Below are 286,407 nucleotides of genomic sequence, written 5' to 3'. Positions count from 1 at the left end.
ACACCAGCAGAGATAAAGCAAACATAAGCAGCATAAAAATGACAGAGGACTGTAGACAACTAAGTTCTACTCAAAGTAGCCCCGCTCAAATTAATGGGCCAAAGTTAGTCACTCCTATTAATTTATATGCATCTGCTCTGCATAGGAATAACGTTGGATATAACCCAGAAAAAAACAGAATGGAGTTAAAAGCTTGGTGCAATGCAAAGATCTTTGGGGCCAAGAGTACAGCAAAGGAGGTGCCTGGGGCCAGGTGAGCATTCAACAGTCAGGGAGCCCCATTCCTCAGTAACCACTCCACTGCACCTCTGATGGCAAGGGAGGGGGTTGGAGAAGGGCCTCTGGTGAAACCCATAGCTTTCAGGTGAGCAGATGTGGACAAGTGGTTCTTCAGGTACCAGAGTCCCAAGCTGTGAAGGTCTTCAAGAAGGGTTAGTGAATGTTGGATTGTCCTGCTGACAACCTCCCCAAAACTCTAATTGCCATAACCTTCCTGCCGCACCTCTAAGGTAGGGAGAGAATCTCCTGGTTCTCTCACCAACTCTGAGTTGAGAGGGGCTGAAAACAAGAAATCCAAAGGCATACAAAAGTGCAACAATACACAAAAACAATCTAGAGAGCGGCAAGGCACGCTGCATCACAAACACACATGAAGTCTACAACATGTTCTCACCTCTCTAAGGCCCCATCTGCATTGTAGATTTAAAGTGGTAAACTGTAGGGTGCTGAGAGTTGTTAGAAGACTCCTATTCCCCTCACAGAGTCCCAAGAATGAGTTAACAATTAATTCCCCTTCCCAGGAATCTCTGGGAATTGCAGCTCTGTGAGGGGAATGGGGTGCCTGAACAACTCTCCTAGCAAGCCACAGTTCCCAGGACTCTTTGAGGGATGCCATCACTGTTTAAAGTGGTATCATAGTGCTTTATATGCATCGTGCAGATGGGGCCTAAGAGGCTAAGCAGATGGAGACACAAAAGCTATATGGAGAGCAAGCAGGGGGAAGGTTTATGGTGAAGCAGGTTTGCAGTTCTTGAGCCATGTGTGTATAAGGCGCAGCCTGGAATGAAGGAAAAGCCCCCTTGACTCTGGATAGCTGGTTAAGGGAGATTCCCAGGCGTAGTCTTCTATCTTCTGAGGAAGCAAGCCACCCACCAGTGCCCAGAGGGGCTTTAAAAAGATGGAGAACTTGTCTAATACAGAGCAAGAAACTGGTGTTGCCATTGTTTCACTTATCTCAACAAATGGTTGGTTGGTAAACAAACAAAATGCAAGAGACACAAATGAACACCCCAATCACAGATCTCTCCCTTACTTGTCTATTACAGTGGTCCCCAGAGGTTATTGGACTACAACTCCCATCATCCCTGAATGTTAGCTACACTGGCTGAGGATGGGAGCTGTAGTCCAACAACACTTGGTGACCCAAGGTTGAACACAACTGCATAAGACAGAGATGAGGAAGCTCTGGCCCGCTGTGTGTTATCTTGGGGGGGGGGGTTTGGATATGAAGGTTGTTGGGGAGGGAAAAACCACAGCTCGGGGGAACCACAGCTCCCTTCACCACTTTTCGATAAAGGCCTGGGATCTCAGATCCAGTTTGTCACCTAACTCCCATTCTTCTCCTGAATTGCCCCCATCACCATCCAGCACACTTGGAGCTAGCTGAGGATCAAAGGAGCAGACTGATTCATTGGCTGTTCCCAGGACCCATGTTTAGGACCCACCTTATTTCTGTGATTTTAAGTTATTTTAAAATGTTTTTAATATTGCATTTTACTTATTGTAACCCACTGTGGGACCTCAGGGTGAAGAGTGGATTTTATTATTATTATTATTATTATTATTATTATTATTATTAAAGAAGAAGAATGGTTTGCAATCAAACTTAGGGACACCAGCCATAAAAGAGATCAGCTACTACTACTTTTGGTCACGCAGAGAGCACAGGAGACTGGGTCAGTGCCTTCCTCCTAAAACATATATTCACAGTTCAGAAGTCATCTGAGTTTTGTTTTGTTTTGTTTTCCAGGTACAAAGCCAAGGTGCAGCATTACCTCCTTCCAGGTAGTCCACTCTCATTCTGACTATTTCCAGCAACTTGCTGCATCTTGGATCGCTCAATGTGTTCCACGTAGGTCTGGATCATCTGCAAAAGGAGCGGGGAAATGCAAAATGAAGGGCCAAAATGAAGACTGAACATCCCAACATTTTATTTTCTGGACAACCATTTCTTTCATAGAAAGGGATGTCCTTAAAGATCGGAAAAGCCAGCGATGTTGTGGGAAACGTTTGCCCTAGGAAAAGCAGCTGGCCCAAAGCAGAAATTAATTGAGCACCAGTGTCAAGAGTGAGCAGAATTTACAGCATTACAGGTTTGCAGAGCTCTCTTCCTCTATCTGTGCCCTTCTCCACTTCTTATGCAAATAGTTTGAAAAGGATTTTTTATCCCTCTGAAATGACAACTTACCTCTGTGTGACGCTGGTGAAGAGCATTGTACTCTTTCTTCATTTCTGATTCACGCTCTTCCAACCTGGAAACTGTTCATTGAAAACAAAAGGGAGAAGGGAGAGAAAGATAATTTTTTTTATCTATCATCTCCAGGAGGGGTGAACATGGAAACACCAAAAGGAATGAGAGTGCAAGCACAAGAATGCCATTTGTAGCTCAGGTTGAATCACTGACACCTCTAGGTAGGTCTAGGAAGACTCAAGATAGGAAGCTGTTTCATGGAGTCAGACCATTAGTTCATCAAGCTCAGTATAACCAACACTGACTGGCAGCAACGGTCCAGTGTTTTAGACAGGAGTCCTTTCCAACTGTAGACATGAGGAATGGAATCCAGAATCTTTTGCCTGCAGAGCTTGTTCCTTTCCTCTAAGCTAAGGGCCTTCAGTCTGAAACCCTGGATAGCATAGATCATCTGTCAGCAACCTTTTAGAGCCCATTTGGAATTTTGAAACAGTGTCTTAGGCACCACCCTTTCTGACTGCGTCTCTCCTAGATCCAAAAATGGACAAACTCTGTCTCTGGCTTTTCACAGGGTTTAGTAGGACTGAAGCCGATCCTGATGAAGTCGCATGATTGTATGCAGGTTCCCTGAAAACCCACCATCAAATTAGAGCTTGCGTCGGTAGGACTACACACTAAAAAAACTGCAGATCAGGATTTGCCATAGAAATGATAATCCAAGATATAGATCCTTGTGGTTCTTCGCAAGGATGACAACAGCAGCACCAACAGATCACACGGCACATCTGCAAACACCGACGCAGACTATGGTTTGATGGTGGTTTTGAGGGGGATCTCTTGAAAAAATATGAGAATCCATAAGTATCCATGTCTTTAATCTGTACTTTTCTCCCATGGCAGCGCTGTAAAGCACTGGATCCATAAACTTTATGGTTCAGTCAACAAAGACTGGTATGATCTGTGACTTGATAGTGGCAGTTAAAATGAGCCCTGTAAGAAATAAGCGATTTCAAGATGATCCATTTTACTGGCTCAGACGGGTGTGTGTGTATATGTCTGAGCATTGAATGGCAAAAGCAATACTGGCGCCCTCTTCCCTCAATTCTCCAGATATTTTGTGGTCACCTAGAAGATTTTTTTAAAACAGTAAATGCTTTAGAAGAGATTTGTAACCTGTAGCCCTCCATGTACTGTTGGACTACAACTCCCATCATCCCTGCCCTTTGGCAATACTGGCTGGTGCTGATGGGAGCTGGTGTCCAATGTCATCTGGAGAACCGCAGGTTCCTCACCATTGCATTTGTTCAATCAGTATGGACACACACCTATTGAATTCAACACAAGTTGTGTATGATTCAGACCTTCAGACAAACCGTGCACATGATTTTCACTCTCTTTCACTCTACCTCTCTTTCAAATCAGAACCAGTGAAGGCGGTGACGGTCCTGTGTGAGTGTCTGGAGGCGGTTGGAGGATGGATGGCGGCTAACAGATTGAGATTGAATCCTGACAAGACAGAAGTACTGTTTCTGGGGGACAGGAGGCGGGCAGGTGTGGAGGATTCCCTGGTCCTGAATGGGGTAACTGTGCCCCTGAAGGACCAGGTGCGCAGCCTGGGAGTCATTTTGGACTCACAGCTGTCCATGGAGGCACAGCTGTCCATGGAGGCACAGGTTAAATCCGTGTCCAGGGCAGCTGTGTACCAGCTCCATCTGGTATGCAGGCTGAGACCCTATCTGCCTGCGGACTGCCTTGCCAGAGTGGTGCATGCTCTGGTTATCTCCCGCTTGGACTACTGCAATGCGCTCTCCGTGGGGCTACCTTTGAAGGTGACCCGGAAACTACAACTAATCCAGAACGCAGCAGCCAGACTGGTGACGGGGAGCAGCCGCCGAGACCATATAACACCAGTCTTGAAAGACCTACATTAGCTCCCAGTACGTTTCCGAGCACAATTCAAAGTGTTGGTGCTGACCTTTAAAGCCCTAAACGGTCTTGGTCCAGTATACCTGAAGGAGCGTCTCCACCCCCATCGTTCTACCTGGACACTGAGGTCCAGCACCGAGGGCTTTCTGACGGTTCCCTCACTGCGAGAAGCCAAGTTACAGGGAACCAGGCAGAGGGCCTTCCCAGTAGTGACGCCCTCCCACCAGATGTCAAAGAGAATAACAACTACCAGACTTTTAGAAGACATCTGAAGGCAGCCCTGTTTAGAGAAGCTTTTAATGTTTGATGTATCACAGTATATTAATATTCTTTTTGAAGCCGCCCAGAGTGGCTGGGGAAGCCCAGCCAGATGGGCGGGGTATAAATAATAAATTATTATTATTATTATTATTATTATTATTATTATTATTATTACTACTACTTACTCTGGTCTGCGTAGTTTTTGGCCTTTAACTCCAGCTGCCGTGTTTGAAATTCAAGGTGCTCGACCTGTATCTGCAATTCCTTCTTCTCCTGCTCCAGTGCATCTTCAAATTCAATGAACTTCTACATGGGCCAAAAAAAAAAAAAATCAAACAGAAAAACGTGCTATATGTAAGTGGAAAATGACAGCTATCAAATGGACACTTTGACAAGATTGAAGGGGTGTCTTCTCTGATGTGTCACACACAAGGACACTTCCACCTAAAAATCTGACCATGTGAAAACTGAAGTGGTGCTGTCCTGTGAGAGGACTGGTGTCATTTGAGCGAATGAATGTTTGAACTGGTCCTCAGAGGTGTTATAGCAAGGAGAGGCTTAGGAGGAGAAATACAATGATACTGTATTATTAAGCATCCTCCTCCTCCTCAGAAAACTAAACAATATAATTACAATTTAAAAATAAGGGAGGGGTTGCAGTTCCGTATTAAAAGAAATTATCATTCCAATATGTAATAAAGAGAGGCCATCAGGGCCAGCCCTACCATTAGGCAAAGTTGTCAATTTCAGTTTCTTTCACTTTCCAGTCTAAAATTCAGTTTGTTACATTTCCACATGAATTTCTGATTACAGTCATACCTCAGGTTAAAGACGCTTCAGGTTAAATCTTTTCAGGTTGCGGCTCGCGGCGACCTGGAAGTGCCGGAAAGGGTTACTTCCGGGTTTTGCCGCTCGCACATGCGCAGATGCTCAAAATGCCGTCACACGCATGTGCAGAAGTGGCAAATCGCAACCCACGCAAACGCAGGTTGCATTCTGCTCAGGTTGTGAATGGGGTTCCGGAATGGATCCCGTTCGCAAGCAGAGGTACCACTGTATAACCCAGTGTAGATTAACAATCAAGCTCTCCTCCCAGGTAGCTCTGGGAACTATAGCTCATGTGAGGGGAGTAAGACTCTCCTAACAACTCTCAGGACCCTTCGCAAACTACAGTTCCCAGGATTAATTTGGGGAAGCCATGACTGTTACAAGTGGTATGATACTTCCTGAAATGTAAAATGCAGATGGGGCCTAACTTGGAAGCGCCGTGGCAGTCATTTGCTGTTCCCCTCAGGCAAAATCTCTTGGGCCAAACCAGCTTCTCCCACAGCCATTTGAGCTCCCAAAGGTGACTAGCAGATCTAGGGCCTGTGACCCTTCATATGTTGTTGGGCTACAACTCCCATAATCCTTAACCACTGACCACGTTGGCTAGCGATGATGGGAATTGGGAGTCCCACAATGACAGGAAGGCTACAGGGGGCCCCATCCCTAATCTACCGGTAGGTCTTTCATAGTAGATATGGGGCCTTGCACAGCTCTCTGCAGCAGTCAGAAAGGTGCTCAATAAGTCTGTGCGCAAGCTCAAACACATCCACTCTGCTCCTCCTTTTCTTCAGCAAACCACAGAGTGGCACAGTTTTATGTCTGCACCAGCACTCGTGGTTTGTTTCTAAACAAAACAATAAACCTTGGATTCAGATCAACGGCTTGTTTGCAGCAAATCTAAACATAAGGCCACAATGCTAAGCCTGTCACTCTGTGGTTTGTTTCCCCACCAGAAAGTATGGTTTATGATAAGGGTAGGGGCCAAATGGAGAGTCCGCAGAATTCTCCACAGGCAACACCTCTCACCAGCCCAGCATTACACTTCCCTTAAGAGTTTTTGCCTTAAAATCTGGCATTGCCTCTGGGTTGCCCAGACACAGGATGGAGAGGGGAGTGCAAGTGTGTGCAGAAACCAGCCAACTGTACAAAGGTACAATTTACAACCGCTGGTTCACCATCATGTTATCATGATTAAAATGTATCTTGCATGATTTTAATAAGTTGGCAACCCTAATAAGCAGAAGCTCTAGGGCCAATTTTTTTATCTGGCCACCCAGTATGTTAATGTTTATAAGAGACATTTATGCTTAGGATATATTCACATATAATGCTTTTAAAAACATGTATCAAACTCCTTTACCCTACGTATTTTATCCTTTCAAAAGTTAAGTACAGTGGTACCTCAGGTTACAGACGCTTCAGGTTACAGACTCTGCTAACCCAGAAATAGTACCTCAGGTTAAGAACGTTGCTTCAGGATGAGAACAGAAATCGCGCGTCGGCAGCGGGAGGCCCCATTAGCTAAAGTGGTGCTTCAGGTTAAGAACAGTTTCAGATTAAGAATGGACCTCCGGAACGAATTAAGTTCTTAACCCGAGGTACCACTGAAAGTGGTTTTTAACCTAGTTGGATTGAAAACTTAAGTTATGAGCTTTGCACACTTGGGTAAGAAATAGTTCAAGTTTTAGCGACTGCTGAGCAACCAGAACAGATCAGTGACATCTGTGTATGTGTTCGTGTGTGAATAGGTTTCGGTTTTCCCCTCTTGCACAAGAGAGCCTTCATAACAAAAAGCAACAATTTTACAACCCAAGCCAAACAAAAAACTGCTGAGAGTGCTATCCCTGTGAACATGCAAGGCAAAGCCCAGAAACGAAAACCAACAAATGCCATCTTGGCAAGGAGAATGAAGTGCAAATAAATAATTTAGAAGCAAGCAGGAATTGCTCGATGTATTGTGATATTTACGGGCAGCGAGAGCATCTTCTTCATAAGGGTCTATTGTGTGTCATGTACAAAAACGGACAGTGCATGAAGCTGATCACACTGGAACCATACATAGGGGAAACAGCTAGATTAGAGGGCGGTCCCTTATGGAGGCACCACAGCTCATTGGGATGGCACATGCATAACATGGAGGAGATCCTGGGTTCAATCTCTGGCACCTCCAGTTTAGAAGGACCAGGCAAAAGGTAATAGAAAGGACTTCTGCGAGAGAACCTGGAGAGATGCTTGCAATCAGAATAGGCAACACTCTGCTAAATTGGCACCTGCTCTGACCTGGTGCAAGGTAGTGTCCTATGTTCCTATATAACCCGAAAACAACAACACACTAGCTTTCCATGCAATCAGCCACCTGCATTCTGAACATAAATAAAAAATCCAAAATAAAAACCAGAAACTTAGCAGCACATTTTGAAACATGTTTAGAGACAGGGATCTTTCCCTCTTCAGCCTCTCTTTTGCCAAGCTACATCCTGGATGCATATAAACCATCCATTTAAAGCAAGTTCCCCCCGCCCAAGAATCCTACGAACAACAATTTGTTAAGGGTGCTGGAAACTGTAGCTCGGTGACAGGGGAATTACAGTTCCTAGGACTGCTGTGTGTGCGTGCATTTTAAATGTACACAGCCAGTGACTCTCAAAATACTACATCACACCCAAAGTCTGCCTACATAAAATATACAATAGTATTCAGTCAATGTCACCCACCCCATTCTGCTCCCACACGTTCACCCATATACACAAACATCCACCATTCACCCAACCACTCCAATATGTCCCACTTGGTCACCAAGCACTATGTACAAATCATGGTGGAATCTGTGCAGGGTAAACCAATAGAAAAGATATTGCTTACAACACTAATGTCTCAAATCAAATGTAACTGATCTGTAGAAAAGTCCCCACAACCTGAGAAAAGAGAGAATGCACATACTTTTGTAAACCAAGAAAACTTTTAATAAAAATTATTCCTTTTATTAAAAAAGATACCTCACCATGCATGGATGGCTGCAAGAATTAGCCCACAAAGCTCTTCATTAGTTTTGCTATGGGGAAAGGTGGGTTATAAATGTGAAGAACTCTTTAAAAAAAATCCTCAGAACAAAAATCTGAAGTGAATGCTACTGCCCTGAGGATGCAAAAGATGTTAACTCAGACACGGAACGCATTAACAGACTCCCTTGCTCTTATTTAGCTTTCTCTTCTGTGCTTCTAAATCAGCAAGCGTAACAACTCCATAAAGCTTGACCTCACATTGATTTCCATAAAGGCCTCACAGACATATGCAGTAAAATCGTGGAGCTCTAAAGCTCTTCCTTTCTTGCCAGGAAAACTAATTTTTAAAAATCCCACCCACTCCCTACTTTTAAGATATCATAAGAATAACTACTGCATGTCAGTCCAACAGTACATCTTCCTCCAAAAGCCATTTCCAATTATAAACAATTCTATTATGGTAAGAATAATGTATGTTCTCCTCATGGGAGTCCAGCAGGGATGCAGCAAGGACTGCCACCCCCATGATAAACCATAATCCTCAGCTTTCATTTTTTTAAAAAAGGCTAAGTTTCTAGCATTTGTAGAACCTGAGATATGAGACAATCAAACTGTGATTAACCAGAAAAAGTCCCTTTGCATCTTTCAGGGTTTGACTCCCCCACCACAATGGGGGACCCCAAAAACAGTTCAAAGAAGGTTGAGCATTCCAAGTGTCCACACAACAGCAAGTGCCTGTAAATGGGGGTGGAATAAAAACCAGAAAGAGAAATGGAATGGAGTAGCCTGGAAATGGACACGGCTGCCTGCTACCCTAAACGGGAGTATGTCATACTTGCCATAATATTTTGTCGAAGTTTCCACTTGTAAACATCTAAAAGGTCTGTATCTGTATACAGTGGTGCCTCGCAAGACGAAAATAATCCGTTCCGCGAGTCTCTTCGTCTAGCGGTTTTTTCGTCTTGCAAAGCAACCCTATTAGCGGCTTAGCGGATTAGCGCTATTAGCGGCTTTTAAAGGCTTAGCGGCTTAGCGGCTAAGAGGCTATTAGTGGCTTAGTGGCTTAGAAAAAGGGGGGGAGCGAAAAAAATTGCAAGACTCGCAAGACGTTTTCGTCTTGCGAAGCAAGCCCATAGGGAAATTCATCTTGCGAAGTGCATCGAAAAACGGAAAACCCTTTTGTCTAGCGAGTTTTTCATCTTGCGAGGCATTCGTCTTGCGGGGCACCACTGTATTAAACTTAACTATGGTTTAACGGTGAACGTGCAGTGCTCTGGTACTCAGGGAGAAATTCACGGGTACTACACTCCTCCCCTGCTCCTGCTGAGATAAGTCATTTTTTGGTTTAACGTTTCATCCTAATCCAGGTTCATGGTTTGTTCCTCTCCAAACAAACCACAAGCTGTAGCCAAGACTTGTTCTTGGATTACTGCTTGTGGCTTTTTTAGGAGAGAGACAAAAACCACAAGACTAGGTCTGCAATGAGTCAGGATTTAAGGGCCAACAATTTTAGCCCTGTGCACCAGTACACTGTGTGTTCACTTTCAAACCATAGTTAAGCCCAATTATATTTTTAAAGTAGGGATGGGGCACCTCAGGTCTGCTGATGGGATGTGGCCCTCAGGACTTTCTCTCTGGCCCTCAGGACTCTCCCTAGACCACATGCTCTCCACAGCCACACCTTTCACCAGCCCAGATTTACACCCTCCTTGAGAGTTTTGAACTTGACCTTGAAATCTTATTATGCTTCTGGCTTCCAGAGAGATGTGTAAGTAAACTGACATCCGTTGCTTCACCCACTTTTGCTTCTGGCATATGGCCCCTAGAATGTGAAGGTGAAGAAAGGTTGCTCACCCCTGGTTTAAAGTGATGTGCAAACAAAGTCTGTGCCCTCCATCATCTTTTCTACAAAGACCAATCAAAGACTGCAGGTAGGGAAGCATGTTTTTTAAAAACCCTGCATACACTTCTGTCTCTTGTGAAATTGGTATTTCTCAGGGTCTGATTTGAGATTTTCCACATTTGGAAAGCTTCAAAATTACTACAATAAAAACAGTGGTACCTCGGGTTACAGACGCTTTAGGTTACAGACTGCTAACCCAGAAATAGTACCTCAGGTTAAGAACTTTGCTTCAGGATGAGAACAGAAATCGCGGGGTGGCAGTGTGGCAGCAGCGGAAGGCCCCATTAGCTAAAGTGATAGCTCAGGTTAAGAATAATTTCAGGTTAAGAACGGACCTCCAGAATGAATTAAATTCTTAACCCGAGGTACCACTGTACTGCAAAAAAAGAGTAAAAGTAATATGTCCGCCAACTATAGCTTGGCATCAGTTGTAGAATGACAATGCAAGGTTAACCTCATACAAAGAACACCTGCAAAGCAGCCACAAACTTTGTGATACTGCTATACATTAAGTATCGAAAGATGGAAAAATTATGAGGGCATAGCCACCTGCATGCCTAAGCAATTTGATGCTACTTAGGAATTGGAAATTGTGGGGGTTTTCCCTTCCAATAGCTAAAATGTAAGGCTGCAAAAAAAAAAAAAAACATTTGCTCTGGGAGCTTCAACTTTGGACATGGACCAACAAATTGAAACTGAATGCAGACAAGATGGAGGTTTCATATTTCTGAGTTCCAGAACCCTGAATCTGGACCAGTAGCCAGGGCACATCTTTCAAAACTGGTGCCATATGGTGGTGGTAGTCAGCTATGGACATGGTTGCATCCTTCTGGAAGGGAACAGGTCCATAGCTTGGGATTCCTACTTGATCCGACATTGCCCCTGGAAATTCAGGTAGCCTCTACAGCTAGGAGTGCCTATTTCCAGCTATGGCTGGTTTGCCAGCTTTGGCCAGTTTTGGACAGAGATGACAACTCGGCCACTGTACTCCATGCTCTGCTAACCTCCACATTAGACTACAGTTTCCCATGTACTTTGGGAGTATGCAAAAATGCAGGATGCCAGTCCCACAGCCGAGTTGTCCTTTCCCTGTTCGTCATTTTTGACAGTGTAATGATTTGGAACAGCTTTGGCAAACAATGAATGCCCCCATCATTGGTTAAAAGCAGGCGTGGGGCACATCAGGGCTGGGGAACAAATGTGGCCCTCCAGGCCTCTCATAACTGGCCCTCAGAACTCTCCCCAAACCACACCCCTCATTGGCCCAGCTTTGCACACTGAGTGTTTTTGCCTCACTGGAATAGGTTCTTGAACTCTGATCAAGACACATAAAATGTATTTGATAGAAAGTACACATGAATCCCCTATCTCCATTCATTCTCTGTACTTCTCAGTAGTAACTCGTTAATCCTTAGCCACCTCTTCTCTCATCTGAAAGCACCTTCAGGCCTGATCCAGCCAAAATTCAGGACATCCTATGTCCCACTGATTCCCACAAGAGACTGCAATTCTAGGACAGTTGCCTAACAGCAAGGCCCATTGAATAGAGCGGGACTTACTTTTGAGTAAACAGTCATAGGGTTGTACTGTTACAAAACCCCACTCTTTCTCTCACTAAAAACAATGAAATCTTTAAACAGCACAATCCTATGTCTACTCAGATATAAATTCAACCACTGAGTTCAACTTTGGTTGGATTGTGACTCTAATAGTTTTGATCTCTCCTTCTATGGAAGATAATAACCATTAAAAATATGAAAAGGCCATGGTTCTCAGGATGGGGAGGGGAAATCTGATGAGCTGTTTCTAATTTAGATAAGATTAAAGGAATTGTATGAATATGCCTGGGATTAAACAGCTGGCAATGCACATCACTGACAAAAGTGCTTTTATATAAATACCAAAGAGAATTATTTTGTTCTCATTCTGTTTCAGGCTTCTTGTACATCAGTTCACAGCTGCCCCATCTTGGTCCTTGCCACACTGCCATGTAGAACCATAGAATCATAGAACTGGAAGCAACACTGAGGGTCAGAAGAAGCAACACTGAGGGTCATCTGGTAGTCTTTTCCGTTGTCCCACAGCTCTTACCATCAGAAAGTTCTTCCTAATGCTTAGTCAAAATCTCCTTTATTTAAACTTGAATCCATTGGTTGAATTCCTACCCTCCAGAGCGGGAGAAAGCAAGCTTGCTGCATCTTCCACATGACAGCCCTTCACAAATTTGAAGATGCCTATCATATCACCTCTCAGTCTTCTCTTCTCCAGGCTAAACCTAACCAACTCCCTCAACCATTCTTCATATGACGTGAACTCCAGACCCCTTATCATAGTCATAGAATCATAGACATGTAGCTGGAAGGGACACAAGAGTCATTTAGTCCAACCCCCTGCAGTGCAGAATCCTCTCGGTCGTCTTTTCTGCACACTTTCCAGCTTGTCAACATCCTTCTTAAACTGTGATGTGATGCCAGAAGACCAGGCATCAGCCCAAAGGACCAAAAAAATGGCCTGACAATTGATGTAAGGGAAAGAGGCATCCGAGGCTGATGATGCAAAGAGAATTTGCCCTCCAGCTGGACTGTATCCTTGGCATAGAAAACTCCCGACCTCCCAGCTCTAGTGGGCCTCCTCAAATTAAAACATCAAGGAAAGCGCACTCTAAAAATAACAAGTGGGACCCACAACAAAACGTTGCAGCATTGAATACTCCCACTTGAGATTCCAGGGGTTCCATTCCATCTGTCCCCCTCCACAGTCAATCAGCATTCTATGGCCACTGAGCATGCTCAGTCTTCTTTAGGCTGCTTTGGGGTGGGCAGAGGCTCCTCCCTCAAGGCTTCCCCCCTCAAAAATATATTTTGCACTTCTAGAAACTTGGGGCAGGTGTAGAGAACCTTGGGCCCTCCAGCTGTTGCTGAACTACAATGACTATTGTCCCTGGCCCGTTGGCCATGTTTGCTGGAGCTGATGAGAATTGTAGTTGCTGAATATCTGAAAGATTACAAACTCCCCTCACCTGCATTAGGGTTTCCCTCATTCTGCTGCTTCAGAGGCATTCTTATATACAGATGGGTGGCCATTTTGGCTACAGAAGCAGATATACCCTTAGAGCTAGAAATTAAGAACCAGGAAAAAAATGAGCATATGTTTAAGACCAGGAATTGGTTTTCCATACTAGAACTGAGTTCATAATTCTTTCCACACAAAAATCCAGTCATTGTCTCCCACCTAAAAAAACTCTCTTTGGATGTGTACACACTATACCTTTAAAGCACATCTGAAGCACATTATTTCCCTCAAAGAACCCCACAGAGTTACAATTCCCAGAAACCCTTAACAAACTTCAGTGCCCAGAATTATTTGAGGGAAAGAATGTGCTTTGACTGTGCTTTCAGTGTATAGAGTGTATACAGCCTTGTTTCAGTATCTTCCATTCCTGGGTAAGGTGATTGAGAGAGCGGTTGCTGAACAGCTTGGTAGGTTTCTGGATGAAACATCGGCCCTGGATCCATTCCAGTCCGGCTTCCGCGCTGGTCATAGGACCGAGACGGCTCTGGTCGCCCTAACAGATGATCTCCGCAGGCAGCTGGATTGAGGCGGGTCGGGGCTGCTGATTCTTCTAGACCTGTCAGAAGCCTTCGACATGGTCGATCACGAACTCCTGGACCACCGCCTTGCCGACGTTGGGATTCAGGGCACAGTCCTTCAATGGCTGCGCTCGTTTCTCTCTGGTCGGGGACAGAGGGTGGCGCTTGGGGGAGAACTGTCATCGCGCCACTCCTTGGTGTGTGGAGTGCCTCAGGGTGCGATTCTCTCCCCGGTGCTTTTTAACATCTTTATGCGCCCCCTCGCCCAGCTTGTCCGGAGTTTTGGGCTGGGTTGCCATCAGTATGCCGATGACACCCAACTCTATCTGTTGATGGATGGCAATCCTGACTCGGCCCCAGACACACTGACCAGATGTCTGGAAGCTGTGGCTGGATGGTTACGTGGGAGCCGGTTGAAGTTAAATCCTTCAAAGACAGAGGTCCTCTGGCTGGGACGGGGCGATATGGGATTGAGGGGGCAACTCTCATCTCTTGCGGGGGTGCAATTAGTGCCAGCACCGTCCGTTAAGAGTTTGGGTGTAATGTTCGATACCTCCCTCTCTATGGAGGCGCAGATTACAGCTATAACAAAGGCAGCATTTTTTCATCTCCGCCAAGCTAAGCAGTTGGCTCCTTATCTCTCTCGCCCTGACCTAGCCACTGTGATCCACGCGACGGTCACCTCCAGACTGGATTATTGTAACTCGCTCTATGTGGGGCTATCCTTGAGACTGACCCAGAAACTCCAGCGGGTGCAGAATGCCGCGGCGAGACTCCTTATGGGGTCTTCGCTGCAAGATCACATTCATCCGGTACTATACCAGCTGCACTGGCTCCCGGTGGAGTACAGGATCAGGTTTAAGGTGCTGGTTTTAACCTTTAAAGCCCTATACGGCCTAGGACCCTCGTACCTACGGGACCGCCTCTCCTGGTATGTCCCACAGAGGAACTTACGGTCTGCAAATAAAAACATCTTGAAGATCCCAGGCCACAGAGAGGTTAGGCTGGCCTCAACTAGAGCCAGGGCCTTTTCGGCCATGGCTCCAATCTGGTGGAACGCTCTGTCACAAGAGACTAGGGCCCTGCGGGACTTGACATCTTTCCATAGGGCCTGCAAAACAGAGCTCTTCCACCAGGCCTTTGGTCAGGGCGCAGCCTGACCCCCCTCCTCTGGCAATCTGCACAGAATTTTGCTTATTGGTTGCCATAAATTTGATTTTAATTAATTTTTATAATGAAATGTTTTTAGAATCTTTGGATTATGTTGATTGTTGTTAGCCGCCCTGAGCCCAGCTTCGGCTGGGGAGGGCGGGATATAAATAAAATTATTATTATTATTATTATTATTATTATTATTATTATTATTATTATCTTAATTGAGGAAGGAGAGAAATGTTTTTTTAAAAAACAACTTTGATTATTTTTACTTAGTATTACATTTATATCCAACTTCCCTTCAAGAAGCTCAGGGTGGTGTGCAACTTGAGTGGGTCACCTCATGCTTGGGGGCCGGATGGGGCTCTCCAGGCCTCTCTATCTAGCCTTAAGAATTGTCCCAAGGCCACATCCCTTTGCACCCAAGTCTATTTTTGCCCAGCTGGAATTTGCCTGATATTGCTTCTTTACTTACCTGGATGGAAGATAGAAGGGGGTGTGCATGTGTGTAGAAACTAGGCTACTGTACAACGGTAAAATCTACATTAACTTCTCCCCCCACTTTTGCCCATGCCCACCACTGACATGCAACCCTTGGAAGGTTGCCCAGAAGAGAATGCAGCCTTCAAACTAAATAATAATAATCCCCCAACCATAGTGTATACAGTTCTCCCCCCTCTCCATTTTATACTCATAATAACCCTGCAAAGTAGCTTCAGCTGAGAGACAGCAACTGGCTCAAGGTCACCCAGAGAGACTTGGGGATTAGAACCCTGGTCCACCAGGCCCTAGTCCAACACTCTAACCACTAGGCCACACTGGCTGTTGTTGCTGCTGTTAAAAAAATGGGAGTCAAAAGGACTTGCAAATCTACAGCAAATCACTAAGAAATCAACCAAGAGCAATTCCAGTCCTGCCACACCAGCCAATAACAAGCAGAGCAACTTTGGCACTTGGGTCCACTTCCATGGCATTTACAAACACCCCCTTTGCACCACACAAGGGCGGGAATTAAAGATAACAGAGGCTGGCACTTCCAGGGCCTAGCAATGTGCCACACAAGCCTCCCCTCCGCTCCTTTCACCAACAAATGGTTGGCCGGATGGAGAGGAAGAGATTGCCCAGAGGGCAAACTGAACTTCTGGGAATTAAAAACTAGAAAAAACAGAAAAACAGGGGAGAAGCCAGCAGGGTGATTTTCTGGGGTCTAGCGATAGATTTATCTCATCTTGGCACAGGAATTGGTGTATGAGTAGCAGAGGTACATGGCTGGTTGCCAAGGGCTGATGGAAAGGGGAGGCAGGTGGGCACAGCTATCCTAGGCCCACCTTCCCCCAACCTGGTGACCTCCAGTTGTTTTGGACTACAAATCCCATCAGCCCCAGGGAAAAGTGTTGATGGGAGTTGTGGTCCAAAGACAAATGGGAAGCACCAGGCTGGGGAAGACTGGCACTAGGATACAAAAGGGAGAGAGATAATAAGGACCCGGACAGGGACAAGGTCCCAACCAATAGGGCAGACTATTTTAGGGAGGGGATCAGGAGGAACAGTAGGTAATTTACTTGGTGGGGATGGGTGGCAGGTTGCAAAGGAAAGTATTTTGCACACAGCACTCCATGGAAAGTATCCCTGCAGCATTTTCACTGCATTGGATCTTTGCTTCACCTCCCTCCACCCATCCCACTCAGGACGGATTCCGACTTGTCTCCTGGAGTCTAGTAAAAGAAACCTGGGTGTCGACAAGGACTCCCCTCTGTCCCCTTTCCCATTTCAATAAACTTAATCCACAGAGCTCCAATGCATTTGCCAGATTCCAGTGGGCTACTCCTTTGCTCCTTTCCCCCTGTTCTTTAGCCAAGACAGAACAAGCCATGGCTTATTCCTAACCCTTTCTCATGTTTGTTTGTTTTTAGGAGCCCAGCAAAGGCTCTACAGAACATTTCATCCTCCTGGAGAATCTGCTGCAGCTAAGCAGGTCCTGGATCTGTCCTTTGGATGGCAAATCCCATGCAGCTGCAGAATAATAGTAACACTACTACTGCTACTAAAAATAATAATAATCCACTATTAGTAGGTGATGAATCCCAAGTACAATCCACATGAGCTGGGCCTGAGCTCCAGAAAGCCATCCTCCTGCCCAGATCTGGGCCACGGCAACACCACTCTTGCCTATGAGGCTGCTCGGGAGCAGGAGGGCTGCGTCGGCCCTGGTGGGTCCTCGCCTGGGCTTGGCCCAGCGCTGCGCCCTAGTTGCGCGCGCCGCGGCCTCTCCGCCCCCCACCCCCACCCTTCCCCCGCTGCAGGCGCGTCGCCCGCAGGGGTCTCCCCCTCTCTCTGGGGCTCACCTCCTCGGCCTGCTTGCGCAGCGCCTTCTCCCGCTCGTACTGCGTGAGCAGCTGCTCGTTGTCCTCGCGCAGGAGCTCCAGCTCCACCTCGTGCTCCTGGTTGTCGGTGAGCACCGAGTCGAGGTTCTCCAGCACCGTCACCACCAGCGGCATCAGCTCCTTGACCACCTCCTCGTCGTAGCAGCGGATGAGGCGCTCGAACTCGCGGTAGATGCTGTTGGCCAGGCCCGACACCCGCTCCGACATCACCGAGCCCGAGCAGTAGTCGTCGCCCGGGTAGCCCCCGACGCCGCCATCGTCCAGCTGGATCTCCAACATCTTGGCGCCGCCGCCTCCTCCTCCTCCTCCGCTGACCCACGAGCCCCGCGCCGCGGATAGAAGGCGCTCCCACCGACAGCGGCACCTGCTCCGCCGGCTTGCAGAAGATGGATGGCGGCGGCGGTGCTGATGCTGCTCCTGCGCCTCCCGCTTCGGCCTCCGCCTCCCCAGCGCTCGGCTCGGCTCTGCCCAACGTCGCTTGCCCTGCGCCACTGGCCACTCCCGTTGCCGTCGCCTCTCCTCTCCCTGCCTTGCGCGCACAGGCGCATCAGCACCAGAGACGCCGCTGCGGCCAGGCTGCTAGTGGGAGGCGGGGGGGGGGGGAGGGACGGAGAGAAGGAAGAAAGGTGGGTTTACAATCGGATTTCCCGTGCGCATCCCTCCTTCCTTCGCTCCAATATGGATTAGGTTTTCATCGTTACTAGGCTGGCATGAGCTGTGGCCGTATTTATAATTGGGGAGGGGGCGCGCAGATCCAGAATAATGCTGCCGCACAGCTCTCTTTGCGACGGCAAAGGACAGGGGGAAATGAGGACTAGCCTGCTTGCTATTTTTTAAAATACAAATAAAAATCCGTGAGCCTGTATAATATTTAATTGGTTACATTTTAGGTACACGGCATAATATCCCCAAACTCCCATTTACTGAGCTGCAAATGAGATACGGATTTGGAAGAATCACCACCTAATACTCACTAAGTAAGCTTCATTCAGCCTGGTAGGATTTGCTTCGGAGTGGACACAGGATAGATTGCTATGAAGATCATTCTGTGGGTGAATTTATCCCTGCAGGGATGAAGTTGGGCATTATTATTATTATTATTATTAAAATGCATTGTAGAATTCCTATGCATTACATTTCTGATCAGTACAGTCAAGTCCACTTTCGTAAATCAGGAGCGTAAGCAGTGCATAAAACCATATTATATAGTTGTTTAAAGGGGGGGGGGTATAAATTCTGTAAGTATATAAATAATCATTTCAGCCATAGAATTCATGCATTACAACACATTTTAATGACTCCACAAGAAAAACCCAGTTGCAAAATATTTCCATCTGATAAACATATAAACAGGTCCCAATGTGTGGTCGGGTCTTCCATATGCTTTATTAAGGATGCTTAATGCCTTCAGAGAGACAAATGAGGCTGAACCCCGTATGAAAATAATAATCTCTAACCTAGAATCCCTTCCACTAAATCTAATGTGTGTGAACTGGTTGTAATTACTCAGTGAAAGTTGAAAGCCACTCTACACATCTTCAGAGGTAACCTGCCCCCTGCTTTTTAACTTTTTGTGTCTCATATCTGAGTTTCTGCATTGGAAGCAAATTGATACATAGTTCACTTGATGGAGATATTTTGGTCTCCATCAGACAACCTCTTTATTGCAGATTCATCCTGATTTGCTTGCCCAAAATATATGTGGAGGTTAGATAATTTCTGATTTTTATTGAAAATTCAGTCTGATTTGTTTGTAGGAAGGTTACATAAAAATTATTGTTATTAATTACCCATCCTTCACTCTAAGTTTCTAGAGAAGACTACAACAATTAAAACACAATGTTAAAAACAGTTAAAAACAACTTACAAACACACAAAAATAAGGTGGGCAGTCATGCTGACCTGCTTATAGGACATTTGTACAGCTTCCCACTAATTGTTCATTCATTAAACACTTTTTAATGCAATTCACTTTCACTTTGCTAACCGCAAAAAGTCCATCCTTCCTTAAAAGTGGATTTATTGTGTGACAGATGACTTAATTCCACTTTGATTTCACAAACTACAATTCCCCGTGTATGCATGAATCCTTCCCACAAATACTGTCAGTCTGGAGACATCATATGATCAATCCACCTCTTAAATGCCCTCAGCCACTGGTGTGAGCATGGTGTGAGCATTCATCTTCCAACCAGACCCTACTTCACATCCCAATATGTTTGCTGCAATATGTTTCTCCAACTTCAGCTGGTGTGTCATTTGTGCCATTTCCCAGAGAAGACAGGCCAGGCCTTGATCATTCATGTTTTAGGAACCCCTAATACAGACTACTGTGATGTGCTGTTTGTGGGACTGCCCTCAAAAAAAGAACTGGTAACTTCAGATGCTGCAAAATGCCAGATACAGTGGTACCTTGTGGTTAGGAACCGTTTTGGATTACAACCATGTCACACCTGGAAGTTTATGTCCCTTTTTTTGGATTACAACTCCCCTTTTTTTATTACAACCCATTTTTGGGGGGGATGCCCAACTGGCGAAAGCGCGCCTTGGGTTACAACCTGTTTTGTTTTACAACTGGACCTCCGAATGGATTATGGTTGTAAACCAAGGTACCACTGTAGCTGCCTACATTTGGTCAGTCAGAGCATATTACTGTGGTGCTGTTGGATCCATACTGGCTGACATTTCAATTATACTCTCAATTTACCTTTATTTTTATTTATTTTAATGCCTTCTATTAAAATAACTATAATAACGTATTAAATCTTCATGGTACCGACAATAATAACAAATATAATAGGAAGACCAAGAGTAACAGAAACTACAATAGCTTAAGGAAAACACTAATGACCAAGCTTTACATTTAAGAAAGTATTGTAAAACTAACTGCACACCACAGAAATCACTCTGTTTTACTTTGTTATTCTGTCACCTACATATATTCATTACATTCAGTCATATAGTTATATCTTAATTTGTTTTGACTAATGAGCCACTTTAACTATAACTAGTGTATATTTCCCCTGATCATGTGTTGGGATTGACTGTATCTTTACCTTAGTATTCCAATAGATAATTCTACAGGCTCAATTTACCTTTAAAGCCTTAAGAGAGAAATCAAGGAATCATAGAGAAGGAAGGCTACTGAAGGCATCTTGATCAAGACCCTCCCCCAACCCCCCAAAATAAACCCTGTATCTGGCACTGCCATTTCCCATTCAAAATCCTTCTATGCAAGGTCACATTAATAGCCTTCTAGGTCACTTAACACTGACAAAAAATACACATTTCCTAGTTGCGTGACTTAGGTATATACCTCTGTGTATACCTCTGTTTCATATAACAGCAACCAAAACTGTGAAGCAAACAATAAAATAAAGAGCATCAGCTGAGAGATTCTCTGTGCCATCTCTGGAAAGATCAGGAGTAGCATGTCAAGGGCCCTGCAATAAAATCCATCCCCCAACCTCTCTAATGACTAATCAATGAGGCATTAGAAAGATTTGGGTAGAGTTGTAATGTGAGCTTCAGTGTTCTGGTCTGAGAAAGGAAAAGGGAATGAAGAGAGAGGCAGAAGCTTGCAAGAAATCTCAGGAGAGATCTCTTAGTTGCTCCTAATAGCACTCTAAAACATATTCTATTCAAGACAAGGGATGGATCTGCCTAGAGCTATGCAGAAGGGATGTCTGAGCCCTGCTTTTTTAGATGTCAGGCTGTCTGCTGTAAATCTCTAGATTAAATTTATTGTAAAGAATATGGGAGGATGCTTTTCTTGCTCCTCCCAAGTGCCCCAAATGAACATGGTCACCGAAGAAAGGAATTTGAATTTGTTGCATTTATTTTTGGGGACTCAATACTACTTAACACAATAAAAAAATTAATCTTTAAGTAAGTTACATAAAAACAATCCAGGTGCAACATTTAATAAAATTTCTTTAAAACTACAGAAAAATGGAATCAAAACACAACTGTATATCGTAAATAAAACTGAGCAGTGTACAAAACAAAAAATAGATAATACGAATTTGGGTCCAGAAATAGTTGCGCAGAAGCGATTGTGACCCTTGTGTTCTTGAGCCCTGCTATATGGACCTCTTACTCAGGCTGGGCGTTTGTCTAGGTGATTATTATCCCTTCTGGCTCTGTCTTTGCCTTCTTGTTCTTTTTTATTTTTATTTTATTCAAAATTAAAATAAAACATATTATCCAGAAACATATCATCCTTATTTCCCCCCCCCATTTTTCCTCCCCCTCCCACACAAAACCCACCCACCCCCCGACTTCTCTCAGTTCCAGTTTTTGGTTTCTCTGAGACTGCTGTTTTCTGCATGTTACTTTACCTTCTTGTTCTACCTCTCCAGCTTGATTCTCAGTTCCAGCTGAAAGGCTGCTTTCAGCTCAGCCCTGACCAGGATCAAGCTGGCAATGGGTTCTCTATAATTTGTTACAAATCTTCACTCAGCTTGTGGCTGTTATTATAAAGACCTTCCCTTGAGCTTCTTTTTATAGAGCAGCATGTTCCTCCTGGTCTTATCAGACAGGGAAGCCTCCACAGAAGCTGTTAAATAACACCGTGGACAACTATAGCCATCACAGAAGATTTCTTTATGCCAGTATTGTACTGTATTGAACTAATTACCAGCACACTTATGGCAGCAATGGTGCCACAAAGCTCTTAGGCAATTTTGTTTTCTGCTTGCTTATTTATGCCCCCTTGTTTTTGTTTTTCGCTGGAAAAGTTTCTACATCCACTAATTTCCTCTCAGATAAATAAATGTGCTAAAGAAAGAAAGAAAATATTTTTCTGGTGCTACCAGTGTGACTATGGATTGGCAGCAGTTCATCTAGATCTCCTTCATTTCCCAGATATTGGCCAATAGAGGATGTTAGCTCATTCTTCAGTGGAAAAATCTCCCAGAGCAGGTAGCCTAAATAGTATCAATGACAAACAAAACAGTCCCTGCCTATAAGCTTACAAGCTAAAGGGCATAACACAAAAGGAAAGAGGAATACAAGCAAACTCAGGCACCTGTTCCTAAAATTATTCCAAAGTTCTTAAGATGGCCAGCTTGACTTCTGGGAGACGATGACCCAAACGGAGCTTGGTTCACACTTGAGCTGATGGGTGCTTCCTGTTTCTATACCTCCTGTAGCCTGATAGAGTAGGCAAGGGAAAAGAGGGACCCGATTGACCTGGTCTCTTGACAGAGCCAATGCAATGAGCCCACAAGCCTATCTTTTCCTCTGCTGTAGCCTGGTAGAACTATATAACAGCACAGTGCATTTATAGGATGGATGTAAGCAGAAGTAAGGTCCCTGTACCCCAGAACTGAAGGTGACTAGAAACAGGGATCATTACTCCTGATGTCTATGCTGATTTGTTTTTGGGTTTTTTTGCCTTTCCTAAACAGCGTTTGCATGGTTTTCTAGTGTGTGTTTTTAAACAAAACCAAAAAAAAAATGCAAAACTGATTTATTATAGCCATTATGATTACACTTATACCCCACCATTCTTCCATGATATAACTTAAGGCAGCATCCAGGGGTCTCTCAGACAGTTTCCCATGCAGGTAATGGGCCAGATCTAGACCTACTTACTTTCAGCAAGGTGGCTACAACATGTGCCTTCAGACAATATCCTGGCACCAAGAATACTGCATTCAGTGTCTGCCTGGATTTTCCTAGTGCAAGGTCCTGTTCTGATCAGATCCACCTCTTTCCACAAACTCTACATGGCTGGACAGCTCCCTTGCTGCCTTAGCAGCCTTGCCTTGGGTTCTTGCCCTGTTGGACAGCTCCCCTGCCTTGCAAGCAGATGGGGAATCAGAACCTCACAGCATCAGGAGTGATGATTCTAGCCTGCAAGAGTACAACCCACTTCCCAATTGCTTCTTGAAGAAATCCACGCAATTGGGAACCCCGTGCTGCTTTCTTAACGTGTAGCTTTACACGTAGGGCAGCTTCTAAATACAACAGAGACACAACAGAGGCACGGAAGGATGAGCGATGACATCATCTGGCTAGAGCTCTCCTTGCCGATGAGCTATGATGCGTGAAATGACACAGGGAGAAGCGATTGCTCAGTTGGGGGCTGTGCAATATTTAAGCAGGTCTGGGGTTGACAGAGGAAAGCTTCCCTCACAGCTGCTCCGCCTCCTTTCACTAGCCTTGCTTCACCCACTGGGGCCCTGAGATGCAGAATGTGAGTCATCAGACCAGGATGAAACAACAAATAAGCAGCATCCATCTCCAGGAACAAGGCAGAGCAGAGATGGGGGAATTCCCTCTTGAAAGAGGAGGAGGAGGAGGAGGAGGAGAAGAAGAAGAAGAAGAAGAAGAAGAAGAAGGGTCACATGGAATTAATAATAATAATAATAATAATAATAATAATAATAATAATATCTTTATTGTCATTGCCCCCTCTCAGGGACAACGAAATTACTTGGCTGCTCCATCCACCCAGATAGGGCACTCCACTCAAAATCATTGGAATAAAAAAATTGGAATATGTTTGTGGGAAATCAATTTAGTTAGCAGAATGCTGGTGTTCCTGCTTTCCCCAGTTAAAAAAAGTTAACTACATAACTGGGCTTTGTGTTTCTTTAAGGCTGGCATGGAATTCACAAGGATCCTTTGTTAATCAAGGTTGGCAAAAAAAGAGCACGTGTTGCAGGGAGTTGTGGCACTGTTGTTGCTTCTTGTTGTATATTTGTATCTTGCTTTTCCTCACAGGAGCTCAAGGCTGTGTACATTGTCTTTTTATTTTCACAACAGCCCTATGAGGTAGCCTAGGCTGAAACTGCACAAACTTGGATTTTTTATTTTTTGCATTTTTGTTATTTATCAGAGGTGGTGGTGGTATTTTACTGCATTTATTAAGACCATAAAAATGTTGCAGTTAAAGCAGTAGGTGGGGCTACTTTTCTGCCTTCATGCATGTTTATTTTGCTTTATGTGATCTGTAAATGACATATATTTGTATCTTGCTTTTCCTCCCCTCTTCCCTTTTTATCTTTGGAACAGCCCTGTGAGGTAGGCTAGGCTACATTAACAATGTTCTTAAGCAATTCTTGCCAATATATTTGGGGGGAAGGGATGCAGGGCCCCAATCCACATACAGTGGACCAGGACCAGGCAGTCCTGTTGGCATGTGGAACCTTTGGCCCATCAGAAATTGAACTACAACTCCTATTGTCCCTGGCCATTGGCTATATTTGCTTGAGCTAATGGGGGTTGTAGTTCAGCAACAGCTGGAGGGCCAAATATTTCTGTTTTAAGGTAAGGACCAGATTGGTTTGCACCACCTATTGAATTCTACAACCAGGGACTTAGTTGGAACTTCATTGGAACCTGCTACATCAGATTTCTGCATCCAATACTAAGTCTTTTGGTTGTAGAATTCAGATAGGGGGTGCAAATTAATAAGGCCTTTTAGAACAAAGAAACACAGGGACTAGATATGTACGTAGTGAACTTTTCTTCACTACAATAATGTTCCAAAGGATAGAGAGGGCACAATTAAAGGATTTAAAGGGAATTAAAAACACCCACCATGCCCTAGCAGAGCATTCTTAAACAGCTTCATTGAATTATCATCATCACAGGGGCTCTGTAAATGCTGTAGTCAATCCAAGCTCCATGTAAGCCAGTGGAGGATGGTCCTTTAGGGAGAATGGGTTACTACCCCACCAGCCTCAGTCTGTCCTCAGCCAGTCCCTACTGGCCTGTCCTCATATTTGCAACCAGTCAGTGGGTGGCTCTGCCTGTCATTGGCTCTGGCGCCACCTAGTGTTGGTCTTCCCACCTCTGCTGTATTATTCCCAATGGGCACCAGCCACCACCGATCTAATACCTTGTCCGGAAATTGTGTAATGGAGGTGGGAAGGGAAGTCTACATGCAGAGGGTCATTCACTGTAGAACAACTGGAATTGAATATAAGTAACGTAAAATATTGAAAATTGTAAAATTGTAAACTGTTAATGACGTAACAAGGAATCATTTGACTTGTCAGTTATCCCATCGCCTTTGCACTCATTGGCCAGAATGCTGGAAGCCTGGAGTAAATCTATTTAATAGAGAACATCAATTTGGCATAGTGCTTTGATGCTCTTCTTTATATTTCCAAAAGTAAAAGGGGCAGACACAGGAACTGAAAAAGATATAGATGTTTGAATATCATCCATGCCCCCCAACATTTCATGGATGAAAATAGGAATGTGCTTGCAACAACCCTGCCCTCATATCAATGATGACTTAAGGAGCCACCCCCCCCTTCTACATTTTGAATGATTTTGATTCACGTGCTGGATGGTATATTAATTTACTTTGCAAGATCCTCGCAAGCTATTGCTGTTAAAGGCAAGATGTTGGTTGCTCTTTGGGTAAAGATCTACTACCAGGAAAGACAGCACCTTTTCCAGGATAGCCTGATATCCTTCCAACTTCCTCTTCAGGAGTACATAGGGCACCATTATTTCTGTTCATTTTTTGTTGGTTTTTTTAAAAAGAGATAAATTGTTTTGTTTTTTTAATCCAGTTCACATTTAGTTCATTTGTTTTGCTTGAAAATGTTGTTTAGCTGCTGTTGCTTAATTGTAAGTTGTAAATGGAAACTGGAAATTGCTTTATTTAATGGTTGCATTGATAATTATTTTATGTTTTATTTTATACTTTTATTTTTTTTTATTTTGTGTGATGACAACATGCCCTGAAAGGCAGGCTAGAAATCTATCCAATAAATCAGGCATAGGCAAACTCAGCCCTCTAGATGTTTTGGGACTACAACTCCCATCATCCCTAACTAACAGGACCAGTGGTCGGGGGTGATGGGAGTTGTAGTCCCAAAACATTTGGAGGGCCGAGTTTGCCTATGCCTGCAATAAATATATCCAATAACCCTGGCATCTCCAGGTAGGGCTGTGGGGGAAGAATATTGCCTGAAATCCTGCGGAGCTGCTACTAGTCAGCATAAGGTTGCACTGTTTGTTTATGTTAATCTGATGTGATTCCCCCTCCTCTGTTTCCTTTTTCTGTCTCCCTATCTCTTAGTCATTCTTCTCTCCTTCCCACTCTTCCTCATTCAGGCCTTTCAGCTGATCTCTTCATTGCAATATGAAAGGTGGTTTACTGTGTAAGAAGCTTGTTAAAAGGTCTGACGTTTTAACTGGGAGGAACTTTGACCTAGTCCTAGGATCTGAAATGAGAAAGACTGTGTTGAAGGTGAGAAAGAAAGTTGTGGAATAAATGGAGATGGAGAAAATACAGATAAGAAAAGTTGTTGAAATATACTGTAATTGTATTGGTTATGCACTAAAATTAATAAAGAATATTTATTTAGTTAATTAGTTTATTTAGCAACATTTATAGATTATGTAACAAAAATGAGTAAATATCTAAGTGGTTTACATAAAATAGTATAATTTTTAATAAAAAATACTTATAAAACTAGCCAACATTAAGAGTAAGCAGACAATTTAACAAGACAGATAAAATCCACATAATTTTTTTTAAAGTATTTTTAAAAAATCTGGACAGGCTTGCTGAAACAAGAAAGTATTTAGCAGGCATCAAAAACAGCAAAACTTAGATGTCTGCTAGAGATTTATTTTACGAAACAAAAGCTGAAAATTCAGGAAGAATTTCAGAGGGGAGGAAGCAGAGGTGTGGTTCCTGGATTGGAGGAAGGCATCAAACAGTAATGAAGGCATCAAACATAACTTCAGACTCATTTGTTTTCGATCCTAGTAGGATACCTTTAATCACTGAAATCATATATTTATTACAGCAGTACCTGCTACAGACCCGAGATCCACCCCTGACTCCCAACCTGCAACATGGGATCCACTTCTGCACATTCCCTTGATTTGTACCTAACAGCACATTATTCATCCTAAAATGACAATTCACAGAACAATACACATGTTACTTTAGTATTACTACTGAATTCAAACCAGTGGTTTTTACACTTGCTCTTAACCCAAAAGGCAGAGAAGCCATTGAAAACCAGTGATTTTTAAAGACTCCCTCACAATTTCAGTGAGGCATGTGGGCATGTTTGTCCTTTCGGATTTCATTTCAGTGCAGGGCTCTCGCTTTTCCTACCCACACTTTGCAGCACTTATGGAAATGGATATAATTATATGCCACTTCAGAATAAGATGTTTTTAGCCCAGACGCTCATTTGGTTTTGGTCAGTGGGAGACAGACTAACAGTGACTAACACAACAGAAATTTTACCTTCTTTACAAAACGTTTCAGCTCCAGATTTCATCAGTTGCTCTGATAAAAATGACGCTGTTCCCAAGGTCGCTTTGGTGCGGGGTGTGTGTGTGTGTGTGTGTGTGTGTGTGAACAGTGAGGTCAAAGGAGAATTAAGTGCAAAAAAAGAGAGAAAGAACAGAGGAAGTGTACTGATCATACAGTTTGGCATTCAGGAGTTAGGGTGTGGTATTTTTTTTTTAAAAAAGATTGTTCTTATTTATTAAATTCCTTCATCGCTTTTTCTTTCACAGGGCAAACCAAAGTGACTTACAACCAAACAGACTGACAAATATTCATGGGCGAGACCAGGAGCACCCACACCGCCTCCCACAAGAGACGGCAATCTTCCTTTAAAGCCCCAAACGGCCTCGGCCCCGTATATCTGAAGGAGCGTCTCCACCCCCATCGTTCAGCCTGGACACTGAGGTCCAGTTCCGAGGGCCTTCTGGCAGTTCCCTCACTGCGAGAAGCCAAGTTACAGGGAACCAGGCAGAGGGCCTTCTCGGTAGTGGCACCCGCCCTGTGGAACGCCCTCCCACCAGATGTCAAAGAAATAAACAACTATCGGACTTTTAGACGACATCTGAAGGCAGCCCTGTTTAGGGAAGTTTTTAAATGTATGTCTTATTGTATTTTTAATATTTTGTTGGAAGCCGCCCAGAGTGGCTGGGGAAACCCAGCCAGATGGGCGGGGTATAAATAATAAAGTACTATTATTATTCCCTCAGGCCTCAGAGGAGGCCAACCTGAGAGCGCGGGTGAAATATATAAAAAAATAAAATAAATGTCCAGTAGCACCCTAGAGACCAACTAAGTTCTTCTTATTTTCAACTCCTTTTCAACTCTGGCTCCGGCCTGGTGGAACGCTCTGCCTCATGAGACCAGGGCCCTGCAGGATCTGATTTCTTTCCGCAGGGCCTGTAAGACAGAGTTGTTCTGCCTGGCCTTTGGCTTGGAGCCAGTTTGATTCCCTCCCTCCCTCCCTCTCTTTTTTCTTTCTCTTTTTCTTTTCCTTCTCCTCCTGCGATGAGGCTACATTTTAATATTTTAATGTTCCATTATTTTAATGTTGTATTTTATTTTTGTTTTTAAGTTTGTAATCATTCCTCTTGTTTTTATTATTGCTTGTAAGCCGCTCTGAGCCCGGCCTTGGCTGGGGAGGGCGGGGTATAAATAAAAAATTATTATTATTATTATTATTATTATTATTATTATTATTATTACGAGCAGTGAGGTTACAGGGAACCAGACAGAGGGCCTTCTCAGTAGTGGCACCCACCCTGTGGAACGCCCTCCCTTCAGATGTGAAGGAAATAAGTAGCTATCTTCTCTTTAAAAGAAATCTGAAGGCAGCCCTGTTTAGGGAAGTTTTTAATATTTGATGCTGTATTGTTTTTAACACTCGATTTATCCCAAAGTGGCTGGGGATAAATTATTTATTATTATTATTATTATTATTATTATTATTATTATTATTATTATTATTATTATTAGCTTTCGTGTGCATGCACACTTCACTAAGGAGGGGCAGGAGAGGGGAGAGTGACAGGCCCACAGGCGAAACAGAGAGACCCGAGCTCCTTCTCGGGAGGGGCGTGGCTCTCAGGCCTGCCGAAGCAGAGAGGAAAGCTCAGTGGGTGAGGAAAAAGGGCGGGCCCAGACGCGAGCGGATTTGTCGGCGTCGTCGCCAAGCTGGGCGGTGAGCGCCCGCCCAGCTTCGGCAGCAGTAGGCGGAGCTGGAGGGCGGGTTGTCACTCAAGAGGAGACATGGGCCGGGCTGGCGAGACAAAGGCAGAAAAGCGAGCGGCGGTGGGCGGAGTCTGAGTGCCAGGCAGTGCCGGCCGGTGTCTGGCCCGAGCGGAGGGGCGTGGCCCGAGCGAAGAGGGGCGGAGACTCCGGTTCCTCGCGGTGAGCTGAAACTTGCGGAGGAAGCAGCAGCCGCCAGAACTGAAAAAAGCCATGGCGGAGGCGGCAGCCGAGAAAGGTGAGCGCGAGCCGCGCCTGTCATGTGACCGTCGTTAGGGCACGTGACGGACTATGCGTTTCCTTCCCTCCCCGCTCTTCTTTTGCTTAATTGCCAATAAGAGAAAGAGGAAATCACGGTCCTTCCTCCCGTTAATAGAGAACTGAAGAGCGCGCGTGCGAGGCTCTTTGCACATGCTCAGAGCTTCACTGCCCAAGCTCAGAATCGACCTCTTGATCGCTTGCCTGGAGGCCCTTCTTTTTTTTACACACCTCTCCGGGCGTTAAAAATAATGTCTTGTACTCAAGCCCTGCTTAAGCCTTCCTCCTTGCCTCTACACTGAATTTCTTACGGGCTGAGCGGCGTGGTGGGCAGATTTCCTCTCCCTTCCCCCACTGAATATCGCCTGACGGTCATTTTAGAGGGGTTGTGTTTCTGTGTTTTGCCTTTGCCTTTAGGGAGTCCTTGCTTCTCTCTTGCTCCACTGAGTCTGTTTTTGTGGTCCCAGCTTGAGCCCAATATCGTATTTACATGAAGATTTACCGGTATATTCTGCTTCTTAACTCGATGTCCTGTCAAATATTAAAACCTAGGAACATGTATATTGAAACTTCCAAGAAAATACAAAATAAACCTGCAGCAAATGCTCCCCTGCATGCACATTCAAATTATAAGCTTTGCAATGGTCAGTGTGAAGTTCCTTTCTGTGATTCCTACCCCACCTCTTTTCTCTGCCAGGGAACCACATGAAAGTAGGGTCCCATTGAAATACACTGTAAAATTTGATGTGAACATATTAGCTGCTTTCAGGGTGGTGATGTAAGTGCTCCCATAATTATGTTAGCAAGCAAAAACAGTGTTGTATCCAGCTTAGTTTTACTTAAGAGTAGACCCTTAATAATAATAATAATAATAATAATAATAATAATAATATATTATTTATACCCAGCCCATCTGGCTGGGTTTCCCTTTGGAATTAATGTACCTAAGTTAGCCATGGCTATTAATTTCAAGAAGTCTACTCTTGAGTAGAACTAACATCAGCTACAGTCCACAATTTCCAAGTGGGGCACAACTGCCTTAGTATCAATTGTTTCACTGCACATTGTTATTGCGAAACACAATCATGGGTAAAATTGCCATCTGTGAGACTTTTCCCCTTCCTTAGTTTTGCAACTTTTGCCTTATGTTCATTTTTTGCTGCAGCTTACTACAGATTCCTTGTGCTCTTCTTCAATTGCCTCCTGACCTTTGGCTCTTACTTCTGCTTTGATATCCCCAGTGTTTTGCAAGAACAGTTTCAAGGGGTAAGTGCTTAGGTGGGAATGAGCAACAGTTTTCTGTAAAAGGTCATATTGACTGCAGTCTTGAAACAAAATGGGTTGGGGGCTTCTAAATACAAAATGTCTCTGAGCACAAGTCTTTTCAAGCTGACCAGGTCGAAGAAGAGAGCTGTTTCCACAGCTGAAGGGCATATATGTTGGAATTATTTTTGTTGCAGCCAGGACTCAAGCAAAACTATAGTTTAAATGCTGTCACAGTTTCTACAGACTAGATTTGTACATCTTTGTCCAAAATGCAACAGACCTGGAATTCATCTTCAGTTGGAGTCCTTTAGACATCAGGGGTGGGGAACATATGACCTCCCAGATGTTGGACACCAACCTCATCAGCCTCAGCCAGCATGAGCAATGGTCAGGGATGATTGTGGGAATTGTAGTCCACCAACATGAGGTGTCTCATCCCTGGTTTAGAAGGATTCATGGCTGAGGATAGGTTTATCATCCTATGTACTAATGGAAAACTCAGTTCTTTGAGTGGCCAAAGTGGTACCATTTAAAGGAGAGGTACTGGCAGGCTCCAGGGAGACAATGAAGGTTTGCAGAACTCCACAAAGCTTCCCAATCAGGACTGAATGGGCCCAGTGGTCACAGAACACTGGTTTAGTGTTGGGAAGGGAACAAGATACAAGGTGAAGGTCTCTCAGCTATCCAACTCTGTCAGCTAAGATCCTTTAAGTAGAGATAGACCTGGAATCTTTTGCATGCAGAGCACTGATTGGTTGCTGAGTTGTGGCACTGGCCTGTCCTAAAAGTATATGTCTTCTCCAACCATTTAAAGTCATTTTCCTCCTTTTGTATGAGGGCTAACCAGTTCCTACTCCCTACCTATGATTCACAAGAGTCCTAAGAGTTTGCTATATGAAATAATCTTAGGAAATAGATAAAGAGCACTAGCCACCTAAGGCAAAACAGGCAGCTGGGTGTCTTGGAATGTCTGGATCCAGATGTCTGCCTACTCAACCCCTTGTTTATTTCTGGAACTCGCTTCCTTTTACTCTGACTTGTTATTATAGAACCTAACCTGTCCCAATGGCACGCACCACAATGGCACAGGGCATAATGGAACTGACTGTGTGGAAGGCCTGGGAATGACGCCTGAAGAGTACAATCTTCTGTATGCTATCTATGCCTGGACGTAAGTCATTCTTCTATATCTTCCTATATACATTAAAAAGTAAGGCTATTGGCATGCTGCAGTTTCAGGGGCTATTGATAGGCCAACTCCAGCGTGACAAATGGCAGATAGGCAAGTGAGAAAGTAGCATGGGTGGCAGGTGGCCCATGCGAGCTGTTTAACTCTGTGTGTGTGTGTGTGTGTGCGTGCGTGCATGCATGCGTGCATGCTTCACAGTGCCATTTGGCCAATAACTCAATGAAGCTCTCCCCTCCATTAAATGCAGCTGCAGCAAGGTTTGGTAGAGTGTAGAGGGGTACTTCACTGAGCAAACACCCCCTCCATTTATATTTATCTTTTAAGTATATCTATGTATATGTGGGGATGTATATGGGAGAGGCTGTCAGTGGCTACTAACAATGTTGATTGTGTTCTCCTGTCAGAGGCAGCATGTATCTGAGTACCAGGTACTGGGAATCACAAGTGCAGAGGGTGCTGTGTTCTCCTGTCGTAGAATTGTAGAGCTGGAAGGGATCACAAGGATCATCAAGTCCAGGCCCCTGTAATGCAGGAATCTTTTTGCCCAACGTGAGGCTCAAACCCACAACCCTGAAATCAATAGTTTTATGCTCTACCAACTGAGCTTTAATCTGGGCTGGTATGCATCTGAGTACCAGGTGCAGAGGGTGCTATGTACTCAAGTCCTGTTTTGGGGCTAGATGGGCCTTTGGTCTGCTCCAGCAGGGCTCTTCTAATACAGAAATAGGAAAATAAGTAAAAGCAAACACATTTTTTAAAATAAAAAAACCAATAACTCTATTTTTCTCTTGTTTCCCATAGCAATGCACTGGTGGTGATCATGGCTGGCTTTTTAATTGACAAACTGGGAAATCGCTGTAAGTTCTGAGGCGTTGAACTATGGCTGATTGTTCGCCCTCCCCACTTGACTTCTTGCTTTCAGAGGTCATCTGGTGAATCCATTCTGTGTGCTCCTTTGTTTTCCATTTGTTTGCTGTGACGCAGTTGGCAAGGGTGCAAAATGGGACTTTTTGTTATGCGGCACCCAGTATACTTGGCCGCCTATGTCATTTAGGGCTTTAAACACCAATATGAGCACTTTGAATTGGGCCCAGAAACAAACTGGAAACCTATGGAGCTGTTTTAGAAAGGTGTTGTGTGCATTTGAATAAACCTGTGTGAATTGGAATATATCTGTGCACAGTTTATGGTTGATTCCAGCATTTAACAAAACAACCCAAACTGTGGGAAAGTGCCCACTGGTGATACACCAGCTTACCAGTATATCTGAAGGAGCGTCTCTACCCCCATTCAGCCCAGATACTGAGGTCCAGCTCTGAGGGTCTTCTGGTGGTTCCCTCACTGCAGGAAGTGAGGTTACAGGGAACCAGGCAGAGGGCCTTCTCAGTAGTGGTGGCCTCCCTGTGGAACACCCTCCCATCAGATGTCAACGAAATAAACAACTACAGTGGTGCCCCGCAAGACGAACGCCTCGCAAGATGGAAAACCCGCTAGACGAAAGGGTTTTCCGTTTTGGAGGCACTTCGCAAAACGAATTTCCCTATGGGCTTGCTTCACAAGACGAAAATGTCTTGCGAGTTCCTGCGGGGTTCCCCCCGCCCTTTTTCTAAGCAGCTAAGCCGCTTATCAGCTGATCCGCTAAGCTGATAAGCCGCTAAAAGCCGCTAATAGCGCTAATCCGCCAAACTGTCAATGGGCTTGCTTCGCAAGACGAAAAAACCGCTATACGAAGAGACTCACGGAGCGGATTAATTTCTTCTTGCGAGGCACCACTGTATCTGACTTTTAGAAGACATCTGAAGGCAGCCCTGTTTAGGGAAGTTTTTAATGACAGATGTTTTATTGCATTTTTCATATTCTGTTGGGAGCCTCCCAGAATGGCTGGGGAAACCCAGCCAGATGGGTGGGGTGCGAATAATAAATTATCATTATTAAAAGCCACTGTGTCTAAACCCCAGTTCAGGAGACACTGAAGCTGGCAGAGTGTATTTCTGCCAGTGTGGGATTTCCTCTGCCAGTGGTTCTCCAGGTGTGCTGTTTCCCAGCTCAACACATCTGAAGTTTGGATTAGCGGAGGCTAGCCCATTAGAGAGAATGGGGCAGTGACCGGCCAACTCAGTCTGCCCTTAGCTCATCCTCCACCTGTCTTATGTTCTTTCTTACAACCACCCCAGGAGGTAGCACTGGTTGTCAACTTCCTCTTCCTTAGCCTCAGTGTTGCCCTTGTGGGATTCAGGAGGGAGGATGATGAGGACAGAGCTGCAATTACCTGTCATTGGCTTTGTCTCCACTTTGCTCTGGCTTCACAAACCTTTGGCCTCCTGCCTTCTGCCCTACCATTTGCAATGGGCCCCAGCCGCCACTGGTTTGGATTACACAATATCACGGGAAGAGTGTTCACTGAGATGTGCCCATTTGCAGTGAACCAGAGACAGGCAAAATGGGCCAGTAATGTTTCCCTGTTGGATGCCATTCCAGTTAATAGACAGGCATTGTGTGCTCAAGTCTTATCGAAATAGTCATAGACCTGGATCCAAGAACTGGCCTCCTCTTACTCCTCCAGTTTGCATAGTTGTTAAAAGCCCATTTGCCTTGATTTAATGAACTTCTTCCATCTTCTTCTTCCCTAGTTGGTGTATTTCTCTTCTCTTTCCTCACTGTCCTGGGATCATCCATATTTGCTCTGGGCTCTCACTTCAGAGGAACTCCGTATCTCTTGCCACTGATGCTGACGGGCAGGTTGCTTTTCGGCTCTGGAAACGGGTCACTAACAAGTAAGGAGAGAAAGAAATCCTTTTTTTCAGTTAAGACAGGGGTGGCTTAATTTTGTAGATTTTATTTGCTGTGCATTGCCTTGGGGAATCGGGGAATCCAAAGTCATATGTGTTTTTCATGGATAAATGTCTGTACTGCTGATTGGAGACGCTCTGGTTTCCATTTCTGGTCTTTTCCCTTCTCCTAGTGTTCACGTGGTTTCACATTTAGCTTTTTTTGTGTGTGTGTGACTCTTCTGTTCACTACCTTGAGTATTTTATGAAAATATGGGCTATAGGTTATCAACTCTTCTCCATTTTCAGCATCTATCTTTTTCATGAAATCACTTAATAACACTGCTGTCTTTTCTGCTTTTTGAGTTGTGCAGAATCGTATCACAGCCTTCTGGTTCAAGGGGAAGGAGTTGGCTCTGGCGTTTGGGCTAACACTCTCCTTTTCCCGGCTCGGAAGTGTCCTCAACTTCTTCTTCACCCAGCAGTTTGAAAGTCACTTTGGCATCCAGTGGACTCTCTGGGGAGGTGAGTTTTATGTCAGCTTGCCTCTGTAGCAGGGGCCGAGAACCATTTTCAGCCTGAGGGTCACATTTCATTCTGGACAACTTTCTACGGCCCACATACCAGTGGTCAGAGGCAAAAGTGGTCAGAACAGCGAACATGAATTTTCCCTTTGTACAGTAGGCCATTTTCTACATACACGCTCGCACTCTCCGCTCTATGCTCCATCCTGGCAAAACAAGAAGCATTATCAGAGACCCAGGAAATATTCCAACCAGACCCAAACAAACAAACTCAAGCAGGGCTGGTGAGAGATGTGACTAGAGAGAGTGTGAGGTCTGGGGAGAGTTCCAGGGGCTTGATAGAGAGGCCTGGAATGCTGTGTTGGACCCCCCGCCCCCCGGCCTTAAATTGCCCTGAAATGGAGCCTTTCAAGAAGGTCAGTTTATACACTGTGTCATCCCTCAAGCAAGCACTTCTGTGTCCAAAATACCATATTTTTGCCAATAGGAAGTAGCAATGCTTGTTGCTGGACACAATATGATTCTTGACTCGGTTATTAGGCTCATTGCAATGTGAAATGCTGTCTGGAATGTGGTTGCATGAGTGTGCAGGCAGCTACATACACTAATGCCCTATGGCATCAGTGGTGATGAATAATGCAACTCTTAATGCACTTCCAAGTAGGAATTGTGCTTTGGTGCCAGTAGGGGTGGTCATCCTGCAAAGACGACCATAACTGACTAGCTAAAAGATGTGTGTGTGTGTGTTGTGGGGGGAGAAGACCCTTGCCAGTTTCACCTCTCTAGCTTTTTTTTTGCTTTTTTTTTTTTTTTTTTTTTTTTTGCAATTAGCTGGGCTTCCTGTCCCCAAATGAACCCAAACCACGTTCTTGTCTAACACACCCTTAAAGCATTCCAGTGATCACAGTTCCACCCATCAGTCGTTCTTCTCTGCCTGCAGGGACTTTGTTATGTGTCCTGGGCTTTCTTTCTGCTGTTGTCGTCAGTGTGCTGGACAAGGTGGGCATGAAGCAGCTCGGATTGGATGGAGTTATCCAGCAAGAGTCCAAGAAAGTGGTACGTGAGGCAGAAGTTGCTCTGAGCCCTACTGGGACAACCGATCTCAGTGATCACGGGTAGGAGGAGGAGTTACGCTAAGACCAGACCATGTCATTACAGAGGAGGCAGGTTTAGTCGTTGTCTGAGGACTATCCCTGCCTCCAGGTCTGGTCCTGACCGGATGGATACTAGAATCAGCAAGGGATACCCACATGACCTGAAAGTGTTGCTGTGCAATGCCAGGTCAATGATTCATAAGACCACTGCCATCCATGACTTGATCATGGATGGAGGATTTGATCTGGCATGTGTAACAGAGACTTGGTTGGATGAAGCAGATGGGCCTGTTCTTGCCGCTGCTTGTCCACCAGGTTTCTCTTACGCACAGCAACCCAGGTCATGTGGGCGGGGAGGGGGGGTTGCAGTGATTCTTAGGAAGTCATTAGTCTGCACCAGGCGTCCTATTGGGAAGACCCAGTTTTCTGAGTGCATGTTCTGGAAGTTGGGCAATAGGGGCAGTACAGGATTCCTATTGGTGTACCGACCTCCCCGCTGCACCAAGGATTCCCTGCCCGAGCTGCTTCAGGTCGTGGCGGATATGCTCCTGGAGACACCTAGCCTGGTTGTCCTGGGGGATTTTAACATCCATGCCGACACGACCTTACAAGGGGCCGCTCGGGACTTCGTGGAAAGCATGGCCTCCATGGGGCTGTCCCTGAATAAGTCTGGCCCAACTCATAGCCACGGACATGCCTTAGACTTGGTGTTTACCTCTACGGATGCTGGTGATCTGACATTAACTAAAAGCGAAACACAAGAAGTGCCATGGTCAGATCACTTCCTGGTGCAACTGGACTTCTCCGCAACCCTTCCCCTCCGCAGGGAGGTGGGACCGATTTGGATGGTCCGCCCCCGCCACTTAATGGATCCAATTGGCTTCCAGAGAGTGGTAGGGGATGCTCTATCCCAAGTTGATGGCCTTTCAGCTGATTCCCTGGTGGCCCGCTGGAATGCGGAGTTAACCAGGGCTATTGACTGTCTGGCTCCGAAGCGCCCTCTCCGATTGCATGGAGCCCGGACAGCCCCGTGGTTTTCCCCGGAGCTGAGGGTGATGAAACAATCGTTGAGACGGCTAGAGCGCCGGTGGCGGAAAACTCATTCTGAATCAGACCGGACACGGGTTAGAGCTCAACGTCGAGCCTACCAAGTGGCAATGGCGACGGCGAAGAGGGCCTTCTTCACCGCCTCCATTGCATCTGCAGAAAACAGCAGCAGGAGACTTTTTCAGGTGGTTCGCAATCTATCAGAACCACCTGTACCACCGGGGCCTGGTAGGGACCCCAAGATCTCCTGCAATGCTTTTGCAAAGTTTTTTGCAGATAAAATCGCTCAGATTCAGAAGGAGGTAGACTCCACCGTGGGAGCAGGGCCAGGGTGGGAGAGTGCTAGAGTTCTGTCTGGTCCTGTTACATGGGATCAATTCCAATCTGTTACCTCCGAGGATGTGGACAGGCTGCTTGGACGAGTGAAACCGACCACCTGTCTCCTTGATCCTTGCCCATCCTGGCTGATAAAAGCGAGCCGGGAAGGGCTGGGCGATGGGCTCTGCGGGGTGGTGAACGCTTCCCTCTGTGAGGGAGCCTTCCCAGACCCGCTGAAAGAGGCGGTCATTAAACCGCTTCTTAAAAAAACATCTTTAGACCCGGCCAATTTGGCCAACTATCGCCCAGTCTCAAATCTGCCATTCTTGGGCAAGGTGATTGAGCGGGTGGTTGCTGAACAACTCCAAGCACGCCTGGAGGAAACGGACCATTTGGATCCCTTCCAATCGGGATTCAGGCCTCACCATGGGACTGAAACTGCCTTGGTCGCGCTGGTTGATGATCTCCGGCGGGCTAGGGACAAAGGTGAGAGCTGTTTCCTAGTTCTGCTGGATCTCTCAGCGGCCTTTGACACCATCGACCATAACATCCTTCTGGACCGTCTAGAGGGGCTGGGAGCTGGGGGCACTGTTATACAGTGGTTCCGCTCCTTCCTCCTGGGCCGTGTCCAGAAGGTGGTGGTGGGGGGTGAGTGTTCAGACCCCTGGGCTCTCACTTGTGGGGTGCCTCAGGGTTCTGTCCTCTCCCCCATGCTTTTTAATATCTATATGAAGCTGCTGGGAGAGATCATCAGGGGGTTTGGACTGGGTGTTCATCAGTATGCAGATGACACCCAGCTCTACCTCTCCTTTAAATCAGAACCAGTGAAGGCGGTGAAGGTCCTGTGTGAGTGCCTGGAGGCGGTTGGAGGTTGGATGGCGGCTAACAGATTGAGGTTGAATCCTGACAAGACAGAAGTACTGTTTTTGGGGGACAGGAGGCGGGCAGGTGTGGAGGATTCCCTGGTCCTGAATGGGGTAACTGTGCCCCTGAAGGACCAGGTGCGCAGCCTGGGAGTCATTTTGGACTCACAGCTGTCCATGGAGGCGCAGATTAACTCTGTGTCCAGGGCAGCTGTCTACCAGCTCCACCTGGTACGCAGGCTAAGACCCTACCTCCCCGCGGACTGTCTCGCCAGAGTGGTGCATGCTCTAGTTATCTCACGCTTGGACTATTGCAATGCGCTCTACGTGGGGCTACCTTTGAAGGTGACCCGGAAACTGCAATTAATCCAGAATGCGGCAGCTAGACTGGTGACTGGGAGTGGCCGCCGGGACCACATAACACCGGTTCTGAGAGATCTGCATTGGCTCCCAGTACGTTTCCGAGCACAATTCAAAGTGTTGGTGCTGACCTTTAAAGCCCTAAACGGCCTCGGTCCTGTATACCTGAAGGAGCGTCTCCACCCCCATCGTTCAGCCCGGACACTGAGATCCAGCGCTGAGGGCCTTCTGGCGGTTCCCTCATTGCGAGAAGTGAGGTTACAGGGAACCAGACAGAGGGCCTTCTCGGTAGTGGCGCCCGCCCTGTGGAACGCCCTCCCATCAGATGTCAAAGAGATAAAGAATTACCTGACGTTCAGAAGACATCTTAAGGCAGCCCTGTTCAGGGATGTTTTTAATATGTAATGCTGTATTGTTTTTAATACTGATTGGGAGCCGCCCAGAGTGGCTGGGGAAACTCAGCCAGATGGGCGGGGTATAAATAATAAATTATTATATTATTATTATCATGAGCCACATACATGCTTGTTTTTCCATTGTGAGCTTTGTGTGCAAAGGCCAAGAGCCTCATTTATCATTGGCAGCCAGGAGAGGGAGCAAGTGCCTTTTAGCAAAAGTCTCCAAGCTGTAGCTCCCCAATTTTCTTTCTCTGCAAAGAGGGGGTGGTGGCAGTTACCTGAGTGCCTGTGACCCTGAAAGCTTTTTGCCCAGGAAGTATGTTAGACTGGCAGCTGTTTGGCCCATCTAGGACAGCGCCATGAATTTGGACCCTGATTTTGAGTCCACAGTGACCTGGATTTTTGGTTCTCGTTGCCATGGGGGCCTGTTTTGCTCTGCATCTTCATGCACTGTTGGTTTATTACTGGAAGAACAGGAAAGGGTCTCTTTCCCCCGTACATTCAATGTAGGTAAAAGGTAAAGGTACCCCTGCCCGTACGGGCCAGTCTTGACAGACTCTAGGGTTGTGCGCCCATCTCACTCAAGAGGCCGGGGGCCAGCGCTGTCCGGAGACACTTCCGGGTCACGTGGCCAGCGTGACATCGCTGCTCTGGCAAGCCAGAGCCGCACACGGAAACGCCGTTTACCTTCCCGCTAGTAAGCGGTCCCTATTTATCTACTTGAACCCGGGGGTGCTTTCGAACTGCTAGGTTGGCAGGCGCTGGGACCAAGCAACGGGAGCGCACCCCGCCGCGGGGATTCGAACCGCTGACCTTTCGATCGGCAAGCCCTAGGCACTGAGGCTTTTACCCACAGCGCCACCCACATCCCTTACATTCAATGTAGGGAGCCCCTAATGCAGGCTGTAAAGATACTGGCATGAACTGCCAGAGCCAGATTTGAATGAAACCTCAATGCTGCACTAGGCTTAGTGCTGGATTTATGCACAGGCTAAGTAATCCACAGCTTATGGCCCCAAAATATATATTTTTCACTACATCCCAAGTTTTACAAAACTGATTTTTTAAACTAAAGGAAACTGGGAAACAGAGTCTATGATATGATACATGCTCTGTTCCTGAGCTAGTGTTGTCACAGAATATTTCCGTTCTTATCCTTCCTGACTAAAAAGGTATAATAATAATCTGTGTGGTGATCCTCCTTCCTTAGGTGGTAGTGGTGAAAATTCAGCCCTAGAGCAGGGATGGAAAACCTGAGGCCCTTTAGGTAATGTTGGACTTCACGTCCCATCAGCCAGAGCTGGCATGACCAGTGGTGAGGAATGATGGGAACTGTGGTCCAGGGACACCTGAAGGGCCACAGATTCCTCATCCCTGCCCTGGAGCTTTTAACCTTCAGAGTTTTGGATGAGAACATATTGCCATTTGTGTAAGTTACAGGAAACCTCTTAGGAGCAGACTGACAACTGAACCAATGACTTGGGAGACGTAGCCTGGACAGTCATCTGCTTGAGACTTTTTATATCTGGATCTCCTGCATAGAGCAGTGAGGTGAACCAGATAGTTGAAAAAGACCCTCCAACTCTGTGATTCTATGATGTGCATTTTATTTTTCTCTAATTGGCAGCGGGTTCAGGATGTTCGACACCTACCACTTCGCTATTGGCTCCTGGTCCTGACCATCATGTTTTTCTACAACGGGGTCTTTCCTTTCGTGGCGGATGCCAGGTAAATGGTTTACTGTGGTGGTTTTATTTAGTGACTCGTCCCCAATGCTGAGGTTTAGTTGAAGCAGGAATGTATGAATGTTAATAAGTGAGATGTGGGCAGAATGGCCCAAACTCATATGGACTGGTCAGCAGAGTCCCCTCTACTACATTAGTTTTGGCTGGCTCTGCCTTGCCAATCTGGTTCTCATATGTGGCCCTAGAACAAACTAGGCCTAGAAGGGTTCAGGATTACTAGTTTCCAAAGTATTCCCTGTTGGCAAATCAATACCATTCTGGTTGGGACTTAAAACTTGTAGGATGAACTGTGATTTAATGGCTGCACTGGCTACTGGTCCATTTCTGGGACCAGTTCAAAGTACTGGTGCACACCTTCAAAGCAGGGATGAAGAGCCTGTGGCCAAGTGTTGCCAGCTACAACTCCTGTATCACGAGCCATGCTGACTGGTGCCAGTTGGGAGTCCAACATCTGGAGGTTTGCAGGGTTCCCCATCCCTGCTTCAAAGTACTTTATGGCTTGGAACCAGGGTAGATGAAGGTCTAGATTTTTGCTTCTGTTGCATGAGATGATTATCAGAAGACTGTCTTTCAATGTCTTATGAACCATCTCGGTGATTTCAAAATACAGTGGTACCTCTGGTTACGTACTTAATTCGTTCCAGAGGTCCATTCTTAACCTGAAACTGTTCTTAACCTGAAGCACCACTTTAGCTAATGGGGCCTCCCACTGCTGCTACGCCGCCGGAGCACAATTTCTGTTCTCATCCTGAAGCAAAGTTGTTAACCCGAGGTATTATTTCTGGGTTAGCGGAGTCTGTAGCCTGAAGCTGTCAGGGAACTGCCATCGGAGCCAGAGGAGGAGAGAGGGCTCCAAAGGGATGCAAGAGAGGGTCCCTCGAGGGAGAGAGGCACCCATCTGCTGGGGAAGGAAATCAGCGTAGCACCAGTGGAGAAGGGGGGCAGATGGGGGAATCGGCGAGGTGGCTCCATGACTCCTCGCCAGAGACCAGCGGGGAGAGCACGGGTCCTCCGCTGCCCACGCCCTCTCTGCGCAGAAGACTTCCACGCAGGGAGAGTAGGCGGAGACTTGGCGTCAAAGAACTTCTTTGCTGGAAGAAGTTCAAGAAACGCCCACTGACAGATTCTGCCAGCGACTGAGACAGCCACGGGCTAGTGGCTGTCCGGACGGAAAGGGTTCACCCAGGTACCCCATCCAAGCGGTGCGCTGACTTACGCATGAGCAACCCCTTAGAACCATTACAGAAGCGTATGTAGCCTGAAGCATATGTAACCCGAGGTACCACTGTATAGTAAAAACCATATACATTGTTTTTTAAAAAAAGCATTCTAAAACAGAAAAAACATTCTGAAACATTAAATACATTCTCTCAGCCAGTGACCTCAGGAACAGTGCATTGTAGCCATCAAATGTCTGGGTAAACGGGGATGTTTTAAAATTCTTGCTAAGCCAATAATGAGGGAGATAGACACACCTCATCTCATTACTATGTCAGGTAAGCTGCTTCAGGAAAGTTCTTCAAGGATGGGAGATAAATCCTAATAACAACAGCAGCAAGAACTCCTCCTCTTCCTCAAGTGGGAGGGTAGATACCAAAGGCCTGATACCTTTGCAGAGCTTTCAGAAGTCATTAATTCTGGAAAGAGTCCTCCTTTCAATACATCCTGAGTGGCTGCAGCAAAAAAGCCCCTGGCACCTGGCCAGCTTCTTGGGCTGTGCTTGGTCTTCAAAGTGGCAGCTCTTGGGTCATATCAGATACACAGGCTGGGGCTCCTTTCCCTTGTCTTGGGAGATTTGGATCTCATCCTTTCTGACTCCACCTTAAAATGCTGTGACCTTGGCAGATTTCCTGCACTGCTTTTCTACAGTACATCAGCAAAACGTGTATTGATTGGAGGGGTTGAGATGTGACGTTAAGCCATTGGTACAGTGAGACAATTTTAGACTCTGGACTTAATGGGTCTTTTTTTTAAAGGGAGATTGTTGTCTTTAGATGGTCCTGTGTGTTACGCCACTTACTATGAAATGTGGCAAGCTAGCCATGCTGTGTTTTGGGGGGCTTCCACCTCATTCTTTTGACGTCTGCCTCAAAAGTCCTGCCCTGATAGCACCACTATATTAGGTAAGTGCAAAGCAGAACAGGAGTTTGGCTAGGGATTTAAAGACTCTCTGGTCACAGGCATGGTCAGTAGCCAATGTGATGGCCTCTAGATGCTGTTGTACCATAGTTCTGATCAGCCCTGGGCAGAAGGCCAGTTTACCAAACAACGTTGTTTTTATTCTCAGAGAGCTCTAGCAATTGTAGCTTTATAAGGGAATGAGGGTCTCCTAATAGCTCTCAGAACGCTTAGGAAGCTGCAGGATTCCCTGGGGGAAGCCACGACTGTTAAACAGTACTTAAAATATATGGTGCAGATGTGGCCATTTGTCTGCAGAGGCCCTTGGAAAAAAGCAAGGCAGAAGAGCTCAATTGTTTCCATATGGATAAAAAGGAAATCTTTCTGTCATGTGATCTAGAATCTTAATGGGGTTCTCTCTCCTGCAACCCTTTCCAGCAAGTTTATCCAAGATAAGTATCCTGGCTATACCCAACAGGCAGCTGCTTACATTGCTGGGGCGGTTTATGACAGCTCCCTTGTTCTCTCAGCGGCAGTCGGCATACTGATCGTAAGTACTTGTGTCACTGGCTTTGGTTACAGATAGGTAGCCGTGTTGGTCTGCCATAGTCAAAACAAAACAAATTCCTTCCAGTAGCAGGCTTTGGTGTAACGCTTGGGCAGGGGTTGGAATTCCTTGACATGGTTTCTGCAGGGCAAGAGCTGCACATTCAGCTATTCCAGTGGAGTAGCAGGATTTTGCAAATCGAAATGAGGAGGGCTGGGTTTTGGAACCTGACCGCAAGTTAGATCAAATCATAGATTGGATTGCTTTTATGTATATAATTAAAAAGCCTTACAATGTACTGTATTTTTCCGTGTATAACACGCCCCCGTGTATAAGACGCCCCCTATTTTGGGGGACACAAAATTAAGAAAAGGGGGGAGGCTTGCCCACAGTTGTTGAGCTTTGGGTGGAGGGGTTGCCCAGACTGACAATTGGTATTGCATGTGTCACCAATTCCGCCAATCATCTGCCCGCTCGCCAACATCAGCCGCCAAGTGACAGCAGCATTTGCTGCAGCCACCAATCACCTGCCCAATCGCCACTAAAAATCTCCTGCTCGCGGCAGTAACCAATCCCATTTCTGACATTATTTTATAAGAAAAAAACCTCGTCTTATACACGGAAAACTACGGCATTTTAGACAACCAAGCAGATCGCCAAGCATTACAGCAGTGTATGTAAAATTATTACTTTTTTTCATTTTTCAGGATTATGTTGGACTGAGAGGTGTATTTGCAGTTGGCTGCGCAGTGCTGACTTTGCCCGTCTTTGCCCTCTTGGCTTTCACGTTCGTTCCTCCACTTGTCTCTACCATCTGGCTGGGCATTACCTACTCCTTTGCAGCAGTAAGCCATCATAAATGTGATATCTCCCCATTTCTGCTTCCCTAGAATACATGGGATAGGTTCTACATCATCTACCTAGCGCCTGCCTCATTAGAGGAAGTTTCCATGTTCCTTCTTTTAGGTACATGGGTGGAAACAAAAGCCGAAGCTGAAAAAACCCATTCCCCCTAGTTTAACAGTCTTACTTCTCAAATCACCTATTTTCTCACTGTTTCTGTTGTTTCAATCACCTCTTAACAGGCTAGCATGTGGCCCTCTATCCCCCTTGTGGTCCCCCAGGCAACCTTGGGAACAGCCATGGGGCTTGCAACATCCGTACAGATGATTGGAATTGGCCTCTCTAATGTGATTGTGGGACGGATTCTGGGAACGAAGTCGAGGTGAGAATAGCTGTTTTTCTTCCTTCCTCACAGTTGTGCCGTCAAAAAAATGACACCATTGTTACCATCACTCCCGAACCCCAGATCCCATGTTGCTCCAAGGCTTGGCCATGGGATTACATTATTTTGCACATGTCTTACATGATTGGGCTGCCATATTTCCGCGATTCGTCTGTCAAAAATGGCATCTGGGTTGAATTTTCGGAAACCAGTTAAAATGTCTGGGGAAACCCAAGCATATGGCAGCCCACATTGGAAGTGTTGAATTTTTGACGAATTTCCAAAAAACTTCAATTTTGGGTGGGGGCAAATTTTGAAAAAGAAAAAAAAAAGCAGCCCACAACTTTGGCCAGAAATTAATAATTCCAGATTTTCACTTCTTGAAATATGGCAACCCTACTACATGAGGGGATGTAAATTCTCAAGCAGTTGGCTGTCTTGTTTGCCATATGTACATTTATTATTATTTACCTTGCAGTGAGTTAAAGATCCCATTGTGGCGATGGCAACAGATGATGGTCTTCATGCTGGCAAACACCATTGCTTGCATTGTTGCCTCCATCAGCCTCAACATAGTGGACAAGAAGCAGGTAAGGATCAGTATTTGGGGCATTTGCCATATTCTGCCTAATTCTGCTCCACGTTCCTGCCTGATAATATCTTTCCTTTTTAAATAAAAAAAAGAGGTTCTGTCCCAAAGATTTCCTAAGGAAAGCATCATAATGCACAGCCAAGGTTGGCTAAAATTTCAGAACCCCAATCTGGGCCATTAAGAAGACTGGTGGTGGCAGCAGAGTTCGGTCCATTTCTTTTGATTTTTGGTCCTCTCTCATTCTTTATGCCATATGCTAATAAGTCAGGTTCCCCCAGCAAAGGTGCTGTTGTGCAGATAACCCGAAATCCTAGCAAAACAATATCACTGCACGTTGGTTTTTAAAAATTCAGTTGCTTCTAATTAAGAAAACATTGAATGACTTTATGCAAAGCCACGAGGTTCCACACTGTATCCAGAAATGGAGGATTTTGTCTTGCTGCATTTTCTAGTAAGAAATAAATGTTACAGGGGGTTGGCTTTGGTTCTAAAGCACCTTTTTCATGAGAGAACTGTAGAGCAAGAGGGGAAGCAGGTCGCTAAACACATGAGTCTTAACTTTAGACAGACCCAGCCTGACTCCAGTTATTACTGCTAATTACTTTATTTAAAATAGAGATGAGGAGCTTGCAGCCTTTACCTCTTGCTGCTAGGGGTAACCAAAATTGATCTGGCTTGTGGGTGGTGGCAGATATGATGATAAAACTTCTCCCCATTCTGCTGCTGCTGCTGTCATTGTGACCAACTTCCTTGAATAAGGCCACTAGGGTGTAATTATGACCAGGAGGTAACACTTCTCAGGCAGACCTGATAGAATGTGATTCCTGCTTTATATGGTGGTGAAATAGGGTTTGGAAAATCATAGTCTAGCACCCCAGCTGACAGCGAGATTCCAAAACCCCAAAAGAATGCCCAGTTTCATTTTCCCGATTTCTTTTTCTAGGGCGGAACATTGAACCGTTCAACAAAGCGCTCATCGACAGAGGAGCCTGCTAGGCAGCCTGTAGACACAGCCCCACTCCTCAGTGAGGTGGAAGATGAAGGATCCATCAACTAGGAAGCCCTCTGTGGGCTACTATCTAATATTTCATTAAGGAATCTAAACATAAGTCCAACTTACAGTACAGTCCCTTTTTAGGCCCTCGTATACATTTAAGTTGGGCTTATGTTAGGAACAAAAGGGAAATCTTACACTACGAGGTTCTACAAATCTGCCATGTGCCAAGAAAGCCTGTAATACTGCCTCTTGGGCACTGGAGCTGTTTAAGTGCAGTCATTGAAGAATACTTTGACAAGAGGACAGTTATTTCCAGCTCCTGGCTCTCCAGTACAGGCAGAATTTTTCTGCATGTTGTAGTTTGAAAAGCACAGAAGCAACACTAATGGAAGCCAAATCCTACTGAAATCAATGGGAATTCAGTGAGTAAATTTGCAAGTTACATCTTTATCATATAAGACCCACGTAAGCATTGGGATAGTCTTCTAAGAATCTCTGCTGCAGGCCTAGGTATCTATCCTGTTATTATGTTTGCAGGTAGTGTGGACATCCCCTTCAAATGTAGCACAATCTCTTGGCGAACGTGAACCTCAAAAAGCTATGGAATGAATAGGAGTCAATATTATTTCATGCTGGTTCATGCCCATGTCTTGACCTAATCCGTTTTCTATGACAGAGGCCCCAAACAAAACTTGGGTGTATATGCACACTGATTCCTTGATGTTAGCCAAAATAACAAATAGGAGTCCAGCAAAATACTGCAATGTGGACTGCTCTAGTTCAAGGTTATAAGACCACAAGAGCAGCCCTTGCTAGGTCTGTCCAAAGGCCCCTCCAGTCCTGTATTCCATTCTCACAGTGACTAACCAGATGTTTATGGGAAGCCCATAAGCATCACCTGAGCACAAGAGTGTTCTCACTACCTGCCATTCCTGGCAGTTGCCATTCAGAGGCATACTGCGTCTGAAAGTGAGGGAGACTACAGAGGAAAGGGCTATCACTACACCTTGTGGTAGTTGTAACTATGCACTGTTAGGGTTGCAGTCAGCCATGCCCTTTTCCAGAATGCTTTATTCTATCCCAAGATGGCTACTCTACTGGGCATCCACTCCTTAGCATTTCCCTCAAGCTGCTACTATCTGCCTCTTGTAGTGCTTAGATTGACAACTGGAGAGTGAGCTTGCTATTAGAATATAGGACATACATGCACATGCAGTGGATTACAGTTTCCATTATGCCCAACTATTAGCCATTCTGGCTGGGGGCTTATGAGAATTCAACAATATATGGAATACTATAGGTTAGTTATTTTTGCTCTGCAGTAAAAAATATTTAGAAAGCTGCATTTGACGAATGCCCTCAGTTTAATACGTTTTCACCTAGTAGGTCTTACCTATTGCATGAATTTGGGCCTTGCCCAGTCTGCAAATGCCCATATGCAGAGAGCTTCCACCAACAATACCGTGTTTGGAGTTAAGTATTTTTTCCATACCTCCTATGAAGTTCTTGTTCTGCTGATGTCCAAAGAGTTGGGGCTTTTGTGCTCATGTAGCTTTCCAGCACACACCACATCAGTATTACTAACACAGGACTGTTACGGAGAAAATACTTCCAGGTCTTCCAAAAGGAATAATGTACATCACTAAATATTCCTACTCCAGCAATGGGTAAGGTGGCAGCTATTACCAACATTATCCTTCTTTGGTACTAGAGTTTAGTAATATAAACATAAATTTATAGGAAAAATGTAGGTCATATTTTTGGTCATAAGGCTACAGAAAAATCTGAAGCAGGGCAGTACTTTGATTCTTAGAAGCCTCAAGGAGGCTTGTCAGATTAATAACACGAATTAAAAATGTAGTACTCTACCCAGAACAACTTCCAGTCTTTCCCCTTTGCCACAATATCTCTTTTTACACCTAGTGATTATGTACAGGAATTTCTACACTATACTGCAACAACATTAACAGAATGCTGATTCTGGCTTGCTATTGCCACTAGGAGAAAGGAATTAAAAGATTTTTAATATTTCTTAAATGATTTCCTTGAAGTTGTGTGACCACACCAGTATTAAATCACTAGCACAAGTTGATTAACTTAATGACAACACTGCTCATTTTCAAGCACTGGAGAAAAGAGTATTGCTTAATGTTGCTGAGAGGTCAAATTAGGAACCATCTGCAGGCAACCAGAGAATTGCATTGAAAGGCAGCTACTATCTTCAGCTAATGTGAGGACAGAACAGATGGTACAGAAACGAATCCAATAAAGTTAACTCTTCTTTCCTAGTGATTGAAGACTGAGTCAGCCTTAAGGTATTTTACTGCAAAAGAAACATTCTGTTAGCAATATTAAAAAGTGAAGGAGGTAGAAAAACATTCCCCTCCTTGCATAGAGAGTATATATTTAGAAAATGGACTCTTTATACTGTAACCTGCTACAAAGATGTTGAGGTAGGGGTTAAGGTGAAAACTAGTCAGTAAAGGGTTTCAAGTCACTGTAGCATAGCTAATGACAATACCACTTCACTGGCCAATAACACACAAAATAAAGTTCTGAGTATTCTGTTTACTTTTTCTTGCAATAGTACTGGCATCAGTGAATTTACACAGCAAAGCATGGGAAACTCTTCTAATGACTTGCATAGCCAAATTGGATGGCGCTTCACTGAGTACAAAAGGATAGGTCCCTTTTCTAAGATGCTTACAAAGTTGACAAAGGGGAAACTGAAGAAGGATGGGCATGAGGTAAACAAATGATATGCAGTTCATTCACTTGCAAGTATTTGGGCTAAGGCACAGTAGGAATTGAAGAGGTTGTGCCAAACATGCTTCACAGAAGAGATGGATTTTTTGAGAGGATGGTTTTGAAGGAACAGAGAAATGTCATTTAGAAGAATGGTAGCATGAGTTTGGGCTATGAACCACAGGTGTGGCAACTTCCAACTAGAAAAGGCCCTCCTTACATGTGTTAATTGTACAGACAGAAAGTATCTTAATTCAGAATCAAGAGATTCAGGTGTCTATTTCCAACAATATTTGAATTTTATTCTCTGCCAATAAATGGATGCATTCATCCATAATTTCATTACAAACTTTACCCAGTACAGTACAGATGGATGGCACTATATAAATATGTCCACCAGAGTTATTTTAATGGGACGTTTGGTAGTCCACATGTCTCAGTATTAGTGATTTAAACACACAAGGTGATTTAAGACGCAAAAGAACACTATTAGGACTCACAGCCTTGGCACACGATAAATGAAGTGACAAAATGCAGCTGTTTATTGAGTAGTACATGATTCAACACATTCTGAATTTTCATTAACCCCACCTTTTTTTAATAATAAAAGTATCCTTTCTGGATACGTAGTGTACTCCCCAGGCACCCCTTGAGAAAAATAATGGCACAGGTATAATTAAATCAGTAATAATTTAAGGCTTTGCTGGAAAACTGCTATCCAAAACAGAGGCACTGGTGAAAATGCACCTTTTAATACTTCAGCCCCAGGTAAAGCTTGATGCTTTAGAAAAGAGGAAGTCCATAACACAATGCAAATAGTGCCAGAGAAGCAAGATTGAGCCAATTCTTCCCATGTTGCACCTTTTTAGAACGAATCCACCACAAAGCTCAACATCCACCCCACACCAAACTCTTCTTATTCCCTGTTCTACTGTGGGGTTTCCCCCTTTTTCTTTTGAGGTACACATTTTTGAAGAATGGCAATGAAGAATTTTTCTTCCTCAATTGAGGTGACTTTTTAGTCAAAACAATAACTTGGACAGAACTCCAAGCTACTTTTAATATCTGGCACAGAGCTTGTTTCTCAGAACCCATTTGCAAAATGTTTTCTGCTGGTACCTAGAGCCATTTTGCAAGAAAGGCCACTAGTTCTTTGGCAAGCCTGATGAACTTCTATATATAATGGGAGTTCTAAAGGCAAGCCACTGCACTTGATGTTTTAAAAAAAGAACAAGTCTTAAAGTACAGCTGGTCAGGAATCTATTGTGATAAATACATGAAGTTTAAGTGCCCCTCCCACCCCCTAAACCCACATAATGGCATTCCAGAAAACAATACAAAGTTATTGCAAAAAAATCTGAAGTCTGTGCACCAGGAGTATTGTATTGCAAAAATCCAGGAACCATCTCCAATTGGATGGAGTGAGTGAAAGAGACAAACAGAAGTCTCAAGGCAGCTACAATGCAAAGAAGTAACCAGGTGGGATAGTCCGTGCTTCCAGATGGGGTCACCAATATGTTATTTATACTTTTAACTGCAATAACCAGGGCTCCAGCCTCTGCAGCCTTTCTCCAGGTTCTCCTCTGCCTGCTACAATCAGGACTTTTAATTCTGAAGTTCTGGTGGTGGGCAAGGTGGGGAGAACTAGAAGAATAGGGTGGGCAGCACAGCAGCTGCAGCCTCACTCAGCATAGTTAAAGGTGCTGTCTCTGGGGAAGAGGAGTTGAAAACTATCCAAATTATATAGGACGAAGTGGTCAATAAGGAGGGAAGGCAAATAGTCTAACAGAGTCAGCACAGAATTAGATAAGACTAGACACTTATAGGGCAGAAAGAACCTTGAGTACAAACAGCTTCTGTTGGAGGCTAATTATGGGGTAGAACACTACATTCTTAACCATCTCATTGGACAAGATTCAAGGTCTGATTATAGACAAGAGTGGTTTGGCTGAATTTTCAGATCATTCCGTGCCATCCACAACTGCAAATATATTGTCATTCAACTTGCACCTTCCTTAACTAGCCAAAAGGTTGAAGACTTTCAAGAGTTCAAAAAATGAATTCTTGCACAATACATTTTGACTACAATTACTCCCCAGAAGAGGATCTGCTTGCTTAGTAAGGTTCTCCCTTACAAGATGACAAAGGGCAGTTCTAGTCCACAGTTCAGGAAGATCTTTAGTCAGAGTTTAGACCAGGCTTCCTCCTTATCTAGCACAAATAAAATCCCCTCAGGGCTATATTACCTAATCTGTGCATCAAGAAAGCAATATTCTGCCTTGGAAGTGCATGAGCTCAGGGTACTCTCAGAAGTCTGTACTGCAACTTTAAAAGCCAGAAAAGCTCAAGCTAACTTCTGCCACATACTGAATATGCCAAACCACTAAGTGGCTCTTTCTTCAAGCAGCAGGAGGCTAAACTTCTGGTTCAAACCTTGAAAACTGTTTCTGTGCTGACTCCATTGTGGGGAGGGGGAAGGGAAGAGAACACTTTCCTTAATAGAAGGCAATGCTGGATTTGCCCCCAGGAGGGTTGAGGACTTTGTTGTGTGATCGTGGCCGTGGCCCCAGCCTGGGCTCATGGTCATCCATTTTGGGTCCAGGCTCTTTGGTGCTCTCCTTCTTCTGTGGCTCTCTCTTTTCACTTGTATCCTCCACCTGTGGTCTTTGGTCTTCTGTAATTGTAAATTAAGATATGTTGTCAGGTGGCCTTGCCAGAATATTCTCCCAGTCTTACGACAATTATAGCTTGCATTACATGTATTTTACCCAGCTGCACTTCGTTCAGCCACCAGTTAGCACTCCATTTCCATGTTAACAAGGTGATAGTTATGTCATGTATGCTGAGGAAGAATTGTGAAATGCTGCTCCCCAAGAATACTCTGCTAAAAAAGCTTTACAAGGAGCATGGAAGGGCACCCAGTACTGAACACATGCACACACACAAACTCCTTTGAAAAATGTATTAAATCAGCCCACCAAGCAGGCCACTATAATGGGGACAAAAGAAGTATTATGAAAGTGTGTGAAGCCAATTCCCAGGCCTTTAAGGAACAGATACTGTCACAACTGCAGATAGACACACACTAAATATTTGTGGCTTATATTCCTCTCTCCACAAGTCTTTTCATTTAGGTTTATTGATCTGGAATAATAATAGCTGTGTCAAACATTGAATATAACAAACAAACAAAACCCAGAAAAAAACAGTTCTTCAAATAAAAGTTGGATACTGCCCTTGACTCATCTATCCTGGAAAGCCTATAGAAACAACAGGTAAACAATCTGTCACCTACAGAGTGGTTCCCAAGCCCTGTGCAGCTCATCAAGAACTATGCTCATCTACTTCTTAGTGGTAAGCCATATCCAGGAGAAAGTATAGCTTAAGCCATGAATTCATGGCAGAGGGAATGACTTAGCACAAGGTTAGTGCTACCGACTGTATAATAATCAGCAATTAAGTAGAAGTAATCTCAGGCATCTAGTTTAGCAGGAGATGGTAATACACTGGTAGATAGAAGCTCAGATCAGATACATATTATTTGTATCAGGCTTAGCTCTGGCACCCACAGAATAGCAACCCATTCCAGAATATTCTCATATAGTTATAGGAAGACTGAATTGTGGAGAATCTATTCTGTACTTTTAGAAGATGCACTGAATGCTTTTTATAAAATTTAGAAGATACAGGGTTGTTTTTTAAAAGGAAATTCAGACGCAGGGATCTCTTCAAATTGTAACTTTTTACAGGTACAGTGAAACCTCTACTCATGTATGGAATCCGTTCCGGAGGTCCATTAATGAGTTGATCTGGGTTGCTGGGAGAAGTTCCGTTCTGTGTGTGCACATTCGGCGGCAGCGCCATTCTGCGTGTGTGCAGATGGCAGCAGCCGCTTCTGCGCGTGCACAAATCGCAGCAAACACGGTATTTACTTCCAGGTTTGCCGCAGTCGCGAGTTGGGTTGCTTGCAAGTGGGGCAGTGGTAAGTAGAGGTTGTACTGTACACACACACAAAATAAGCCAAGCAAATCCACTTCAAATCCATTTCACTCTCCACATTTTAAAAGATCCTCAACCAAATTAGTAAGGAATTATTGGACAGCAAAGTTGAAAACAATGCAAGCATGTCAATTTATTGAATGCATCTGCTTCTGATGGAATTTTTACCTACATAGGGAAAATGGGAGACATCCCTTAAGGGATCTGGATTAACTTTGAGTTTCTAAGTCATTTGGTCAAACTGTTCAAATCTAAAAGAACTGCCCTTCAAGATAACAGCCAGGCAATATATGGCACCTTGTACATCACATCCATATATTAAAAAATTGCAGTCAGAGGTGCATTTTCATATTCAATTTCTTGTGACAGAAATAAAAAATTCTCGGTAATATTTCAGCTCAAATTCAAGCTGTTGTAAAGCTGAAGATTTCTGAAGAATCTTTGACTATTTTGCTGAAGCATTTAAAGGACTCTTAGTTCATTCCAAAGAGCTTCTTGCTTTTCTACTTATGGCACTGAATGCTGTAACTGTGGGTAACTAGCATCTAAGGAGCTGCTGACAGAGCCAGCAGCTGACCAAGTCATTTTTCCATTAGAAATTAACATACCAAAGATTGGTTTCTTTGGAAAATAAAAAACCCCTCTTCAACTTAAAAGTGTTTTTTGTGGATTCTGATAAATCTCGTTTTAACAAGCCTCCCGGGAATTTTGTTCATCCCAGGCGTCCTACTGGGAAGATCCAGTTTTCTGAGTGCATGTTCTGGAAGTTGGGCAATAGGGGCAGTACAGGATTCCTTTTGGTGTACCGACCTCCCCGCTGCACCAAGGATTCCCTGTCTGAGCTGCTTCAGGTCGTGGCGGATTTTCTCCTGGAGACACCTAGTTTGGTTGTCCTAGGGGATTTTAACATCCATGCCGACACGACCTTACAAGGGGCTGCTCGGGACTTCGTGGAAAGCATGGCCTCCATGGGGCTGTCCCTGAATAAGTTTGGCCCAACTCATAGTCATGGACATGCCTTAGACCTGGTGTTCACCTCTAGTGACGTGGGTGATCTGACACTAAGTAAAAGTGAAACAAAAGAAGTGCCATGGTCAGATCACTTCCTGGTGCAACTGGACTTCTCCGCGACCCTTCCCCTCTGCAGGGAGGTGGGACCAATTCGGATGGTCCGCCCCCGCCACTTAATGGATCCAAATGGTTTCCAGAGAGTGGTAGGGGATGCCTTATCCCATGTTGATGGCCTTTCAGCTGATTCCCTGGTGGCCCGCTGGAATGCGGAGTTAACCAGGGCTATCGACTGTCTGGCTCCGAAGCGCCCTCTCCGATTGCATGGAGCCCGGACAGCTCCGTGGTTTTCTTCGGAGCTGAGGGCGATGAAACAATCGCTGAGACGGCTAGAGCGTCGGTGGCAAAAAACTCACTCCGAATCTGACCGGACACAGGTTAGAGCTCAACGTCGAGCCTACCAAGTGGCGATAGCGACGGCGAAGAAGACTTTCTTCACCGCCTCTATTGCATCTGCAGAAAATAGTAGCAGGAGACTTTTTCAGGTGGTTCGTAATTTAACGGAACCACCTTTACCACCGGGGCTTTGTAAAGACCCCAAGATCTCCTGCAACGATTTTGCAAAGTTTTTTGCAGATAAAATCACTCATATTCGGAAGGAGCTAGACACCACCGTGGGAGCAGGGCTGGGGCGGGAGAGTGCTAGAGCTCTGTCTGGTCAAGTTGCATGGAATCGATTTCAATCCATTACCCCCGAGGATGTGGACAGGCTGCTTGGACGCGTGAAACCAACCACCTGTCTCCTGGATCCTTGCCCATCCTGGCTAATAAAAGCAAGCCGGGAAGGGCTGGGCGATGGGCTCTGTGGGGTGGTGAATGCTTCTCTCTGTGAGGGAGCATTCCCAGATCCGCTGAAAGAGGCGGTCATCAAACCGCTTCTTAAAAAACCATCTTTAGACCCGGCCAGTATGGCCAACTATCGCCCAGTCTCAAATCTTCCATTCTTGGGCAAGGTGATTGAGCGCGTGGTTGCTGAACAACTCCAGGCACGCCTGGAGGATGCGGACCATTTGGATCCCTTCCAATCGGGATTCAGGCCTCATCATGGGACTGAAACTGCCTTGGTCGCGCTGGTTGATGATCTCCGGCGAGCTAGGGACAAAGGTGAGAGCTGTTTCCTAGTTCTGCTGGATCTCTCAGCGGCCTTTGATACAATCGACCATAACATCCTTCTGGACCGTCTAGAGGGGCTGGGAGCTGGGGGCACTGTTATACAGTGGTTTCGCTCCTTCCTCCTGGGCCGTGTTCAGAAAGTGGTGGTGGGGGATGAGTGTTCAGACCCCTGGGCCCTCACTTGTGGGGTGCCTCAGGGTTCCGTCCTCTCCCCCATGCTTTCTAACATCTATATGAAGCCGCTGGGAGAGATCATCAGGGGGTTTGGACTGGGTGTCCATCAATATGCAGATGATACCCAGCTCTACCTCTCTTTCAAATCAGAACCAGTGAAGGCGGTGAAGGTCCTGTGTGAGTGCCTGGAGGCGGTTGGAGGATGGATGGTGGCTAATGGATTGAGGTTGAATCCTGACAAGACAGAAGTACTGTTTTTGGGGGACAGGGGGCGGGCTGGTGTGGAGGACTCCCTGGTCCTGAATGGGGTAACTGTGCCCCTGAAGGACCAGGTGCGCAGCCTGGGAGTCATTTTGGACTCACAGCTGTCCATGGAGGCGCAGGTCAATTCTGTATCCAGGGCAGCTGTCTACCAACTCCACCTGGTACGCAGGCTGAGACCCTACCTGCCCGCGGACTGTCTCGCCAGAGTGGTGCATGCTCTAGTTATCTCCCGCTTGGACTACTGCAATGCGCTCTACGTGGGGCTACCTTTGAAGGTGACTCGGAAACTACAACTAATCCAGAATGCGGCAGCTAGACTGGTGACTGGGGGCAGCCGCCGAGACCACATAACACCGGTCTTGAAAGACCTACATTGGCTCCCAGTACGTTTCCGAGCACAATTCAAAGTGCTGGTGTTGACCTTTAAAGCCCTAAATGGCCTCGCCCCAGTATACCTGAAGGAGCGTCTCCACCCCCATCGTTCTGCCCGGACGCTGAGGTCCAGCGCCGAGGGCCTTCTGGCGGTTCCCTCATTACGAGAAGCAAAGCTACAGGGAACCAGGCAGAGGGCCTTCTCGGTAGTGGCACCCGCCTTGTGGAACGCCCTCCCATCAGATGTCAAAGTGATAAATAACTACCTGACATTCAGAAGACATCTTAAGGCAGCCCTGTTCAGGGAAGCTTTTAATCTGTGATATTTTAATGTATTACTGGTTTTTATGGAAGCCGCCCAGAGTGGCTGGGGAAACCCAGCCAGATGGGCGGGGTACAAATAATAAATTATTATTATTATTATTATTATTATCCCACATATACTGAAGAGATAGAATCTAGACAAACATAACCTATCTCCCTATAGCCACCCACAAGCTGTATTAGGCATCTGAATTGACAGGATGCCTACAATTACGAGCTTTCTGGGGCTTCAAGATCAGCCACAGAAGTCTTGCTTGCACACACTATTATTATTATTTGTTACTTTTGACACACAGAGGAGTGTCCCAAAGTGACCTACAGCCTGACACTATTATGATTTACTTTCAGCCACCAGATAAGAATGTTTCTTAAACCCTGGCTTTTGTCCCTTAGTCTGGAGAGTTTTAGATATTTTTGGCGTCTTTCAGTGGACCGGATGTGTTATACCTGACTTTTATACAATGAAAATGTTTTTCATTCTGCTCTTAGCTTTTCATTCTGTTTTGATTTCATACTAGTTATAAAAGACAACCCACGCTTTGGAAATCCTCTGCTTCCCAGAAAACTTGTTCCACTTACCTTTTGGTTTTAGTTCTTGTGGCACATCCCCTCTGTCATTCAGGATAACAACATGATCCTGTAAGGGGAAAAACACTTTTAAAAAACCAAGTTCTTTGGGAATGCATTGCCCCTTTAAAAAAAGCAACTCTAGGTTTGCTTAGGCTTCCTTCAAGCAAGAAAGGCAAGCAATTTCTGCTACCATTCTCTTTTTTTAAGGGCAGAATGTCTAGCACATAGCTTGCATTTCTGCAGGGTTGTCTTCCACATATGAGGCAGAAGGGATTCTGCTTATTATAAGAACTTAAGAGACTGCTGGAGCAGGCCACTGGCCCATCTAGTCCAGCATCCTGATCTCACAGTGGCCAACATTTCTAGATAGATGTGCAATCTAATTCAACACTTTGCAGTGGACAGAAGGCTGGGTCAGCATGATCAGTAATGAATGCAATGAATCAAAAGCTTTTCAATTCCATACCCAGGGGCCCCGAGATTCAGCAACCTCAATGATACAAATGAATGCATGGCTGCTTCATTTACACAGATCGTTCTTCCTATGATCTGATCTGAGTTCTCCTGTGGCTTTATTAAAAAGAAAAAAGGAAAAGGAAAAGGGCAAAATCTACAATACAGTTACCTTGGGTTTGTTTGGGTGAGCTTTGACAATGTCGACAGGCTGTGGAGACCCAAAAATATTGCTTGTTTTTCCACCAGGTGGATTTGTAAGATGACGAGAAGGATTAGGTTTATGGTCCTCAAATATTCCACTGTCCTTCCCACCTGCAAGACAGCAGTACTAGTGGAAGTTACTAAGAACTTCTCCTTCAGATTCTTACAAGTAGCTCATGATAAGCTCCAGGAGTCAGTCCATTATCAGCATTGTTTGTATTTTCAATGGACTCAATTTAGTTTCCCTGTGCAATGTGCACTGACTTTTAACCTAATAGGCTGTGAATCAACCAAAACTATTTTGAAGATGTCTAATGTGTAAAAGGTTCCACTGCTGGACAAGCTGCCCAGCTAGCACTGATTGTAGCATTTGCTATGCATGGGACCATTCCAGGAACGTTTATTCCACTTGATTTCCAATGTCACACAATACTGCAATAATAACAGCTATATGCTGCAACAATGTTTGCAAGTGGATGCAGACGCCAGCAGTATGGAAATGAACATGCATGGACAAGCTTCTAGAAATATTTTGACTCACCTTCATGCTCTAAAACTGAAGCCCATTGTTCAAATTGCTTTATACAATTTATTAAAAAGTAACCTCTTTGTTAACTGGGAGAGTGCCAAGAACTGCTTCTGCCTAAGCCACCATTTAATGCAGCACTGTCTAAATATCAATTATAAACCTGCGCTTTTAATATCAGCCAGCCTAGGTGGTATGAGATCAAACACCATATCTCAACACATACTCAGCACAACAGTGGTATTTGGGTGAGGGTCGTATGCACTGCAATCTGTTACCACCATATTTAAATGATCATTTTCATCAAGTTTTATTATGCAACCTTTCCAGGGTTGAATTACTGGTTTGGTCCCCCTCTGCCAAAGCACACACTTGCAATCTACATTTGTAAGATGCAATCTCTACTGCAAGATTGTGCAAACTGATGAAACATCTGTTTGTCAGGCTGAATTACATCAGTTAGCAAAGCAGTGCAATTCATCTCTTGCATACAAAATATTGGCTGAACACAACCTAAGCACTTCTTTGATTAACAAGGATAGTCTGAAACATACAGAAGCTTTCAATGGTGATACAATATGGTAAAACTCTGCTAGAATAGAGAAAGACAAAGTATAGGTTATGTATTTGCAGGCAAAGCCAAACCTGCCACTCCCTTACATAGAGCTCCTCAGGAAGATGACTCTCACCTGGAGGGTTTGTTCTCTTTGAAACGTTCGGAGTTTCTTCAGCTCCTCCAAATATGTTAGATGTCATTCTGTGCGGTCTGAAAGAGGAGTTTACTTCTTCTGGGCTTCCAAAGAGATTGCTGGAGCTTCCTCCAGGAGGTTGCAGGACCCTGTTTACAGAAAATAAATGATAGTCAGCCACGAGCACAGATAGTGTCCAGTCTGAATTATATAAGTGAAAACAGGCAATGTGCAACCAGACAAGTCTATGGAGAGATTTATCCAAAGGTTATGAGAGAGGGGAAGGTTACATACGCTTCAGGTTACAGACTCCACTAACCCAGAAATAGTGCTTCAGGTTAAGAACTTTGCTTCAGGATGAGAACAGAAATTGGGCTCTGGCGGCGTGGCAGCAGCAGGAGGCCCCATTAGCTAAAGTGGTGCTTCAGGTTAAGAACAGTTTCAGGTTAAGTACGGACCTCCGGAACGAATTAAGTTCTTAACCTGAGGTACCACTGTAACTCTCTGTTAGTAGGAAGCAGAAACCTTAATGGTTCAAATGTTGCATACCGTCAGCCTACACATCCTATTAACTTCATCTCTACAAAGTTAACCTTTGCTTAAATTAGGGGTCTGCAAGGTTTACCTCGCCTGGGCCGGTTCACTCCAGCAGAGATCCCTCCGTGGGTTGGATTGTGAGCGTCTGCGCAATTTTCAGCGCCTGAGCATACACGATTTCCGGCACCTGCGCAGACGCAATTTCCGGCGCCACAGAAGCAAGTCCCCATACTGCACTGCACTGGTTTAGTGCAGCACGCGGGGACTCACTGACCAGGCGCCTCGGTTTGGGGGCGGCTTGTGGGCCATGGGCCTTAGGTTGCCTACCCCTAGCTTAAATGCATAAAGAATATGATGGTCAGGATAAGTTTAAAGAGGGCAAATAATTTATAACTGTACATACTTCTCGACAAAAAAAAGGGGGGGAATCCCCAAACTAGGTCTGTGCAAAGCATATCAGGCACCAATAAGCAGTTTGGCTTGGTGCTTCTTGATGGATATTTTCCCATTGTTGGGTGAGGTCATTACCACACCCAAATTGAAACTGAACAAGAGTGAATGCATTTACTCCTTACAAACTTGTCCACACCCTTTTATATGCTTATTAAAATTCTTTCCATTTTGAGGTCTACTTCACAGAAGTATGCCAAGATGTATATGAAGTGTATTTTTGTTATTAGCTTACTGGATTATTATTATCTCCATCCACAAGCATTTTAAATCAAAATATGAGATATTTGACTGCTGCATTTGGGAAAAGGAATATTTATAACAGACTAGGGTTTTGTATTGGCTTAAATTTCTCAAAAGTTGCTAAGAGATATGGAGTTCAAGATCTGAATGTGACACAGAGACCAAAAAACAAATAAACCCCAGATCTCACCAGCCAAAATAAGGGCATCTCAAGAAATAGACAATCTTAATTTACACCAGTCCAACACCAGTACTTCTATTGCCTGGTGGTGTTACATGACTAGCACAGCAGCATATACACATATTGTTAAGACTGTTGCAATCTGTCATTCAGCTTTCTGTGGAAAGAAACATTCCAGAACAAGGCCAAGGTTTGCAGGGAACGGAATGCAAATGACATTTAAGAATGCATTGTAAATGACCAGATAAGAGGTAGCTAGGACAGCTACTCAGTACAATACATGCACAACGACACTACAAGTTTTGACCCTATATTGCTGACTTAAGTATCAAGCTGGTTCCATACAAATAGTCAATATCTATGCAAACATTTGCACTCTTGAAGCAATTTCACAATACAGTGGTACCTCAGGTTAAGTACTTAATTCGTTCCGGAGGTCCGTACTTAACCTGAAACTGTTCTTAACCTGAAGCACCATTTTAGCTAATGGGGCCTCCTGCTGCTGCCACACCACCGGAGCCCGATTTCTGTTCTCATCCTGAAGCAAAGTTCTCAACCTGAAGCACTATTTCTGGGTTAGCGGAGTCTGTAACCTGAAGCGTATGTAACCTAAAGCGTATGTAACCTGAGGTACCACTGTACATTGGAAGTTGATAGACTAATTCAAGGAAGAAGGTGGGGGAAAAGATGTTTCTTGTATCATTTGCCAGGAAGGAGACAAGAATGTGTTCAAATTTTGAGAGACAGCTATATGGCATTCCAGACCATAAAACCTTTGCTCTCCAAAAGTCATGGAAGAGAATTTCCTGTGCAATCGGAGTGCCTGAATAAAGGGTTGGGTGGGGGTGGGGAGGAATAAACTAACAATACAGTGGTACCTCGGGTTACGTGTTTTCAGGTTGTGGACCGCAGGAAACCTGGAAGTACCGGAAAGGGTTACTTCCAGGTTTCGCCGCATGCGCAGAAGCGCCAAATCATGTCATGCGCATGTGCAGACGCGGCACTGCAGGTTACGAACGCTGCGGGTTGCAGATGTGCCTCCATCATGGATTACGTCCGCAACCCGAGGTTCCACTGTATCATTCTGCTTCTAAGTTACTGCTGCTTTCTTTCAACATGCCACAATGCAAACAAGTATGCAGTGGTCATCACCTCTCTCTTCATCAAAAGGAGATAACAGAATCACTCATGCAATTTAAATTCAAACTTTCTCAGCTGGCAATGCAGTGCTTGGCAGTCTCGTGCCAGTAATTTAGCTTTGGTTTCAACAACTCCCATCAGCTCCAGCTAGCAAATGACCGTGTTGGTGAAGGCTGGTTTAGAGTGTTGGACAATGGACATCACTCAGGGTTCAAATCCTCACTAGGATTTGAGTTCACAAAGGGGACCTTGGGTCAATCACTATCTCTCAGCCTCAGAGGCTGGTTGAAAGAATAAAATAGGGAGAGGGAGAGCCAAATACGTCCCCTAACCTCCCTGGAGGAAACGTTGGATATAAATGCAAAAACAAAATAAATGAAAATAAATACTTGAAGATTGCATTTTGGACCACAGAAGGCTGTCTGATTAAAAGCGTCAGTATCATATCTGAGATCAGTGAACTACACATTTAGGCACTGTTCCAACACCACAGTTCCAAGCATTGCAACAGTAACATGAGTGTGCCTGACTGAAGATACACATTGTATACACAACAGAGAGGGTTTTCATTGCAAATTCTGCATGAATATTTTCAAGAAGCAGAAACAAATTCAGAAAGAAAGCATCATACGATGAGCACCACAAGTCCTTTCAGCAATATAGGCTGTTTGACACTAGTTGACACACAAATCCCAAATTGCTTGAGGAAAGGGGGTGGTTCCTACAGTCCTGGAAAGAGGCTGCGATGAATTCCCTCCTGAAGTAGTAAGGTTTAGATCCAGGTAACCATTAGGAAATATCACTCTGTACAAGGTTTTTTCCTTGGAACGGAAAGTGCCTTAGTCACCTTGGTGATGAAACACTATCCTGTTGAGGAAGCTGGGAAGACAGGCATATTGTTTTACAGTGGCTCCTTACATTCTTGGAAGATCAGTCCCAGAAGGTGATGCTGGGAGACTTCTGTTCCATCCAACATTCTATGGGGATACAAGGTCTCATACTGTCTCCCAGGCTGAAATATTTTCATTTTAAATAGACTTTTAATACAGAACTCTGCTGCTCTTTAATGACTGCCAATTTTAGTGATTTTTTTTAATTTGAAGTTTTATTGATGTGATTATTGTACTGCATATAGAACCCATTCAGTGGCGTAGCGTGGGTTGTCAGCACCCGGGGCAAGGCAAGTAATTTGCACCCCCTAACCCGTGGATTTGCGCCCCCTAACCCCCAGATGTTGCACCCGGTGCGGCCGGGCCCCCCTGCACCCCCCACTCTACGCCACTGAACCCATTTCTTCTTCTTTGCCATATCCTATGAAGGTAGTGGCAGACTGTTCCTCTTTAGCTGGAAATGCTACTGCATACACAATTCTGAAGAGAACAAAAAGGAACAAAAACTTGAGCAAAAAAGTGCAAGTAAGGAATACTTAAAAAAAAATATTCTGAGGAGCATACTGCTAAAAATATTAAGACCAACAAGGAGTTCTTTAAATAAACTGATATCAGGAAACCATCTAGGAAGACAGTTCGAACATTGGATGACAAGGTGGTAAAAGTTACAGATAGGTAGCCGTGTTGGTCTGCCATAGTCAAAACAAAACAAATTCCTTCCAGTAGCACCTTAAAGACCAACTAAGTCAGTTCTTGGTATGAGCTTTCGTGTGCATGCACACTTTCGTGTGTATCTGAAGAAGTGTGCATGCACACGAAAGCTCATACCAAGAACTGACTTAGTTGGTCTTTAAGGTGCTACTGGAAGGAATTTGTTTTGTTTTGAAGGTGGTAAAAGGAATGTGAAAGGAGGATATGGAGAAGTTGAATGAATTATTTGCCTGTGTCTTGACAATGGAAGAAATAGGGTAGATCCCAGTGCCTAAACCAGTACCTCACTAAGGTCTCCTCATGAAGCTTAGCCATCAAGGAATAAGGGGACTACAATAATCCTCTTGTGGACTACAATTTTTTTAAATTGGACGAAGCAAAGATGTAGAAAGTGGAGTCCCCCAAGGATTGGTATTGCAACCTGTGCTTTTTAACATGTTCATAAACAACCTAGAGTGGATAGTGAGAAGTGAGGTGGCCAAGTGTATACTAAATCATTCAGGGCCAATGAAAGAAAGACAGATTATGAAGAGCTCCAAAAGAACTTTTCCAAACTGACTGAATGGGCAGTAAAATGGCAAATGCAATTCTGGGTAAACTAGATTAAAGTGGTGCATGTTGGGGGGGGATCTTATTTACACATATACATGCATGTGGTCTGAACTGGCAGTAATGTGCCCAAAATGAGATATTGGGGTTGTAATAGATAGTTCAATGAAAATGTCAACCCAGTGAACAGCAGCAGTGAAAAAGGTGAATTTTATGCTAGAGAGTATTAGGAAAGGAATTTTAAATAAGCTACCAAAATCATAATGCCCTTACACAAATCTATGGTGTGATTGCATTTGGAATACTGTGCACAGTTCTGGTCACCTCACCTCAAAATGGTTCAGAAAACAGCAACCAAAATGATCCAAGGGATTTTTAGTTCAGAAAAAAGGCAAGTGCCATATTTCTCCATTTATAAGACGCCCCCTATTTTGGGGGACTCAAAATTAAGAAAATGCATTATCTGTGTATAAGATGACCTCTTATTTTAAACTTAAAAAATTTAGGAAAAAATATAGTCTTATACATGGAAAAATACGGTAAGAGGTAATACAATAAAAGTTTATAAAATTATGCACGGCATGGAGAAAGTGAATAGAGACAAGGTTTTCTCATGGACATCTAGTGAAGCTTAATGTTGGAAGATTCACAACAGTTAAACTACGGCCATTGCTCCCACAGGAGGCAGTGATGGCCATCAACCTAGATAGCTTTGAAGGATTGGAGAAATTCATGGAGGTGAGGGCTACCAAGGACTAGTTGCCATAATGGCTATGCTCTGCCTCTACACTTGGAGGCAGCAACGCTTTTGAATACCCGTTGCTGGAAACCCACAGAAGAGGAGAGTTCTTGTGTGCTCAAATTCTGCTTGTGAGTTTCCCACAGGCATCTGGTCGGCCCCTGCCCTGCTCCAGCAGGCTCTTCTTAAATCTCTTACCTGAGCTCTGAGTCAGAAAATTCAATCCCAATCCCTTGTGCTTTCAAGAAGCATGATGTCCTCACAATATTGCAAACACCAAGAGTAAGTTCCTTGAGCATTCTGATAATGTAAAAAATCCACTAAATTTCAAAATTCTTCCTGACACCAATTCAGTATGCATATATTGTTACATTATGATGAGACACCGTGTGCAAAAGGACATCTAGGCAATTTTTTAAAAAATTAATCATTGATATCCAAAATAATGATGTCACTCAAATGATACACTACTTTCTAACTAGTGTGTGTTCAGGTGGCAAGATTTGATTTACCAGTAAGTAATCCATTGTTATCAAAGTCTGTCTACATATGCTACTACATAAGTTATGGGGATGGAGGAGGAGAGGAGATACAGAATCCAGGTTTTCTCCAAGGTTATTTCTTCATGAGAAAAGTCAAGAACTCTAGGTTGGTTGAAGCAGAGATTAATAGGCAGTTTTAGAATTAATATTTTATGTCTCTGGTAAGAAGCAAAACTCTCTAAAGGCAGAAGAATGCAGCAAGATGTTGACTTCGAAGTGAGTGTTGGCTTCTGGAAAACACAGCGTGGTGTCACAACAGAGCCTTCCTGAAAAAAATCATACCAGACAGTGCGGTCTGGTGCCCTTTAAGCACAGCAGCCACCTCCTACAGCAAAAATCTATTCTGAAACACTGGGTGGCATGAATTATTAAACCCCAAAGGGCTCCAAAAGGAGGAGGAGGAGTGCTAATGAGTCTGTTATTCAAATCTCAACAGACTGATCCACCTCCATGAAGTTACATATCATGGCAATAGTAGAAATATATAGGTACTTACAATTCTAATTGCCAATCCATGTACAATTAAAATATTCAATGTTTATTTTGGAGATTAAGCAGCTGCATTAAAGTTTAGGTCAGCAATCAATCAGGGCCACTTTGAGATTAAGTAATTGTGAAGTAGGAGACTAGCCCATCTCTCTCTCTCTCTCTCTCTCTCTCTCTCTCTCACACACACACACACAAACACACACTAAATGCCAACAAATCATATACCTAAAGGCATTACTTCTTCCATACACACAACTCTGTACCTTCTAGCATAGCTACTGATATGAATAGAGTTGGTGGTACTTGGGGTTGGACACTGGAGCCACTAATTGAATGCACACCCTACAGCAGCCTTCCCTTAACTGGCACCCAGCAGATGTTTTAGACTACAACTCTTGACTAGATTCCTGGGGAAGGTTACCTTAGCATGTAATACAATCTCTGCTACAATAGTTCCACTGCCATTATAGAAACCAGTGTTCGAGTCCCAAGACACTTCCAGCTTATAGGGACCAAAGTGTTCTGCATACAAAGCAATGCACATGGACAGACACAGCAAACAAAGTTCAGAGAAGACCCAGTGTGGTCTAGTAGAGAGTTAGTATTTATTTGGAAAACCTGGGTAGGGCAGTCAGTACATCTGGCATCATCTCTAGGCCATATTGCATCATATACTGAGTTATGTGGCAAACTATCTTCTCTTAGGAAAACATTTTGCATGAACTGAATAGAAGCCGTTTCAGCGACTCCCAAGTCTCTTAGGCGAGGACAGTCAGAAATTATAGGGACCTACTAATAAAAGCTATGTGATTCTTGCACAATAAATGTGACATATAAATGAATTGTCAAATGAGCATCTCTCTCTCTCTCTCTCTCTCACACACACACACACACACACACACACACACACACGGTGGTTAATTCACAAAGTGAGTTCAGCATTCAAAGCAATCCAAGTGATTACTATACTAGACACAGGTAAAAATGAGATCCAGTGGAAGTAGTAAGAGGTCAAACTCAGTGCAGTTGGTTTCTTCTCTCCCGGTAACCTGAATCAATTTCATTTTTATACAATACATGCTCCAGACAAGGACAAATCCATTTATAGCCTCCAAGAATAGGCAAAATCAAAACCAACTCATTCCACCTACACACGGGCATGGCCAGAGGAAGCAGAAGAAAGGCAGGACACCTTATCACGAATACTACTCCAGTTGCAACCACAACAAAGCTAATTCCAGGCATCTGTGCTATACTTTCTTCCTCAGACAAGCCTTGGGATGTTTAATACAGCATTTTGGGTGCAAACGCATTAAGTTTTCATCTACGTATACGGAATAGCATTTCAGAGGGGAGTTCAGAAACAGCACCATACATTATCACTAGACTCCTTATGACTGCCAAACAATGTGGATCAGCATTGTTGCCTTGATTTGGCGCATTCAGATTCCGTATTTAAAACTTTCGTCAGTCACCTTAAGTTGTTCTGCTGGGGGGAAAGAGACAGGCAAGACATTTTTAAAAATAAAACACCACCCAGAAATATAAGTATTACCCTCCTTTATTTTGCTTGAGCAGGCTAGTGAAAAGGGCGGGCACCATAAAAGCTTTTGTTCTCTTTAAAACAAAACGAAAAAACCCCCAAACCTCCGCCACACCCCTTACAGAAGTCATTTACTCAGAAGCAAGCCCGGCGGTTTCATCAGGGTTACTCCCATGTATGCCTGCAAAATATTGCCGCCTCAGCGCTAGGTAAGAAATCAAGGCCTCCTACCTGAACCGGCATATTGCCACACCCCCCCACCCCCACTCTCAAAGCGCAGCGAGGCCGAACTGGAAACGCACGGCTTTAATTCGAATCGAAAGCGTCCGCCGCTGTCTGCTTTTACAACCCACAACATGCCCTTAAAAAAACGGCGTTCTCCCCCCCCCCCCCGTTTGCAGCGAGGTGGCTCCGCCAAGTCACCAGCTTCCGCCCCTGAGGAGCCTCCCCTCAGCCACAAGGGCGGGAAACCGAGCGAGGGACCCCGGCGCCCGGCGTCTCCTCCCCGCCCCTCCCCCACGAAGCGAAGGCCGCCCTTCCTCAGAGGAACGAGCACATTTACCTCGAGCTGGGTTTCGCCGAGTCGGTCTCGGGTCCCTGGAACATGGTGGCGGGAACGGCGGCGACCAACGGCCTAGCGGATGCTAAGCAACGCGCTCCTCAACTGCGAGCGGAGCTAGAGCTCCGCGCTTGTGATTTCCTCAGGCAGGGCGCCCGGGCGGTCTTTAAAAGCCGATTGGCCATTGGAGCCGCCGCTCGCGGCCAGCCAACCAACCGACGACTCGGTGATCTGTGCCCAATGAGCGCAATACAAGGATGGGGTTTGGGGGCGGGGAGAAGGGGCGAGATGCCTGAAGCGCGGGCGGAGTTTTTAGCGCTCTCATTGGAAGGAGTGAATGGAAGTGCAGAGTGTTTGAGGACCGGGACATTCGCAGGGAAACCAAAATGCTTGTTTGCAAAGCTATTGTACTACCAACCTTACTGTATGCTTGTGAAACATGGACCATTTATAAACACCACCTCCAACTCCTCAAAAGATTCCATCAACGGTGTCTCCGAAAATTGTTACACATCACTTGGGAAGACAGGAGAACTAATACCAGAAGCAAAGATCACCAGTGTTGAAGCAATGATTCTTCAACATCAACTTTGTTGGACTGGTCATGTTGTGTGGATGCCTGATTATCTTCTTCCAAAGGAACTACTTCCAAAGGAACTACTCTATTCCGGACTTAAAAATGGAAAGTGTAATGCTGGTGTTCAACAAAAGAGGCGTAAAGACTGTCTCAAGGCAAACCTAAAAAAATGTAGTATAAACACCAACAATTGGGAAACACTTGCCTGTGAGTGCTCCAATTGGAGGAACAGCCTTTACCAAAGGTGTCGTGGGTTTTGAAGACACTCGAACTCAGGACGCAAGGGAGAAACGTGCTAAAAGGAAGGCACGCTTGGCAAATCCACGCAATGATCAACTCCCACCCGGAAACAAATGTCCCCACTGTGGAAGGATGTGTGGGTCCAGAATTGGCCTCCACAGTCACTTATGGACTCATTGTTAAAACCGTGTTTATGGAAGACAATCTTACTCAGCTACAAGTGATCACCAAAGAAGACAAGACTGCCATTCCATATATCTCCAGCGCTCGTTGGTCTGGAAGAAGGCAGCGAATGGCAATGGTCTTTAAGGTTTGAAGAGCCTTGGTCAGCTTCTCAGCATTTGCTTCCTCGGCGCAGTGCTTCTCCTCTCTTCCCAGCATTCTGAATGTTGGTGGTGGGGAGGAAAGCCCTCCTCCCGCCGCAAGCCTTCAGGACAGGTCCGGGAACAGAGGGGAAGGCGCGCAGCTTCTCCTCTGTTCCCGGGGCTTGCGGTGGGAGGAGGGTTCCCCGCTGTCCCCGGAGATTTCCCTATGGGCTTTCGTCTTGCGAAGCAAGCCCATAGGGAAATTCGTCTTGCGAAGCCGCTAAAAAATCGGAAAACCCTTTAGTCTTGCGGGTTTTTCGTTTAGCGAGGCATTCGTCTTGCGGGGCACCACTGTATACTGCAAATCAAACTATCCATAGGACCAGTTAGCCATAGTATTTATGTCCTTTGTCAGTCCTTTGTAAAGCCTTTAGATGCAACTGTGGGGTTTTGAGGGAAGGTAGTTGCAATCAAAATTATTCAACCCCCATCAAACAAAAGCAATTGAAATAGCTCAACACAACGGATACAAACAATGAAGCCCTTGAGACTGGAGAAGTCTGTGTTGCAATTTCAGCTGAATTTGGGGAAACTACTTGAAGCATCCGTTATGTTGAGCTATTTAAATTGCTTTTGTATGATTTGCTCATTACAAACAGCTGAAAGTGTTTATTTTTATAATAAACCTGATTTGCAATGAGGGTTTAATAATTTTGATTGCAAGTGTAGATGATAGTGCACTGCTAACAGTTTGGATGTGCAACACAGATTACCGTATACTATACAATATGCTCGCCCATCACCCTTTTCCCTCAAGCTGCAGATATTTCTTGCTGTTGTCAATAATCCAGCCTTGAGTGCCAGAAAATTTAAAACTGAATTGTAACAAAATGGTGTTCAGTGAAGCTCCTGTTCAGAATTCCCTTCAGCGAGCCATGGCCCCTTGTACAGGATGCTCTATTTCCCCTCATTTATTGGTTTGTCTTCAATCAGCATTCTGTGGACACTGTGCATTCTTGGTCCTCATCAGGCTGTTTTTGGGGACCCCCCAAGAATTTTTCTCCTCCAAAAGACTTATTGTTCTTCTGCAAACCTTGGGAACCCTCCAAATATACTGTGCATGGGTGGTGCCATTTTGGCTATGTAAATATTGGAGCTCAGCCCCAAACATAAAAATAGGTAGGGTAACATGAAGGGCCTGTAATCTAAGGATGGGTGTTTTCCACTACACAGATCTAAGTACATAACATTTAGAGGACTTATTTTCCCCCTGTTCCACTGAGGTAGCGGTTCAAGTCATATTCCCAGTCAGAAGAATATCTATCAGTGCTTAGGGTAAAAATGATAGCAAACCCATGACTTAGACCAAGGATTAGTATGTATTTATGCACAATCATAAAAACAACTTTACAAGTTGAATTGAAAATTGAAAACAGAAGAAGTTAACAGCTTTTGTATATTATATTAAATAACCCAAACACCTTTTCCTTTTCCAAAAATTGGTAAAGAATAAATAATATAATTTACAATATGGTACAAAAAAATAATCAGTTAAGGACAGGCATTCTTGCTTTATACATACACTATATATGTATATTTATTATCTATAAAACAAATTCACATCTCAAAACAAGACAGAAAACCTTTAGATGATATGGCTTAACTATTATTAAAATATACAGCAACAAAGTCTGCTGTCAAACCCACAAGCTCTAAAGCCAGTTATCACATTTTGGCAACTAATGATAACTTACTGCTGTAGTGCTTGCAAACGTTTTCACTTGTTTAGCATTTACAGATCACTGGGAAATCTGGAGAATTGAGTTTTTAAAAGGGCTCGGTAACTCAAAAGTGCAGTATTTTCCTTACAAATGTATCCAACTTCTGTGTGTGTGTGTGTGTGTGTGTGTGTGTGTGCATATGTGTGCATATGTGTGCATATGTGTGCATGTGATTAAAAAAGTAAACCCAAAATGAAATACTAAAATCCAACTGTCAAGTCAAAAAGTCAATGGACAAGACATCTTGGCTGATATGATTTGACCTAAGTTGCTGGCTGGAAAGCATTAAAGATAGGAGAGTGATAATGAAAAAGGTTGTGTAATGCCAACTTTAAACAACTTTGCTTTAAAAAAACAACCACCGTGTTGTTTGGACACAATTCATAGGGAATTTGCTCCTCCAAAATGTTTGTTAATTTCAATGGACTTTGTGGAATGAAGTTACTGTTAAGTTCTATGCTAGTGATTACAGAAAAATATTCAGAGGAGTTAACTGGCCTATCAAAATGCAATGCAGAAGCAATATAGGCACTCAGAATCTGGCCAATAAATTAGGTTGTATTCTTCTTTTAAAATTTTTCAGGCTAGGAATATTAGTATCCGATTCCCAGTGCCCTATTCTATGATCTACAATAGTGATGGGGAAGCTGTGGCCCTCCAGATGTTACAACTCACACCAGCCCAGGTAGCATGGCCAATGAATGGTCAGGGATGATGTCAGATGGCATCCAGCAACATCTGGAAGGCCAGAGATTCCCTATCCCTGGTCTACAAGACATATTTTTCTTCACTGCATATATACTAGGAAGTAGACCAATTTATAATACACCTGTTAACAAACCATGTGATAGCAGAAAAAAACTGAAGCATATAGTTTTTCAGGAACCTCACTCATGAATGGAAACCAGCTATATCCACAGAACAACCTTCTCTCAATGCCTCAGGCAAATGTGAAGGTAAGGCAAGAGGACAATTCACCTTCAAAGTAGTTGGGTCTGCAGATAGTTTGTCTCAAAATACATTTCAGCAAGTTTCAAACAAAGTAAAAGTTCATTATTGGTTCAAAGGGGCTGAAACAGTACAATTCAAAACCAACTCCTGCATTCAAAAAGTCAGTGGCAGCCCTAGAATCAATGTTGTGTCTCAAATGTAAGGATGCTTTGGTAACTCAACACCAGAAAGCTCCAAAATGGACACATTACTAATGCTTCATTGAAGAATAGCAGCAGTTACTGACTCAAAGTTAAACATTATTATTGGTTTTTTTATTTCAAGTGCACAATCTTAATTGTTCATGTAATTTTATATGCAAGATAAAAGGCCAAATGGCCAGTGTTTATAATCTCTATGGACTCCTATCTTTAGAAACTGGAAAGGTGATTAGCAAGAATTTGGAAACTGAATTTGCATGGGAAAAATACTTTGGGAGAAAGAGGAGTTGATATGGAAACTTTACTACATAACTGTTTAGAATTGGACAATTGGCTCCTTGTTCTGTCTACTTTTCTGATGCTCTGGTTCTGTTTTAGGCAACAAAGGATATTAAAATCTACAGGCCTCGTCATTGATAAAAATAGCTATGACACAACATTCTATCTTTTCTCAAACGGAGGAAGCTGGTGGCAGAAGGTAAATCTGTCAGCACACAAGGGACAAATTTGCAGATCCCATTAAGCTGTAAGGCTGGTAAATAATCTGGGCACATGGAGGGATTCATAAGCTTGCTACAAATCCATTCTTTTAGAAATAGGAGGAATGGAAATGGTGGGGCATAAGAGACTATAATCAAAAAGAACAGATGTTTCTGAACTATACCCCCATCAGTCCCAACAAGTATGGCCAATGGATAGGGGTGATGGGAATTGCAGTTCAGCAACACCTGGAGGGCCAATGGCTCCCTACATCAGAAACAGAATGTTAAGAATGATTTCATTAAAAAACCAACCCACCCACACCTGCAGACCTATAACGAATTAATGTAAATGTCCACAGGCAATGTCTCATATGAACAAAGGCCTTTTATGGACGATAGAACTGATAACATTTCAAGGACGGATCAGAAAATGGGCTCTGCCTGAAATGCTCCTGCAAAAAAAATGCAGACAGGTAGAATAAACATGTTTTGGCACAGCGGTATCTAGGCCATGTTGCTAAATGCATAATCAGAAATCACCATACACAAAGAGTCCAAATTTTCTTCTATACTGAAAAGCCTTCACACACTCACATGAATCCATCACTGCATTTTACAAAACATTCTGTATGCTTTTAGAAGAGAATAAGCAAGCCCCAGCACACAAAGAGCTCTGCATGGGGCTTTCAAAACTGCTGGACCACTAGTCTGATAATCAGTAGCAGGGGATGGCAAGAATGCTTTTGCCCTGAAGTATTACAAATGTGTGCTCCTAAGTAACCATGGCAGAATCCTAGAAAGAGGGATTATTTGCAAAAAAACCGACAATGATGTCAGGGAAGGACAATGCTATGATAATCCTACGGAAGTATACATGATTCTGATATTCTCCTACGAAAACTGAAGTTGTGGACAGTTTCCTGTTCAGGTGATGAGCTCAGCCATTCAAGAGATGAACACAAATATAACACAAATTAAGTCTTTAAACCTAGGACAGCCTTTCCAGTTCTGCAAATATGCAGAGCTTGGAAATATACTAGCAGACTGCTTGACTGCCCTTGAAGATAGAATGATTCAGGAACAGTTTCAGAAAATGGGTCCTGATTCCGGTTCCAGAAATGCAGGAACCACTGGAAATTGGCAGTGACTTTTAGGTCCCTTTGCCAGGGAAAGTCATTCTGGTGAGACCACCTCACCACTGTGGGCAGGCTTCCAAAGTCACCTTCCCATCTAATGCTTGATAAAGACAGTAAAGGGTGAGGGGTTATCGCCAGAGAACAGGGCATCTTTGCAAAGCAGAGTTCCAGCTAGTATTTTTTTTAAATCTGCTTAATTTCACACTAGTATTGATTAAAAGTTTCCCATTACCCACAAGTGAATAGCATATCCTAAAGAATGCAATTTATATAGGCTTTCATGAAGGAGCTGAACAACTTGAACTGCCATGTGGGAATTAACTTTACAAAAGTGGAATAGCAGCTTTCTCACCTCATTTGCTGGACAAAGTAAAAGCATTACCTTTCTACTGTCACAGGAAAGAGTACTGTAAAATGCTTTCTTCTTGAAGAATTCATAAGATAAAGCAAGTGAATATTTAAAAGGGAAGGAGGAAAATATGCAGAGAAGTTAACAAGGGGAAAGAGAATGAATTGGGAGTGAGGTTAGAGAGCCTCCTGAAAAAGTTTCTAGTCTTCAAGAGAAAAATGGAATATTAAGAGCCCTTGGGGAGTAAAACTAAAACTAAAAGCAAGCAAGCAGAATCAGCCAAAGGGATGCTGGTTAAGGTGGTGTGCGTATATTCATGTGCACACACATGTGCACAGGCACACCGGCACACCACACCCATCTACAAGAATAAGGAAAGGAGCATTCTTAAGGGGCTCTCAGATCCTACTCCAGTTTTTCTTTTTAAAGTAGGAACCGACACAGCACTTTTCACGCCATGCTGGAATGTTGATGAATGTGAGTGAGTCCAAAAGGAATTCTGGTAAAAGCAAAGTGGTATTAACTGCTGCCTGACAGGAAAGTGCAAGGAATTATCAATCTGACTGACTGGTCAGCAATGCCAATTGTGATAGACCAAGAGAGGAGTATATTCATTCATTTTTTTTAAAAAAAGATTAAAAAAATAGCATACCATCTTATCACCCCCACCCTCCAGCTTAAATGCAGATATGACAACAAGGGTTTGGTTTACTGTATAAAAACATAAGCTTGTTGGATTTCTTGCCCAGAGCATAAATCCGGGGCTGTCTTGTAAACTCCACTAGTACTGTAATCAGCTTACATATGTCATTTCCTATAATACTGCTCCCAGTTGTATTGTTCCTAGCATATTGCACATTCCAGGAACTGTAGACTGTTGAAGACAACACTGATCTTCTTATGAGGCATGCTCTAATCAGGACAACAAAAGTATCCACTGCATAGCTATGACATCACTTCTCTCCAGGTTACATAGCTAGTTCAATGGTTTCCACCAGCCAGCTGGGTGAATGTGCTCACTGAGAGAGGTCACCAATGGGAGGGCCATCACTTCCTCCATCAAAGTGGATCTCTCGGCGGTTTGGCTCAGGTATTGACAGCTCCTGGGCAAGGTCGTTGAAACGAGATATGTAATCTATACTGTTCTCATTCATCATGCAAGCCAGCTGGGAATCTACTATCTAGAAGCAAAGAAGGGGATGGGGGAGAAAAGAGAGGGTAGGTTATTTACAGTTTAGGTCTTGCCACTTTTGCTTGGCCATATCAGAAAGTCTGGAGAAGCTAAACTGAACATAGGCCAGGTTGGGTGTACTCAGCAGGGAAAAGTAAATCCTGGATGTTGCACTGAGCACATCCAAAATCTGTGCTATGACTACACTCTGCCTATAATGCTCGAGTTTAGAGACTGGAGAGCAAGACGTACAGTGGGACATGAGAAAAATCTGCAGATTTGTGCATTTTATTATGTTCCAGCAGGGGGTGACCCACATGTTCAGGAAAATAGGCCATCCCTCCCTGCTGTGTTTGACATCTGCATTATGTAGTTTTCATACCATGTTGAAGATGCATCTCTTTAACCTGGCCTTTGACACCCGAGATTTTCATTTTAGGACCCACCCCACTGCCTTGATTGTAATCTGTTTTAACTACTGTATTTTAAAATCATTGTAACAAGGTGAGTGGCAGGCAATAAATCAAATAGATAAATAAATTACAGTACTAGGGCAGAGTTCAGGTGAGCAGCTCACAGCTTTGGAAATCCTGCTAAGTCAAAAGCTTCTCAAATGCACAAGAGAACCCACAAAGTGGAGGACTAGAACTCTTCTCCCTGAGCTGTGTTTGTATGTGGGTTGGTGGTGATGCTGTGCATTGGGGAGCATTCCAAAGTTATTGATGTAATCTGCCTCAGGAAGCCTATAGTCTTGAACGGTGGCTTACAAATATCTGAAATAAATGAAAATTAATGGGATATGACAGCAGAGCTCGTCCTAAGTCCTGCCGCTGCAGAACAGATATGGCCAGAAGAGGAAAAGGCCATTATTTCTATGCCAAACAGTTATGAGGATTCCAAATCTAATAAACCCTGCAAGTTAAAGCAAGCGGGAGGATGTCTTCCTCCACTAGGGGAGATCAAAAAAAGAATACAGAGATTACTGGAATTCTCAGTTTTGTGTTAAATACTAAATAGGAAAGGCTGAGTCACATGCCGAACCCGCACATCCATTCATCCATTCAGTGCACTCTCCAGCAACTAAAAAGGGAAGCAACTGCAGTTTAGCAATCCTGTGTCACCAGCCTTGGTCCTATTATTAAATGGTGGTGGTGGGGAAATTCCTCTCCTTAGCTATTTCCAACAGAACAAATTAGCTGGATTGCTAATTTATTGTGCAAGATCCGGAGGTTTTCCCTGAAGACGATGGCACTTCTGTTGCAGCAATTACTGCATTTTTCCATTATTGCACTCAAAAACAGTATTTTGCTGCTGGGAAATACCATCTCTTCCATTATGTACATAGGAGAGGCTGACTTTGCATCAGGATTTGTGGATTTTACCCTTCAAAGGTTAAAATGCAATTATAGCGCATGCTTTGACTGATCACCTGGAAAGGGGGAAGTCTGGGAAAAATACTTCTACACTAAGTGTCACAAGACTACTATCCCCTCTTTGAGCTGAAGGCTGGCACAGCATAGCACCAATTAAGTATGGACGTACCTCAGCTACATCTGCCAGGGACCGGGACACAAAAGAGTCCCGCGAGTTTCCATCCAGCAGACTCGGTCCCAATAAGGAGGTGCTGCTTGTGTTACTACTAGTAGAGGTTGGTAGCATTTTCCGTCCCTTTTCTGGGGAAAGGAAGCTTGCTGTAAAAACAAAATGATAAAGTCAACCAGTCAGTATTTTAATTGCTAGGTTTGAGGGATGGGGGAGGTACAAAGAGCTTCCTACAAGCTTTTTACCCACTTTCCCACATATAATCAAGATGCGTGTACCCGATTTAACTGGGCAAAACCCTAAAAAAATTCTGCAGGAGATGCAGAATCTTTTGGACATATACTAGCATATCAATATGTACATCATTGGTATAGTATTATGTACCTCATATAATACATTACTTGATTGTAAATAACACAATTTTTGATTAGGGAAAAACCAACCAAGCAAACCTTCAAGTTTCTGGCAAGACAAATAAGTGCCAATGTGCTCAGCTTTCAGAATTGGCATTTTCAGGATTCTGAGGGAGTAATATTTATGGGCTGGTTGTGACTCTCTTCGTTCATTTAAAGACTGCATTTGGATGGTAGGTACAGGCACTGCTATAATATGCAATTAAACAGTAATAATCAATAATGAAATAAAAAATCATGGATAAGGGCCAATAAACTGTATTTGAATCCTGAGAAGATGAGTGCTCTTTGCGTGGGAGAGGCAAACCACCCATTTTGGATGGGACTGCACTCCGTTTGAAGGAGGAGGTGCATATTTTGAGGGCATTCCTGGATACATCTCCATCACTAGAGGTCCAAGTGTCATTTGTGGCTTGGAGTGCCTTTTGCCAGCTTTGTCTGTTTTGCCAGCAACGGCCATGGACATGGATAGCTTGACACTGATAGTCCTTGTCTTGGTAACCTTGAAGCTGGATTACTTCAATGAGCTCTATATGGGGCTGCCCTTGGTCATGATTTGGAAGCTCCTGCTGGTGCAGAATGTGGCGGCCAGATTCCTGATGGGGTCATCTAGCCGAGAACATGTGACACAATTGTTAAAACATATGCACTTGGCTGCTCTTCTACTACTGAGACAGGTGCAAGATCCTTAAATTAATTTATAAAGCCCTTAACTACTTAGGTCCAGATTACCTTATGGACTGCTTAGATCAGTGATGGCCAAACTTGGCCCTCCAGGTGTTTTGGGACTACAATTCCCATCATCCCTGACCACCGGTCCTGTTAGTTATGGATGACGGGAGTTGTAATCCCAAAACAGCTGGAGGGCCAAGCTTGGCTATCACTGGCTTAAATCCTTCTATCCCAGCTCAATCACCGAGATCACCTGCAAGAGCACCGTTAGTTGTTCCCCAAGTTAGTGAGGCTCATTTGACAGCAACAAGAAATTGAGCTTCTAGTGTCGTTACCCCAGTACTGTAGAATGCTCTGCTAATATTCAGCAGGTACCTTCTGTTTCAACCTTTAAGTGCCTGTTCAAGAAAATATCAGTGCTGCCAGTTAAGAAAATATCATTTTGTAATAGTTAACTGACCTCATATTTTAAACTTTCATATGGTTTTATGTACAATTGTTGTAAAATTCTTTTGTGAATAGTTGGACAGGGATAGCTCAGTTGGTAGAGCATGAGGCTCTTAATTTCAGGGTCATGGGATGAAGCCCTATGTTGGGCGAAAGATTCCTGCATTGCAGGGGGTTGGACTAGATAACCGCCGAGGTCCCTTCCAACTCCACAATACTCTGTTTCAATAAATAATTTTATAAATACAATGAGGGAAACAGTAGTAGTAGGGGCAATGGGGAAAAGGTGTACAAAGTTACAGTCGTTTGCAACAGTGTCATAGCAATCCTGGGCTTGGATTGTGTCACTGGTACCATTGCTCCTGCCATTCCCCTAGCCTACCACATGGACTGGCACAATCCCCGTGTGACTTTCACCCATGTTCATGAAAATGTATGTTGACGTTTTTCACTACATTTATTTAAGCTGGGTTGTCTAGAGCATGAGCTTTGGCAATGAACAAAGCTGACAACCCCTACCCTCAGAAGAAAGAAGGAGGGAGGGGAAAAAACTGCAAGTCCAGTAAAAAAGTCCAGATTACAACCAATGTAATCCCCTGAGCAGTACTACTCACAAAATAAGCTGCTGAGGGAAGAGTCTGTGGAATCGTTGGGGTACCACTGTGGATCATGACTAGGAGAGGCAATCCAGTTCTGCTGGGGGCTGCAGGAAGGGGATGGAAGACTTTTCGAGCCGTCGCTGCCATTCAGCTTTGCTGGGGACAGAGGAACATTCTCGCCTATTAAAAGAAAGTGACCAGTTCCGTATGACAAACAGTTGGAGACTATGTCCTTAAGGAAGCGTGAGCACTGCACACAGATATGACTTCCTTCCTGACTTAATCCAAACAAATGCTTGATGTGGGCCACACAGGGGACAAGATGTCCTAATTACCCCCTCCCAACCATAGCAGAGCAGCAACAATGGTCAACACAACTCCCTACTGCAGAACTTACAAAAACTTGTCCCTTGATCTGCCTGGCTTTGAATCTAAATGGGGCAATAGTGAGAGGCCCAATTTTAAGAGGCCTAAACAAGTGCTATTCTCCTTGACTCAGGGATGGTTCAAAGGAAATACTTCCATGATCTACTGTCAAAATTAAGATGCAATACTGTCAAGAAAATCTGCTCAGTTAAATCCAGAGTTAAAAAACAGCTCTGCCAGAGACACAGAAGTATGTGTAAAAATGCACAGCTGACTTTCAAGAGAACATTCCTCTACTAAAAATCCTGACAGAATCAGAGCTGTAACAATTTTTTTTGGATGCTTAACCGCTGATTAGCTATTTAGATTAGTTTCATCTCTTACCATATTGACCAGAGCTGATTGCTATTTCAATGATAGAGTCACTGATCTGAGTAGCAGGTTCTCCTTGAGACAGAACATCCTCAGGGGGTCCAGGAAGAGAGATATCCAATAAAGCAGAGACATTGGGAGGAGACAAATGGGTACCAGAAGCATCAGATGAGGGGAGCGGAGGAGTGGCGAGACCATTCTGGAGAGAGGTTTTTGGCAGTTCTGGTAGAGAAAGGACAGGTGCTCCCTGTGGCAGCAAGCAGATATAATAATATTTCTAAGTCATTATTTGTATACATTTTCTGAAATTGTTGCACTGCTACTTTGCTTTTAAAGGCATAGGAATCAATCAAACTAGGAGTTAGCAATTCTGCCTATATTTCTTTGAACACAGAAAGCTTCCTAAAATTGAAGGATAGAATTGGTCCACCTTACTTAGCACCGTCTACCTGCAGATGCCAAGGACTGAACCTGGGATCCTCTGCATGCAAAGTGTGCAGCCAACCAATGAGCTATTGTCATGGTAAACTGCCCATCTATGCCCCTCTTTCCTATCTGGCACAGACATATTGTCACTATAACTTCTGATTTTACATATGGGAAAACTGATACCTATAGATCAGAAAGCTACACAAAACTGGGGTCAGGGCAACAAAAAGTGAACATTGCCAAAAGTGAACATTGGTTATGGTAGAAATCAGATCTCCCAGAACTCTTGGCTGGCTGGCTAGAAAAAGCTGAGAAAGAGACATAAGAGATGGCTGTTTGGCTGCCTTTGAATCCAATGCTGTGCTTCTGTAGGAAGCAAGTCCCTCTTGAGATGTGAATGCTGGAAATCCCACCACTGTAGAATCAGGTTATAAATGTGTATAAATAAAACCATGTATCATAAAGACATCATAGCTTCCACTGTTCCTTATTCCAAAGGAAGCACAAATCTGGGTTAAGTGCCAAGACCCCTGGAATCTCGCACTGATAGAGTTATTGCCAATTGCTAGTGCTGCAGAAGTCACTATGCTCATCTCTCACTCTCTCTCTCTCACACACACACACACACACACACACACACACACACATATATATATATATATATATATATATATATATATATATATATGAGCTCTGCATAACATGACAGATGGCCTTTGGGTATCATTGTTTACACTCTCCATCACTACCACCCTGCATGTGTATATGTATATATGCACACGTGTGTACGTACGTACGTATATGCAGTGAGAGCACTTAAATCAGTCAACAAATATTATGTTTCTAAAGCACATTGAAAGCAGAGAGGAAATCATGTTTGGTATTAAAACAAGTGTCCCTATGGCTATCAAAGTTTTGTGCTGCCCTTCTATAACTGCCTGCAAGGATTTCCTGGTATACATAGGATGATGGATTGGAATGAGACATCTGCCTGGCTGTTTCATGTCCTGTCCTTCTATAAGAGAGCAAAGGAACAGCATTCAGAAACAAAGTTCCTTAGTGCAAAGTGTGGAACCAAGCAGGAGGCAAGTCAGTGGACGCCAGGCTGACGTGTCTCCACTTTTTGACTGCAATAGCTTCCACAATGACAATTCATATTCAGGAAAACATTGTGATGGACTGTGTCATTGCCTACGTCGTTGCTAAAGAGAAAGTGGGACTGAAACTTAAGTATGCCATTACAGCTATTGCTATAAAGATTGTAAATAGTGCCACAGTGATGCATTTATGACCGGTCAAGCAATAAATCACTTGACTGTGAGTGTTTCATCTCAAAGTGTAACTTCAACTGCTGACCACTGTTTCCCAGAAACTCTGCTAAATGGACGAAAGCTTCTAACAAGGTGCCTACATACAATTCTCACGCAGCGAAAGTGTGATGGATTGTGACCTTTAATAAACATACCCCAGGAAGCTCAACTCTGGGTTTCACATAAAGCATTAATATGCAGCAGAAAAGAAAAAAAGTGTTTGTCACCCTGAAGGTCAAGTAGTTGTCAATCAAAAAGCTTGTATTTTACCTGGAAACCATCCGGGATTGCCTCCTGCTCAGAGCATGGTGGTAGGCCAAGAAATGGAACCTGACACTCGCTGCTTGAGCCCTGGAAAGTGCAACCAAGAATGACCAAATCAGACTTTCAGGGGATGGAGAATACATATTTAACAAGAGCAGGCTGTGATGTGCTTGCTCCACTGCTCTCATGGGGACTAGATTTATTCAGTTCCTGCCCCAGCAAAATCCACCTTGCCAAAGAAATCCAAATTCAGAATTTAGATTTGCTGAAACAGTTTTACATATCAATTGTAACACGCTCGCCCCATGAGAATTTTCCTGCCAGAATTTTAGAACATGCTGGGAAAATCCAAGACACTGGATGGCATGGAAGGAGGGGAATGCATGGTTTGCAGGAGGGTTGGGGAACCTTTTTGGCTCCACGGGCCAAATCCTTATCAGGATTGTCCTTACTGGCCAAATCTGACAGGTAGACAGGCCAGCCACTTATAACCTGATGTCAGGTGCTGCTGAACAAAGGAAGCAGTTTGCAAGCTGAACTGAGCAGGATAAGTGGAGTGAAATTCTTCTCAGTTTGACTTTGTGTGCCTGTTGGGAACAGGCACGTGCAGTTAACACAGGATTTAATCCAGCCCATCAGATGACATCACAGCCATGAGCCCTAGTCAGTATGGTCAATGGTAAAGGATGATGGGAGCTGTAGTCCAACATCATCCAGAGTGCTACAGGTTCCCCAGAGGGGCAACGTGTTGTTGACTAGGAATGTACACAATGAAGGTAACTGTGTACTGCAGAGGACCCTAAGCTTCTTGACAAATATAGTCCAGTTGAAAATGCCCTCTTTCTGGGCAAGGTACTTCAGAGGGTAATGAGAGTTTAGCTGCACATTCTTGGAGGAAACTTATTATCTTGAGCCATTTCACCCTGGGTTCACACCTTTCTTCACCCCTAAGGTTGAGGTTTTTTGTACTTCTGCTATATTTTATTGTTTCTATACCATTTATATGTTATGTTTTATTTCATGCCGCATTTTATTTTGTGTACTGCTCATGCTTTTTGTTGTTGTTAATGCTGAACAGTCTAGAAAATTACAGAATAAAGCAGTAAGAGGAGGGAGTGAAATGCTGAATTTCACACTTTGATTTTAAATAAGCATCAAACTCTTTGACTGCAGGTCCAAGGGAGGGAGAAAATAATAGACAAGCCGTCACAGCGATGTTGGGTGATATCGCTGGGCTTTTGGCCATGTTAGTCTATCATGCACATTGCAAGGTTCTATCCAGCAGTAGCCTAGAATCAGTTCTACAAGAATAAAACCTTTGTAGGCCTTAACAGAAAAGAAAACTGACCGCAACGATGGAGCCTCCATTGTGATGTGCCGCTGTTGAATCTTGCCCTGAAACCACCGCGGTCACTGCATCCGGTGACAGTGGGGATACGCCCGACAGGCCTTCAGTATCCAGAACAGGCAAAGGACTGCCAGGAATAATACCGGCACTTTGGGCTGCTAAGTCAATAGCACCTTTGAACAAAGAACAGAAAGCTAAGAGGAATCTTCTTTCAGCAATCCACGAAGTCAAACTGCTGTCTTATACATGGGCAATAGGTCTTAACAGCTTTTCTGTAGGAGTTGATATGTGCCAAAGTTATTTTTAGTAGTTCTTTCTGACACTGAATTATTAATATAGATTACCAATTCAGCGCCTTTCATCTCAAATTTTCAGTTCAACATATAAGAGCAAAAATTTCAGTGTTCCCTTTGGTTTTCAACTTGATATATCTTGCAGGTAATTATGCCTTTGGTCCTATTAGTTCTGAGGTCTGTACTGGTATGAATTCCAGCAGCTTGAAAGGAGTGTTATTAAATTTAAAGGATACAATCTTATCCACTATCATCTAGGGAGGCATATCCTGTGAGAATGAAAATGTACGTACTATATTCAATAACTATGTAGCAAGCAAGGAAAGCAATCCGGTGGTACATTGTTGTGGGTGGTTGCTCTACAAAATCTGGAGCCATCATCCACACCTTTGCCATCTAAATGCCTCCCCAAACTAAAAATCAGATGGTCCCATCTGCACTAGACATTTAAAGCAGTATTGTTCCACTTCCAGTGGCTGTTCCACTTCTCCCCAAAGAATCCTGGGAATGGCATTTGTTAAGGGAGTTGAGAGTTGTTAGGAGACCCCTATTCCCCTTCCAAGAGCTAGAGTTCTCAAGAGTGCCCTGGAAAGACAAATTGGTTATTAAACCACTCTGTGAATTGTAGTTCTGTGAGAGGAATAGCAGTTATGTGTATCCAACTTGGTTTTACTCAGAGTAGACCCATGGAAATTAATGGACCCAAGTTAGCCATTTCCATTATTTTCAATGGGTCTAATCCAAGGAGAACTAGTACTGGATACAACCCAGTGACCTGACTGCTAGAAGGCTACTGTTGAGGCTCAGCCTCTCAGGGCAAGGCACTCCTGCTTCTGCTAGATGAAGACATCTACGTTCTAGCTGAAAATCTAAACTTGTACTTATTGAGTGCAACAGGAAATCAGAGAAGGGGAGAGAAGACAAAATTCATGGCTGTAAAATGATTAAGAGTAGTCGCTTCTGTCATTATAGCTACCATAACATTCCTGCTAAACCTGCCCTCCCCGAACCACCGCCTTCCAAGGAGAAACCTACTGGACAGATGGTTGGTGGCTTGAGCTGGAAGGACCTTGGGAACAATGGGACGGGAAACAGCTGCTTTCGTAAGTGAAGACTGGATCGGCCGAAAAGATCCTCTTCCTAAAAACGAAGTAAAAGCATGATTTTTTTTAAAGGTGGGAAACATTGCCATAGACAGCCAAAGAGCTACGCCCCTCCTTATGGCCAGTTCTCATTCTCTCCCCAGTGGGACATACAGAAGAAAGGACCATTTACTGCAAATGGCACCTACAATAATCATAGATTTCTAGTATTGGAAGAGATCCCGAGAGTCATAAAGTCCAATGCCCTGCAATGCAGGAATCTCAACTGAAGCATCCATGACATGTGGCCATCCAACTTCTGCTTAAAAACCTCCAGCAAAGGAGAGTCCACAACAAAGTGTCATGTCTACTGTCAAAGCAAATTCAGCTTCCATTTCAATGTTTTTACTGACAATATTGTCCTTCTGCATGAGAGGAAGAACTCTGTGAAATTAAGTGGAACTATAGGCAAGAAATAGGAGGAACACAAGCTTACGTCCTCAAAATATTCAAGTCTTGTGAACCTCTAATTTTTACACACTTCACAGGGGTGTTAATGATGCAGAATTTGCTGAGAAACAGGATCCACAGATTTCCATGGGGCTTACTTCCCTGCAAGTGTGCTTGCTATTCCAGGTTCCTCAGAGAGGAGGTTGCATTCACATGCAGCAGCAAGTTGAATAGTGTCCTACCTTGCAGGGCTGTTGGGGTGGTAAAACACAGAAAGGGCTGTAAAATACTCCATGGATAGAAGGGTTCATTGGTAGGGAGGGAGGGGCTGAAACTAGTGGAAGAGTATTTCACTAGTCTTTCATAGAGTAAACTAAACACCCTGTTTGGAGTATGTACAGTTGAAGCTCACCTGTTGCAGAAGAGTTTGATAAGATGGAGAAGGAACAGACGTGCTGGGAGGAATTTCCAGATGGCCTGGGTAGCAGCGTTCTCTGAAAAAGGCAAGGCAAGACGCCTTTAAAAAGAACTTAGGAAATGCAGCACTGGCAACTTACCATGAATGATCCTCTGCTGGTCATGCAGGCAACATTTTAGGATCCTAGACTATGTTTCCCTCTATCTCCTAGGTTGGGGTGGGGCTAGGACAGGTATTCTGGATATCTCCCACATGACCACAGGGAAAAGCATCATATGGTACATTTATGATGCTTCAGGGGTGCTACCAACATTAATTTTTTCCATCACACACTAGACTAGGGATAGTGCTCTACCCACTTTTGCCTCTGGTTTTACCACTGGCATGCAGCTTGTGAATGGCTGCCCAAAAGGGAATGGGGCTCTTGGGTGGGAAAAGGTTCCTCATTCTTGCACTAGAGGATGGTCAAAGATGCATGCCTTTACGATGTCAGAATCAAACACCAGCAATGAGTTCTGAGAAGATGCAGGTCTCACACACTGACCCATCTGACATGATAAAGAAATGCTTTCTCTGGTTTCCCAACATTTCCTTGCAAGTATTCACATGAGTCCCATTTGAAACACATACTGAAACAGCTAGCACTAGTTGAGAGTCTCTGGCAATGTTTGCACAATAAAAAGCAGACCATTGAATAGCAGGAAATAGTAGGAACTCTCCATGTGGATGGAGAGAAAAGAAAAAAGGTCGTATGAAAACTACTAGATGAAACTACCCGACATGCAAGAGATACATTTCAATTAGTCTTTCCACTGACCTGTACTACCAGTGGTTTTCGCAGATGTCTGTTATGCAGTTTCCTCGGCTTTGGCAAGAAGAAATCAGATTGCATCTGAAGAGAAACAAAGGGAACTTGTAACACACATCATTTTGCTCATCAGGCATGAGCCTGGAGGCTTTGTTAGCCACCTAAAAAGTGCAGCCTAGATTGGCAGGGATACATTGTGTTAATGCACCTTCTCTTTACTCTTGAACACCTGCTTCCCCATGGCTCTCCACCCATCCTATGCAGGTAATCTAGAGAAGGGAAGTTCAGGCTGAAGGTGCCTGAACCAAAGGCAGCAGACAGTGCAGACCCTGTTGCTGCACATGAGGCAGGTCAGAACTCTAGGGTAGTGGTGGCTCCCCACACCAGAGGCAGCTCATTGAAAGCTGAATGCTTCTGCCTGTGGGGTATGTAGGAGGACTTGAGCATTTCAACCCCCATTTATAAAGAAACAGTGAAGCAAGAGAGCACCATGGAATGGGTTAGTTGCCTTCTAGGCTGAAACCCGCGTTGTGTCCCTACAACCAAGCTTTTTACCATACACAGATCAGCCTAACTCCAGGGCCTTCTAAAACAGATTAGGAAGGTAAAGCATTTCCAAAATCGAAATGCTGTAGAACAGGGTGACTTGGTTTGTGGCATGGAATAAATTCTCTCTTGATCTGCAAGTTTTGGGGGCAGCTGTATTTATTCCTTATGAGCACCCTGATCACATCTGCGCACCTTACAGTTCAACATATACCATAATAAATAAATAAATAAATAAATAAATAAATAAATAAATAAATCTTACACTGATTGTATCCAAGCGCTGCCGGAAGGTTAGCTCTGCTTCTTTACTTTGCAAGAAAAACTTCCCATGCCTGCTGTTGGGTGGGAGAGTTGTGGGAACAGCAAAGAGGCCACCATCTGCATCTGCACTCGTGGAACCTGAAGGACCAGCCACCAAGAGAGGTCCAGAGTGATTTCTCAAACCTGGTAGGATAAATAAAAATACAAGCATTCATGGGAAGTGCAATTTCCAATTAGAAATCTTTGGAGGCAAAGAATTCTTCCACCAATCCACATTTGTTGTTAGGGAGGGTGAGCCAAATTATTCAGAAACTGAGTAGCCTTATCATGACGTTTCATGGAACAAACAGCTGAGGAATCACAGAACTACAGAGTTGGAAGGGACCCCCTGCGCAAAACCCCCACCACATTATTCCTGCCTCATCTCTGAGATAAAATCAGTTGTCTTCCCTCAGAGTACAGACCTACAGCTCAATGGATACACAGGGGCTATTGGGATCCCTGTGGACCACATATGCTTTTTTCCTGTTCAACAAAGCAGCACTGTATTATGAAAATCATGGGCCAGGTCACTGAGAAGAGCCCCTTTATAACTGATGATTTTAAAGTGAAATATAAATAGACTGCAGCAGTATATAATGAAAATCATAGGTCCAAGCTAGGGCCTTGTTAGGCTGGTTTTGGCCTTGGTCAAAATAGCCTCTATCGCCATCAACATCAGAAAAACAAATCAAGCAAGCACAGACAATCTCAACTACTCTGCAATTTTTCTGCAGAAAAATCCCCAGAAGCTTAACAAGGTTCCTCAAAAAAAGATCAGTAAAAGCAGAGAAGCTTCCCTGAAAGACAACTTGTCCAACTTTTCCAATATTCATCTATCATGAGCAGCAGCAGGGTATGGGGTCAGAATGCTTTTTATGTTTATGCAGGACAACAGCCAAGCCCGCTTAAACCTGCACCCTGTGTGAAGTGAGCATGCAGCCTAGAACATTTCTGGAGTCCCCTGCAAACAGAGAGATTCTGTGACAGATGTGTCAGGAGTCCATGGCAGACCAATGCTTTCCTGAATGGTAGAAATGTTGAAAACTAATACTTTGTCTTAGGGCTACACAGAACCAGTTCATCTCAACAACTGACTCACCTGAGGAACTGGAGGTGATACTGGGGGGAAAGGTTTTCTTGTGAAGGGCAGGCTGATTGCGTGCACAGCCTGGACTCCGGGTGCTGACGGCAATAACCTTGCCAGGAGGGGTCAGAGCATGCTCCTCTTGAGTGGGCTTTATGGGAGATGTTGCAACAGAGTTCATTTCAGGGATCTGAAAAGAACGAGAAAATGGTTGAATCCCAACAGCTGCATGCTGGAAGAAAGTGGGGGGGAGGAGGAGGACGTTGCCATAGATATGGGAAGTGTGTCTATGCAAGCTTTGTGTTATCACCGGAGTGGGGAAAATGTGGTCTTGCTGATGTTGTTGGATTCCACCTCCCATCAGCAAGGAGGCAGCATGGCCCATGGTCAGGGATGATGGAAGCTGCAATCCAGCAACATCAAAAAGACCCACCACTCCTTTTCACTTTATCCTACCTGTAAAATTTCTGGAAATTTTGAAACCATGGTCAAGAGGGTGGGAATCTTTTTCTCTTTTTTTGGTGGGGGGAGGAGACAGAAATTGTGGGGGAAACAAAAAAACAGGCAATGATTCTTTTTCACACTCTTTACAGATTGAAAACCACTTTGTTATTTTAGGAGCATAAAATGTATCATGCATAATTTGGGTTGTCATAAAATTACCACGTTTGGTATATTAGAAGTACAAATTTTATGTAGACATTAATTACAATTTAAATTTTCTTTGTAAAATTTGCTGCAAATGGAGCTAATTCTGCTGCACTATAAGCAACTTAGCAACTCTTGGGGTTTGTCAGTTTATGAGGAGAAGCAGCTAAGAAACAATAAAAACATAAGCAGCCATTAACATTATAGTAGAAAAAATTATGTATTCTGAAAATTTTATCTCCTCCAGTCTTGTGTCAAGCAAACCCAAAGCACTCATTCTCATATTCTCTTTCATAGTCGTGCAGAGTACATTTCCCAGCACCCTATGGCTGCTGGAGGGCAATGGTGGAGGTCCCTCCAATGGAGGCTGCAGCACAGTGCAATGGAACTTCCAGGCCCTTCATGTCTCCTTGCTGAGGGACTTTATTGCAGAATATGGCCTGCTAGTCCCTTTGCTGGGCACAGAGCTGGGCTCCCTTTCCCTAGCTGTTAGCTGACTGGCAGCAGAGAGATACAGTGGGGTTGGAAGTGTGGATGTGGTCTCTTCCTTCTCTAAAGCACCGTGAAGTCAGTCAAAAGAGGAAAGAGAACACCAGATGAGGGGCAGGAGGCCATATGAATCAGAGCTCCACAGAACTATGGGCACTACCACATTGGAAAGTACTCTAAAAACCACTCTTAATTTTTGCCATGAGGCTTAATGTCTATAAGCTACTCCCAAAAAGTAGCTGAAGAGCAGCAGTTACCCTGTTGTTCTTTATAAGGCAGAAATAAAAAACAGGAAGGTCTCTCCAGGGTGTACCCAAAATCCCCCTTATCCCTTGCCTTCTTCCCGAAATTAACCCCTTTGTGCATTTTTGAGGACCAAAAACTGTGCAAACTGGAAGATGGTGGTTCTTAGCATCAATGCAAATTATACTTACTGGTTTGGGGTTAACTTCAGTGGAGATGAGCTTTAAGAGGCAGTTGAGGAGTTTCTGCTTGTGACAGGTGGCTGATGGAGAAACAGATTTAGGTTCAGGCATCTGCTCCCCAGGATCCTGGGTTTCCGGCCCCAAGACAGCCAGCCAATCGTACTCTAGCTGTAGCTTGTTCGGTTTGCCCATCATGAGGTAGACTTCAGCCAAGGTAAGGCTCTCAGAGGTCTGCAGGCTCCATCCCTCCTCTCTGACCTGTTGCACAAGGCGGCTTGGGTCATCCTTGAGAGACTTTGCGACCAATTGTCCCTGAGGTGGCGGTGGCGGTGGCGGCGGTGGCAGTGAGGTGCTGGGCTTCTCCTGAGAGTCCTCCATTACTATGTCCGATAGCTCCTTAGCACACATTTCCGTTTGTGGTCCGCAGCACTGGAGGGCCTGAGTTTCAGTTCTGGGTGGGCCACAGCTGGGCAATGCCACCCCACCTCTTGCCAGCTGTGCGGGACTGAGGCTGCCAGCCTCTGTGCTCCCAGACGAGAGCCTCCCGGGAGGGGAGTGCCCTGCCAAGGCAAAATCTTTCCCATTCAGTCTATCTGTGCAAAGACACTTCTCTGGGACAATAAGGTCCTGGCAAGATTTCATGTACCGAGGAAATGGGTCAAGCAGAGAGAGCTCCTCCAAATCAGGGGGGATGCTGCCGCAGTCACAGTTTGGACTGCCAGAAGATGACCCAGTCGCCAGTGCAACGGCTGGTGCCTCCCTACCCTCAGCACAGTGGGTTGTGGGAACCGGCTTTTCAAGACTCCCACTCAGATCTTGAAGCCCGGACAGTGGCTTATCAAGACTATGTGCAACACTGAGACACAGGGATGCTCCTTCAGTAAGCCCAGCCTCTGAGGAGCAGTCCTCAGCGTTTGCAGTTGCCTCAAATGTGGACTGAGTGTTTCTACTTGCTTCTGTAGTGCTCTCGGCCCTGGTCCCACCCTTGCCTTCTGTTCCCCGAGGGTATTTCACCTGCCCTCTGGCTGTCCCCTGACCGCTCTGTATGCCTAGAATTTGGGCAGGCGGCAGCAAGAGGGAATCTTTTGTATTCTGCTTGCATCGGCCGGATTCCTGCCAATGCACTGTACAGAAAGCTTTGGAGTGTACAACCCTGGCAACCCCAGGGAGGGGTGTAAGCGTACAGTTCTCTCCTGGGAAGAGATGGAGCATCACTTTCTCTTCCGAATAGCTGCCACTTGCTTCAGAATCCCTGGAGTCTTGTAGTTGCCTTTCTGCTAGTGTTTTACGCTAAATACAGGACATTAAGGAACACAGCAATCCTTAAACGAGGAGAGAAAGTCTCTCTACAGTCCACAGACCCAAGTGGGAAAGAAATATTTTATAACATAGGCAGGAAACCTTTTTCAGCTAAAGAGCCACATTCCCCTATGGATGACATTCCAGGGGCTGCATGCCAGTGCAGGGTAGGGCCAAAGGACAAAAGCGAGCATAACAAGAAATGTGTGATATAGTAGTCTACATTCTATTCACAGAAAGCCCTGAGATTTCTCCCCAACACACATACACCAGCCCCACACCTCTCCATCCACCATCTAGGTAAGTAGGAAGCATTATCACAGTTCAGTGATACATTCCAGCCAGGCAAGAGTGCTTAGGAAGGGTGCAGAGCAGGGATGGTGAGGGGCATGACCTGGGGAACTCTCCTACCAATAGAGGGTCTCAAGGGCCTGGGATCCTGCACCCTGTCTCATAAATACAGTAAGGGTCTAATGAACAGTAATGGCTTTCAAGAACCTGAAGGCTAGTTATGTTGAGCGCTGTCCCCAGAACACGGAATCAAAAGGCAAAACAAATTTCTGAGCAAGAAAAAGGATACAATGCGCACCTCATGGAGAGCCCATTTCTGTTTCAGGAACTCAATGAGGCTAGATACCTTACGATGCAACTCTACGATCATCCTGGCAAGCCATGGAAGACAAGAAAAACACAGAGGAGTCAGCAAATGATGTCCCACAAACAATGTAGTATAGAAGTCACAGTACAAGCTAAGTAAAGCACAGACTCCCTCTCTCTGCAGGTGGGCATGTTGTACTCCCTAATTTCCCATTCATTGGAGCAAGGGGGAAAGAATACCAGCTGCATTCCCACCACAGCTAACGGTTGACTATGAATGTACAGATGCCCCCCACTTTTCTCCTTTCCTACTGTGAGAACATCAAGCCACCGTTCTCGGCTTAGTGTTATGTCCAAATTGGGGATCATGGTATGCTTTGCTCCAAACAATCCTTGATGAGACTAGACAGGTTTTGTTTTTAGTGTTGGTGTGTCTGAAGCAAAAGTAACTATGATCCCCAGGTTCACATGCAATGCAATGCCAAGTATTGTGATAGGGGAGGAGCAAAAAAAGAAGTGATCTCCACATTCACAATAAACCATTCTATGGTTTGCTGTGATGTGCAAAGGCAGGCTCTATTCGCGTTAATGAACAAATCACCGTATAGAAAACAGTAAGAGGTATCCAGGAGATGGAGTCACTTGTTTGCTAGCAGTGGCTAAAACAGTCTATAGGTTGTGCCAATGATATTCAAAATTCAGCTCTCAAGCTTTAGTTATGCACAACACACACACAAACCTGAGACGTGGATTCTGGGCCAGGCTCTGCACACGGGCCCATGCATGATTATTCCGTGGCTGCAGCTCCACGGGGACCTTCAGTGGAAGACGCACCGGCTTCTGATCCTCCTCATCACTAATGCCTGAGGGAGGAAGCAGTGAAAATTCCTGAATTATTCCCACAAATGAGAGGTGGCTATCCTATCACCTGGCATCCACCAGAGAGCATAGGAAATTATCCGTAAGAGTATTCTTGGGATGAGGAGTGGGGAGATGATTTTCTAACAGAAACACTAATAATAATAAAAGGTTTTTAGTTGTCTATTAACTAAAACTGAATAACTAGTAAAAGAAAACCTTTGACCCTTTCATCCATGACTCAAGAAATATTTCTGCCATGACACCAAGCAGTGGATCAATACAATTCTACTATCTTCTCAACATGCCAGTGGAGAGCTCACTGAAACACAATACTTCTTAACGCCACAGGAAGAAGAATTCTGCTTGGGCTGCCACTCCATATGCCTGGAACACTGCATTAGTTTTTCACATAAGGTGCTTCTGCTGTCACACCCAAGCTGAAGTTATCAGCAAAATATACTGCACAATCTGAGCTGTACAGAGTGTGAGGCCACCCACAGCCTCAGAAACAATACTGGCATCATAATTAAGAAGGCAGACAAAGGAGGAGTGGTTGTTATCATCAACAAAATGGACTACATAAAGGAGACTGAGAAACATCGATACCATGTTTTACACAATGGAGTTTTATTAGATGTATTAATAAACTCACTTTCCTAAACCAATTCTATTGTCACCGAAGACCACCTCACAAAGCTCAAAGCCCATTTATTTGTCGTCACCTCTCAAGCCACTTATCAAAGCATAAGTGTATGTAGAAACACCCTTCTCACACCTCAAGGAGTCACACGACCCCTAGAGCATACACCAAACCCTGCATGGGTCCACTCAAGCCGCAATTATCATTATTATTTATTGAATTTATATACCACACTTTATCCAGAGGTCTCAGGGCAGTTCAGTACACATTTTGCTTTGTGAGTTGACCTGGAGAGACAGTTGGATCTCTCCAGTCTCCTAAAGTCCCATTGTTCTAGCCGCATTTTGCGACAGGGAATTTCATTAGCGCGAGCAGTTTCTGAGCTCTGGGTGCAGTATTGCACCTAAGAGTTCTGGTTAAAACTGCAGAGTGGAAGGAAAGGATGACCTTTTTCTACCTCCTCACTTCTAGCTACTCTCTGAAGACTGGAGAAAAGACCCTCTTAACACTCTTACAGAGGTGAGCAGGGGAAGAACTAAACCATGTGAAAAATGAGCATAATATTTTAGCTGCAGTTCATTCATTTTCAGCTTTGTATTCTTGTTATAAAAAAGTGTGCCTAGACATTCCATTGTTGTGCCCATAATCTAGGTTTAAGTTGCCATTTAGCTACTATATCAGTTTCTAACTCTGGGTCTCTCCCTTGGTGATCTGTTTCAACCCTCTTTTTCTCCCAGAGCCTCTTACATACCATCTGGATCACAGAGTTTCTTCAGAGCCCTGCACATTGGGGCTTTGATGCGAAGATTCCTCCCTTTGTAGCGTACAGTTGTAGCCCTAGAAATGTTAAAAGAATGGGACAATTGAGGGCAGCAGAAGCATGCACGGCAACTCTGAATGTGACTCGAACACATGTTTCTGGGAGATTTACTGAGGAATCACACTATCCGTGGTTTTGAAGCCACAGAAAACGCCACAGTAACCTACAGAACACTGTAGTCAGTGCTATTATTTTTCTTCACCTTGTCACCAATTACCAGTGTCCACTAATCTGATTCAGCATATTGGGACACCGTGAAACCCATATGGCATCTGTGCTGCTCCTTCAGAAAACATAATTAGCGCTTGCAGAGAGTACTCTTTCAAATGCCATGCAGAACAATGTTGCAACATGGTGAGAAGCAGAAATAGAAGCTGTACTTCATGCTGCATCCAACTAAGGGTGTGGGTGGGAGATTCAACTCACTACAGATGGAGAGATCCAGCCACGTGAGCTTTCTTTTACTGTGATGTCTTGTTCTTAGCACAGTATGGTTGCTTGGGAGCTATTCTTCTCCTGCTGTTTGTGGAGCATGAAGGCAGCACTATTAACAATCTGAGCAAAAAAAAATTGCCTATACATATCAGAGTGAGAAGGGCAGGCAAAGAAATCACCACCAGTCTACTCCAGCTAGACTGCCTGCTCACTACCACTGGGCTAACTACCATCAACTGCCCTTGTGGAAAGATCCCAGGAGGAGAGGGAAGCAGGCAGACAATGCCACGAACCCACTCCTGCTCCAGTTGAATTGCCCTCGCCAATAAGGCTATCTGTCACCAGCTGCTCTGTGAGAAAGACCCCGATAACTTGTAATGTGTCTATCTAGTGTGTGTATACATATGCAGGTGTGTGCTTTAAATCTGCAATTATGTTAAGGCACCTTTGAAGGACTTACAACCTTTTTTTCAGGATACAAGAGAATGTAACACTTTTATTGTTCTTCATTAAGTGAAAATAGCATCTCAAGTTTAGCATAGTGTTTTCTTCTGAACTGTAGTTTCAGAAGGTCAAAGAAACAGCAGCAAACTCTTTAAAACTAGTCAGTTCTCCCTGTTCTTATAAAGCACTTTTATAACACACCTAAAGTAGTAAAATCATTTCCTTTGAGGAGCAGTGGAGAACTTGATAGTCCTCCAGATGCTGCTGGTCTACAATTTCCATCATTCTCAAACATTAATCTTTTTGGCTAAGGCTGATTTGAGTTGGAGTCAAACAACATTGGGAGGACCACGGAGTCCCCATCGCTGCCTTAGAGTTCTGGGATGGAATAATAACAACACCTGTGTGCATCGTGCTTTTCAGGCCGGACATGTTCAGAGTAGCTTCACAACCTGAGATAATAATGCACCTCAAAATCTAGACATTGTACAGTGATAATGCTAAAAAGCAAAGAAAAAACATACCCAACTTGAATAAGCTCATTGAGTTTAGCTGCATTTTTGTCATCCATACCTTTAAGTACAAAACAAAAACAGATCAAGCAGGTCATTTTGACTAACATCTAACAAAGAGGTTTGAAGCTATTCAAAAGAATGTATACACACACATACATGTACATCAAAACAGTAAAAAAAAAAAAATTAGAACTACAAACATAATATTCCTATCATCCCACAGAGCTCTGAAAAAACATGAACCCATGACTCTTTGAATAAGAATTCATTTTTTAAAAAGCATTTCCTCTTCTGAAAGTGAGAGGAAGGTGTTCTGAAAGGAGGAGTAATGATTAGCAGGAGAAAGGGGAAATGGTGGGTTGATATATGCATAAAGGTGAAATGAAAGAGTTGGAGACTGGAAGGGAGACAGAAGGGGATCACATGGGATAAAGAGTCAGGCATTTACCAATACAGACGCTATAATTTCCCCAGTGAGGCTGGCTCCACTTGCTGTGTTTGGACATGAGCCATGGTTTACTGTGATAGGAAGAAGCCTAGGTTTCTGCACTCCTAACACCTCCTTTAGTATAGCTGTAATGAGAATAGATGCTTTTGCTCCCAATTTCAATTAACCAGTTACATGTCATGACTGAACCTTAAAGAGCCGTTATTTTTAACTATAGTTTTGATTAAAGAAGCCAGCTTTACAAACCATGGTTAAGATTAACTGCGGGTTGTTGGGATGACATGACAATCTGTGGTTAATCAAAAAAGATAGAAAAAGCTGATCTCCTTGTAGCCGTGCCAAAGGAAGGGGGGTAGAAGAATGCACAAGCCTGACGCTCACCTAGACATGTTCCATGATTTATTATGTCATCTGAACAAAGCCAGTATGCAAAAGCAACTGTCTTATGTGCACCAAATCCGTTACCAAGGCAGCACAGTATTATGGAAAGCTTGCAGCCTTTACAAGTCTTGTTGCAGGAGAGCCTGCTGACAAAATGTGAATACTTATGAAAGAAATAAATTGGGAGTTCAGAAAGTCACTGAGCAGGAGACACCAAAGAAACGGTGTGTGCTAGAGGAAGGATTGTTCTCTGCTGTAGGAGAAATGCACACTTTTTATTGCTTTGCTCTGAATATACACCTTTAGATGGATGGCTTGGGCAAAGGGATGAATGCAAGCTTATTACAGTATTCTGAACACACAAGAGGATTCCAGTTACAGATAGGTAGCCGTGTTGGTCTGCCATGGTCAAAACAAAATAAAAAAATTCCTTCCAGTAGCACCTTAAAGACCAACTGAGTTAGAACTAACTCAGTTGGTCTTTAAGGTGCTACTGGAAGGAATTTTTTTATTTTGTTTTGACACAAGAGGATGTGTGTGTGTGTTGAAATCTGTGTGGTGCAGTCGTCACGGTGTTGGACTAGGATTGGGGAAAACCAGGTTCAAATCCCCATACAGCCATGAAACTTGGTAGGTGATCTTTAGTCAGGCACCACTTTTAGGCTAGCCTAGCTCATCAGCTAGGCAATGAGGATAAAATGAAGGTGGAGAAAGCCAGTACATGGAAGAGAACAATATACAAGCAACTCCCTATTTATGTGCCTTCAAGGCACGTGCGACGGCGCACAGATGCATTCCTGCAAACCCGGAAGTGTCACAAAAAGGGGCAAAAACGGCCCTAAGAAGAGCACAAATACAGCAAAAATGGAGCGAAAACAGCATCTAGCAATTCCCACAAGCCTTTGCAAGTGCAATCCCAGGGAGCCTTTGCACCGACCTTTGAGGCCTGTGGAGAGTTTGAGTCCAACAATAACAGGAGGGCCACACATTTCCCACCACTGATTTAACTTTTGATTTGTCCAAAGTAAACTTCATTACCTAAAAGGTTAAACAAGGCAATGATTTTAGCTTCTATGATACGCCAGTTAAGTATGGCCAGAGTATATAGAAAAATCAAATAAAAAACAAAAAATTGTCTAGCCTAGACAAAATTATAGTCTGTCGCTGACAGAGATAAAACCAAAATGGGATACTCAGAAGCTATTTCATTTTTATATCCCAAATCTGAAGACAGGCATCACCCCAGGTTTTCGATTTTGAAGGAAGCTGTATCGTATATACATGATATTCATTATCTTTCTGTTATGCTGGGACAAGCAGATCTCTCACTGTATGTGAATTACACTCGGAAAACAACAGAAGCTTCCTTCTGTATTTTCTTTTTGTGTCCTTGTATATTTTATGTTTTACTGTTTTGTAATCTGCATGAAAGAGCAAACTAAAAGATTATGCTCAGAAATCTCCCTCTGAAGCAGTATTGACACACAGAAAAATACTCGAAGAAAGCTATAATGAAAAATAAGGGCACCAGAAACATCTGGGGAGGAGAGTTGGGAAGGAGTCTTCCATGGCGGCACAGAAAAAACCCCAAACACTTTCTAATTTCATGGCACTAAAATGTTGTGTACTTACAGCCCCCAATCTTCTTCCTTAGCTCCCCATAACAAATTAAGCCATAGAGCTCCAGGGAGGATTTTTTCAGCCCTTGAGAAAACACTGCAAAGAAAGAAAACCACAGGTGTTAAGGGAAAAGAAAAACACTATGCATTTAGAGAATGATTAAGCCAGCAGATACTAAACACTCCCTTATCTAAGAATTCTTAGGTCTTGAGACAAACACCTAAATATATACAAAAGTTAACTGGTATAATTGGTATACAGCAACAAGTGTGCTGTAATGTGAAGATCTGATGTCTTTTGCAGCTGGATTTTAGGATGGAATGTGCTAACGAACAGATATCACTTTTCCCAGTATTTTAACGACCTGGACAAAAAACAACTTAAAAGGGCCGTCATAATTACTAGTCTATTCAAGTACCAGATTTCACATTTGAAATCACAGGTTAATGGGAATGATGTCTCCAAAATATTCATATTTTATACACATACAACTCTCTCTCTCTCTCTCTCTCTCTCTCTCACACACACACACACACACACACACACACTCACTCCTCAAATCCCAGTAGTTCATGATTTGTGGATTCAAGGTGGATTCAGCGCTCAAAAATTGGGTATATCCAGCCCTTTGAAGGTATGCAAGTTGGCCTCTATGAAGGAGGTTAGGGCAAAATGGTACAATGGCCCGGCTTTCACTATTTTAGCCCACAGACCAGGCTATACACTTCTCATTCAAGGTCTGCCATTAGTCATCCTGGTGCAGACTGTTGAAGGACTAGGCTATTTTAGTATGTTTTGCTGATTTTTTTCTGATGTTCTAATTTATTGTAAATGCATTTGCATTTATAGAAAAAAAGGAAGTGCAGTGTCATTTTAATGAAACATACTGGCACAGTGCTGGCACTTCCCATACAGCTGAAGACTTCCCTAACGTGTTGGTGGTCTTAGGGCAGACTTGTCAAGCATGTGCCCTCCAGATGTTTTGGGTCTGATGTGAGCATAGATCTGATGTAATCCAAAACATCTGGAGGGCACCAAGTTGATGAAAGCTGTCATAGTGCATGCCTGCCTCCCTCAATTTCAGTCTAACACTTCAGTGCAAAACCTCAAGTGTAGTAAGGAGCACTTGGAAAAGGGGTGGGGAGCACCATGCTGCCCAGTTTTAATGCAGGGAAGGGAAAACTGTGGCCCTCCAGATCCTGCTGGACTACAACTCCCATCATCCCTGGCAAATGGCTAATGGGAGCCGAGTCTACAGGTTCCCCAGACTTTACCAATTTACTCCACCACTGCAGGACTGTGCTGCCTGTAGGACTCCTGGTCTGCAACATCCAGCCAACTATAGGGATATGAAGATGCTATGTGTCACACAATAATTTGATAAACTGAATACAAGCAGAGTCCCCCTGCTCAAACATTTATTCAAAAACATTTCATTACTTTTATATTCCAGTTTCTTTCAGCATGGAACTTGAGGTGATGTCCATGGGATGCCCGGCTAGTCTCCCCTCTAGGCACTAACCAGGATGAAGCCTCCTCAGCTTCAGCATGAAAACCATGCATAGGATAAAGGAAGTCTTTTATTTGGTTGTTTGTATTGTTGTATATTATGCTTGTTGTTTGTTATGTTTGTGTCTGATGGGGGTAGATTTCTGTGTTGGGGGGGTGGGGGTTTGTGTTATGTTGTAAATAAAATTTCCAATAAAAAATTATTTTAAAAAAGAAAACAAAAAGAAAACCATGCATAGGTACATAACCTTAGTGGGTTCCCCCCACCCTCCCCAATTCTACAAGTTGTTTATGGACAATATAGTATAGTCTGCTTGTACCAACCGCAGAACCAAACCTAACAGTATGCTCACCATTATCAAAGTCAATGTATTTGGAAATCTTGTGCCAGGTGCGGTAGTAGAAGTGCCGAACCTGTTCCTTGTTCTTCACCATGTTTGCTGGCTTGCTTTTCTTCTTATACTTCAGGGCAATGTTGTTCTGAATTGCTTCAAAATCTTTTCCATGCTGAAAAAGCAAATACACCAATACTTTTCTACAGAATGTAAAAATTGGGCAACTAGCCATCCAAATTATTATTCCATTTGTTGCAGATGGTTTATCAGAGATGTATGGATTTAACAGTTACAGACGCACCCACTTCTGATAGGCAATCTGCAGAAGCTAACGGATTATGAAAGCATTTTTACAAAAGTGTCCAATATACTGGGATCTGCAGTTAGGGATGCTAGGAATGATAGCTGGGGGGGGGGGAGTCACATGATTTAAATGTGCATTGGATGAGCTTTAAAGGCATGTTGTGGATCTTCTCTACCATGGTCCAATGACCTTTCCCAGAATAAGCATTTGAAGATACAGACAACATCATAGACGCATGGGTATAAGGTACATAGAGAGACTGGGATATTGGCTTAAAAGGAGAATAATAGTTTCAAGTAACTTTGGGGGAAATTATTTGTACTATCCTCAGTAAAAAAACAACAACAACTAAAAGCTATTTCACTACCTGGATGTCAATCCTTATGTAGCCAAAATAGCACACAAGAGGATAACAATAGACTAGGGAAAACTACTAGGTTCATGGAAGATACACGCACCCAATGAGAACTGAACATGCTAAGTAGCCACAGAACGCTAAGCGTCTGCTTTGGGAGGAGAATATGGTAAACAGGGTGAGGAATAAAATAAAGTACTTTAGAATTCGGCAGGGCTGGAACCCCAAACACGAGAAGAACCCATGGCAATATTGAGAGCCCTGCTTGTTTTGCCATAGCACTCAAGTATTCAACCTTTGAATGAAACATAGCATCCAGTTTTGATCTTCGAAACACATCGCTTGAGGACACCCACCTCATACAGGCCTTCAAAGAAAGTATTCTTATCCTCGGTGCTCCATGATTCCCACTGACGTCTAACCTTCTTGCCTTCTTCCTTTTCTCCCACTGATGAGCCCAGGTTTCTTGCAGTAGATTTTGAGCTACCAGCTGGGGTGCTGGAAGAGATTCCTGATGAATTGCCAGAGGAAGTCCCGCCATTATCTGCACCTGTAGTAAATAAGACCACCACAACACACATTCTCAGTTAAAGGAGACTAAGTTCACCATGTAATTCACAAGAAACACTTCGTAGCACTGCAGAAATAATGAAAATTTGAGAGTTTCAAAAACCAATGATTGCAAAGCAAGAGTATAAATCTTTTTTTTAAAAAAAGAGTTATTATTTTTACAACTACAGAATTTTTAAGTGTTCAGTTTCATTCTGTTAAAATATATATTAAATTAAAAAAAACTTCAGAGAATTGTAAGGGACCCCGAAGGTCATCTATTGTTGACTAAGTCAATTGTTGGCTAAGGCTGCAATCCTAACCCCACTTACCTGGGATTCAATAAGACACACTGTGCAATCCTAACCATATCTACTCAGAAGACACTACAAATTACGGTAAGTTTTGAACTGAAAACCTTTGTCATTTACCCCATAATTATAAAGGGCAAATTCCTGTATTTTCTGTCTCCTAAAGGTAAGAAATTATGTAGATTCCAAATGTTACTATAAAGGAATTCTGGAAAAGTGATGGCTGGTTAATGGGCTGGGATAACAAAACTGAGTAAGGAGGTTGAAATGCATTAAGCCCATTTCTAGCACTCTTAAAGCAACAGACTTTTCTAGAGAGGGAACTCTCATGCATCCTTCCTTCAGGCATGTACAAATCCTCCTACCAGAAAAGTACTTTCTCATCAAAATTTTCAGTTTCCAAAGCTACAATGGATGTTGGGGAGGAAAGCGCTAGCAAGTTTCACAGAGTCTTCTCTGTGGTGGAGCCCAGTATGTGGAATGATCTCCTCTTACGGGCAGGACAATCAGCAACATTGTTGTCATTTTGGTGCCAAACACCTGTTTACTCGTTTTAGGTCTGAAAGGGTGACTGTTTTAGCTGCCTCTGTTTTTTGGGGGTTTTTTTAAGCATGCTGTTATATAGAAAGAGATATTTATAATTTATCAGTATCAATGAAGGGTGGGTAACAATGTTTTTAAATAAAAAAAATAAGTAAATGCATGCAATGGCAGATTGGCTGTAGGCCCAATGCCACTTCTTTTTGGCATTACTGTGGCATGCAAGATGCGTTGAATGTGATGTCCAAGGAGGGTGGGGCTCTCAAAAGAGTAGACTTGCCCACTTCTGGTAGAAGTCTCCATCTACATGTCACAATGCAGTGGCATCCTAGGGGAAGCCACCACTGGACGAGAATTACAGCTTCGGCAGAGAAGTTTCTTGGTCACAAGAGGATGTGACAGGGAATCGAACTGCCGCATTTCCTGCCAGGTGTCTCACGACGCTTCTAAGAGGGTGGGTGGGAAGCTAAAATTTTCACAAGGTAGCTATGCTACACATTCATCAGAAATAACTTTCTCACAAATTGCTCACCAGAGATTCTCAACGAGTGATATCTATGAGCTCTGTACAAAGACCTGCACTTGACTTATCTTTCTTCAAAAACGAAGATCATGCCCGTACTAAATTTATTGAACAGGTTAACATGCTCACTTGGCTCATGATTTTCATAAAACTGGGTTTTTCCAAGAGTTAGAGGGGATGTTCTTACTGGCTAGGCCTAGAGCTGCTACTTTTATAATACACACTTTTATAATAACACTGGTTTCATAATGCAGCACTGTCTGGGGGGCGGGTGTGTGGAATTTAAAAGTGCTATATCGAGATATATACCATGCCAGGTCCAACGCCTACTGGCATAAAGAACTGGTCCAGCTCGTAAATAATTAGTATCTGGTGCAATCACTGTTACAGCACCACCACATCTACTGGTGTATATACCAGCAGTGATTCAGTTTAGTCATTCAAACTGAAAACAACAATGAAAAATGTAGAACATATCACACAGGAAAGAATAGAGCCACACATTAAAAATACACAGGTATCACCTTCCAACTTAGTGCAAGAATGCCAAGAGGGAAATGTCATTTTATGTTGAATTAATGAAGTATAATTTGCAAGATATTGGAGGGGGGTGAGGGTGGCGGATAGAGTGAGAGATAAAGCAATGAGGGGAGACTATCAATATAATGAAAGAATTCAGCTGAGTAGAGAGGAGGTTTGAACAAACAATAGTTAAAGCAACTCAAGAACACCTAAAACCTGGATAGTTTCCAGGGGAAGACATGTTAAAAATAAGATCTTCTGTCATAACTATATGCCAGTTTCAGTGGGTACTGAAATCTAAGAGCCAGGAGACAAACTTGCTTTTTAAAATTTGTAGATAAAGATGAGGTCGCTTTAAAGCAAATGAACATCAGAAACAACAAAGGGACAACAGGTACCCTCAGACTTCTGGAAAGAAACTTCCAGGATAATTCCTTTTCTGTTTCTGGAATTAACCATCAGCCCCTTTTAAAGCATCTAAACTTTGTATCTTGCAATTTCCTTTTGGTGGGTGGGGGGTGGTGCTGCACATCGTGCTAAAGAGAGTTGAGCAACACTCACGTCTTTGGCATGCACATGATTACCTTGCTGATTTCTATCAGAATCCTGAAAATTTCCACTTTGGAACAGTGTGTGTGTAAAGCTCACTTAATCAGTAGGTAATCTTGATTTCAAGTGGTCTTAGCAATGAATATGAATACATCTGAGATGACACTGCTTTATACCATTGCCTGTTCAAAACTATGAAGCAGAAAAGTTATGTAATTCTAAAAGTGTGAGATTTACAATCCACAGACTCAATAGGTATCATTTTCTTTATAAGCCAATACTGCATCCTATACATGGGATACTTAATGCTGACTAAATGGAATTTCATCAGCCTGGTTTTTTTTCCAGATTCTGGCCCCCAAGATTTGTAAACATAAAGGTTAGATTACTGCTAGGATACTTTTGTACAGATGCACCGACTAGCTGTCTATTAGGGCAGGACAAAATCTGTGCCTTTACATGCTACATGTTAGGCACGATGTAGCCTTTGTAAGCTACACAGAGAAAGTGGCAAGACAGCTGTACAAAATGTAGCACTAAAACAGAACTCAGCAGCAGTGACATGCCCCCTGAGAACACGCCCCAAGTAAGTTGTCAGCCATTTTTTTCATAAAGCAGTACATCTTGTGCTTCAAGCCATTCTAAATGTCTGAAATAGCATTCCACAACTACTGTAAAATAAGTCATAAGAACAATTCAATCAAGGGCTAATCTAGGGGTTGCCAACATGGTGCTCTCCTGATGTTGTCGACTACAACACCCATCATCCATGACCATTGGCCATGCTGGTTGAGTCTGATGGAAGCTGGAGTCCAGCATCTGGAGCGTCACAAATTCCTCACCCCGCTTCACACCAAGATGAGTATCTGTAGCGATCTCTTGCAACTATGAATCAGAGATGGGAAGGGTTATGATCCGAAACAATTCCTGACCACAGAAAACACAGTAAATTATGCTGATAAAAATGTTCACAATTCATGTCCAAAAGTTTAAAATTTTAAAAGACACTTGACTATTGGTTCTGAAATATTTATAGAATTTTCCTTGGGGGGTGGAGCTGCTGTTATCACACACTGCAGTAATTTTAGCAATACATGTGAACAGAATCAGAGTTAAAGGAGTACAAAAATCTTACTGAAAAGCCATGGCTAATAAGGAGAACAGTGAATAAAATTTGATCAGCAGGAAATCTGTAAAGATTGAACAGGGATGCAGTTCTCACCCCCATCCCATAGAGCAGTGTTTCCCAACCTTGGGTCCCCAGCTGTTTTTGGACTACAATTCCCATCATCCCTGACCAATGGTATTGCTAGCTAGGGATGATGGGAGTTGTAGTCCAAAACCAGCTGGGGACCCAAGGTTGGGAAACACTGCCATAGAGTACTCCACATTTTTCTTCATTTAACTCTATTTTATCATAACAGTTGAAACTGAAGGAGTGTGCATTAGTAGGTGAATGTGTGTAGGGTGATTAAAAGATGAGTGTGGAATTTTTGTGGGCAATGAGTAGAAGTGCATTGAGCAAGTGGAATCCTGATTATATTCTATTGTTTTACATATTGTATCACATTATCTCATTTTGAGTTTACTTTGCAAACTGCTTTCCAAATCATTTCTGATGAAAAGCAGAATATAAATAGTTGAAATAAAAATAATACTGTAACCTAGCACTTTCTAAAACTTACAATCGGCTATTGAACCTATCAGAGGTTGCTCTAAATATAAATATCACAAGAACACATCACTTAAGGGTTGTTCATTACTAAGACACAATCAAGCTCAAACCAATGGGATACAGCTAGCAACCACTTAAAATTAAACACTAGGTTTAATGAGCATGTTGTTAGTTCTCTCCTGACACCTCTCTTGAACATTCCCAGAAGACACATATATGGATTTTGAAAGGAGCACTCCCTGAAAAACAATGTGAAATTATCTTCCTGAGCAATTTGTCTGCTAAATCAACATAAGAATGGCTTCTAATTCCACTAGAACACAAGGGCAAAGCAAGGATTCTGAAGGGCGGCTCTAGTGGAGTCCATGCAGTTCTACCTTGCCTGCAACTTGCACTGATGCTGTGAACAAATCCAGAAATAGAGGGAAAACCTGTTTGAGATCTACAAATTGATAACTAAGAAGTGGAAATACATTCTAGAAAAGAAAGGGGCAAGTTGAAGGCAGATAGAAGTGTCCCATGACACTTACTGCAGAATCTCAAATTATTATTTTTTTGTATTTCTCTCCCAGCTATAACAAAAAAAATCTGGTGATGTCAGGTGTATCATAGTTGAAGTAAGCATGTATGTTGAATTTTGAAAGCATTCCACAGATCTATATGCTAAAATTCTGAAAGATAAAATAGTTAACACACATCCTGTTTCGGCACGGGAAATTGGTGTGCAAAAGTGGGCTTGAACACACACAACTGAAGCACCTCTTGATATGCATCCTCATCACAGGCTCATCCTGACTCACTGTCCTGGCTAGGGAAGTCCTTTTTAAGGGGAATGTGCATTCCCACGAGGGGCCACTATTGTTGCATGCAGGTAGAATCAGATCAAGCCAAAACAAAGCTCCAAGACGTTGACAGAAAAAGCTACCCAAGTTGGGTTTTTTATAGGATGCTTATTGATGCTTCATTATGTTACCGTACAAACTGAATGATTGGGGTGGGGGGTTCCTGCTACAATTACATGATTGAAAGAAAGTCCAAAGACTGTTAGGGGCTTTAAAATGCTGCACTTTTGCAGATAGCTAGCTTTACATGGATAAATATAATGTATGAACTATTAAAACAGGGGCCGGCAACCTAAGGCCCTTGAGCCACAAGTGGCCCACGAGCCACCCCCAAACTGAGCTGCCCGTTCAGCGAGTCTCCGCGTGCTGCACTAAACCAGCGCAGTGCAATACAGGGACTCGCTTCCACGGTGCAGGAAATTGCGTCTGCGCAGACGCCGGAAATTGCGGGTGCATGCGCGCTCCGGCTCACGGAGGGATCTCCGCTGGAGTGAACCAGCCAGGCGAGGTAAACCTTGCTGATCCCTGTATTAAAACATGCCTGTCTGAGAGTCTAGTTCGTGAATTTCACACAGGTATCATTAATTTATAAGATATACCACACACAGCCACATATATGGAAATCACACCCATCAACATCTGCAATATGGAAATTTAGGCTTAAAGATTAGTCAATATGTCCGTTTTTAAATTTAGGATTCAGAATTCACTAACTCATGGACTCACACACAGAAGGGCAAACAGAAAATTTTACTTGAGATTTTTGCCACCACTGAAGAGGTAAGTTGAAAAGAAGCTTGTCTCTTCAGCAACAGGACTGCAAAACCAAAACAAGATGCAAACCAATGGTTTCCTGTATATCTATCTGTTTGCTTTCCAGAGCCTATGTGCACAGTTTTCCTAAGGCTGCAAAAACACACAGCATGTGGCAAAGCTCTGCACAAACTACACAAGAACATGGCTGCACTTCTGCAGAACTGCCATACAGTTCAATGTGGCTTCTGCAGAAACAGGGGTAAAAGTTGCCCAATGCAATTAAAAAAACACTGGAGACGGACCATAGCATAGTGGAAGAGCACAAGATTCCAAGGTTCAATCCCTGACATCTTCAGTTAGAAGGATCAGGTAGCAGGTGATGTGAAATACCTCTTTTGAAGATGCTGGGAGACATTGCCAGTCAGAGTGAACAATACTGGGCTAGTTTGACATCTAATGTCACAGAAGGCAGCTTCCTATGTTCCTAATTATTACTAACAATCAGATCAGCTTTCATACTACTGAATCCTATATGTATTCATTAATTGTAAACAATAAAATAAAAATTAGATCAACTTCAGATTATCAAAACCTTCTTTTAAAGGAAAATGCCCCAATTCAACAATAGAGTGCCAATGGAGGATAAGCTTGCACACAAACAGAAAATGCAAATATGCTATGAGATGCTTATCTAGGCACCAGGAATATGGCTAGGTGTGTCTTTTGTTGTAGATGGGAATGAGCATCTATGTAAGGGGCTACTAGTGTGACTAGCACTGGATTGGGGCTAAAAATTTCATGGGGCTGGTGTATGGATGTGTATTTAAGAAATAGTTCAAGGGAGAAATACACTAAGCAACCAAAATGGGATTTCTGCACAATGTGATGGAATCATTTTTCCCTTTTACTGGGTTGGCAGTCAAAATGTCTATTTCCCCAATAAATCCACAAGCTTTTATACCCGATGCCCTGATAGTAAGTTAAAACAGAACCAATTGTGTGATGAGAAAATAGTGAGATCAATCCTCTGGACTTTAGGAATATGATCTGACATCAGACTTCTCATCAATATCTTCATTAATGACTTCTATACAGTGGTACCTCAGGTTAAGTACTTAATTCGTTCCGGAGGTCCATTCTTAACCTGAAACTGTTCTTAACCTGAAGCACCACTTTAGCTAATGGGGTCTCCTGCTGCTGCCGCACCTCCGGAGCACGATTTCTGTTCTCATCCTGAAGCAAAGTTCTTAACCCGAGGTACTATTTCTGGGTTGGCGGAGTCTGTAACCTGAAACATATGTAACCTGAAGCGTATGTAACCTGAAGCATATGTAACCCGAGGTACCACTGTAATACATATTTATAGAAAGGGTGCTGCAATTCTTATTTAAAAGAAATCTTCCAGCATATGGTTTGCATAAATAGGCAGCATCTTATGAAATGTGCTTCTGTTCAGCATTATTATTATTATTATTATTATTAATGTTATTGTTAAAAAATAGGTCTCTCAGCATCCAATGCCTTCGTGACTTAATTAGTGCTTAAAGTAGAAGTGAATAAACCAACCATGGTTAAGGAAGGTGCTGAGTTTGTATACAACATCAAGCAATAATTAAATCAATCAAGGTTCCTAAGCTTCAGAATGCAGTTCAATGGAAGTAATCAAAGCCTAGTGAAGCCTCTAGAGAGGGCATGGTTGATCAAACAAACTATGGTTTAACAAACCAATGTTCAATAAACCATGGCTTAGTGTCATACACAACCAAACATGCCCCAGAATTAAATCTTTTATCACAACTAGTTTCACAAATAAACTTTTGACAAGGACAATAAATACTACTTAGGTATTTGGTAACAACTGAAATGACAAAAAAAGCCAAATGCTAGCTACTAAGGATGGAATCAGGGAGTCAAACCTCTAGCTCAGTTCTAACTTAATAGCCCCACCCCAATCAACTGACCATGGCTTTTAAAGCTTACCACAGCTAGTTAAAGCAAAATCAAAATCTTGTGATGCCTTAAAGATTCACAAACTGATTAACGCATAATCTTTTGTGAACTAGAGTCAAATTCATCAGATGCATCTGCTGAAATGGACTCTGGTTCACAAATGTGATGTTATAATAAATGTGCGAGTCTTTAAGGCACCACAAGACTTGGTTGTTTTTGCTGCAGCAGCAATGCTACCCCCTCCAGGGATTTTTAAAAAATGCCCTTTAGTAATAGGCTCCTGGTCCCTTTTCTATGCATATGGGGAATAAACAAAACTACAGATTTATCAAGCGAAAAACCTTGGGATGCACGAAAGCAGTGGCGAAACGCAAAGCAAGAACAATCACCCAAGCCAGGTGTCAAGGAGACAAAACTGGCAACGGATGCCAAAGGCACCTTCCTCCCTGTGGCATGTGTGTTTTAGGAGGGGTGCGAGGTCAATACTGTACCTTTTCCTTTTGCTGCTGATGCAGCAGCGGTTGCATTGCTGCTGCTGCTGCTGCTGCCACCTCCAACTGCGCAGGATGCCTGAGAATCCTTCCTTAACCTCTTGCTCTGAGGTCTGACACTGGACCTGAGGAAATGATGCTGGTCGTTGCTGTGGGCAGGCTGGACGGAGGAGGAGGAGGAGGAGGAGGAGGAGGACGACGAGGGGGCTTGGGGCAAAATGGAGGTTGCCAAGAAGGGCCCCCGGTTAGTGTTGCTTTGAGTGATCGCCTCTTCTTCCTTTGTGCTGCTGGTGCTGGGAGCTGCCTCTCCTCCTTCGCCTGCTCCTTCTTCCAGGGACTCTTCTTCACCTGCTCGCTTGCCCAGCTTCCTCAAGCCTTCCTCAGTAGTAGTCGTGCTGGTGTTGCTGCTGCTGCTGCTGCTGCTTTCGCCCAGCTTCACTGTCATCCTATGTGGAGGAAGAGGAGGAAGGGGGGAGGAGAAGGAGACAGAGACAAAGTGGGGAGGGGGCACAAAGTCAACCAAGAGACCCCTTGAGAGGAACAAGGGGAAAAAAATATAAAACACCCCGAAGCACAATGCAAACCCACAACGCGCAAACCCACATAACACACACAGCCTGCCTTCAGAGGGGAGAAGTTTAGCTGCAGAAATTCCTCTCAACATGGCCGCCGTTGTTTGTTACTAAATCCCCTTTCGTTGGCTTGTCCCGACCCAACAACCTGTGCCGGTGGTGGGGAAGCGAGAGGAGGGGGGGGAAGGAGGCCAGGAACCCCTCCAAAGGGTAGCCAGCGCCGCCGGGCAGCCCCCTGCGCCCTCGCCGGGAAGGTTAAGGGCGCCTTTGGCAAGGAAAACCGCCGAGGCAAACTCGGGCGTTTGGGGGGGGGGGAAGCGTTCGGCAGCCACGGAAAGGAGGAGCCGGAGGGGGGGGGGAAGCACCCTCGGCGGCACACGGGGAGAGAGGCCAGCAAAAAGAGAGAGGGGGAAATATGAGAGATAGAGAGAGAGAGAAAAATGTCCCCTAAAAAGTGACTCTCCCCCACCCCATCCTACCCATTGTGTGGGTCTTCTGGGCCAGGGGGGCTCTTCTTTCTCCTCACCATGGAGCCGAGGCGATCCGACCTACTGAGGGGGGAAATTCATATTCCTAGATGCAGCAAGCAGCTTCGCTGCTGCTGCCTCCTCCCTCCCTCTCTCTCTCTCTTTCTCTCTCTCGTGTGAGTGTGTGTGAGCGAGAGAGCGAGCGTGTGTGTGTGTGCGAGTATGTGTGTGTGTGTGTGTCTGCCTCTCTAGGACTGGGACTGGCCAAGGCTGCAAAGATTTCCAACAACTCCCCACACACCCACTTCCCAATTGCTCAGCACCTTTCCGAATCGCCCTTAAATACGGCGACTTTTCTCCTCTCCAAACCAGAAGAAGAGTGCCAGGTTTATTTTCCTCGCCGAGCCAACCCCAACAACTAAAACATTAGCTTGTTGTTTTTAAAAACAAATAAAAAAACCCAAACCAACACAAACCCAAAACGCACCAGTCGCACGCCATTTTTTTAAAGTTTTGCATTTGAAAACGGGGGAGTTATTTAAGGGTTTCACTTCAAATAGCTAAAGAAAGAGCTATGGTTTCCTAAAGACATTCTTTCTCTTTTAGTTTTTGTTGCTGTTGCTTTCATTTGGAATAACCGCAGTTAAACTCAAACCAGATTCAAAACAGTTCCCCACCCTTAAGACATACGTGACCAACCAGTTTGCCCAATAGTCACAGAGGGTTTAACAAATGTGCTCAGATGCTACTGAAATCTTTATTACTACTTTCGCATTACTGAGTTCAGTGTTTACCCAACGCTATGTCAGCATATTCTGCTGTGACCAACACATTTTCTGTATTTCACACACACACACACACACACACACAATGCACATGCAGATTAAACTAGTGAACTTCGAAAAAATTGCAAAGTGCTTGAAAGCAGGGTAAAGCCAAAACAACTTTCAAAAAAGTAATAATTCAAGAGTACAATAGAGGACAATAACACTACAAAACTGTGCACACTTACTTGGAAGTAAGCCCCACTGAATTCAGTGTGACATACTTATGAGCAAATAGACATAGGATCATGTTGCACTATATAAAATGCAATTTCCTTCCCACAACAGAAATCAAAATTCAAGCACCACCACCAAAAATATACTAACCAACAAAAATAATCCCAGAATTCAGTCTAAAAGTGCGGCACTCGTTGAAATGAACATCAGTATTACACATTTTACAAAGGGATATGCAGTTGTTTCATAATGGTTTCATTACATATGACTATCAATCACTCCTCTCTGCCTCAAACCCAATCCTAAAACATATATGGAAGTAATCTCTCCCCCCCCCCAAAATGTGAAACGTATTTGTCAGAAAGCATCCACACCTTCAAGTTTACATTCTTGGCACACTTTTTAATTGTTTTGGGCTATTCTATGTTGTATCAGTAGTTTACACAATTTTTAAAAATCCATAAAATTTAATGTGGAATTAAAAGTCATCTTTTTTTACACACAATAGGTATCCAAATTTCATAAACAAGGCAGGACTAGCCAGAAAGGCAATGACGATCACCTGACATTTGATAGACTTTGATTTTTTTTTCATTATTCTGTGCTACTGAAAGACCAAAGATTTACAGCATTCAGTTCCACATAAGGGATGATTAAACAAATGAACGTCCAACATCCAGCATGAGGGCCCAATTATGTAAAGAGGCTGGATCTTCTAGTCTGTTTGAACGTTACTAACGCCAACATACCCAACCCATTCTCCCGTCCTCTCCCCAAATAGTGTCCAGTGCCTCCTGGCTTCATCCCGAATGCAAAGTATTCCACCCACATTATTCCCCCTGCTTCCAGTTTCAACTTTAGGTTCCACGTCACTCCTGTCAAACTGTGTTGATGCAATATTTTTGCAAAGGACAATTTAGCTTCCCAAAGTTCTCAATCATTCCTTCTTAATCCACAATCGATTTCACTCCTTCCCGTTCTCTTTGGGGCAGGAGTTTAACGTCAATTATTTCTGCCGTCTCCTAAATCCCCCCCCCCCCCGCTTTACCGCTCCAGATCCGCCCCAAGGAAACGAATCTCTTCCCTCCAGACCCGCTCTAAGGAAGTGAGCCCTTTACTAATCTCACTTCCGACAGCCGGGGCTCCGAGGCTACAATCCGATACACATTTCTCCAGAAGTCAGTCCCACTGCATTTCACTTTCTAGCTAACACGCGAGCTTAGGGTTGCATTTGAAGTCTTCTCGATACACATCCTTGAAAGGGAAGAACCGATCTGGAAGGAATAGCATTTGGGCCCAAGTCCTACCTGCTGCATGGATGCACCGTTGCGACGCCGGTACCAGATCCCTGCAGCCTAAAGGCCGATCTTGAAAGGTCCCGCGCCGCTGCCCAAATCTCCCCAGCCCCTTGGATTGTTACTCCCACCCTTACGCCTTGCTCGTACACTGGAGACTGATAAGGTCCCCTTCCGCTTCCTCGTTGCCTCCGCGCTCAGCAAAGGGGCGGGAAGCAAAGGGCTGGGGAAAAGCACCCAACGGGCCCGGCTGAGCGCACAGACAGCCACGCCCCCACAGACCCCAAACAAATCGCTTCATTGGCCGGCCGAAGCTAGCAGGAAGGCGGAGCCTGAGGCTGCGGTGGTAAAGGTGACCAATCGAAGCGCCGCGCGCGGCTGATGACACCGGACCAGAACTGGGCCAATGGCGAGGCGGGAGTTAGGAGGCGAGATTCGAGGGAAGAGCAAAGAGGGCGGGAGAGGGGCCGAAGAATTAGAATGAGATTCTCATTGGCTAGAAGGGAATAGACGCGTGCCGATCGTAAAGGGGAAGGGCCCGTGTCATCTGCTAGTATTTCCATTGGCTAGTTTCCTGTTTGACTGGCAGGTGGTAATAGACTACATAGCCGGTGGGATTTTTTTATAGGGGGAGGCCTGTTGAGTTTTGCAGCATTAACAAAGGGTCTTGTAGTAGAGTATTATAACTGTTTTTCATGGAGTCTGCTTTGGTAGATTATTAGAGTCTCCTCCATCAGAGGCATGCTCTGCTTAATTGGGGGCATCTTAAAAGGCAGCTGCTTTATTATGGCATCTTCATGCACCTGGTGAGATTCAGTGTTGTAGTTCAGGAAACATTAGAACGTAAATAATCGGTTATTCTTGAAGATGCCAACAGATTCTTTGCTGATGTAGCTGGAAGCGACGTGGAAAACTGTTTTTAAAAAGATGAAATTATCATAGCTATTGCCTTGCAAACCATACTAACTGCAGCCCGTTGTGAGCCATTCCTGTGGTTTTCTGCTAACTACAGAATTACTTCGGATCCGTGGGCGCGTTAAAGGAGCCAGTTTATGCATTCAGCAGAATTTATTTCCATACAGTATTTATAACGAGACTCTTAGCGATAAGAATTCATTTGAGAATATCGCTTCAGTCTGCAGTTTGTGTGTGTGTGTGTGTGTGTGTATTTGCAACATAAAATTAAACACCTCTCTCGCTTTTCATTGGGATTTTTCTATTTACCTGTGGATGGCGGATATCGAACCTGAGACCTTATGCATGCATGCAAACCATCTGCTTCCCCCCCAAGCCCCCGCATTCTTTGTACACATGAAGAGAAAGTGAAAGGGAGGCTCAACTCTCCTTAGAAGGAATGCCTTAAGGAAAAGGGAGCTTTTTAAACCACCAGGAACTTAAACTACTTACAAGTAAGCTGGAACTAGCGCCCTTGCTCCTACAGAAACACAACTGACCTAAGGGGCTGCGAGTTGAGAGCTCGGGGGTTTCCGTGAAGGTTTCGGCGAAGCGTTCCCCCTCGGAAAACTTCGCGTTCCTTCGGCTCCGTGTTCGGGTGTTTCCGTAACGGCCGCCGTTGTCAAGGGTAACAACGCTCAGCATCTGGTTGAGTCGGGCTTGAGGCCCGCCAGGCCTCTCTCTCGGGCTGAGGTGGCGCTGTGAGCCGGTAAGCGACAAACTCGAGGTGGGGCTGGGGGCAGGCTGGGATTCAACTTGGACTCGCTTCTTTCGATAAGCTCCTCGGGGGTGGGGGTTGCTGCTCGCGAAGGCCGGGGCCCGAACTGGCGCCTCTGGGGCCGGCCCTGTCATGGGCGAAGGGAGGGAAACGTAACTTTCCCGATGAGTTGGTGTGAGGGCCATGCTGGGCGATGCGGAGCGTTTCAGCATGTCTCTCTCTGGGCTTAATATTGTGGCTCAGGCTTCTCACCTTTTGGGTTGCCTTTTTAACACCTGTGAGACCCAGGCAGGAATTTAAAATGCTCCACGGATGGTATCTCTAACACCCAGCAAACTCGTCAAGATGTACTGTATAAGAGAGGATCCAATGCATGCTGGAAATGCTAAAATTTTGACTGGTTTAGATTAACCCTTGTAATGAGAAACATCAAAAGGTGAGGGGATGAGTTGGTTACCAGCAATCTAGATCAGGGTTTCCCAAACTTGGGTCTTCCGCTGTTTTTGGACTACAACTCCCATCATCCATAGCTAGCAGAACCAGTGGTCAGGGGTGATGGGAATTGTGGTCCACAGACAGCTGGAGACGCAAGTTTGGGAAACCCTGATCTAGATACACAATGATAGGCATCCCAACCAAGAACTTTAAAAAAACCAAGTAAGAACGGGAGGGAGGTCAGAGGTAATTAGAACATCAATAAGTTGAATGGCAAAGAATATATTTTGGGTTTTTTTTTCTTTATTATGATTTGGAAATATTTGTATATCAACAAGAAATTTCACATTGCGATCTTATGTTAAGTTAGCATTTCTGTTGTAAAAAAACAATAAAGATGAATCGCAAACTTCACATTGCGATCTTATGTTAAGTTAGCATTTCTGTTGTAAAAAAACAATAAAGATGAATCGCAAAAAAAAGAAAAAGGAAATGCTAAGTTTGGGCACCTTTTTCCACATGTGGTGGATGCGTAAGAGAGCAAAAAAGTATTGCCCCTCCTCACTTGGCTCATATCTAAATTACACAACAGCCATCTCCCTCTCTCCTCTTGGTGTGTATTCATTCCCATGCTTGCCCCAAGTTTGTATGGTGGCCACATTTGACATGGCCTCAGAAGCTCCCCTCCTTTAGCTCCAATGTTCTTCAGCCCTTCAGATGATGAGAGCTGGCTAAGTTAGAATAACCATAAAATTCTTCTTTTAGTATTCTGTATATAGAACAGCTACTTGTTCTGGCCATTACTTTCTAGAAGTAAATAATGGTTTAGTATATGTTTTATCTGCATTCTGGCCTGGGTTATTTATACAGTTCGTATTTCACCCCTCGTGCCGGGTGAATACAATGAAATAAGACTACATGAAGGTGAGTTCTATCACTCAGTAACGCAGTAGGTGATGACTGCAGGTATTGTGAGGACCATTATGGGAAGCCTACTCTCAGTGAATCTGGACCAGATTGACCTAGTGACCTGCAGGATCCAGTGCCTTGTAGGGGACATCACATCTCCCAGCTCCTGTCTGGAGCAAGGGTTTTTCTGACCTGCTGGTGGGTGGCAGAAATAATGCCACTGATGAGCTTTGGTAGACATATGCTGCATTTCCCCCTCCACTTCTCACCTTGGTAGGGTGGGGAGAGAAGGGCTACTGTTTAAAAAGTATAAATTTAAATTCCTTGTGTTTGCACTGTAATGGAATGCAAAAATATTTAATTTTTTTATATCTTTTAAATATGTAGATTAGACTACATTTCCTATTGATGCTCAGGACTTATTTTACAGTTAGTTTGTCTCTAAATACTTGTTTGTGTTGTAGCTCTTTATCATGGCTGTGTACGTTGATCATCGTATAGAAGCTCTCGAGTCCCGTGGACGCCATTCTCACATAGCTTGGCACCCTCAGCAGCCATTTTTGGCTGTCGCATCTATTAATTTAAACTCTGGTGGCAGTGTGGATATTTTTCTAGAACAGGTGAGCATTCTAAAACTTTCTCTTTTTTCTTTTTTTGCGCTAACTTTGAACACTGCTGCATCTGTAAAGATACAGAAGTTCAGTTTTGTTAAACTCATTTTTTTATGTGTTATATATACACAGTGTCCTAGTTCACTTTAAATCCATTGAATTACCTCAGGATTTGTTACTTTGCTGTTATTATGTCTAATGTTTTATAGGTGCTGTGCAAATATTTTAAGAACACACACTCTGCCCACAGGCTTCTGATTAGACGTGATATAAAACACTTTTCCTTTCCACCTTGTCTTGGGAAAGGAAAACGGAGGGTTTCCCCTCTTCCAAGTTGGGCCTTTAGAGAAAGCACCATCCTCTGTGCTACCTTTTGCAAGACCTGGAGAGAGAGAAGAGCCTACCCTTTGTTTTCTCAATTGAGAAGAACGATGAGGCCTTTCCTTGGTTGTTTTTTTCAGTTAGACTTTTACAGAAAGCATTAAAAATAATTACAAAAGCCCAACTTGTAGGAGGAAGAAAGCATCTTTCCTGCAACTGATGGGAGTTGGAAGGAACTTCAACAATATCTGGAGGGCCACCCCAATGCAAACCCTTTTCCTAGTGTGTTTATGCACTGCAGAGCAAAACAATAGGCCTTTTTTTCTACATTCTACCCAGCAACAAAATTCAGCTTACAGTGTAGTTTTAACTTTCTTTTAAACATAATTAGTTCAGTGGAAGGTAGAAAAGGAGGGCTTCTTGTATCACACATGATAGGAGCTAGAATGACCTCTGGAGGTAGAACACCAGTTTATTTGGAGAACGCAGAATGCTTGACTTTTCAGAAGGCTGAAAAGAAGGAATATAAAAAAGATCTGTGTTGTGTTGTTTGCAGGGAGAATATGTGTGTGATGCACACTTGGAAAGAAGCTTCCAGGCCACATGTCTCACTTGGCATCCAACCAAACTGATACTGGCAGTGGGCTGTGAGATGGGTGACGTGGTGGTGGTGAACAAGCAGGAGAAGGAACATCATGCGGTACCCTCCAACCATAATGCTGATATTACAATTCTAAACTGGAGTACTAATGGCACCCGACTAGTTTCTGGCGACAAAGTAAGTAGCAAAATCAAAATGGTTCTTTGATGAACATAGTTTTAATAGGTACTACAGACATGCAGCTGTATAATAAACTGAAAGAAATGTGGAGGTGGCAACAGTGTCCTGGGACAAGAATAGGAAGAGGCATTCTAAAGGACCGGGAAACAAAGTAGGAGGCCATTGGGAATGGAGTGCCAGAATCCACAGGACTTTATATTACCTAGGACTACTTTTCTAGCGTACTATATTGACTTCTGAGAGTGCAGACAGTACAGTTGTCTAGCTCTAAACCTCCATTGGCCTGTGTTTGCTGTGGGAATGCTGGGAATTATCTGTGATATGGAAATGAATAGAAAAGTCCCTTTATAGTGTAGGAGCCCCTCAAGACACAACCCTACAGTCTTTTGGTGTTGTCTATGTTGTTTTAGAATGTCTGAGCTATACAATCCCCAGAGGACTCATTTAGTCTGTGCCATTTCGACTGGTTTGTTGATGTGACGAATTCTGTTGCCAGTGTGTAGCATGTTGTGTGTGGCTAACTGAAGTGACAGCACATTGTGTCTCATGAACCACGTTCTGTCTGCTTTTTCAAGAGCTGTGTTACCTCTTCCTTGTTTAATGCAAGGGTATCAAAATAAGAGTGCAGGAAGGTCCTGAACAGACAGGAATATGCGGTATTGTTGAAAAGCAAAAAGCCCAGTGTATGTTTCCACAGCTTGTTCTGTTTTGTCAACATTAAAGTGATATTTCTCTGCTGTGTGTTTGCAAAATGAAAAAGAGGATATTTCTCTGCTTTGTGTCTGCAAAATGAAAAAGAGAGCAACATGATGGTCAAACCAGGTGATATGGGAGAGCTGTCATCAGGATCTTCTGGGTTTTTAAAAAACCCAACAACATTAATAGTAGTTTGTGGAGGTGGCTTTGGCTCCAGAGATTAAAAATTTTATTATTAAAATTGTCTGTTTCCTGTTTGAAAGTTTGTACTTGCCTGTGGGGTATGCGTGGAGATTGCTGCTACCTGTAAGCCCACTCCACCCATGTTCTAAGAGGATGCATTAGCAAACTGAGCATAGATGTAGAATGGTCAGTGCACTGTAGATGAACAGCGGGCTTTTGCTTGGCTACTTTAAAAAAATGAAAGTAATTGGAAATGAAAAACTTTTGGGCTTATTCATGACGCTCATATGACATGGCAGCTGCAATTTTCAATCTGTTCATGTTTATTTTCTAGCACTGGCTATCAGAGGCTAATGTTGTCATGTGTATGCTGATGTCATGTGCTACAATGCGCTGGATCCACTGGTGGAGGAAGAGGAGTGGGGGGGAGCGCAGCGCCCCTGGCAGTGCGATCCCGGTGGGGTGCCATCGCAGCTGCCCCCTGCCCACGCTGGGCACAACGCCCCCACAGATGGCATGCCACGTCCCTGGGGCATGCGCCCCCCCACCCCCGCCTGCCCTCCACCCCCCAAATGTATTTTCTATCTTTATTTGCTTATTTCCAGCTTTTGTCAAATAATCCTAAAACAACGCCACATTTCTCAGTATAAAATGCCAGTAATAAAAGCATTGTGCCAACTATCTTAATTTTTCTTGTAACCTTTATAGCTTGGTGTCCTTGTGTTATGGAGGATGGACCAGCGGGGTAGAGTTCAGGGCCCCCCTCTGCTTAAGCATGAATATGGAAAGCATCTCAATTACTGCATCTTCCGACCACCCCCTCCTGGCGAGTAAGTAGCACACTCTGGCCAGACTTCTGATAGGCAATAGAAAACAGGTGGAATCAGACCTGCTGACTTCCTCAGTGTCCAGTCAACAGTATCTATGTTGGATCAGACCTCCTCTTATTTTGAGTGTTTTTGTAACTCATATACTCCCACCATTTATATTCATTAAAGCTTCTACTCCATCTTCTAATTGACCTTGCTACTTACTGTTGTCTGCCTTCCTCCTAAATCCTCTATTGGAATTAATCTACTTTTTCAGTGTCATGCCCAGGTCCTTTGCCTTCTTATGAACCTGCTTTTCCATTCTGCTTTCATGGTCCCATCACCAGTTCTATTCTGGCTGCACTCCTGCTCTCTGTCCAGATATAGTTCATCGTTATCTGCAACTGACAACATCCTATCTCGTGTTAGTCGTTTTTGAATCTCCATTTCTGTTCTAATTTATCTGGAAAATTTATTTCCTGCTTTTACCATTAAAAGTGTCTTACTTAAATTTTAGTAAAAGCAAGATAAAACCAAGAAAAATAACAACAAATACCAAAAAGCAGCAACAAAAGCTATGAAAGACCTGAGAGAATTGTTTCTGAATGCAGTGTAGATTTGTCAACATACAGCAAGCAAAATCTCTTTTGTTGTGGTGAGATCTTGTTGGTAATCAGGGGGTGGTATTCAACTAAGTTTTACTCAGATTAGACCTGTTGAAATTGCCATATTCTGAAATAACTGAGGTTTCTGATTGATTTTCAAAAACAGCCCTTTGTGAAACACATTACAGTAATTAACTCCACAGGCATCTTTTTATCATTGGCAGTAACCCTGGAAGGGCACTATGCCATGATGGCCATGACGCTGACCCTTCCACAGTGTCCTTGCGGGGTGGGGCAGGAGGTGAAATGGCCTTGGAGCAGATTAAAAGTGCTGCTTGTCACCGAAACAAAAAGAAAAAAACAGAAGCAAAGAGAAGGACTGGGAGCAAAGCCTCTGTTTTTGAACATTAAACTTTCAGCACACCACTAGCACAAAATTAAATTGCCACATAACACCTTCAGTACTTTTTTTCATTACTAATAACGTCCAGAAACAAGCTAATACTGGAAAAGAGCTAATACTGGAAATCATGTTTGCAATAGTTTGAGGGATTCTGCTCTAGGCCTGGAGTGAGGCTTTCCTCTTTGTCATAAGCGATGGCTGCTTCTGACAGTTCCTCCAAGAAAGGAGCCAAAAATAACATGCTGTGTTGTTGCCTGCAGGGACTTGGTACAGCTAGCGAAAGCTGCAGTCAGTGGAGATGAGAAGGCCCTGGACATGTTTAACTGGAGAAAATCTGGGATGGGAATGCCTCTGAAAATGGGACCTCAAGAAGGGCTGTCCTTCTTCATCAGTGTGACAGATGGTACGGAAACTGCTGTAGTCTGGTGGGAAAAGTCACTTTATTGAGGCTTTCTTTGCCTATACATTGTGAGGAGGTAAATAAATAAATAAATCTGAAAGGAATGGTTTGGATGATCTTTCCAGTCCAATTTTCTCCATTCTTATGGTGAAAGATATCAGTTGATCCTCCTTTTTCCAAGTTCTATTTTCTTAGACAAAGATCATTTGTGGAAACAGACTTTGTGACTGAATTTATTGACTGTATAATAGTATTTGTTAAACTGTATCAAATTTGATTTCTTAAGAATACAGTAGTAGTAAAATTGAGATTAAAGGTGCAGTACAGTACAGGTTTGCAGGAGAATACTAACAAGGTGAAAGTGTTGCACCCCTGCCACTAAAGTACTTTCCTCAGAGTTGCTTCTATCCGACTCAACTTTACTATACCGTATTCTGTTATTTCCTTTCTGAAGAAGAAAAGGACATCGTAAAAAGGGGCCTCTAAATCTTGCATGATTTAAAAACTCATTTGTACTGCTTTCCACTTGATTGGGCTATGTACCTCCAAATTAGCCCCAGTAAGAGATACAAGATGCCACAATATTGGTTTTGTCTACATCTTATTGCTGCATGCCAAATGAGAATAGCACTCTTTTTTTCTTTTTTGCTTTTGACAAAACCAATATTGTTGCATCTACCTTCTCTTATAGTCTCTTAGTTTGTAGGTGCACAGCCCCACCTAGTGGTAAGCAGTAGAGGTACCGTATATCTTTAAATCATACAAGTTTTGCCTTTTCCCATACCTTTTTGTGGGCCAAAACAAGGTAAAGGACAGAAGAAAATTGCCCATCTAGTTCAGCATCCTCTTCTCACAATGCCCACCCATCTATGGGAAACCTTCAAACAGGACCTGAACATAAGTGCACTCTGCCTTCTTGTGGTTTTCTGCAGCAGGTTTTCAGAAGCATTACGGCCTCTGACTGTGGAGGCAGAGCATAGCCATCATGGCTAATAGCCATTGTTAGCCTTCTCAGTGAATATGTCCAATCCTTTTTTAAAGCCATCCACATTTGTGGCCATCACTTCCTCTTGTGGGAGCGAGTTCCATAATTTAATTGCACTGTGTGAATAAATGTTTCCTTTTATCTGTTCTGAACCTTCCAACATTCAGCTTCATTGGATGTCTACAGGTTTGTGTTATAAGGGACAGCTGCCTCTTGGGGGGTAAGGGAGAGCTATTTCACTTCTCTAAAATCTACATGTTGGTCTCCCACCATTTACGCTGTTGATATTGAAAGTGAGAAATACCCATTTCAGCACTATCCTACCATCTCTTTATGGTGCATTAATTTTTTTGCTGCCTTTTGTTTTCAGACCCTATATGAGTTTTGTCCTCATATTAACACAGCTCTTGTAAACTTTCCAGGTGAGCCTTTGTGTGGTTCTGCAGTGAAAGCTTTATCTACAGGGCAATGAAAAGCCCCAAACATCCTGTACCTCTATACTAATAAAGGATCTTGAAACAGTGGGTGGTCTTGCATAGCGATATTCAGCACTTTGTATTGCAGTATCCTGGCCACTTAGAACTTTCAAACAAACCAAGCCTGAAAGTCCTGGAATCCTAATCAAATTAAAGCTTTTACAATGGTGCTCGACTCACCTAGGCTTTTCAGTCATTTTAATTGCCTTTTTTTGTTTTTTGTTTTTTAGATCTCTGATTAAAAGTTTTGAATCTCTCTATAGGAGCTTTATGCAAGTGGGGGGGCACTCTGTAGTTGTACTGGCCATCAGTACAGGGAATTACTTTGCGTTTAGAATTTTGCTTGTAAATGTTTTCTCTGTGTTGTTGTGTTAAGGGTACAAAAAGTATAGTTGTTCCCTTTGTTTGTTTTGAGATTTCTTTTTAATCCTTTTCAAGAACCATTTAGCTTCAGAACCCTTTCTGGTGTCAAATTGTGAAGAAGTAAACAAATATTTTAAAAAATAACAATTTCCTGTCATACATGGTTCTTTTAAAACCTGTTTGCAAGGTGCTTTGATATTCCTTAACTAAAGCAGTCAAAATAAATTAAGGAATTAAAAAATTGTCCAGTAGCCCCTTAGAGACCAACTAAGTTTGTTCTGGGTATAAGCTTTTGTGTGCATACACACTTCTTCAGATACCTTAACTAAAGCAGTTAGCATATGAGGAACACATATGCTTTTAAACTGTTTTAAGCATTATGTTTAACTATTATAACCCACCCAGGTCCTTAGGATGAAAAAACCCCAATAGTAATAATAATAATACATTTTAGATATGTCCTTAAAATTCCTTAGCTGTACATTTGTAAAATAAAATAAAATTGTAGTAAGCTGTGGATAGAAATGTTTTTGTAGATATGTCTATCCTACAGGAAGATGTGAATGGTTATAGCTCCCTGTTGTTCACTTGATAATAAATTCTGATTTCCCTTTGTGTAATGCATGAACCAACCTTTGACAAGTGCCTTATAATAATGTTTGACAAGAACATAATAATGGTTCACACTTTCCCAAACAGTAGGCATTATTGGGTACCTTTTCTACTTTTTTTTTGCTTGGAAGCATAGCAAAGTACCATATTTTTTGCTCTATGAGACTCACTTTTTCCCTTCTAAAAAGTAAGGGGAAATGTGTGTGCGTCTTATGTAGCGAATGCAGGCTGCGCAGCTATCACAGAAGCCAGAAGAGCAAGAGGGATTGCTGCTTTCACTGCGCAGGGATCCCTCTTGCTGTTCTGGCTTCTGAGATTCAGAATATTTTTTTCTTGTTTTCCTCCTCCAAAAACGAGGTGTGTCTTGTGGTCTGGTGCGTCTTATAGAGCGAAAAATACGGTAGATTATACAGGTAGTAAAAAGGCAGGTGGCATTAATGTTAAAGCAGTGCCAGCCTGCTTTAAGAGCTTTGGATCTTGACCAGCACAGAAGAGCAATTCCTATTGTACTGTTGTTGTTTCCCCCCACTAACCTCCATTCTGGTAAATTGGTGTGATGCATTTCAAGAACTTGCAATAGTCAATATCTGTCAGGACTTACTTAGTGTTCTCTTGAAATGACTTGGCTATACTAAAACCAAAGGAGAAGCCTGTTTTGTAATATAGTATTATAAGTCTGTAGCAATATGGATACTGAGCAAAATAAGCTTGATCCTGTATTACTTTTTATTTAAGCTGGGTGTATTTTCTAGGGTGTATTTTGCTTCTGTAACAATATTATAATGTACCAGAATGAAACAACCTTGATTTCATTGCAGGAACTGTGCATTATGTGAACGAGAGGGGGAAAACAAACCAGGCATTGACCACAGAGAGTTCAGTCCAAAAGCTGCTTTTCATGGAAAAAGATATATTGGTAGTAATAACGGAGACTCTCCTCTTATCTCTTCACAAAATTTCTCTTGAAGGAGAAGCAGAGGAGGTCTTGAAGGTAGGCACCGTGGGCTGTTCTCATTTAAAAGAGAAAATTGATTCTTTGGTTTTCTGACTAGTCTGCAGGCTGCACAAAAGAATCTTGAAGGCAACATATTGTACATGGTGGAAATTAGGATTCCAGATGCTAGTTGAGCATTTGAAGTGTTCTCTCTTTTTGAACCTTCTTGCTTAAAACTGTGAGCCCGCTGAGCTACACTGCACTAGGTTGGAGCCATGTATTTCAGCTGGCCATGAACTTTAAGAGAGGACACTTAGTAGTATGGTGTATGTCTTACATGAAGAATGCTCCTTGATGAGGTAGCAGGGCTGGGAAAGACCCCTGTTGGACTGAGCTGCTACCAGTCAGAGAAGACATTGGCCTAATTGGGATCAATGGTCCAACTCCATATTAAGACAGCATAAAACGTTCAATGTATAGCTGTCAACGAAACACTTACCCTAAATTGGAGCAACAGGAGGATGTCCCCACTTGCTTCTGCAAGTGTAGAATGGAATCATCTGCTTGCAAGGAATCTCTATGTGTGATTTGGGCAGGGTTTTTCTCAGCCTTATACCCTTAGTTGTGAAATGACAGCAATTGCTGACTTTCATAGGAAGTATTGTTATGAAGATAATAGCTGTCTTAATCTAAACAAAAAATTCCTTCCAGTAGCACCTTAAAGACCAACTAAGTTAGTTCTAGGTATGAGCTTTCGTGTGCATGCACACTTCTTCAGTCTGAAGAAGTGTGCATGCACACGAAAGCTCATACCTAGAACTAACTTAGTTGGTCTTTAAGGTGCTACTGGAAGGAATTTTTTGTTTTGACTATGGCAGACCAACACGGCTACCTATCTGTAACTGGAGCTGTCTTAATCTGTCACAGGAAAAACAAAGTCTTGTGGTTCCATGAGGACTAAAGATATTTATTGCTGCTTATGTTTTTGTCAACTAAAGTCTACTTTGTCAGATGCATCCTGTAATAAATTTGTTAGTTTTTACAGCACTGTAAGATTCTTTGTTGTACAATCATCTGACAACTGTAAGCAAACTAGCACTAATACCTAAAAACATACATTCAAGCCTTAAAAACATGAGCTATTTGAGAAGTAACCTCATTATTTGCCATGATTCTACCCCAAACCCATTGCTGCCAAGTAATACAAAGAGAGTACCTTGTGTTTTCAGTACTGTCTCCTTGCATAACTTATTATCAGGTGAAGCTGAGTGGAAGAATGGATCATTCCGCTGATATCATTTTGATTGACCGTAGCCTTCTTATAGCAGCAACAGGTGAAACAGTTCTTAGGTAAGAAAACTGGCAGGGGGGGCTTGGCTTAGTATCAGGTTGTGGGCTGTGTTGCTATTTAGATACTATGTCTTTTTTCAGATAAATTTCATTGAACAGTGTCTTTAGCCTGATTGTGAACCATTTGCCCCCATTTTATTTTATTTTTTTAATAAATATTTATTAAAGTTTTTGAATACAATACATAAATAATAAACAACATTACTTATATCATGACATAGTTTCATCACTTCTTTGGACTCCCTCACGTCTCCCGCTCCCACTTACATCGTTATAAAATTTTTTCAAGCAAATTATCAGCTTGTTTAGAACCTTATATCCGCTCATTTAATTAAAATCTAGCAATTCTCCCAAAAAATTAAATTTTCCTTAATCTCACTTATCGTCAAAATCAAATCTAATTCAGTGGTGGACAATTATTTATGATCTAGCATCCTTCTTAACATTCAACCAAATTACAATATTTTTGTAGATAAATCTTAAATTTCTTCCAATCTTCTTCAACCCTCTCTTCTCCCAGGTCTCGGGTTCTGCCAGTCAACTCGGCCAATTGCATATAGTCCATCAGCTGCATCTGCCACTCTTCCAGTGTGGGTAGATCTTGAGTTTTCCAGTTCTTAGCGATGAGTATCCTTGCTGCCGTTGTTGCATACATAAAAAATGTTCGGTCCTTCTTTAACACCTTCTGGCCGACCATACCCAGAAGGAAGGCTTCTGGTTTCTTAGTGAAGGTATACTTAAATACCTTTTTCAACTCATTATAAATCATTTCCCAGAAGGCCTTCACTTTAGGGCAGGTCCACCAAAGGTGAAAGAATGTTCCTTCATTTTCTTTACATTTCCAACATTTATTATCAGACGAATGGTATATTTTGGCAAGTTTAACTGGGGTCATGTACCATCTGTATATCATTTTCATTACATTTTCCTTCAGAGCATTACATGCAGTGAAGTTCAGCCCAGTGGTCCACAACCTTTCCCAGTCCTCAAACATAATGTTACGCCCAATGTCCTGTGCCCACTTTATCATAGCCGATTTAACCATTTCGTCTTGTGTATTCCATTTTAACAGCAAGTTATACATTCTTGATGATACCTTAGTCTTTGGTTCTAACAATTCTGTTTCCAACTTCGATTTCTGCACCTGGAACCCTAACTTTTTGTCATTTTTAAAAACTTCTTTAATCTGAGCGTAATGTAACCAGTCTCGCACTTTATCCTTCATTTTCTCCAAACTCTGCAATTTCCAATTGTCTCCATCTTTTTCTAATATTTCCCAATATTTTGGCCATTTGGCCTCCATATTGGGTCTTTTTCGGGCCTTAGCTTCCAGAGGAGAAAGCCACCTTGGAGTTTTGTTTTCCAATAAGTCTTTATATTTTGTCCAGACATTAAACACTGCTTTTCTGACAATATGGTTCTTAAAGGCCTTGTTGATCTTAACTTTGTCGTACCATAGGTATGCATGCCAACCAAAAGCATTATTAAAACCTTCCAAATCCAGTACATCAGTGTCTTCAAGAAGTAGCCAATCTTTTAGCCAGCAGAAAGCTGCGGCCTCATAGTACAACTTTAAGTCTGGCAGGGCAAAGCCCCCTCTTTCTTTCGCATCAGTTAATATCTTAAACTTAATTCTGGGCTTTTTGCCCTGCCAAACAAACTTAGAAATATCTCTCTGCCACTTCCGGAAGCACTCCGTCTTGTCCACAATCTGTAGTGTTTGAAACAAAAACAACATTTTTGGCAATACATTCATCTTAATAGCAGCAATTTGGCCTAACAAAGAAAGTTTCAATTTTGTCCAACTGTCTAAGTCTCTCTTAATTTCTGACCAACATTTTTCATAGTTATCCTTAAATAGACTCAGATTTTTTGCTGTTATATTTACCCCTAGGTACTTTACTTTTTTAACCACATTCAATTCTGTCTCTCTCTGAAACCGTTCTGACTCTGTATCTGTCAAGTTTTTTTCCAACACCTTGGTTTTCTGTTTGTTTAATTTAAATCTCGCCACCCGACCAAAGTCCTGAATCAATTGTAATACTCTTTTCGTACTAGATTCTGGCTCCTGCAGAGTCAAAACTAGGTCATCTGCAAAAGCTTTAAGTTTATATTGTTTCGCTCCGACCTGAATTCCTTCCACCAACCGGTCCCCTCTAATCATATTCAAGAGCACCTCCAGAACCGAAATAAATAGCAAAGGGGAAATAAGGCAGCCTTGTCGTGTTCCTTTTTCGACTTTAAACTCTTCTGTAACCACATTGTTAACTATCAATTTAGCCTTTTGTTCTGAGTATATTGCATCAATCCCATTCTCAAAACCCCGTCCCACTCCCATTTCTTTTAGATTTCCCTTCATAAATTTCCAGGAAATATTGTCAAAGGCCTTCTCCGCATCTATAAAAATTAACACTGCTTTTGTATTTATGTCTGTTTGCAAAAGTTCCAAAATGTCAATAATGTTCCTTGTATTAGCAAACAAATGTCTACCTGGGAGAAAGCCTGCCTGGTCCTTGTGAATTACTTCATTTAAAACTTTTTTAAATCTACTTGCCAAAATGTCTGCAAATATTTTGTAATCCACATTTAAAAGAGAGATGGGACGATAGTTCTTAAGTTGTGTCTTTTCAGCTTCTGATTTTGGTATCAATGTGATAAAGGCTTCCTTCCACGATTCCGGCGCCCTCTTCCCCTTCATAATTTCATTGCTAACCTCCATCAGTGGTTGTATCAAATAGTCTTTTAATGTCTTATAGTACTTGGAGGTCAGCCCATCTGGCCCTGGAGATTTGCCCAGTTGCATGTTCTGAATGGCTTGTTCAATCTCTTGTCGTGTTATTTTACTGTTCAGGAGTGATCTATTTTCTTGTGACAGTTTTTTAAGTCCATTTTTTCCCAAAAATTGTTTAATCTCAACCTCATCCTGCGGCCCTTGAGTGTATAATTTTTTGAAATATTTCTGAAAACATTTTCTAATCTCCGCGGGGTTCTGAATGTTTCTTCCTTCAATTTCCAAATTTGTAACTGTGTTTAATTTTTGTCTCTTCTTCAACTGCCACGCTAGCAGTTTCCCACATTTGTTTGCCGATTCAAAGGTTTTTTGTTTCATTAGTTTAATCTTCCACTCTATTTCCTGATTTATCAGTTTAGAATATTGTGCTTGATGAAGTTTGATTTCTCTCAGAATCGACTGTGACTTCGGATTTAATCTTAACTTCTTCTCTAATTCTTTAATTTCCTCCAAAATCTTATCTTTCCTCTCATTTTGTGTCCTTTTCTTTACAGCGTTCTGTTGTATCAAGAACCCCCTCATCACGGCTTTGCTTGCATCCCAAATAGTTCTTTTTTCCACCATAGTGTTCATATTTATCTCAAAGTAGTCCTTCAAAGCTTTTTGGGCCTTCTTAATGATGTCCTGATCTCTAAACAAATTGTCATTCATCTTCCATCTAAAGGAACCGGTTGGTAATAGTGTCATATCCATTTTCAGTGCATTATGGTCGGAGCAGGTCTTTGGGCAGATTTCCACCTTTCTGACCTTGGGTGCCAGACCTCTAGTTATCCATATTTGGTCGATTCTTGTCCAAGTCAGCTGGGCTTCAGAGAAAAATGTTCCTTCTCTTCCCAAGGGGTTCTTCATTCTCCAAATATCAATCCAATCCATATTGTCTGTCATTTCAAAAAAGGTCTTTGGTAGTCTTCCGTCTTTTGTGACGTTTTGGCTTTGTGACTTATCCATGTTAGTTGATACGACCCCATTCATATCTCCCATCATAATGATGTTGTTGTAGTCCAGATAGTCCATCATGGTCTCATGCAACTTCTTGTAAAATTCCGATTTTCCTTCATTTGGGGTGTAAATTCCTAATATCAGGATTTTCTCTCCTTGGTGTTGTATTTCGATTGCCAAAATTCTTCCATGTTCATCTTTAAATAGAAATTTAGGTGAAAGGCTCTCTTTTGCATATATGACCACACCTCTCTTCTTTACTATGTCCGAAGATATGAATTCCTGGCCAAGCCTTTTATTTATTAATACTTTTCTGTGGAGCCTAGTCACATGTGTTTCTTGTAAACAAATAATGTCCAATTGTTCCTTTTTTAATATGTGAAAAATTTTCCTCCTTTTTTTCCGGGATGTTGCAGCCATTTATATTCCAGCTCAAAAGTTGCAGAGACATCCTGAATAAATCTGGTTATTTTCCTTGGGGTGGTACTTTGTTCTCCGGGTCTTCAGGGTCCGAGGGTGCAGGTACCCCTGGTGGTTCAGGCCCCGAGGGTAGTTCAAGTCCTTTGTGGAGGTCCTCTCCGTAAGCAGTCAGAAACTTATCTCTGTCTTCCAGTGCTCTAATTTTAATCTTCTTCCCTCTAAAAGTGAAAGATAATCCTTGGGGAAAATCCCACCTGAAGATGATTGAGTTGCTCCTCAACAATCTTACTAGCTCCAAATAATCAGATCTAAGGTCCAACAGTTGTTTAGGGATATCCTTGTAGATTTCAATTCTTTTGTCCAAAATGTCCAGTGACTTTCCGTAATGCAGGCCCAAAATCTTGTCCCTTTCCTCCTTTGATCTCAATGTTATCAAACAGTCTCTGGGCTTCTCTTTCTTTATAAGTCTTCCAAGCCTGAAAGCTGATACGATTTTAAAGTCTTTTTCCTCTAGATTCCAAAACTTGGAAAATTCTTTAGTCAGAAACTCAGCTAGGTTGCCTTCTTCCACTTCTGGTACCGACCTTATCCTTAAGTTGGTCTCCCTGTTCCGCAGTTCTATCATAGAAAGATAGGTCTGATGTTCACCTACTTGTTTACTGAGTGGTCTTACCTCTTTTTCTAACTCTCCCAATCTTTGGCTGGTATCCTCAGCCAATTTCTGATTTTCACCTGCAGCCTCCTTCAGTTCTCCAATTGCTTGTGCATTCTGTGCAACTTGTCCAGTTAGTCTATTTAAACATTCTGTATTTTGATCAATTTTAGCTATTTGCTGATCAACTTTTCTATCCAAAGACTCCAATTTTTCAAGAATTTTCTCTAAAATAGAGCCAGTTGCTCCTGAGGCCATATCTTCCAATTGTAATTCCTCAGTTTCTCCCTCCCCTGCCCGTGGCAGGGAAGCAGCTTCTTCCTCAGAAGGCAAAGTAGGCACAGATGATCTGCGTGCCTGTGAGGCTGCGGTTAAGGTTGTTAGAGTTGTTTGTCTGGTTTTTGGTCCCTTTTTTTTTGCGCCACTCATTCCAAAGTTATCTAAAAGTCAAGGTCAAGCTGAGTTGTTCCCATGAGAAAACAGCGGCCCAGATGGTAACAGTCAAACAGGAGGCCGGGAAAAAGAAAGTAAAACAATGTCACTGCTTTAAATCCCAAATCCTCTAGGGGGAGCTTAAAATGTCTTTAGCATTTGCCCCCATTTTAAAGGGTCACCATATTGAGGGCCAATAAGAATGTGAGCTGCAGATTCAACAAATCTTGCCTATGCTACACACTTGCTAGATGGCTTTAGGAAAGCCTCTTATCTTCAACCTCTGCCCCCAAACATGTGAATAATAATGCTGTTCTAGCTTGTGGATTTGTCATAAGGGTTACTGGGAGAATGTATGTGAAGGCCTTGGAACATTTGAAATGTGCTATGTAAATGCTGGGGACGCGGGTGGCACTGTGGGTAAAAGCCTCAGCGCCTAGGGCTTGCCGATCGAAAGGTCGGCGGTTCGCGGCGGGGTGCGCTCCCGCTGCTCGGTCCCAGCGCCTGCCAACCTAGCAGTTCGAAAGCACCCCCGGGTGCAAGTAGATAAATAGGGACCGCTTACTGGCGGGAAGGTAAACGGCGTTTCCGTGAGCTGTGCTGCGCTGGCTCGCCAGATGCAGCTTGTCACGCTGGCCACGTGACCCAGAAGTGTCTCCGGACAGCGCTGGCCCCTGGCCTCTTGAGTGAGATGGGCGCACCAACCCCAGAGTCTGTCAAGACTGGCCCGTATGGGCAGAGGTACCTTTACCTTTTTATGTAAATGCTGCAGTGTTGTTGTTAAAAGGATTATAGCAGACTTCCCAACCTGGTGCACTCCAGATGTTGGATTACAATTCCCATCAGCTCCAGCCACCATGTCAGGCTTTGGGAGCTTGGCTTCCTCCCCACTTGGCCGTAGATAAGCAGTACAAAGAGAAAGCAGTCTCTTACCAGTAACAAAAATGCTTAATGAATGCAACAAAAGAACAAGCGACCATTCTCAGAGTGCAGGTGCTCCTAATTAAGGTTCCTCCCACTTCCCTCTAGTCACTTCTGTTCTCTCGTCTCCTAGCAACCTAATTTCTCAGCCATTGAGCCTTTTGCGAAGCCACCTTATCTAATCTCCTAGCCTTGGGGCTGAGAGGATGTACATCTTCCAGTGAGAGAGAGTCTGCTATCTCATTCTCTTTCCTTTCTTCTTATTACTGTTCTGCCCAACTATTATCTTCCGAACTGTGACCCTCAGCAAACCACTGTTCCGAATCAACACTCCTCTACTGCTCCTGGGGAGTTTCAGGATCCTGGCCATGAGCAGGGGTAGGAGTAGGCTCCCACCATTCCTCATCAGAGTTGTACTCCTCAGCCTGGTCTCTGACATGCCATGGCAATGGATGGGGATGGGGAGAATTGTAGTAGCCGCCCTCCGCCCTGCCAAATGTGGAGAGCCCCAGGATAAGGCATAGCAATCCAGGATAAGGCACAGTATGCCATTATAGTGTGTTCTACCATTAGCTGTTACTTCCCTGGAGCAGTGCTAAGTGAGGCAAGGAGGACTTCATTGTGCGTAAAGGTTGCTACAAAAGAGCAGAAGCTACACCAAAAAGGCAAATGTGGAGGAGAAAAGCTGAGGGCAGGATCTGTGCCTGTGGCCAGCTGTTGACAAGGTGATTTATTATCTACCCTCCTCTGTACTTTCTCTGTAGGTTCTGGGACTTGGAGAAAGGTGAGAACTATGTACTGGATCTGGATGAGCAGCTTGGGTTTGAAATAGGAGAGTGCCTCAACTGTGTTTCCTTTTGCAATGCTAAAGGTGAGGAAGAACTTCTTTCATTGACTTCTGATGACCCAGTTATTCAAATTTGCAGTCCCATGGTATTCATTCAATTACACTCTGCTTGGTGGAAAGTATCTATTGAAATTGCTATGAAATTAAAATGTAACTTTCTTATATGTAGTATAAATGTGACTGGAGAACTGTGCTACTGGAATAATAATCCCTAACAGAATGAAGGAGCTTGTAAAATAAACATATGAATTGTAAGAGGAATTTTAACAGGTATTAGGTAGGACATGCGCCTTCACACATAGATTATTCCTTGGCCTTCCACTTCTAAAGGCTCGGTGCAGGTAACAGGGCAGCAATACATTACTGCTAGCATTAAACTTTATTTTGTGCCATTTGGACACTGAATGCTGTTCAGAATCTGGAAGAAATATATGGCCAGGCTGGCAAAGAAGCCAGAGATAGGTGCTGAGCAGTGGGGAGAACTGAAAGGCAGTTGGAGGTACAGATACTTTTAATACACTTCACTGATCAATTTCCCCTTAATATCCCAAGCCACTGTTGGAGGCTGCATTTGTGCTGTGTGCCAAACATTCAAGTTTTACCAAGGGCTATGGAGTGTTCTTAGTCCTGAATACAGATTCAAGTTATTTGTACAGTGTGTGACTTACTATATTAAATTTGGCTAGCTTAGTATTATGTGTGGCTGCCATTCTTGTCTCTTTCAATGTTAAAACTGAAATCCTTTGTTTCTCTACTTCTCCTACCCTTTTCCTCCAAGCTCTACCTCCTCCCTATATCTCCCTCAATCCTTTCCTCTTTTCATCACCCCACATCTCACTCTAGGGCTTTATTACCCTGTTGTCCTTGTCTAGCTCCTCTATATGCACCTTTCATTTTTACAACTTGTTGCTAGCTTCCCTGCCATTGCCACATCTGTAGAGAAAAGCTGATTACTTTTCTTGGGGATTCTTCTTACAGTGCATACACTAGGCAAAGGTTTACACGGTGGTGGGGAACTTGTGCCCCCCCCCCCGGTGTTGTTGGAACTCACAACTCCCATCAGTGTCAGACAGCATGGACAGGATGATGGGAATCATAATCCAACAACCTCTTGAGAGCCACAGGGTTCCCATCCCTTTCCAAACACAAGTTGTGTTATACAGTCTTGATTGCTTAGGCTAGAGCGTGATAGATTGTTGGGTTTTATATAGTCCAATATAAATGATGATGATGTTGACCTGATCAGAAGAGTGTGGTGTATTTTGCAGGTCTCCTATCAGCTGGCACCGACAGAGGGAAGATAGCTATGTGGAGGAAGGTGGCATCCCCTTCCCAAAGCACTTGCTCACAGGAAGCCAAGGACAGCTGGAAGCTTCAAGCACCTACTGAGCTTGAGGGGAATATAATTCAAATACAGGTAAAGCAGTGAATATATTCCTTTCTACTTTTTTGTTTATTTAGGTGTAATAGTGTGTACCATGGAGGATGTGTTCAACAGTAAGCAGGTTTGGTGCACAGATCAAACTGCCTGAAACACGCTGCTGCCACCCTTCCTCCTTGCTCTTCTCTCCCAACCCCTATTTTAAGTAGGTATGCATATATATGATTGCATGTCCAATTATAGTAGCATAGGGCTGGACTCTCGTTGGGCAGATGTGTGCCTCTGATTTCTGTAACTTTTATGAATCTTGCTGGTTTCCCCTCCCGACCTATTTGGCACATTGGTTTCACTTGACTCATGGTTCCTGAATTACTTGCAAAAGGAAACATCTGTACATTTCCCAGTCCTCCCCAACTGTCTTTAAAAAATATTTCACAGAGGACAGAAACCGTGACAAATTTTTGTATCTGATAAGATTTCATGAGCTGACAACTAGTTTTTCATCAAAATTCCATAGGATATATCCTTCCACATAAGAGGAGTTTTGTAAGCTATAGAAGTCACATCAGGTAAAATTAAAACAATTTGGGAACTGCTTTCAAAATTTCTATATACTCTGTCTTATCAGAAGTTACAGTATTAACCAGTGTTGCCCATCATCCCTTAACATTGACTATGCTGTCTGGCACTGATGGGAGTAGGCTGTCTAGAGGGCCATGAGTTAATTTGTTTATTATTTATACCCCGTCCACGGGCAGCTCCCAACAGAATATTAAAAACATGATAAAAGATCAAACTTTTTTTAAAATGACTCCATGGGTACAGATGTTGCTTCAGCAGCAGTCATTCTCAGACCAAGCTTTAAATAGGAACTACAGCTCTATCTCAATAGCTAGCTCTGCTTTTGTTGAGAGGAGCCTCTTGATTTAAAGGGGTCCAACCTGTTGAAGCAGAGGAGACTGTAATTGTGCTAGGACTTCACTCAGGAATCCCCTAAGTCAAAGAAGGGCCATGTGACATCCTTGGGTGGGCCAGAGGGGTAGTGGCAGCACAGGCTCTTCTTGTATCAGTGCTTCCAGTTGGGTAGGTGCTCCTGGGGCTGGCCCAGAAGCCAATTCCCATTCCACTCCAAATCCACAAGCATGAAAACTGCTATAGAATTTTGAACTTCACTGAGTTAACATTTTAAAAAAGAAATAATGTAAGTGGTATTCACTTTTTGCTCATGCTTTTTTAAGAATCCAATGCTCTAGTTCAAATGCATTGTGTTAATTTTCTTATTTAAAATGAGTTACTTTTTGTACTTAATCTCTCTTTCTTCATATTGTCTCTAGTGGGGATCCAAAAAAAATTTGTTGGCTGTAAACACAGGCAGCTCTGTAGCAATCCTTAATGAACAGGCAATGTTGTCACACTTTCACCAGCAAGTGGCAGTGGTGCAAATTTCGCCAAACCTATTCAATATTACCTCCTTCAGCACAGGAATGACTGACAACCTTCGCATCGACATGCACGTCAATGGAGTGTGTTGCACTAAGGTAACTTGCATCACTGCCAATAGATTTTCTTGTCAGGTTGGGGTTCTTTGTGGGGGGATGGAAAATATGTTGTTTGTTTATTTTTAAAAATTGGATGCAGAGCAGCAGTGATAATGGATGCACCAGCCAGTAAAGCACATAAAACTAAACAAAAACACAATACATGAGATGAAGCCACCAGAGTTAACTACCAAAACTTAGAGTAGACAGGACAGACCTAAAGGATAACTACAAATATTTTAGGCAGATCTTCCTTGGGGTTCCCACAGTTGGGTTAGAAGCCCAGGAAAGGCCCTCTGTTTGGTAGCTACTCTGATAATTCTGCAGGCAAGGATACCTGGAGGAGGGACTCTAATTATAATCTCAGCTGTTTGGCAAGTTCATATAGGTGCAGACAGCACTCTGTTATCATCTTTTGTGCAAAAACAAAATTGCAAGGTTTTCCTCAAGAGAAAAGGAGCATATGACAGTCAACTGCTATACCAAGGCTTTTCCACCCTCCAAATCCCAACCTCCTTCTGCTGTTGCCTGTAGAGAGGAAAATTACCATAGGGTTTTCCTAGCCCCCTGATGTTAACATAAATATTTACATGGGTGCAGAGGGGAGTGGATTTGAATCTTTGTTGCTGTTGCATGACATCTAAACAAGTCTAGCAGTTCAGTGCAAAGCCTTGTCTGTATGGGTGTAACATCCTTTCCTAGCAACAAGACGCAGAACACCTTCACTGCTTTCTTACTGTCTTAGTCTGAAAAAGCTCATTTGTATTCATTTTACATATTTACTGTCAGATTAATCTGGTATAAAACTCCCCCCATCTCTCATAATAGTATAAGAATATTCCATGAAAACATTCTTTTTTAAAAAATTCTGGTTTTAATTCCCCATAGAGTCATCTCCTGAATTTCCATTGCTTATAGAACAAAATATATGTAATAGAAAATAGGCCTGCCATTCAAACAAATTAATTGCCATAACATTGCAATTTATTGATAAATTCGTCCTTGGTTGCTAGTAGTAAAGGGTGGTAGCATTTAGCAAAAACTGGTTTTTGTATTTACTGTTTGCAAAGCACAAGTTTTAAGATGCATTTTTTTAAAATTCTATGGCAAACCTTAGGATGCTGTAGCATTCTGGAATGGAAAGCAAGTTGCTATCTTCGAACTCTCAGCTGCCACTGCACGAAATTCAGGTAAGATGAAGGGACTTCAGAGTAACTTGTGAGTGTGGATGTTGGATGCAAAGTACCCTGAGGATGTTTATACAGCCATAGTATGTATGTATGTATGTATGTATGTATGTATGTATTTATGTATTTAAGTATTTAAGTATTAAATATTTACAATCCATCCTTTCTCTATGGTGCTTGTTGGGGTTTTTTTTTTTGCCTTGTGATATAGGCTGTGCTGGAAGTTAGTGCTTTTTCCAAGACTACTTAGTGATGAGTGGAGATTTCCCACATCCAGACTCAGTACCTCTTCTTCTTTTATATATATTATATTATATATATATTAGTATTCTTTTATATATATTACCAGTTTGCACAATATAAATGGTGGCCTAGAGAGGCAGCAGAGTCATAAAAGTATGCAGAATATAATTACCAAAGACTGAGCACATGAATTCACTATGTTCAGGAGGCTGCGTCCCTGGTGCTCTTTTTATTGGATCTGGTTAAAAAGCAGGCATTGTATGTTTTATAAACTCTGAATAGTATTGAAGTCAAGTAGGTGCAGTAAGATCCAATATTATTTCCTGCCCATGCTACCTTAGGAGCCTTATTTAATATGGTGCCGGAAACACTTTCTGTAGTGCAGTTTGCTGTACTTAAAAAATAGCCTCATTTACATTTTTACATTTGATCTTGGATAGAATTGATCCATGAAAGACAAGGTAGGAGAAAAGTAGTGATCATTTTGCTGAGTGCTACACTGATTGATGGAAGAATGTGATGATGATTAATTGGAAATTACACATATTTTATGGACCATCTGGATGGAACTTTTAACTGTTTGTTTCAATAGGTTGTGATTGTAATGGAGAAGTTCTCTCTTATGTGGTTCCAGGTTCTTTCCCTTGTGATTCCCCCGTGCTGGCTATGCATGAAGAAAATCTTTACACAGTTGAGCCAAATCGTGTTCAAGTTCGCACCTGGCAGGTAAGCAAGCCAATTTTTATGTGAGGATGATTGCAGGTGGCTGCCTCATGAAGAAGGGTGGCAGGGCGACATTTGGTAGCAGAACCAAAGGCAGTCTTACCAATACAATCAGGCCACTTAATAGTAATGTCATTGTTTATCCTTCCTGCCAAACCTGCTTACATAAAAGTGACGATGATTAGATCAAAAAGGCACACTTGGCAGCCTAATCCTATGTAGAAACGCAGAAGGCCACAAAAATTAATTAAAAACGGCCTTTCCCCTTGATCTCTGCCCTATCCAACATGCACTTTCCCCTCCCATTTTTCCTCAATTGGAGAAAATACCTGTGAGGAAGAACTATCTAATTTTTCCAGTCTCTTCCCCCTGCCTTCATTTCATTTGTGTGTTATGGTTCCCTGTAGAACTGAGGTAGGAAACCTCCGAATTTTCTTGGACTCCAATTCCCATCAATCACAACTGGCATGGCCAGTGGTCAGGACTGTGTCAGGAGGAAGGGCAGGATATAACTCGAATAAATAAAATGTATGAGAGTTGTAGTCCAGTGACATCTGAAAGGGTTAGGGTTAGGGTTCATAATTTGTTGTTTCTTTCCTGTGAGTGTGTGTGCTGATGACAGATAACATTCAGACATCTATTTTGGAAACTGTGACCCCAAATATTTAGATAGATAGATAGATAGATAGATAGATAGATAGATAGATAGATCCTACAGTTAATATGTGATGTTAAAGCTTCAGATTGGTAGAACTGGACAGTTGTGGAGGGTAACTTTTTTCTTTTGAAACATTTTGATGTCTTTGTTAGATATGGTGCTGTGGGTCTACTTGGTAATGAGTCAAAATTGTCTTTTGTGGTAATATATCAATGAAAGGAAAGTGATGGTTTTAAAGTTGCTGCTCTTTTTCTCTGCTAGGGCACTGTAAAGCAGCTGCTGGTGTTCTCTGAATCTGAAGGGAATCCATGCCTCCTAAGTGTCTGTGGAAATTTCTTGACTGTGGGAACAGACCTGGCTCACTTTAAAATCTTTGATCTTTCTCGCAGGTACAAATAAACAATTAATGGAACTTGATTATATATATTTTGGTTCCTTTTTAAATTTAAGGATTATTGAAACGTTATTCTTGTCATTAAAATATGAGGGGTAGATTTTTTCTGTTTTATAGATTTACGTAATGAATATAAACTGAATTTCTTAAGAAGTACAGTTGTGTAGCAGAGATGACCTGTAGTGACTCAGAATTTGCAAGAGGCTTCAGACATTATCATGATAATAGATAATTCTGTTTGTATTAAAATATGGCTCAAGTATAATTTCTTTTCATGATTCAACATGTAGAACATTTGTAGATGCTGAAGTTTTCTAAGGTAGGTCAGGCACAGTACTGGTTGTGTCACATACTTTTTGGTGTATTCTATGATATTTCTTTTATACTTGTAGTGCAGAAGTCAACATGGTTGCGCTTGCTAGCATAGAGCAGGCATGCAGAGTTTGTGTGGGAAGGAAAGAACTTGTAATTCCATCTGATATGATATTGACTAATAACATAATGAGCCATTTTCTTCCTCACTGTGGATTGCTCCTCAAAGATTACTTACCATGTGGATATCATTGCTTTGTAGGAGAATGGGACATATGCCAATGCTTCTCATAAATGCACATTATATGTTTTGCCAAGTATTGGCACAATGGGAACCTGCAGTTAGCCTCAGCGAACTTTGCTCTGTGTGTGCAGAGCAAAAAAAAGTCATTGCACATGAGGATACACGCTGGCTTCTTACAAAGAAGCGAGGGTCGTGTGATAAATTAATATATGAAGTGACTCACAAATGAGCCAGAAATGACTCTTGTGGTTACCAAAAAGGCAGCTATCTTAAGACCAAATTGGATAACTAGGAGGATTTTATTATGATGCATATATTCCCATAATTTTGGTGAAGAGCTTGCTCTTGTTGAGCAGACTGCCCTAACTGCCTCATCTCCCCCATAGGGAGGCAAAAGCACACTCGAGTAGCAAGGCCCTGGGTGATCTGGTTCCAGGTGCTAGTGGGATTGCATCTGTAAAGTGTAACGCAAGTGGCAACAAAGTTAGCATCCTCATCAACAAGGTGAGTCTGGACTGTCCCTTGCCTATGACTAAAACCTGAATGGGGCATGGAATGGCTAGGCCAACAATGAATCTCTTGTTGGGACAAATCTGTGATCAGTTTATTATAGACTGCGTTGAAGCCATAGCTTGATGCTCTGTGAACTACCTATGTGCATTCGTGTTCTGATTTCTCAGCTTATTTATTGGGAAACCATGATTTGCCTGTAAACCAGGACTAACACTAAACCAGGAGAAAAGGAACACGCAAAGGATTGAGGGAGCAGGCAAACACAAAAGTTAATTCACATAACACTCAGCCATGGCTTGGCACCAATCTGAACCAGCTTTACCAAAATGCAGCCATCTGCACTAGATTGCCAGTATCACACTGCAGGACAAACAGCTACAGGTTCCATACTTCACCCTAGTGTGATTTTAGTGCAAGCTTCTACATGGAGTCCAGAATGTTATAGAATAGATTTCTCCCATGCCATGCCATTCTGGATTGCAAAGTACAATGTTTCTTTGGATTATTTCTTCAACTCTGCCAGTTCTGTAGATGCTGGAGGTACAGGCAGAAACCAAAAGCTGTTGTTAAGATGGATTTGACTTTTCAAATAAACTCCACTGTCTAGATAGATAGATATGCACACACACATATCACAAGCATATATTATAGTGGGTAAATCAAATCAAATAAATTTGTGCACTATGCACCTTAAAACAATGGTAATTCAAGAATCAATGTGATTTGAGGAACTACTTGACCAAGTTTGAGAACACCTAGAGAACCATCTTGGCTGCTTTGTAAATTTCTTTCTTCTTGCTCTGTTTCTTCCATCCCATATTGTTTTTTATTAATCTTCAGTTTTATGAATCATAGATCATAGTGACTAGAATGAGACAATTAGGCTGTCTTTTCCTGTTCAACATCTCTTATTTATACTTCTGTAGGCTGATGGGAGTCTTGACTCCAAGATCTGTTTCTATGACATTGAAATGGACACAGTCACTCTGTTTGATTTCCAATCTGGGCAACAGAAGGATGCCAGGGAAATGATCTCCATTGGACAGGAGGCTGAAGGGTGAGAATGCTTTTTGAGCCTGAGGTGGAGGGAGAGATTATTGATGTGAATTAATTAATGAGAGTGGAAAAAACATTAATTATTTGCACAAGCTCACCTGAAGACTGCTTTATAGACCACTTAGAAGTTACACAGTACAGCCTGTATATTTCTTATTTACTCTTTGATATACTATAGTGCGCGTGCGCACGCACACACACATGTACATACGCTCACATACTATACTATACTATACTATACTATACTATACTATACTATACTATACTATACTATACTAAACACAACCCCTTGTGGAATGGCTCTGTGAGAAGTCTTCTGCTAGCTATTGTGCAAGAGTTCACAGAACAGCACTAATATTTTTTCCCCACAAAAGAGATAAAGGGTCCTAGTCTTTTGAAAAGCCTCACAATATTTACTGTTATGCAGCTGGGCATAATCAGTTCAGTTTATCAATTAATGCTAAGCTCCATGTCTTCTTCCCATGGTACCAATTGTTTTGGTTGCTAAGGGTAGAGCATCACCTTATAGAGGTAACTGTATCACTTCCCTCTTCCCAATGGCAGGGGTGACTGCCACAAAGGGGGACTTAATATTTCTAAGAAAAAGCAGCAGTACCAGCCCAACTCTGTGCATTATATTCTGTTCTCAGTCCACTGGCATGCTTCCCTTCCTCTTGGCTTGGCACTACAATACAGAACTGGAAGTCTCCAGGAAGCACCATGATAAAGTAGCAATGATGTGTCAAGGAAGAATGCCATGCTGCCATTCTTTTAGGGTGGTGTACACAGTACCATTCATGCAAGACAGGCTGCATTTTCTGTCATTATTTCTACTTTACCTGTATTAATGTGTGCACTGGTTCCCTCTTTCCCTCCCTAAAATTTTTTTTTACTGCTCCTGTCATTCCATTTGTTTGTTTGTTTTCATTTCTGCTGGCCAGTAGTTGTTGTTTGGGAGAGGATCTGTCTATAAACCTTACGTAAGTATCAGCAGCTAGAACCACCAAAATTCCTAATTATTTAGTTGTATTTGGAATCTGTCTTATTTGGCTTATTGTTTTGCATTATAGCATTGCTGCTATACTCACCCAGCGGAGGGAACTTAAAGCTGCCTCACACAAGAATAAGCTGCTATGAACAACAATCTATAGTGTTTGATATTAGTGCCATGTAGGGATGGATGAATCAGTTTCACTTTCACATATGTTCACCTATAAGATCATTATGTCCTGTTTCTGCATTACTCTGTTCTTTAAAAAAACTGCACAGAAATCTACAGTTAGTCAAGTTTTTATTGGCACTTTTTTGTTGCTGATAGTTGGCTTTATGTTCTATAATTTTAGTTTTTATTTTCTCTTATATTAATCACTATGATTTTAGAATTGCTTTCAGTGCTGCTTTTGATTATGGTTTTAAACGGAAATGTACGGTAGTTTATAAACATTTAAACAGTCCACCAGGGGTCACTGTAAAACTGAATCTCCTGTTAACCAATATTCAGCATCATTTTCATAGTGTTTATAGGGGAGGTGTGTTCCCATCCAGTCTTTCTCATCTGTACACACTAACCCCAATTGGAATTTGGTGGGCCTCATGTTCTCATGAGTTTCTGGGGAGAGTTGATTAAATAAGGTGGCCCTACATGTTGGCTTATTTCTTTTCTCCCTCTGGAATATGCATTTATTGCTGTTAATGAGTTAGCATTGGGCTGTCCCCTCCCTCTGGAATATGCATTTATTGCTGTTAATGAGTTAGCATTGGGCTGTCCTGTCCTCAGCAAAGATGCCCATGGGGCAAGGGAGGCTTTTAGTTGCAGCACCATGGAGAGCTGAAGGTGAGCATCTTTCAGTCCTTGAGTCCTTAAGAATGGACTAAAGCCATTTATGCCTTCAGGAGTGGTTCACCCTTCCTTCAGAAGTGGCAATAGAGCCTAGCATGCCGCCTCCTTCCTGAAAAGTCTCTCCAAGCACATTGCCTGCCTTGACAGGTTGAAATGGGGGTGTAGGTTCCTGGGACAGAAGTCCTGATTCAGATCCCCAGTGGGCGCAGAGTCTCAGGGTATGGATTGTGCAGGTCCCAGCTCAGGCTTCAGGGATCCCTGCCTCAAGAACCCCTGATCCAATGGACGTGAACTGTGAATTGGGCCTAGACATTATATTTGCTTGTTCATTATTGCATTTATATCCCACATTTTCTCAATGGAGCCCAAGATGCTGTGTACATGATACATGCTGGGTGGGATTTGCCGGGGAGAAGACTTCTTTCTGTGTCCTGGTTCTTTTGTTAGATTGCAAATTTGCTGTACGTTCTACCTTAATAAAACTAACTGAACTGTCAGTTGTCAGTACAGTGGTACCTCGGGTTACATACGCTTCAGGTTACATACGCTTCAGGTTACAGACTCCGCTAACCCAGAAATAGTGCTTCAGGTTAAGAACTTTGCTTCAGGATGAGAACAGAAATTGTGCTCTGGCAGTGCGGCAGCAGCAGGAGGCCCCATTAGCTAAAGTGGTGCTTCAGGTTAAGAACAGTATCAGGTTAAGTACAGACCTCCGGAACGAATTAACTACTTAACCCGAGGTACCACTGTAATAGCCTCAAGGGGTAAGTAATATGTCTTTGATGGCATCTATCACATCTAGCATTAGCTGGAACTCACCTATCTGATTCTGTTACAGTTTCAAATCCAGCATATACAGTCGTCTGGTTCTTGCTTGTTTGTCCCCCCACTTCACCCCACCCCCCAAAAATCACCCTATATTTTGATTACTAATTATGAATGTGTTTTACAAGTAGTTGTGGTCTGGATTTATACTTGTGTTGTCTATGTAGGAGAAACACCTCTGAATATCCAGAGCTGAGTGATCGTATTCCTACTAGTCACTTTTGGGATCAAAGTGAACCAAGGCTTTTTGTGTGTGAAATGGATCGGAACCCAAGTCAGCAGTCCCTGGACAAGAATCAGCAATCAGAAGAAAACTCAGTATGTCTTTCTCCTATTCTCCTCTGGCTTGTTGCACTGTAGGGATTGGTTGTTGATGTTAACTCTGTGCTCAGGGGTTTAGCTAGAATGCTTCAGTTGGTTGCCATGAGGAATCCTTCTTGAAGGTCTTGAAACTTAAAATAAAAAATGCTGACTGTATGAAATCTTGTGACAGTAGCAGTTCACATGTTGTTTAGCGTAAATGATTGTCAGGGTTTGATAATAAGGAAGGGTTCAGCCAGGAGTCTCCTATCAGTTCCAGGATTCAGGTATTTTTCACCTTCTCTTCACCTGCAGAGTGTCTAAAAGGGGGATAATCTCTGTGCATGTGTAGAATTCCATTATCTCTGAGTGATTACAGCTGCCTGTGGATAGCCTTGCCCACTTTGGGCTATAGCCCCACCCACTGCCACCAGCAAAAATTCAGCCTGTGGCAAATTCCCCTGAAGGAATGTGGCCCTCAGGAGAAATAATGTTCCTCATCCCATGTATAAACAGAGCTAGATGCACTAATGATTTAACTTGGTATAAGCCGCTTCCTCTGTTCTGCAGTCTAATATATAGCTCTGTTTTGTTTTTGTAGCTCCTCTTCAGCAAAGTGGTTGGCTTATGTCAACATAAATGTTTGCAGGGGCTTCCCCTGTTGAGTGAAGAGGTGGTTTGTTCCTGAAATACAGGACGCTTTGTTACTGTCTTTCTGGAGTGCAGGCTGATTTGTGGGGTGAATTTATAATCAGTTTAGAGAGGATCCCTGTAACTTGGCCATCTGTAGCAGGTGTGTGTTCTGTTGTTTAACTGAGAACTCTGCCAAGTGAAAATGGAAAATAAAAACAAACCGTAAAAAGGATATTGTTCCACAAAACCCAAATAGTGTTCAATTTCCCCTTCCAGGTGGATGTTTTGATCGTATCCTTCTTCTGTACTGAAGAGCATGGGCTTTTGCTCCATGATCGCTTTCCGTTGCCATCAGCCTACCGGTCTCTTTTGGGCATGGAGGTGCCACATTATTATTTTGCCAAAAAGGTAAGTGGTCAAAGAGTTTATAAAGAGTTGATCCTTGAAAGCTTCCCCCTTATCTCCATGCAGGAAACATTTTGTTCTCTGGACCAGGTTAAGGTAAACTGAGACTTGCCTGTTATTATTTATAAAGCACCTAATGTCTTCCTGGGTGCTGTACAAATATTACAGCAGACTTACAATCTAATACACTTGCAGCCTTACAGTTTTGTACACATGATACAAAAGTATAAAGAGATAGGAATAGAATAGGAAAACAAGCAAATTCAGCCTCCAGTTCAAAGTTACATAAAACATGAAGTCCTGTTTTTTTTTGTTAAGACAGTGGTGACTAATGAAGGCTGTGGAGGGACAGTACAGTAATTTAACAGTGCAGTCATTGATGTTTCTGTGGTGGCTGTTCCAACTACTTCTCCCTTATGGTTTCATGTTGACCGTAGGAGATGATAGCTTCTTCCACTTCAAAATGTGCTACCTGCCAACTGCTGCCAGGTAGCACCGGATGTTACCCCCCCCCCCCCCCGTCCAAGGAGTGGGACATTTCACCATCTGGACAGTTGGATAGTCTGAATTTCTAGCCACTCCCTGGTTTCAGGGGTGACTGATAAAGGCTCCAGGAAGAACAACAATATAAATATCCACTCTCCGGACCTTAGAGTAGGTAGGTGTGGGGCAGATGAAATCCTTTGGCGCTTCCATCCAACAGCAGCAGAGGTAATTAAGTAGCAATGCAAATAAGAAATCACTAGAAATTACAAGCGATTTGATTTGTTTGCACTGTTCTATCATTTGGGGCTCTTCAAATGTGCATAGAATGACACTCTGGAAGTAGCAGAAAAAAGCAGCATGATCAGCCCAATTCCATATGGTATAATCTGTTCATAGTCCACCAACATGCTTCCCATCTTCTTGGTTTGCCTTTTTAACACTGAACTGGAAGTCTTAGTGATGATGTGACACTGAGCAATGCCATGCTGCCATTTTTGAGTGACGCACAGAGCACCACTCATACTGGATATGCAGTTGATCCCCATCTTCATTACAATTGAGAGCAAGACCCAGAGCATTGGCATTTTGGAAATGGAGAAAAATTAAATCCTGTTTTGGCAAGAATATCTGTGATAACATATTCCTTATACATAACTGGGGTGAAACGGCACATCTAGATTACAGAAGAAAGACCTCAATAGCTGCAGTTTAGATACTTGCCATGCCTGAGGTTTATATACTCTCAATGTAACAGAGGCAGATTGTCTGTTTCATTGCATTTTCTGTCACTATTTCTGCTTTGTCTGTTTTATTCTTCACTCTGTCTACATACTTTTTTTTATTAAATAAAATGCTGCTCCTATCATTCTGTTTCTTTTTCATTTCTGCTGGCCAATAGTTGTTGTTTTGGAGAGGCTCTGTCTTTAAACCTTACGTAAGTATCATTCGCTGGCCTTTATTAAATGAATTTGCCTCCCCCACCCGGATTTCATTGTTTCAGTTCCTGTTACTTAAAGATTATGCACAAAGTCCTAGAAGGCTTAGAAAAGTAGGTTTGATGTCAGTGAGGTGGGCGGCATGAGAGAAAATGCAATACTTCAAGTCTATGTGCGAGTGCCTTCCCTTAATTGCAACTCACAAGTGCTTGCAATGGCCCAGTAAACTCAAGATTCACTGTCTATTTCCCCCCCACATATCTGATGTTGTGATATCTTTTGTGACATTTAATATGGCATGGCCTTTTTGTTGATACTAGTTGATGCATACCCTGATTCACCCATGTAAACACATTACCTAATGGCAGTTGATGAAAAGAGAAGAATACTTATTGGTGAAATCAAGGTGTGCACCACTGGACTTCTCAATTACTTTGTTGCATTTGGAGTCACCATAGGATTTCCCAGTATTTGTTGTGTTGTGTTGTGTCTTCTATTAACTCCTGCAGTTCATTTGTATCTATTTATTTATATTTGGCAGTGCATAAGCTGCATTATTTATTTATATGTACAAGTCATTTTTCTGCCGAAGGCCTCTAAAACAGTGTAGAATTTACATTATCTTGTGAGCTGTAAAGATGAATGGAAGTGGGAGAATTCTCATATTACAAAGTCACTGTGTTGAAGACCATTTAAAAAGCTTCCACATTGCTGTTGTACGATAGTCACTTGTCCCAGAGATTGCTCCAAATAGCTCAACTCTTAATTTTCCCCAAAGGGTGAAATCTTCAGAAAGTAAAAGTGGTTGGGTTTGCAAGTTGCTATTTGTACTCCTTAAATATTGTGAAAATATTTTGGATTTGTTTATCCCTTTTGTCATGTGGCACTCCTTTTAAAGACTTTTTTTAGATTGGTAAAAAATAATAAGTATAGTGCTAATATGAGGCTGTGTTCAAAATCTAAGAACTGTTTTGGATAAGAATATAGCTGCTGTCACAGGCTTAAAAATTATTTAGGAATTTCTTTTCATGGGAAAAACTAATGATATTCTGCTCATCATATGACTTGTGTTTTCCTTTCAGCCTGAAGCTGATAAAGATGAGGCAGAGCCTAGTGGGGTAACACTCTATCAAATGGTAGCCAGAAGGCCATTGCGCGACTTCATTGGGTTAGAAGAGTGTGACAAGGCCACATGTGATGCTATGCTTAACTTCAGCTTCTATCTCACCATTGGGGATATGGATGAGGCCTTCAAATCCATCAAGCTCATCAAAAGGTAGGGACACTAACTTGGTTTGGTTTTTACAAGATTTGCGTATGTGCTGGCTAGGATCCAAAGAGGTGTGTAAGTAAATCCAGATGCCCATTGAACTTTTGGGCTTATATTTCTTGTAATGCAGCCCCCAATTATTATCCTTTTCAAACTCTGAAGTTTCAAAGGTAGTTTGAGATATGTCATTGGAATGCTTTGTCTGCTCCTATAGCAGAACATAAACCCTCTTGGTCAGTTCTTGGAATTTTTTTCCCTTGAGGGCAACCACATTGGCTACTTTATCCCTCTACAACAAACACAATGACTCAAAAACATAATAGTAGAACTGGCCACAGAGCCATCATTTGTTTTTAATTTCAAATTATTATAGTATGGCTATTGCAATATTAGCAGAAATAACATGTCTTAAATATTCCAATATTTTATTTTATTTTATTTTATTAAAGGTAGTTAATTAGAGCACATTTAATTTTTAGCATACAGAGCTTTTCCAGAAAGCAAGCCAGGCAAATTTTAAAATAAAATCCAGTTTTTGATTATGTGATCATTCAGTGCAGTCTTAGGAAGATGGCCTTACAAGTCTGTGTTAAATTCTGGAGGCTAGCCGTGGAGTGTGGTGGGAAATTAAGAGCAGGGAAGGACAATTTGTTTCAACACATAGATGCCTGCCCACACAATTTTCATTTCATGGTTCCAACTTGCATTATTTACAGTACAATCCTATACAACAGTATAGGTACAGTACAGTCCTATTCAACAGCAAGACCCAGTGTGTTCAGGTAAGTGTCCACAGAACTATAACTTTAATTGTCTTGAATAATTTTATGTATGAAGTTTCATAGTACTAGAGACACACAAGAATGGTTAGTGTGTATTCTGCACTTACTTTTTAATATTCTTACTCTGATATAGGTTTTCCACTTGCTAAATGTACAGATTAAGCCTACAGACATGTGAGCTTACACCCATGATTGTTTTGAAAAAGCAATGAATTTGTCTCTTCATTTTGCTGTTTCACCACTATCTATTGAAATGTATTTCAATAGATTTTTGAAACGAAAGCTAATCATCTCGGTATTCTAGTCTTTATTGGTTGACTTGATAAATATAGTTCCTCAATAACTGTATGTGTGCTATGGGCGCTAATTTGTCCACATTTGTCCTGCAGTGCTGGGGCTTAAGTGACAAACTTGGCTTTCTCCCTTATTTGGCATCCAAATTACATTGTAATGAAATTCAAGAGCCAGCTTGATTATTTTCTTTGTGAAGAAAATGAAATTGGGGTGGGGAGTGGAGTGGAGTGGAGTGGAGTGGAGAAGATGAGTTGGTGACGCCAAAAATCAAAGCACAGATTTAAAGATATATACTACACAGGTCTCTGAGAAAGAGACAGTAAATATATAAGTTCACAGCTCTGTCATCCTGACCTCTCTGTCTCAGTGGCTATGCCTATAGCAAAAATGTAGCATCTTCAGTTTTATGTGACACACATATCACTTCCTGCTTTTCCCACCTTTCTTTCTTCCATGTGTTTTGGACCTGGCCGTTTTACAATAATTTCAATGCTATGCCAAACAGAATTATGAGGCTTGTTGGAAGGCAATATTTTTGCACTCCCATTAGATAAATAAGGATTAACTTTTATCTCTAGTAAACTCAACTCAAACTCTACCCTACTCCTGCGCCTCCTGATAGCGTCTTTAGTTTGTCTCTCAGCTGGGGTGGACTTTGGTCTTTTAAATTTTCAGTGGCGCCCAGTGCGAGGCCAAAATTCAGCATCCCCCTGCCTCTTGCCTTCCATTCTTAATTCACTACACCATAGTTGTGATGCCCTGCAGCATCCCTAGGCATGGTGTCCAGTATGGTGGAACTGGTTGCACTGTCTTAAATCCACCTCTGATATAATTTTTTAACATGGCATCGTACATACCCAGTAGTGAATCTTTCAAATCAGCACCAAATATGAAAATGCCCAGTAGTAAAATTTGAACTGGGTAACTGTTTAGGGTGATGAAAAGAGGGACTGTTATTAACATAACTATATAAATGGATCACATTACAAGGTGTTGGGTTTTTTGGGTGTACTTCTTTATCATCGGTTTAATGACTTGTGAAGTTTTCTGAAACATTTGCTTTAAAAGAAGACAAGCTTGAAACCTTCAACTTTCATTCCTTAAAAAAATGCTGACATTCTTTATAAATTCTACTATTATGTCAGTAGCTTTTTGGTTTGAAAATTTTGAAATAGAAATAATTGTTCCTACCAGATTGAACGCACTTAACATTATGGATGGTTGACTCTTTAATATAACGTATGTGTTACACAAGCATTATTAATTGAATGATGTTGATGAAAATGTGACATGGAACAAGTTTTCCTTTCCTCTTTCATGTGCTATATGTTATTGGATCCAAAAAAGGATACTTTCCATAGCTAAGTTTTTTATTGTGGGCTGAACTTTCTCTGAACCAAGTTTCAAGCTTGGAATATTGGGTTATCTTTCCCCCTTTCCACAGTCCTACAAAACTCATCTTGGGTAGATCTGCCACATTTCAAATCTTCCTAGAATGGCCATGTGCCCTACTTCTCAGATTATAGTCTTCTGCTTAAAGTCATCCTCCATTTGAAGGGCATTCTATTTCATGCCTGGTTTAAAGTTAAAGAACCATAAGGAAAGAAAACAGGGAGGCCTTTATAAGTTGCTGTCCATCAACAGTTAGCACCTGGACAGCACTTTGCGCAGACACACAGGTTACCATCTTGTTCCCCACCATGGTGAAATATATTCTGTTTCTATTTAATTATAATAATTGTTTCTAAATTTGCGACAGTACATTTAAATTAGCAGGTGCACATTATTTAAATCTCTGTCCTGTTTTGTCCTCTTTTTTGTGATGCATTTCCTGGGTTTGGGTACATAAGCCACCACCCTTAATATCCCTGACTTTTGACTGAAGTTCCATCAGGATAGTTAAGCTGTTAATATTTTACACTGTACATCAGAGAGGAGAGGTGGTGTATAATGTACACATGTATATAGATGTAGCCCATCCAAGTAATAATGTTGGGCTTCTTTAATTGAAAAGTGAACTTAGTGATTTCCTTCAATGTTTAAATTACATGGCATATTTCATAGAAAGCAGTCCATTTTGTATGTCTTCGCTGAAGAGTCTGCCCCTTTTACCCACATATTCTCAACATGGTGACTCAACATAGTCATTCTCCAGCCCACGTCGGAAGCGAGCAGTCAGGGTACGACTGATAACGATGACTCTGGGTGCCATGCAGTCCTCCCGTCGGTGAAGGATGTTCCATATGAGAATGGCAGCAGCCAGTGTGGCCAGAAGACAAGCCCCAATGTTCAGGTAGCAAGACCAGGACAGGCTGGTATAGGGTCCAATACGATAGAAGGTCACCAACCCAATGACCAGAACGAAACCTGAAAGAAACGTACAGAATAGAATGCCATATGTGAGTAATGTATCTAGACATTCTAGAAAAATCACTTGTTGCGAAAGAACTTTGTATCTTGCCCAGTAGTGTGCATCTGATAGTGGTTCATGTGTGCAAAAGTGTGCATGCACAAACATATATCTCCAGATTTTGGCACTAGAGTAGTTAAATATCACTCAGGTTTTAATCACAAGTAGACCCATTGAAATTAGTGAGCATGAATAAGTTAGGCCCATTAATTTTGATAAGTGTACTCTGAGTAAAACTTGGCATTGAATACCACTCAATGTAAATTTTCTGTTTAATTCTAGGAAGCCAAGGGACACGTAAAACTTTGGAACCAAGGTTACATAAATGAGTAGGAAAAGGAGACTGGAAACCAGTTTGACTCTGTGTATTTCTAGATGCACAAAGGAAATCCATTCAACCAGTTTCTCTTTCTCTGAGCCTTTAGCACATACTGTACCAGTCACTGGTTTTCAAATGAAATCTTGTTTTTAAATTTAAAAGCTGTGTTCTGAGTTTTGCCTCTGTTACTGAGCTAGCACCAGTTGTGGCCTTTATCATAGAATTGTAGGATTGGAAGGGACCCTGAGAATCACCTTGCCCAGCCCCCTGCAATGCAGGAATATGCAGCTATCCCATATGGGGATCAAACCTGCAACCTTTGCATTATCAGCACCACACTCTAACCAACTGAGCTATTACTCTAATTTATTTATTTCCATTTTATACTCTGCCATTCCTTCCAGCGGGAATGCATAGTAGTTGCCACATCACAGCAGTACAAAAAAGGCAATAATAAGAACCCCACTTAAAGTACCAGTAAAATGTACAAAACTGCCATAAGAAATCAGCAGCAAGATCAGCAGAATTTTCTTTGCACTCCAAAGCCTGGCATTTCCCCACTCATACTAAATACTGTGCCTTGGCTACTCAGAAAATCTGATGTTCCCCTATTGAAAACTCACATATCCAGGATGTCCCATACATATTGGCAAACAATTGTGTAGAAAGGTCCTCAAACTCTAAGCTCAGCTATGCAGGTTTTTAAAACCAATGGACAGTACTGGGTCCAATTAATACAAGCAGTCACCTGTATGAGTTACCTCTTTTGATGTGTGGACCCATCTCTACTTAGTAGATTCATTGTGCAGGCTTTCTTGGTGTTTCGTGTTGCACATAAATTTAAACAATGTCAGTGCAGCTAATCCTCTCTAGGAAACTGTTCTTACAGAGTTAAAAATCACCTGAGTCACAGAAAGAGCCATTCACACCAGTGGCTTTCCATATGGAGTTGGCTCTATGTGGTACTAGTTCAAGAGGCCATGAACAAGGATTCACATGCTTTCAATGAAGAGTTATATAAACACGGATATTGTGAAGAAGGAAAATAATTTTTTCCTCTGGGAAATTCCTTTATCTAGGAATCTCCTGTGAAATGGTAGGAAAACATCTAATCTTAAAGCGCAACAGTATTTTGCCTTTCTGCAGCACATTATCCCACTGCTCTTGAAGATCTTTATGAACACAAAGAATCCCACTGCGGCTTCCCGCTTCATATGTATCCTAAATATCCGGTTATTCATAGTTTCAGAGATGAGGAAGCTGAGGTGAGGAGACTTGTCTAGCCATGCAGGAAATCTGTCATGGGGTCAGCAGTAGAACCCAGAACATCTGACCCCAAGATGTTGTGTATGCAGTCGCAAAACCTCCTTCCCTTTAAGGCAGTGCCCTATTTCTTGATGAACCTCACTGCAGCATTCTAGTTTCTCTTTCCCTCCTCCACCCTTGCAGGTCTAGTTATTAACTTTTGATGGAAGTAATTTATAGATCTAATTAGCCTGACAAGAACTATATACAAAGAGGCAAATGTGTCTCACATAATAGGAAAAAAATCAGCTTCCCCTACTCCCATAAACACTTCCTTAACCACCACCATAACAGAAGGAATTCACATAGACAAAAGGGCCCCTTTGCAAAGGGAGACTAGAATAAACAAGGCCCGTAAACAGACATAAAGATCTGCAGATACCATTTCCGTTAGGTTTGTGGGCAAGGACAGGTCAGACATGAAGAAGGTGATCTCTCTCTGCTTTGCTTGCACATCTCTTACAATATGACCATTGTATGTGACTGCATCCTAAAAAATGGCTACAAGGGAACTTGATGATTTGTTTTCTTCAATAGTGAGTCTTCTAAAGGAGTCAGCAACTAGAGGCCCTTCAGCTAAATTCAGTACCCTGAAGATACCAGCTGCTTCTCCCCTGGAGGCAAGAAAACTGATTAGAGGATGTGGCAATTATGTTATAAGGACTTGGTGGCACTTGGCTTTGGAGAACGGGGTGGTAGCTTATCCCCACCCTTCATTCACTTCTCAGATTAGTCCACCTGTAAATTGAGTTGCTCACCAAGACATTCTTGGGTTTGAATATGACAGCTGGGGGGGGGGTGACTAGAACTAGATTTCCACGTGCAAACTTGCTGAGTTTCAGTGCCGTCCAGTACAAATTATCCTTTCACGAAAGATCCAAAAAATCAATTGCGTTATATTTTTATAGAGCCTTGTAAAAATCGTTTAAGCCTTTCTGGTTTTGTTTGGTAAATATTTGGAAGACACTGGCTTGGGATTAATGTCTGCAAAGGCCAGCAAGAAATACAGGGCTGGTTCTGAGGAGTAGCAGGTTCCCACCCACCTCCAGCGTTCATTCACAGTTACCAAGTTTCTGTATAGTATGGGTTAAATCCTTTGGATCTAATGTCCTTTACAATGCCTTTTGCTTTCTCAGACTAGTTTTTCTGGAAATGCTCTTGCAGAAACAACAATTTTTGTGTGCTGTCCTGTGTACTTTAAAAATGGAACACAGGAAGTTGTGTTATACAGAGTCAGACCACTAATCCAATCCATCTATCTCAGTATTACTGGGGGAATGAGTCTGTGACCTTCTACATGTGAAATAGATGCTCTGCCTCAGAGCTATAGCCCTTCCTCACATTTTCACATACTCTTCCCTGGGGGATGTCATTGTAGGGCACTTGCAACACAGTCCTACATATGTCCACTCAGAAATAAGTCCCACTAAGTTTTTTTGGTTTAATCCCAGGAAACTGGGTATTGGATTGCAGCCGTAATGCAGACTAACTCAAGATATGAACCAAATTAAAGCACAGAACTTGGAGAATTTCAATAAAATGGTATTTTTGCTACTTTGCTTTTTTAAAAATTACAGGGACTTATAAAAAAGGACAAAGCATGAACAAGCATAGGCTGGCTGTTAGTGGTATCTAGGTGTTGCTTAAAGTGCTGTCATATAACAGGCAACTTACAGCTCAACTGCCACAATTTTGGCTTCAATTGGTGTGTGTGATTCTACTGACTTGAAACAAAACGTGAGAGTTTTGTTAAAATGATGACTGGAGTTGAAGGAGGTAATAATAAGAAAGAGAAGCCCAGAACATCAGCAATGTCTCAGACCCTCCAAGTGTCCCTATTTTCCAGGGACGTCCCTGATTTAGAGGAGCCGTCCCATTTTCTGATTTGATCCAGGAATGTCCCACTTTTCCTTAGGATGTCCCTATTTTCATTGGAGAAATGGTGGAGGGTATAGAGTTATCCAACCCCGAGCCATCTGAAGGCAATCCTATAAAGGGAAGGGTTTTTTATGTTTAATGTTTTATTATATTTTTATATATGTTGGAAGCTGCTCAAAGTGACTGGGGCAACCCAGTAAGATGTGTGAGTTATAAATAGTAAAATTATCATTATGAAATGGGATGTCTCTATTTTCATTGAAGAAATGTTGGAGGGTATGGTGTCTGATATTGGCTTGGTCCAGGGTTGAGATACAAAGATGATATGTGAGAATGGCTAGTCTTGATTGACTCCTTAGTTCAAGAAATGTCCACCTATTGGCAATTCATCAGTAAGCATGAACCCTTGTACTTCTCTCTCCTAGTCAACTGACATAATGGTGCAGGGATTAGAGAACTGGTTCTAGATTTCTATAGGCCTTCCTCTGAAACCTGGAATTACTGGTCCTCTCCAACCCTAAGTTTCTGTATCTAAATGTAGAACAAATAGACATAATCTTTGCTATGATCTTTAAGTAATTTGGTGATGAATGATTTCTAGAGATGCAGCAATCATGCAGCAATTCAAGCATATTGGTATTATAGTGTGAAGGCACAGCTATACTTTACTTATATCTTCAGTAAGCAAAGTGGAGTACCTTCAGATATATAGATAGTAAAGTGGCCTATGTTTGCCTTTTCAAAAAGCAGTATGCTGTACAAATGTTATCAGAGGTAACGTGCGGCGGCAACAGAGCTAGGCTGGGTTTATTCCACTGGCCAAAGCCCAGTCTCCTTTTCCTGACCTAAGCTGTGTTGCAGGAATTAGGGGAAATAAAATGCAAAAGAAATGAGCCTCAAATGTCTCAAGATGTTGAAGCAGAGGTATGTGATGAAGTGCTCAGATACAATTCTGTAAAAAGAGTTCTAACTCCAAGTGAACAGATCGAGCGGGGGGTTCGTTTCCACCAGTCGTCAGGAGTTTGGTTAAGCACGTGTCAGTTTTTATCAGCAGAGGAAAAGTGGCAGAAATGATTATTTTTATTAGTTTCTTTGTATACCATATAAAAGTGACTGTAGTTTGTGCATTACTGTCCTATGTGTTTGTGTGAGACGCATATGTAAGTGTGAAAACTGTCATGGTACATAAAATGACAGAATTGTCCATCTCTAATGAAACTCCTGTGTTCTATTTCTGTCCCCCCCCCATCACTTTCATCCTAGCCCATTCCCACCCTTGCTATATAAGCCACTAAAGTTTGGCCTAACGTAAGCCAGCACTCTGCAAGTTCTTCATCTTTTATGTAAGGGACTAATTATTCATCACAGAAAGCTACTAAACTTCCTTGTGCTGCTCAAAATAAAACCACTTGTGTTAGCAAGGCTGTTTCCCTTCACAGGACCTTTGCTTGAACTCTAACTCTCAACAGCAGTGAATGAATGACACGCCACCCTTTTCTTCTCTTCAGATTTCATGGCAAGTCCCAGGCAGGTGGGGAAGCTCTAAAAGTTACTTATGTCACCAGAATATTTTAAAGTGATGCATATAGGTTCAGTTTGGCCTGCCAAAACTGTTCTAGACAAACATCGAGGTTAAGAAACAGGTAGGGCTGCCGGCTGTGACTGATGGGACAGCAACAAAACTCAAGGGTCACAGGTTCCCCATCCCACAGCTGCCATCCATTGGGTTCTAGAAGCTCAAATGGAGAGCACAAAAGTGATAGCTACCTCATTTCTCCTCAATCCCCCTTATTCAGAGCGAGTGTGTGACTCTGAACACAGAGATCCCATTTAAATATTAGCCATGATAACTTATGGAATGCACGTCCATAAGACATCGTAGTCAACAGTTTTGATGATTTTAAAAGGGGATTAGATAAATTAATGGAGGCCAGCAGTAGCCATAAGCTCCCTTTTTTCACAATCTAGTTTCCAGTATGGAATTCTAGGAATTAATTTATATCTGAAACTTTGATGATGTCACTTCTGAACCAGCATTGTGGACTTGACCTGTGTCTGGGCCAACAGCACCAACTCCCACCTGTCCAAAACATCAGGGGGCAGGGGAAGCAAAGCATGGAGCCAAACGTGGCACGGATTCAGTGGCCAGGTCCTCCTCCTCCTGTCACGGAGGGGAAGGAGGAGGAGCTGTTGGCCATTGAAGCCGCATTGCTGCTACATTTAGCTCTGCCTGACGTGATGTCGTGTACAACGTCAGTTGCCCCCTCAGACTTCCTCATAAGTTGGCCCCTGTGGCCTGGGTTTACATGTGATCCTTCTCCTGCTGAGCATCATTTCCAACAACATCATTGGAGCAGCTGGGAGAACCTAGAGGGGGGGACACCTAAAGCAACGTCTTCTTTTGAATGGCTGCTGTCCTAAGAATAATCCAGCTGGCAATTTTGCATCTGACCACCTGTTCTTCCATTCTTGGGTAAAATCAAGCTTTTGAAACACCTCTTCTAAAGACTCTCAGCAGGATAAAATGTCTGCTGGAGGGAAGTTTGAAGAATACAGAACCACTTATAAAAAAGTCCTACAGTGGCCAATCAGTCTGTGCATATTTATTGTGTAGAAAACCTACTAAGTTTTTGTCCCACTGTTCAGTAAAAACTGTCCATTATTTGTTTTGTGTTTTGGTGTCTCCAAAAGAGTTAATTGGCGAAATCGAGTCAGCATTAAGTGGGGGTGGAGGGTGCCTTTCTACTGGGAAAGGAAATAGATAATGGATTTGTTAAGAAGAATCCTGCAGGGGATGGTGTCAATGGTTGGGCAGGCAAAGTAGGAAGGGGAACATTGCTCTGTGAACTTACATTTTGGATCAGAATAATGAGCTTCCTGTTTGAATCATTCTGGCAGAAAGCCAACTTCAGTTTCAAAGCTTATCTTCATTTGTTTCTACAGAGTCGTGCTTGTGTTAAATAATAAAATGATATCATGGTATAACATAAGGATTGAAAATGAGAGCCAGTGTGCTGGATGAGGACCTGAGGGCCAGGGTTCAAATCCTAATACAGTCCGACCTTGAGCCAGTCTCACCTACCTTACCAGATTGTTGTAAGGGTAAAACCATATATGCCACCTTGAGCTCCTTGGAAGAAAAGTGGAATAGAAATAAATACATGTTGCCAGCAGGTCCATCCTGGCAACCTTGCCTCAAGCAGAATCCCTTTTCTCCTTGCAACACAGGATTGTCTTACTCAGGCTTCCTCAACCTTGGCCCTCCAGATGTTTTTGGCCTACAACTCCCATGATCCCTAGCTAGCAGGACCAGTGGTCAGGGATGCTGGGAATTGTAGTCTCATAGCATCTGGAGGTTGAGGAAGCCTGGTCTTACTTATTCGGCTAGCTATAATGATTAGCTCTGCTCAATACAAACTCTTTGGAATGGAAACTTCACTTGATCTCGGACTCTGTACACATTACTTAAAACATATCTAAGTCATTCTTTCCCCCCCTGGTTTGGGGGGAAACACATCAAAACATATTTTTGTATAATGAAGCCTTCTTCCACTGTAGCTTGATTATTCAATAAACACATATAAAATATAAGAAGTGCCATGCTGGATCAGACCAGTGGCCCATCTAATCTGATACCCTGCTTTCCACAGTCGCCAGCTAGATGCGTATGGGAAGCCCACAAGCAGAATATAAAGACAACAGCCCTCTCTTGCTGAGGTTCCTAAACCACTGCCTCTCCTTGATTTCTCACCGTTTATCTTCACTGAATGACCCTGACCAGGGTAGAGGGTGCATTTTGAGAGAGGGAGAAAAACTTCTTTCTTGGTCTACTTTCTCCTGACCATGCATATGTTTATGTTTATAGAAACAGCTAGTGTGGGGGGGTTGTTGTATGTGTATCTCTTTTATGGATATAAATGTGTTTCTGCATACATATGACCCTGACTCCTGCCCCGCTCTCATTTAATTTTTCAAAGTTTCATTTAATTGCAAAACTGCTTGGGGGAGGGAATTGGAAGGATGTTTGCTGATGGGAGACTATTTGAGTGGTGTGAGGTTGACTTCTTCAGATTTCCTGAAATTTTTTTACAAAGCAAAGCTGATTGTACATGATAGCAGAATTTGCAGGGGCTTTTCACTTATTAACAAGTGTAAAAGGCAAAGCTTGTCTACTTGAAAAACATAGAAGCTATTCAGAATTCTGTCTCTATAAAGAAAAGCCTCTAAAGTAAAATTTATGAGCTCTTACTCAAAACCCTCTGTGCACAAAACTGCTTCCATTTTCACCACAGTGCTTTTCCAAAGCAAACAATTCTTTCCTGTAAGGTGTGAGGCTGCACAGTTCTGGAACTGTGTGTGAATCCATGTGCAGCCGCCAGAGCAATACCACTTCCTCTACTCTTTCCTTCCTCTCTGCTTCCTAAGGTTGTATTTTGTTAGATTTTTTAAAAAGAAAAAGAAAAAAGGATGCACTTCTATCAAGGACACACGCAGGTGGCTGAAGTAAAAATGATGCAGGGCTAGGAGCCATCATAAGCGTCAGTGTGGTGAGTGTTGACAAGTGACTGTGTGCTTGCCAAGGTCATTATTATGTTTGGGGTATTTGAGGTATGACTGAAATACTCAACTCTCTCTGAAGTGTGACTTCTCTTCAGTGTGATGATTGGGAAACTGCTGTATGGTTTGCAGACTATGAAGACAGGATGAAAATAAGATACTGGCTTGGATTTTGTGTAGTCTACACTGTTGGTCATGCCCTGACCTAAGGTGTACCGCTGCAGCGGCATTGACACAATTCCATCCTTTATTTTTGGTTGGGTTTCTTAAAGAAGATGGGTGACCAGAGTTGAAGCCTCCTGTATCTTTTAATAGTTGTGTATAAAAGAATTTTAGCAGGCACACACCTGCGTGACATGCAACGCCTTCCAAAGTTCTCTCTTCTGTACAAGTACTAAAGGGTACAGGATACATCTGGTCACCCTAAAGAAAGAAACAAGAAGTTGGTAACATGCATGGTGGGGGGTTTTTTAGTTTTGTTTTTAAAAAGCAGGCCCCAATGTTTCAAATTGTAGTTCGGTGTTGGTGCTGTGTCTGAAGAAGCTTTGAGATTACTGCTTTATGCCAGTATTTTTCTCAAGCCTTTTATGAGACTGTACCCTGCTTCTCTTCCCTTTCAGTGTGGCATCAATAAGGACACAATCTATCAGAGAAGACCTACCATTTGTGTGTTCATCCATAAAACATGCCCTAATTCTGCCTTCAGAATAAATGTATGGACAGTGGTACCTCGGGTTACAGACGCTTCAGGTTACAGACTCCGCTAACCCAGAAATAGTACCTCAGGTTAAGAACTTTGCTTCAGGATGAGAACAGAAATCACATAGCAGCAGCGTGGCGGCAGTGGGAGGCCCCATTAGCTAAAGTGGTACCTCAGGTTAAGAACAGTTTCAGGTTAAGAACGGACCTCCAGAACGAATTAAGTTCTTAACCCGAGGTACCACTGTATTTATTTTTATGTATAGAATCATACCTCATGTTGCATCCATGATGTGTTTTCGTTATGTGTTTTCGTGTTGCGTCCCATGGCAACCCAGAAGTACCAGAACAGGTTACTTCTGGGTTTCACCGCTCACGCATGCGCAAAAGTGCTAAATTGTGCAGTGTGTGTGTGCAAACGCGGCGCTTCGGCTTGCGTCAGTTTTGTGTTACGGATGGGCCTCTGAAACGGATCCCGTCCGTAACATGAGGTTCCACTGTAGTCTGCTTTCACGATCGAGGTTTTCATAGAATTTTTGACAAGGCTAGTATGGAAGATGGCAAGCTGAATGAATGGGAAGCAGAAATAGCTTCCTATGTTCCAGAATACAGTTTGGTCATAGGAACGTAGGAAGCTATCGGATACTGACTTTGACCATTGATCCATCTAACTCAGTAGATTGGCAGCAGAGCTCCAGGATTTCAGGCAGCGGTCTCTCATGAGATGTCCAAGACTCCTCTATTACTCAACTACAGCACTTCCCCTATCCAGATCTTCCTCTTATCTCCAGCCCACGGGTACTGTTTCATGATTTGGGGGTAGATGGGGAAGTTGGTGGATGCAAACAAGAGTCAAAGTAAATCAAAGGATTACACTTTGATATATTTAAGTTTAAATGGCAAAAGCAATAACATTTAAGAGCATTTTTGTGATTACTTTATATAATGCATAATATAGGTGCCCCTGAGGAATAATCACACTCCCTCTCTGTCAGTCCTCCCTGAATGGCATCCATCAAAATTACCATAAAGGTAAAGGTAAAGGGGACCCCTGACCATTAGGTCCAGTCATGGCCGACTCTGGGGTTGCGGCGCTCATCTCACTTTATTGGCTGAGGGAGCTGGCGTACAGCTTCCGGGTTATGTGGCCAGCATCACTAAGCAGCTTCTGGCAAACCAGAGCAGCGCACAGAAACGCCGTTTACCTTCCCGCCAGTTTACCTATTTATCTGCTTGCACTTTGACGTGCTTTCGAACTGCTAGGTTGGCAGGAGCAGGGAGCTCAATAGGAGCTCACCTCGTCGCGGGGATTTGAACCGCCGACTTTCTGATCGGCAAGTCCTAGGCTCTGTGGTTTAACCCACAGTGCCACCTGCATCCCTATAAAATTACCATGGAGTGGAAGAAAAAGAAAAAGCTAAAGCATGGAGAGCAGGGAATGGCTAATTCACAAAGGGTCTTCCGAATTGTTACTCCAGTTTTTCGTATGCAAATTGTTGGCCCTCCAAGCTAGAGATTATGATAGAAAATATTGAAGAATCAGTGGGGCGAGTTCCGTGAAATACCAGCTTGGTGTCCAATAACAAAGATAAGCTAATGCTGCGAATAATATTGAAGCCTTCATAAATACTTCTTTCTCATAAGTTCTGAACACTGTTTACCTTTTAGACTGCATGCTATTTCAGACAGCCGTCCCCTGTCAAAATAGAAATAGAAGCTGCAGACCAAGGCAGCACATATGCTTGTCTGTTGTGCATCATGGTGTATGGTACATTGGACAGTGTGGGCCAGACATGACTGTGGGCCTTATATTGCTTCCCTTAGATCAAGAGCAAGCTAATATGCTAACCCATAAGTTTTAGTTCTGGTTATTTAACTTAACAATTAAAGCTTTTGTTAAAATCCATTTAATCTAACCAGCATAAGGAACACATTAGTTTTTCCTCTGTTCAGTCAGGGAACTCTATCCTGCATATGGCCACTGTACAAACAAACTAACCCTCCAACATCTGTCCCATCTGAACAGAGAGAATGAATGCCAAGAGGCCAAATTTGAGATGAACATACCAGAGGTTTCATCCCTCCTTTGCTCTGTATCCAAATGTGTTCTGCACCAACAATTGTCAGCCAAATCAACTGAATGTCTAGAAGAATTTATTTTCAGTGCAGGCTTATGTTAAGCTAATGAAACTTTTAAAAGTGTTTCATGTAACTTATTACAAGACTGTTGTGGAAAATCTTTTTTATTACTATTTTACCGTTTTTCTACTTTTAGCTTTCATCTTCTTTCTGCTATTGTTATAAACAACAAAATCAATTTCTTCCTGAATGGGAACATTTATTTATTTTTAAGCATCATGAATAGGTAGATAATATAGAAGCCTATCTAGTGGAGATTGGTGCATCTGATGGCAGGCATTATGTTCCTCCTCTTTTCATCCTCTCATGGGACAAATTGCATCATCTTTGCAAAACAGAGGCATTGGAGTAGTGCAGTTTGATTTTCCCAACTCTATTGGCTGCCAAATTGTGCTTTTCACACCTTGAGCTCAAGAATCAAAATTGCAGTGCTTGTTTGAGTCTGTCTTAGTAGCGTTGCATTGCACATTCTGATTCTGGCTTCTCTCTCTCTCCTTTTCCCTCCCAGTACTGAGGATTTCAAGGTTCAGCTTGCATAACAGGTAACAGCAGGCATTTCCTTCTCCTGTGCCGGGATATCCTGGCGCCCTTCAGTCTCTCTCTGACTGTGTTTAAAACAGTCTGTAGCACAGAGGGGGAAAGCAGCCTAATCTAAAATTAGCAGCCTTGATAGAAGAAAGGCACACGGCTGTCCTCTGTACTGTTTGTCAATGAAACAACAAATCTAAACAGGGCCAGAATGCATTTCCTTTTCATGGAAAAAAAAAGGAGGAGGGTAGTTTGGACAGCAGGAGGATGGAGCAATAGGGAAGAGAGCTTCAGGCTGCTTTTAAAGGGAGTGAGGGGGTTGAGGTTGAGGAATAGCTGAAAGGTTTCCAAGCAGTTTAACTTATCCAGAATAGTAGGCGGCTTGCACAGATTGGAGAACCACTGTTCAAATGTATCCTAAACCTCAGGGGTGGAATTTTGGGTTTTGGATCTATCCTTTGCTGTCCTGTGCTTCCTGTATATAGTTTATGGTGTCTCCTGACCCTCACCTTTCTCTGCCACTGCCTTGTCTTCTGTGCACCATTGTGCTAAGCATACTGTCCCATATAATTTACAAGCAGTCACCATTTTGATCACAAAAAAGTGAATAGTATCATCATCACTGGCTGCCAATCATTTCCTGACACCAGCCCAAAGTGCTGGTTTTGAGGACCTGAGTATATGTAAGGACTGCCTTCTCCCCTACGAACTTTCACACTTAAATCTTCATTGTGTGCTTTTCTCTGTATCCTGCTGCTGGTTAATATAGTTGAGAAGTTGCCTAGAGGCTGCCTTGTGTAAGGTAGCTAACAGTTTTAATAATAATAATAATAATAATAATAACAACAATAATAATAAATATGGCAGATATCTACACAGAACAGGGTCTTCTTGGTGGTGGTACTCACTTTCTGGAATTGTTTCCCCTGTAATATCTAGTCATTTCCCTGCCTGCCTGCCACCAAATTGAGATGCTGTTATTTCAGCATAATTTGGACTTGGGCTGTAACTGAGTATCAGTTTGGCCCTTGGGGAAGGTTTAATTTTGGTTTTGCGGCTTCTCTTTTTTCAGTTATGCTGTTGGGTGTCTTATTTGTTTAGTTGGTTGTAAGTCAGTTTGGAATGGACCAAATAAAGCGACTCAATCAAATAAAAACAATCTATAACTTATTATGTATATTTTTATCTACTTATATATTTTTATCTGATTGGTTTATGGTAAAATATTTTATTAAATTAGTTTAGGAAATGGCGATGATGCAGCGCCCAGCATTTTTATTCTGTTCTCCACTCCCCACCGATTTTTGTGACAGCAACAAAAAAGCCCAGCACTCTGGTGGCAGTGTAAATTACCCCCTCATTCATCATATGATGAGCACAGGGATTTCTTTATTTAATGTATATCCTGCCTGTTAGGAAAGCTTTCCTTACCATGTGGTTTACAAAAGCAAATGAATGAAGCACCTACTTAAGACACAAATCAAAATACAGTCCAGAATTTATCCTACTTTGCATGCAGAAGGTCCCAGGTTCAACCCCTGATATCTCAAGTTAAAAGGGCAAGATAGCATGTGATAGAAAAGACTGAGACCCTGGAGAGTTGCTGCCAGTCAGACAGTAGTGGGCTAGATTAAAGGAGAGTCTAACCTGGTATAAGGCAACTTTTTGTGTCCTTATAACATGCAAACAGGATGCTTTTTCATTAAACACACACAAGTTCTGAAAATGGTTGTTTGTAGTCCGCTTGGAGAAAATGCTGCTACAATTGCGTTCTACTGCAGTTGGGAGGGGGCAGAAATCAAATTTTAAAATGCACACACACAGCACAGATAACACTAGGCTGTAACCATTTGAAGTGGTTGAAGTGTGGAAGGAATGCCTGAAGAATTGTTAGAGGAAAAAGGGAAGGCATCTTTTGGTTAGATTTATTGTGGTATCTGCTTTGGGGAACTAGAGCTCACCAGATGCATGATGTTTATTTTTGCTTTATAGACGCACACATAGAAAAAAAATTGTAAACAGCAGGGTGGAAAGGCTATGAAATTGCAAGAGACAGCCCATATAATTTCTATGTAAAGGTTAAATAGATAAGAGAAAATCATAATGACAATTCATGAACACAGTAATTAGTAATAAACATTATCTTCCTATCTTTGTGTATCGCTGATTTAACGCCTATAGTAAGTGAGAAAAGCACCTTTTTCTTGAGTCCTAAATGACTAGGGCCGACATCCAATGATGTCTCCCTCTTTGAACAATGGAAATGCACTTGGACAACAGGGCCTCTAGTTTCTCTCCCCTCTCCTGCATGCCCCCAAAATCTGCTCTGGAGGGTCCGGTTGGTTGAGCTTACCTGGGGAAACTGAGTAGATTGCATAACAACCCTCCTTAATCAACACAAACTTACACAAATTAAGTTTTTACTCAAGTGATTAACATGATTCCCCATACAGTTTTCAGGGACCATCTTCATTATATATCTCTGTTTTAAATTCAACTCCTCTACCAAATCATTAACTCAATGCTTTCAGACTAAGAAGTATTAAAGGAGAGATCTGAGCAAGAGTTAATGTGAAAAGAGCTGTATCCAACTCAAAGAGGGGGCTCACAAGTAGCTCTTAATGCAGAAATCCTAGCCTAGAGCTAGGATTTCCAGATGCCAAGAAAGCATCAGGATTGAGTTGTATTTACCATGCTTGCACAGATCTGTGAGTTCTTAAAGTATTTTTAAAAGTTCAGTGACACTGTTTCACACGTTCCTACTTGGTCTTTATAATGTGGGGCATTGAGAAGATTTAGTGCAACTGGATTGAGTGCACAACCAATGCTATTTTTAAAAAGAAATGAACAAGAAGTCCACAAACAGGCTCAGGCACTGGGGTGGCGGTAGTGTTTCTGCTTTTCACTGATAGTGTCATATTACAGAGCACTTGAAACAGCAATAGACGTAGTGGGAGGGAGGGTTTTGTGTGGGTTTGAGCCAAGGTACTTGTAAATTCAAGCTATATGGACTGAGTGTGCACAGGGAATAAAAGAGTGTGGAACTGTGAACATTTTATTGTTAAATTTCACTCTAATAAGTTAGTACTTGAAAAAAAGAAATTACTTACTGGCAAGCTGAAACACCGCGGCTATGGCTTCTTCCCACCACTGGGTATCCTGGGAGATAATGGGCAGTTCTACCAATCCCAACACAAAGAGGAGCTGGCCAGCTGTCAGAGCCACCGTGGCAATCATGTTACAGGCTCGCATCATGTCAAACTGCACTGTGGGGAACAAAAGGCAAAAGGGCATTAGTTCATTAACATGAATGTGAAAGGCTTGAGAAGCCAACCATTTCCAGTCCCTTCTGAAAAATCTTGTGTGCTGCCAGATTTCTTAACTCATACTTCTTCACAAGTTAGGACAAAGAGATTAAGATAAATATCACAAAAGTGTGTTCTTTTCAATTTCTCAGCTTCTCAAGTGGGCTGTGAGGATAAAAATGGGAAAGGGAGTCTGGTGTTCTGAGATCCTGTTGAAGATCAGGATTAAAACGCTACTCATTAATAAACAGACTCACTGACTGATGTAGTGTATTGCAATTTGTTAGAAAAACCACCACGCTTGATCTTTATGGATATCACCACTATACATGCAGGTATTTTTTTAAGAAGAGATGGTTGCTGTTGCCGTTATAATTATTATAGTGTTTTATACTTGACTTTTGTATTTACATTGTGCATTTATCTTTTATGCAAGTAGCTATATCCATGGTGGCTATTTAAAAGGAAATACTTTACACTGGATTAGCATTTGCTGAAATGGTCTACATTTTTTCCTTATTTTCTTTTCATTGGTAGATTTCCTGTTTTCATCCTTTTCCTTCCTCTCCCTCTAGGATTCATAAGCACCACTGTGTCAGCGCAACATCCTAGCTTCCTGCTGGTATGAGGTAGAATTTTCTTGCCGTACAAATGGCTGCAGTTGAAGGGAAACCTTTCTAGAACCAAAATCAGAGTTTTGTTTTATAAAATGCTCCTGTACAGTGGAATTGTTGGTCAACCACTTAAACTAGAATTTTAAAGCATCCAAATTTTATTTTTGTCAAACTGATCCCATATGTTTAAAAGGGACCACGTAGCAAATAATGGGAAATATCTCTGAGACTACGAATGGGGTAGAAATTCAGTTCAGTTGGCATTTAAAAGCGAACCTAACCAATTCACATTTTCTGAGATAATACAAGAATAAAAATGTAGCCATTCTTCAAAAAATTGCACTTTTCTTTCCTTCTTTTTACAGTGCAGTTGTCCAGCCAAGTAATATGTGTAAAAATGCATATACTAGGGTAAAGTGTGCATCAAAATTCATATAATAATAATAATAATAATAATAATAATAATAATAATAATTTATTATTTGTACCCCGCCCATCTGGCTGGGTTTCCCCAGCCACTCTGGGCGGCTTCCAACAGAGATAAAAAATACACTAAAATGTCACATATTAAAAACTTCCCTGAACAGGGCTGCCTTCAGATGTCTTCTGAATGTCAGGTAGTTGTCCATCGCCTTGACATCCGATGGGAGGGCATTCCACAGGGCGGGCGCCACCACCGAGAAGGCCCTCTGCCTGGTTCCCTGCAACTTGGCCTCTCGCAGTGAGGGAACCGCCAGAAGGCCCTCGGAGCTGGACCTCAGTGTCCGGGCAGAACGATGGGGGAGGAGACGCTCCTTCAGATATACTGGACCGAGGCCATTTAGGGCTTTAAAGGTCAGCACCAACACTTTGAATTGTGCTCGGAAACGTACTGGGAGCCAATGTAGGTCTTTCAAGACCGGTGTTATATGGTCTCGGCGGCCGCTCCCAGTCACCAGTCTAGCTGCCGCATTCTGTATTAGTTGTAGTTTCCGGGTCACCTTCAAAGGTAGCCCCACGTAGAGCGCATTGCAGTAGTCCAAGCGGGAGATAACCAGAGCATGTACCACTCTGGCGAGACAGTCCGCAGGCAGATAGGGTCTCAGCCTACGTACCAGATGGAGCTGGTAAACAGCTGCCCTGGATACAGATTTGACCTGTGCCTCCATGGACAGCTGTGAGTCCAAAATGACTCCCAGGCTGCGCACCTGGTCCTTCAGGGGCACAGTTACCCCATTCAGGACCAGGGAATCCTCCACACCTGCCCGCCTCCTGTCCCCCAAAAACAGTACTTCTGTCTTGTCAGGATTCAACCTCAATCTGTTAGCCGCCATCCATCCTCCAACCGCCTCCAGACACTCACACAGGACCTTTACCGCCTTCACTGGTTCTGATTTAAAAGAGAGGTAGAGCTGGGTATCATCTGCATACTGATGAACACCCAGCCCAAACCTCCTGATGATCTCTCCCAGCGGCTGCATGTAGATGTTGAAAAGCATGGGGGAGAGGACAGAACCCTGAGGCACCCCACAAGTGAGCGGCCAGGGGTCTGAACACTCATCCCCCACCACCACTTTCTGAACACGGCCCAGGAGGAAGGAGCGGAACCACTGTATGACAGTGCCCCCAGCTCCCAGCCCCTCAAGACGGTCCAGAAGGATGTCATGGTCGATGGTATCAAACGCCGCTGAGAGATCCAGCAGAACTAGGAAACAGCTCTCACCTTTGTCCCTAGCCCGCCGGAGATCATCAACCAGTGCGACCAAGGCAGTTTCAGTCCCATGATGAGGCCTGAATCCCGACTGGAAGGGATCCAAATGGTCCGCTTCTTCCAGGCGTGCCTGGAGTTGTTCAGCAACCACTCGCTCAATCACCTTGCCCAAGAATGGGAGGTTTGAGACTGGGCGATAATTGGCCATCGTGGCCGCAACTAAAGATGGTTTTTTAAGAAGCGGTTTAATAACCGCCTCTTTCAGCGGGTCTGGGAAGGCTCCCTCACGGAGGGAAGCATTCACCACCCCACGAAGCCCATCGCCCAGTCCTTCCCGGCTAGCTTTTATAAGCCAGGATGGGCAAGGATCCAGGAGACAGGTGGTTGGCTTCACTCGTCCAAGCAGCCTGTCCACATCCTCGGAGGTAACAGATTGAAATTGATCCCACACAACTTGACCAGACAGGACTCTAGCGCTCTCCCGCCCCGGCCCTGCTCCCACGGTGGAGTCTACTTCTTCCCGAATCTGAGCGATTTTATCTGCAAAAAAATTTGCAAAATCATTGCAGGAGAACATGTGGCCCGTACTGGGCCCCGATGTTACAGGTGGTTCCGCTAAATTGCGAACCACCTGAAAGAGTCTCCTGCTGCTGTTTTCTGCAGATGCAATAGAGGCGGTGAAGAAAGTCTTCTTCGCCGTCGCTATCGCCACTTGGTAGGCTCGGCGTTGAGCTCTAACCCGTGTCCGGTCAGATTCAGAATGAGTTATCCGCCACCGGCGCTCTAGCCGTCTCAACGATTGTTTCATTGCCCTCAGATCCGTGGAAAACCACGGGGCTCTCCGGGCTTCATGCAATCGGAGAGGGCGCTTCGGAGCCAAACAGTCAATAGCCCTGGTTAACTCCACATTCCAGCGGGCCACCAGGGAATCGGCTGAAAGGCCATCAACATGGGATAAAGCATCCCCAACCACTCTCTGGAAACCATTTGGATCCATTAAGTGGCGGGGGCGGACCATCCGAATCGGTCCCACCTCCCTGCAGAGGGGATGGGTCGCGGAGAAGTCCAGTTGCACCAGGAAGTGATCTGACCATGGTACTTCTTTCGTTTCGCTTTTACTTAGTGTCAGATCACCAACATCCGTAGAGGTAAACACCAGGTCCAAGGCATGTCCGCGGCTATGGGTTGGGCCACACTTATTCAGGGACAGCCCCATGGAGGCCATGCTTTCCATGAAGTCCCGAGCGGCCCCTTGTAAGGTCGTGTCGGCATGGATGTTAAAATCCCCTAGGACGACCAAGCTAGGTGTCTCCAGGAGAACATCCGCCACGACCTGAAGCAGCTCGGGCAGGGAATCCTTGGTGCAGCGGGGAGGTCGGTACACCAAAAGGAATCCTGTACTGCCCCTATTGCCCAACTTCCAGAACATGCACTCAGAAAACTGGGTCTTCCCAATAGGACGCCTGGTGCAAACTAATGACTTCCTAAAAATCACTGCAACCCCCCCTCCCCGCCCACATGACCTGGGTTGCTGTGCGTAAGAGAAACCTGGTGGACAAGCAGCGGCAAGGACAGGCCCATCTGCTTCATCCAACCAAGTCTCTGTTACACATGCCAGGTCAAGTCCTCCATCCATGATCAAGTCATGGATGGCAGTGGTCTTATGAGTCATTGACCTGGCATTGCACAGCAGCACTTTCAGGTCATGTGGGTATCCCTTGCTGATTCTAGTATTCATCCGGTCAGGACCAGACCCAGAGGCAGGGATAGTCCTCAGACAACGACTAAACCTGCCTCCTCTGTAATGACATGGTCTGGTCTTAGCGTAACTCCTCCTCCTACCCGTGATCACTGAGATCGGTTGTCCCAGTGCATTCCCCCCTGTGAAGCATATCCCAGCCATTTTATGGGCTGGGGCCATAACATATAAAGAAAATAACATATAAAGATGTATTACAGGAGTGAAAAGTGCTTGCAAGATGGGCATAATAGAAATTCGCTGATGAATTTTCATGAGAACTTTTTTAAAATGCAAGTGATATGGACATTCAGAAAACTGAGCTTAATATTGGAAAGATGAGAAAATTATGAAATCAAACTGGACAGATTTGCCCTTTCCATCCCAACAACCTGGAGAGCTGCGAGCAGATAGAGTACGTAATATTGGCCTGGATGGACAATTTGTCTGACCTGAAGTGAAACAGTTTCCTGTATTAACAATAAGAATGTGAGTAATCTTCCCTATGTATGAAGATATTATAATGCAGTGGGGGAACCCCTACATTGCAGCACTCCAACAAACACACCTCTAACTAAAGTCTCTGCTATCTGCTCTGCACACATATGAAACCAGCATGGGCCTCAGTTAGGGTGGGAATTTAATATATATATAGGCAAAATGGGCAAAACTTGTTTTAGAGGCTGGGAAGCTGATATAGATCTACATGTACATCTTAGGATGCAATGGGTTAGAAGGCTCTGCAATTTTTTTGGACCCTCACCTTTTAAAACCTCTCAAAAACCCTTACACTTATAAAAAGCAATCAAGAGATGAGCTTGTAAAAGCAGAAAAGAGCCAAAATTTATCCCTTCTAACATGTATTTCTAGAAGTCAAAAACGCTGATTAGGAATGAGCTATATATGAAATATACTCTTTAAAGTGTAGTTCCATTTTGATTTGCAGTAGACAAGTTCCTGAGTTTTCTAAAGATATTGTATCTGCACACTGCATTTGAATAATAGAATCATAGAATTGCAGGAATTTCAGCTAGATCGTACATGACAAATGGCCAACTCTTGGGAGTCTGTTCTGCTGTCAAACAGCTCTTACTATCAGAAAGTTCTTCCTGATCTTTAGTTGGAATCTCCTTTCTTGTAACTCAAATCCATTGGTTCAGATCCTACCCTCTGGAGCAGAAGAAATTATTTTTGCTCCATCCTCTAGCCTTTTAGATATTTGAAAGCTGGTTATCATATATTCTCTCTTGTCCCAGAGAATTGTTGTTATATTGTTATAGCTGCTACGTGTCTCTTGCAAACTTGCATGTTTACTCCTCATCTACATTTCTGTTATATAATATTTTTGCATTAAAGGCTGGTTGTTTTGCCCATTTATGATTTCCTTTTGGCTTTGTTGCAACCTTTATAATAACCCTGAACTTAACAAACAGCATCCTTGTAACCATTGCAAACACTCTTTTTCCTTTTCTTTTCTTGTGACTTTGTACTAGCTCTGCACAATCACCAGTGGCATTGCCAGTAATCATTAGCATCTCAACCTATTGTTCAGTGTTGTCACTCTGACAAAAGTATTTCAGGGGGCCCACCTTCTTGTTTTGGAATTTTTTAATCTTCTGTGCCTTCTACATTAAAAACTAATTGTTGATGGGTTTCCCATATGTCATGATACATTGTTGATAAGCCCCTGATTCCTCTTGCATCAACCATTTGGAAAAGTCTTCCTTTAAGATCCATGTCAGATCCCCTGACTCCCACATCAAGATTTCCATACAAGAAGCTCTGATACTAAGTGAGTGTCAAGGCGCTAATATCCTAATAACACACAGCTCTGTTTCTCCATTCCATCTGAATCAGAAGAGGCTGCAAAAGTGTTGGATTGATGTCTGGCAGCAATGATTGAGTAGGGGCAATAAGCTGAGGCTAACAAGACAGGTGCTGCAGGTGGGTGGTTTGGGAACTAGGTGAATGGCCTGTTCTGACTAGGATTGTAGTGTCCTTGAAGGAACAGGTTCATATTGTGAGAATATTTGTGACTTGCCAGATATAGCTGTCCCTGGACTTGGGTAGCCTGGCTCTGTTGTCTGTGCTCTAGACACCTCCTTTCTGGACTACTTTATGTCTTCCCTGCTGCAGTGTGTTCGGGGCCTTTCCATCTGTACTTCAAACCATCTTTCTGGGTCAGCCTACCACTCCCATCAAACAGCTCATTTCCAGCAACTATGGTGTTGTTATTCAGAAGCAAGGGTAAGCCAGTAAGGTATACTTTCCCACTTTACTTCTTAGAAGATGCAGCTGTGCTTGGAGGAGTCACACCCACGACTTTTAAAAGCATGAGAATGCAGTATCAGAAGGGTAATACTTTTGTTTATTTTGAAAAGGAGACACTTGTAAGGCAAACTTCCAGGCATTGTTCCAGAGTCAGGACATCTCCTCTCTGAAATCCACATGATTAGTTCTCTTTCAACATCTTGTTCCTAACATTTCTCAAGATGCACTCTTGACAGGCTAGTTTAAGAAAACTCCATTGGATGCAGCCTAAAAAGTTGTGTCATTGATAAATACATCTTTTTACACAACACTTACTGGTCTACTATGGGGCTAGGCCAGGCCCCTGGCCACCCTTCAAATCTGGTCTCATACAACTTTCTTCCTGGTCCAGCTCTGCACACAAATCATTGTGATGCTACAATTCTTCACTGGGCCTGCACTAAAAGCACCACCTAACTGCTGGTAAGGGCAGAGGGCAAGGGGTCAAATTATTATTATTATTATTATTATTAAAGATTTTCTTGATTTACAAAAGTGTGTGCAATGTCTCTCTCTCGTATTCCCCCCCCCCCACGTAACATTTTTACAAATCTGTTTCATTTGTTGAGACATTAGGAAGAAAAGGGGGAAAGTGGTGGAGGGGGTAGGGGTGAGGTCGGGTGGTGATGTTTCTATTTTACTTACTATATGTAGGGTTTGGTGTCAGTGTTGCTTGTGCAGGTTCTTTGTTGTTCACTTGTGTTCCTTTGGTGGTGAGAGAGGTTGGGGTTGGCCTATGGTGTGGTTATTCATTTGTGGTTGGCTGTGGTGGTCTTTGTTTTCAGGCAAGGGGCCAAGTTGACACTGATGCTATAAGGGGAAATTGTATTGCTTCTTGCTTAGCTACCAAGGTAGGAGATAAGCTCAATAGACTGAAGAGTCTTCTGCTTGCCTCCTAATTAGGCTACCCATAATTTTAATTTAAGTGAGTGTATTCTCAGTTTAGAACACCTTAAGTTACACTGGCAGTGTGGGAGCAGCTGCAGTGTATGAGCTTTCTGTCCCACTAAGGTAGCATGGGACACCCCAGAACACGGAGGAGCCCATGTTGTGCCCAGCTTCGTCCCTCCCTGAAGTGGTTTAGTTTAGAACAAACTTGTGGCCAGACACATGCAAAATTGATATGGACTGGATCACTCTATTTCCAGTTACAGAAAGCTGTGTGGTTTCCACCAGAAACAGCAGCCCTGCACCTCTTCTTCATAGTTCTCCCATAACTTGTGGTAACACTAGATAACACGATGCCACAGTGAAGTAGAGAGCAGGGATCAGGAAAAGTCTAGTGTGATAACATCATGCCATGCCTTCTGCATTACTAGATGCTGTCAGAGGGGGAAGTGCATTATATATTTTGGGTGACAGCCATGCATCTCCCATAACATCTAGCTCTGATTCAAACCTTTACCTTGTACAGCAGATGTTGCAGTTTTTTAATTAGTTTTGTGCAGTCTGATCCTATGCATGTTTACTCATAAGTAAACACCAGTGAATTTAACAGGACTTGTGGGTTAAACCACAGAGCCTAGGACTTGCCGATCAGAAGGTTGGCGGTTTGAATCCCCGCGACGGGGTGAGCTCCCGTTGCTCGGTCCCTGCTCCTGCCAACCTAGCAGTTCAAAAGCACGTCAAAGTGCAAGTAGATAAATAGGTTACTATTTACTCCGGCAGGAAGGTAAACGGTGAGATCAGTGCCGGAGATACAGAACGAAGATATTAAAGAGAGATTGATTATGGAGATAGCGCAATGGCTGGAGCTACCAACAGAAGAAGTTGTAAAAACAGTACAAAGTGCATTTAGAATGAAAGTAAGATCAAACAAAGCAAGGAAATTTCCAGGGGACTGTTTAATTACATTTAAAGACAGAGAAATGAGAAATTTGATACTACAGAAGAACAGAGAGAAAAGATTATACATAGATGGAAATTACATAATCATTTTTAAAGATATACCAATAAGATTGTTGAAATGAAGAGATCCATACAAGCCATTGGTACAAACTCTAAAGAAAAATAAAATTGATTTCAAGTGGGAATTCCCTGAGGGAGTCTTGTTTTTCTACAAAAGTAAGAAGCACAGGTTGACAAGCCCAGAAGAAACAGGGAATTTTTTGAGAAAATACTAGGAACTAAAGGCAGAAGAGGAAGAAGCCAAAGGTGCAGAAGGAGGAGCAGGATCTAAGGAAGAGTCAGAATCGGGGGAGGAAAAAGAAGAGAACGGAAAGAAGTCGGATGGAGAAGTAGAAGAAGAAGGAGAGGAAAAGGATACATTATAAGAAAATTAATTTAAATTTATTTAATTGGAATCCATCATGGCGCTAAAATTATGAAACTAGAATATTAATGGGATGAATGACAAAAAGAAAACGAAATAAAATTGAACAATTCTTGAAAAAGAAGAATTTGGACATTATATGTTTACAAGAAACACACATGGCAAGGAAACATAGAAAAATATTGATTAATAAAAGATTAGGGAATGAATTTGTATCTTTGGACAAAGAAAAAAAAAGAGGGGTAGTTCTATATATATATAAAAAATTGAATCTCAACAAATCTTTAAAGACGAAGAAGGAAGAATTATAGCAGTCCAGATCAAATGGCAGGGTGAAAATTTGATAATTCACCTCTGGAAGCTAAGGCCCGAAAAAGACCCAATATGGAGGCCAAATGGCCAAAATATTGGGAAATACTGGAAAAAGATGGAGACAATTGGAAATTGCAGAGTTTGGAGAAAATGAAGGATAAGGTGCGAGACTGGTTACATTACGCTCAGATTAAAGAAGTTTTTAAAAATGACAAAAAGTTAGGGTTCCAGGTGGAGAAATCGAAGTTAGAAACAGAATTGTTAGAACCAAAGACTAAGGTACTATCTAGAATGTATAACTTGCTGTTAAAATGGAATACACAAGACGAAATGGTTAAATCGGCTATGATAAAGTGGGCGCAGGACATTGGGCATAACATTATGTTTGAGGATTGGGAAAGGTTGTGGACCACTGGGCTGAACTTCACCGCATGTAATGCTCTGAAGGATAATATAATGAAAATGATATATAGATGGTACATGACCCCAGTCAAACTTGCCAAAATATACCATTCGTCTGATGCAGATGCAGCTAATGGACTATATGCAACTGGCTGAGATGACTGGCAGAATCCGAGACCTGGGAGAAGAGAAGATGGAGGAAGACTGGAAGAAATTTAAGATGTATCTACAAAAATATTGTAATCTGGCTGAATGTTAAGAAGGATGCTAGATTATAAAAAATCGGCCACCACTAAATTAGAATTAAAATTTGATGATAAGTGAGATTAAAGAAAATATAAATTTTTTTGGAAGAATTGCTAGATCATATTTGAATGACTGGACATGAGATTTGTAAACAAGTTGATAATTTGTTTGGAAAAAACTTTTAACGATGTAAATGGGAGCGGGAGACGTGAGGGAGTCCAAAGAAGTGATGAAACTATGTTTGTGACAGAAGTAAGATTGTTTATTATTTGTGCATTTATATTTAAAAACTTTAATAAATATTTAAAAAAAAAAGAAAAAAAAGAAAATTTGATAATTGTCGGGATCTATGCACCTAATGGAAATAAGACTGATTTCTACAAAATATTGGAAGAAAAACTATTTGATTATATGGATCCAAAAATTATAATAATGGGAGACATGAACGGAGTGGTTTCATTGGAAATGGACAAACTAAGAAAAGGAACAAATAAGGAAGGGAAACTACCTAAGACTTTTTTTACGATGACTAAGAACTGCGGTTTGATCGATATTTGGAGACTCAGACACCCACTGGAGAAGCAATTCACTTATTATTCAGAACCAAATCAGTCAATGTCAAGAATAGATCAAATATGGGTTTCGAATGAACTGACTCCAAGAATCCAACAAATTGAAATACAACCTAAAGCAATTTCGGATCATAATCCAATAAAAATGGAATTAAAAGGTTTTGAGGAAAGGACTTATAGATGGAGAATCAATGAATACTTATTAGATGATCAGCAAACTTTAGAAAAAGCACGAAAGAAACTAACAGAATATTTTGTGGATAATATCAACAAAGGAACAAAGATGAATGTGGTCTGGGACGCAAGCAAAGCAGTCATGAAAGGCTTTTTCATTCAGCAGAATTCATTGAGGAATAAAAATAGAGAAAAAGGAAAAAAAGAAATTTTGAAGCAGATTATGGACAATGAACAAAAACTAATTAGAAAACCAAATAACTTAAAAACTAAACAAGAAATCAAGATCTTACAAACTCAATTTTCAATGATAATAAACAAAGAAGTGGAATGGGATATAAAAAGGCTGAGACAGAAAAACTTCGAATTTGCTAACAAATCAGGCAAATGGTTAGCGTGGCAAATTAAAAAGAGAAAGAAACAAAACACAATTAATAAAATCATTGTAAATGGTGAAGAGATAGTTAACCTGAAAGAAATCAGAAAAGGATTCATGGACTTTTATAGACAATTATATAAAAATAAAGAAAGGAACAATATAAAGAAAATAGAAAGATTTTTAAAAGAAAAAAAGGTGCAGAAGATCCCGACAGAACAAAAAGACCAGCTGAATGCCCCAATAGAAATGGACGAGATAAAGGAGGCTATAAAAGAATTGAAGAGAGGAAAGGCCCTGGGACCAGATGGATTTACATCAGGTTATTACAAAAAAATGAGAGATGTACTGCTGACACCATTGAAAGAAGTTATGAATAATATTTTAAAAGAAAGAGAGATCCCAGATACATGGAAAGAAGCATTTATCACTTTGATTCCAAAACAAGATTCGGATTTAACACAAGTCAAAAACTATAGGCCTATTTCATTATTGAATACGGATTACAAAATATTTGCAGGGATTTTAGCGAAGAGAATGAAAAAGATACTGTTGAAAATCATCCATAAAGATCAAGCAGGTTTCCTTCCAGGCAGACAAATGAAAGATAATATTATGGAATATAATTAATATTATGGAATATCTGACTGCCAGGAATGAGAAACAAGCGATATTAATGTTTGTGGATGCAGAAAAGGCCTTTGATAATATAGTATGGGGTTTTATGCTGAAAAATTTAGAGTGTATGGATGTGGGGAAAGAGTTCTTCAATGGAATTAAGGCAATATACACAGAACAGAGAGCTAAACTGCTAGTCAATAATGTAATTACAGAGGATATAAAAATATCAAAAGGAACAAGACAGGGTTGTCTGCTCTCGCCATTATTATTTTTAACGGTCCTAGAGGTCTTTTTAAGTGCGATTAGACAAAATAAATCAATTAAAGGGGTAACAGTGGGGCAGAATGAATATAAAGTGAAAGCCTTTGCCGATGATCTGGTTATAACAATTGAAGAACCACTGGAAAGTGTAAAAGAAGTCTTGGAGGAAATAGAACAATTTGGAAAAATGGCAGGATTTAGATTGAATAAGAAAAAGACCAAAATAATTGTTAAAAATATGGAACAAAATAAGATAGAAATAATGCAACAACAGACAGAGATAGAGGTTGTGAAAAAAGTAAAATATTTGGGGAGTTGGTTAACACCCAAAAATATTGACCTGTTCCAGAATAATTATGTACCGGTTTGGAAGGAAATAAAGAAAGATCTAGAGGTGTGGGGCAGAATGAAACTGTCCTTTTGGGGCAGAATTTCCACAATAAAGATGAGTGTGCTTCCAAAGATGTTATTTTTATTTCAGACTATCCCCATTATAAACGGGATAGGGATTTTTAAAGAGTGGCAAAAAGTGATTTCAAGGTATATCTGGCAGGGCAAGAAGTCAAGAATAAAATATAAGTTATTAACAGATGTAAAAGAAAGAGGAGGCTTCGCCCTGCCAGATATGAAACTATATTATGAAGCAGCATGTCTTTGCTGGTTAAAAGAATGGATAAAATTAGACAATAAGGAATTATTAGACCTTGAAGGTTTTGATAACAGATTTGGGTGGCATGCATATTTATGGTGTTATAAGAAGAAAATTCATAAAGGTTTTGGGAACCACATCTTCAGGAATTCGTTGATAGAGGTATGGGACAGGTACAAAAATTTACTGGAACCAAAAGTTCCACACCGGCTATCTCCGTTAGAAGTTATGAGTGTAAAGAAAATTAATATGAGAGGCAACTGGATTACATATGGTGAAATGGTGATTAAAGAGGAGGGAAAATGGAAGTTAAAGCCATATGAACAAATTAAAGAACATGTATATGATTGGTTGCATTATTTACAGGTTAATGAAATGTTTTAAAAAGACATAAAAGAATGTGGATATGGAGAAAAAGATTCAAAGTTTCAAGTAGATATAATAAATAATTAATGTAAAATTCTGTCAAAAATGTATAAAATACTGTTGGAATGGAACATGAAAGATGAAGAGGTTAAATCGGTAATGATACAATGGGCCAAAGACTTCGGTTATAATATACAATTTGACGATTGGGAAAAATTGTGGAAAGAAAATCTGAAATTTACTGCATGTACTGCGTTGAAGGAAAATGTTATGAAAATGTTTTACAGATGGTATATCACACTGGTAAAATTAGCAAAAATGTATAAGACATGTAATAAGTGTTGGAAATGTAAAGAAAAAGAAGGAACATTTTACCATATGTGGTGGGAATGTAAGAAGGTGAAAGGTTTCTGGGATGCCATTTATAATGAATTGAAAAAGATGTTAAAATTTACTTATGTGAAGAAACCAGAAGCCTTTCTTTTAGGAATTACAGGGAAAGAAATAAGAAGAAAAGACTGTAAACTCTTTCAGTATGCAGTTACAGCGGCAAGGACTTTATTGGCTCAAAAATGGAAACAAGAGGAATTACCGACAATAGAAGAATGGAGATCGAAATTGACAGACTATGCGGAACTGGACAAACTAACTGGGAAAATCAGATATGCCCAAGACCAAAGGTTCATCGAAGACTGGGGAAAGTTTGTAGAGTATCTGAAAAATGTATGCGATATACAAACAACGCTAGTGGGGTTTCGAGAGGCGCTGTAAAAACTGAGAGGCGCTGTAAAAACTGAGAGATATTGTCAAAAAAGAAATAGAGGGGAGAGGGAAGATAAACAGCAATATGTGTAAAGGGAATGCGTAATTAAGAGATAAACATGGAATTCCAGGGAAGCTGAAGGAAGTCCAAAAGAGATGTTTTGTTACAATTTGGTTAAAAATGTATAAATGTATTGGAAAATTATATATATATAGCACAAGTAGATAAATAGGTTACTATTTACTCCAGCAGGAAGGTAAACGGTGTTTCCATGCGCAGCTCTGGTTCGCCAGAATCAGCTTAGTCATGCTGGCCACATGACCAGGAAGCTGTACGCCGGCTCCCTCGGCCAACAAAGTAAGATGAGCACCGCAACCCCAGAGTCAGCCACGACTGGACCTAATGCTCAGGGGTCCCTTTACCTTTACTTTACTTCCATGGAAATGTACATAGCGCTGCAGGCACCAAGTGGAAATCAATTAGGTCTAGTTGACAGTGCATTCAACTTCCAAAACCATCTCAGATTTTCATTTCTATTATCCAGACTAGACCAAGGCAGGTACAGTTAATTTAATTTTCATACTTATGAACACAGGCTTTATTTGGTTATGCTGAATGATGTCCTCAGGGACATTAGTGCTCTGTAAATGCATAACTGTCAGATTAGACAATAGTATGTGATTTGCTGGTGTAATTAAATAAAAATGATCTCATTTAGAAACCTCATTCTGCTTAGGATTTAAACATACATCTCTATCTTCTTGTTTGCTCTTTCAGTGGCTGAAATTATTTTAAAACTTGAAAAATGAACTGTGAATTATTTGCTGAAAGGTTGCTTTTGGATAGAGCTAGCTGGGATTTTGGGGTACATTCTGTTACTCTTTTCAAATAAAATTTGTTGAGCAAAATTTGTTTCAGACATAAATGTAGCATGATTGTCAACAGTCCTGACGGATTGCGGCATGTCTCTCTCTTGGTTCCGCCCCCACCCCCCGAAGTTGAGCCTCTGTGATATGAATTGGAGAAGGCTAGATTTTTATGTCTTTCTATACCAGTGAGAAGTTGCCCTGGCAATCAAACATGTATCCAGTTTTTTACAGGGATAGATTAAGAGATTTGCTGAGTTTCAAGTCAGAAGAGTTTGTTTGGAAAATAGTATTTCAGTTGCCTTTAAATGCTTGGCTAAAGCTGCACCAGGCAAAGAGCTTTGCATTTTCAAAGGGAGATGGTATTTCTTATCTCTTTTCACAGAGAAGATTAAAAACCTTCTCCATGCAGGACAAGCAATGTGTTCTTAGGTGAAAAAATGTGTGTGTGCAATGTGTGAATTTCTTGCATATTGTTATGTTTAAGAATGTTTCTTTTTGCCATTATTGGCAGAAAGAAAGAGCAGAGGTTGGGGGGGGGGTTACATAGGTGACTGAGGGAGTATTATGACTTCATCTTTCCATCTTGTGCACATGTGCGCATATGCTAAACCTGAAGCGACACTGGATGTGTTTTTGTAGATCAAAGCAGCTATAGGGGCTCCCAAATTAGATAGGAGAAGCAGCATTGTGGGAGGGGGTGTAAGCCTTTCTTCAGTGCATGATTATTTCCCTGATCTAGTTTGCCTGCTGAAGTTTGCTCCATGGGGAAGAACAAAGCTGCACTGTACACATACTGCAACCTCCACTTGCCACGGATGCTGAGATGTACCTCCTGAATCAGAACATAACCCTTCACACAAAAAAACCCACCACAGGCCTGTGCAAATATTGCCCAACTTGCATATTCTAATATTGGAAAGAATAGCAAGGAGCAGGCTGGAAATGGTTGAAAAATCCTCCCTCATCACTCTTCTATTGAACAGACCAGCATCCCAGTCTTTTTCAGTGAAGATGATACCAGCTAGATGCGTTTTAAAGTGCCTCAGATTTGTTCAAAGAATGTGGGTTTACATAATTGGGACCCTGCCTGTATCATCCTTTTGGTTTGCACTCAAATACCACAGAGGCCTCAGTAATATAGCCTATCATAGCTAAACTCTATTTTTGGTATCTTCTGGTTTCTGCCTGGCTGTTTTCCAAGAAGAAATATCTGAGACATGGCTAATGATCCCTGGGATTGTCTGGTTTGATGCCTCTATAAACATTTTCCAGTTTCTTTTTCCCACACAGAGCTGTACCTCTGGCCTCGCTGCCATTCGCCCCCCCCCCCCAGTATTTCATAGTGAAAATGTATTTTATATAAATCATACCCTGTGGACAGACAGATGTTTATATCTAGCGAACATGGGAGTCACGTAGACACTCACAATATTGGGCCACTCCCCACCTCTAGACATGCTTGACCCTAAGAGCTATAATAAGGAAATAGCTTCATTACTCTGTGCGTCTTTGAGAAACAAGCTTCATATCACTTGCCTGTTTCCTGTGTCTTCAACATCCCTGAGAATCGTCCAAGTCCCCTGTTCCTGCCCCCCTCATTTAATTTCCTTTCCTTGATTGGTTTTAGACTCTGCAATGCCTAAACAGTATTCCTTTGCAAGTACAGCCAGAGACACGATCTCTCTGTCTGAGTACAGCACTCATTATAATAGCGTCTAAGCATCCTGCTCTTTGGGCAGCAACAACAGCTCATTCATAACCACCATGATTGCTCTTTGACAAAGAAGCCCACATCCCATTCAACATCTCCAGGGCCAAGTGCTTTCTAAAAGAAAGAAAGAAAAATCTAAAGAGATTTAGGCAATTCTTCAGACCAGGAATGGGAGACTTGTTCAGTGTGAGGGGACCTTCTAATGGGTTGTAGTATTTGGATAACATTCACATCCAGAGAATCAGCAAGGTACTACAAGCTCAAGGAGATAGAATGGACTTCAAACAAAAATGAGGCATAGCACTTCTAAATACTCCCTGAAATTTTGCAGAAACTATATGAATTTTAAAACAACAACAACAACAACAAACAGGTAGCTATGTTGATTAGGAGAAATTTGCACTAAAATGCTGATGAATTGTATGGATTTCCCCCCTTGTTATCTGATGTGGAAATGTAGAGATGGGAAAAATGAGAAACCTAGATAAACCCAAACTGACAGATTTGCCTATCCCTAAGGCAATCAGTGCTGATCATGGGGCCTGTTTGCTGCTGATTCCAGGGGCGGACTTTGGTTTTTCAAATTTCAGTGGCACCCTGTACAAGGTCAAAATTTTGGACATGCACCCCTCACATTCTGTTCTGTTCAATTCACTATGTTATAGTTGCAGCGTCCTACAACAACCCTAAGGCTTGGTGCCCAGTGCAGCAGAACTGGTCACGCTGCCCTAAATCTGCCTCTACGCTTTGATCCTCCCTACTCTCTGTAGTCTTTTAGACCTCTTATTAGCACTTCATTTTACTGCTTGTATAAACCAGGTTTTGTCTCTGTTGCTTCAAGTAGATTATACACAGGTCCAAATATACTGTATACTGAATACCGTAGACTGTATTCTACATATGATCACACCACACATGTAAGAATTAGGTGCCTGAAAAGTAATGCTATATCGGCTCTCTTTTTAAAGGACTGTTACCTATGTAACTGTTTAAATTAATTAAACAACAACCATTTAGGCCTGATGAGACCTTACAAGACAAGTAGGAGCTTTTGGAGGCCTTCTAGTGATCAGAAGTAGTGGTGTATATTTCCTCCCTTGCCCTGAGCTAAAAGAAGAGCTCTTTATCTTCCACTGTGAAAAGCAGAAGCAGAATAAATTAGTGGAAAGAAGCAGCTGTATGCAAATTGGTTAATTTTGTGTACTCTATTTGAGCTCTGTGTGCTTCTTAACAGTAGTACAGCTATATTAGAAACTTCTTTGTCATTCTCTTCCACAATGGAACTGAAAGGTGCAAACACCTTAGACTAATTTGGGTTGCATTTTTTTGGAGTTTGCAGAATTTGGCTACCTTCTCACATAGTTCCCCCCCCCCTTCTCCTCTAGCACAGTGGCAGGGCTGGTGCGCATCCTGGGGGCGTGGCATGTGTCCTGGGGGCGTGGCTCACCACCTGCGGGGGCATGACACCCAGTGCGGGCGGGCTAGCAGCTGCGATGGCACCCTACTGGGATCACGCTGCCAGGAGGGGTGCACTCCCCCCACTCCTCTTCCTCTGCCAGTGCTCTAGCACGAAATGGACATAGATCAGGTTAGAAGTCAGCTGTTCTGTTTCTGTGTATCATATGAAACATGGTGTATTAGTTAACACTTGCTCTGTGTCAGTGTGTAAATCCATTGAACATTGGCTGTGTGCCAAAGCTTTTAAACCGATCTGGACTTTTTGTGCAGCATCTGCTTTTTGACACATAAGGCTTTTGAGAGTGCTGGGGTGGTGTCACTGCCAGATTTTCTTGTGCCACTCTGGTTTTCAGAGGCAAAAAATGTACCTTATGGTCCTCCCTTTTCATGCTTGTGCATTAAGACGCACAAGCTTAAATCTTAAGTTGGCTTAAGTTGAGCTGCTCAAGATTGATAGCCGCCACAGTATATTAAATTCTGTCCCATTAAAAAAGCAGTTAAAATAAGGAAAGGGGAAAGGAAGAATAGGGAATCTGTGGTCATCCATATACTATTGAACTGCAACTCTAGTCATCCCCGACTGTTGCCCAGTCTTGTTGGGTCTGATGGGAATTGTAGTCTTCTGGAGACCCAAGCTTCTCCTTCCATTTGGGGCTATATAATTTCCAAAAAATTGACTCAAAATGTAGTGGGTGGCTATGATAGAAGTTTAGAAAATCATGCATACCTAGAACTTGTAGTTATCCAGTGAAATTGCTTGGCTGTGGATTCAGAACATGCAAAAAGAAGGGTCATCTGCACAGCATTGATGTATGGAATTCACTGCCACAAAACACGGTGATGGCCATAACAGGCGATCAGTGAAATGCATGGAGATTTATTGACAATTGTTAGCTATGATAACTGCATGGAGCCCCACGTTCCAAGGCCACTTGCCAGTAAATGCTGGTTGCAGGAAAAACAACAGCATGAAAGGGTTATAACCCTCACATCCTTCTTGTGGGCTTCCCAGCGGCATCAGGTTTGCCACTTTGATAAAGAGGATGCTGGGCTAGATATAGCCCCTTAGTCTGATCTAGCAGGGTACCTCAGATGTTCTTAAAATCATTTTGTTCTCTGTTTCGTCCAAGAGCACAAACCAACCAGTGTAGTTGGTTGGCTGGATGGCTGTTTGCAGATACGTTGTATGGCAAAGACGCCTCCCAAGACAATTATTGCGTTATACTTCAGAAGCAGTTTAACACAGGAGTTACAGCATATCTTTGTAGCCGCACAACCGCAGATCTTTCTTCTATGGAATAACTTTTTGTTAGGTTCTTTATTGGGAATATTAAATGATACAAATAAATAGACCAAGTCTTCTCATGCCATTGGTATATCACAAAAATAGCATAATGAATTTGCAGTAATATCTACAACATATGGTGCATTACTGGAGGTTAGTGTGTAAGTTATTGGTTTGTGAATTGGTTTAAACAAAAACAAAGGGGATACAGGATAGAACAAAATTAATAGGCAGATCTTTCTGAAGGAAGGCCTGGGTCAGGGTTGGGCAGCTTTGTTCAACTGGAAACCACATCTGAAACAAACGTTACAGTAATGGATCTGTCGGTACCAGCATGAGTGCTAGAAAATTTTCTTTCTTAGAAAAGTAAAATGCAGACTTCTCAGTATTCTAACAAGACCCTATGATCAGGAGCAACAACAGCCACTCCTGACATGGACTGTGGACTTCTAAACTGATGGCATTTAACTGATTGGCTCTTGATGAAGTGTCAAGGGGAGTGTCCCTTTGTGAGCATCTCATATGATGTCTTCATCTTGGACTAAGATATAATCTGGGTCAGGAAAAATAAATAAGCAGCCGACTACAGGCAAAATTGTGAGAATCTGTTGAGGGTGGTTTCCTCAGTCACAAGCAGGCTGAGATGTTGGGGTATCACCTCTTCAGAGGAGGCAAGGGGGGAAAGAGGATATTCTAGAACAAGTCTATGGAAGCTCTGGAGCTGGTAGACTCTCATACCATTTGCATTTTTCCTCTGCCACTTCTTCTGCAAACTGTGTCAGCATTAGAAACAAAGCATGTTTTATCCCTCCCCACCACCCCATCTTGTCTTAACCATTTAGTAAGATTTACATGAACAAAACAGAAATGGAACATGAGTTCCATGCAGGGCTGCATGATTTAATTACCGTATTTTTTGCTCTATAAGACTCACTTTTTCCCTCCTAAAAAGTAAGGGGAAATGTGTGTGCATCTTATGGAGCGAATGCAGGCTGCACAGCTATCCCAGAAGCCAGAACAGCAAGAGGGATTGCTGCTTTCACTGCGCAGCCTGCATTCAGTTTGGGAGGGGACGAGTATGGCTTGTTTTTGTCCCACTTTTAAGCCCATTTTACATTTTGAGATGAATACTGACTCGTATGGGTACCAATATGTGACAGCAATTGAATAAAAACTTAACTGACAAGAGCACAATATGGGCAAATTGATTGTGTTATGTCAGATAAGACAGGAGTGGGGAACTTTTGGTCCTCCAGATGTTGCCAAACTACAACTCCCATCAGTGCTAGCAAGTGTGACCAGGGATGAGAGCTGTAGTTCAGAAACAACTGGAGGACCAAAAGTTCCCCACTCCTGCCTGAGATAAGGGCGTGTCCAGATGAACTGTTTATTGCAGGTTTATCCTGATTTGCTAGTACTAAGCTTACAAGGAGGTTTGGATATATCTGATCTTCACTGAACATTCATTCTGATTTCTTTGCGGGGAGTTATATGAAAATAAACATTCATCCTGATTTGCTTGTGAAGCATTTACACATCATCCTGTTAATCATTCTTTCATCTCACACTTTTCAGTGTATTTTCAAGTCATCTTCCGAACAGCAAAAAGGCAGTTTGCGCTAGGGCAACAGAACACTACAATGGCTTTCAATTCAACAAACCTAAATTTCCAGGTATGCGCAAAATACTGACAGCCTGGATGCACCTCAAGGAAGCTGAGTTAGAGAGCGGCTTCTGAGAAGTGCATTTTCTCAAGCCATTCTGAATCCCCCTTCTGAGTTTGGAGAAGGCTATTTGAAAGAGGCTGTAGACACATGCTTTTCAAGCAGAAGATCCCAGGTGCCTTCCTTGACATTGCAAGTGAAAAGCGTCAAATGGCACAGTGGAGCTGAGTATATGGGGCAGAGGGGGCTTCAGCCCCCTCAATATTTGGGGGAATGGCACTCAGCCCCAGTATCTAGTTCGTATGGTGCGTTTTAATTGGTCATATATTCCTGCCACCATCTCTGAATGCTTACTGTCCCTCTCCACACCTAGCAAAGTATTGCCACCTAGTGAGCTGGAAATCACACAACAAAGGGTAAAACCACGCATGACACTAAGTCATGTGTAGTTTTTCTCTTTACTTTTTAAAAAATAAAATAAAATAAGGTACAACCAGGGAGGCTGTAATCTGCAACATGAGACCTGGGCACAGGATGGGGCTGCTTAACCCTTTCCCTTACATCAGGCTTCTGACTAAAATTGCTTTCCCATCCCTCTTAGCTTCTTCAACAGGTGAAAATGTATGCCACTTTGGCAGGAAGTCTTCAGTCTTTTTTTCCGGCATTGCTAAGGCCTTATTTCTAACTCAAGGTTGGGTGCAGGGCCTGCAGGTCTGCATTTTTTCCTTGTCTCTGTGCTATAATTTTACCTATGCCATTTCTTCATTGTATACCAGCAGGGTCTAGATGAAGCATTTAACAGCAAAGACACAAATGAGAGCTTCTCATCCCATTGGAGTTGTACCTGTCCACAAAGGTGCACACTTTGGCCTGGTTTCAGACTTGAGTTTGACTTTTATGGTGTCTCAAAACTTCCATTTTGCACCTCCTGCTAGAGACCAGGTGTACAATTGTCATGACCCTAACTTGCTTTCTATTTCCCGCTCTCTTCTATTTTCTTTCTTACTTACTGGGGCTCAGACTCAAGAGGTGCTGGAAATCCACAGCCTCTCTTAGGTGTGCAGCCCTTTTCTGGTTGAGCCGTGAGATGCTTCAAAGTGCTTCAAAGTCAGGTCTTCCCATGTGTCAAGTGCCGAGACCTGACTCGAGAGGTGCTCTCTACATAACACAAGATAGACAGTGATGACGAAAATCAAAACTTACGTTTGACAGTGCTACGAGATTCCTGGAACCCAGCTGGCTCCGAACCCCAGCCCAAGGATTCACATTCACGCTCTGCCCCTTGCCCATGCCTGGCACCTGTGCCTGCACCTCCTCGTCCCTTCTCTGCCAGCCAGCACATCTTCCACAGCCCCACACTGCGCTTTCGCCCATCCTCTAAGGTCTGATACACCCAATTGGGGGTAAAGGCAGCGGCGTTGTTGAGAATAAGTGAGACCAGAGCTACCAACACAGCTGTGGCTACCAGCTTCTGGACAGTCATATCTGACTGTCATCAACCGCTGGCAGCCTCTCTTTGTAGAAGATCCAAGAGTCCCGATCAGCTGCAGTACATTTAATTGGGGCTGCAGATGGGAGGCCGGCGCAGGATGAAGTTATGAATGGCTAGAGAACATCACCATTCATTCTCAAAGTCAGCTCCTGGGGGGTTTCTGATTGCACAAAGAGCGACTAGGCAGAGAGGGGCAATCCATATAACGAGCAGAAGCGAGGCTTCCAGAGTTCTGTCTTCCCAAGCGGTGCCTTATCCACCTTCCTGCACTTTGAGCAGAGCCAAGCTGGTGAAGAGCTGAAAGATGAGGTGCATTCTTTCTGGAACCAACTTGCGAAATGTTGATGTAGGAAGTGCTGCGTTCTTGGACAGTCGAGGCTAAAATGCCTGCAAACGGTGCCGGGTGCCTCAACCTTCTGGAACACAGCTGTGAGAGGAGACTAAGATCTGCATAGGAGTTAGGCAGCAAGAGCTCTTAAATCGTTTCACAGCTGCCCCAAACTCAGAGCATCCCACAGACGCAGTAGAAATTCATTCTTAACACCAAGAGAAATTCTGAGGAAAAATTCAACACTTATTCCCCGAGGAGCCCTGGAAAGCTGGTGTATTCCAAGGAAATCTGTTCTGCTGCCCCTGTTCTTCTGCGAATGTCAGGGCTGTGTGAGGTAGAAGCAGGACAGCAGAGCCTCTGCTGCAAGGAAGTTTTTTCCTCCTATCTCTCAATGGAGAGGAAATGGTTGTTTTTGTGGCTGTTTTTGGTGAGCCTCAGGGCGTAGCCGGCTGCAACAAACAGAGCCACTGCCACAGCAGTCAGATGTGAACAGGATGTGTTTCCTGAAAGGAAAAAGACTAAGGGAGACTTCTAAAGTTCCAATTTCTCTCTCTCTCCCCTGCCCTCCCCCCATAAGCCTCCCCCCTCATTCCAGTATTCTCCTCCCTCTCTCTTCCTTTGCTTCCCAGAAAAATGTAACCAGTTCAGTGATATTGTGTTAGTAGGATTAGTTTTACAGGTCCTTTTATGTGCCAGATTCAGCTGTTGGGGCTTGAGCCAATTATGAAACCCGACTGGGAAAATCAAGGCTTTTCAGGGACTAGAGTTATCTGGGCCTCTTCCCAAGCAAAATTAAAAATCAAACTCTCAGATCCTGGCAATGAAAGCAAGAAGTTTGGAGATTTTTTTTTTTTTTTTAATTGCTTACTGACAGGAAAAATAACCAAAAGTATGTGAGGGGAAATTGTCACTTGGGAGTTTCTCTTGCCGTATCTGTCTTCCAAAGACAAATTTAGCATCGCATCATGCTGATGTGCACTTTATGAGAGTAATTCCATTTGCAGGACAAAAATTGGTCATGTTGATGAGTGCTAAGGACAGTCAAGCAACTCTTTCTCCAGTGTGTGTGTGTGTGTTACTACAGCTCTTGTCTTTATTTGCAAAAGCTAATTTTACTTTAAAATATGCCTTTCACATAAAAAATTGAAAACAGCTAATGACCTGAAAGTATTCAATCAAAATAAATCTATAGTAAAAAGCAGTAAAATGCTTGTAAAAACAGACAGCAGATGTAAAAAGAACAAAAGCAAAAATGTATATGAATAATATGAAACAGTGGCAGAAGTATCCAGTAAAAAACACACACCTGGCAATTGGAGCAATAAATAAATAAAGGTGCAACTTGTGCTCCTCATTCATATCATATCTCTATACACAGTTCCTAATATAGTGGTAAAACTAAATCAGTGGTGGACAATCTGTTGCCCTCCAGATACTGCTGGACTCCAACTCCCTTCGTCCCCAGCCAGCATGGCTTAATGTTTAGAGATGATGGCATTCATCAGTCTCAAGGGACAATGGAGTACACTTACAGGGGTGAAATCAAAATGCTGCCTTAGCAGCACCGAAGTGACCTTCTTGGAGTGCAAGCCTAGGCAGTGTGTATGGAGCTCCCAGGCTGCCCAGACAACAATACCCACTTCTTGGCATCTCTCATGTGGTCCAGAGGAAAGTATAGCAATGCATTTGACACCAGCTGGGCTGCAGGAGTTGACGGAAGGATGTGTACAAGGCACCATCCAACTGTCTTAGGGACTCAACTCTGGATTTATGTAGGGTTTACTCCTTAGCCTTCTCTTCTCCTGAAGATATCCCTCAAGGCAGCGGACGTTTAGAATCAAAGTGTTTCTTCCAGATGGGCTACCTTCCCAGTTGATAAGCCCCATCTGCCCCTAACTTTCCTCTATAGCACATGCAGTAATCACCTTCTTTACCATTGGGCACAATGTTGGTCTTGTCTGCTCAATTTACCAGAGCCTGTTTTCACATGCAGGGCAAGTTCTTAATTTACCAAGGGTTTGAGATCCATGGCAGATCTGGAGCAATATCTGGAGGGTCACAGACCTGCCTCCCCCACCCCCCACCGAACTACAAGAATGTTAAAATAAGAATAGCAGCTAACTGTAGCTTGAAATCAGTATGTTTTGCTTTTTTAAATTTTTGAATATTCAAGGTTGTAGCTATCTCAGTTATGCTCAGAGTAGGCCTACTGAAATTAATGAAACTAAGTTAGGTATTTCCATTAATTTCAATAGTAGGGCTAGCATTGGATACAACCCTCTGTGCCTTTCTTCCTTTTTTGCATAATTTTTGTGTTAGTTGTATCCTTCACTAAATCCAAACATGTGTGATGATTATATCTTTTTAAGCCCAAGTTACAGATGTTCTTGGCTTTCTTTGGGAAACAACAGATGCTTATATCCATCTTTTTCTTTTATAAAAAATAAGCATACATATGTAGACGGTAGAATGGACTGGGAAAGGGGTGATGTCTGCGCAACAGAACTGAATTGGTTTAACTGTCATTTGTTTCATCAGCAAATTCTGCCTCGTTTGGGATCTCTAACAGAGATCTGCACCGGCACCAAACTACAGCTATGAGGATTCTCTGCAGGATGTAATGATAGCTAAAACCAATATAACTTGGTATCTGCTTTGCTTTTGCTCCTGCAATGCTAAAATACATGGGTGAACAGCAAATAAACCAATTATAAAACCTGGCTTTTTCCAAATGCACAACCTAAGGGAATTATTACCTGTTATTATAGGTATCGTGCAGAAACTTCACCCTGTTAAGTTGACTGAAGCCAGTGTATGGCAGGAGCTTGGTGACATGCGCCAGAAATGGAAGTAAGCTGTACAGTGGCCCTTCCATATAATTTCCAGCTGTCATTTGTGTGCTTGAAGCAAACCGTAGAGGAACCCAGAGCGGAAGGTGTTTCTGGGGACTTGGGCATCCTTCTGTTTCTACTTCTGAAAGTGGAAGCGGGAGGGAGAAGTATGAGCCAGCTGGGAATAGTGCTTTGCCCTCTTCCTGGCCCCGGCCTAGGGTGTGTTTTTTTAACTCAGGAAATCTTGAGGTCCATTTCAGCTATATAGTTCTTCAATATGGCTCCCATCCTGATGGGGACCTGACAGGATGATACTTTTCCTTCTCTAGTTCCTGTCTCCTCCTGGGGAGGGAAGCAGGTGGGGCTGGGTAGAGGGGACAAAGTTGTTTGTACTGTTCAACATTAGGGTTCTTCACATTTATTTAGTGTTGTGTTGCTGCTTTTTTCCAATGAGAACGCTGAAATTAGTCATCAGGCATTTATACTGTGGTTTTCCTGGGGTTTGTGGAGTTGTTTGCAGCTGTCACCCAGACAAAGCCAGCCCATCACATGCTCCTATTGCATGGAGAATCAGTATTTTATTACCATTCAAGTCACTAACCCAGCTTGCTGGTAAATGGCAGTCCTTGGCTTCCTACTTCTATCAGTGTGGCTGAGTGGTAGCTCAGTTACATCACTGTCAGGCATGTCACACACACAGCCCTTTACCCCTATCATTTTTTAATCCCACATCAGTTACCAGTTGTCTCTCCCCCACAGTTTAATATTACGTTCTTCTGTGCTAATCTGCTGGAGCATATTTGTCCTGCAAAAGATAAAATTTCTCCTTCCCCCACCCGCAGCAAAGCTATCCCCATTGATTTTAATTCAATGGGAAGTGACTTTCGCAGTGTTAACATGGCATTGCTGCCTTCTGTTGAGTAGATGTCTTTCTCCTGCAAGGTCCCTAACAAGAAGGGCTGTAGCTCAGTGGTATATCTGGGTAGACCAATGGCCTGACTTGGCATAAGGCAACTGCATATGTTCCGTTGGACAGCTGAAGATTTATTGATTTTAAGAAAGGATGCTCAATCATAGCCCTTGCAAAATTAGGTCATATTCTTTAGTTCCCACATCTAGTGGTGAAGTTCATTTTTACATACTTTGTTTTTGTGACTTGTATATGTCACTAAGGTACTGCAATGTTCTCAGTTTTAGATAACTTTTTAGCCTTATGAGAGCTGCTGTTCCACAAGGTAATTCAGGATGCCCCTTTTTTCAGTCTTTAGTCCATTTGCCATTCTAAAAAGCATCTCAATCACATCAGTGAGAGATTTTGTGAACAAGGTGCAATATATCCTATACTTCTAGGTAGGAATGTAAGAAGGCATCATTTTCCATTCCACCCTTTGTTTTTTACATGCAGCACTGTTTCCATTCCACTGCAGTTCATTTTCCTCCAAAATCCATATTATTTGTCATGCTGTTTGCTATGGCAAAACTTCTGTAATTTAGTTAATTAATGACATAGATTATGTTGCCATTATGTTATTCCACCCCATCCATTTCAATGCAAAGGAAACACAGTTTAAATAGGGGAAAACATAATCAATTATGTATCATTTGTGGGCTAAAAGCAGCAACCGTAGCAATACTGGCTGTGTTTGCTGGTTTAATTTTCATTCTGGACATGGGACAAATAATCAAACATCATCAATTTTCACTTCAGTTTCTGTTTTCAGCAGAATTGTCCCACATCACTTCTTCTAGTTGATGCCCTGTCCTTTTGATATGAATGAATGAAACACAAATAAAGTGTGGGGGGGGGAGCAAATGACAAGAAAACATCCGAGTCTGGAATTGTTATAATTAAATGTATAATTTCATAACACTTTAAAAATGAATGCTTTGCTTTTATCCTCACAACTCTATGAAGCGGGCAGCTTGCACTCCCATTTTACAGGTGGAAAACTGAGGATGTGCCCCTTTAAATGAGGGGAGAAATATTGTAATCCATCACTTCTCCCCTTGCTGCATCTGGTCTTTGTTAGGACCTCTTGCTCTAGCTGATGAAGTGCAGATGTGAGGTAGCATTCCAAAGATAAACTCAGGAAATTCTCAGAGTCTGCTGTGGGGGGCTGAGTTGGTTGTTATTTGACTTTTGCTCTGTTTTGTTTGGGGTGCTGAGCTTAATATTCAGCAGGAAAAGAAGCGGCCTTTGATAGACTGCACTGACAAAAACAGCAGCCTTCAAGAGGGAGATTCCATGAGATATTTTTAAAGATAATAGGTCTGTGCCTTCTGTCCATTAACATTCCTTCTAATTCCTTTAGGTTGCCATCTTAATTGCATTTTCCGAAGAGCAGAGATGCTTAAGGATCAGTCTGCATTTTTAGTGAACCAACTTGATTTACACTTCCCTGGATGAATGCAGAGACCGCAATTCAATTATCCTTTGAATTTTGCAATACTCATTTTGATTCAAAATGGTGTCTGACACCCAAACATCAAAGATGACCCTCGCCCCAACTTTGGGAACCCTCATGCCTAGTTTGGCAATGATATCTTGAGTGGTGGTCAAAGCAATGTCAAAAAACAGGCAAAGTCAAGCCAAAGTGATGTTTTGGTCTGCCGACTTGATTCAAAATTCCATCTGGTGTCAGGGATGGCAGGGCTCTGAGGTGTGTGTGGCAGAGGCAGGGGGCTCTGAGACTGATCCAGGAGAAGGGGTCAACAATTTATGGAGTTTTGTGCCTCCCATGAGGCAGGAGCCATGGCTGAAGGAAGGGGAAGAGGCCAAGCAGTTGGAGACAGGGGAGGAGGTGCAGGACATGCCAGGAGCAAACTGTTCCTGAGATGACTGGGCCAGTAGAATCCCCTCCATCCTCTCTGCAACTGTCTCCAAGGACCAGCAGGGGCTTGAAGAGGCAGGCACAGGAACAACTTCTGTATAGGAGTAGTTGCAGGTAGCTTGCATGCACTCCGTCAGGCAAGGGTACTTAACTTTAGGTGGAGGTGTGGTCACACTGTTGCTGCAACAGTCCAGCTTGAAGCCAGGGGGCGCTGTCATGTGATGCGCCCCAGCATGCACCATGCAGAGGCAGGACGCGCGAAGGGCTCTGTGCTTCCACAGCCTAGCCACAGCCAGGGAGCTGAGCTGCGGCTGGGATGAGCAAGCATGGAGATCGCCCTCCACGCCCTCCATCGCCCTCCAAGCCGCCTCCTGGCTTCTGGGCTGCCGAGCAGAGGCTGGGGCTGGGACATGTGGAGGGTCCCCGCCAGCAGCAGGGGGTGGTGCTGCAACCTGCAAAAAAAACTGGGGGGAGCTGAAGCACCCTGTGTCACCACTGTTCGGAGCACAAGCCTGGGAAGGGGGTGCTGTAAGGAGGTGTGTGTTAATCTGAATTTATGATATGGTTTATCTCTGTAGATCATTGCATAGGATTGACATAACTTCCATATAACATGAGACCCTCCATGATTAGCTTCAGTGACTTTGGAAAAAGACTGATCCCAGCCCCCTGCTGAAAGGCATTTGGTCATATTCTGAGTTCACCCACATCTGACTTAAAAGATTAACACACGCAAATTTAGTTGCTAAGTACAGAATACTCAGCTCCTCAGAATGATCCATCCACACAATGCTAAGGTGATTTAAAGGCAGAGGTGCCTTGGTTCAGATAATTGCATTTTAAAAACCTAAATTCAAAGGTTAGGTAGCTCTCACATTTCCAACAGGACAGCACTTAACCCAGCGCTCCCTCCCCTAAGACTCAACATACTCTGCCTTGCTTTAAGGACAGCCATACTTTCCTTCCCCACCTCCCTCTTTCTAGTGTGGGTTTATGGCAAGATTCTCATGCCATGCTTCCGTAGGCCTTTACAATATTTTGGGAATCTTCTACTGTGTAATCCAAGTGTGTATGTATTGTAATTGTATTGTATGAGGGCATGTTCAGCTGCCACGGTGTCTTCCTAAGATTGGTTCCTCCTTTGCAAAATGCAACTCTCAGCACCTCACCCCTTCTTATTTCCTGCAGTGAATCCGTCTGGGAGAACATGGCCCGCATGTGTGTGAAGACACAAAGGCTGGATGTTGCCAGAGTTTGCCTGGGAAATATGGGCCATGCTAGAGGAGCCAAGGCACTGCGGGAGGCTGAGCAAGAGCCAGAGCTGGAAGCCAGGGTAGCCATGTTGGCAATTCAGCTGGGTATGCTGGTAGGTCAAGTGTCTTTTTTCAAAGCAACCCTCTTTCATTTCATATTAAGCCATTTGGAGAGCATGAACGGTTCCCAAATTGTGTCGGAGCAGGAAAAAAACAGTCACTTTGAAAAGATGACTAAAGACACTTCCAGACTGCCACTATTTTGGGGCAGGATTCTGTGTCATTCTGGGAAACTCAGGCTGCGCAGTTAAAGCAGATTGGGACCTCTTTCACCCGCTTTGCTTTCCCCAGACCTTCCGCTGGTATGCAGCCCTCGGATAATTGGTCAACGGCAAATGTGACCGTCCAGCTTAAAATCCATTAGCCACCCCTTGTTTAATACCAAAAGTAAACTTTAAACTTCCCTTTGGAAGAGAAGCTCTATTTGACAGCTGAGAGCAAATGCTGCCCACTCTCTTCCTCCACACTTGCTATGTCCTGTCTATATTGCTTTGATCTTTGTCTGATAACTTCACCCACACCCACCCAAATTCATGAGCCAACATCTAAGGCTGCGTAGGTTTCACACTTTGCTAAAAGTCCAAGGTCTGCTCTAGAGTGGCAGCATTTCCCAAGCCTCCATTTATTTCTACTGGGGCATTGCTTCAGAGATTGCCAAGACTTTTTCAGCCTGTTGCACTGGAGCATGCGGAGGCCGCCTCCCTCACCAAGTGACCTAGAGGTCGGATTGCTTAGCGTTTTCCTTATTTTTATTTAAACATCCTGTCTCAGTCATAATGCTTCTATTCTGGGCTTTGTGGGCTCAATTAGTTCTTCAAATTCCTCTTTTAATTAACCCTTGCTACTACTCAATATTGGAAGTGCGTTGTTGCCTGTCTCAAAGTTGCACATTATTGCTCTTATTTTTTTTATGTATACATTTAGTCCAGTCTTCTTAGGGCAGCATTGCAAAATTCTCTCATTATTTCTAGCTTTAACACAGTTTGAAAAAATAGGTCATTTCCATTACCCTCCAACTGAATCACAAGGAATACGTTTGTTGTACACCAGAGAGCAATCTGAAGCGTGACAAACTCCTTTCCTCTGCCTGGGCCTGGACAGTCCAACTGGAAAATGAAAATGGCAAAAATGTGATCAGTATTTTTGCTCTCTCAACCTGCCCGCAGTTCATGAGAAACACAATATAAAAATTATTAGTAATTTACAAGTGGCATCTCACTTGTTCAGCTGCATTATAGATTTTTGGGGGGGGTTGGGGTTGGCTAGTTGAGTACTTTTCATCACTTATGGTGTGAGTACCATATCATATTTATTTATTTGAAACTTTACTTCCTTTCATTCTTCTAAATATCAGGGGAGTTCACAACGCTCAGAATTGCAACATTGTCATTGTCATTTTTTAACTTAGAAATTCAAAAAAGACACATAACTAAATGTATTATTTTATACTAAACACTTTGGATAATGATTAGTGGACTTATTGTTCCTTATCACTTACATTTTTATTGGCCAAATACTCATTTACTTCTTTTATCACCCACATTAGTTTGCTTTTCATCAGATAATTATTATATTGTTTGCGCAATGCACTTTTTGCTTTTGTCGTTCTGCATCATTCACCTCTCGCGTATCCAGATTTTGTTTAATTGATTTCTCATTGTTGCATTTTTGTCTTTCGTATTCCCGTTTTCTTTTTTGTACAAAGTATATGCGCATGCATATAAAAATTGCATAATTTCCAAAGCACTCTTCATTCTTTAGCTGTCTGATCTCCATTCCAGGAAGATGCTGAGCAACTGTATAAGCAGTGCAAGCGCTATGACCTTTTGAACAAGTTCTACCAGGCCTCAGATCAGTGGGACAAAGCCATAGAAGTAGCCGAGGTTCACGACCGCGTCCACCTGCGCACCACCTACTACAGTTATGCAAAGCACCTGGAAGCCATAGCCGAGCGCAATCTTGCACTGACCTAGTAAGTATTAATTTGCGTCCCAACCCAAAGTTGTATCCAACTCTGGGCACAGAGGGCTCAGCTCACACAACAGGACTTCCCATTCTTCTCTTCTCCTTGCACCCCCCCCCCATAAAAAAACCCCTGCTCTGGAGGATACCTCAAATCTTCTTAAGACAATTTTGAGGATGCACGATGGTGCTCCAGGGAAGAGGAATGGAGGGGGAAATGACTCTGTTGCATGCAACCTCCAGTCCTATGGGTGTCTGCAAAGGATTGGTGTTAGAGCAGTCCGAGCTACATCAGCATCCTATTCCTAGTCGTGATACGGTTTTGTTGGCATATGAACACCTAGCAGCGAACTTTTTCAGTTAATACACCTGTTTCATGTTCTTGCCATCGACCCAGTGTTGATATGTTGATATAAGTAGGACAGTGCATAGCAGTGCCACTTTCCCAGTCCTGTGCCCTATCTAGGCCCTGAAAACCTAATGAAAACATGCTGTTTCCCTGCACAGCTATGAGAAGTCAGAGACACACAAGTTTGAGGTTCCTCGAATGCTTTCAGAAGATCTACAGGCCTTGGAGTCTTACGTCAACAAGATGAAAGATAAGTGAGTGTTTGTGTGATCCCTCCATGCCAGACTGAACTCTGCTCCAGCTGCCAGTTGCCCTGTGACTGCAGTAGAGAGGGCAAGATCATTCTGGTCTTATTTGCTGGCCAGACAAAGATCTTCTGGTAGTTCTGCCATCTCCTTCCCGGCCTGCTGTCAAGTGAATATAAATGATAGAATTGTAGAGTTGGAAGAAAACTCGGGGGTCATTTAGTCCAACCCCATGTAATGCAGGAATCTCAGCTAAAGCATCCATGACAGATGGCCATCCAGCCTCTGCTTAAAAACCTCCAATGATTTCTCATGCCACATGAGATGCCAGTAGCTTCTGTTTCAGAGGCTGTGATCATAAGCCACTTGTACTTGGTCAGCCTTATTGCACTGGCGTTCTAGAGTGCCTATATCTTGGGTGAAGCATCCTCGGGGCTCATTTTCAGATTCTGACATCTCCGCCCCGTCTTGTCCCTCACATCTAGATTGTGCACCCTCTGTGCAGAAGCCATAGCACTTGTTTTGTTGCAAAGCTAGTGCTCTAGCTGTGTTGTTTTGCATCTAGTAGGGCACACTGTTTAATCAATTAATTGAGTCATCCTTTCTCCGTTTTCTAGAGGCTTGTGGAAGTGGTGGGCCCAGTATCTGGAAGGTCAGGCAGACATGGATGCGGCTTTAAAATACTACGAACTGGCTCAGGATTATTTTTCCATGGTCCGTATTCACTGTTTCCTGGGTAACACCCAGAAGGTAAGCTTGAACCACTTCACTATTGCATCTAGAAAGGAAAGGCAGTATATACGTTCTTTCAGTGCTATTAAGCTTCCTTTCTGTGAGTTCTCCAGCACTGGCAGCCATTTGATGCTTTAACCTGGGCAGTAAGTATAATGGTTTTTCTTCTCCCTCCTTTCATTTCAGGCAGCGGAAATAGCAAATGCAACAGGGAACTGGGCAGCTTCATATCACGTCGCCCGTCATTATGAGAGCAATGATGACATCAGCCAGGCTGTGCACTTCTACACCAGAGCACAAGCATTTAACAACGCTATTCGGTTGTGCAAGGTACATGCAGCATTCACACACCATCACAACAGTTTCCAAATGAAACCGTAGAGAGCCCTTTGACTCACAGCTGTGGCGATAATGGGAAAAGCCAGCCACAAGGGCCAAAAAACGCATACAGATTCTCAGGCACAAATCCCTGCTAGTTGTTATTGTCCCTGTGTTGTGGATGCTATTCAGCACATTCAACCTGAGGATTCTAGAGAGAAGTCATGGAAATGTGATGTCATCAACATTCTTCCATACTTTTTTGATTAAAGTTATCAGTAGTGCCAGCAGGCCAGAGAATCGCCTTTTTCCAAGTTTGAAGTTTGTGTAGTGAACAAATGCAATTTTCCGGCAGTGGAGGTACAACCTGGAAGGAAGATGTATGTTTCCTTTACACCAAAAGGGTTACAAGGGTGCTTTGTCTCCTCGCGAATGAATTCCATCTGCATGAGCTAAAACTGATAGAGCTGCTGCTATTATTTCCTGGGTCTGATCTGAAGGCACTTGCTTGAAGCTAAACAGTCTTGGGGCAAGTCAGTGCCTAGAAAGGAGACCACCCGGGAACCTCTGTGGGTTCCTTTCACAGAATAAAGCTAGCAATGGAATGAATAAATATTATTTAAATTTTCTTAACTGCTTGGCTCTTTAGAACTCCGAATACATGGAAATTAAGATAGTAAACAAGCAATTTAATTGTTCATTTCAAAGGAACTACATAACATTGGGAACTATGAGATGCTTTGGTTTCTGGTTTTCATCTTGTATTCTCAGTTTTATCTGTGGACATTAGCAATGGAACCCAGAGAAGGGAGGTTCTAGAGAAGAGTCATAATCTGCCTGAGGTGAAGGGCAAGATGGCACCTCCCCAGTTACATTGCCAGAAGCCAGCTGGCCTAGCAGTTGAATCTTACTTCAGCACTGATGATAGGATAGCATCCTTCATCATGCCAGAGATTATAAAGTCAGATTAAGGGACCCAGGAGAGGCTGAGTGGCAACATTTGGCAATGGCTGGAAACTCTGGAGGAACAGCTAGGCACTGTTGCTGCTGCCATCCCTCAGCATCAGCTGCCTAAGGCGGTTGCCTCAGTGTGCCTCGTGGAAGGTCCAACCATAACTAATACAGTAAATATTTTTGGAGTAGGAGAACAATCTGGATGACCAGCTGATGAACCTGGCTCTCCTCAGCTCACCAGAAGACATGATAGAAGCAGCCTGCTATTACGAAGGGAAGGGGGAGCAAATGGACAGGGCAGTGATGCTGTATCACAAGGTAAGCCCTTCTGTCTCTGTGGGAAGTCCCTTTCTCAAATCAAATGAATACTACTGTGGGAGGCATAATTCTTTCCTGGTGCCTGATCAGCAGGCTTCTGTACTGCAGTGGCTGTGTGGACTTGTCCTTGCTCATTTTTAAGTGGGCCTTGAAAACATATGTTTTCATATATATGTGTGTGTAGCTTTGTGGTGCTGTTTTTATTCCAATTATATGCTGTTTTCATAGTCGCACTGTGTGATGATGGCTGTTTTAAAACTGTTGTTCTTGTTCATTAAATTTGTGTACTGCACTTCAAGATCACAGGCAGTTCACATCATAAAAATACAAAATGAGAACACAAAATAAGTAATAGAACAAAAACAAACCAATAATTTCCCTACCACAAACATGTTTAAAAGGATGAGGACAGTTAACAAAGACACATTTTCCCTGTGCCTCTCCCAACAGAGGACATCATACCAAAGCAGTTTTATGTGTCAAAACTGGGCCTGAACCCTGATTGCAATGGATCTAGACAATCAATTTCCTGCAAGTGCACCTGGCTCTGGTCTGCAACCATCCACTCAAGAACCTTGCCGAAGGAGGGGAGATTAGCAACTGGCTGGTAGTTACTTAGATTTTTCCAAATCCAGGGATGGATTCTTGAGGAGTGGTTTTACCACTGCTTCCTTCAAGCAGACAAGCACCACCCCATCTCACAGGGAGGCAATAATAGAGGCATACCTAGCAGTTGCCATGACCAGTCCAAGCACCTTGTCTTTATATTGCTGTATGCTCGGTATGCATATATTTGTGTTTACCACGCTGTGAAGAAATCTTTCTGAAAAGTGGATTATAAAGAATAACAAAAATCTGGAAGCTAAAACCTCATGTCTCCTTTGACAGGCAGGACACTTATCCAAGGCTCTGGAGCTAGCCTTTGCCACAGAGCAGTTTGGAGCCCTGCAGCTCATTGCTGACGATTTGGATGAGAAGTCGGACCCAGCCCTGCTGGCTCGTTGCTCTGACTTTTTCATTGAACATGCCCAGTATGAGAAGGCAGTTGAACTCTTGCTAGCTGCCAAAAAGGTAACCTGTATATATGACATTTCATTCAGCAAATGACAACCTTGTCCTCTATGCCTTCAGTTCTTGACCTTGCAATCCGTAAACCACCATTTTTAGGAAACATTCTCAAAATCTCCTCTGGACTAAAGCTTTGCATGGTCTTTGGACAAAACTTTATTTGGCAAGCAGAATGGTTCAAGTATAATAGGATTTGGGGAGGGCAGATTAGAAATTTCTTGGGATCATAAATTGATAGCTACCCTTTTAAGCCTTGAATCCTATCACAATAACACAGAACAGAATCACTTTGAATGCCTTGTGTAGCTGGGCAGAGGAAATAATTTGTCTTCCACTTTCTTAGGGAAGAGATTGAGGACCCAAAAGGTGTCCAAAAAGTGCCAGGTGAAAACTCATAATTGTTGAGTAAACCTCTGAACACCCCTTCAGATTGCAAGTTGCCTAGAACAGTGCTATTCAACTTTGGTTCCCCAGATATTGCTGGACTGCAGCTCCCATCATCCCTGACTGGCTGGGAGAATCCAACAATGTCAGAGGACCCAAAGTTGATGACCTTTGACTTTGATATCATGATATAGGATAGTCTACAGTGCCCATTTTGTGGCTAAAACAGTTTATCTGACTCCCATCTCCCTCCCTCTCTCCACTCCCCGCCCCTCCCCCGGCATTGAGCCTTGGTGCATTCCTATCATGTTTCTTTTTGGCCCTAACACCCTGAAGCTTGTAATGGCTTGGCTTTGGTTACTCTTTCAGTGATGTCTTATTTTCCATTGTGTTGCTAGGAATCACCTTTGAAGCTCAGCCTCAGAGTTAGAAAGTGCTCTTCAAAAGATGCTCTCATCCTAGGGCTTGGGCTTGGCAAGTTGTATTGCCCTCCTTCCCTCCCTCTCCACCTCCCCTCACCTTGCAAGATCTTTCTCTCTTGCAGTACCACGATGCTCTCCAGCTTTGTCTGACACAGAATCTGACCATCACTGAGGAGATGGCTGAGAAGATGACCATTTCAAAGGACTCCAAAGAGGTCCCAGAGGACTTGCGACGGGAACTTCTGGAGCAAATTGCCGATTGCTGCATGCGGCAGGGCAATTACCACATGGCCACTAAGAAGTACACACAGTCAGGGAACAAGCTGAAGGCAAGTTGTGCTGCACTGCTGTGGCTGCTGGCAGGAGCTGATGCTAGTAAAAAGTTTCTGGAAGTCTGAGCACTGGTGGCCAAGGGCACCTTTTATTAACTCTGTCTGGTAAAGTTACCAGAGAAGGACCTAGGAAGATCCCTTTGGGAAGCCCACAAACTGGGCAAGAAGGAAAGAGAGGTTCTCCAGCAAATGTTACTACTTCTGAACCTGGAGCTTGGACAACCTCTCCTCCCCGTCGCCCAAGCTTTTTTGTTTTTTGTAATGTACAGTATAATGCAGAATGTTGCAGTTTGTCACTTTAGGAATGAGGTGGCAGGAACATATTACTCCCAGTCCTTGATCTTCTGCACTTGCTTACTGTTAGCTTATCTTGATTTAAGGTGCTAGTTATCACTGATAAAAACCCTATGTACTGATTGTCTTTAGCCTAAGAGTATGGGGATGGGAATTTTTTGTGGGGTCCTAAACTTTGGACTGAAACATGCAATTCTGCAGGTCTTTCTTTCCTAGCTCTGCCTGGTTTGCTGCTGCTGTTTTCCACAGACAAATGCAAGCCTCCCTCACCAACTCTGCCCCTTCATTTGCAGGCAATGAGAGCCCTGCTCAAATCGGGAGACACAGAGAAGATTGTGTTCTTTGCTGGTGTCTCCAGACAGAGAGAGATTTACATCATGGCTGCCAACTATCTCCAGTCCCTGGATTGGCGCAAGGACCCAGAGATTATGAAGAACATCATCAGCTTTTACACCAAAGGGAGGGCTCTTGACCTCTTAGCTGGTTTCTACGATGCTTGTGCTCAGGTGCGTAGGTGTTCCTCGGATACAGAGCTTGGGTTGCGCAAGAGAAAGTGAAATTCATCTCATTTACTTTCTCTGCAGGTGGAGGTGGATGAGTACCAGAACTATGAGAAGGCACTGGGAGCCCTAACCGAGGCGTACAAATGCTTGTCAAAGGCGAAGACACGCAGCCCCGTTGAGCAGGAGAGCAAACTTGCACTCCTCCACAGCAAGATGGCCCTGGTGAAGAGATTCATTCAGGCCCGGAGGTGAGAGGAAACAGCGAAGACTTCTGTGCATTGGGGCTGCTGCACAATCTTTGTCAAAAGCATCCTGAACTTCTGCAGTTCAGGGGGCGCAATAGGAAAGAGGTTGTGAATGATAAGCTGGACACTCACTAGACTCTTGGGATGGGTCCCCCTCCCACTATGTCTGCTTCAGGCTGGCTTTGCGATTGACACAGCAGCCAGCCAATCGGAACTGTACACAACCCTGCTCTTATTCCTGGTGAAGAACAGAAGGGTGGGGGCAGAGTCTTGGCAGTGTATGATGAAAACTCTGGTGTCTGTGAGTGGGGATGGAAACTTGTGTGCTTCTTGGCACTTCAACTTGCCTGCAATCTATGTTTTCTGCTCCTTCCTTAGTCCCTTCTAAAATATTCCAGGAGAAAGGAAATACTACTGCTTGGAGCATGCATGTATTTAGATTTCTATACCTGATAGGCATCAAACAGTTTTTCCACTAAGAGGCAAATGATGTAACAAAAGCTTTTCTCCCATAGCGCTTAGTGTCTGATGTTTCCCCTTCCTAGGCTTTATTCAGAGGATCCCAAGGAGGCAATAAGGCAGTGTGAGCTACTCCTGGGTGAGCCAGACATCGACAGTGCCATCCGCCTGGGAGATGTTCTCGGCTTCCTGGTAGAACACCACCTACAGGTCCAAGAATTCCAGATGGTGAGTGGTCTAGGCTCTTTCAAGGGTCTTTCAATAGAGACAAGCCTCCTTGATAAGACATGGGCAGACCCATTCAAAATATTCAGCACCACACATAGTGTTATTCTCGTGAGATAATATGTGGTGGTACAATTCTGCATACTATTTTGTATGCAAAATACAACAGAAGCATAATTGAATTCTTTATTGCATGTATTTTTAGAACTCCCTACACACAGAGCTAGAATGTCAGGGAGCAGCCCTTCCCTCAAGTACTAGTTTTCTACCTGTGAGAATGAGGAATATTCAGGCATGCAGATCTTCCACTTACTCCAGTGATTCTTTTAGGAATGTGTAGGTCAGCTCTCAGAAGCACGAATGAAAAATAACTCACTAGAAGTGTAATGTCTAAACCAGTCCTGAATAAGATTATTATATAGTTGGATGGCAGGAGGTGGCAGTTCCAAATATAATTTATAAACATTATCACCAGGGGATCTTTCTTTGCTCTTACCAACACCTGGTGTGCGGGGAGGAAGGGGGGAGCCCCAGACAAGCAGAGGAAACAATTGTGTTGAACCATCTGGAGATGCAATGATTCATTTGCTAAGAGCAGGAAGTGTCAACATGACCTAGTGTAAAATAGGGAAGGCAGAATTACTGGCTGTGGGCAAAAGGAACTGCTGCTCTGGAACAGCCAGGTGCTCTCTAGTCACATGGAATTCAAGCAAAAAAAAGACGCTGCCTGGCAGCAAATCTGTTCTGCAGGCAGATCTCGCCGACTATTAGCCGTCTAATGCCAGGTTTCTCAACTAGTATTGCTGACAGTTCTGTAACATCTACCTATACACTGTAACATCTTTAAAAAGTCTGTCTCTTGGCTTCCAGCCCTTTAATGCAGGTTCTAGCTATATGAACAAGAAGGAATACAAATTCTATATATTATGGAGCCTTGGGAATCACTCATACATCTAATGAAAACCAGCATCTCACAACATTTCTGCTGTTGGTTATAGCTATTAGAAAACTCCTTAGTCAAATGCTGAAAACCTGTGGATATGGTTTCCCAAAGACAACTCAGATCTGTGGTTATGATTGCACTGTTCCAGTATAAGCAGATAACGGATTACAGTCTGAGCTTAAAATAGCTTGTCAGTGCCACAGTCACCTGGAGGTAGATTTTTTTTAGTTCATTTTACCATTCTGTTCATGTGAGAACAACCCTTGACTAGGACATACTTTTGTTCTCCCTAGGCCTACCGGTACCTAGAAGAGTTGCGGAAAAAGATTCCCTGCGTAAACCTCAATTACTATGTGAGCCAACAGACTGTGGAGGCTGTCCACAGGGGGCTGGGCATTCCTCTGAGCCGAAACACTGCTCCAGAGAGGGTTCGCCACAACAGCATGGAGGAGAAAGGGGTGGAAGACGAAGTGGCTGATGAAGCAGAGGCTTCCTAAGCAGTCTGAGCTTGGTCCCTGTAACTTCCATTCCTGCACTGTTAGAGGAGAGCCAAAGGATTGCCTTGCCTCATTTTATTAGGGGTAAATAGACTGGTGGGAAGGCAGTTTCTAAGCTATATTGTATGCTTGGCTTTTTCCAAGATGTTACGGTTGGAATGCACTGCCCAATTTTTGAGGTTTGTGCATCTCTTAGCAAGTTAGTAGTGGTAAAAATATGTATAGTTTAAGATAGCCATTTTTGTTTTCAGCCCACTTTCAGGTATTTTAGTACTTTTATTACATTTTTGGGAAACACAAATGTCTTGAGTAATTTTGTATATCAGAAAAGATGAGAGACCAAGAGGTTTGGGCCAAAACAGACCTCATAACACATTGTTTGAAAATCTGATGTAATCAAACAGAGCATCCAACATGACTTCCATTTTCCCTCACCCCACCCCCTTCTCCTCTTGGATCGCATTTAGTGCAAGTTGAGAGCGCGCTTTTTGCAGTGTGTGTGAAATAGTGCCAGGAGAAATGACTTCATCTGCTCCTGGCAGATGAGCCACATGACCTGTGCACCAGTCTTCTGATAGTGAACATCTTAGGCTGAGTTAACAGCACTTTCAAGCCATTTTATCAGACCTGATCAGTCAATAGAATCCTGCTGTGTTACCATTGGCCACTGTAGTCATGCACAAAAGTCAAACAGAAGTTAATGCATGATACCCAGTAAGGACCCAAAGTCAAAAGGAGCCCATGCTCTATCCAGAGCTCAGATGAGACGAACAACACACAGGTTCTAGGAGCTGGCGTAGATCCTTTCCTTTGCAACATACTCATATTAACCTGGTTCAAGAACACTGAGTAAATAGTCTCTTTGCTCCTGTCCTGGCTACAGTGTCAGCCTATGCACACACAAGTGTGTGTTTGCAGAAGAGCAGCAGTACCAGCACACCTCTCTACCAACAGACCAACAACAAATGCATACTCAACTACCCTCTGCTACCAAGCCCAGGTGTTAAGCTACCTATCTATGGCTTACAACTCAGTGTCCTCCTTCCTTTCCTTTCCTCCAAGCAGAGACAGGGCAGATTCTGAGCCACCAGCTGAACAGAGGGCAGGCAAAGGGCATCTCCATCATCAAGCCCACCTTCACGTTTCAAGAGTTTTTTTCTTCAGGTTTTCCATCAGTAGCAGATTCTGCAGTGCCAAACTTCTGCAGTCACCATCTGGGTCCTTCTCTGCAACATCTGCAGAAAATAGGAAAAGACAGACAAGAGGAGAGGAAAGAATGGCTCGAGGAAATCCCTGTAAAGCATTAGTTGAACTGTCAAGTGTGCTTCAGTAAAGGAACAATAAAAGGAAGTTATCCCCACCCCAGCTCTCCAAATATCCAGCTTGTTTGATTTTAGACCAAACTTTATTTAGCAACATTTCTTTTTTACACAGTTACCCCGTGTAACCAAAACATCTCAGCACTAGGTGCTGGCAAAATAAAGTTGCAGCAGCTGTCTGTTTTCTTTAACCACAGGACCAAGTAAAGATTGGAGGAGTTTTAACACTGAGTAACTGAGGGAACACTGGAACGTAATCTTTTTTTGGCTCAGTATTTCAGATTCTTTACCTCTAAACTAGTTTTAAAGGACGAATTTAAAGCCTGACTCCCACACAAAGCCAGCTCAAGTTTACAAATCCACATTTTGCATAAAACTTTATGTGAAGTGGTGACTTCCACAAAGCCATTTCAGGCATGCACCTATCTGTGTGTGAAATAAATTTATGCCATCCTACTCAGAGGTATGCTTCCAACTGCACAATGCATGAGCAACAATAAGCCACTTTGTACAGGTGCATTTTTATCAACTGGCAACTATATGAAACGAGTTATGCACTTCTTTGTACTGTGAAGCACAAACAGACCTCATACCATACAGATAAGTTAGCATCTGATGTGGCACTTGCATCATTCCTTGTCTTAAGCACTGTGCTATACGGCACATCAACTCGGCTTGTTGGTCTTGTTCTGGCTAGGTTTTTGTACCTTATACAGCTGCAGATATATTAAGAATTGAGAAATGCAGCAGGCAGTTCATTCCCTTCCCCCAACACACAGATGCCAGGACAGAATAAATTTCAGCTACTGAATTTTTGCTTGCTAGGCAGCTAATAGGCACTGTACCAGGGGGAGGGAGGGGGTGGCTGGCAGCTCTATATTTCTAACAGTCTTGCAAAGTGGAAATCAGGATGTCAGAGCAGAGGGGAGCCTGAAAGAGTGGCGAGTCTGTGGGAGGAAATCCTGTGCGCACAAGCTAAGCGCTTGAAGCCCAGCACTAGGTCAGTCTGGGTACATGACTCACTCAGATAGCCCCCCTCTATTTATAAAATGACAGAATGGAACATAGTTCTAAGGGCAGCCTGCGGTCCAAAATGATTAACATCAGCAGTTGCCCCAATGTAACAAAGGCTCATTTAACGAGAGAATGTGCACCGTGGAAGCAGATGGCTAGCCCAGTAGAAGAAATAAAAGTCAAAACCTCTGTGTTATCACAATTTTCTAAGCCACTAGCTCTTGCCTTCCCTTTCCATATGCCTATATCACTTCATGGGCCAGGCAACATGTTACCCACAAGGCCAAAGTTTCTAGTCATCATGGTTGGAGAGATGTTTATATATGTGATGACTCTGCCCCTCCACACCTTGACTGCGTATGCAAATCCTACCCTATTCACATTGCACAATACTTTCCATCTGCGAAGGAGGATATGGGATTTTAGCACCAGCCCAGGAAGACTCTTCTCCACCTGTCCAGTTGCCCTCCTGAGCGTTATCAGTCCAAGACCATGCATCCCGTCTCCTTTCAGGCTAGCCTCAACTCATTGCTCAGCAGGCTACGCTCGAGGACAGCAAAAGCCTATTCCTCCACACATACCACAGCATGGGAAAAGAGGGAATCTTTAGGCTCCATGGCAGCCCTTTTCCCTTTTAAGGGCACAGATTTCTAGCAGCCAGTCCAGGGATCAAAGACTAGCTGTGTTGGTGTCACATCCTCTCCAGCTCCCGTGGGAAGCTCACTCTCAGGATCCAAATGGTGAGGGAAAGCAACCCAGGGCAGAAATGGGAAGGATTCTGAGCTTATCCAGGATATGTGGCACTTGATTCCTAGCAACTCGCCCCTTCAGCAATGAAATCTGAGTCAGGCTGCATCGTCTTGTGCATTTCTGGGCATGCAGGAGACACTCAACTGCCCTCTCCTGACTGGAGACTGGTTGTATCCTCCTTTGCTTGGGGGGGGGGTGCTGAGAAAAATGGCCCAGTGGAATTCCCCACTTCCATACACCCCTCAGGAAGACAGATCCATTCACATGACCAAACTGGCACACTGGGAACAAGGACAGAGAAATTCCAGCCTGGGATGTAGCTTCTCTGCCACTAGCCAATATCAGAGAGTGAGAGAAGGGTTGACCTCAACACAACCCCTGCCAATGGCCTGCTCTCACAGTGACTTCTCACCTGCCAGCCAGGCTTGGGTCTCTAAAAGCTCCTCCGTCATGTCCTCCAGAAGGCACTCAGCAGGGACACTCAGGAGTGTGGAAGAGACAGATGACAAAAGCCCTTGGCGCACATATCTGCAGGGAAAAGGAGTGCCCTTGTGAAAGCCAGCAGGAAGGAATCTCATCCCTACCCAACTGATAGCTGGTGGCCTTGACACCGCCTTCTGCTTTGCTAGCTTCATTTTTCTGCTGGAGTCACCAAACTTAATTGCTTGAATTGCACCTAGAGTTACCCAGAGCTGAACTCAGGAGATTTCTGTCCCACTCACAGCTTCTAGTTGCTCTTTGGAGCGTAAAGAACAGCACCGAGAAAGCTGTAGCTAAAGCTGCTTTCCTAGAATATGGGTGGTTTGTCCTTCCCCCCCTCCTTGGTTTTAATGTATCTACATGGGTTTTTAAAATTTATTCTTTTTGTGTGTGTGGAGAGAGAGAGGGAGAGAGAGTGAGTGCACAGGGCGAAACAAGAAATAAAAGTGGGGGAAGAAAAGGGGAAAAAAGAACTAACACCCATATGGAATATTTGAAAAACCCAGAACTTATAAACATTACAAGATCGTCACTGTAGTTAACTTACATTTAACCTAATACATTTGTTTATAAAACTGAATTCAAAATATTGTTAAATTTGTCCATAGTACGTCTATACACAATTTGTTCATGTGTTTGTTTGGTTGTAGATTACCTGGGAGTTCCCTTGGGCAAGAAAAAGCAACGAACAAATTATTTATTTAAATTTGTTTAAATAAATAGGGGACATAGTAATAAAAATAAAAATAATGACATATTCATGCCTGAGATTGTGTCACATTCACATTCAAACATTGTAAAGTTGCTTATGAAAATGGCTGACTCGTTCAAGAACTTGAAGAGGGCAGTGTGACTTGAAACACTCTCTTAGCCTCAGTTTTACTCAACCTGACTTTCCCTTTTTGTAGCCGTTTCTCTTCCCCACCTGGTTCTGGCATCTTGGTACTACTGGGGGGGGGGCCCAAAGGGCGAGAATGGGGCAAAGAGAACAAACTCCTTCGCCCACTTGATTGGGTTCCCTGGCTTTGGGTGCAGAGGGACCCTCCCACTGCCACCACGATGCTCACAGGAACTCACGTGTCTGCATGGAAGCGCAGGGTCCAGACGAACTCGAGCAATGCCTTCCCCATCGCAGATGCTACCTGGAGGAGACACACAAATCAGGATCCATGGAAGAGGCATTGCATGGTTAGCCTCGGGTATTTTGCTTTCTGAGGCAGAAAATCCAAATGGTAAAGATATAAGCAAAGGCTGCAATCCCATAGTCACTTTCCTTGGAGTAAGCCCCACCAAACTCAATAGGACTTGCTCCTTTGTAGGCAGGTATAGAATTGTACCGAAAAGCAGTGATCAGTTTGCCATCTGTTTACAGTACTGCTGGCTATTGCTTGAGATCAGCAGCCTCCTCCGCTCTCCCTCAGAAAGTCTGCCCTGGTTTCAAACATTATCCACAACTGAAGGCACTACTGCTTCGTACCTGGGCGCGGAGGCAGGGGAATTGCCACATCCTGCAGGTGGAGCATAGTGGGGGGAAACTCGGCATGCACTGATTTAAGAAATATTGACATCCATTTTAAAAACTGAGCATCACATTTGAAATTTAAATAAACTGTCAAATTGTGTTTTTTATTTTATTTTGTGAGATATGTATTTATATCTCCCTATTGAACACATTGTTGGAGTTGCTTGCTAGACCAAGGAATCTGGATTTATTTATTTTTTAAATTACAAGTGACCCAATCAAAGATAAAGGACTCAATCTTGGGAGGCCACCGGGTATGTTAGTGCTTGAAGAATAGGAAGGCAACAGTGACTGAGAGCTGTGTCGAGAGTGGACGTTCCACCCACCTGCATTCGCTAGGTCTGCTGGCTATTGCTGCAGTTCTGAAACCAAGCAGCTTATGCAGAATCCTGAGAGCACCTGGCTTTTGGAGTTGGGGCAGGGAAGCTGTGGCCCTCCAGATGCTCCCAGCCCCAGCAAGCATGGCTAGTGGTCGGAAAAGATGGAAGCTACAGTCCAGCAACATCTGGAAGGCCACAACTTTCCCACCCTGATTTTAGAGGGGCAGAGGGAAGCAAAGTCCCAGAGCCAGTGGTAATTACAGAGTGAAGCATGGAGAGGTGAGCAGCAGCTTCTGCCTTGAAACCAAAGGGTCTCTACTAATTCAGAGCCAGAATAGACCACACAGTTTCAAAAACTCCCTGCATACACCATGTGCTTCACCCCCTCACATCCTGTCTGCCAAAGCAAATGTTCACTGGCTCCCTTTGGCAAAAGATGGGATGCCACAGCATGCCAAAAGCCAAACACAGGCAACTGTGTACTTCTCAGGTACTTTGGAAGGGCCTATCTAGTATCCTCACCACAGTGTTGACAGCGAAGTACATCAGAATTGCCAGGGTGTGTGTCAGCCGGGCCAAAACCAGGTGATCATCTCCCAAAAGGTCAAAGGTGGTCAGTGGCCTGGAAAGCAGAGAGGGAGAATGTTCTAACTGGCTCTGAAAGATGGTATCCTTCCCTACAACCCCCCTTAGGTTTTAAGATCAGCAAAGGGAGCCTCTTGGTAGCTCCACTGCCCTCAAAAAGTTTTGGGAAGGGAGTTGGCCCAGGTGGGAGAGGGCGTTATCTGTGGCAGCTCCTAGGTTGGGGAATTCTCCCCCCCACAGGTGTATATATAGAACCTTCATTGGTTGCCTTTGTGTGAAGACACACTTCTGACACCTGATATACACGTTTTCCTGGGACAGCAATTTGTTCTATTTGTTAAAATATTATTATTATTATTATTATTATTATTATTATTATTATTATTATGAAAGAGAAGAAGAAGCAGCAAGCCTTGGTCTTAAACTGCAGCTCCCAGCTCCTATCCTAATTGCTGTTTATAAAAAGCTGAGAACAGTTGTTCTCCATCAGGCACCCTCTGCTATTGCTAAAGAGAACCGAATTCCAGGAGCCAAGACAGAGCCTTCTTTTTCAGAAGCTGAGCAAGAACAGACATCCAGCAATTCCAAAAGGAGCCAAGGACCTGGGTGCAAAGGCACCCTTTGGACATTTTTGCTGCAGCAGTCCTGCAAATGAAAAGGTGAACTACAGTTTAGTCTTTTTAAAGAGTTTGGACTGTTCTGGCTCTTGGGCTGTTGGGAGTGGCAAAATAAAAAGACAGAAAAAGTCCTGTACTCTGTTTAAATTAAACTACTTGTTTGTTTAAATATAAATGCCTGGTGCAATTGTTAACATGGAATACAGACACACAGCCCAGCACCTACCAAACCTGAATCACACACCTGGTTGGTTGCTAGCTTACTTTTTCTGCAATGAGATAAATTTCAGCCATGAATATAATGGGTGCTGTTGCAGGAGATATTCAAAATGTATTCCATGCACACCTCTGATAACACAACACAGCCCTAGGGACATGAAAATGCAGGTGGCCTCACCTGTCAAAGTTCCGAAGAAGCGGGAAAAAGAAATGCCCAGCAACTGGACCAAATCTGTTGGGGGCAGATGGTGGCTTTGCTTGGGACTGGCCCTGTTCCAAACAAAGTGAAAGGTCAGGCAGGAGAACCGTCACTAGCAAGTGAAACTTGACGAAGACCCCAGAAGAGGCTTCATGGATGCAATGTTTTGTTCCACTCTCCCTTAAAAAGACCAATATGCTTTCCTTGTAGGACTCTCAGGGTCCCCTTCAATTCTATGATTCTATGAATTTCAGACATGCCAATCCAGATCCACGGTAATGCTTTGATTACTTGGAAACATAGTTAATCAGCTTAGCATCAGTTTTAAAGGGCACTGGTGTCTGAAACATGAAATGTGTTGCCATTTGCCCGTAGGTAAGAAAAGGGAAGTTTCTTTTGAAATGCTTAAGCACCTTTGTGGTTAGCAGTGCAACATCTTATGACCAAGTTCAGCCACAGACAGGGAAAGTACATATATTTCTGAATTTCAGGTGGTATCAGCTTAACTCAAAATCAAGTGATGTCGGGGGTGGGGGTGGTGATGTTTGGTGGTGGAGGGCAGGACCCAATCGTGGAATGTGATTTTACTGCATCACCTTCTATGGCACAGATCCGTGGGAGGGAAATATGGAGGCAATAAAAGACGCGAGATAGGACTGAAAAGTTGTCCTCCCTTGAGATGACCATCAGAGGCAGGAGGCCCATCCCAGGATGAAAATAAGAATATGCTATAGCTTTTCTTTTCCTGGAACAAGATGTGCCTTTGAAATAAAAAGTATGCTAAGCGTTTCATTGCTGTGTTGACTGGCTCTTTAAGGCAAACAATCTGCATCCTGGAGTAGTGATTCAGAAGGAGCCACAGGTCACCTGAGTTAATATAATTGTTAATTGTTACTTTGACCAGATCAGGGATAGAGCTCTCAAGGTGCTTCCACCAATGTAGTCCTATCAGGAGAGATCAAGGACAGGCCGGAACAGGTCTATAATTTAAAGACATGGAGGGTGGGGGTTGAAAGCTGAGGAGAGCCGATCAAACAAGACCCTAATAACATTATGGACTGCTGTCTCTCCTGGGCTGAGTAAAGGAAGTTTCTATGAAGGCCTTCAGAACAAAGAGAGAACTCCGCTCCATATGGGTAGGTGAATGTATGGCCCCTCCCATTACCAGAAGTTTGGGAAGCCTGAACTAAACAGAAAACCATATTTCTTGGATTTCTTAAGCCCTTGAATACAAGACCAGCTCGTCTGTCTGCACTGATATGCCCCCTGCTACAGCTCAAGGCAGTTTTGCATTTCCTGGCTTCACCTTTGCAAACCTTCTGGTCTTGCTTCGGATCCTTTCATCCACAACTTTTTGCCAGTCTGGAGAAGAGCTGTTGCTAGACAGGATCTGGATGCTGGGCTGTTTCAGACTAGGAAGCTGCTTTGCTTTGGGAGAAAAGGGCTGAGACAGTTCCTGGGCTGTTCTGGCCAGCACCTGAGTGAATAGACAAGAAGCTGTCAGGCGCTTCTAGCCTGGAGGTGCAGTGCATTCCACTCACTTCACGAGGATAGCAAATATAAAACACAGAGCATCGTTCAAACTACAAGAAACCATTTACAATAGCAAAATAAGGGATGCGGGAGTCAGAACTTCACATATACACAACTTCATGGCAGAGGTGAGGGGTGAACTGGGGAGCTTCCTACAGGTAACTCAGTCTCTTAGCTGCAATGCAACACTACCTCTCGCAAGGCTTGCTTATAATATGCTGGAAAAGGGCGACTTACATCCAGGATGTCCATGCGCTGGCGGAGACTATAGTTCAGGGAGTAGAACTCAGAGGTCAGAAACTTGGCCACCTTGGCAACAGAAAACAAAGGTGAGTTTAGAGGTGTTCTGTGGCTCCTTAGTCTTACAAGCTGCTCCATCAATCTGGCAAGCTAGGGGCAGAGGAACAGACCGCTATATTCCAGTGCTTCTGCCCATGGCTTTCCTTCTTCCTAGCAAGATGCTTTCCCTGTCCACCTAGTGCAACCTTACCAATCTCCTTGTCTTACCAGCCCCTTAGCTAGCTTCTCAAATGGCCCTCTCTGAGCCTGGCTAAGAAAGGCCAGCTGCAGCTCCTCAGCCCCTCCAGTCAGAACCAAAGACAGCACAAGGACTCACTGGTGTTGGGTCTGTGACAGCGATGGCCACCAGAGCGCCTTGACGAAGCCCCACAAAGCCTTCTATGTAGCTCTTCTCGTCTAGATGCAGCAGGACCTTTGCCAGTTCCACGCTCACCTGCACAAAAATACCAAAGAGTGTATGTGTGTGTGTTTTGAAGTCTCAGCTGTTCAAGAGGCTTGATGTTTCAGGCAGGTCAAGTTGAGAGTCAGCTGGTCTCATCGAGTGTAATAAAAAGTTTGCAGGGGGCAGGGAACAGATGACAGTCCCCCTCTCTTGCTGCCACCATGACACCCTAAGTTGGGTGTTCAAGAGATCACCAAGGTGGCCTAGACTGATTAAGCTGCCAATGAGCTTCAACGTATGTGCAGAGCAACTGGAAATCATCTAAAGCATACACCCCCAAACTTGGCCCTTCAGATGTTTTGGGACTACAATTCCCATCGCCCCTGACCACTGGTTCTGTTAGCTAGGGATAATGATGGGAGTTGTAGTCCCAAAACATCTGGAGGGCCGAGTTTGGGGGTGTATGATCTAAAGTCCTAACTGCGCCTCCCCCCCCACCCCAAATACGCTATTTTTCCTTGGACAGCAAAGAAGTCAACTGCCGCCACCATAACTACAGAGAACTGTCATTGCCTTCGAATAGCAAAGGGGACCACCCTCCTGTATTTCTCACTCGTCAAGGGCAAGCCCCTGAGCCCCAACAAGTTCTCATTGGTTATTTCTAAAGCCGAATCAAGATCAAACCAAGAGGAATTTGCATTTACTTCTTGTGCAGCTGCCACATTCCTTCGGATCAAATTCTCCAGGGTGCTCATTGTGGCTTCATACTTGTCCGGATCTTCGGGACCAGTCAGGACTGAGAGAAAGGAAAGATGAGAAGGAAGCTCACATTTGACTTCCCAGTTGTCCAGTCAAGTTAATGCTGTACCAGGAATATATGTTACGCAGAAAGTTCATGCAATCATATGCTTTAAACTAAAAGATTTGGGTTTGCAAATAATTGTGGCAGTCTTTCATAGATAGGTCTGGGACAAAAGTAGCCAATGAGGTGCCTTCCAAAATTTGCTTGACTCCAACACCCATCACCCCATGAGCAATGGTTAGGGGATGATGGGAATTGGAGTCCAGCCCCATCAGTTAGGCACCATGTTGACTTGCCCTAGTCTGGGAGACAGAAGATAGTAAAGAAGTGCAGGAGGCTCTGAATAAGGCATAGAATGTGTCAGCCCAACAGAAAAGCCACAGGATGTTTCACAGGCAATAAATGTGTTTACTTCAACCAGGAAACACAACACATGTTGAGAGCCACTGCGGTGTCCTCAGTTTCTTGGATGAAAGGTGGGATAGAAACAAACAAAACATCCCAGAAAGCTAGTTCACATGTCACACTAAACCATAGGCTTACACAACTTGAACAATGGAACATTTGCTCTCTTCCTCCAAGGAGTTCCAAAGCTTTTGCTTCTGTATTTGATTAACCACAGCTTGCTATGCTGTACAGACCAGAAACAGTGGTCAATTTTAACTATGGTTAGTTTAAACAAGCCAGCTTTAGTAACTACGGTTTGATGTTTGCTTGATTGAAACTATCCAGTTCGTGTCAGTCACAGTTTGCTGGTCTGGATAATGCAGTTAAGCAAAAGTGGAAACAAACACTTCCAAATTGTTTCTCCTGGTCAAATGAGAGGAGGGGAAGGGGAAGTCTGAAGGCCCATGGCTCACTGCGGCTCATTCTTACTTGCTCTTGTCATGCTAACTATGGTTTAGTGTGTCATGTGAACAATGCTATGGACTTCATACCATCTTATCCCTAATCACTTACTTTCAATACAGTCTCGGATGTAGGTGGGAGCCTTGGTCTTCTTCAGTTCTTTGTCCTCTGACATGTCATACGGAACGAGGTCATCATCGCTGGAAAAGAAACAAATTTAAATTCTTCCTCAAATGAGATTTGATTCATGCACACAGTGCGAAGATCCTACATTGTATCTATCTTCTTGCTTGGCAACAACATTTTGCCACATACCTATCAAGCTCAGAGTCATCCCCCTGGTCCAGTCCTTCAGAAGCACTTGGCTGTGGTTTCACACTGGGTTTCAGAATGGTGCCTGGTGTCATGGCTGGTCTGCTGTTCCTGCAGTAGCAAAAAAAAAAGTTCCTACCAACTGAGGGGAAAGTCTTGCTTATGTTGATAATAGGAAAGAGTTGCAACAGCAGGTGAAAACATAACTATTATGTAAACATGCTGCAAATTAGCCTGGGTTCTAAAAACGTCAGACGTTATGTCCTGAAACTCCACAAAGAAATAAGAAAACTGTTATGTAGACTAAAAGATCCCATTTGCACAGAATGCCACATCATGTTTTAGTGAGCTTCTCGGCTCATGTGATCTTTCCTTCCCCCACCCACCGCCCTCCTCTGGCATAGCCATGGTGAGAGGTCTGGGAACACCTGCTTCCTATTTTAAATCAAACACAGTTTATGATTACATTTGAAAGGGACAAACTGTGGTTAGCTTAAACCATGCTTTGTTGAAACAAGGTTAGATCAAACCAGTTTATAATCCTGGCCTATTCAACAAAGTGTATTTTAGCACCATACAAATTAACGCAGATTAGTTTTGAGCATGGTTTAGCTTAATGTGTTAAGTAGGCCAAAGTCTCCAGCAGAGAAAACAATGACAGAAAGCAGCCAGTGCAAGTTGAAGCTGAAGGAGTCTAAAGGTAACTTACCCAATGCTCTGGGAATCACTGTCAGGAATCTGCTCTGGCCTCTGAATCAGCAAGGTCTTTAAATCTCTGATCTCATCATCTTCTTCATACTAACACATTGAGAACAAAGCAAAACATTAAGATAGAATAAGGGTACTAATACACAGGTTGGCTCTTGCATAAAGGCAAGTGGCAGACATAATTTGATTTACTAAGTCCATTCTTGGGATGGCGCTTGTTGTTTCACCTCAGAAAATGGTTGAAACAGGTTGACCCGCAAGGTTTGTAACAAGAGACAGGTGACGGCTTAAAAGCAAGGCCAGACTCAACTAAATGTTGGTTGGATTCAGACATAAGAGGAAACCACAGTTTCCTGCTAAATGAATCAACAAGCCTCACACTTGCATACTTTCCCTCCCGGCCTCTTGTACAGCCACAAGGAGACATAAGGTTTTGCTTCCATTTTTGAAACAATCCACAGTTGCCCATTACAACCAGATTTGAAAGACCATGGTTTGTTTCAACTGTGGTTTCAGGGAAAAAAGGCCAGGATCTGAAGCCACAGTCTTGCAAACCAGTCCCCCAAGTTTGGACCTAACAAGGAGATGTTGCCTTTCTAAAAGCAGAAGCAAAAGCTTGCACTCTCCTCCTGAGAGGCAAAGGCTCCTACAGACTTGTTCACATGGTAGGAAATCCTGATTTCCCATTATATTTAAACAGAACCATTCTCTCTGTCACACACACACAAACATATACACACAACAATTTTAAATGGCAGAAACTGGGACACAATACCAAAGGTATATTCCACTAGCATATTTAAAGGATTTTTTTCCCTGCCACAACCGAACACGGCAGAAAGTTCACTTGGCTGTCTCACCTGAAATTTCAGAGCGGGGCCTTCAGACATTACCCTGGCACTGACGCACTCGGCCACAACCATCCCTATATGGCGGATCTTTGGCAAGTTGCTGTCCAGGTGACACTTCATCCCTTCCATCATGACTGTGAGTAGCTCTGGAAGGACAAGCAGAAGGTGACCAAGAAAATTCAGCAAAAAGCACAATAGCCAACTCTGACATATTTAAAACCTGATAAGCAGGTGTTGTGCTTTCCACAATGGGGCAAATATATATTTTGGCATCTTTTGAACCATCTGCTATGGCTTTCCAATGCAAGCAGAAGAAGACAGTGCTGAACTTTCCTTTTCTTCTTTTTTTAGCGGTGGGGGTACACTACTCAAAGGAGTAGCCAACTAAACACAGGTTAAAACAGAAACAAAACATTTTAATAGCTACAAAATGTATTACTTCCGAAAGTTTTATGGTCTGCGAAGAATGATGGATCTAATGAGGCAGACTCATAATAAATGTGCTAGTCTTTTTTGGTTTTTTACAGAAAAATAAAAATTTTCATTGTATATTTAAGAAGTGCAACATAATAGTATGAGATCGGTTTCTTTTCTCCTTTTACATAGACTCAACAATGTATATGGTACCTTTTCTTGAACCTTGTTGTACCAATACATTAGAAGACAGAAGCCACACAAGACAACCCCACAATCTGCACTCATTTTATTTTTTAAAAGAGAATCCTTAATGTTAACAGGAGAGCCCAGCTGGGTACTGATCCACAGTACATACTGGCTGATTTGCACAATGATCCACAGATAAAGACCTGTTTCTGCCCATGGGTCAAAATTAAAATCCTTAACAGGCCTGTGATCTTCCATCACTAATAACTTATCATAAGCAACACTCTGCACCAGTACTCCAAGCTCAAAGCACATGACCATCCCATGAACATCCTTCAACAACCTACTGCCCTTCGGATACTTTGGCCTACAACTCTCATCAGCCCCGGCCAGCACATGCTAGGTGGGTGTGATGGGAGTTGTAGGCCAAAAACATCTGGAGGTCTCAAGGTTAGGGAAGGCTGCCGCAGGTGGACTATCCCACCCTATGTTGGGTTACTTCTCAGTTGATCTCTATTGGCAAGACATCCTACTGATCTCACCACATCTCAATAAACTGCAGTTTTATGACATTCACACCAAGATAATAGGTTCTATCCAATGGTGGTCCTGTGCAGTATAGCCCCACTGAAGAGAATGAACAGGGCAACCTTAGGCGTATTCATTTCAATAAGTATACTCTGAGTAAGACTGCCACTGGATACAACCAATTGCTGCAGCCACCCTGTGAGCATCTCCCAAGGTTCCACCATGAAGATTTTGAGGCCCAGCGGCCCAAGATGCCAGCTTGGTCCTTTTCTCTCTCCCTTACCTTGTCTGTCATTCAGTATTTCTGCTTCTTTCAGATGAGAGAGGCAGATCAGAATGGCCTTGCTGATGTACAGCTGCTGCTCCACTGGGGAGTGCTTCACAGCAGTGCTGCTTCCCCAGGTCTCCAGCAGCTCTTTCAAAACCTGTGTTAGAAGCCTGAATGTCGGGTTCAACATGTCATTCTGCCCCTGTCCCCACAAGCCTCCTTTTGGGCCTCTTAGCATAATAACCCAGCAGTGACCGACTCCCTTCGTCCACCAGAGGAGGCATCTTCACAGTAAGTGCCAATGAACCCAATTCCATTTTGTATGAGGGAGACTTCTGCTGGAGCCAGACCTATGCCTCTTAAAAGCTTGGTTAAGATCTCTTGTCATCCCCTTTTTATCCAGAAGCAAAATTTTGGGGTGTAAAAGCTCCCCAATTACCAGCAGGGTCAAGGAGGAGTAAGATGTACAGAACCTCTTAGTCAAGGCACTAACTCTCAATGTCTCGGGATCATCTGCCCTGTGCTTTACTCAGAAAGCTTTGCCCTGCATAAAGGTAAAGGTAAAGGTACCCCTGCCCGTACGGGCCAGTCGTGTCCGACTCTAGGGTTGTGTGCCCATCTCACTTAGGAGGCCGGAGGCCAGCGCTGTCCGGAGACACTTCCGGGTCACGTGGCCAGCGTGACGAAGCTGCTCTGGCGAGCCAGCACCAGCGAAGCACACGGAAACGCCGTTTACCTTCCCGCTATAAAGCGGTACCTATTTATCTACTTGCACTTAAGAGTGCTTTCGAACTGCTAGGTGGGCAGGAGCTGGGACCGAACGACGGGAGGCTCACCCCGCCGCGGGGATTCGAACCGCCGACCTTCTGATCGGCAAGTCCTAGGCTCTGTGGTTTTACCCACAGCGCCACCCGCGTCCCTCATATTTGCCCTGCGTATCTGGGCTGAATTGCCATCTGAGGCCTCCTCTTAAGGGTTGGGCTCCAGGGAGACAGTCCCACCAGTGTGTGCAGAGCTTGCTGCTTGGGCTCAGGATGTCTTGGGAGAAAGGGGTGTGTGTGTGTCTCCTTCTTTGCAACAGTACCAGCTACAACCCCCCTGCCCTCCAGATGGAGCAGCCAAAACACAACATTCTCATCAATCTGCTGGAAGGAACACGTGGCTGCATCTGCAATCCCACCAACTTTTTCAGTTGGTTAGTGATTATCGCCTCCTCTTCCCACCCTAGCAAGCTAAACCAGAAGAGGGGAGGATGGAGAACCCATCTTGGTTTCAGTGCAATGGTGCTCCATCAACATCTAATATTTCCCAGAACTAGAAAATCCTCTCTCACACAGGATATTCAGCATCTTGTGTCAAGTAGGAGAGCCAACCTTATGAAAAGATCTCATCCACTGACAAGAGAAAGGCCACTCTGAAATGACCACCCATTTATCTCACTTTTAAACCTTTCATTTGTTAGCACACTGAAAAGGAGTGAAACACAGGCTAGCAAGATCAGTGGCTCTGGGGTCACTCTTCTTTCATTCTAAGTTAGTTCTGATGTGTTTTTATTACATTACACATAACAGGGCTGGGAAGGTGCTCCTATGTTCTCTACCAAGTTGCATGTAATCTCTCTCACACATATATAGAAATACATTTTGCTAACCGTCACCCTGCTTACCTTGATCAGTAAGAGACGCCGCATGTTGTCCAGGGCTAGATAACCAAGGAGGTTCTGGAGCACCATAGTCTGTATTAATGAAACCACAGAGCTCATACGCATGACAAATCATGGAAATCACAGCAGATCCTTTGAGAAAGGAACAAACTCTCTCAATATGAACTATAAACCAAACTGGGTGACCTACTATTCAGATCATTATATGGGAATAGGAGCTTGACCATGAATGTTCCTAGTGGACCAATTTGTTGTAATTGTAAAATTTACAAATATGCTCAGTATACCATTACGATATGCATTGTGTTGATATTGTAAAAGAAAAACAATAAATGCAAATTACAGATTTACGGTCAGAAAGCAGGATGGCAGGGTTATTTCCTTTAACCAGGGTTTGCCAATGTGATGTCCTCCTGATGCTGCTGGCCTATGTTTCCCCAAACCTGCCTCAGAAGGGGCACCCTGAAACTTGTACAGTGGTGCCTCACAAGACGAAATTAATTCGTTCCACAAGTTGTTTCTTCTTGCGAGTTTTTCGTCTTGCGAAGCACGGTTTCCCATAGGAATGCATTGAAAATCAATCAATGCGTTCCTATGGAAACCGCCTACAGACCAGGTCCGGGGACAGTCTGTCCCCCGACCTCTTCTGAAGGCTGGGGGGGGGGGACAAGGGCTTTTCTTCCCACCGCCAGCCTTCAGAAGGCTGTTCTGAAGGCTGGCGGTGGGAAGAAAAGCCCTTCTCCCCACCTCCCGCCCCGCAAGCTCCGGGGACAGGAGGGCTTTGCTGCTGACCGCCAGCATTTTAAAAGCCCCCGGGACAGCGGAGACTTCTCTGCTGTCCCGGGGCAATTTTAAAATGCTGGCGGGCGGCAGCAAAGCCTTCGCTGCCAACCCCCAGCATTTTAAAAGCCCCCAGGACAGCGGAGGTCTTCTGAAGGCAGACGGTGGGCGAAAGTCTTTGCTCCCCCCCACCTGCCTTCAAAAGCCATCCGGGATAGCGGAGAAACGCGCTGCGCTTCTCCGCTATCCCGGGAAGGCAGGCGGGGGGGGAGCAAAAACTTTTGCCCCCCGTCGGCCTCCAGAAGAGGTCCAGGACCTCTTCTGAAGGCCGGCGGTGGGCGAAAGTCTTTGCTCCCAACAGCCAGCATTTTAAAAGCAGTCCGGGATAGCTGGAAAGCGCAGCGCACTTCCCTGCTATCCCGGACCGCTTTTAAAATGCTGGCGGTGGGGAGCAAAGCCCTTCGGCCCCCGCTGGCCTTCCTGGACCTCTTCTGAAGGCCAGAGGGGGGCGAAAGGCTTTGCTCCCCACCGCCAGCATTTAAAAGAGGTCCCCGGAGATTTCCCTATGGGCTTTCTTCTTGCGAAGCAAGCCCATAGGGAAATTCGTCTTGCGGAACGACTCAAAAATGGAAAACTCTTTCGTCTTGCGAGTTTTTCGTTTTGCGAGGCGTTCGTCTTGCGAGGCACCACTGTACTTGCAAGTCCAAGAGCACAAGCACCGCAACATCACAACTTGTAAAAACACAGGTCACCCTTCTTAGACACAGCATATAATGCCATCCCAACAAACATGCTTGCCTCCTGATTAATGACATCCAAGGATTCTCACCGGATAGCTATACTGAAGCAGCAGCATCTTCTGGGTCATCACAAATTGAGCCTTCTTGCTTTTGACAACCAAATTCCCCAACAATCGTGACAGGACGGCAGGTCTAGCAATACAGACAAAGCAACATTTCAACCATGAGTGTCTTTTTTCTAAATCGGTGCTGTTTTAAAATCGCAACTGGATTACAAGACTAGATGATTCACAAATAGAAGTCTGGAATGTATTGGTAAAGCAAGATGTGCAATATTCAAGTTCCCCTCCTAGGTTGTTTAGTCGTTTAGTCGTGTCCGACTCTTCGTGACCCCATGGACCAGAGCACGCCAGGCATTATCCCCTCCTATAAGGGCAGATAAAAGCAAGAGAGATGTCTCTCTGCTCAAATCATATATGTCTGAAAGACCAGCCTCTGCCTAACCAAACTTTTAAGATTCTTTTCAGGTGCTGTATTGGGGTGCTCCCACTGAATAAAGAGAGATGGACAACCACCAGAGAGAAGCCTTTTTGGTTCTGGCACCTAGTAATGGAACTGCCTTCCCAGGAAGGCTTGCCTGGTGTCATCCCTGTGGACTTTTCAGTGCCAGGTAGAGACCTCTCTCGTTACCTAGGCCACCTAAACAACTTATATTGCCAGGTTCTCTCCAGTTTTTAAGTCTGTGTTTTACATCTTGGAGATGCTATGACCTGTGTTTTTCTTGTAGTTATTTCAGTTTATATTTTAACGGTCTTATATTCAGCTTGTTTTAAAGAGTCATTTATTGTAAGTTGCCCAAAGGGCTGTGTTTTATGAGGAGGCATACATACAAATAAATAAATAAATAAATAAATAAATAAATAAATAAATAAATAAAATAAGCCTTCCTCCTTTTCAAACTTCAACAGCTGAGCAGGCTGAAAGGAAATCTAATTTGTAGTGCAGGGGGAACCATTTTCAACTGCTGCAAGGATACAAGGAGGCATGGCATGCGCCCATCGTTCCACGCAGAGGTTTGGCTACTTACCCTGCTGCTGCCTGAACAAAGCCACAGACCACAGGTTCCACCCAGCGATCCGGCACACTCCCCACCAGTCGCCAGCATATCCTCTGCCAGATGCAGTCAGACTGGGTACGATCCGTCAGGTGGGACACCAACACGTTCAGGATTTCTTCTACATCCCAAAAGAAGAAGAAAAGGAGTTGCTTTGAAATCAGAAAGGGAAGAACAAACATCCTTTTTTACTTCCTTATTTATTTATTTATTTTGGCCAGTAGTTAAGATAATTTGGGTGGTGGGACGAGGGGGATCTTTCCTGCTGTTCTTCAAGAAGGAGAGCTACAAAAACATTTTTATAAGAATGCCCTTCGCACATCATATAAGATTGTTCTTCGCCACTGTAAACCATGGTATTATATATTCCTTCCATTGCGTTGTTCTTTAAAAGTCTGCCTCTTAGTGGCTGAAAAAGGGGTAACAGCTGACTTTTCTTAAGCAGTGCTCAGTCTTAAGTGTTCAACATGTCTGTTGAGATCAAGTCATTTAAAGAGAGACACAGAATACGAAAGAAAAACTGGTTATCAAACCAATGCTCCCTGTTTATCTAGCATCCAGTTCCTCTTCCAGGCCACCTGCCTGGCTGTCCGGGTCATTTATAGGTTAGACAGTTTCTAAGAATTCATCACAGCAGAGGTGGCTAACCTCCAGTCTGGGGGAAGGATTCACATGAACCCAAGGTTCACTGCAGCTCATGCACACCACAATAAACCATGGTTTATCTTTACCAGGTAACTTGATTATGTATTCCAGCTGTTTTTCCTTGTCTCTTCCTCACATGGTTTATTGTAATGTGCAAGAGCACCCAATGGCTTTTCACAAGCCATGGGGGGGGGGGGTGCAGGGAAAAGAGGGCAGGTCAGCAGGAACAGTAAATCAAGTTATCTGGTAAAGCTAAAAGCTCTCTTGGAATTCTCTCCTTAGTGGCCCAAAATCATCATTTGTTGTTATTATTAACTAACACTATTATCAAGTTGCTTAAATTTCCAGGTTCCAGAGACTCCAGCCTCCTCATAAGACAATAATCTTCACAGAGTTGTAACTCTAGAGGCTAAATACTTTTTACGATACGGTGTAATTTCTTACACTTCATTATGCACATACACTTAAATCTTTAGAATGAGTGTGACTGTTTTTTGTGAGATGAGCTCCTGTGATATGCCAAGCTTGGGGACTCGGTGCATAAAACAGTTGTAGGGCACAGGCTCTGTACTCATAAGGTCCCAAGTTCAATCCACAGCACCTTCAGTTCAGGTAACAGGGCTGCGGGAGGGAAATCTGCCTGAGACCTTGGAGTGCTGCTGACAGATTGCTAGGCAGAGCTAGATCGACCAATGGTCTGACTCAGCATAAAGCTGCTTCAAATGTTCATATGAACCACACTACCAACTGCAACACTCTAACCAGCCTACATAGGAGTTCTTTGAAGCATCATGACATCAAGTGATAATCAATCGCTGCAGTTTGATTCAACCAGAGTGACAGAGCAGAGAGAAAGCAACTTTGAAAGCAGACATGTTGAAAGGAAACTATGGCCTACTGCAAGCTTTAAAGAGCACTCACTTTGTCTTCCATGCATGCATACCTTCCCTAGCACCTGGGACACAAAGGAGATTGAGCAATCCAAGCCACCTGGAATACAAAAAAAGCCACGTTAGTCGATGAATCCGTCAGATCACAGAACTGAGACTGAAGCTCCAGCTGCAAAGCTTCCACAAAGATGAACAGAGCACTGGCATAAAAGTGGAAGTCCTCAGGGGAAGTCAATAACCTGGAGCTATGTATAAAAAAATAAAAAATTGTCCAGTAGCACCTTAGAGACCAACTAAGTTTGTTCTGGGTATAAGCTTTCGTGTGCATGCACACTTCTTCAGATAAAGCTTATACCCAGAACAAACTGTTAGTGAGCTAAACATGAAGAATGAAAAGTGGGTCCATGCAAGTGAGGATGACAAAGCCTTTCAGAAGAATAAAACTCACTACTCAATGAAAGCCTCGTTATGAGGTTTGAGAGAAGCCAGCTCTGCACAAAACAGGTTGGCCTTCCTTTCAAGGCTAGGAAAACTAATCCATTTCTGTGAGATAATGAATGACCACAGACCCAGCTGATTACACAGCAAACCACTAAGGCCCACCCCCTCCAGGAGTGCGGGAAAAGTTCCTCATCAAAAACTCCAGAGAGCCATGGCTGGTCAGTGTACCCTGAGATAGATGCAAAGCACCATCTGCATCACTGGCACAATATAAATCAATAAACTACTGTATACCTGCAAAAGATTTTTTGAATTATCCAGGCCTAAGACTCACACTGACAACAATGGGATTTAAATGTGCTTTATTTTGGTTGGACTGCACATGCACGCATACACACACACACACACACACACAACCTTCTGCCTTTAATTATTCACACGCACCTAAAGATATACGGGTGTCAGATTATTATTTTAAGTAACAATGTAGTTTGATAGCTGTGATCACTGTGAAATACAAATACAAGAAATACAAATATAGTTTATTGGACCAAGTTCAGTTTGTAAGTTTGGTCTTCACAGAGCTCTTCATCAAGCAGTATCTAGACAAAAAAATTATCCACAACAAACAATTCTTAAAAAAACAAAAACCTTAAAAGTATTTGAATACTCCTACTATACCAATGTAGGTTCAAAGTTATTGCTTAGTCTAGTGCTCAAATTACAGGCAGTCAAATGGGGAGAGGCTTCCTCCACCCTAACTTTTGTGTTGGGTTCCTTTTGCTTCCATTTTAAAAGACTAAGGGAGGACATGATTTGGTCCTCTACCTCTGCTCAACGGTCATTAGCTAGGATCCTTCCCGTTTCTGTAACTATGTACCTGGCTGAGGACAGCAATCTGGTCTTCAGCTATGCATTGCTTGGTTTGGTTGAGACCAGCCATCCAGTTTCACATGTGTTAACTGCTTTATTTGGAAGACAAGAGGCAAAGTCTGGCCCCTTTATATTTTCTGACACCTCCTTAGCTATTGTTTCCAAAAGGTTGTGGGGAAGCCTGTCGTTTGGCTAAACTTGGGAGGAAGCAGGGGCAAGTCTTGCAGATTTCATTAAGGGTCCTCTTCCCTTCCCTCTGCCCTCCCCTAATTTCAGAACTGGTTTTAAATACTTGTTATTCTTAGCCATGGCCTGTCAGTGCAGCAGCAGCAGCAGCAGCAGCAGATGATGATGATCCTGTGAAATCTCACCTCGCAGTGAATCAGAGATCCTCTCCAGCACCTGGACCATCTCCACACCAAGCAGCGGGAAATAGTTTTGGGGGAAGAAAACAGGCCGGTTTTCTCCCTGGAGCTTGTTGCCTAGGTGATCAGGGAGACAGGCCACCTTATTGAGGATGGCCTCCTGTAGCACTGAAGGGCCAGCTTGTGTTTGTTGTTTGCAGACTTCCCACATCAGAGCAGACAGTCCAGCTCTCTGCAGGAACTGCTCCAGCACATCGACGACTTTATTCAGACGGAAACTGGGCCTGCATGGAAAGGTATTTTTCTGCCTTTATTTTCAATTCATAAGGAAAAAGCAATTCAACAGATAACATCATCACCTGCAATTCTGGTGGTTGTTTTTTAAACAACACTTTTCTATGATTCCTGGTTGTGGGCAAAGACTTGAAAATGTATAAGCAATACTTTTTGAGGACTCACAGATGTCCATCAAGCTGCTCTAGAATCATAGAATTTTAGGGTGTATCCAACATTAGTTATAATCAAAGCACACCCATTGAAATCAACTAAGGAACATCAATTTCTGTTAGCTACCACCTTTAGAACTGGAAGGAATTTTAAAGGTCATCTAACCCAACTACAGGAAAGAATTATAGCATCTTTGACCAATGGCAGTTCAGTCTTCCTTTAAACACATCCACACCACAATTATTTCCACACTATCATCCCATAACTCTTGTATAACTCCTGCAATCGCACATCTCCTTTCTTTGAACCTCGGGGTGATATCCCTTACTAAGGGATTCAAAATTCTGTGAAGCCCAAAATACTGCACCTAAGAATGTGTGAATTAGGCAAAATAGTCAAGTCTACATTGTTTTCTAAAGGGGAATTTTTAACTTTTTGTGGTGTAGAAATTGTATTCATGGTATAAAACTATGATCAATCACGATAGCAACTTTTGCAAAGTGAGAGGTAAAATAAAAGCATATTTGGGTTCTGTCCATGCAGTACTGTATATTGAAACAATTACCAGGTTCAGAAATAACACTAAACTACAGTTCAATATTAGGAAAATGAGTCTTGGGATCATGCTCTTTCTCCTCTTCACTACTTCTTGGCATGTATGAGAAGATCAAAAGCCTTTGCTTTTGTTTTTTGAATTAACCACAATCACCTGTTATTTCTAAACATGTGAACTATGGTTTGCACTAACAGCAGCTAGTTAAAAAACATTGTTTTGAGTCTTGTTTGTTTTAAGTAACCAGTTAGACAAACCTCAGTTCCTAAGTTAGAACATACAGGGACCTGTGATTAGTTTTAAAGGGAAAGGAGAAGCTTTCAATCTTCTCATGAACGCTGAAGACGAGGGCACATGAGACTAAGATTTAGCCATGCTCATTCTCATGATGCAAAACCATGCTATAGAGTTATGCCTGAATGCAGCCAATGACTCAGTTCAGATGTTATGCCAAACCATGGCTGAATGATTAGGCATACCCTCAGCCCCTTGGCATTGCCTTCCATTTATGGCTTGTGGCAAACTAGTTTGCCCTTACATCCAAACTCAGAAACTACAGTTTGTAATTGGCTTGAAACCTAAGATGGGCAAACAGACTCAAACAAGGAGGGAGAAGACACAGTGCATGAGCACAAAGCTTATTCCCTGCCAACTCACATAGCACCAAATAATGGATTTTCAAATCACATCTGAACTGAGCCTACAAGTGGGATTTAAAAACACATATACACTCCTTTGCATATGCATTTTGACTTTTTGGGATCCTCCTTCCTACTGCAGCTCAAACATTCCACCCTACTCCAAAAAGCTGCTATGAAATGTTGAGTGGCATCTGATGAAGTGAGAGACAGCTGTCAGAAATAAAAATCAGCAGTCTCCCTGTATGTGCAAAAGTGCTTTTAGCACTGGGCTCTTTGGATTCAGGCCTCTAAACTGAGAGAACCCTAAAAACAAAATAGTTTCAGATATAGAGATCACAGCACAGTAGCCATGCTTACGCTGTAGAAATGATGGTGTCCAAAAGAACCATAAAAGTTTGGTCTGCTGGTCCTTCCAAGAAAAAGCAATCCCATAACTCCTTATCTTCATCTGATTGGAACTGCTCCAGCCAATCAAGACTCAGGTTACTGATAAGACACTGCAGAAATGTAGTAAAATGATTGCGAGTAAATTCTTTTTTCTCTTTCATGGAGGGTGGATTTTCAGTTCCACCAAGGTAGCTCTTAATTGTCCGCAAAGTCTCACAGATCTGGGCTCCATCTCTGGAAACAGATAGGGTGCCAATTGCTTCTTGTACTATATGGCGAACTTGAAGCAAGTCAGAATCCATTTATCCTGGTCACTTCTGGAAAACAACAAGGTCGATAAGTAATACCACCAAGGTTTGAGAAAGTAGAGCTGGTAATTATTATCCCCTGAACAGAAGAAGTGGAAAAGGTAATGGCTCAGGGGTACAACTTCTGCACTGTATGCGGAAGGTCCCAGATTCAACCCCCAGAATCTAAAAGTAGGGCTAGTACAGACTCAAAGTCTGAAACAGTGGACAGTTGTTGCCCATCAGTAGACAATACTGAGCCAGATGGACAAATGATCTGACTTAGTACCCTTGAGTTACTTGGTGGAAAATGTGGGATATAAACATAGTAAGTAATAAGAACCACCAACATCCTGAACTCCTTGTGGGAGCGGAGAGTGGGATTTTAAAAATCTAAATAAACATGCAAGTACAAAACTTCAGGATGCTCCCACCTGTGTAGGTATTGTGTGGCCTAAGGGAAACTTCAGACTAAGCCTGCAATCCTCTATCTGCTTACTACCTAGGAATAAGCCCCAGTGAACTCAGTTTTGAGTAGACACGCATTGCTTTAGCACCGCAACAATGAGTCTCATGGCACCTTAAAGACATAACAAATTTATTATATCACAACCTCAGAAAGGCCCTCACGAAATGGGCTGCCGACCACAAAAAGCTTAAGCCAAAATACTGTAAACGCGTTAAGTATTTAAGAAGCCACAAGATTTCTTCGCTGGGTTTTGCTTTTGCTTTTTGCTGCTGCAAAAAGACTAACACGGCTGTTGCTCTGGAAATTACCGCAACGCGGAACCCAAGACACATCTACTCGGAAGTAGGGCTCACCGAGTTCAATGGGGCTTAATCCCCACGCTGAGGTGTAGAACAGGACCGCCCGGCGTGAGGGAGAAACGCCTCAGCCTCTCGCTTCCCGCCTTTAGAAGTTCACACACACACACACACCGCGAGGCCTCACCAAGGGCAGAAATGATGCCACGGCTAACAGTGAACCCCCCAAGACACTCTCCAGGCATGTGGACCGGAAACCCAATCAAGCCGGTGAACCTCAACCGGAAGTTCGCGCGCGCGTGCGCGCGTGCGCGTGCGTGTATGTGTGTGTGCGCGCGCGCGCGTCATTCTAGCTTTTGCTTCGCGCTCTCTATGGTGCCTAATTGCGGCGGAACCGCCAGTGGCGTCGCTTTTTACCGGAAGTTTATCTCTGTGTGTTGCGCTGCCTTTTCTCTACGGTCCGTCCTCAACACTCCGGGTAATACGTTGGTCTAAACAGCAGCAGCCGATTCGACGCTCCTGTCTTATGTGCGGCCGCCTCGAGCAGAGCCTGTCGAATCTGCTGATATGTCTTACGACCCTTCGCAGCTCTCGCGCTCTCCCGGTCCGCCCCCTTTCTCTTCCGCCCTCCTTCTTAAAGAGACAGTAACGATAAAGTTTCTATAGTGCCAGGTCATGGAAGAGGGCCTGTTTTTGAGACTCTGCGTGGTGTGTTACATCCCGAATCTGGTTTCCCTGTTGGGTTGAATTTTATTTATTTATTGTATTCATACCCCATTCTTTATCCAAGGATTTTGGAGGTTGGCATGTATGTTCGTCCCCCTCCCCGTTTTTATTCTCACAACAATCCTGTGAGGTAGGTTATTGAGCTGGCCAATATAACCCAGAGAGCTTTGTAGCTGAACAGGAAAGTGAATCTTGCTCCCTGGGATCCTACCTAATCCAATGCTCTTAACCACTACCCCTAACCCTGAAATCGATCCCAAGACTTGTTGACTGTCTTGAGCACCAGCCCCTCATCTGGCTCTTCTAAAATGCCCTTGCCAGTTGCATTTTTATTATTTTTTAAAAAGTAATTAATCAGAGTGGAACATTTAGCTAATCTTTGAAGTCACCAAGCTCCTGCAGAACCCTTCTTACATCTTGCAGTGGTGTAGCCCACTTAATCATGGCCTAAAAGGCAGAAAATGAACCCCGCTGGCAATCTTATTTTGTTTCAGGGGAAAACAGAGGCCGCCATGATGACAGGTTGTGCTTCTGGAATGGCTGCTTCTAAGCCAGAGTAGGTCATTCTGTAGAGCAGGAGTCTCTTAATATCAGGGTCATGGGTTCAAGCCCCACAATGGGCAAAATATGCCTGCATATTTTGGACTAGATGACCCTTGTGGTCCCTTTCCAAATCTACAATTCTATGATCACCTAGGAAAGAAGAGGTGCGGAAATACTTGGAAGCACAGGCAATAAAATTGTCTACAGCTAAGGACTTTCTCTTGCTGATGATCTGCCCTTTAGCTGAAGCCACCTTATGAACTCAGGGCAGGTAACAAATTTAGTAATATCTTGTTACTTTAAAAACATTTCTATACCACCTCCCTAACCAAACCTCAAGGCAACATACAGCAATATTAAATGAATATCGAAACATTAAAATCCTGTCTTCGTCCTGTACACTTTTTGTCCTACACACTGTTCTGAGCAGGTGGAGACATGGTTTATTTGGATGCCTCATTGAAAATTGGGCTGAGAAACCAGGATAGCCATTGCAGGATTCAGTGGTAAAATTTTAAGCCCACAGAACCACCACCACATTTCTCAAATACAAAAGAATCCATACACATTTATTCCAAACCTTATTGGTTTATTCAGTCTTGCCATTCCACACAAGTACCAACAACATGACTACAAGATGCTAAAGGTATACAAAAATCAAACTTTATAGTAATGACTGTACAATAGGTTGCAAATCTCTTGGCCTTTTGCAAACTGAACACTAGTTATCCCAATTGGTCTCAGACTCCTCACCTTCCGCCCCAGGAGGAAGGCGGCAAGAGAAACAGCTTTTCTGCCTATTTGTTTCACATATTCTAAAAGCGAAAGCATTTACATCGGTCTTGGGAAGGACAGGGCGTGTGAACAATGCACCAGAAACATTTTAGTAAAGGAAGGGATGACTTAAAAAGAACACTAGTCCTAGTCCCCCAGTTCTTAGGCTGGTTAAATGCACCAGCTGCAAGGAATATGAAAAAGCTTTTCTGTGTGCCAACATCCCTAAGGGCTGAGGGTGGTGGTGGGGGGAGAGGAACCAGTCTGTATCTAAATTTGCTGAGGGTTTTCTTGCAACCTGCCATTTCTTACTTCCAACAGTATAAATTTATTTTTGACATATCCTAAAAACAAGAGACTTCACTGGACTTAAGAGGACAGTATCATGTCTAAAGAACAATGTTTCTTGTTGAGAACTTGCAAACCAAAGCTCCCTTTTAAAAGGACTTTTAAGTCCAACAAAAGTCCACAGTTCACCCTGCTGGGCCCAAGACACTAGGCTAGGTTTCAGTTTCTCAGCTTTCCCTTCGTTTTATTTTCCTTCCTCTTTTATTTTTAAAAGGTACAATTTTTAAACTGAATGCACTTTTAAGTTTTAAAAAAAAAACAACTGCTGCCAAGTCCCACATTTTATCGGGAAGAGTTGGAACTGGATCGGCTGCGATGACGCCTGCGGCCTGGAGATCTGGATCGTGACCGTCTGCGAACTGGGGATCTGCGCCTGGGAGACCTGGACCTGAAAGGGAATATAGTTGTGAGGAAGAGAGCAGAGCTTCAGTTAGGAGAATGGATGGATATCAAAAGTAATCCAAACTTTTCTAGTCCCTTTTTATTCAACAGCATTCAAGAGTAGTTCTTATATCCTAAAGGGTGAAGGCAGTTCAGCATGCTAACATTTTGCAAATGAACCCTAATGCAAAAAGCAATATAGCAACTGTATAATAGTAACTAAATAAAATAAATATTTTCTCAGTTCCTAGATCAGTGTTTTATTTTTGCAAATACAAAACATCAGCTTATATTAACAATAAAAATATTCCATCAATCTCGACTTAAAGCATAGGTTCAAACTTAGAATATGTTTATTAGTTGTAAGATTTTACACACATGTCCCCTGAGCACTTGAGAAGGATCTATAGGGGAGAGAATGCTGGAACTATTATGGCGCAAGTACTTCCACCTGCCTTCCCCTAATGTATTTCTTAAATATAGATAGGTAGCCGTGTTGGTCTGCCATAGTCAAAACAAAATAAAAAAATTCCTTCCAGTAGCACCTTAAAGACCAACTAAGTTAGTTCTAGGTATGAGCTTTCGTGTGTTTCGTATCTGAAGAAGTGTGCATGCACACGAAAGCTCATACCTAGAACTAACTTAGTTGGTCTTTAAGGTGCTACTGGAAGGAATTTTTTTATTTTGTATTTCTTAAAGTATTTTTAAAAATAAAATTGCTGGATTTATTATTGTACATTTGGTATGCTGTGAGTCACTTTGAGCTCTGCTGTGGAAAAGTGGCATACAAACCAACTGATGCTAATGCCTATCCTTCAAATACTTTGTGCAGGGACAGTCTTTGTTTGCCATCAGCTGTAGTGCAGGAAGTAACTCACTGCCCATCCTTGGTGTGACCCATTTGAGTCCGCAGGTGTCTTCTTTTTATTTTGCCTCCCCGGACAGAGCTCCTACCAGCTGTGAACAACTAAGCCCCTCCAGCTTACCCAGCTCCACAAAGGCAACCTACCTTCTCCTCATGCGAGGTGGAGAACGACGCCACATGGGCGGTGGCGGCAACATCCTCCGCGGAGGGGAGAAACGCCTGAGAGGCATCCTGGGCCGAGGAGTCAGGACAGCTGTGGCAGTGATCTCCTGACCATCAATCTGCCCTATTTAAAGATCACAGAAGCAGAAAGTTGATTTGTTTCAGCAGGGTGAGGGATTGACGCAAAGGCCCCCTGCAGCCACTGCCTTCTTGCTCACTAGGGAAGGTCAAACTATGGCAATGGTGTGGGGGAGCAGGGAACCTAGAGGGAGATATTAATACACAGGTAAAACATACATGCAGGGGGGTACCAAAAAGACATTGGGGAACTGCAAACACCACTTTGCTTACCTATTACAATCAGGCCCAGTTCCCTGACTGATTCCCTCTGTGGGTCATTAGCCCCCCAAGATTTGGCATCAAGATTTGTAACCTCTGACCTACACTATAAGTTTTTAAATGTCCAACATGGGACTGCAAGTTTTTCCTGGGACAAGCCTCTGCTTTCTTTATGAATAATTGCTGCCAACTTATTCCAAGGTTTTTGCTCATGCCCACAGGTCCATTGCCTTTCTGGAGAATGCAGTTTACCTTGGGGGCCATTTTCATCAGGATGATCCACCCTTCTCACTTTGGGCCAGAACCAACATGATGTGGTTGCAGAGGTCCCACCAGCCCATATTCCTGGCAGACGAGGTTGATTTATTAAAAAGAAGTCATACAGTTAAATGATATATTTGTATTATTATAAGAGTAAAACTTGGAAGAATCTAGAGCCTTATTTTGTTCAGGTGTGCTCTGCAAAGAGCCCTCCTAGCTGGTAGAACCTATATCACTTTTGGGAAATCTGAAACCCTTGCTTTAATGGGGGGATCATCTCAAATTACAGATTTTTCAGTCATGTAGGAGTCAAACCTCTTAACAATGCAGCCAGCTTCTGAAACCCACCTCCATCCATGTGCTTCAGTGCCTTCTCAGCATCATCTGGATTCTCAAATTCTACATATGCATAACCCTTTGAGAGGTGTGGGTTGAGTCTGTCGACTGGCATATCAATCATTTTGATCTTTCCATAAGTGGAAAATATTTCCATTATGTGGTCCTGGAAGAGGAAAAGCAAGCTCCTTAACGCTCATGGCAAATGTTCATTACCTTCCATCTTCATAACAACAAAACACTGAATGGGCAACGGCGGAAGCAGCAGCAACACACACACACACCCCTTTAACTGGATTTGAACAGAAAGAGTGAAGACCATTCAGTTACATATTGAAATGCTTCAACAGTTTTGCTTCCCAGGTTACCTGAACTTTACTCAGCTATATCTATAGGAGAATAAGAAGAGCCTGCTGGACCAGGCCAGTGGCCCATCTAGTCCAGCACACTGTTCTCACAGGGGTCAAGCCACTCGCAAGCAGGGCCTGAGCACAACAGCACTCTCCCCATAGAGATCTAGTGTATCAATACTGGGAGGGACCCTTGGTCAACAGCATTCCCAGCATTCATATTCAATATGGACTTACAGGAAGCTGTCTTATACTGAGTCAGACCATGGGTTCTGGGGGACTTATGTTTCCCCACCCCCTTTGGCCTTTTTACTTCTTTCTGGGTACGAGTGAACAACAGGCATCTGTTACCTTCGTCACATTTCTGGTGAGTCTCCCAACATGTACTTTGGTAGGTTTGGGTGATGGACTCCTTCTCTTCCGTTCCTTTTCATCTCTCTTGAGCGGTTTAGACCTGGTGGAAATAAACAAAAAGTGTCAAACAAAAATTTAAACGTATGGATTTGCAACCCAAGCTCTTCATTAACTCCAATCAATGCAGCATGACAAAAAAACACCAATGATCTTATTCTGTATTCCTTGCTAAATTTGTTACTTAAAAAAAAGTGGCTGGTGCAACAACTACAGGCCATTTATAGTTTGCAAGAAATAATTATGCTAAAAGTGAGTAACTATTGAGGCTTAACTAAAATTCAGTAGGGCTTGGAGGGACCTTTATTTGATACTATCTACCAAGTTTGCTAGCATGTGCCCCTCCCCAAGAAAGAAACATGGCCTTTGAGCTGAAAAGTGTTCGCCACCCTTGTCTTACAGGAAGCACTTATCAAGGCCAATGGAAATAAAGTAGCCAGTAGCCTCCGGTACTCTAGACTCACTTTGAACGGGAACGCCTCCTGTTGTCATGCCGATGTCGAGATGGGCTTGGAGAACCCGATGAGCTGCTGGAGCTGGAACTGCGGGATGTGCTTGAACTCCCAGAGCGGCTTGACGCGGAGGAGGAGCTGGAGCCACTGCTGGAGCCGGTGCTGGAGCTAGAACCAGAACTGGATGTGGAACTGGAGCGAGACCTGGCAGAGAAGGTGTCATGCAAGAGACTAATGGCAGCAAGGGTGTTCTCCCGATAACCCCCAATAACTGTTGAAGGTGTTGGAAAGAACACACCATTGTCTTTTGCAGTTCCAACCCAAACCTGGCCACTTCCCAATGCAGAGGTGATGATCTTTCTAAATCATTTCACTTATTGTATAAATGGTCCTTTGTCGAAAAACAGATTTCAGAGCAATATACAAAATTCACCTCAAATTACAATTACCTTATAAAACCAATTTAATGAAGAATGAGAAAAACCATTCAACCCACTAAAAATGCCACCATCTAAAATGCTCAGGCAAAGAAAAATGTTTTAACAGTCTCTGAAATTACCTCCCTTTGGAGGGTGTTCCACAGTTGAAGTGCCCATAACACACACACACCCCTTTGTAAATGCAGGACACACATCTTCTAAAGATGAACACCAAGAAGGGCCTCCCCTCCAAACAGATCATTGGGGTGCAAACAGACCTCCTGTACGAAACCACACACAAACCCCCAATATCTCAATCAGAGAAGAGGATCTGAAGTCAAGTATGTGTTCAGCATTACTGCTTCACTCAACTTACAACCGACCTGCTGGTTCACATCAAGGGGCGTATTTTAAGTTCTCAAGCTTAACTGCCCTACATTCCTGGGAATCTCACAAGTAGGGCATGGTGAGACAGCCACCACAACTCCATCCCTGTATCCAACATCTGAAGAGTTAAAAGGTTTCCTCTGCCTGAGCATGGCGGCATCATTTTTTAACTGCCGATTAAGAATCCTTGGGAAGGCCTGGTCCTTGAAACGGCCTTCAGAAACCCAAGAATTCCTGACTCTGCTTACCTGGTGCTGCTACTACCACTGGAGGCGCTGCGCCTCTTGCGAGTTTTGTCGCGCCCACGATCCTTTTCGCTTGACTCCTTTGTAGCTGGCTTGTCTTTGGATCGGTCCTTGGACTTTTCTTCTGTACGGTCCTTGCGCTTGGTAGGAGAGGGAGCCCTTTAATGTACAAAGGTTCAGAAACTCAATTTCCAACCCCGCAATTTCAGTTGCAACAAAAGCAAGAAATGTCACTGCTACAAAGATGCTAAGAGACAAATCCCCAGTGTTTACACTATGGAGCGGCTTCATGAAAGAAAGCCAATGGTGTGGAATATATGGAGATTATGAAAAGGAGGGAAGATGCATTTCTAATTCCTCATGCTTGATGGGAAATCCCTAGGAGTCTGCACAGATCCCCCAAGAGGGGTGAGGCCTTGAACATTCAGACAATTATTACCTAGTGCTGGACTTTTTATTATTTTCTTTGATTCCTAGCAAACTCTTCTTTTTCATTCCTGACAGCTCCATTTTCCCCTTCCGAGTCCAAAAGCGGCACTTTTTTGGGGGGGCTCACTTATCTGAAAGCTTACTTCTAACTCCTTGATTCTGAGAAACGATCCCTAAGCGAATGCAATAAACTCCAAAGAGCAGCCTAGTGACAAGATAAAAGGGATATGAGACAGTTAACATATAGGCAGAGGAAAAGAAAACCCACTTCACAAGAAAAGGCACAAGCTTCATGCAAAGCATTATAGTTCACACACTTCTGTGTGGCTTGTTATTTCCCATTTGAAAACCGCATCTGCTGAACAACTTAAGAGTGTGTTTACACAGAGCATTTGAATTTTCTTTCTAATCACCCTTCAAAAGGAGGAAGAACACACAGCAAAGCACACAAGAGTTTTTCAGCCTGAATTTCTTAGTACTTTTCCTTAAGATATGCAGCATTACAACAGGACAGTGGTAGCCAACATGATGCCCTCCATATGAATTGAACTCCAACTCCCATCAGCCTGTCATCAAAGCCAACTCTCATGGATGATTGGAGTTATAGTCCAGCAACATCTGGAGAACACCACGTCGGCTACCTCTGCAATAGAAAGCAAGGTACCTCAACAGGACATTGTGGTACAGTAGTAGCAAGAAAGCATTTTAAGTCCCAGGGAAACTATAGTAGATTTTAATTGTTTATAAGGATTTCTACTGCTCTTCCTAAATTCTTAATGCAGTTTCTCATTACTACTGCTAAGCTTTAATTTGTATTGATATAGAGTGCTGCAGTTAAGTCTGCAATTTCAGCTCCAGGGTCACCCCCAGAGACTATTAAATGTAACAGAGCAGAAGCACAGCGCAAAACCCTATCCTCAGATCACACAACAGGGGTGGTAAAACCTGTGGTCTTCCAGATGTTCTTGGACTCCAACTCCCATCAGCCCCAGCCAGCATAGCCAATGGTTGGGGTGATGGGAGTTGGCAAGCCAACAAAATTTGGAGGGTACAGTGGTGCCCCGCAAGACAAACACCTCGCAAGACTGAAAACCCACTAGACGAAAGGGTTTTCCGTTTTGGAGGCGCTTCACAAAACGAATTTCCCTATGGGCTTGCTTCGCAAGACGAAAATGTCTTGCGAGTTCCCGCGGTTTTTTTTCCCTTTTTCCCCCCTTTTCCTAAGCCCTAAGCCGCTTATCAGATGATCCGCTAAAAGCCGCTAAACCGCTAATAGCGCTAATCCGCTAAGCTGTCAATGGGCTTGCTTCGCAAGACGAAAAAACCGCTATACGAAGAGCCTCACGGAACGGATTAATTTCGTCTTGCGAGGCACCACTGTATTTCCCATCTGTGGTATAAAAGAACCTCAGTTGGAAATGCTGCTGGCTTTTCCAGATAAGCTACAGGAAGTCCTTATGGGTTACACCAGGGGTCAGCAACTTTTTTCAGCCGTGGGCCGGTCCACTGTCCCTCAGACCATGTGGTGGGCTGGACTATATTTGGAGGGGGAAATGAACTAATTCCTATGCCCCACAAATAACCCAGAGATGCATTTTAAATAAAAGCACACATTCTACTCATGTAAAAACACCAGGCAGGCCCCACAAATAACCCAGAGATGCAAATAAAAGGACACATTTTACTGATGTAGAAACACACTGATTCCTGGACCATCCGTGGGCTGGATTGAGAAGGCGATAGCTTATTTCAAGTACTTTAATTCTACCCCTCAGTATAGAACCCAAGGTAAAAACAATGACTATTTTAGAATGGTAGAGTACAGGGTACTGTACATTTCAGATTAAGTGTATGTATTTTTCTCTAGCGAACAAGCATCAGGGCAACCTATGGGAAATGGGTGGAAACTCTGAAAACAAAGGTTTTCATCCTTGTAGTTCAATTCCTGTACACTGCTATGCTCAAGTAACTCAACAGGCACTGAGAGAGCAAGGTTGCTTTGATGTACATTTGACATACAAAGGACAAATATGTTTTGTCATCTTTAAGATTAACACTTGGAACTATTACTTTACAGAGGGCAACATGGATTAAAATTAAAGATGCATTTTCATGTGCTGAGACTTCTCTCAGGCACATTATACACACAAACTGTGTATAATGTGCTTATGCAAATAACCCTTTGGGAAGGTCCAAAGTAAGCTCCAACAGGCCATTATTCTACTGATGTCTGTAACTTAAATTGCAAGTTCAAACATAAGGGAAAGCACATACTGTTATACCACTCTGCTTCTGCTATAGCAGAAGACTATTCCCACAAGCTTAGCTTTTCACTTGAAGCTCTGGTTAAGTGTTTCTGCACGAGTCATTCAAGAAGGCAGCTCTTGCTTTTGTGTCACTCACAGCTATTGTAGAAACATAGGTGTGTAATGATATTCCCTGCCCTAGGGAAGAACTCAAATTCAGAAAACCTGTGTCTGGATATCCCAGATTTCTTAGTCATTCTGCTTTGACAATGCTGAATGTAGCCCTGTGTTATGTAGCAGACAGGAGCATTTTCAGAAGAAGCAGTAGGACGTACTCCAGCAGATGTTTTCATCAACAAAGAAATTAAATGGGATTAAAGGTATTATTCCTCTATATCCACACTTCATGACCCACTCTCTAAATGGTACAAAAACAATTTGAAAGAACTGTTCAGGTTAAAAGAGGTCTTGAAATAACTTGGTGGTTAAGAGAAATCAGTGAACCCTCAGTAAGAGAGAACTGTGTCTGCTGTATATCACATCCTCAGTGCTGTAAAACCAGGAACACCAAGCCCAGGCTTACCAGTGCTGCCCAAAAAGAAACAATATTGTGTACAAACTTCAATAGTGCCTAGAGGTCTTTCTGTGGGAATCAGGCTTTGCAAACTGACTCTTATCAGCATGTTCACAAAGCTAGCAGAATGGCTACCTGTATACCTTACTGTGTTTGGGCAATACAGTACATTTACTTCACTGTGGTGAAAAGCCACTTGTTACATAATCAAGTGAATGTTTTTAGTCTTAGTGTTTTTAACATATCAGTGGACTTGCATATTTGTCTAAGTAATCACTGATATTATTGAAAGGCAATTTTGTTGCTATTGATAATGAAATATTAAGTGAATTATAATAGCACCTGCCACACTACTGCTCTTCACTACCACCATCCCAAGAAGACCCTCTAAGACCAAGACCACCCTCTAAGCCCAAGAGGGACCAGAGATTTGAACTTGAGCTTCCCAGGTACAAGCTATATCCTGTACTAGCTCTGCAAGCTGGCTGAACAGACAACAGGTTACATGTAAAAGTAAGAATCCTACTAGCAGAAGCACCATATTGCTGCAACATAAAGCCATATCTGAGAATCCCTACGCTGGAAGCCAAGGTTTAAGAGGTAACCAATGGGGCCAGTGTGGTGCAACACTTAGCATTACAGAAGCAAGAGGGTTAAATCCCTGGTCAGTCACAAAAACTCAACTGAGTGGCCTTGGCTAGTCTGAGGGATCACAACAGGCCTAACTCACAGGACTGTTATGAGGTTAAAACGAGGGTAAGGGAGAGAAGAACCATAAACTCCATCCTGTATATTTCCTTGGATAAGGGGTTATCTTTCCCAACATAAAATAGATAACACGATCAATATAATAATAGAAGGAGGCAACTCGAATGTGCACAGTACTGGTCAGGCAAATAAGGGGGCTTGAAGGAGACTTTCAGAGTGGGCTCCCGGAAGTTCGGGAGACCCCTCAAGGGAGAAGAGCGGAGTGGGAAGAGAAACGAACCCCCTCCTCAACCGGGCCTAGCTGGCGAGACGAGTTTTCCTCGCCCGACACGGAGAAAGAGGGAAACGGGAAGGGGCGGAGCAAATCGGCTCTGCCGCTTCAGTCAACCGACCCCCCTCAGCGCCTCTAAGGGCTCCCAAACTCTCCCCTCCAGCCAAGGCCTCCCCGCTCCTCGAGCTCATCCGCGGGGCCGACCTCCCTCACAGACCCACCCCCAGCGTCTGGGAACCTTTTCTTGCCACACTCGGGCGCAGTCACGGCTAACTGCAACCGGACCGGGGCAGATGGCGACGGATTACCGCCTCTCCCCTCTACTTACATCCTCAGAGCCCGACCGTCGCCCCCTCGTCGCGCTCGCGGTGACGTATGGATTGCCGCCTTCCCCACAGCGGCAAAGAGCCGCTAGGCGGCGCGCGCTGATAGCGTCACCGAACGAAAGGAAGCGCAGAAAGGAGAGGCGGGGTAGCCATTTATCTCCATGGTTACCGTCCCCACTTAAAGGGGCAGATCAACCCTTTTTGTTGTGGTAGTTTAAGGCCCCATGGAGATAAAAAAGAAGGTTTTTTAGGAGGGTGGGGAGAACCCAACAACAACCCACTTAGGTGTTCTTAAAACATGATAATGGAAAGGGGAAATGGAAGTTGAAAGAATTATTAGCTCGTGTAGGATTTTTTTCCAAATGCCTAGCACTTTGGACATTAAACATTTTAATAAACTCAAATGGGAAGGCCTGCTGAGACCCCTGGCACGGGAGGCTAAAGGAGACTGCTTAGAGCCTGTCCAGATCCCTTTAATGTCGTTATTCTTCCTGCAAGGAGCTCAAGGTGGCATGCATTGTTTTCTCCCTTACCAGTTTTATCCTTGCACAAACCCTGTGAGGTTCGGTAGGCAGCGCCTAACCTACCACACAAGGCTGTTGCATGGATAAAATAGGATACTTCATAAATGCCCTGCATTCCTTGGAGGAAGGTTAGGATAAAATGTAATCAATAAGCAGCTGTGTGGCAGGCAGGCAAGGATTAAAACAGCAAAATAAAAGAGGCATGTGGCAAACAGTGTTTACTCTGGTGTGAGCTTTCATGGAGTAGGGTCAACTTCATAAAATATATGAAATGCTATCTTTAGTTGGCAGGTTGTACAGATAGACACATAACCTATTTATGTATTATGACTTTTAGTTTGTTCCAAAAAAGTTATTACACCACTGTTATTTCTAGAGGTTTTTTTCTTTATAGGTAGCTAACCAACACAGCTACCTGTGAATATGTTAGTTTAATGACATGACATGACTAATGTCCAGTACAACAAACTAAATCTACTTACCAGCTATAAAACAAAGCAACCACCACACGCCTCATTGTGGGATGTACTGTATCTAGACTTCGTTCAATTTATAGTGTAATTCTGACCATATCTACTTGGGAGTAAGTTCTATTTAATTTAGTGAGACTTTCTCCCAGTAGAATTAGAATGGCAGTCTAAATTCCCATAGATTTCAGTGGGAATTGAGTTAAATCATGACAAACTTGTTTGACTAATTTCAATGGGACACAAGTTCAGCTAATTTTGTTTGGAACCGACCATATTTATTTATTAAATGTAAAATGTTATAATCACTTAAAGGTCATCAATGTCTCAGCTGCAGGCACATTTGTGCCCGTAGGGTACCCCCACCAGCTGAAAATAGGTTTGAAGGAAGCATTCTATCATAGCAGGTGGCACAATGCCTAGGTGGCACAATGCCTAGCTGTGGTTTACAAATATGCTCAAGGGCCTCAAATGTCTGGCAAGCATGTACTGTAATAAATATTTAAGAATGTAGTGCAGTCACAGAGACCCCGTGGGAGGGTTTGTAGTGCTGCATCACAATCCAGGATTTCTATCTTGTCAGGACAGGATAGGGAAGCAAAAGTAAACAGCAGTGGCCAGGGCATGGAAAAGAGAGAAGGGAGGGCCACTAATAGGGAGGCGGGGATGGTGGTTTAAAACCATGTCAGATGCTGCAAGATTGGAGGAAACTGTTTTAAAAAATGGCAGAGGTCTGAGTAGAGTAAGCATGGGTTAATGCTGAGGAGTAGAAGCTGATAGTTAACTTTAGCACTGTCCAACCATCTCATCCTCTGTCGTCCCCTTTTCCTTGTGCCCTCCATCTTTCCCAACATCAGGGTCTTTTCCAGGGAGTCTTCTCTTCTCATGAGGTGGCCAAAGTATTGGAGCCTCAGCTTCACGATCTGTCCTTCCAGTGAGCACTCAGGGCTGATTTCCTTAAGAATGGAGAGGTTTGATCTTCTTGCAGTCCATGGGACTCTCAAGAGTCTCCTCCAACACCATAATTCAAAAGCATCAATTCTTCTGCGATCAACCATCTTTATGGTCCAGCTTTCACTTCCATACATCACTATTGGGAAAATGTAAGGGGAGACTTGCCTAACAAACAAACATTAGCAAACGTTTATCCTACATAAACCTTGGAAGGAAGGCGGCTCTTCTCCTGCAAGGGTTAATTAAGCTGCTTCTTCCCTTGACCCCTTTCCCTGAAAGGGTTACAGCGGAGCTCCTCCTAGTACACAAACCTTGTTCCCAGCAGGCTTTGAGAAGTTTGGCTTTCCCCCAATCAAACAAAGAAGGCTGTAGCTTTTCGAACAGCTGCTGAAGCCTCGTCAGCAGCCCCGGGACTGTGCAAAGTTGGGGAGAAGGGCGGCGTAAGTTTGGAGCGTTGCTGCTGCTTAGTCCAGGCTGTGCAGAACCGAAGCACTTGGGGTTAGAGAGGTGCAAAAAGAGCATTTGAGTTGGCGGAGCGGCGTTTCTCCTCTCAGCAGCGCGATCCTTTATGAAGCAGCCGGAACAGTTTTGAACAGAAGGAGGCTATGAAGATTGCAACTTTGCACCAATTTAGGGAATGAGATTCGCGTGGGAGTAACATATGTTTAAGCGTGCAGGGGCTAGCTTTGCACACCTGGCTGCCATGGAGATCGCCTCTTCGGTCAAGATTTGGTGAAGGGCGCTTTGTATTTTAGCAGGTTTGTCTCATTGCTCTCGTCGTTTGTTATTAAATTGTGCAGAAATCGCGGCTAGGTTTTTGTTGTTGTTGTTTTGTCCATCACCAAACAAACTAAAAGGAACCCCCGGGTAATACCTTTTGGTATCAATGCTAATGTTAGTAATAAACATCTATAAAGGAGCGAGGAAGTTTCCCCCGAATTAATCAAAACCTTTTAGGCTATAATTCTCTTGTCTGCTTACCTGATGTAAGCCCCATTGAACTCGACGGGGTTTACTTTTGACTGGGCATGCATAAGATTGTGCAGTTAACTCTTCTTAGTTTACAATCCCAAGTAATAAAAGAGAGCTCTCTTGGAAAGATTCAAACTTGAATGTCGGGGTATAAATAGAAACAGAAATAACACAATTTTTCACCTGGCTGGAAAATAAAGCACACACACATTCAGTCTTACTTATGTAACTTGCATGCCAGCTGCAGTAGAAAACGGAATACGTACATTTATTTTTGTTGGCATCTGTCTGTCCCAAAAGAGAATGGAGGTACCTCCTGGGGTGAAGCCAAACCACTGCACTAGGCGCAAGCCTGGGCAGTGTGTTAATGTAATCCTAGGTACCGTATGTCTACTCAGAAATATCTCCCTCTGAGTTAAATGGGACCTTCTTCCAGGTTAGACATGTTTAAGGATTGCAGCCTAAAACCCTAACAACCTCTTCCTGCCCACTCTTTATTTATTTTGCTTCACATTCGGCTTGGTGAGGAGCTTTGATGAACTCAAAATATTTTATACACCTCATTGTGACCTTTTAGTTAGGCTTGATTATTAAAATATAGGAAGACATACAGATCATACAGTTCCTTCAACAGATTTTTCTTAGCTTTCAAGGTAAGTAATGCACCAGAACCTGTAATCCCTGATGATTATGTACCCTTGGGCAAGAAGCCAGTTTAGGAGAAATAGGATTGTGGGTTATACTAACAAATGACAGCTTCAGGGATTCTAAGTGTACCTTCTTATATGTTGTATAACTCTTTAATAAGTGTTGCCTAACAGTAAAATCTTCTGTTTTCTTAGTGTAGTATCTTAACTGCTGTGTTTAACAAGCCAACCCACTGCAGTTAGTAAAGGAATATTATGTCTCCTGGTAACATTCCACTTAGCTAGGCAATGGTTTGAACATTATAAGGGCTTTAGCTGCTTGTTCATCCTAATCTAGGGTGTAAAGGAAAATAGAAAAAAGCTGCCATTAATAATACATTTAAACATCAATACAGTCATCTTAGTTTGTACATATAGATCAATATGTGCCATCTAGATGTCCTAATATGTCTTCAAATGAACTTGGTGTTCATAGAAAGTGCACTCAAATGTTGCAAGGACTTTAAGGTCATCAGACCACTGAACAGTAGATGGTGCATTTTTATTGTTCCAGGCTTTTAGTGACCATTAGGACATGTAAAATCTATTATTGTTGTTCTGCCATTAAGCAGCATACAATAGAAATATAATTTAAAAGTACATGAACATCTGCAAATTTCTAGGATTTTGCCAGTGCAAAATTGATAAGAATAACATCTTTGGACCAAAAAGAAAATATCACTGGACATGCCCACAGGGTTAGGGTTTTAACTACTATCAAAAATTGATAGTCTACTTTCCCTGGGCTGGAGACATTTATTACATTTGGATAATGAAACATATCTATTGTTAGTGCTTATTACAGGAGAAAATGGTATTGGCCTTTATAGATTTTAGTCTACCTAAAATAACACAGTAAGCCCAGGTGGAAGCTTCCAGGCAGCTGTGAACCCCTAGACTTCTCTCTCAACCCTTAAACCTTCATTGTAAAGGGAAAACTTCTGTACCTCCTCTAAATTGTAAGTCAAAGAGCTCAGATTGTATTTTGCTTTCTTTCCTTGGGATAACCAGCATTGTCTTTAGGTTAAAGCTTCTCTGAAAGGTTGTAATGATGTGTAATTAGGTGGACTCTGATCCTGTGGAAATACTCCCACTGTCATGAATCTGTTCAAAAGAGATCCTTGCAACATCACAATTCACTTCTAGGGCAAATAACCCATGAATTCTGTACAATGTGTACTGTTTGAAATGTGTCTGTACAGGCCTGGCTTTTGGCCTACAAAAGTGCATCGTTGCTGTGGCATCATCTGTAAAAAAAACCTTCTTTGGCTCACTAGGTTTGTGTGTGTGTGTGTGTGTGTGTGTGTGTGTTCCTTGAATTTCAAAACATTCTCTAACTTTGAAAGCTTGTTGTGGCAACATGAGTAACAATTCACACATTTCCTTGAATGCCCTCCTAACAGGGCAGAGAACCATAGAAGCAAGGCTTTGTTTCTGAAGACTCTACGTAGACAAAATGCTCTAGAAATGGTGTGTAGGATGTTATTAAGCAATGAGGGAAATGTGGCCCTCCAGGCCTCTCTGTGTGGCCCCATATACCTTCCTCTGGCCATACCTCTCACCAACCCTACTTTGTTCCTAGCTGTCTTGGAGTGTTTTGGGTTGTTGTTTTTTCCTGGCTGGAATGTGTCCATAATCTCTGATACTGCTTCTTGTTGGCTGGATGAAAAATAGAGGAGGGCTGGCTGTAGAAACTACAGTGGTGCCCCGCAAGACAAATGCCTCGCAAGACGGAAAACCCGCTAGACGAAAGGCTTTGGGGGTGCTTCGCAAAACGAATTTCCTATGGGCTTGCTTCGCAAGACGAAAATGTCTTGCGAGTTCCTGCTGGTTTCCCCCCCTTCCCCCCCCTTTTTCTAAGCCGCTAAGCCACTTATCCGCTAAGCCGCTAAAAGCCGCTAATAGCACTAATCCGCTAAGCCGTCAATGGGCTTGCTTCGCAAGATGAAAAAACCGCTAGACGAAGAGACTCGCGGAACGGATTCTTTTCGTCTTGCGAGGCACCACTGTAGTCTACTCTGCAAAGGTAAAATCTGCATCCATTGCTCTGCCCGCTTCTGAAGCCCCTGCCCAGATGGGAATGAGGCCCTTAGTTTAAGAAAAGTCCCGTCCCCGTCCCCCGAACTGGGGTGTCAAGATCTCTGGCAGAGCATGCCTCTGTTCCACTTGGTGGTCAACCTTGCTTGATTTTACTTTGCTGCCATCTGAGCCCCCAGGCCCTGCTACAGTAAACAATTCACAGTGCTTTTGATAAGTGCACAGCTGCTTATCCTGTAATACTGTCACTTTAACTTGCTTTGTCCTTGGAATTTGTTTAAGTTCTGTGGGGCTGGCTAACAGTGTGGCCCTCCAGAGGCATTTATTTATTTAGCAGCATTTATATTCACTTAGTTTGCAATAAAATCCTTAAGTACTTTCCATAAAATGGTATAAAATAGCAACGAAAACAGCAGACATAATAAAATGACCAAATTATCGTTAAAATCAACAGATGTTAGAAACAAATGTACGCAATAAGACCAGTGTCATTGGGCTCCCAACTCCCATCGGCTTCACCAGCATGGCCAACAGCTGGGGATGATGGGAGTTGTGCTCCAACACCACCTGGAAGGCCACAGGGTAGCTACCCTGGTTTGTGTGATCATAGGGGAAACCTGAAGTTAGAACGCTGCCTAATCCTCAGCCAGATGGTCCATTTAGGTGTTCAGAAGCATCCACCAGATAGAGCCCTATTCTCTCTTTCTTTCTTAATGAGAATAATTTTATTCTATCCTTGGTTGTTGTTGTTTTTTCTTCTTTTCTCTTCCAGCCCAAAGTTCTGCTTAAGAAACAGAAAACTGCAAGAAATCAGAGAGGGATTTCCCCAGCATGGCTTCTCTTCTTGTGTGGGCATTGAGTGGACAGGGTTAGACTGATGCTTTTAACTCCTGCACAAGCATTATTGGAGTCTTCCTTTGCTACAGAAAAGGATATACATATTTTAACTCCCTGCCCATCTTCTGAAGGGGAGATATAAATCCAAAAATACACAAGTGTTTGTTCCATGGAAAAGACCATTGGCCAGCTCAGGAGCTGGTGATCGCTGCTGGATTTCAGAATGGATTTAACTTTTGCAGTGGCTTTCTATAGGATGGTGCAACAGTCTTTGTGACCATTTGACCTTGGAAGAAACACTGGTTGTTTCCCCAGTACCATTTTGCCTGTTTGACCTGCTAATCTAGCAGCGTCCACATCAAGGTCTCTGTTGGCTGTTAACGTACCCTACCTTGAAAACGGCGTATTCTTCTGGAATGTAGCCACTGTCCATTTGACTAAAGGAAGAGGCCAAAGTCCTTGGCCCCACCATGGGTCGCTTAGACGACCATGCCAAGAAACGGATTGTGGAGCTGCGCAAAGCCGGCTTGAGTTTCCGCAAGATCAAAAAGGTGCTGGAGCTGGACAACATCCGGGTCACCCCGCAAGCCATCTACCTGTTCCTTAAGCGCAAGAATGTTGAGCCCAGCCAGCCCCCACCTGTCTCTTTTCTGCAACCTGCTCTCGAGAATGGAAGCAGGAAGACTCTTGTGGACCAAGCTGGCTGGGAGGACAACCAGCTCTGGAAGTTACTGCAGGAAAACGAGACTGAGCGCCATGGGCAGAGAGAACCTGCTGGCTCTGTGGCAGGAGTTGGCCCAAGCTATGAGGTGCCGCCTTGTAACGGCCATTGTGATGGCGAGGAGCACATCAAAATAATTAGCGTGACTTCCTTGAGCAAGGATGGAGGGCCGTTTGGGAAGCAGAGTGCCTCCCATGAGGGCCTCTCCAGCGGATCTCAGCTGGGCCAGAATATGGGTAAAGCTTTGCACAGCCTCCTTGTTCACATGTGCTGCTGGCTTCTGCTTGAGGCCTGTTTAAGAAAACTCCCACAACCTTTGCTCACAGCAACCACCCTCTGCAAGTGCAGGCTGTCAGGGGTCCACTTTCTATGGGTTTCTGGGCTGGAGGGTGAGTGACGGTTTAGTAGCACTTCCAGTGGCGTAGCGTGGGTTGTCAGCACCCGGGGCAAGGCAAGTAATTTGCGCCCCCTAACCCGTGGATTTGCGCCCCCTAACCCGTGGATTTGCGCCCCCTAACCCGTGGATTTGCCCTAACCCCAGATGTTGCGCCCGGTGCGGCCGGCCCCCCCTGCACCCCCCACGCTACGCCACTGAGCACTTCTAAGGGGTAATAGCTTCTATTTTGGTTCTGAGTGCCGTGTGACCTATGAAGCCCTTAATGGCCAGGGCTTAAGGCAGCAAACCCATGGGCCTTAAGGCACCAAACCCATGGGCCTAATTCGTCCTGGCACATGTCCCAATTTGGCCCATGAGGCTGTTCCTCAGAAACTGCTCCCACTTGCCCCACACTTGTATGTGAACATTGGTGTTGGGCAGGTACAGACTTTGCTGCAAATTTCTTTGCAAGTGGGGCTTCCTGTCAGTGCCTATCGGCTAAGAAGCACTGATGGAGAGTTCAAAGGCGATTGACAGCACTAAGGAACACATTAAAAATAAATGAATCAATTAACAATTATGGGAAGATGCATTCTTAATTGTCTGCATAGGCTTGGAGGAAGATAAAAGTTTTCAGGTGTTTAAAGGTTGAAACAGAAGGCAGCTGCCAAGTCTCCATGGACAGAGTATTCCATAGCACTGGGCTGACAATAACACTGAAGGCTCTGTTTCGTGTTGATGTCAAATGAGCCTCACCAACTTGGGGGACAGCTATCAACACACCTGCAGATGATCTCAGTGATCAATCTAAGGGTTCAGGCCATCCCTAAGGTACCCTGGACCTAAGTTGTTCAGGGCTTTGTAAATCAATACAAGGACCCTAATCCTGGCTTGGCAGCAGATGAGCAGCCAGTGCAGATGTTTAGCAATGGTATCACACATTCCTGGCATGTGTCCCCATCAGCACATCTGGGAGGCACCATATTAGTTTGCTACCCTGCTTTTCTCTGTTGGGATGACACTGAGGCACCTTCACTTCTTTCTCTTTTTCTCTTCCAGGTGACAACTGCCCAGGGCCAAAACCTGTGTCGCCTAGCTGCTTGACTCCATTTGCACCTGCAATTCCTCAGCATAATCTGAATGGCAAAGGGAAGGCCTTTCTGCCACCTGCCCGGAATCCTGCCTTGATTGTGAAAAGGAAGATCGTAGGCCGGGCCATTCATCTCCAGAAAAAGGTGGGAAAGGCACACAGAGAGAGGGAGGGAGAGACAGACAGAAATGATTGGAAGCCCAGAATAGAATCCCAAGTTAGCCCTATTATTCTTGAGTAGTTTCATGCAACCCCTAGAGCATTAGAAAGGATGGGTCTGGTGTCCTTCAGTGGGGTATGAGAGCTGATTTTTTCCCTTTGGATTCAGATAGCGCATGGGTAGACCAGTCTAAAAAGCCCGGGACACAAATTTTCATGGCCCTCTAGTGGTTATGGTGGCTCATTTAGCAGAAATAATGTAGATAGCCGTGTTGGTCTGATGCAGTCAAAGTGTGCATGCACATGAAAGCTTATACCCAGAACAAACTTAGTTGGTCTCTAAGGTGCTACTGAACAAATTTTAATTTTTTTAAATTTATTCAGAAATAATGTATTTAGTGTTAACTTTGGAAGTTGTATACTCGATTGTGACCAGACCAAGCCTCCTAGAGCAAAATATACACAGGGTGGATGCAGGATGGATAGAAGTGCTGCATGAGTGCCAAACGTCTGCATTGTATCTAGCCAAGTATTACTCAGAGTAGACATATTGAAAGTGACTGGAGACGACCCTCTTGCCTTTTGCATGGCTGGGATGTAGTTCGCTCCCAGAACGGAATGTGGCCCTTGAACTGAATGAATGTTCCCACCTGCACTTTTTTCATATTCTGGAAGTACAGTTCTTAAGCTGAAACTGAGTCTTCTCCCTTGTCCGTTAGGCAAATGTACAGAATGGGCAGAATTCATCTGGTTCTACACCCAGTTTGCCCTTCATGGTGAGGGTGCAGCCAACTGGCCATCCTTCCAGGGGGACAACTCCTGTCCCGATGGCATCTTCTGGCTGCTCTGCAGACGTAAGTGATGCGGAGTTTGCATGCTTTAATAGCGATGCATGTCAGAAAGAGAAAAGGCTCCCAAGCAAAAGGTGGTTCATTGTTTTTTGGGGGGCGGGGGTGGGAGTTGAAGGATTGTGCACATTGAGGTGGTAAGAGAGTCTGTAAGAACTTCAGAACCCAGTTGGAGAAGAGTTAGGGCAGGGGGCCACTGACCTTTTGGGGAATGCTTGGAATTTTGAGAAAGTGCCATGGGCATCAGTTACAAAATGGCTGCCTTGAGGGCATGGGGTAATTGCCACATCATCTGAAAGGGAAGAGACAGAGACAGGGCCACAAAATGGTGTGGGCGTGCTCTCCCTCTCCCCTCGCAACAAGGGGGGGGGGAAGGCAGCTACATCAGCCACCACCATGCTCACTCGCAGAGAGAACCTCTTTGCACCTCTCCTCTGAACAGAGGGTAAGATGCCAACCCAATGAAATATTGACATGTTTTAAGGGGGCATGTTCAAAGTAGGAGAAGCTGAGACGGTGCAAGGAATTGAGCAGGAAGAGCTAACAATCCCTGGTGTTTGGTGGATTTCAGAGGGGATATTTATGAAGACCTGCTGCAAATGCCACAGGAGGCATCCTGGCACCTGTGATGTTTGTGACTCCTGAGCTAGAGTCTTTAATTGAAGAAGAGAATAACTATTTGGTGATCCTGCCGTGTTATGTACTGAAGTTCACACCCTGGCCCAGCAGGGGGATACTGTAGATAGTTATGCAAATGAAGGATCGAAAGTGACGTTCAATGATTGGAAAGTTTTAGAAAGTTGTTACAGTAACGTGGTACTGGAGCTCTATATAAGCAGGCTGACTGAGCCCTTCAGTTCAGTTCTGTCCTGGCCTGTGAATAAACAAGAGCTGTTTGAAGAATCGCTGTGTCGTCTGATATGTTCACCCACAACTTAACACGCCATTTCTTCTTCTTTTTTGGATTCCCCCTCCCCTTTCTAGACTAAAGATGCCAGTACTCAGACTTGTACATTTAACCCCACCTACCCTCCAGTTCATCAGAATCCTCAGTGGGGAGCTCAGATGACTACCTCCTTGGTCCCTGCTGCCAACCCTCAGCCACTTGCAGAGAAACTGGACACAGTGCACACTGAGGTCCAGAAGCTTGCGCAGGCTGTGCATATGGTGCTGGAGCGCCAGTGCCGACTGGAACGCCAACAGGAGCAGCAGCAGCGCTTCCAACAGGAGCTTCTCATGACGCTGCAGCAGCTCAGCTCCACTGTTGGCCATGGGGCGGTCCCTGCCCATGCCTCCTGTACTCCTTACAACGTGGCTGACCCCTCGCCACCCTTGCCAAGCTTCAGCCAGTTCAAGATGGAGCTTATCTGACCAAGGACTACGGGGATGGCAGTGGAGGTAATGGGTGAGCTGTTTTATGTTCTAAGTGTACTCTATTTTTCGCTCTATAGGATGCACCAGACGATAAGACGCACCTAAGACGCAAGAAAAAAAAAATTCTGAATCCCAGAAGCCCGAACAGCAAGTGGGATCTGGCTTCTGGGATAGCCACTGAAGCCTCTCCCAGGCAGCGGGATGAAGGCTCCCCCTGCCTGGAAGAGGCTGCGCGCAGGTAAGCTGCCCTCTGTACCTTCCCCCATCTCCCTCAAGAACCGCACGCTCTTTAAAGGGAGTGCAGTTCTTGGGGGCTTTTCTGAGAGGTGGGGGAAGGGACAGAGCCCCCCACTTCCCACAAGAGCTCCCGCTGCCCTCCGGAGGCTTCTGGGGCAGCCCATGAAGCCCCCGGAGGGCAGCACACACATTTTCCCTTACTTTTTAGGAGGGAAAAACTGTGTCTTATAGAGCGAAAAATACGGTATGTCTTTCGCACCTGGCTCCGATTAGTAGATCTGCAGGTTCTAGAAAAAGACACACACTAAATCCTGCAAGTCAAACTCGTATGGCAGGGGCAGTTGCAAAGTAAATGGGGTTAGAACAGCCTTTGCATACCTGATGTCCTCCAGGTGTTTAGGACTACAGTCACAGCCAGCATAGGGCAGCATGCTGGCAAAGGCTGGGTGTGAGCTGCGTCCCAATTCTTTGTGGGATACCTTGCACAGGATTGGTTAGGGAGTACCTTGTCCCTTATGACCTGTATCAAGGCCCTGTGCGACCACGTTCAGAATAAAATTGTCTATTTACACACGTGTGCCTTGTTTTCATAATTTGTTCTTTTTTAAAATTACCGTTTTATAAACAATATAAACTTCACATTGCAGTAAGTTAAATAAATCAAAAAGTGAAGACAGATTACAATGAGTATTAAATTAATGTAGCTAGATTAGATATTTTCCCATGTTGTTTTTTTTTTAAAAATCTTACCATTGCAGAAAATACATGAAGATTTGGCTAAAAGTTGTAGAACAGTGTTTATAAGTTTGGATCAAAACATACATAAAAGGATAATGTTCATAATTGTTATACAGAGAGGTTTTATTTTTGCACAGTTCAGAAATGTAAATACACCTGTTTTGGTTTCGTTGCACCTCCAGCAATGTGTGTTTGGATTGTCTTCACATTTCTGACTTCTGTTTTTACCCAGATTTTTCTTGGGAAGCCGTTCTGTACTTACCTGCGTTCTTGGAAACACAACAGGAACTTCATTTTCCCCTCGCTCTTGTCAATATAACTTACTGTGCCCTCAAGCAAAAAGGCACATGTTTTTGTCTAAGGCTTCTTCACCTTAATAAAACAGCACAAAGAAACTTAAGACAAGTTTTTACTGCCCAAAGCCAAATACCACTGCATTATAGGGGTGTAGCAAAATGCCACAAAACAAATCCACATGTGTCAAAGGGGCATATAAAGCTGCAGTCTTATACACAATATCTATGGGGCACCACATAACGCTGCCTCTGGTACCATGGTACTAATAACACTGGTGCATTCTATTTGCCCCCACCCCAAGCTTCTGTAGGGACAACACAAATAATAAAGAGCAGTGTTTGCTCTTTGCAGTATGCATGATGCCCAAGCATGTGGAACAGGGTGCCACTGGGACCCAAATAATCCCCTCCCCTGCCAAAATTATTATGGGAAGACGTCTCCTTTTGTAGCCCATAGACTGGTTGTGTAAGCTTGGTTGTTGTGCCCACAACAATGGTTTCTGTGGCTTGTAAATGCACCCGTAGGTCCAAAAATGTGACCATCGCGGTACTGAAAGGCTTATCAGTGAAGTTAAAAGGTAAAGGTAAAGGGACCCCTGACCATTAGGTCCAGTCGTGGTCCAGGTCATGTGGCCAGCATGACTAAGCTGCTTCTGGCGAACCAGAGCAGCGCACGGAAATGCCGTTTACCTTCCTGCCGGAGTGGTACCTATTGATCTACTTGCACTCTGACGTGCTTTCGAACTGCTAGGTTGGCAGAAGCTGGGACAGAGCAATGGGAGCTCACCCCGTCGCGGGGATTCGAACCGCCGACCTTCTGATTGGCAAGTCCTAGGCTCTGTGGTTTAACCCACAGCGCCACCCGCGTCCATCAGTGAAGTTAGTCGTTACTGAACCAGCAGAATGTTTCTGCAGCAGTGCGGGGGGTGACCAGCAGAGGGCAGTAGCTGATCAAAACACAGGACCCTCGCTCTCTCCAGTCACATGTGCGAATACAAGCACCATATAAAATCTTGAAGATAGAAACAAACAAACAGGAAAATACTGGTGCAAACTAGTGGCTCAAAAGGGGCCTATACAGAGCAGGGAATTATGGAGGTAAAGAAAAGGAAGGAGAGATGCATTTGGTGCCAAGTGTCCCAACTCTTCTTTGGTTTGCTTCTAGGGGAGAATGAAATGTTGCAACCCTTTCCTAAGGATTTTTTGCCTCTATCAAGACAGATCATTAGGCCATCTAGTTCACTACTGTCTACACTGGCAGGCAGTGACTCTCCAGGATTTCAGGCAGGGGTCTCGCCCAGCCCTAACTGGAGATGCCAGGGATTGAAACTGGGACATTCTGCATGCTAAGATGTCCTCTGCCACTGACCCACAGCCCTTGCCACATACGAAATCAAACTCTCTGCCCATCTAGCCCGGTACTTTCTACTCTTGACTGGCAGCAGCCCTCCAGGTTCTTGGCAGATGCCTTTCACAGCACCTGATCTTGGGTCCTTTTAAACGGAAGATGCCATTGGTTCTAGCGCCACCTACTGTTGGCCCTCCCTACCTTCTGCCCTACCAGTCCCAATGGGGACCAGCTACCGCTGGAAGAGAATTATAACCCTGCATACACAAAACAAAGCAAAATCAAGGCTGTGCACTATGAAAATCTGCAAAACAGCCCCCTCCACACCAGATACACAAGAGCAGTGGGGAGACAAAGCAGAAAATGTCCTGGAAACACTAGTTTCATGCATCTCCAAGTAAGGATGGGAAGTAAACAAATAACAACAATAAATAAACCCAGGGCTTTTCAAACGTCCAATGTTACATTCTTGGTCCGTGTGTGCAATTGCTGGACAACCAGCACAGCTGCTTTTCAGAGGTTTTTGCTGCTTCTCATCAGTTACAGAAATAGCCTTTTCCTGGTGAAGGCTGTTCCCAGGAGAGTCAGAAGTCTGCCATAAACTCACAGCGGTCGTTCAGCTCAATGGTGGTGTAATTCTGAGGCCGTCTGGGGAGGGGGGGAAATACACACAGACACCAGGGGAAATAAGTTAAAGGAAAGTGGCATGACTTTTATTTGTTTAATTGGACGGGGAAGCAACACAAAGCAACCGTTAATTGCATTGCTCCGCGTACAGTGCTTTCCTTATTGCAAACCAGAACATTTTGTAACAAGGCTATGCATTTAGAAAAATACTTCCCTGGTTTTTGCTTACAGAGTCTGAACACACTGTAGATTCCAAACGGGTGGGGGTGTCAGTAGAGCATGGTATTTATTCTTAGAATCAGAAAACTGTAGAGTTAGAAGGGACTCAAAGAGTAATCTAATCCAACCCCCTGCAACTCAGGGTCTTGTTCCTGAATTGTAGAACAGGACCAACTCCATGTCTGAAGGGGGCCTAATAAGCACCCCTATGTCTGCACAGATCCAAATATCAGCAGGCAGCCCTTTTCCCCTCCTGTTTATTTATGGCTGGAAGTGGCAGCAGATGGGCGGGCTTGCTGCTAAAGAAGGATGCCACTGATGTTAGCTCAATGACAGAGCATCTGCCTTGCATGCAGAAGGTCCCAGGCATCTCCAGGTAAGACTAGGAGAGAGCACTGCTTGAAACCCTGGAGAGCTGCTGCCATCACTGCAGAGACAATACTGAGTTAGATGGAGTTGATAGAAGGCAGCTTCCCATGTTTGTCTGATGAGCATCAGGTAGCCACCTATATGTTGTGGGACCACAACTCCCATCATCACGCCTGGCCTTTGGCCATGCCGGTTGGGGCTGATGGGAGCTGGAGTCCAGCTACATCTGGAGAACACCACATTGGCAACCTCTGCATTCCCCATTTGGGCACAAAAATCACAATGTCTGTTGCATGCACCAAAAGCAGCAGGGTGGGGGGATATGTCAGGAGGGGCCGCTTTGCAGCTGCTTAAGGGAGACAAGGACCAAGGCTGAGCAAGAGAATGAGAGCGTTGCGGTGGAGAATTGGGGAAGTCAGTTTGTTGCACAAGAGCATCAAATCCGCTTTAATTGCACAACCTGCATTTGCCGGTATGTGATTTGAATCCACCCCAAAGCAGCAGCAGTTTGGAAGCATCTTCAATGGGATGCCAATGGAAGGATTTTACTGTTGCTATTTGCCGTGCAGATGCATCTATTCCCCCCCCCACCTGCATTCTCTCCCCCCCCCCCCGGATGATAGCAAAGCATTAAACCTTCCCTCCTGCTGCATTGTGGTCCCTATTTGGAACAACACAAACAGAGAGTTGTACCCAATGTTAGTTCTACTCAGAGTAGACCCATTCAAAATGTTTATTTATTATACGCCCCCCCCCCTCCATACTAAGGTCCCAGGGTGGGTTACAACATTAAAATACAAGATTAAAAACAGTCTAAAACAAGTTCCAAACATAAAAAAGAAAGTGGCCCCTAAAACTATACACCTCAAGTGTCAAAAGCCGGGGGTAAAGAGATGCCTTGTCAGCATTCACCAGAAGCTGCACAATGAAGGTGCCAGACGCACCTCTGTGGGGAGGGAGTTCCATAGCTTAGGGGCCACCACAAAGAAGGCCCTCTCCTGCACTACCGTCCCCTCACCTGATAGGGTCTATAGTGAAGGAGGTGGGTCCTTCAGATATCTGAGGCCTGAGTCATTTAGTCATTAAGACATAGTCCACTTATCATTAATTTCAATGGGCTGACTCTGAGGAGGACTTAGTTGGATACACCCCAGAGCTTCAGTTTCTTTGAAGACAAACGAACACCTGATATCGCTTCAAGCATTGGATTTAAAGTAACGTAGAGTTAGTCCCTTATACCCAGAAAGCTTTAAAGCATTTCATTTCCTGAAACAGGCTGAGAAGGAGATTTGCCATGCTAGAGTCTGAAAAACCCTGCTGTTGACAGACAAAATAAAGAAACACAGCAAAAACAGACACACAAAGGGGTGGAGGAAACAGGAACTTGAGTTCTGGGGAAGCTTGTTGAAAAGCCCCTTTGGGTTTTTTTAGTTTAGTTAAAACATTTTAAGCAGCTACTGCAACATGCTTGAATTTCCAAGTGAGGAAGCGGAAAGTTGCATGAAGTAAAATGGGGTGGGGGGAGAACCATTAGGATGGATTCTGCATAATGCACACAAACTTCCCTTGTAAATTTACATAAAGAGAACCCTACCATAAAGGAGTGTGACATATAACTAACTGAGGCTAACACGTTTGTTAGGGGAACTGTAAAACAAACACATTCTGTACTCCTGAGGAATTAGTTTGTAACAGAGCACATGGAGAACACAGAGTGCTTTGTTTCACGTTTTTAAGCAAAACATGTTAGGCTTAATTACAATTTATTGCACTGAAGATTTGAGGAACTCTTCTTGTTCCTTCTTAGCTGATTCTTCTTTTTCTCCCTCCTTTTCTTTCACAAACAGCTAGGCAATGGCTGCCTCTGGATGGTCATATCTCAGCTTAATAAAGCAAGACAGGAATGAGCTTTGTGCCCTTGCATTCAAGAGACCTTCTGTTTTCTCCGAACCAAGAAACTATGGTTACCACCTTCAGAACAAGCCAGGATCTTAGATTAACTTCTAACCATGGTTTAAACATCTGGCTTGCTCTGAAGCTAGGAACCATTGTTACCTGAAGAATCAGGAAACAATGGCCAACTGGAAACTTCTGCATTGCATTCAGGTGTGCCACAAAGGAAGGGGAGGAGAGGCTTATTCAGATCATTAGACATTAACATAGTAGGTCTAATGTAAATTTATCTTTGCTATTTTTTTTTACTGCTTTTATACAGCAACTCCACTTTTTGGATGGCTCACTAAGCAAAAAATGAAAATCAAAACTGGAAACGCAACATTAAAATATGGTATAAAATGATAAGAATGAAAACATATTGGAAAGCAATTTTAAATTAATTTTTTAATTGAGCCTGCCTCAATTTCATGGCTTTCCGGTGCCAGGAAGAATGAGTGCCAATTACCCACTTTTACAGTCCATAATTCCCCCTTCTAGGTGGTCTCTAGTTGGGTGACAGATTAAGAACTGTGCCTTTGCCACACATCTCCCAAGCACTAGGAGAGCAGATGGGTAGGGGGGCTCTGTATGGCAGAGTAAGAACCGCAGTGGAGTTTCAATCTTGTTTGTTAGACTCTCCAAAATATGCAGGGGGCTCAGGCAAAAGCTGGCACACAAACCAGAAAGCAGAACTGCCGTTGCTCCTTACCTTTTGATGCAATAGAAAGCTGTTCCAGCTAAGAGCAGTACAAGAAAGATGGACCCCACAACAATGAGAGCAATCTCCCAGGCTTGAAATGAAGCTAAGAAAAAAAGAAAAGGAGGGGGAATCATTATTATCAGTCTGTCTTGGTGAGCTCCCTACAGCTTTGGAGAAAACTTTCTAGAGACATGTTCAATTTCAGGCATCTCAATAGAGCACCACTGCCGAACACTGCAGACATTACTGCATCCACTAAAAAAATGTATTTATTAAAGGTTTGTAAACAATAAAACGATTCAAACCCAACTTAATCTTTACCTTTACATACATAAAGGTAAAGTACATATAAATATATATATTTAATATATTTTCCTGCTACACCACAATGATCACTAAGCAACACGACCTACAGGTGAATTTACATCCTCATTGTCATTTGGTGCATGCAGGTAGCAGAGAATCTATGCAGAATAGATGCTAATCTTTCCAAAGTATGCAATGAGGATAAACTGTTCATCTATGTACCTTCTCACCCACCCACCTCCACCTCCCAACATGATATTTGGAATGTTTTGATTGTTTTGTAATAGTTAGCTTGTTTTAATGTTCTGTCAGTATTATTTAATTTTAAAGTCAAACAAAATAATTTGGGCGCCTCTCGTGTCGCAACTTCCTCGCAGCTATTTGGGCCGTTTCCCCATCCGCTCACCCTGAGACCTCTGCGCTGTTTTTCCCAGAGATGCACATGCAGCGTTCGCTTTGAGGGGCTTCCCGTCCACGGCAAAGGGGTGGGGACTTGAGGAAAAGTGAGAATGCCACTGAACTAGGCGCTGACGCTGCTCAGGTGACCTGGCCCACACCTGGCCAGAGACTTTCAGGGTGGAATTAAGGCAGGTGAACGTAACCCCTATATGGAAAGACAAAAAAGAGGAGCGGGGGTCTGGTTCAGTTCAGAAGTACCAAAGAGAGAGGGGGGCAGGGTTATATAACATCAAACCAAACCTAGGATAGGGCTGTAACAGAAAGACAAGGTTGTGTGAAAGAGGAGTGTCTACAGATACAGTGGTACCTTGGGTTACATACACTTCAGGTTACATTCGCTTCAGGTTACAGACTCTGCTAACCCAGAAATAGTACCTCGGGTTAAGAACTTTGCTTCAGGATGAAAATAGAAATCGTGCTCTGGTGGCGCGGTGGCAGCAGGAGGCCACATTAGCTAAAGTGGTGCTTCAGGTTAAGAACAGTTTCAGGTTAAAAACGGACCTCTGGAACGTATTAAGTTCTTAACCCGAGGTACCACTGTATACATAAACACCAAGATCCTTTGCCCCTGCTTCACTCCTGTTACCTTCACTCTTCAGATTTTTATTTTATTTGTTTTTACACCTTTCTTCTAAGGAGTTCTATTTTTATCTTCACCATTTTTACCCTCACAACGATCTTGTGGGGTAGGTTAAACTGAGAGCTATTGGGCTGGCTCAAAATCACCTGGTGAGTGTCATGGCTGAGTGGGGATTCAAACCTTGGTCTCCCATGTCCTAGTCAAGCATTACACCACACTAGTTCTCAATATTTCCTATTTCAGTAAGTTGCACGCTTTACTGGATGCGAGTTGTTGTTGTTACATTTCTATCCCACTTCCACTCCCCCAAAGAGCTCAAGGTAGCATACACAGCGCTCTCTTTCTCTCAATTTTATCTTCACAACAACCCTGTGAGGTAGGCTAGGCTGCGAGACAGTCACTGACTGAAGGTAATTAAGCAAGCTTCATGGCTGAGGGGATTTGGACCCTGGTCCAAACTCGTATACCTGCCTCCATTGTAAATGCTGATTTTGTCTGCAGTTTCCTCACAATTCCGATGGGCTGTCTGCTTTGTTTGGTCTGTTTAATGCGCCATTTGTACAATTGGAGCTGCATCTGCACCATACATTTAAAGCACTTGAACTGCTTCCCCCTCCCCCCAAGCATTCTGGGAATTGTAGTTTGCTAAGGGTGCAAAGCATTGTTAGGCGACCCTAAAATACCGAAGCTGAAAAGAGCAGCATAAAACACTTCAGGCCAGCAAACCAAACCACAAAATCAAATGTATCACAATTCTTTTAAATAAATAAATAAATAAAAACCAATTTAAAGTAGCAGTATCAATTTAAAATCCATCCGGTTTTCTTTACCCAAGGGTAGATTTAAATACAAAAGTCTATTAAGCCTCCTCTAACAGAAAGCAGGGAGGAAAACAAAAACACCTCTCAAAGGAGATATGTGAAAATTATTTATACAAGGGAAGGGGAACCGTTGGCCCTCCAGAGGTTGCTGAACTATAACTCCCACAAGCCCCAGCAAGCAGGACCAGGGATGATGGGAGTTGAAGTTCATCTGGAGGGCTAAGGGTTCCCCACACCTGACTCATATAAACTTTGTGAGCTGCAGCAACAGCTGTCTGCACTAGGCAGCTAACAAATCTTAAGTTCCTATGAAAGTTTGATGACATTTTGACACAGACCGTGTAGATAGCATTGGCAGATGCCACAGAAGCAGCTCTCCTCCATGGATCTCACTAATGCTTGTTGGAGACTTGCCAACATCTGTGGGTTCCGAGGCCACATGGAACAATCTGCCAGGAGGAGGAGGAGGAGGAATTAAGAGATATTGAGCCAATCCCCTTTGCAACAACGTGGTTCATGCAAAACACACAGCAGAGAGAGTCCATGCTCTTTTCTTTTCTTTTCTTTAAAAAAACAAGTTTTAAAACAAATATTTCTTTATTAAACATTTCTAAGGTACATATTTAAAATTAAACAAATGCAAAGGGTGTGTTATGAACATAACAGGCATAGGACAGCAGTCTTAACATTTCCCTCCCCCTTTATGTTTTCTTTACAGGGTTTCTTTACAAAGTTTTTTATTCATCGTCACAACCACCCTGCGAGGTGGGTTAGGCTGAGAGGTAACAACTGGCCCAAGGTCACACAGTAAGCTTCATGGTTGAGTGGGGATTTGAACCCTGGTCCCCCATGCCCTAGTGCAGGGGTCAGCAAACTTTTTCAGCAAGGGGCCGGTCCACTGTCCCTCAGACCTTGTGGGGGACCGGACTATATATTTTTTTGGGGGGGAGGGGAATGAACAAATTCCTATGCTCCACAAATAACCCAGAGATGCATTTTAAATAAAAGGACACATTCCACTCCTTTAAAAACAAGCTGATTCCCGGACCGTCCGAGGGCCAGATTTAGAAGGCGATTGGGCCGCATCCGGCCCCCAGGCCTTAGTTGGACTATCCATGCCCTAGTGTGACACTGTGGCCACATTGGCTTTCCAGAATACACTGCGTGTTCTTTTGTTTGGAGGTCAGCAGCATCCTAAATCACCTTTCCACTCTCACAAGAAAAAGAAGATAAGCTTCTCTTACTGGGGGTCAGCAGGCAGATTTCAAGATTCAGGAAGAGAGATTCCTGTGGGCAGTGATTCTCCGAGGCAGGAGTGGGGTCAGAGACTGCATAGATTTTGTCGCAAGAGGGACAGCGGCTCAAGGACAGCGGTCTGCAAAAGAAACAGAAAATCAACGAGAGTTCCCCATGGGATTTCAAAAAGATATACATTTATTTCAACTTGGCATCAATTTATTGCATATGTTAAAGAAAAGCAACATAATCGACAACCTTCCCCCTTCTACTTCGTAAAATCATAGATCTATAGATTTGGAAGGGACCTCGAGGGGCAGCTACTCCAACCCCCTGCAATGCAGGAATCAAAGCTAAATAATCCCTGACATATGGCCATACAACCTCTGCTTGTTATTTGAATCCATTGGTTCGCATCCTACCTTCTGGAGCAGCAAGAAACAAGCTTGGCCCATCTCCTGTGTGACAGCCCTTCCCATACTGAAGATGGCTACCATACCACTTCTCACTCTTCTCTTCTCCAGGCTAAGCATATCAAACTCCCTTGGTTTCCAGACACTTTATCATCTTGGTTACTTGGTTACCTTCCTCTGTACCCTTTGCCGCTTGTCAATATCCTTCTTTAACTGCGGTGCCCAGAACTGGAGACATAAATAAGTCACCTGGAAGTGACCCTAGCTTCCTTTTCCATGAAAAGTGACTTCTTGTTACATGCCAGCCAGAGGCCAGGGGTTGGAACAAACATTCAGGAATTGTGGAAAAGGAAATTAACTCTGGCTGTGCAGAGGGAGGGTAGGATTTGTGTGGGATCCTTTCTGCTGCTGCATGTAGTGGTAAACCATGGTTTAGCATTACGTGTGTGAACACAGCCATACTCTCTCCTCTTGTCCTTCTTTAAGTCTGTCTCTCTCCAGGTCCATAATTTCTCTCTATGATCAGCACCTCCTTTTGGCTCTTTATTGTTAAGAGGTAAAGCTAACTTCACATGCTAACCAATTGGAGGTCCCATAGATAGCACGATGGAGTCACAACAGGATGCAGCCAATTACATTTTGATATACATTGGTACCTCTGGTTACGTACTTAATTCGTTCCGGAGGTCCATTCTTAACCTGAAACCGTTCTTAACCTGAAGTACCACTTTAGCTAATGGGGCCTCCCACTGCTGCCACCATGTGATTTCTGTTCTCATCCTGAGGTAAAGTTCTTAACCCGAGGTACTACTTCCGGGTTAGCGGAGTCTGTAACCCAAAGTGTTTGTAACCTGAGGTGTTTGTAACCCGAGGTACCACTGTAGAATAATGTCAGAAAGCAAGTTCTGAATAATGACTCGGTAGAGCCTTTGCCCCTGTTCACAGCACTTCCCCATAGCCAAAAAGAAGAGAGGACACATTTTAATTTTTTTGTTTTTGATTTTTTGAAAGAGCACTCCCAATATTGGGATAGAAATGCAATAAACCAAGAGTTACCTCACCTGCCTCCTTCCTTAGATACAAAGTGGATCGGTTCAGAAAGACGAGGATGAGCTTGGCTTGCACCCGTCTCCCATGTATAAACTGCAACATCTTTGAGGTGCTCCTCCATAGTGCCATTAAGAGCATGCCTGGAGAGTGTCACAGAATGAGTCACTTGTTGCAAGGAGGGATTGCTCCAAACAGAGGGCATCACATATTGCTCTGGAAACACAGATGGTATAAACACAGTCAAAACCAAGGAATGTGTGAGTCTTCTCCTTCCTGCTTCTTGACAACTGAAGAGTTAGGTGGAGAACCTGTGGCTCTCCAGATGTTCAAAAAGGCCTCTACCCATTGGCCAACACGCATCTCTAGCTTGCAAAGTATGCCACCACATCCACACATGCATGAGAGATGAGAAAGTGCCATAGTGAAGTGTTCTATCCCTGGCATCTCCTGGCAGGACTGGGAAAAGACTCTTGTCCAAAATCCTGGAGAGCTGTTGCCAGTTAGTGTTGACAATGCTGAGCTAGAGGGACCAACAATCTGACTCAATACAGTCAAATCTCAGTTCCCGAACGCTTCCATTTTGGAACATTTTAGCTTCCGAACGCTGAAAACCTGGAAGTAAGTGTTCCGGTTTCCAAACTTTTTTGGAAGCCAAACGTCCGACGCAGCTTCCGCTTGAGTGCAGGAAGTTCCTACAACCAATCTGAAGCCATGCCTCTGTTGTTGAACATTTTGGAAGTCGAACCGAGGTTTGACTGTATAAGGAAGATTTCTAAGTGTGAGGAAGGCCTCATCTGCCCTCTACATTTAAAGCACCATCGTAGCACTTTACACAGCCACAACTTCCTCCAAAGAATCTTGGGAACTGTAGTTTGTTAAGGGTGCTGGGAAAGGCTAGGAGACCCCCTATTCCCCTCTCTCAGAGCTGCAACTCCCAGAGTGGCTTAACAATAAATTACCCCTCTTAAGGAACTCTGTGAAGGAAATAGGGGTCTCCTAACAACTCTCAGCACTCTCAACAAACTAACAGTTCCCAGGATTCTCTGGAAGGAAGCCATGGCTGCTAAAGTGGTACAATGCTGCCTTAAATATATAGTGCAGATGGGCCCAATGTCTCTCACACAGCAGGGGAGTTTGTTAATAACATTACCCAGCAGGGTGAATGGTATGGAGCTTTCTGTGCAAGCCACACTTCCTGTGCAATTCACATGCACTCCTCTACAGCCCGAGATTGAAACCTGGTAAATCAGCTGCCAAGCTTTTGGGCTGCATGTGATAAAGGGGCCCATTAAGCTTTTCAATTTGTGGAAGCTAAGCATAAAAAGGTTATCTGTGTGTCAACTATGGATAGGGTAGAAATTCAATTTTTGTTTGCATTTTATTGAGAAGCCATCTAATTTGCACTTCTCAAATCAATATGCAAACCAAAACACACCTGTCTTCCGAAACCTACACTTCTCCAATTTTTGCAATATACTCTTGTAAAGTGTGGACAGTTTTTAGCAACTTAGGGGAAAGCGTGCATAAAAATGACTATAGTAGTGAAAACATACAAAAATGAATTATGGGAAACTGATTAGGGGGAAAACGTATATTAGTTAAAATTGCATTAATAACGTGCTTATTAGGAGGTATCTTCACTAAAACGTGGCTGAATTAAAATTTGCAGATTGCTTCACAAATGTGGAGAAATGAATTTAAGGTTGGGGGAAAAATGAGAAAGTGACAGAAGCTTGGACTGACAAATTCATCCACCCCTAGGGTCAATGTCATACCGTGAGGCTTGATAGTCTTGGACTGTCCTTCTGGCAAGATGAGGAACAAACCATTGCTTCCAAATGTGCCTTGCAGATGAATAGTGCTGTATGGTATGGCATTGTGTCCGGAAAAGAACATCAAGGTGTACCCTTTCAAGCTGACACCAGGATTCCCTTTCAGCTCAATGAATCGGTACAGAATGGTGTGGTTGGCCATGCCCAGTTCATTGATTACGACTGAGTGGTTCTGGGGCGTTTCCTCTGTGGAATTTGAGCCAGGAGGTGGGCAAGCATTTTCCTGGGAAGGAGTCATTTCTGTCACCTGCAGAAGAAACCCACAAAGACTTGCTAGGCCTGAAATATTACATATTCTAATAACGTTTCTAACCTCTGTGCATTTGGTTTTAAAACAGACTTGGGTTGTAAGTTGCTTTTGGAAAGGAAAAGCGACTGATACATTGAATAAATGAATAAATGAATAAATGAAGAATAAGTCAAGGTGTAGAGCAGGGCTTCCCAATCTGTGGTCCATGAGCGTCATTCATTCATAGAGAAAAGGGCTTATTGATGGCTATTAGCCACAGTGGGTAGTTAGAGGCAGCAGTGTTTCTGAATACGAGCTGCTGGAAACCAGACGAGGGAAGAGTGTTATTGTGCTTGAATCTTGTTTGTTGGTGTCCCACAGGCATCTGGTTGGCCACTGTGAGGACAGAATGTCGGACTAGATAGGCCATTGGCCTGATCCAACATTCTTTTCTTGTGTTCTTATGCTAGGTGGCCTGTGGCATATCCGTATTAAACACTCATATTGTGTTTTTTTTTAATTGCATTTTAATTGCTTCTTTTATTTCTTATATTGTATTACTCTCTGAATTACAGGGAATTCAATCTGTCATACAATATCAGAAAGAAAAGAAGCAATAAAAATACAATAAAAATCATGTTGGATCTAGAACAGCATTTTACAATTACTGCAATGGGCAGAAAAATCATTAAGTGGTCTACCAAGATGATAATAAATTCTTAAGTGGTGTGTGGAGAAACCACACTGTAGGGATAAAGTATCTTGGAGGTCAGGAATGATGGGAGTTGCAGTCCAACAACATCTGGAGGGCAGTACATTGGCTACCCCTGGGTTTGGGGTGATGGGCTATGACTGGAGAAACACAGGTTCAAATCCCCACTCAACAATGAAGCTCACTGGACAACTTTGGCTTGTAGGGAGGATAAAAGGGGGGGGGGCTTAAGGCATATTTGCTGTCTTAAGCTTACTGGAGGAAAGAAGGGAGTCTACAGCTAAGGTTCCTCATGCAAAAGATCCCAAAGTTTAACCCCCAACATTTCCAGGTTGGGCTGGAAAACATTCCTATCTAAAAGAGACAGCCCTTGCTAGTCACTGCCAACCAGTGAAGAGCAGGCTGTGACAACCTGGGCCTTCCAGATGTTTGAGATTTGGCTCAGGCGATGAGAATGGTAGCCCAAAACATCTGGAGGGCACCAGGTTGGCTAAGGCTGGTGCAGAGTCCACCCTGCTGCCAACAACACTGAACTAGAGAGAGCAATGGGACATGTCAGCTTCCAGCATTACACCTCAGGGCTCCTTCTGGCCAAAGTCAGCATCCTGGCACTTACCTGGAAGCTGCTGTGGTCTCTCGGCCGCAGGCTGTAACATCGGCTGAGGGACTCGTCTTGGCTGCTGTGAGAATCATCTTCAAGCAGGACCTTCTGGCCTGGGGCAAGAACAGCAAGCAGCTTGTCGGCGTTGTCTGAGCCCCGGGCCTTGTAGACGAGGGCATCCACCAGCCCCACATTGGTTAGGGGCATGTTCATTTTGTAGGTGGCGTTGGGATTGCTGCGGTAGAGAGCCACAGCGTCCAGTCCGTTCTGGATGGTATTGTCAGGCAGTACAATCTGGGGCTTGGGGGTCACCCCAGTGCTACCCACCAGGAAGTAGCCTCGCTCATCGGTCCTGTAGCCCGACAGGTTTATCACCTTGTAAGCCAAGTTGTTCTTCCCATTGTAAAGCACAAGCCAGTAGCCCTGGAGAGCAAATGGTGCTTCCCCGGAATAGAAGAGCTCAATGTATTCCGTGTCCTCTCGGCCTCCTGGGTTGTCTGAATTCACTTCATTGATAAGCAGCTCAGTCAAGGGAGTTGCTTTGGTTGTCCTTTCCAGCACGACCACTTTAAAGAGCAAAGTCACATCACACTGAACATATAGAAGTTTGGTTCTTTTAAGAGAAGTAGCAGGATCATGCCAGCCCCACCCCACCCCCCTTGCTGGTTTCTGGACCACAACAAATGCCTGGCGATTCCAATCCTTAGGGTTTGGCCCTGTTTTTTCGAAGGGGACTCTGTTTTCACCATCAGAGGCCATTCTCCAAGTGCTCTCTCCGAGAAAGGTTAGGAGGATGGCAACACTAGAAATGGCCTCCTTGGTAGTGGCTCCCTGTTTATAGAATGTTCCCCACAGGAAAATATGCCTGGCACTATAATTGTCTGGTTTCAGACACCAGGCTGAATCATTTCTGTTGACCCAGGCCTTTGGTTATTAATTGGGAGCGTAGTGAGGTGTGGGTTTTTGACCTGCTTTAGCGCTCATATTTTAGTGGGGTTTTTCCGTTTATACATTTGGTGGGGGGAGGTGAGCATGTTTAGATATTGTGTTTTATTTTTGTTTCCTACAGGGTTTAAATGATTTTTAATGCTGTTAGGTCACTCTGGGGCATTCCTCCCTGTGTGAAAAGCAACAAATAAATAAAATAAACAAGCAGCCTTACAGCTGGCATTGCTCAGGAATTCTAAGAAACCAAAAACCAGTTATTAAAACCAGTGCAGTTTTGAAAGAGTCAGTCCGCCATCTTGATTCAAAATGGCGTCCAACTGCATCCAAACACAGACAAAAAGCTGCTCCTCAACCTCAGCAACCAGCATACCAAAATCCCAAAATATATAGTAGATAAATAAATGCAGCTAAAATAAGGAGGGAAATACACTCTTCACGCGATTTAAAAAGATATTTTCCTTTGCGGGGAATTACCCCTTTCATAACTGAACCCTAGCAAAGCCTGGCTTTCCCTAATGCATCATTGCCCAGCCGTACAGCACCCATGTGCCTGCTGTTTCATCATTACCTGGAGTACCTGGAGGCCCGTCTGTCATGTTAGCATCTCTCAAGCAAGCCTTCACCGCCGTTCCATTCCATTTCCCAAAGTGCAGCACCTCCTTGCTCTCAATGAGAAGTGAGAAGGTCTTCAGCAGGCTGCTGAGTTGCTCTGTCGACCTGGCTGTCAGGAAAGCAGTGAAAACCAGTTGTGGGCCTTGACAGGCTACAGCAGGATCTGAGGAGAAAAGAAAACCAAAAATGGAAATAACCTTCAAGCTACAGCCCTGTATTTCCACAATGTCCTCGGAACTTTCTAAAACCGGTGTATCTTCATTCAGGACTTGCCTAATGGAATTGCATTCCACAATGGTGGAGCCATCACCAAAGGGGCTAGGCTAATATCAGAATGGGATCCAGAACTGTGGGGCCACCACCACAAATGCCGTGTTCTGTGTGCTCAATAGCCTAAGTATTTTGGGAGGCTGGTGCCTCAAGAGGGCTTCAGAAGTAGATCTTAAGGTACAAGCAGGTATGAATGAGACGGCCCTTAACAACATAAGAAGGGCCTGCTGGTTCAGGCCAAGGGCCCATCAAGTCCAGCATCCTGTTCTCACAGTAGCCAACCAGATTCCTGTGGGAAACCAGCAAGCAGGATTCAAGCCCAAGATCACTCACTCCTCCTGTGGTTTCCAGTAACAAACATTTAAAAGCATTGCTGCCTCCAACTGTGGAGGCAGAGCATAGCCATAATACAGTGGTACCTCAGGTTAAGTACTTAATTCGTTCCGGAGGTCCGTTCTTAACCTGAAGCATCACTTTAGCTAATGGGGCCTCCTGCTGCTGCCGCGCCACCGGAGCCCAATTTCTGTTCTTATCCTGAAGCAAAGTTCTTAACCTGAAGCACTATTTCTGGGTTAGCAGAGTGTGTAACCTGAAGCGTATGTAACCTGAAGCGTATGTAACCCGAGGTACCACCGTAGTGAGTAGCTATTGATAGCTTTTTCCATCATGAATTTGTCTCCGCATGTAGCCGGTCATTTTAAGATGGGTGTATTGATGGCTTCTGTATTCTTAATGTGAGCTGATGAATGTTTTTCACCCTTTTCTTTCTATTTCCTTCTCTTTTCTTTCTTTGTTAAATTTTATTTTTTAAAAAAATACACCCAAAATGTGTACATAGAACACACACGAAAATGCTGCTGAATTTCTGAAAGCACGTCTAAAAAATAAATAAATTGCAAAATGATGAGTAAATGTGGAGAGTGAACTTAAGATAGTTCCCTGTGAAGAGGGATTTCTTGTAAAACCACTCTGAATAGTGTAGCAATTCTCAGCACCCTTAAGAAGCCACAGTTCCCACGATTCTTTCAGGACAGCTACGACTCTTTTAAAGTGGTATCATAGTGCTCTAAATGAATGGTGTGAATGTGGCCCTAACTGAATATACTGCGAGAAGGGGAAATGGTAGCATTGTTAGAGGCCTCCTGGTTTGGGGGCCCTGACAGATGCCCAAACTTACCACCCTCTAAAGATGGCCCTGGTTTAACCCTTTGTCCTGCCACTCCTCTCCTCCACTGTTCCACCTTTAAAATGTTTAATAATAATAATAATAATAATAATAATAATAATAATAAAGCTCAAATAGGCTTATATATTACAATCACTTTACCTTTGAAATAAGCAGGAGATACTCCACAATTGCATCGTTTATCCAGGGCTTGGGACAAAAATATCTGTATCTTGCTTTTCTCCAGGGACTCTTCCTGACAATCTTAGGAAACACAAGACAACGTTGCAGCATGGGACAGATGCACATATATATAAGATGCAGTGATAAAAACTGCTAGCACGGTTGCAAAGCTAAGCAGGGTCCAGTACTGTTTCAAACTGGATGGGAGACCACATGTTGAGATTCTTGCATTGCAAGGAGTTTGACTAGATCACCCTTGAGACTCCCTTCCAACTCAACAATTCTATGACTCTATGATTAGCTTTTCCTTTTTCTACATATACAGTGGTACCTCGGGTTAAGTACTTAATTGGTTCTGGAGGTCCATTCTTAACCTGAAACTGTTCTTAACCTGAAGCACCACTTTAGCTAATGGGGCCTCCTGCTGCCGCCATGCAGCACGATTTCTGTTCTCATCCTGAAACAAAGTTCTTAGTCTGAGGTACTATTTCTGGGTTAGCGGAGTCTGTAACCTGAAGCGAGGTACTATTTCTGGGTTAGCGGAGTCTGTAACCTGAAGCGTATGTAACCCAAGGTACCACTGTACTGTATGTTTAAAGGGTTGTATCCAGTGGAGGCAAATGAGACACTGCCCTACCACCCACAGTCTGCCTCTCCCTGCCTGCCTTGTTCTTGCAAGCTGCCTATCAGCCTCCTGCTCCTTACTCTCACTGTTGCCTCTTACAGAACTCAGCAGGAATAAAGATGGCTGCAGAACTAGCATTGGTTGGCTCTTTCATTGGCTCTGGCACCTGCCTCCTACTTTTGGGCTCTCCGACTTCCTATTGCAAATATCCAGACAACCAGCTTTATTCATTTCTTCTTGTGAACGTACCATCCCATGCCACCCTTGGTTTGGTTTAGTTTTCATGAGTTTGTCTCATGACGTTCTACTTGGTTATTTGGGTTATATGGATAAAATTCAGTAAAAAATATTGGAGGGAGGGTGCGTGCCAGTTCCACAGATGGAAGCAGTTGAGATCAAAGCATACATAGCCCTTCTCCCCCGCCCCTTACAACCACCCATTTTACTTTACAACAACCCTGAAGAGAGGCCTTTTGTGTAGCTTAGGCTGAGATGGTGGCCAGCTCAAGGTTGATGAGGGAGTTCATCACCTGAGTGGGGATTTGAATGTGAATCTTCCCGGTCCATAGTCTGAAACTCTAACCACTGCACCATTCTGCCTTTCTGGCACAGAAATATGGGTTCTTAAACCACAGAGCCTAGGGCTTGCTGATCAGAAGGTCGGCGGTTCGAATCCCCGCGATGGGGTGAGCTCCCGTTGTTCGGTCCCTGCTCCTGCCAACCTAGCAGTTCGAAAGCACATCAAAGTGCAAGTAGATAAATAGGTACCGCTTTGGCGGGAAGGTAAACGGTGTTTCCGTGCACTGCTCTGGTTCACCAGAAGCGGCTTAGTCATGCTGGCCACATGACCTGGAAGCTGTACGCTGGCTCCCTCGGCCAATAAAGCGAGATGAGTGCCGCACCCCAGAGTCGGCCACGACTGGACCTGATGGTCAGGGGTCCCTTTACCTTTTTCTTTTTAATCAATGCTAACATCTGCACCAAGATCCTTGTGGCTTTAAAACAACAATACCAATGCTGTCAACCTGGAGGTTGTCTAACTTCTAGAGTTACTGAAGATTATGTTCAATTGATTGATGTTGTACATATATGTGTGCATGCTTATTAATGAAATACCTGTTCTAAATTTCTACAATGAATTTGGGACTTCATACAGAAGACAACAAAAAAACTGATCAATGTTGTACATGTATACATACTTGCCTATTAATAAGATATCTGTTGAGAATTACTACATTGAATTTGGATTTTCATATGGAAGACAACACAGTCAGGAGGGCATGGTTTGGGGGGGGGGGGAGTTTTGTGGGCCAAATAAGGACACCAACTGATTCAGGCTAGAAAGTCGCAGCCCCTACCATACAGCCATTACGCTAAGATCCCAAAGTGACTGACCCGCACTGCTTTGATTGATCTGGAGGCTGCAGCACCCACCTGCAACTTGAAGGCAGAAGGAAATGGTTTGCCCAAAGCGTCTCTTGGGACAGTCATTGAATTGCCCAGGCGTGGGCTTGCCGAGAGCATAAACGGAGGGATCCTGGGTGATGGAGCAACAGACACAGCGGTTCACAGATGTATCATTTTGCTGGGACCTGGTGGAGATTAACAGGGTGAGAAGCTGAGTGACTAATCTTACACTATAGACTGGGGCCTAAATCATTTAATGCTTTAAACACTAGTGTGAGCACCTTAAATTGGGCCTGGAAAGAATTGGCAACCAATAGATAGTTGTCTCAAACTAAGCCCTATACAGTTAGTTCTACTGAATTTAAGCAGCTTAAGTTAGTTGCATCCGCAGATTTCAATGGGTCTACTCTGAGGAGGTCAAGCATTGGATACAACCCAAAGTAAATAGATCACTTTATGCAATATGTCCCTCACTTGCATGTTTGTAGCTGGGCTGCCTTGCCACCCTTGGGCTCCTTTGGGACTGACTCCAACTACAAAAGCTGAGGTTGTTGAACAGATTCTTGGGCCTGGAGTATGGGAGGTTGAGAGAGCTTGTTGCTGTTATTGATATTACTGTTGTATCTTTAGTTTTAGATCTTATGCTTTATGTGGAAATTGTTTCCATTTGGTTATGTACTTTTTGATGCATTTTATTTATTGTTTATGACTTCTGTTATGTTTGTAATTATGTAAATCTTGTCATGTTGTAAGCTGCCTTGAGCATAGTTTCAGCTATGGAAAGGCGGCATACAAATAAAATAATATATTTCTGAACTTTTCTTGATTTTATGGTTTTGTCTTTGAGGGGGTTTTCTTACAATCCAGTGGTGCATAAATTTATGAAATAAATAATATAAATTCAATAAATAAAACAGCTGCAGAACATGGAATCTGGCGGTGTGGTGGGCTCCCTTACTGGAAAGGAAGGCCACAGAAATTCCCTGCCCTTCTTTTTCTCACCTCTCTCTTGCATGGAAGAGGGGCTTCCCGGGAGTCAATACATCTTGCAGCTTCAAATCAGCACTTTCAGCTGTAGAGTACACCAAGGCATCCAGGAGGTCTGTTGCTGACACTGCAGCCCCCACAGCAAAGCTGGCAGGGGTCCCTCTGTACAGGGCAACAGCATTGGCACCTGCCCTGAGGAGGGGTCTTCTGGAGTTCTGGGGGAATGCCAGGTCAACTGGAGGTCAAAGCAAGAGAAGAAAAACGAGGGTTTATTCCTATTAAAACAACCTGTTAATCAGCCCAAGGAAACACCCACATGGACACACAATGCCATATTGCTATAGACGGTGCTCAGATTTATCTTGCATTCCATTTGCTTTCCATCGGACTACAACTCCCATCATCCCTAGCTAGCAAGACCAGTGGTCATGGGATGATGGGAATTGTAGTCCACAAACACCTGGAGACCCAAGTTTGGGAAACCCTGGTCTGGACAATACTAAACTAGATGGCCCAACAGCTTGAGTTGGTATAAGACATCTTGCTACACATTCCACCCTTGGTATGTGAGAGGATGCCAACGCCATGAGCAGCAGCCCAGCCCTACCTGAGGAGTTGAACTGGCCTGGGCCAAGGAGAAGCAGCCCATCAGGGGATGTCTTGCCATGCACCTCCATCACAAAGTAAATCTCTTGAGTGCTCCCCTCAATCAACACCAGTACCAAGCCATCTACTTGAGTTGAAGGACGGCCTTGTAGCTCGACAAACTCAAACTCTCCAGGGGACGACACGATGTTAACCTCGTTGATCAACACAGCTGATTCATTCAGCTGAGAAAAAGGGATGCAGTGGTTATCCATGGCTGGGGTAGGCGCACCCACTTGGAAGAACCAATGAGAATCTGTCCCTCGGCATCTTTCCAGTGCCTCATCTGTGGTCCTGAAGAAAGGGTCCTCCAGGAAAGGCTCCACACCTGGGGTCAAAACACGGACCAGCTCATCCGCTCTGTCACTCATTTTAGACTTATGGACCAAAGCATCCACCAGCCCTTCGTTGGTGACAGTCATTCCTTCATGCAGCTTCTTTGCCCCAAAATAGAGTGCAATAGCATCTGGCCCATTCTGGATTGTGTTGTTAGGCAGGATCACCGATGGCTTCGGAATGACCGTAGAGGACCCCAAGAGGAAGAAGCCTTCGTTATTGGTGGAAAAGCCCCCGAGATCCTGAACTTTGTAGGCCATATTGCCCTTGCCATTGTAAAAGACCAAGGAGTAGCCATCTAGAGGGGTCTGCTGGCCACTTGTGTGATACAACTCCACATACTCCAAGGTGTCGATTCCTGGGTTATCTGCATTGACCTCATTAATGCGGAGCATGTGCTCTGCCTTCTGTTTCTTAGGGTTCTCAGTGAGGCTCAGAGAATCCACCTCATTCAGCAAGAAGCACACACAGAACAGAGATGCCAGTAATAGGCCAGGCCCCATGACTGCAGAGGCTACCAGCTCTCCAGGGAGGAGAAGGGTGTGGTCCACTTTCCAAGAGAGCTGAGCAGGATGGAGGAGAAAATGGCAAGAAGAAGTTTGACTCAGTTTGACAGCAGAGCCTCTCAGTCGTGACCAGCTGAAGGTGTCAACATGCTGAATCTAAAGGGGAGAGAAAGAGGGAAACACAAAGATGGTGGTGAGGAACACAATGCTTCCCTTTAGTTTTAAATTTTGCAAAAGAAAAAGATTGTATGCCACTGCCAAGTTAGGCATTACTTGTCAAGTAAAGGGACCCCTGACCATTAGGTCCAGTTGTGACCAACTCTGGGGTTGCGGCGCTCATCTCGCTTTATTGGCCGAGGGAGCCGGCGTATAGCTTTCAGGTCATGTGGTGAGCATGACTAAGTCACTTCTGGCGAACCAGAGCAGCGCACTGAAACGCTGTTTACCTTCCCGCCAGAGTGGTACCTATTTATCTACTTGCACTTTGACGTGCTTTCGAACTGCTAGGTTGGCAGGAGCAGGGACTGAGCAACGGGAGCTCACCCCGTCGCTGGGATTCGAACCGCCGACCTTCAAGTCCTAGGCTCTGTGGTTTAACCCACAGCGCCACCCACGTCCCACTACTTGTCAAGTAGGCATGGAAAATTTAATCACTTTCTGTTTCTCTCACTTTTCTCATTTTCTCAGTCCCCAGATTTCCACATCAGTTTGTGCATCATTATTTTTCTAAAGGTTCTCATGAAAATTCATCATGATTTCAGTCATAGCTGTCAAAGTTTCCCTTTTTTTAAAGGGAAATTCCCTCATTCCGAATAGGATCCCTCACAAGAAAAGGGAAAAGTTGACAGCTATGGATTTCAGTACGGATTTCCTGTAATGTGCAGATTTTTGTGCCACTTTCTCTAACATCCACACTTCTGCAAATCAATTACCTCCAATAGAATATGTTTGACAACAACTGGAGACCCAGGGTTGGAGAACATTTCCCTAGTATGTGGAACTTTGTACATTACTTGTGGCTGGAGAACTGCATTGTAAAATTTGGGAGAGCGCAAATTTTGAAGGATAGTTGTTTTTGCTTTGCCTGTGTCAGAAAGTGCAAATATTGTAAGTTCGCTTTTAAATGCCAACCTGAATCGAATCCACACACACACCCCAACCACTGCTACTTCACGTTAGGCATCATTGCCTAACACCACAAAAAAAATGATCTGATGCAGCAGTCATGAAAGGTGCTACGTTGGAAAATGCAACATATATGGAAAATATCTCCACCAAATGGAACATAATAAGAGAGCCCTGTAAAGGGAGCTTTGTGAAACCTTCAAGTCAAAGGTTCACTATGACTGTGTGTTTTACATTGAAAAGGGGTGTTCCATCAGCCACACTGAACCACAAACAACTGAAGAGGCATGACAGTTTGGCTCCAACAGCTGTTGACCTTTTTATTAAGAGCTGATCTTAATCTAATTAAGCCTTTTCTTTTTTTTTAAGAGAGAAAGCGTTTGGGAAAGAAAGGAACATGTTTATGTGCTGTGCTTCAAATTACTCTTCTCACTTTGTCCATTGTGGGTAACACAACCCACTGAATATTTTGGAAAGTTGTAATCACAAAGGGTACATATCCCCTAGCACCTATAAAACCAGAATTAAAAACACTTCAGATTTTCCTGCACGCCCAGGTTTTTGCACATGTAAGCCTAGAATTCTGTAATGTTATATAACAAGGCTAGAAAGCTGCCTTGCATGAGCTACTAATAAGGAAATAAACAAATTTGATTTTACTCCTGCCTTAGGCAAGCTCTTCTCTATCTCTCAGTCTACCGCTCCCTCCAAAATTAGGATAATTATATTGACCTACCTTACAAGGTTGTTGTAAGGGTTATAAAATTGTATTCTTTATTTAAAAGCATTTACATACTACTTAGTATTTCCAAAAACTCTAAGCAGTGTACAGTGCAAAAAACAAACAATATGTCATTAAAACAAAAGCAAAAAGCAAATCTAAAATCAGTATAACAGCATACTGTATAGGCAAAAAAAGGTAAAGGACCCCTGGATGGTTAAGTCCAGTCAAAGGCGACTATGGGGTGTGGTGCTCATCTTGCTTCAGGCCGAGCAAGTCAGCGATTGTCCAAAGACAGCTTTCCAGGTCATGACTAAACCGCTTCTGGCACAACGGAAAACCTTGACAGAAACCAGAGCGCACGGAAACACCATTTACCTTCCCGCCACAGGGGTACCTATTTATCTATTGCACTGGTGTGCTTTCAGACTGCTAGGTTGGCAGAAGTTGTGACAGGAGCTCACCCTGTCGCACAGATTTGAACCATTGACCTTCCGATCAGCAAGTCCAAGAGGCTCAGTGGTTTAGACCACAGTGCCACCCACATCCCTTATAACAGCATACAGAACAAAAACACACACCCCCCGAGAAGTCAAATGCATAAAACACGGTGCAGCCTGGGAAAGCCTGGGCAAAAAGATACATTTCCCAAAGACATCTGAAATAATTGATAGCTGCTGCTTCACATATGAGAGAGGGGCAGGCATTGCCGGGGGTGGGGCCCCAAGTAGAAATACCCTGGATAATCTAAGCTATTTTATAAAATGCTGCCTATGCTAAAAAGATGATGTCTAGAGTATCAAAATGCAAAACTGTAGCCAGTGGAGATAGTCTTCTGCTTCTCTGACCGGCAGGGAAGAAAAATAGTAGAAAATTTTTTGGCAGTGGGACAATTTCAGTTAGCACTAAGCCAGGATGGTTAAGCAGCTAAGAGTGTCAAACTAGGACTGGGAAGACCCAGGTTCCAATTCTCCCCCAGCCATGGAAATCATTGGGCGAGCCTTGGGCCAGTCACATCTCTCAGCTAACATGTGTCAAACAGGGTATGAATCTGCCCCTAATGAAGCCGTGCCGATGTGAACAACTGGTGGAAGGTTGGGCGGTGGGAAAGAACCGGCAAGGTATGAAGGTGAGGAACAACTTCACTGAGCTCTAAGGCCCTAACGTGAGCACACACCCCGTTAATGCAGTTTTAAAATAATCAATAAGCTGGACAAAGCTCCCATTAAAATCAATGCGAAAAAAGTCAGCTATCTACTTCAGGCAAGCCGCACGGATTTTCAGAAGTTCAACGAACTTCCAAGTGGCTCTGATCCGCTCCTCCGGTTTTTTCCAGCAAAGAGAGGTTTTTACACATCCAGGTAAAGCGGTTTTGTTTTTCACTCGGCCTGAGTTGAGAAACTGGGTTGTGTTGGTTTTGCAACGCCAGGCAACCCACGAGAAGCTCCCCTCCCGAAATCTGGACAAAATTCACGACTCCCTCTGCTCACTTACCTCCTCGAGGAGGGGGACCCAATCCTCTCCGCAACCCGACCCGATTCATTCAAGGCTTGCAAAAGCGCAACCAGATTTCAAGCAACACTTTTTTCTTTCTTTCTTTTCAAAAATCGCACCTATTCCCCCACCCCGCGCGCTTTGCAAGAGGAAACACGACGCTTGCAAAAAAGCGTCTCTCTCTCTCTCTCTCTCTCTCTCTCTCTTTACGAAAAACGGGGCGAAACGAAAGAAGACTCTACTGTACTGTATATACTTTTTGGGGTGGGGAGGGGACGTGAACCAATATGTTGCGGTTCTCGCTGGATCCTCCTCTGACTTTATAAACACGCGGTTCTCTTCTCGCGCTTACTCATTCGCCAGCCACTCAGCCCCAGCCTAGCTTTGCAAAATCGCCCATTTCTTAGATCCCGGTCAGTCCTCCTCTCCCCTTGCAAATAAAACTTTTCTCATCCAAATGAACCAGGAAAAGGGGACAGGATTGGGGAGGGGGTCGGGTGCCTAACAGTGGCTTCTCCAGTCTCCTCCCCTTTCCTTCTGTAAGTTGATCGGGGGTATAATTCACTCCAGGTGGAAAGGTTTGTGGATTTTAAGGGATAGTGATCCGTTTTGAGGACACGCAAAAATGGATTGATTTATATAGCAACGGACTGGAACTTGGAAGTTTTTGTCCCTAAAGCACATCCAACACACATGACATCGCCCCACAAAGAATCCTGGGAGCTGTAGTTTTCCCCCTCACCGAGCTACAATTCTCAGCACTTTTAACAAAGCACAGTTCCCAGATTTCTATGGGGAAATCATGATGTACCTTAAATGCATAGTGTGTGTACACAGGCAAAAAACAAACACCGCCTCTCCCATCGCCAAGGCAACCCCTCCAGTCAAAGAAAAATCCACAAAAAAGCTCAGCTTTTAAAATAAAAGTTTCAGAGGGGGAAGCAGGCAGAGGTATAAAACCTGATATTCAGAAACACAGCTGCCTCCAACTGTGGAGACGGAGCGTAGCCATCATGGCAGGGAGCCAACTGACAATCTTATCCTCCAAGAATTTGTCCAATCCTCTTTTAAAGCCACCCAAGTTAGTGGCCATCACTGCATCTTCTGGGAGCGAGTTCCATAGTCTAACTATGAACTTATATGAAGAAGTACTTTCTGTCATTGCATATTGTAATTATGGATGCTTATAGTTTGTTCTCTTGTTCAATTTATCCATCAGTATGAGGTCCCAAAATTTTGTCCATTGAATTTCATAAAGGTCGCTTTCTAGAGGCTGCAAATAGTTTGCAATGGTGAGCTGTGCCACCATCATGATGCCATCAAGGTATTTTTGGAAAAGGTCCAAAGCATCAGAGTTAAAAAGTGACAAAAGGGCAGGTTTGGGGTCCAAAGGAATGGTTTGGTTGTTAATCAGACCCGCCTCACAAAACACCTTGGTCCAAAAACAATGCACTCAAGGACACTCCCACCACAAGAGAATAAGTGTCCTCACAATTCCTCCAACACAATGCTGCATTATTGCCGTTTATCTTGCTCAAAAGGAGCAGGTGCATATACCACTGGTAGAGAGTCTTAATAGCAATTGATTGCAGAGGTATACCTAAATGGTGCTTTGTCCCAGATCATGCAATGTCCTCTATGTGTACACCCACATCTGCAAGGGACGCAGGTGGTGTGGTTGTCTAAACCACCGAGCCTCTTGGGCTTGCTTATCAGAAGGTTCGAATTCGTGTGGTGGGGTGAGCTCCTGTTGCTCTGTCCCAGCTTCTGCCAACCTAGACGTTTGAAAGCATACCAGTGCAAGTAGATAAATAGGTACCGCTGCGGTGGGAAGGTAAACAGCATTTCCATGCACTCTGGCTTCCATCACAGTGTTCTGTTGCACCAGAAGCAGTTTAGTTGGCCACACAACCCAGAAAGCGGTCTTTGGACAAATGCCAGCTTCTGTGGCCTGAAGCGAGATGAGTGCTGCACCCCATAGTCCAGAGATCATTTACCTTTACCTTACACCCAAATCCCTTTCCCACTAGGCTTTCAAGCCTGTCAAGAACACTGTTGAAACAGAAATTAAGGTTTTATAAATGTATAAGTTAAAGTCCAATAACACCTGCATGATGGCCATGTAGTGCAGGTGTGGGGAACCTTTGACCCTCCAGACATTGCTCAACTACATCTCCCATCAGCCCCTGCCAGCATGTCCAACAGCAATGGATTTGTGGTTCAGCAACATCTGGAGGGCCAAAGGTTCTCCATGCCTAGTGCAGAGACCTTCCACTGCTTCTGGCAGCCTTTCCCAGAGCCATCTGAGGATGTCTGGGACTGAACCTGGAACATTCTGCATAGAAGACATGTTCTCTACCACTGAGCTGTGGTGCTTCTGCCGTTTGACAAGCATTATGATGATTTGGGGACTGATTAGTTCCACCTACCCCTACCTCAGGTGCCATGTGCTGCTAGCTAGCAGGTTTAACTAACCCATCTTCAGTGGTTACGCTTGTTACTTCACACATAGCAAGGCGCTAACATCTAGCGGCCAAGGAGGAAGAGAGACTTCCTGTTAGCTGTATGAAAAAAATCTCAGCATCTTATGAGGAAAGGCTACTTGCGGACATGTTGTAAGAGCAGGAAGTTAGCTCATGATGAACAATCTGGACCGGAGTTATTTTAGCAAACATAGCAACTCCAAGACAAAGAAAGAAAACTCTGGGAGCTAAATGGATGAGGAAGACACACTGATAGATAGTATGGTCTGGACCAGCTTGTACAAATACCTCCAGCTCAGGCTTTGTGTAACTTATACTAGGATAGCTCAGATAAATAGGAACATAACTGGCCCCAAAGCAGCTTGTACAAAAATTTGGAGTCAAACACAACTATCTGCTTACTGCAGAAGCTTTATTTTGTTCAGGAAGGAACTGCTGCTGGGGGGGGGGGGTTTCAAAGGGTTGCACAGGGGACAGCGGAGAACCTGACTGGCCTCGTACAAAGCTGCTGAAATGCAGGGCTTGTCATGCCACACGAGGATTTAAAAATGAAAAATGAAAACACCCAGCTACGCACACAGAGAGCATATTCATTATTTGGTAGCAAACCAGGGACATGTAAACTTTTCAGCCGGAGGGTCGTATTCCCTTCTGAGCAAGGGGGGGGGGGAGTGCTACTGGTAGGCGGGGCCAGAAGCAAAAATGTAAACTTTTACACATGCTTCCACATTCTGCTTCCAGCCATCATCAGAGTTCAAGGGTGCATTTCTAGCCAGGTGAAAACAACCAGGTGAGGGGCAAGGCCTGAGAAGAGAAAATGTTTGGAGAATCCCAATGGACAGGACGGTTGCATTTGCCTCCCATCCCCAGGCCTGAAGTTCACCCCCATTCTGAAGATTATTTTTCTCTATCTCTTTCTTTCTTTCTCTCGCACACACTTTCCAGTAGCAGTTTGACAGTCACAGGGACACAGTAGGCACCTCTATGTCTAGGGAGTTTCCAGGGAACCATATTGTTGTGAGCACAGGTGGGACAGAGTTTAAGCCTGCAGCTATAAAAAACACCTAGGCAGGAATGAGGAATTTGTTCAGCAAGGTCAGGGAACAGCGAGGGCACTTAACAGCCTCAGGAGCAGCATATTTGCCTTTAGTGAATAACCTAACAATTAGGTCAAAATCACAGTTTCTGTTAGAGGAAGTGGGAAGAGCAAAGAAACATCCTGTTGTTTTCCTTTCTTTGAAAGCCTCTTCCTTCTGGAGAAGGTGTGTGAGATTTGCTTCAAGCGTCTACCAGTGCACAGTGGGAACCGAACCTGTTGAGAAACAAGGAGAACATTCAGTCAGGAGGGAGAGGAATGGAGGACACAAAGCTGCAGCTGGAGCAGAACGTAGCAGCTAAATTGCTGATGGGGACAGATGGACAGCAGCACACAGCACCGCTGCTGAAATACGTGTACCGAAGAAATGAACCTATGCTGCCAATTCTTGTAATAGACCAGTATAAAGTAAGCAGCACATAAGCGGCACACAAAACACTACCAAACCATTCTACATTCTAAATCTTATATTAATAATCCAAAAATTGAGAGAGCTATGCACAAGATCTACTACAGAATCCAGAAACAGAAAACTCATTCAAATTGTGTCCAAAAGGAAGATCCAGTCTTTAAAGTTCCTTTAGTCAGGCTCCTGTAGATATCAACGATGATAAGTTTGATCAAACGAAGTGTCGGTGATGTTACGTGGACCGGATGCCCATATGCTACTGGGATCCATTCAAGGTTCTTCTGTTGATATACAAAGCCCTGAACAACTTGTGCCCAGGATACCTTAAAGCTGCTGAGATTATCCAGGGGAGTATTATCCCCTGTGTTCCAGGGGCTAACTGGCCTCAACCAGGAGCCAGACATTTAGTAACAGTGATCCTATAAGATGATAAGCAGATCCTGCTGAATCAGACTAATGGCCCAACAGGAGTCCAGCATCCTGTTCTCACAGTGGCCCACAAGACCTGAGCTGTGGAACACTCTTCCAACAGAGACTCATTGGGCACCCTCGCTTTTGACTCCCAGGAGTCTCCTGAGGACTTTTATATGCTGGCAGACCTTTGCAGCTGTTTTGTTTTTATTATTGATTAGCCGGTCACCTTAACAATCCTGCATTAACAATAAATAGCAATAAATTGTGTTTTATGTTGTAACATGGTACACTGCCTTGGTATGATACGATATGGAAATATAGAAACACTTTTATAAACAACACAAACACCTATTTCCTTAGAGGATCACTTGGATCACCTGAAAAGCAAGGCCCTGATTGGCCAGTTGTTAGTGGCAGTCCAATTAAGAACAGGACAGCTAGTGTCACTTCTAGGTGGGGGCTGCCTGAAGGCAGACTGAGCCCAGTGAGGCAGTGCTCTGTTCATCTTAATAAGCCAGTCTCCACTAGCTGGGTCTGACTCCCTGATGACCTGCTTTTAAGCAGGCATTTAATAGAGTCATGTCCCAGCAGATGCTTTGTAATTAAGGCTTTTTGCTCCTGTGATAACAACAACTAGAAAAGGCTCCCTTCTCTCCTCCTATAAGCCAGAACTGGGCATACAGAATGTACATGCTTGCCCAGTTGGGTCTCGATTAGCTCCAAATATATTCTGGCTTGGGGTGTCTAGGGTCTTTGGCAGGGGTCTTTTCTCTACCACGATAGATCCTTTAGTACTGCACTTAAGACCTGCATGCCAGCCATGTTCTTTACCACTTTACAACATCTCCCTTGTCTCCCACAATGGCTGTAGTTGCACACAAACCATAGTTTGGTGTGATGTGCACAAGCTGGAATGACAACTAGGTAGACCTTGCCTCCTGTATTCCCCCCTTCCTTATTCCAGTGCCACACCAGAGGAGGACTTGGGAAGCTTTTCCCATGTTGTCTGGACCTACAGTGGTTGCACATTAAACCAACTTTAATCAATGTTTTCTAAAGTTAGCTTTTTTAACTCACCACAGTTCCCCTGGGGGCAATCTGTGCTTAACAAAAACAGAAGTGAAACCTTCTAAGCTTCCCCCAAAAGACAGAAGCAGAGAGGGGACGCACACACCCCCAAGGACTTGATTTGGGCTTGTTTCAGCTTATTTATAAATATATTTGTATACCACGATTTCATTTAAAAAAAAAAAAAACCCAAAGCAATTTACAGCAATCTTTCATAAACAATAAAAACCAGTAAAACAGAAAAAAATATAACCAACTAACAGTGGCAGAAGGTGTTTAGCTTAATTGTCTGCATAAGCCTGGTGTCAAATAAAACCTTTCAGCAAATGTTTAAACGTCAGTATGGAAGACACCTGCTGAATCTCTATTGGAAGAGCATTTCCTAGGGCTGCATCAGGAAAGAAAAAGAAAAAAAGATGGGGGGCGGGTAGAAGAGGCAAAGTATCTTTCTAGGTGGGGAGCTGGGTCTCCCATGTTGTTGTGTCCAAATCTGAGACACATCAGTGGTCTCAAAACGATCAGCCAGTATGTAATCACGTTTCTAAAAAGTTGGTCTATGCAGCCTGGCGTAATAATAAGGGGAAGGGGAGGAATCAGATGCATTGTCAAAACTGGATATAAAATGTGTTTATTAAGGTAATTTGACACTAAAATGCTGGTGAATTTTCATGAGGATTAAAAAAAAATTAAACACAAATTACTGCAAAATGTGAAGAACTGAATTCTATGGGATAACCAGCCTGATATAACCAACATGCAAATTTATGTTTAATACATGAAGGGGTTAAGACCATAGAGTAAGCTGTCCTGCCAGGCTTAGCTCACCTTGGGATGGACTAGATCAGGCATAGGAAAACTCCGGCTCTCCAGATGTTTTGGAACTACAATTCCCATCATCCCTAGTTAACAGGGCCACTGGTCAGGGTTGATGGGAATTGTAGTCTCAAAACATCTGGAGGACTGGAGTTTGCCTGTGCCTGGACTAGATAATAAAGCCTTTGTTCCTCTCCCAGTCTACTCTATGAACTCAGCATGTGAAGAGGCTAAGCTGTCCCTATTGTGTTCCTATACCACTAATTTAGGAATTTTCACCATTTTGCAACTAAGCCAAGTTTTACTGCTTGTGCAACTTTTCTGACTGATGTATGGAAAAGCATATGAATCTGACCTTTGGAGTGTTTTAAGTAAACCATTTTTAACTTACCAAACATGTGGTCTTTTTCTATGCTAGGAGAAGGACGTTTTGGAATTCAGAAGGGCATATTTTAAAGGTCTAATAGCCTCTATTTCCACATTTGCTGCATATTTTGTGATTTTAAATCTCTGCTGAGGTTCTCTCACCAAACAGTACTTGTCCCAAACCTGGATCTTTGCATCCAGGAAGTCTCCCTTCTATATCCCTATTTTTTCCTTGAACCAACAAATTCAAGTCTGACAAAATTAGAAACCGAGAGAACCAAAAGTTACTGATCCTTTCATCCTTAGAAGCAACTCAGTTTATGGTTGAGTGTAAAGCTGCATCCATAAGAGCCACATACCAAGTATTTTAAAAAATATATTTTTTATGAAAGGCTTTTTTGTGTAACAAAACAAACAGATAAACAGGGAAAGGTACATCTATGGTCTCGACTTTCAATTCTTGGTCTTTTTCAGTTTGTTTACATTTAGTGAGAGACACTTTTGTCATAGGCTTCTTGCAGTTGATTGAGGGGGGAGAGAAATGGGGGTATTGTTCTTTCATTCTGTTGCCTACTGTTAGTGTAGGGGTTTGTGTATGGATCACATGGGTAGGACCTTTGCTTATGAATTTGTTTATTTTTATTGATAATGCGAGATATCGTGCGGGGGGGGTTTCCTGAACTTTGTTGGTTGCATTCAGTTGATTGCAGTATAAGCAACACAGCAGGTTGAGCAGAGGAGGACTTATAAAAGATGTGCGTATGTGTGTGCCACTGACTTAAGGAGTTCATATTTTATGATGTGGTGTTTCCCCCCCCCCACACACTTCCTTTTCACGGTAAGACGTCCAAATCCTTGATGGCTGTTGTGTTGGCACCTCCCTCAATGTTTGTTAAAAGGGAACAAAGAAGTGAAAGGGTATAGCAGAGATGCTTCCAGCAGGTTCCATAGTACATATTTTGTACACACAAGAGTTGGTGCCTCTAGACTCCACTATTTCACAAGGAGAAGTCAAATGTATACCAGAAATTAAGGTTTGCACAATTAAAGTGCTTTGTCACCCTACTGCAACAAATGCACCTTGAGGAGAGGGAAATATTTTTTGCTGCTAGGAAAGTGATGGGGAGATGCGCTGAAAAATGCAACAAATGATTAAATGGAAAGATGCCCCACAAGCAAATCAGGTTGGATGCTCAACAAACAGGTCAGTTGAAGGAGCCTAGCAGCCCCAAATGAAAATCAGAACATGCTCACCATATGCTGCTGTCTAAAATTCACCAGTCATTTCAGACCTGCAAAGGAAAAAAGAACAGGTTATTTTGCACTACCCTAGGGTAGTGGGCTGTATGTGCATGCATGTATGGTAAAGGTAAAGGTAAAGGTAAAGGTAAAGGTAAAGGTAAAGGTAAAGGTAAAGGTAAAGGTAAAGGTAAAGGACCCCTGGATGGTGAAGTCCAGTCAGACTTGACTATGGGGTGTGGCGCTCATCTTGCTTCAGGCAGAGGATGGGTGTACTTAGCCATTGCCTCATTGTGGTTAAGTTCACCATGCAGTGGGTGATGTCAAAACCATGCAAGATACTAAAAAGACAGGGAAAACACAGGCAGGTGGTAAGCCACATTTTCAAAATGTTTCTCAGGTGCCAAATGCATAGCAATGGCATTAGCTTGACCTATTTTGATTCAGGGCCCCAAAAGTATTTTTAAAGCGCCATGCCAAATATCATATCCGATCGCAACAGGGTAGTCCAGCGTTCCTGCAAAAGGTTAACTGTAATTCAATGCTGCAGGGCGTGAACTGCCCCTTTCAAAGACCCTGGGAAAATTGAGAACTCAATAGGTTTTCTTTGCAGCCCAGGGAAAACATATATTGGCTTCTTATTCACTTGGATTTAACTGAGTCTAGGCATCTTGCATTTTATATAGTGTTGCAACTCACTTTGAGACATTGTGTGTGTAAAGTGCTGAATAAAACAAACATATAAATCCCAGCCAGCTAGTTTTGCCCTTTTCCAGCACATTCCATTCCATTCCTCCAACCCCACCCCACCCCAATTTGCAGGGTCCCCCCCCCATATCTGTGCACCCAATGAACATTGAGTCAGTGATCACAGACTGGTTGTGGTTTAGGATTTCACCCCATATTTTTTTTGTTTTTACTTCTGCAAATGTTTCTCTTGTGTAATGGGCTATGTAAGCAACGGCCCCTCACAGCTGAAGCCTAGAAATTGAGGGGAAACATTGACTTCTTGTTCCTGTAATTCTTGGGCAAAGGATCCCATCTCTGCAAACATCCCCCCCCCCCCCGCAAGGATGTATCATCTGACAGATGAGGTAATCATTAGGCGTGGAAAACACTGTAAGACTTTACGGGAAAGAAAATAAACACAAGCTTGCAAAACAAGATGCACAAATAGAAGCATGGAAAAAGTCCAGGGGACTCCACCCAAATTAAGCAGAAAGAGCACAGATATCTGCTGGGGCATACTCAACAAGAAAGAAGGCATGTTGCTAAAATAAATGAGTTTCAGCATTCTGATTCCTTGCTGTGC

At 43.4% G+C, this 286,407-nt stretch overlaps 10 protein-coding genes and 1 long non-coding RNA gene across 33 annotated transcripts in view; 4 read left to right on the top strand and 7 right to left on the bottom strand.

Annotated features, from left to right (window-relative positions):
* Positions 1–18,056, bottom strand: part of MAPK8IP3 (mitogen-activated protein kinase 8 interacting protein 3) — a 72,136-nt gene extending 54,080 nt beyond the window's left edge. For 11 of the 14 annotated variants that reach the window (XM_081839544.1, XM_081839556.1, XM_081839545.1 and 8 more), the window contains exons 1-4: positions 17,481–18,055; positions 4,843–4,963; positions 2,468–2,538; positions 2,055–2,146 (exon numbers count right to left, since the gene is read on the bottom strand). In XM_081839544.1, the coding sequence (XP_081695670.1) occupies positions 2,055–2,146; positions 2,468–2,538; positions 4,843–4,963; positions 17,481–17,798 (602 nt within the window). In that variant the 5' untranslated portion in view covers positions 17,799–18,055. Of the gene's footprint in view, positions 1–2,054; positions 2,147–2,467; positions 2,539–4,842; positions 4,964–17,480 lie in introns of all 14 variants that reach the window. The other 3 variants (XM_081839552.1, XM_081839554.1, XM_081839557.1) reach the window with 1 other exon arrangement.
* An 11,469-nt stretch (positions 18,057–29,525) lies between these two features.
* On the top strand, positions 29,526–47,318 carry LOC309329515 (lysosomal dipeptide transporter MFSD1-like). Its single transcript, XM_081840377.1, has 13 exons — positions 29,526–29,764; positions 30,950–31,050; positions 32,100–32,221; positions 33,041–33,096; positions 34,870–35,013; positions 35,374–35,532; positions 36,472–36,587; positions 41,239–41,339; positions 43,913–44,024; positions 44,729–44,866; positions 45,107–45,246; positions 45,725–45,836; positions 46,782–47,318. Exons 1-13 carry the CDS (start codon positions 29,740–29,742, stop codon positions 46,893–46,895), a joined length of 1,440 nt encoding a protein of 479 aa, XP_081696503.1. The 5' UTR covers positions 29,526–29,739; the 3' UTR covers positions 46,896–47,318.
* A 2,781-nt stretch (positions 47,319–50,099) lies between these two features.
* JPT2 (Jupiter microtubule associated homolog 2) lies at positions 50,100–68,073 on the bottom strand. The gene is made up of 5 exons (XM_081840378.1): positions 67,913–68,073; positions 59,337–59,485; positions 58,090–58,232; positions 57,474–57,531; positions 50,100–52,254 (listed from the first exon to the last, which is right to left on the bottom strand). Exons 1-5 carry the CDS (start codon positions 67,954–67,956, stop codon positions 52,076–52,078), a joined length of 573 nt encoding a protein of 190 aa, XP_081696504.1. The 5' UTR covers positions 67,957–68,073; the 3' UTR covers positions 50,100–52,075.
* A 2,318-nt stretch (positions 68,074–70,391) lies between these two features.
* Positions 70,392–109,940, bottom strand: CRAMP1 (cramped chromatin regulator homolog 1). Its single transcript, XM_081840376.1, is given in 23 exon segments — positions 70,392–75,111; positions 76,644–76,792; positions 78,790–78,954; positions 79,525–79,759; positions 81,522–81,602; positions 82,864–83,036; positions 84,192–84,296; positions 85,101–85,182; positions 85,924–85,998; positions 86,726–86,907; positions 87,866–88,040; positions 89,422–90,702; positions 91,292–91,373; positions 92,048–92,171; positions 93,561–93,646; positions 95,033–95,081; positions 97,485–97,568; positions 99,335–99,488; positions 100,332–100,525; positions 108,684–108,843; positions 108,849–108,866; positions 108,868–109,129; positions 109,735–109,940. Coding segments are annotated over 23 exon segments (4,131 nt in total). The 5' UTR covers positions 109,785–109,940; the 3' UTR covers positions 70,392–74,946.
* A 3,600-nt stretch (positions 109,941–113,540) lies between these two features.
* IFT140 (intraflagellar transport 140) lies at positions 113,541–205,485 on the top strand. Its single transcript, XM_081839528.1, has 30 exons — positions 113,541–113,681; positions 115,499–115,654; positions 116,523–116,744; positions 118,335–118,456; positions 119,704–119,846; positions 123,098–123,270; positions 124,472–124,563; positions 131,483–131,589; positions 132,834–132,982; positions 134,281–134,484; positions 135,602–135,674; positions 136,549–136,640; positions 137,557–137,684; positions 138,632–138,749; positions 139,685–139,815; positions 142,647–142,797; positions 143,689–143,820; positions 146,321–146,514; positions 193,751–193,928; positions 195,657–195,847; positions 196,345–196,440; positions 197,049–197,181; positions 197,350–197,493; positions 198,625–198,753; positions 199,642–199,824; positions 200,750–200,956; positions 201,547–201,759; positions 201,838–202,004; positions 202,547–202,688; positions 203,922–205,485. Exons 2-30 carry the CDS (start codon positions 115,508–115,510, stop codon positions 204,123–204,125), a joined length of 4,365 nt encoding a protein of 1,454 aa, XP_081695654.1. The 5' UTR covers positions 113,541–113,681; positions 115,499–115,507; the 3' UTR covers positions 204,126–205,485.
* On the bottom strand, positions 146,826–187,428 carry TMEM204 (transmembrane protein 204). Its single transcript, XM_081840091.1, has 3 exons — positions 186,281–187,428; positions 164,530–164,685; positions 146,826–149,951 (listed from the first exon to the last, which is right to left on the bottom strand). Exons 1-3 carry the CDS (start codon positions 186,558–186,560, stop codon positions 149,707–149,709), a joined length of 681 nt encoding a protein of 226 aa, XP_081696217.1. The 5' UTR covers positions 186,561–187,428; the 3' UTR covers positions 146,826–149,706.
* Positions 204,382–229,181, bottom strand: TELO2 (telomere maintenance 2). 3 transcript variants are annotated; one of them, XM_081839683.1, is made up of 21 exons: positions 229,065–229,181; positions 227,796–228,142; positions 225,804–226,081; positions 224,150–224,218; positions 222,557–222,704; positions 221,559–221,661; positions 219,953–220,021; positions 218,302–218,443; positions 216,897–217,033; positions 216,038–216,126; positions 215,332–215,439; positions 215,128–215,216; positions 214,070–214,161; positions 213,300–213,416; positions 212,921–212,992; positions 212,457–212,627; positions 211,130–211,221; positions 210,053–210,152; positions 208,766–208,830; positions 207,621–207,736; positions 204,382–205,360 (listed from the first exon to the last, which is right to left on the bottom strand). In XM_081839683.1, the coding sequence occupies exons 2-21, from the start codon at positions 228,125–228,127 to the stop codon at positions 205,263–205,265; spliced, it is 2,487 nt and encodes an 828-aa protein (XP_081695809.1). In that variant the 5' UTR covers positions 228,128–228,142; positions 229,065–229,181; the 3' UTR covers positions 204,382–205,262. The 3 variants fall into 3 exon arrangements, with proteins under 3 accessions (XP_081695809.1, XP_081695810.1, XP_081695811.1); XM_081839684.1 differs by lacking the exon at positions 229,065–229,181 and adding an exon at positions 228,890–229,033; XM_081839685.1 differs by lacking the exon at positions 229,065–229,181 and adding an exon at positions 228,615–228,692.
* Positions 207,733–208,443, top strand: LOC309329387. Its single transcript, XR_014151111.1, has 2 exons — positions 207,733–208,253; positions 208,351–208,443. It is a non-coding gene; the product is annotated as an uncharacterized lncRNA (long non-coding RNA).
* Positions 229,182–230,714: 1,533 nt separating the features above from the next.
* RNPS1 (RNA binding protein with serine rich domain 1) lies at positions 230,715–240,556 on the bottom strand. 3 transcript variants are annotated; one of them, XM_081840399.1, is made up of 8 exons: positions 240,433–240,549; positions 236,316–236,510; positions 235,880–236,035; positions 234,838–234,993; positions 234,314–234,416; positions 233,625–233,778; positions 232,659–232,800; positions 230,715–231,656 (listed from the first exon to the last, which is right to left on the bottom strand). In XM_081840399.1, exons 2-8 carry the CDS (start codon positions 236,384–236,386, stop codon positions 231,551–231,553), a joined length of 888 nt encoding a protein of 295 aa, XP_081696525.1. In that variant the 5' UTR covers positions 236,387–236,510; positions 240,433–240,549; the 3' UTR covers positions 230,715–231,550. The 3 variants fall into 3 exon arrangements, with proteins under 3 accessions (XP_081696525.1, XP_081696524.1, XP_081696526.1); XM_081840398.1 differs by having other exon boundaries at positions 234,838–235,029; positions 240,433–240,548; XM_081840400.1 differs by lacking the exon at positions 236,316–236,510 and having other exon boundaries at positions 234,838–235,029; positions 240,433–240,556.
* A 2,157-nt stretch (positions 240,557–242,713) lies between these two features.
* LOC309329630 (uncharacterized protein) lies at positions 242,714–252,285 on the top strand. Of its 5 annotated transcripts, none has more exons than XM_081840582.1 (6): positions 242,714–243,133; positions 244,899–244,992; positions 246,843–247,864; positions 249,064–249,239; positions 249,973–250,107; positions 251,086–252,285. In XM_081840582.1, exons 3-6 carry the CDS (start codon positions 247,378–247,380, stop codon positions 251,470–251,472), a joined length of 1,185 nt encoding a protein of 394 aa, XP_081696708.1. In that variant the 5' UTR covers positions 242,714–243,133; positions 244,899–244,992; positions 246,843–247,377; the 3' UTR covers positions 251,473–252,285. The 5 variants fall into 5 exon arrangements, with proteins under 5 accessions (XP_081696708.1, XP_081696707.1, XP_081696706.1 ...); XM_081840581.1 differs by having other exon boundaries at positions 244,839–244,992; XM_081840583.1 differs by lacking the exon at positions 244,899–244,992 and having other exon boundaries at positions 242,720–242,815; positions 242,866–243,133.
* Positions 252,286–254,539: 2,254 nt separating this feature from the next.
* LOC309329086 (uncharacterized protein) lies at positions 254,540–277,694 on the bottom strand. Of its 2 annotated transcripts, none has more exons than XM_081839596.1 (14): positions 277,208–277,694; positions 272,988–274,023; positions 272,396–272,615; positions 271,421–271,578; positions 269,341–269,442; positions 267,700–267,906; positions 266,199–266,749; positions 264,585–264,888; positions 262,821–263,022; positions 261,355–261,485; positions 260,449–260,559; positions 258,657–258,854; positions 257,954–258,047; positions 254,540–254,742 (listed from the first exon to the last, which is right to left on the bottom strand). In XM_081839596.1, exons 2-14 carry the CDS (start codon positions 273,862–273,864, stop codon positions 254,679–254,681), a joined length of 3,219 nt encoding a protein of 1,072 aa, XP_081695722.1. In that variant the 5' UTR covers positions 273,865–274,023; positions 277,208–277,694; the 3' UTR covers positions 254,540–254,678. The 2 variants fall into 2 exon arrangements, with proteins under 2 accessions (XP_081695722.1, XP_081695723.1); XM_081839597.1 differs by having other exon boundaries at positions 267,709–267,906; positions 277,208–277,693.
* Positions 277,695–286,407: the final 8,713 nt, after the last annotated feature.

This window comes from Podarcis erhardii (genome assembly GCF_964252035.2).
Source record: "Podarcis erhardii genome assembly, chromosome: 14".
Classification (NCBI taxonomy): Eukaryota; Metazoa; Chordata; class Lepidosauria; order Squamata; family Lacertidae; genus Podarcis; species Podarcis erhardii.
The sequence above is the reverse complement of the archived record's forward strand: the minus strand, read 5'-3'. Positions and strand labels throughout refer to the sequence as shown.

What these genes read in the sequence shown, in the direction of transcription:
- LOC309329086 (XM_081839596.1), bottom strand. Translation starts at nt 273,864, where the DNA reads ATGGGGCCTGGCCTATTACTGGCATCTCTGTTCTGTGTGTGCTTCTTG. An exon ending in AGGCCAGTTCAACTCCTCAG is followed by an intron (nt 272,616 to 272,987) that starts GTAGGGCTGGGC and finishes TTTGACCTCCAG; the next exon opens with TTGACCTGGCATTCCCCCAG. An exon ending in GTATCTAAGGAAGGAGGCAG is followed by an intron (nt 261,486 to 262,820) that starts GTGAGGTAACTC and finishes TTTCTTTTGCAG; the next exon opens with ACCGCTGTCCTTGAGCCGCT.
- RNPS1 (XM_081840398.1), bottom strand. Translation starts at nt 236,386, where the DNA reads ATGGAGCTGTCAGGAATGAAAAAGAAGAGTTTGCTAGGAATCAAAGAA. An exon ending in AGGAGGCGTTCCCGTTCAAA is followed by an intron (nt 234,417 to 234,837) that starts GTGAGTCTAGAG and finishes TATTTCCACCAG; the next exon opens with GTCTAAACCGCTCAAGAGAG. An exon ending in CCACCTCGCATGAGGAGAAG is followed by an intron (nt 231,657 to 232,658) that starts GTAGGTTGCCTT and finishes ATTCCCTTTCAG; the next exon opens with GTCCAGGTCTCCCAGGCGCA.
- JPT2 (XM_081840378.1), bottom strand. Translation starts at nt 67,956, where the DNA reads ATGTTCCAGGGACCCGAGACCGACTCGGCGAAACCCAGCTCGAG. An exon ending in TCGGCGAAACCCAGCTCGAG is followed by an intron (nt 59,486 to 67,912) that starts GTAAATGTGCTC and finishes TTCTGTAAACAG; the next exon opens with GGTCCTGCAACCTCCTGGAG. An exon ending in AAAGAGAACAAACCCTCCAG is followed by an intron (nt 58,233 to 59,336) that starts GTGAGAGTCATC and finishes GCTGTCTTGCAG; the next exon opens with GTGGGAAGGACAGTGGAATA.
- IFT140 (XM_081839528.1), top strand. Translation starts at nt 115,508, where the DNA reads ATGGCTGTGTACGTTGATCATCGTATAGAAGCTCTCGAGTCCCGTGGA. An exon ending in TTCCTTTTGCAATGCTAAAG is followed by an intron (nt 131,590 to 132,833) that starts GTGAGGAAGAAC and finishes TGTATTTTGCAG; the next exon opens with GTCTCCTATCAGCTGGCACC. An exon ending in TCTTGCTAGCTGCCAAAAAG is followed by an intron (nt 199,825 to 200,749) that starts GTAACCTGTATA and finishes TCTCTCTTGCAG; the next exon opens with TACCACGATGCTCTCCAGCT.
- LOC309329515 (XM_081840377.1), top strand. Translation starts at nt 29,740, where the DNA reads ATGGCGGAGGCGGCAGCCGAGAAAG. An exon ending in TGACAAACTGGGAAATCGCT is followed by an intron (nt 33,097 to 34,869) that starts GTAAGTTCTGAG and finishes CTTCTTCCCTAG; the next exon opens with TTGGTGTATTTCTCTTCTCT. An exon ending in ATTCTGGGAACGAAGTCGAG is followed by an intron (nt 45,247 to 45,724) that starts GTGAGAATAGCT and finishes TTTACCTTGCAG; the next exon opens with TGAGTTAAAGATCCCATTGT.
- LOC309329630 (XM_081840580.1), top strand. Translation starts at nt 247,378, where the DNA reads ATGGGTCGCTTAGACGACCATGCCAAGAAACGGATTGTGGAGCTGCGC. An exon ending in TCAGCTGGGCCAGAATATGG is followed by an intron (nt 247,865 to 249,063) that starts GTAAAGCTTTGC and finishes TTTCTCTTCCAG; the next exon opens with GTGACAACTGCCCAGGGCCA. An exon ending in CTTCTGGCTGCTCTGCAGAC is followed by an intron (nt 250,108 to 251,085) that starts GTAAGTGATGCG and finishes TCCCCTTTCTAG; the next exon opens with ACTAAAGATGCCAGTACTCA.
- TMEM204 (XM_081840091.1), bottom strand. Translation starts at nt 186,560, where the DNA reads ATGACTGTCCAGAAGCTGGTAGCCACAGCTGTGTTGGTAGCTCTGGTC. An exon ending in ATCTCGTAGCACTGTCAAAC is followed by an intron (nt 164,686 to 186,280) that starts GTAAGTTTTGAT and finishes TGTTCCCCACAG; the next exon opens with TGCAGTTTGACATGATGCGA. An exon ending in CGCGGTGTTTCAGCTTGCCA is followed by an intron (nt 149,952 to 164,529) that starts GTAAGTAATTTC and finishes CGTTTCTTTCAG; the next exon opens with GTTTCGTTCTGGTCATTGGG.
- TELO2 (XM_081839683.1), bottom strand. Translation starts at nt 228,127, where the DNA reads ATGGATTCTGACTTGCTTCAAGTTCGCCATATAGTACAAGAAGCAATT. An exon ending in GCCCCGCTCTGAAATTTCAG is followed by an intron (nt 216,127 to 216,896) that starts GTGAGACAGCCA and finishes TCAATGTGTTAG; the next exon opens with TATGAAGAAGATGATGAGAT. An exon ending in ACTTCGCTGTCAACACTGTG is followed by an intron (nt 208,831 to 210,052) that starts GTGAGGATACTA and finishes TGTCTCCTCCAG; the next exon opens with GTAGCATCTGCGATGGGGAA.